A 288,358-nucleotide genomic window follows, 5' to 3' on the forward strand; every position below is an offset into this window, starting at 1 on the left:
ATCCAATATTGTTGGATAAGTTAGAGAATTATTGGTTACGTGGCACAATACTACAACTTATTAAATCTTACTTGAGTGCGCGCCATAAATGCGTCGAACTATATAACCTTAAATCTCACCTATAGTCTATTGAATTTGAAGTTCCGCAGGGTAGCATACTGGGACCAATTCTCTTTCTTTCCTATATTAATGATATTGTAAAAATATATGAGGATTGTAGATATGTTGTTTATGCCGATGACTGCTCGATACTCGTTAAGGGAAAAAACATTGATATTGTAACACAAAAGGGAAGTGCGTTCTGTCACAACTTGCAGATTTGGTGCCAGAACAATATGGTCATTCTTAATGAGTCAAAAACTAAGTGTCTGTTGTTGCGCACCCGAGGCACCTTAGAAAATATAGACAACTATATTTCTCTCGGGCCATGCAAAATTAAAATAGAAAAGTTTGTTATGTGAAGAAGAAGATCGGGAGGCTGAAAACAGCCGTTGCCATCGCATTGCACGTACCCAGTTCGTTCACTGGCTGTGCCCTAGCTGCTGTTGCCGCGTTGGTCGCTGCTTCTCTACGACCCGAATAAACCCCCTTTACAATTGGTGGAGCTGCTGGGTACAACCGGAATTCTGGAACTTCGCAACCGGACACTGCAGCCTGTCTTCATTATGCCGGAAGAAGGACCACCGCAACCACAACCCGCTGCCCCGGTGACTACCGTCGTCTGCCCCGGCCCGTTGCGTCAACGCGACCCACCCATCTTCAGCGGTACCGAAGACCATGACGTAGAAGACTGGCTCACTGATTACGACCGGGTGAGCATCCACAATCACTGGGACGACACCAAAAAAACTGAATTACGTATCCATTTATTTGAGCGGTGTCGCCAGCGTGTGGCACCGCAACCATGAACGTGGTCTCACGACGTGGACAGCCTTAAAAACTAACGTGACGGAGGTATTCGGGCGCCCCGCCGTCCGTAAGCTTCGCGCCGAGTAACGTTTGCGCAGTCGTGCGCAACAGTGCGGGGAGACATTTACAAGTTATATCGAAGATGTGGTCGACCTCTGCAACCACGTTAACGTCACAATGGCTGATGCCGAGAAGATCCGCCATATCTTAAAAGGCATTGAAGACGACGCCTTCCAGATGCTGTTGGCGAAAAATCCGGCGACAGTCTCTGAACTCGTCAGTCTCTGCCAAAGCTTCGACGAACTCCGCAAACAACGCATAGCCCCCCGCCAATCTCCTCCTCAGGCGACTTCAATGTCGAGCTTGGCTGTTTCCGCGGATAACACGTCGCTACTGCTACAGATCAAGGAGTTCGTCCGTGAAGAGGTGGCTCGTCAGCCTTCTCTGATTACCCTTACACACGGCCAGTCGAATTCTCCGTTGGCGCACGCTCTCCAATCTGCCATCATGGAGCAGGTAGCCGACCACATTCCACCTTCTCTCCAGCAGGCTCCGGTTGCCGCTCCCCTGACACACGCCGAAGTCGCTTCGAGGCCCGCACCACCGACCTACGGTCCCTTTCTCCCGCCTTTCCGCCCGCCCGTATCGGCTCCAGTCCGGCCACTGGTGCAGTATGCACGACCTCAAGATCATTGGCGCACGGAAGACAATCGCCCGATTTGTTTTTATTGTGGCCGTGCTGGACACGTAGCACGTCACTGTCGCCCCCTCACACCGAACGTCCCCAACAATGTGCGTCTATATGCGCCACGTTCCCAACAACGCCGCAACTATTCGGACACCTTTGAATCTCCTTCTGCCGTCGACACCGCATTCTCCGCCCCTCGCCGTTCACCTTCTCCTCGCCGCCGCTCGCTTTCCCCCATGCACCGGCGTCGGAGCCCTTTGCGCCAGGAAAACTAAATATCGCAGTTCAGGAGGCGAGAACTGCGGTGTCAGCGAAATGTATAAAGCCTCACACTTCCCCGAAGAACGTTATTGAAGTCGCAATAGAAGGAACATTGACGCTAGCACTTGTCGACACCGGCGCTGCACTTCCAGCGATAGATTCCCGTATTTTCCGCAAGATCGCAAAAGTGACGACGCCGCTTTCTGGACTGTCTCTTCGAACTGCCAACGCGCAGCACGTCGAGCCATCCGGCGCCTGCACTGCTCGTGTCGTAATTCAGGAGGTCCTCTATATCATAGAATTCATCGTGTTGCCATCATGTTCACACGACGTCATATTAGGTTGGGACTTTCTCCCCACACATCATGCGATCATTGACTGCGCCCGCGCCGAAATCGAGCTGTTTCAGTTTTCGACCGATATTATCACTGACCATAAGGACTATTGTCGCAAAATCTCTGTTTCAGAAGACACCGTTATACCTGCCTGGTCTTCCACTCTTGCCAGTATCTTTTGTGACTATGTAGATGACGGCACAGTACTCTTCGCTCCGTCTGAACTCTTAGTTCGCCGCCGTTCACTACCCCTGCAGTTCGACGTCCTCCAGTTCAAAGCTGGCATCTCTCTCATGTGCGTCTTAAACCCATCGGCTGAACCAATTATTTTACGCCACCGTGAAAGCCTTGGCAGAGCAGAGCCACTGACCTCATCTTCAATATTTGACAAGATGGACGACTCCACTTATATTGCTGCTCTCGAGGCATCGCGTCCTCAGTCACTGCCGCGTTCTTTTACGCCAGCTATTGCCAGTGACCTTACGATGACGCAGCGCGACGAACTTCTTCGCTTGCTCCAAGACTTCTCTTCCTCTTTTGATTGCCAAGCAACATCCCTCGGCCGCACAACGACTGTTTCGCACACCATCGATACTGGGAGCCATGCACCAATTCGACAGCGTCCCTACCGAGTATCGGCGACTGAAAGACGCGTTGTCAATGGCCAGGTGAACGATATGCTCAATCGCGGTGTCATCCAGCCTTCTAGTAGTCCTTGGGCATCACCAGTCGTCCTAGTTAAAAAAGAAGACGGCACCATACTATTTTGCGTTGATTATCGAAGGCTTAACAAGATTACCTGAAAGGATGTGTACCCGTTGCCACGTATTGACGACGCACTTGAATGTTTGCAAGGAGCGGAGTTTTTTTCCTCCTTAGATCTCCGCTCTGGCTACTGGCAGGTGCCCATGGCTGATGCGGACTGTTCTAAAACCGCGTTTGTAACACCCGATGGCTTGTATGAATTCACTGTCATGCCATTCGGTCTGTGCAATGCGCCCGCCACCTTCGAACGCATGATGGACGGCATCCTACGCGGCCTGAAGTGGCATACTTTCCTCTGCTACCTCGACGACGTTGTCGTCTCTTCCCCTGATTTTCCGACCCATCTTCGGCGTTTACATCAAGTTTTGACCTGTCTCCAGAATGCTGGTCTCCAGCTTAACTTAAGAAAGGGCCGATTTGCAGCTCGAAAACTGACTATATTAGGCCACGTTGTCTCTAAATAAGGCATTCTTTCTAATCCTGATAAACTTCGCGCCGTATCCGAATTTGTGAAGCCCACTAACTTGAAAGCACTACGCAGCTTCATTGGCCTATGCTCCTATTTTCGACGTTTCGTTCGCAATTTGGCTACTGTGATCGCACCACTTAACCAACTTCTCCAAGGCGACAATGAACTTTCTGCTTGGTCGGAAGCCTCTGATGATGCCTTTACGACTCTTCGTCACCTACTCACGTCTCCACCAGTCTTGCGCCATTTTGATCCAAGCGCACCTACAGAACTTTACACTGACGCCAGTGGTGTCGGCCTTGGTGCCGTGCTCGCACAACGCAAGAACACTAATGTCGAATACGTAGTCGCTTATGCTAGTCGTGCCCTCACGAAACCTGAGGCCAATTACTCAGTCAAAGAAAAAGAGTGCCTGGCTGTCGTATGGGCTCTTCAAAAATTTCTTCCATATCTCTACGGTCGACGCTTTGACGTGGTTACGGATCATCACGCTCTTTGCTGGTTGTCCAACCTAAAAGACCCGTCGGGTCGCCTCGCTCGGTGCGCCCTCCGAATCTAAGAATATGATATCCGTGTCGTCTATCGTTCTGGACGCAAACACTCTGACGCCGATGCCCTCTCGCACTCCCCAGTTACTTCAGACAGCAGCACTTCTACCTACAGACATGACATCTCGCCACTTGACATCCTGGACATGGCATCGGAATAACGAAAAGACCCATGGATCGTCATGATATTCGACTTTTTGTCAAATCCTCCGGCAGCTTCGGCACCTCAAGCGTTACGCCGACAGGCGCAGCATTTCACAATCCGCGACGGGCTTTTATACCGCCGCAACTACCACAATGGCGGCCGCAAATGGCTCTTAGTAGTGCCTCGCCACCTACGACAAGATTTATGCTCCGCTTTTCATTCTGACCCGCAGTGTGGTCATGGTGGAGCGTCAAAAACCTACAGGCGGCTTCGCGTACGATATTATTGGCGAGGGATGTACACCTTCGTCCACAAATACGTGCGCTCCTGCATTGCCTGCTAGCGAAGCAAATGTGTCCCGCATCTCTCCACCGCACCTCTCCAACCACTTCCCTGTCCAGGGGTGCTATGCAGGATGCGCCGAGTTTGGCGAAACTCGGGATCTTCACGAGCTCTGGCGACACCCCAAGATGAAAGCACAAATGGTACCGAGACACAGTTTATCTTTCGACAACCCTCCAGTTTCATTGGTTTATCTAGATTCACTCTGGGTGGCTATCATTCCTTGGGCGTTGCCTTCTGGGCGGTCGACAAACTGGGGCTCACGTGATCATACCGTCGGTGCATGGTCGCGCCTTCTTTCACTTGTTTGTCGTTCCACCGAGTGCATTACACGCACAAGCGAGTTATAAAACAAATGCATTTAATACAATATTATTAGTTAGTTTGACGTGGTTTAAAAGCATTTTAAAGCTTACAAGATGTACACTGAATGTGTATTCGACTAATTTGTAATTTAGTACGCTTCGCATTATACCACGAGGGAACGCTGTGGTGGCGTCATCACATACATTCATCGGGCGAGCATGGCGGCTAAACATCGAAGAGGCCCAGTGTAAACAAACTCGTACAACGAGCTTGCAGTGCGCGACGTAGTGATCAGGCTCGACAATGACCACTATTTCTTGGATAGTTCTGTTCTTCCGTGAGCAATCTTTCCGTGCAACCCGAAAGACTGCGAATAGCTTAGGCGATTTTACAGATCGCAACGCGTACCTACTGTTCACGGCACAATCCTGAACAAACAACTTATCCGGTGCTGCTTCTGTGAGTGCGCTGAGTTCCTCCACTCTGCGTGACTGCGAGCGTCACGAATATTGCATAGTGTGTGCAAAAGGAAGGCAGCCGATATAGCTACGATGCGACAAGGAGGTGGTGCCGACGATGGATCTCGCAACCAACACAGTGACGGAGGCATCGACAAAGTGCGGATAAGTATATTTCTACTGTTTCATATTTAGCATAATAATAGTGCACGGATTAAGTCACTTTCGTAGTAACGAACTAAATGTCCAGCAGTTTAAAAAAGGCATTGAGAGCATAAGAGTGTTTGTGCTTTTACATGTACGTGGGCCCGCGAAAATATGGAAAAGATAAAGGTAACCTTCACTAACTTAGTGATATAACAGAAATTCATCAGTGACATTCAGCCCGCAGAATCTATGGAAGAGTATTTTATCCAGGTAAAATATCAATAGCAGGTACTGATATAAAGCAGGAAACTTATACAAAAATTTCATGGGTTGAACAGCACATGGGAGGCATTCCCGCATCGTGATCGCCACGTTACCGATATCCTTGAAAAATGTTTAGAATCGTTGCATTCTACCGGTTATGCAATATGGGACATAAACCTGGAGGTTAACAAAGAAACTTGAGAAGTCGAGGACTGTGCAGAAAGCGAAGTAACAAAAATTGTTGGAGATAGCATTAAGGCAGGAAGACAGTGGCGTATTAAACCATGGCAACTGATATGCTAGTGGAGATTAAGAAAAAAAAATGGAATCGGTGGGCAGGCCATGCACGTCTTCAATCACTTGTTGCCAACTTATAACAGGTGATTACATAACCGTGACAGAATGGATGTCAAGGAGAGACACCTGCAGCCGAGGATGGTAGAAAATTACGTAACGGGACAAAAATATGATGTTTGTATGAATAGGATGCAGTCAGCTCGCATACGACGGGATTGTAGGGAGCGCCATTGATTTTGCAGCGAACAAAAATAGGTTTTGTGGTGCTGACAGTAGAGACTCGTGAAGGTTCGAGGACACCTCAGCTGTTGGCACACTAATAAACATTACAATTGGCTCTGAAAAAAACAACCCGTTATGAAAAATAAAGCAATGTTGTCCCGACAAATTGTTTTATTATGCATACACTAAAGGCCTCCACAGTTAAGGGCAGTTAGTACCCATAGTGCAATGAGCATTTTTATTTGTAAATAATAATTTATATGCGGTTGATTCATTCCAACAATCCACTTTTTTTGCAGCAAAACATTCTGTTGCTATAGGCACTCAACCGCCTGGTGGCAGTAGGTGAGCGCGAGGCACGTGCTCTGCTGTCCAGAGGGCTGCTCTGCAACAGTAGGATCAGTGCACTCACTGCTTTCCAGTCGAGCCCCCAGAACACACCTTATAAAGGAGCTTTCAGTTTATTATTTTGTTTATTATTCAAGAACATGAATAAAATTATTGCAGTAAACATTGTGCTGTGCATATTGGGACACTTGTAACATGCACTTGATGTCTCTTCAAAATGGGCAAACACGTAAAAACCTGGACCGTGGAAATGAAAAAGACACTAATGCAGCATATATGTCATTGTGCTGTTTGTTCTTTCTATGTGCCAAGAATACAGTGGGTGTTGATTAGCCACAAGATGAACGGTGTGTGTATTTCGCAATGAAACGACAGGAAACGGCCTTAATAATGCTATCACCTATAGACTGTGCACATGAATGCAACACTCCCTGATTTAAACATGCCATTACATGCATGTTCGATACCACATATTCTTTAACAATGTCATATATTTGCATGTACTAATTTTCACACAGCTTAAGCCCATGCATAGCTCACTTGTGATGTATCCATTTCATAGGCCAAATAATTGTACACTTTGTCCTTTTGTGTTGTATGAAAAGCGGCATCCTCTAGTCGGATACAACTTCACAAGAGAGGAGAGGCCCCACCCAGATGACCAAAGCGCAGCAGCCGATTGCCTCCACGTCTAAAGAAATAGTCCCTCTCCAATGAGCAGGTATTAGTGCGTCCAGCGGCACAACGTCAGTGTAGTGTGTGTGCCCATTGGTGCAGGCTTGTGTTCACCTGCCGTTGAAGTGCAGATTCTGCGGCCTCCTAAAGTTGTATCCGACTATAGAATCACGTAATGCCTTGCACTGGTTGCACAGACTTTAGAAACTTGATAGCACACAATGATCAGGAACAGAAATCTATAAAGGCACCCAAGTAAAGCTGGCTGGCCACACTTCCATTATGAGGGGCTGTAAACAGTTCTTGCCAAATATTCCCATGACATCCTTGAAAAAGAGGTGGTGTTTGGCACTTTAGAATCAAAAAACAGATTACAGTGAATGTTGTGTACCTCATTAAAACAAACTGAGCTTGGTTATCTGCACAGCATGTAATAAAAGCGTGTGCTTCACATAGGAAACAAAGTGCTCTGTCCAGTACAATTGTCGAGTTCGCTGTAGCACCTATTATGTCATAGTGTCAACATACAAATTTTCAAAGGCCATTCATTTCACCATTATTTTTGTATGTTGGTTCTATCAATTAGCGCTTGTATTACATGAGCAGGTGGATTTGAAAGCAAAGCTTTGTTTGCAAACCTTCAGACTTCCATAATTGTGTGGCAAGGCACTGGCATGGTGTCGAATAGCTCACACTTCCTCGGTCCTGCACCAAAGAGGCCCAATGCTCTATTTGAAGTTGGATCGCACAACAATTTGACGGCACACAAAGAAGAGTAACACACACAGCAGAGCGTTCTGCTGTATGTATTTCCCTTCCTCGGTCCTGCACCAAAGAGGCCCAATGCTCTATTTGAAGTTGGATCGTGCAACAATTCGACGGCACACAAAGAGCAACACACACAGCAGAGCGTTCTGCTGTGTGTATTTCTCTTCTTTGTGTCCCGTCGAATTGTGGTACAATTCAGCTTCAAGCTTCTATACCGATACAATGAGTCTTCAACCTCACCAATGATCTAGTTATTAAGCCACAATGGCGCACATCTTTGATATGTGCCAACACGAATTAAGTCTCCAACAAATCACCACAAGCATAAAATTTTTCTGCACAGGTGTATGCGCGTGCCATATTCTGTACCACTAAACTCGCAAGAATCAAAGGGGCAAGCATTAACCAGCCTTACTGCTGCCGTTACCATCATCATCATGACACCAATAGAAAGACAGTGCTGCGTTTCAGTAAAGGGAGTGCCGGAGGGAAAGGCGTGATAGCGAGGCTTGAGGCTTACAATAAAAATAGCATTTACAAGACATGTTCAATGCCAAAATATGCTGCATATCGCTCATCCTACTTTGGCATTGCGGCAAGCTTTTACACGTTTGAGCATGTCACAGTTTGTGTAATCATTGCTATAAAGCTGTACAAAAGGTCTATTCGCTCTGCAATCTTTATTTTTATCATGGTGGGTTAAAGACCCACTTTTCATTGGCATCTGCACCACATTTCGCCCGATATGTAATTTTGCCTTTGTGGTTCACGACATCTTCACGCACACTGAGTTCTGCAGAGCATTGGATCTGCATTGTTCTACTGCTGAAGAATTAGAGACCCATTATGAGACGAAAATATATAGGATTTGTCCATACAGAATAACGCTGACCCCCCCCCCCCAAAAAAAAAGAAAATACACTGAACCACTGGCACATGCACCAACAGTGAACACAGCAAACACTGTGAAGTATTTTTTTCATGCAAGCCAGCACACTAAGATTCTCAATGCATTTTCATTTTGTTGTAACTGCATAGGCACAACAGGCTTGGCGCGACATCCACATCTCGCACTGCAACGAATTGTGCAATGCCTTGCTGTTTCATAGTGCGGCCGATACAAGACGCATGACCAAAATTCGGAATTATGCATACTAAGTAATTTGTGCTACGTACTAAGTAATCTCATAAAAAACCCCAAGTTCTTTGTGAGATTAGCATTCACAGGGTACTTCACACAATTTGTGATATCCATTTATCTATTTATACTTCATTAACCTCCTTCCCCAAAAAGTGTGCCATATGGAAGGCACCCTGATAGACAAGTAGAACAATCGGTAAAGTGTCAGCAACCAGCGAAAAAGTCAGTATCATAGGCTGCCGCATGTGTGACGTCGGTAACAAAATTTAAATCGGCTACACAGAAGTGACAAATTTGGCAATATGGTGCGTCTAGACATTGCTTCAATGCTAATCACAGTAACGCTGACATTGAAGGCACCTTAATTCCTACGTACGTTCCGTCGACATACCCGACTACGTTCGTAATGTTTCCGCGAAGTAAGAAGCGTTCTTTTATAAATGCCCGCTCAGCCGCAGTCTTCGGGAAAGCCAGCCACCGCTTCAGCACTGCCGCATCAATAAGCGCATCAGACATCGCTGACACAGAGGCTCACAGTAGTTTGATGACGTCCAATGTAACGCTCGGCGCCGACGCTTCCCTGAAAACTCCCAGTCCCGTAAAAACGGAGGGCCCAGAGGACTTGCTCTTCAACGGTGAGCGAATGAAGCCCGCCACGCTGTCTCCACAGACGAGGGTCTTCGCCTAGCTCGTCACACAGCCAGCACACTGATGTCTTCGACAGGCCAAAATGACGCTGAAACTCCACGGCGGACATGCACGCGAACGGGTCCAGACGGTCATACTGACGCTTGCTGCCGCTGGCTGCAATAACACAGGCTGCTGCCGCCGCCGCCATGTTCCCGAGTTGAACTCGGAGGGGGTTTCGCGATGTACGAGTTTAGCACGAGTTCGCCTGTCAATCAAAGCCAGAGGTCACGCCCCGCGCGAGGCACGTAACTCTTGTGCGCGCACCCACCACGGTTGGGCCACGCCCAACTTATCTTTCGGCAACAGCGACGCGGTGCCGAGCTGAGAGGCATCAACAATATTCACCACCGACATAAAACACGCACAACACACTGTCATCGGTGATGTACTGCGCACTACTATCAAAAACAAAGCGTTGACTGTCGCTGGCTCATGCATATATCTTCTCGGGCTGAGAGGGCCCCACAGCACGGTTTCATTGCCTGCATTGTGGCGACGTAGCGCACAGTAACCAATTATCGGCACGTCACTGTAGCTGCTTGCAAGGCGTCGATGTGCCGAGGGTGACGACGATGCTGAGGAGTGCGTATCGCAGCAGACGTTTGAGATGGCTGCTCTGTCATCGGTGATGTATCGGAGTCACAACGTCGTAAACACGATCAGCGTCCGAGAATCGCTCGCTCTTCTAGACCCAGTGCAATGGCATTTCTTCATCACAAGCACTGCGCACTCAACAGTTCCAACACCTTCCTCAGTTCGAAGTCTCATTTCATAACCGCACACAAGAGCCCTCACCTGCCAAAATGCGACTGCTGCGGTGTCGTTACGATATCCTTCTGCGATCGCTGCTGGCTCCACCATAAGTAATCCGAAAGCACCTTGGTGCGCACAAAACACTCAACTACTGCGTACGTACATGCGCTCAGAGGCACTTTCACTGGGCAAGCGATGACAAGCGATGAATTGTGTCGATGGGAAGCACGCACTTCTTCGCAATGCATCGCCGAGGCTTCGCGCACAAAGATAAACTGGTACATTTTCACTAAACTGCGTCACTACGGGCACTACGGACACTACGGACCGCCATTTTGCATTGACAGCCGTTGCTCCCGCATTTATGACTAGTATGTCGTTTTTAGTTGGTAAAGTGGAGGCCTTAAGGCGCCTGCGATGAACAGCCGTACAACGGCGCTGCGTTTCTATTCCCCTAATAGAGAAAGAGCGGTGATCACTGACATTATTGAGAATAGCACTGTAGCGCCCCTAGGCGACTTCTCACCGTATGAACTGCCTCGTGCGTGCGACCCGCTTTAATGTATCTGCTTCTAAGCTTTCGCCTCACTGTCGCCACTCGCGGCAAGAAGTACAAAATTTAATAATTTGCTCGATCTCCGTTTGTCATCACAAATTTCTAGCATTCAAAACGAAAAACAGACACTTACAGAAATAAAAATGTTCGTTATTTTATTTGTTGTATTTTAACGTATTCGTTTGAGCGAAAGCGTAGGTGCAAGAATGCGCCGCATGTACCCTGTTCGCATTCGATCGAGGATAGAAAGATATCGCCGAAAGAGGAGCCACGCCCTTGACGCGCCCGGGAAAGGCGTGGCAAGCGGCTCACGGGAAGTGTGCAGGCAGACAGCGGCACAGTCACAGTATTGCTAAGTTGCGATAATCCGTTGATAACAATACGCGGCGCTGGCGCGCTTCGTTGTGCAGCCTTCTCCGCTTGAAACGTGGAAGCAGCGTGCCGCGCAGGGTGCGCTCATGTTGTCATACGCGGCTTTTTGTCTACATAATTTCATGCCTGAAGCTTTTGCGCGTTCCGCGCTATCTCCGTTCACTGACTGCCGTCGAGCAAACTCGGGTAAAACTCGGGTGAACGAGAAACTCGGCGCATCCTGCATAGCACCCCAGCTCAGCCATTCGACCGCGTTGGCATTGATATATACGGGCCTCTTACATCTACTGGCACTGGAAACCGACGGATTGTTGTCGCCGTAGATCATTTGACACGGTATGCTGAAACCGCCGCCTTGCCTGCCTCATCAGCAAAAGACATCGCCTCGTTCATTCCAAACAACTTCGTTCTCCGCCATGGCGCCCCTCGTGAACTGTTGAGCGATCGGGGTCGCGTATTCCTCTCGGACGTCCTGCAATCACTCCTATCTGAATGCCAAATTATTCACCGCACTACTACTGCTTATCATCCAGAGACCAATGGCTTAACAGAACGATTCAACTGAACTCTTGGTGACATGCTATCAATGTATGTTGCATCTGACCCCTCCAACTGGGATATTGTACTTTCGTTTGTCACTTACGCATATAACACTGCCTCTCAAGCCACTACCGGATTCTCGCCATTCTTTCTGCTATACGGCCGCCATCCCTGCAGCACCATTGATACTGTTCTCCAGTACCGGCCGAACCTATGCTCACCTGTTTCTGAGATTGCTCAGCACGCCGAGAAATGCCGACCTTTGACGTCCGCTCAACAGCATGCCGCCAAAAAGAGCGCCATGACCTCAATCCTCCCCTTCACCCGTTCCCCGTCGACTCACTCGTGTGGCTTTGGGCCCCGCCTGTTGCTGCTCCTGGCCTGTCGGCCAAGCTCCTCCCGAAGCACCACGGGCCCTACCGCGTGGTTGCACAAACATCACCAGTGAACTACGTGGTGGAACCCGTATCGCCATCTCCCGATCTGCGTCGTCGGGGACGAGAGACTGTGCAGATTGACCGGCTGAAGCAGTATTACGATCCGCCCACCTCTTCCTAGGTCGCCAGGATGGCTACTCTTCAATTGCGGGGGTGATTGTGACGAAGAAGATCGGCAGGCTGAAAAGCCCCGTTGCCACAGCGTGGCTCGTACCCAGTTTGTTCGCTGGCTGTGCCCTACCTGCTGTTGCCGCGTTGGTCGCTGCGTCTCTACGACCCGAATAAACCCCCTTTACAGTTAAAATTCTAGGTGTCATTTTCTCAGAAAACATGTCTTGGAACGAACATGTGCAAACTTTATTCACAAATATAAGTAGAGCCGCCGGTGTATTAAGCCAGAACCGTCACACTTTTCCAGTCAGCATTAAAAAGATGTTATATTTTGCACTCTTTAACTCTCACTTACATTACTGCATGTTAATATGGGGAAACACGACAGCATCGAACTTGCAGAAACTCTTCCTTATTCAGAAAAAAAGCACTTAGATCAATAGAAAGTTCCTCGTTCCTAGAACACACAGAACTACTCTCTCACAAACATAAAATTCTAAAACTCCACAATATATACAAATACAAATTATTGAGAACCTTTAAAAACGCCACATTAGGCGGAACTATTCGAAGAATTATCAAATCTTAGGAAAAGTACAATTTCCTACCTTTTCCGATATCAACTGCCACACTACGTTCCCTTCTTGCGCACCCATTATGGAAAAGAAAAACTTGACAACGCTCTATCAACTACACTAAATGAGCTAGACCGGAAAAATGTGGAGGTTGTGGCCCTTACTAACAAAACCTTATTTGACCTGTTTGTTTGACTGTATTGAAACTGCTTATGCTTCTCATTGTTCATTGAAGTACGTATGCTGTGTAATTGTTGTTGTAATTGCCATTTGTGATAGAAGTGTCTGATCGTTTCTTTATTTGCTGATGGTTATATAACTGAATCCATACACCAAATCGTCGTGTCACTGCTACAGTACAGGTGGCTAGAGCTTAGTCAAGCCGCACAGATGCAGCTTTTTTCTCTGGCCCCCTATTTTCGCAGTAACACTGTATTGTCTGCGGCGAAAATAAAACTTGATTGATTGATTGATTGAATTATTGATTGAATCAAAGAAATAAACGCCTGCATGATCCCTAAAGAAATGTATAATGTTCGTTCGTAGGTATCTGTAAGGCACACGAACCTGTTAACGAAATAACGCCTTATATTCAAAGGTTTCCTAGATTTGCTGCGTATTCATTGGTTTAGGCATTGTATAAGTGTCACTGGGGTTGTGAGTATTCTCGGTCAATCTTTCAGAATGGGTTTATGTTACTTTGGCACAAGAGGCACGTAATTATTAACGGGTCTAGACAAGTGCCGTACTTCTTGTGCATACGCCAGTCGTCACTATTCTTCCCGCGACAAGCATCATGAACCGCCATCGCGCTCAAGACTACTGCGTAGACGTCTCACACTACATCCACCTAACTTATTTGCATTTCGGCATAGCTTGTGGGCGGCGTAGTGCATGGACATGAAAATTTCATGACGAATGTTGTGCCTATTGTCCCAGATAAATAAAAAGAAAGGCCCAATGTGTTTTAAAGTGAGCGGGAGAAGTAAGGCTGTTAAAATGCGAAACTGCAGTAGCATAGGAGCTATACTGTCAACAACACAGGTGAGCGTCTGCGGAACTGCTCAACGTGTACGAGCAGACAATGATTTATTTAGCAGCATCCTGTCAGGACGCATAGATGTCAATGCAATATATTTTGCCCTGATTATTATCCGAAGGACAATGAAGACGATTTCAAAATCTAATGCGGTGGCACTTGGTAAACCTCCCCATTAAGTTACTGTCACATGATATCTAAGCAAAAAGTAAGCATCTTGATGTGCACTTGCGCATCACTGGAGGATGGTTTAGTTGCATTATTGTGGTTGCAAAAATAATCGTGCCGGCTTTTGTGCCAGATGCTTAGGCGTCCGAATTGCGGAGAACAACTCGACATCAGTCAACAAATGGCAGGAGCCATTTCACAGTAAAAGTAAGCTGCAACGTCCCTTTGCCACTATAGGTTGCGCTAACGGCACAGGCACAGAATGGTATGGCCCCACACCATATGCAAATGAAACGACCACTGCATGTGAGCCTTCATCGCCGCCACGCTTGGCTTCACCACTCAGGCAGGGCGTTATACATGATTCAAAGCCTTGCTCTCTCCCGCTTTCAAGAGTGGACAAAGTCGGTTCGCTTACAAGGTTTACTAGAATTTGATTCTCTGGAGTTCAGCTGATTTTACAAACCAATGCCATTGTCACCTTGACTACCACGTATTTCTGGGTCTCCAGCCTTGTATATAACAACTTTGCGCGCGTAAGCAAACTTTACTACGTGTTCTAGCGAGGGGCCCTTTAAGAATTGGGCGACGCTATGTATCAACTCGGTGGAGTACAATTACAGGGCAAGCGAAAGTGTAAATAGACAGCGCGGACTCGTCAAAAAGAAAGTGCGATAAGCAGAAACAGTCAATTGGATGCGAAGATGGAAACCAAAACGAGACCACGGAGATTTACAACACTGGGAAGAAATAAATTAGAAGAGAAAGCGTTTACGACAACCCAAAGGTATAAGGCTCGAGCTGGTGGCCTAAGGACAAAAACATACTAGAGCAAATATATGCAACTAGATGTCGGCTTCAGCGAAATTCCGGAGACCACTTAGCACATCCTAATTGAATGCAAAGGTATTCACCCGGTGAGACCCATAGGTAACGTTCACCTTCCAGAAGCGTTTTCAGAAATAGAAACATTATCTATCGCATTGCGACGACTGGTCGATCGGCCGTTGGCCGTGAAGGTGCTGTTTGGAGACCTTCCCATCGCTCGTCGGCCCACAAAGCTGTGAAGGCACTTTTGTCTTTCTTGAGGACTACTGGCGTATGTGAACGCCTTTGATTTGCTCAGGCTCTGCGCGTGTGTGCGTGAGCTCACGGCATCTTTCCTTCCCCCTCCTTCTCTCTGTCTCATCTTTATATTCCCTCTTTCTCGTCCACCGTAGTAGGGTAGTTAACCAGACGCATTTCCGGTTAACATCTCTGCCTTCTCTCTTTCTTTCCTCCTCATTATCCTCCTTCAGAAGTGCTTGGATTTAAATTGAACGGAAGGATCAACCGGACAACCATCGAAATAAACAAGCGGCGTTTGGAGTATCGATGGAAGTAAAGCAAGGGAGTGACCGTATAATCAGCGCGAAAACAACGGAAGACACAAAGTCAGAAGAACACAGGACGAGCGCTGTCTAACACACGAATAAACCAATTGCCTGCGTGCGCAGTAAATATAAGTCAAGTGGAAATAGTGAGCAAGTGCGTTTCACAATCTAGCAAAACGATAGACGGCTAAGATACACAATCATCGCGCAACCTTTTTATATGGAATGCTTCAGCAAATTCCCGAGTTCTTCTGTCTTTGTGCTTGATGACCATGTCAGTTTTTTCGAAGAAAGGGATGCCCCCACTTGATCTGCCATAAGTATACACCCTTTCCAGTTCACCCATCATTCTAACTTACTGCAAGAAATTGATACCGCCACATCCGTTTCAGGCATAGGTAGCGGTATGAAGTAGGTAAATAAGTTTTGAGAAAGGGAGGAAAAGATTAAGGGAATGTATGCACAAATGATAAAATGAAAAGCAAGTATAGCACACATGGTCAACTCAAACACGCTAGGTGACTTTTAGTGCCCCGTTTCAAAGGGGATACCAAAAATCATCATCATCATCATGGAGTGGAGGTAGAACTTCGTATCGAGGATGGTTTGATAATACGAGGGTTAGTCCGCGAAGAATGGACTTGTAGAAGCAAAGCGGCTTGCGAAACAGCCTTATACAACTTTATTGAGGGAAATAATGACTACGTACCCTCCGAGGTGTCCTTAATATACGGAAAACGTATTTATTCATGATACTACATTGGTAATTTTGATAAAGCACGCTTCGTAACCTTCACTGTAATGACATAGACTTTCTAATGTTTTGAATACTAGGTTGTAAAGTTTCATTTATAATATTGGGCGAAAGACCTGTTCGTTATTCCATGAATATTTAGCATTTTGTTTTATTGGTTTCATATACCTATTCAATTTGTGCACGGTAAACCAATTTACGACCATAAGGATGTTTTCAGGCATATAAAACGCACCCTTACACTGCTATAAGTGGGTGAATTTTTCACGAACAAACTGCCTCATTGAGAGTGTAATTTAAGGCAAAACACCCTTAAGAACGGCAGACTTTCAAAGGGTGCAATTACAAAACTACACCTTCGTGGTACTAATAAAACACAATTGAACAAAGTCATTAATAAGCAATCTATCCTCTTCCTCCGTGACCAAGCTAGCTTGTAAGCGAAGAAATGAACGAACTAAAGAAATAAAAAAATAATGTGTGACCAAAGGTGCACTTTGGCGCAAGCTTGCCTAAAATAACGTCAATTTCAAACACTAACCACGTAACACATATGGGCGCACGTCAGAGCAAACACATTGCAAATGGAAGCACATTTATCGAGACCAGTGAAAAGCAAGCAGAAAGCAAGTAATTCAGAGGCATACATTCGACAGCACCCATCGCAATATTGAGCGAGTATATTTCTTGCATGATTACGCGGCCATCTTCGGACATTTGTGAAACCAATTCTGCATGCTTCTTTGCGTTCCATATGATTGCTAACTGAACAGTATATCAATACAGAGATTTGCAGAAATAATTTCTCACTGTCATGATAGCTTTCAGTAGATTGCCAAATAAAAGTACCACTACACCCTACACCCGCAGAAGACATAAGCTAAGAAATATGCCCATCATACACCCTTGAATGTTTAGGGGTAAAATATGGGTGCTTTAATCAGCACTATGTTTCATTTTTAAAAAATGCCGTGAACAGGGATGTGTTAAAGGTGTTTTGTACCACGTTATCCTCTTAAGGGTGTGGAGTATTCTGTAGTGCATTCGAAGATGTTATAACAAGCTTATTTGAGCAACACTAGTATATAGGCTGCGGAAACAACGGGACCCCTATTGTTTGTAATGTATCACTATTCTAAGGTTATTCCTATCACTGAAAAGAATGGAATTTAGATTTCGGCTTAAACTTCTCAAAATGAAGATAAAACACATGATAATGAAGCAAACACGTTATGTAATGAGAGCCTTCATCTCTTTGGAAAGTGAACTAGAACATTTGTCAGCGCAACATACAAAGAAAAATCGAGGCTCTATGAAATGGGGCCGAGGTGCTTTGAGCCAATCACATTGATCTAGAGCCGCCAACAACGAAGTATGTCACCTTCTGTTCTATATTGCAAAGCGAGATTACAAATATGCGTGTCTGAGACTTTTCAACGTCAAATTGTATGGTAGCTGCTCCCATTAAAAAGAATGTACGTCTAACTGTTTTCGTTGCTTGGCGCAACCTTCTTTCTTCCAGTGCTGTGAATTGAATGTTGTGACTTATAAAAATTTTGTCACGCTCGACGCCCATAGCGAAATTACGATGCGAAATGGCACGTCCATTGATAACCGATATTTACCTCTTGCCGACAGCCTTTTTTGTGACTATGTCGCTACAATATCAATTTTACAAACCTCACAAGCGAGCGTACGCTAGCAAAGCTTGGTGTTTTGCAATAATTGGTTCTTTTGTCGACAGCACTACGCATGCGCCTAACGTCTAAGTCACCTTGGATATTCTGGTATAGAGGCAGAGTTTACGTGAATCTTGCATAACCTACACTAGCCGCCTAGTGAATGAGTGCAGCGTTACGGCAGCGTTAACTTAATATATACTTCATAATGGCGCAGCAGAGTCTGAAAAGGCGTCTCCATGGAGCTTGAGCTCCTGGAGCGAAAACAATCTGTTCGAACCACTGTGTTTTCGCCACTATTCGGAGTGCTCACAATTGAAGATGGCGGCTCTCTTCGACCTGCAAAGGAAAGGGTTAATGGCACTGATGTACTGGCTATATTTCAGCCACATGCACAACACGACTCAATTTGATGACATCATGAGGATAGCCTTCAGCACTGCTGCAGAGGCTCGCTTGATATGTACCGGTGGCGGAAGTATTGAAAGACACTTGGGGCGTTTTCCCAAAGTGATTTCGTGGTGTAAAGATTGGAGCCAATATTTTGCCGTTCTCGAGCAAGCACTGATAAGACATGCGCATGTTGTCGCGATCACGTCCCTTGTCATGTGGAAGAAAGCGCTGTTGGAAGAAATGAATAGACGAAAGGGTGCTTGGCGTTCTACCGCATGGACAATTCTCAAACAGGCAGCAGTGCAAGGTTTGTCCGGAGGCTTGCCGCAGTACGAAGTAATTGGACGCGTTGCAGGCATTCATGACACGCTTTTAGACATCGAACCAAGTACGGACACGGGTCAGAGTTCAGCGAAACGAGGAGAATAAAAAGAAGTAGCATGGGTTAGGCTGTTCGGTCGAAAGCTCTCCGTCGGATGCGTTGTATTGTCATACGCAGTGAATCATGAATACTGTTTCGATTTAAAGAGAAACACAGTGGCTCATGCCTTTGAAATCATAAATTCCACTTTTGAAATAGTGCCGGTTAATAGAGGAAAATTCGCCGACGCTCTTAACAGTAGAAAAGGGGACATTGTCATGATATCCGTGTGCCTTACTCCTGACCGTCATCGGCGCTTCGATTTTGTTGTTAACAAGTTTGGACACAATACTGTCTACATTCAAAAGAAGTGGCGGCACCAAGCAGCCTTCGTATTCTCCGTGCTGCCCTGGACGCTTGTGCAGGTTTCATCGATGCTGCTCTCTGCTTGTTCCTTTGTGCTAGTTAACTTGCGGTTTGGCTATAGTCCCACGAATGGACTCGGCGGTGTGACACTGCCGCTAGTCGCGGCGACTCTGCTGCTCGTTTCCCCGTTGCGAGCCGTGTACCGGCGTGACATCAACATCCGCACCGTCATGACGTGTTGGATGCTGGCTTGCTTCTCCCTAGCCGCTTACCCTAGAAGAAGCCTCCTAACTGCGAGCTTCACGTCGCAGCCGATGTGGGAGGCAGACGACCTCGCTGAAGAGATACTTCCGAAGCTCCTCGCTGGAAGCCTGTTGCCCTGCGCGGAAACAAACTCTTTCTTCGACGTCATCTTCATCTCTTGTTCACGCTTCTGGCAAGGGCAGTGATATACTGGACGCCATGGCCTCAGTCGTTAAGAATTAGAACCGAGGCTGGCATGCTTACGCGGGAAGCTATCACATGTGTCTTGATCGGACCATACGAGGAACGCACGTCATGCTGTCAATGGACACCGAACCTTGCACCTTCGTGTCGGTTTCTCACCTGATTGTGGAAGGAAAGACAGCTATTCGAAGCCTCATAGGTGGCTTCCCGGTGAGGAAAGACTTCGGGCAAAGCAAAGAGCTTGTATTCCTAATTATTAGAATATTTGAAACCAGTCGGGACATTCGCATTCGACGCTCGTTTGACATGCGCTTTGCGAGTCGGTCAGAGCCAGGGGAAGTGCCTGTCTTCTACAAGGATTTCTTATACGCGTATTTCTTCTGCCGCGCTCTCTGCTATCTTGCGCTAGCCATTGAGTTATGCCACGCACGCTATGCTCGCCGTGCTGCTGCCGAAAACATAGTTTCCCGAAGAGAGCTAAGTTATCCACTTGAAAAGAAATCAGCAACTACGTGGGGCGTTGACATTAGAGCTATGAAACGTACATAGACCTTTGCTTGTCGTGCGGCTTTGGTTAGTGTCAATTTTTTGGCAATAAATACTGCATAATCCCAAAGAAGATGTACTGGACGAAAGGTGAACTCTCTATACTCGTTTATTCGTAGTTTGTATGTTGCTTTTGCGCGCTGCTTGCGAGTGTCATTCGAAAAAAAGAAAACGACCACGACGAAGCGATTGATTTGTGGTCAACGTTTTGAGATAACAGCAACACTATGTTTAAAAGCGTGCTTTACTGGGGCAGCAGTCAAAAGCATGTAGTAGGCTCGCTGTGCCAATCCCTTTCCTTCACGCAGTCGTCGTGACGTGTGGATGACAATAGTCACCGTCGGCATTGCCTTGTCGTCATTTGCTCTCTTGCATTTCTACCCACCGTCTTCAACCACTGCTTCACCGTTGCTATGTGGCAAATAATAATTATTTCTCCCAGCACCACCACTAGGGATTGATGTGATACCTTCGCTTGGAAGCAGGACGTGTTGAGCGCTACGCTATCTACCACGGAGCGATTGATCTCCAGCAAATGAGCCGGGGTATTGCGCTCCACGTAGACTGGGACAATGGTCGCGACATGCATCTTGTATACACAGGCAGCCAACGCTGTAGCAGATGAAGGCAGTGTTGTGTGCATCGTCAAGAATGTGCTTTCGATACGATGGCGGTTTTCGTTGTGTGGGTTTGCTGATGGTCTCACCAAAGGACTTTTCAGAAGCCGAGTAATCGCGCGTTTGCTCTTCTTTTTTCTTTGAGAACTTTGCGCTCTTTTTAAGCTTCGCTAGAGTTACTGGATAACTTGAATATACTCCTCCTTGAGTATACTCCTGGATATACTACTCGTGGCTTGATTTGCGCAAGAAAGTGCGCGTTTTATGGGCCCATAAAATGTCACTCATAAGGTTGCGTGGAGCAATTAGGAGGGGTCAGACACCTACGTAACAATACCAAGAAGTGTCAAATATTCTATGCATGGTTGGGTGTGAGCACCCCCCCCCCCTATAAAAAAACAAAAACAAAGAAGAACATGGATTCAAGAATGCGTAACATATCTAGAATAAAGCTATCTAACATGTTGAAACAGCACAAAGAATTGCTGTCATTACTGAAGAGAGTGCGTAATCGCGCGTGTTCTGAAAAGTGTATTTTCTGCGCATGTCATGCTTTGTCACCTGCGTTTGTTATTCTGTGTTGAAGTTATATTTAAAAAATTAACAAAATCTTTACGCTCTGCGACATAGAAGGAGCACTTGGTGAATCCACTCTAATGCAAATAAAACCGACACAAGGAACACAAGACCGAACAAGACGGGCGTAGCATTTGTGGTGTCTGGTCTTGCGTTGATTGTGTGTGTTTGATTTGCCCTACAATGATTTCATCAAGTGTCAACCAACTAGCGCAAGAAGTTGTCTTTATAGAGGACGTAGCCTAATGACTGCGCGATGTTTTCTATGCCTGAAATTTCGGCATCTTCTTCAAATGACGTGTTTGGAAGAAATAAATAATGGTGATATGGTCCAGATGATTTTATTTCGTGTTTCATAATTTTCTAGTTAGTTGACATACCACTTTAGGGCACTGCGTCGCTATAGTTCTTATTGGTATACATTGTATGACAACAACAATGGATGCCGCCAACTTTGGCACAAGGGCCTACGGATATTGGTGAGCCGTATCTCCCTACTTATACAATGGCTTATTTCTGTCTTGCAGCGTATTTACAAAAAATTCCAAAGGCAGATCGCAGCGGCAGTCTTTTCGTCACGTGTTCATGATAACTCTTGATTTTTTCACTATTTTCATCCAGTGTAGAGATTTGTTGCGTTCATTTTTGTTTGCACTTTTTATTTCTCGCGCTATTTTTTACTTACTTATTGATCATACATTTGCACGCGTCAGACTTTGTTTTAGGTGCCGCGCTATAGTTTCGCTTTTGTTTTGTTCACATTTTTCGCCATTTGCGAATGCTTCACGTCATCTCCTCTGGTATGCCTCTGGTCTGCGGTTGACCAGGCGTGGAGCTAGGTCACCCGGCAGCGCTCGCGCCATTATTTGAAAGCACGCACGGTGGATTCATTTGTTGCTCCATCCCTTCCGTTCTGAGACTGCTGTTGATTAACCGCCAACTTCTATCTTCTTTATTTTGTCAATGTCAATAGAAAAAAAAAGCTATAGTACAAAGAAAGCATCCTTGATTTAGTCCTCAGTGAATTTTCACTAGTTCTGTGCATCTCCGGTCTTACCACGCTATTTGTACTCGGTTGTGCCCAAATAATCTCCTGAGCACCTATAAGAAATCGGCATCCTGACGCCTTCCTGGTGGAAAATATCCCATAGTAGCTCTTTGTTCAAATTATCGGGAGCGTCTAAGAAACAGCGATAATATCCTACACCGAGCCGTTGAAAACTTTGTACACCGAGTTGGTACAAGGATACGCCTGTAAGCGTCTGCCTGCTCAAAGTCCGGTCGTATACACCTACGACGGCTGCTAACCTCCTGAGTGCATCGGCTTGGCGCTCTTTTGCCAGGCCTGACCCTTGCGCCATTAAAACTCCTACGTCATCAGCCTCCGGAGCGCCGCTTGAGCGGGATGTAGCACTGGCCTCACGTGTTTGTTATATATGTCATTACTTCGCCCTTCGATCGAAATTGTAATTAATAGAAGACTTAGTACATTCGCGCAGTTGTATTGGTGAATGTCGGCCAAAGCTGCCACTGTTTCTTAGAATATACGTTTCACTTCAGTTGTATGCCCAATCTCTCGAAATGAAGGAGAGACAATTTCCTGTTGTTTTTCCGCATTTTATTGCTGCTGCTCCTAGCCCTACGCCAATGCCTTACCGAGAGTTTAGGGTCATAGAACGACAATTGACTCCAAATAGATAGAACAACTTTATTGAAGAATAAAACGCTCAATGGTTGGAGCCCCTAGACAAGGGCCCCACTGGCTTCCGAACGCCGTTTCGCTTGTCGGATGATGGCCCTTTGGACCTCTTCCTGTGAGCTGGACAGCGCCGCCTCCCATTGTGTATGATCCGTAATTTCTGTGTTTGTCTTTTGTGTATATGCCGTGCATGCCCATGAGATGTGGTCTAAGGTTGGCGTGACTCCGCACCATGGGCATGTGTCCGCATATCTTTCAGGTTGAATTTTATGGAGAATGTGCAGGTTGTTATATGTATACGTTTGCAGCTTTCTCCATATAACCTGTTCTTTCTTACTGAGGTTTTTATCTGGGGGTGGTAGTTCCATTCTATTTCCTCTGTGGTAGTTTAAAATTGCAGAGTAGTTCTGGTCAATCGGGATCAGGTCTTCAGAGGTGTCCTGTGAGCACCCGTGGTGTGTAGCATGCGCACGAGCTACTCTGTCAGCCTCTTCGTTTCCCTTGATTCCCTCATGACTGGGTACCCATATAAGGTGAAATCTGGCTCGAGGTTTTATATCTCGTAGAATCCTACAGGCTGCGGTGCATACTCGTCCCCTGAGGTAGCTTCTGCATGCCGCTTGAGAGTCTGATAGGATGGTTATTTGTTGTTGGTTTGGTTCCGTCGCTTTGATAGCTAGGGCTATTGCGAGTTCTTGTGCTTCCACGATAGTGGTGTTGCGAGTGGAAGCGCTAATGATTTCTCTGCCCAAATAGTCAGTGACAGCAGCTACCGTTCTTTTCTGCCTGCCTGGGTATCTTGCCGCGTCCACGAAGCGGGAGTTTGGTTTGTCGCCGTGCGTTTTCTCAATGTATGCAGCTCTGGCTTCTCTTCTGCCTGCATGTAGAGTTGGGTCCATATTTCTGGGTATTGGCGCCACTTTGATGCTGTTTATGATTATTGTGGGGATGGGTTTAGCTTGGTTATGTTTTTCTAGGAACTCGTGATACCCGAGTCTGCCAAGGAGTTTCCTACCCGTGGTCGTTTGTGCAAGTCTGTTTCTTTGAGTTATCAGTTGAGCTTCTGCCAGTTCTTCGAATGTATTATGAATTCCAAGAGACATGAGTTTTTCGGTTGAGGCGCATTGCGGAATTTGTAGGGCGATCTTGTATGCTTTCCGTAAGCACGAATTGATCGCATCCCTCTCTGTTTTCGTTACCTCGTAATACGGCAAGCTGTAAATGAAGCGGCTAACCACCAGACTTCTGATTACGTGAAGGGTGTCTGATTCCTTCATCCCCGTCCTTTTAGTGGCTACCCGCTTTATCATTCTTGAGACTTGTTGTGTTGCCGTCTTGATGAGGTTAAGCCCGTGTTGGCAGTGTTGATTTGATTGTAGCCACATGCCCATTTAATCTACCTGCTCGTAAACGTTTCTCTAGACTGCGTGACAGAGTTCCTAAATTGCTGTCAATTTCTTTGTTTCAACATAGCCCTACTCGTGGTCCTAGTGGAAACTACAACATTCTCTTGTTCGCACAACTACGCCACTAGAGCTCCATTTATTCACCACATATATCTAGATTCACAACCTGCGCATCTATATTAACCCGAATATCATTTGGTCCCATTTTTGTAGCTCATATTTTTTTCACGTGCAGTCGATCAATTCTTTGCTCTCTGCTGCCGCTACCTTTCCATAGGCATGCTACTCATAGCCAAGTATTTTTTCCTTCACAGGTCCCGTTAACCTTAATATGCTTCTTACATTCTTCTATTGACCTCCACCAATAAATAATTCGCCCAATAAGGACAATTTCATCTCTCCTCGACCACATAATATGGATTGACACTTCTCATACAGAACTCTGAATAGCAGGCAGCTCCTCAAGGCCGCATACCCAAGCTTCAGTCAAAGCATAGCTGCAAGCATCTTCGTTAGTAAGCTTCGTTTGAGCATACAGGTCGGTCGTCAAGAGGGATAAGGAGTAGAACTGGAAATTCAGGTGCAGCTGATCGGCCAAGCTATCTGCTGGTACTCCTCGACTGAAACTCAGAGCTGTACATTATTTTCAGGAGTCCTCTGCTATTCGTAGTTTTGTATCGGAAGGCAGCGGTATTATGACTGGGACGAGGAAAGTCGTAGTGGCGCCCGATTCGGATCCTAGTTGTTGCAACTCCACACGCGCTATGTACTCCGCCTTATTGGTTCTCGTCTAGAAGAGCTACTGCCCATGCTCGGAATCCACGTGCCACACGAAGCCACGCCTTCAGGAATCGATGCACCACGTCAAGTTCGCTTCAATGCGTGACTGAGACAGCTACACTATCGCTCATTGAAAGTTTGAAAGTTTATTTAACATAATGAACGTATACAATTGCAAAGTACACACTTTTGGGACCGAACAAATTTGTTAAAGGGTCCCTACCGATTGTTATCAGGAAGAACACACTTCTATGGCAGCTGTTTTTTTTATGCTGCAAAATCACATAAAACCTAAATAGCTGAATAAGCAAAACAAGAAAATACAGAAGTAGGGAACATTTCACAAATGAGATACATTTTTTCTAACAGTTTTCTTTGTTACGTCATCGAAAACATCGGCACAGGAACAGAAGAAAAAGGAATGTGAGGGCATGTGCAAGCATGCGCAATGTTACGCATTGTTAATAAGTGAGAGGTTTAATTGTTTAAGAAATGTATGCTATGTTCCTAGAGTGGTTAGGTCACTGTCAAGTTTATTCCAAACTGAGGTACCTGTAAACTGTAGTGTAGAGCGACCGTAATTAGTATTTACCTTGGGCAATAAAAAACGACAGCGAGATGTGTTTCCAACATGGCGAAGTGAGGGATGGAGCGAGACTGTTGTCAAGGCCAGTTTTTCATGAACTATTTGATGCATGACATTGTGATGAAGAAATTGCGATCACTGACCAAGTCAAGGTGAAAATAACACAGAGACGTTTCGGGGCCCGTACGGGTTCGCGAAACGTCTCTGCGTTATTTTTACCTTGACTTGGTCAGTGACCGCAATTTCTTTATCATCATGTTACCAGACCAGACGAACTTTCGTCGAACTCTTGACTACACTGTTGCTCGTTGGAACGCAGCCCCACGCTCCCAGGCTGCACTGCATTTTGTGGGTGGGTGCAAGTGCCGACTGGTGCAGAAACAGCAGGCCCGAGAACAGCTACGGCACGGATGCAGACAGTGGTGCGGCATCCGTGCCAACGACAATAACTCTAGGACGGGATGGCGACACGAAGGATCAGTGATTGAGCACCGCAGATTACATCCCCGCTGGACAGAAAAGCGTTCTTTCCTGGGAACTTCTTGCGGCAAAAAGACATGATGATGACGGTGTTAGGCAAAACTAATTGCTACGGGCGACGCGTGCAACGAACTGAAAATTCAGTTACTTCCGTAAAATAAAGCCGAGGAAAAGACGTCAACAAGAGTTCTGACAATATCTTTATTTTACAAGTTGGTAGGTTTCATTGGCGCGTTACAGAAATAAGCGTTTGCGTCGGTTCCAATTCGTCTCCCATTTATAAAAAAAGAACACGAACATCGTATTCATGCTTACTTTAACCTAAATGTTGTTTTTTGCTCAGCTCTCGCAATGAATTAAGGGTCAGCTGGCGTAATCCCTGCACGGACAGAACCAGGCCGGTGCACTTCTCGATGACCATCAGTACCTCGGCGCCCATGATGGAGTCCAAGCCCAACTCGCCCAGGTTGCTGTTATGGTTCAGCTTCGACGAATCTTGGAAGCCTGCGGGAACGTCGCGAGATGAAGAAGTGCAAAGTTACAACAACGTGGTTGGAGAGTGCAACGAAGGAAGCAGAAATAGGTCTTCGCGATCACAGCGCATGCACTGGACACGAGGACAGAGGCGTGTCAACACAGGCGCTTACCGCAAAATTGACGTTTGTATCATGTGCAGGGCTAAATAACCGAATCGCGTTGAAGAACACGAATGTTGCTGTGAATGACGCGAGTGTTTGTAGCCGCGACAAGTACGTGAGAAGGGTTTCGGTACCGCTTCACACAGTGAGGAGTGGTTAATTTAGGAGGCAACTTCACTCCATGCAAAGCCGAGATAAATACATGGTAAATGAGAAGTCGATATACTCAGCATCCACATGAGTAAATCCGGCGTTGCATTAAAGAAAAAGGTAAAATCTACCGACTCTTGTAGTCAATTTAAGATTTAGGTCATCATTAAAAAAATTGTATACGAAAGTGCTTTTGGAGAAAAAGTCGAAGAAATTAGGAAAACTGAAGGATAAAACTCACGACTCGGCAACTCGGGAATAAAAACCACATCGCTGTTCAATAAAGTGCATGTATTCAGACATCTCAAGCGAAAGAAATTAACGGAAATTGAACTATGCCACTATTTTTAAATACACTTTTGCAATATCATCGTAAACAGTGCAAATAATTGACGTCAGGTGGAAACTGTTATCACGCATCCATTCGTTTGAGATGCTCTATCAGATAAATTTTACAGAAGTGCGATATCTGGTTTTGCATGAGAGTTACCAATTCGTGAATTCTGTGATTTACCCTTTTTTATACCTTCGCGAGTTTAGGTAATCTTTCTAAAATTATGGTGACCAATCAAGTTTTTGCTGCCACCAATTGCAGTTTAACGGTCACTCTTAAATGTGTCAAATTTCAATCAAATGGGTTTATTCTTTACTCAGAGTATTCTGTTTCACGTGTCCTCGAATAGATAAACTGAATGTAAACTGCGATGCAAATATTAACCGCTCCCCGACAGACCACTGGTCTTTGTTGTTAAATAGCAGTGGGTAATTTTTTGACATAGTTTTGTACTTTCAGTGACCATATTTTTATGAATAAAAAATATCTGCTATGTAGCACTGCGTTCTGTTCCTCGCTCCCGTCTTGCGCGTCATCTTGACTTTATCTGATGCTTTTGCGAACATGTATATCTGCCTTGATTAGTGTAGTTGCATATGTGGAGAAAATCGTCAGTGGTAAATGCAAAGAAACCACATAGGGAGATGTCGGAATATATACCGCTTCAAAAAAAAAAAAAAAAAAAACACACGACAGGATTGCGCATTATGACAGCTGTTTTGACGGATTTCTCCTTCAGTATTTTCCTTTAGATTTCTCCTTCAGTATTGAGGTTATAATACGTTACGGCGGCTGTACTGTAATCTTGTGCATTTATAAGTTCCTTCTTCAAATCAATATCGTTGAGCCCAATTCTCACTAAAGTGCTTGTATAAAATAAGAAACAAGGGGCAAGTAAAAATTGTTACCTTCTCGCGCTTTTTCATGTCCTTTCCTTTGTATTGAGCTTTGAGGGCTTTTCTTGTAATATTTGTCGTGTCCCCCCTTTCTTTATTTCGGCATTGTGTTCTCTACTTCGATTCCATTACCACTTTGTTTTTCTTCCCGCTTTCTGAGTGACGAATAGCAGTGGTCGGTCAAAACTCTGACCAACATCACCCTTCGTGTTAGGGCTGCAATTAATTATTTAACAGTCTTAGTTTAGTGATGATGGTGACCGTATCCTCGAATCCTGCACCTGCATTTTGAGATACGCTTATGGTGGCCACAAATTTCGCAGTTTGAAACTCTATCGAGAGGAAATGCAAGAGGCAACTCGCCTATCAATTAACAGGAAAAGATGAAAAAAATTCGACCTGCTGCACCTAAGGTACGTGAACCGATTTTGTTCTCACCAAACTATTTACCAGGCATATAAACTCCAAAACAAAAAAAAACGTATCGAAATCAAGGTTTCATTGCCTTTGATTTTCTTCGGCTTGACCGAAAGGTCAGTCATTAAAATCAGCAAGCAGAGACGCAGCATAAGACAGGTGGTACATGCAAAGTCAAATTTTTTGGTTGGTACGAGAAACGACGCCAGAAATTGCGGAGTAAAATATTTGCGATTACTCACAGGATGGCATGAGCACTTTCCTGTTGTGTTTAAACGAGAGCGGACAATTTTGTAGTCATGATTATGCCCCCATACTTTCATAGCTTACAGCTTTATTTCTCTTGACCACACGGCGTTTCTGAAGAACTTCGAGTTCACCCATCAAGACCCTTTTCAGAGGTGAAAATTTTAGGGTCACGGCAATGTCCGTTCTTGGGGCAGAAAATGGCGAAGGCGTTATTGGGGTTCGTTGAGTGAAAATGTCCTTGCGACTGCTTATAGACTCGGTGTGAACCTTTACGATGGCGCGCCACTGTTGCTGTTTCTCTGCAATTTTTTTATCTTTGCCCCTTTATTCTCTTTCCGCGTGCAGCGAGTAAACCGGACGAGTATTTGAGAGACCTCCCTGCGCCTTTAGTGGTTGACTTTACGCCAACCAAGTACACCTGCAATGGAAAGTATGCGAACAAGACGTTTTGGGGAAGAGAAAACTAGCAGGCCATTAAAGCGTGCATAAGGCAAGTGTTTAGGCGTTACCATGGTGGGCGGCAGCGCGAAATTAACGGGCACGCAGGCATAATGAATTCGTACCAACTAGCCCAATCAAACTGCCTGTTTAGGCGTCAGCTGGGGTGTGGGACAGGTGCTTTTGCTTTCGGTCTTGAGCTGGCCGAATCGCTGGCAGGGATGTGAAGATCTTGCTTACCGTATGACAATTCATTGTAAAGCATATTTTGTAGCGCTCTGGTTTAAGCACCACACGGCTCTTCGATGCTCGGGCGCTGCTCGGATTTCTTAACAGGCAGCGGAGCATGGCGCGCACACCGTACCATGCCTAGGGAGCCGTCACCTCCAGCTCTTCCGCAAGCACCATCCGGTGGACACGACGCAGTGGCAAACGAACAAAGCGAACATTGCAGTCGAACAAAGCGTAAGGGTTAAGCTTCTCACCGAGAATTCGGGTCACCGAGTCCACGAGGAAGTTAGTTTCTCGTTCGCTCCCCAAACTTGAAGTGACTTCAGCCTTGACGAAGCTGGAGACAACGGGGTGCCTTTGCTTCAGGAACCTCTCCATGACCTCCAAGGCGGACCTCATTCGCTGAGGCTGTGTTGCCTCGAATGCCGCTTCGGGACGCTCGGCCTCGTGAACTTGGCCGCCCTCATCAATGGCACCCCATTGGATGGCCAATGCTAAGAGAGCAATTAAAAGGCAGAAAGAGAGAAAAAAGAAGCATCGGCTTTTCACATGTAGCGTTGATATGCTGCCCAAGCAGCTGTTGTTGCTTTAGTAGGGACCCTCAAGCCGTGCTGGCTGCGTTTATATGCGATGGTGGGATGGGAAACTGCGCTTGTACGCGTTCGCGTCATAAAAAATATTGCAGCATATATTAGCATGACACAGCAATGTCACCATCTTCTCTATAAATTCTACACTTTCAATGTTATACCAAATATTTATAACTGGGCGAATTGTATAAAAAGGTGCTGTACACAACGGCACGTTTCGTATTCAAGGCAAAGCTGTCGAAGCGCAACTAGATGCCTCATTTGGGTCTGATAAGCATCCTACTTGCCGTGTATTTTGATTTGACACTGAGTTGCACGTATCAGCAGCTTGAAATTTATGAGCGTTGGCAATGTATAAAATGGATTTCATACATCTAACTGAATATCGCATATAATACAATAACACATCGTCTTTCTATGCGCTAGCGCATTGAGCTGGAGCGAATCGAGGGAATTATGAGATGTCCTACCCTTCCCCCCCCCCCCCCCCCCCCCAAGAACACTGCACCCATATTGGTGCGGCAAGTAAATCCTGTACACCCGTCTGTTTCCCTAACACAGTAAAGCCTATTTAACTCGGAAAACAATACCTTCATTTTCTGTTTCTCATTAAGTCGCGCGATCGTGCATGCATGAGCAACTTAGAAATGTTGATGCCCAGGTAGGAAACTTGGTAAACTGGTTTCGCATTTTGTTTGTTGTTTATTACCTGCGCACAGATGTGAAGGCAGGGTACATTAGAGCTGCCTGTCCCAATACACCATTGATAAATATGAATAAGAAATTCCCCTTAAACATCCGCACACATACCAGAAGCAAAGAACCATAACAAGTCTACAAAAAAAGCAAATGTTAAATAAGAACAAAGCAGGAGAAGCGATCCATGTGCACACACAATAAGTAAAATAGTAGATGTACACTAAGCAACAAAAAAAATGCATAAAGCACATACGAGATTTTTCATGTAGTGATAAAAACTTTATATGCATAAGTTTCGCATAAATTTACAAATCACACCAAGGTATTTTGATCGTTATCTAAAAGGAAATCTGAAATTCTGTAGGCCTGGCAGTATCTGTTTAGCGGAGGATGAGCTTGGACCGAGCAGCTTTATTGCAAAACACGAATATGACGCGAGTTTATTTCCAAACTTTTCGACGTTAAAACGTGCAACACCTTGCGTTCCGGTTCCTAGCACGAATATAACGCCTTTGTTTCTGTTCTTTCCACGCGTTTCAAGCTGCAGTCAAACCGCTAGGCACCACGGCGATCCCTATACCGCATGCGAAGCCGTGTTCAAATATACGCATTCGAACATGTCTTTGCCGGGTACAACTGTGCGTGCTTGCGCGATTATCACGATTGTGCGATAATTGTGATGCCGGTATGATGGGGATGCGTGTTCAATTGTGTGCTAACCGTGGTGGATAGTGCCAAGACTTCTGAAACGCTGCCTGCCCAATAACTGGTGGCATCGAGGACAAAGCCACTCTCGCTGACAGTGGCGAAGACGTCCGCAGTGACAACGAGTAAATTGTACACGAACTCGTCCGTTCACTTCATTTGCGGCGGCAGGTCACAGTGAGGATGAATAAAACGCCCCGCGGGCGACCGCTTTCATGCATCCTTTCCTCTTTCTTTGCGGCATCACTTGACGTTATAATCGTTCTGTACATTTTTTGTTTTTCTGAAATACTGAAAGTCCCCCTCTCGCGGTACATATTAACACAGAACAACCGTTACAGTGTGGTTGGACTGAAGAGGAGGAAGACGACGTGTTCCCGATTGGCATAGGTTTGCCATCTTGGCCATCTTTCACTTACGTGTAAGTATATTGTAAGTAGAGTTGTACATCGGCTTCACGTAACAGTATATTCGCAGTCGCTTTATTTGAGGGCCAATACGGTGTTCTTGTAATGGGAAATTCACGTTTGTCAAAGCAACATAATTTAACTCGTTGATCATATTGTGGACAAGCTGCGTGAACCTGCTACAGAGACGCGACTGATATGGGACCGTAGATGGCAGTTGGACGTTGCCGATTTTTTTCACTTGGGTGAACGGCGAGGTGTTTATGATACGTCTAGTCATTAACGGTTTAAAATAATAGCTAACGTACGATAAGCTTTCATGTTCGTAGAAAAGCGTAAAATAAGGTCTACTCGATGTAGCGATGATATCTTAGTTTTCTTGTTAAACCACATTTCTTCGGACAATGCCCTATGCAGCTTACGTAGAACGCTTCTGGCCTCGAGAGAGATGGACAAGTTCTAGGTGGGTCAGCAAACTCTTCCATTCGGTGAGAAAGCATCGGCCACCAGCTGGTCGGCTACTTCGTTTTCAGTTATACCAATGTGAATGCGGACCTACTCAAGGTCAACTCGCGATGGCGGCAAAAGAAAGTAATAGCCAATGTCTGTGCGACCGCATACAATAATGAGTAGGAATTATACAGAATATTGCCTCAATGAGTCCAGTGCTGATTTTGAATCAGATTATATTCTCCAATTATGATTTACTTGTCAGCAATTTGTCTTGTAGCCTGGAGAACGCCAAATAGTTTTGCACATGTGTATGACGTCTTGGGCTGCAAAAGGTAACGTTTGCTTTCATTACGCATTGGAACGTAAAACGAAGACGAGGAGCAGCTCTGTTTTGTAGATCAATCATTGAAAAATTGCTGGCTCTCCCGTAATCGAGAGTAGATGTAAGCATGAAATGGCAACCGGCAAAGAAGATTGGTTGGAGATGGTACTAGCCGCAGTCTAGAAATGGGTTTAGTGCATGCCCGCAACGGCACAACCCACCACACCCCACCGCGCCATGCCCTGCACTAGTTCATATGGACACTGCCCAGCTAGACTAAGACGCCAAGAGCTAGGCATAAGAGCTAGACAAAAGACGCCAGGGGGACAGAGTGCACTGCCCAGCTAGAAGGAGAATGAAATGAATTCATTGGTTTTGCGTGCAAAAATCAGGACATTTCAGTTTGAGGCCCGCCATAGTGGGGCACTCCGGAATTATTTTGACCAACAGAGGATCTTTAACGTCCCCCTAATACATGGGACACGGGCGTTTTTGCATTTCGCCTCCATCGAAATGGAGCCGCCGCGGCGGGGATTTGATCCCGCGACATCGTGCTTAGCAACGCAACACCATAACTGTTAAGCCGGCAGAAGCGCCTGAAGGAGGTGGCACGCAGCACGGCGCCATCTCTCGAGATGACGCAAAACCCACGCCGCGGAACTCGCGGGCCGCTGATGTTCAGCGCTCAGCGCCCAGCGCCAAAAGATAACACTGAAGTGTATGGTGCCCTGTATTTGCCTTTTGAACGTCGCCCCTATTTGAAATGACAAATAAAACTTCAGCGTGCTAGAAGTTACAGCTTGAGTGATATTGTGAAGAAACTTTGTGAAGAACTCGGAAGTAATATTTTTTCTAATTTGTTTGGGCAGTGACTGGCCTATGAAATGCGGTCCTGTACAAAGGCTTGGTGGCTAGAGAGCGAGCTCCAGTTTAGACTGGTTGCCCGGATGATCTCGTTTTGTTCTCGCAACTTGTCTGTGTTTTTTTCGTGTGTATCATCAGCCTGGGCACCACGCATTGCGTCGTGGTTGCTTAGGTGAATCAGCTATGGACAAACCAGCGCCTGCTCAGCGTCCAACGAAAGCCCAGTGCTTTCTCTTCAATGTACCGGTTTCGACGCCGGTTGACGCCATCATCGACTCCATCGAAGAAGTCGTAGGTGCCGGAGGGTTGCAGTATCTGCAACATCACGGCGGCAACAAGTTCTTGGCAGCTGTCCGCTCCGCGGCTCAGGCAGCCAAGATGGCGGCAAAAGGCTCCCTGCTGCTCGCCAACAAGGTCGTACCGCTGGAACGCATGGGCACGCCAGTGATTTATGTGACGGTCTATCGTCTTCCACCCTGTGTCAGTGACGACGCGCTGATTGCTGCACTTGCACCGTATGGGAAGTGCCGAGGCATTTCCGACGTCGTTTTCAAGGACAGGACGGACATCAGCAACGGCAGCCGACTGGTCAAGCTCGAGATGGTAAAACCTCCCCCGAATTTCATCATGGTGACTGGCTTTCGGGTAATGCTGGAATACAAAGGAATGAAGAGAGTGTGCTCCAAGTGCGGAGCAGAAGGTCATTTTGGGGCCACCTGCACATCAGCTCGATGCGCACGATGTGCCATTTTCGGCCATGCGACGGCAACGTGCAACGCGCCATGCAGACGTTGTAATGGCGAGCACGCCACTGTTGACTGTGTGTTGCCACGTTCGTATGCTGCTGCAGTGACACCAGTGACGCCCGCCCAGCCAGGACTGGGCGAGAATACATCTGAAGAGGCAGCATAGACGCAAGCCACAGATCAACCAGGAAAAGAAAGTGCCCCAGAGGCGCCGACGCCAGCGTCCCCCGATGCCAGCGACGCTGCGTCTTCTCCCTCTACTGACGAAGAGAGCAACGAGACGCCACCTGCCACAGTGGCGTCGTCTGCCACGGAAGACGATGAAGAGCCTACGTTAGACGCCCAGTCTACGCTATCACAGCGGGAACGGCTCCTTGCATGTGCTACAACACCGAACGCTAGCGAGAACGCGGATGGACGCCATCGCGGCCTCCCCGAAGTCTCGGCCGGTCCGTCGAGGTTCACGCCGGTTGCCAAGACAACGACCGCGCTTGCGAGCGGTACTAGTACAGCCTGGTACAGCGGTGAATGAGAGACGCACGCGCTCGCAAACAGCGTCTGAAGAAGCCAAGAGAATGCTCTATTCAGAGAGCTCTACGTCATCAGAACCAATGGCGACACCCTCCAAGAAATGCAAGAAAATGCCACGAGACACCACTACCATGGACGTTGTCTCCGATTCGGAGACGTACTAACAATGGCGCCTTACACTGCTTCTGCTGCCCGTAAGGGCTGCTTTTCCTCTACTCTCCGCTACGAAGATCAGGCAGCGTTGACGGAACGGTGTTTGGCGCAGACATCGCGTTCCCGTCCCTGTGCGAGCGTCTGCAACCTCGGTATTTTAGTAATCAGTTTGCTTCCGGCTAACTTGTGTGAAGAACATGAACAGTGCCCGTTTCGCGTTCGCCGCTGTGATACTCCTAAGTCATTGCTGACTTTGCCGTGTTCTGGCTGTTGCACTGATGTAGGACGCCGATTCAGTTCGCAACTAGCTTGTGGTAAGCCATTTGTCTTAGTCTATTTCTGTACGCAACTAACTCACCATGTATTTGCACATAATGACACTTAACGCACAAGGATTTCGTAGCATAGATAAGCAGAGGGAAGTAATTCATTTCGCTCGCGAGAAAAAAGTCGACCTCCTGTTTCTTCAGGAGTGTAACTTGAGAAACAAGCAGGAAGTTAAAAGATTTTGTGATGAATTTTGTGTTAATGCTTATTTTTCATATAGCCCCGGGAGATGTCGTGTTGTAAAAGTGGTGGTTTTTCGTAGGGTGCTTCTACATGGAAGTCACCGCCTTTTTGACTTGGAAGGTCGTGTAATAGCTTTTGATTTTTTCTGAGGTGAGAGGAAAGTTCGGGCATTGAATGTCTATGGACCCGCCGTACGGTCAGACCGCAATGACTTTTTTTCGAGACTCTCCCATTCTTTATCGTTGGCGATTTTAAGTGTGTGCTCGACCCCATGCGCGACTTACGAGGGCCACGACAATACGCTTCCAATACGCACGCAACTGAATTATCTCGTATAGTGAAAGAATACAATTTATCGGATGCCTGGGTCCATATGCATGGCGGAAGTTTTGGCGCCACATGGCAGCAAAGACAATCACAATGTCGTCTAGATCGAATGTATTTCCCCCCTGAATTAACAACGCAAATTGTCCAGTGCAGCATCCTCGATCTCCCCGCGGACGCCGGGTACATTTCAGATCATCGCCCTTTCGCTGTCATATTGAACCTCGAAGGAAGGCCAGGTGAACGCACTGACATGTGGAGACTAGACATTGCTTCTTTGCGTGACCAGGCGACTGTAACCGAACTAAAAGCGTCAGTAGCTACAACAGTTTGCGATTATGAATGCAATATCGAAGCGTGGGATACCTTAAAGGAAAGGTGGAGGTCAGTATGCATAGCAGCTAGCAGGAAAAGGAAAAGAAAAGAGACCGAACAGCTTTGTGAGTGCCTGAGAAGGATAAGAATAGTACGAGACGGCAACTCCCAAACACAGTTAATGCGCGAATACCTAGATCATCAGCGTGAACGCTACCATAGCCTTATGACCTGGTACTCTCGCCCCTCCGCAAAGGCGTGGATGACCAACAGGCCAATTTCTTAACCTGAGGTACTGCGGCTGGCTTGTGCGTCCAGCAGGAGGCAGAATGGCAGCTCTTTCATTGAAAGGGTTATAATAGAAGATGGCACAGAGAGCGGTGCGAGGCGAGATATCGAGAGAATCTTTTGGAACTGGTTCTCAGATGCATTTTTATCGGAAAAGATTTATAATGCAGCGCTATTGAGTGAAGAAATTTCAGAATTTTTGCGCTAACCTACCTCAAGTAGAAGATACAGAAGGCCAGAATTTATTGTCTCCAACAAATCTGCAAGAAGTTTTTGATGTTATACGATCTATGAACAACGGATCAACACCCGATCCAGATGGCTTACCAGTCGAATTTTACCGATCTTGCTGGGAGGAAGTAGGCACTGCCTTAGTGTCGCTCCTTAACGGCATTCTTGCACGGGAAGGTATTCCTAAATCGTTTAATCGGGGCCGCGTAATGCTCTTGTCAAAGCCAGACTCCAACCTTGCAGAACCCTCATCCTGGAGGCCTATAACGCTGCTCAACACAGACTATAAAATATTGACGACCCTTCTTGTAAATCGCATGAAGATATTATTGCCGAAAATAGTCAGTGTACATCAAACATGTTCCGTGCCGGGTCGGAGTATATTTTCGTCTCTCAACTTAAGACTTGATATCATACAATACACAACAGCGCGTGAAGCTTCAGGAGTATTAGTAAGCTTGGACCAAGCCAAGGCTTTCGACCGCTTAGAACAGCAGTACTTATTTGAGGTTATACGATGCTATAACTTCCCTGAAGAGTTTGTAGACATCCTTCGGATGTTGTATTCGCGAACAACAGCTGAGCTACTACTTAACAGCATTTTATCACCTAGATTTGATGTGACAAGGGGAGTGCAGCAGGGTTGTCCTTTGTCACCCATATTGTTTGTGCTTGCGATTGACCCGTTGTTAAGGCGGTTTAGCGAGAGCCCGCTCATAAGAGGTCTTCCTATGCCGGGATCCGGGTGCATAAAGGTATCGGCGTATGCGGATGACATCACTTTGTTTTTACGGGATGGGGACAGTCTTGTAGAGGTATTTCGTATTTATAATCAATATGCTTCAATGTCAGGGGGCAAAAAAAATATGAGAAAATGCGAAGCATTAAATTTAGGTCGCGGCGAAATAACGCTACCAGGGGACATTAAACAGACCGAACATATGCAAATACTAGGTATCAAATTTTGTACAAGCGGTGTTTCACCTCACACGTGGCGAGACATTGTCAGCTCCATTAAAGAGAAGTCAGAAGCAGTGGCTGCGTCGCCACTGCCGCTGGCAGAAAGGGCTTTCTTCATTAAGAACGTATTGTGCAGTAAACTGTGGTTTGCTGCAAGGGCAGCTCTCCCGCCGTCACCAACAGTACGAGTAGTAAACTCACTTATTTTCTCATGGTTCTGGCTAAACAAGTCGCAATACGTAGCGCAGCAATTTTTGCGTCTGGCAAAATCCAGCGGAGGATGGAGCTTGCCGTGCATAGTTACATTCGGTAGGCTGTTGTGCACTAAGAGTACATGTGATCTACTTGATGATGATGAGTACCCTGGTAGGCCACTGCTCCTGTATTGGCTGGGCCATTACCGTCGAACGCTTATGCCGCAGAGTACAGGCAACTTGCTTCCGACGGCGGTAACGCCAGCACCGCAGTATGCGGCGGCTGCGCGCTTGCAAAGCCAGCTTGTACAACTAAGAATTACAAAGTGGCGTGCGACACCAGTTTCCAGGCTTTGTGAAATGTTGTGTGAGACAGCTGTACCTCCACGGACAGCTACTACACAAACATGGACAGCTGTGCTTTCACCTGATTTGCCCTCTCAAGTGAAGGATTTTCATTGGCAATATCAGTGGGGCATTCTACCTACAAGAGACAGGCTTGAACGCTGCATATGGTAGCGAATGATAAATGCATATATTGCGCACAAACAGAGACCAACGCGCATGTAGTAAAGGACTGCGTTGTAGCACGCACCGTCTGGAAGCTAGTTCCAAGAATGTTCGGAATATCCATCGTGCGGCCACCACAGCGCCGAGATCGGTTTGCGAGTCTCGTCTACTACAGCGCTAGCTACATTTTGTGGTGCTTCCGTAACATCGCAGAACAATCTCGGCAGTCAAATAGAGCAATGTACCCCAGAATGCGGAAACTTCGGGTGATAATATGGGGTCATCTTGAAGAACAGTTGTTCAAACTCGGTGAAGCCGAGTTTCTTCGCCGCTGGTCTACGCGGTACATAACCGTCTCCCAAGGCAAAGTCTTTCTACATCCAGAATAATGCTCAATTCTGTTGCCTGAGTTCAGACTGCATCTGTATGTGCCCCGGGTACCTTTCATAAATTCGAGGCTGACAATAATGCTTTTGTGTGGATGCGGTAATGAGTTTTGTTGTTGATGTTTTTGTGTATGGCAAAGCCAGTGTCAAGTAGACACCATTTATTATTTCATTTGTTAATCTGTTTTGCTTACATCAAGTATGATGTATTACATGCGATGTACTTTATATTGTACTTTTTGTTCATACCACAGTTGTAAGCTTGCCTACGGGTGAATAAATTTCCTTGTCAGCAAAGTTCAAAAATAATTTCATTGTAGAGACCTCGACGCCTACGGTGACTGTGATATGCCGTCGCGACGATTAAATCTTTTTTTTTTCTGCTAAATTCTTGGACGTTTCAATATTATTTCTCGAGTTGCGTCGCACTGTATCTTTATCGGTGTTCTCAGCGTGCGATTTCTCGCTGCTTCTTTTTTTAATCCAGTGCAATAATTCATAACACAAACATGACCACATGCCATGCTTTTTCTTTAATGTGCTTCTTACCGCTCCCTTTCCACTGCAGTCAACTTGCCAGTATCTATATCATCGACAAGTTCATAGACCAAGCCGTCATGACATTAGTCGGGCAGAGGACTTGGGCAAGCGTCTCAGTGCGCGTTTTCCAAACATCGCAGACCCGGCGCGGCGCCGTAGCAGAAATCTTCCTCGCGTCTGTGCTTGCTGCATACCCGAGTTGTAGCGGTAGACTGTTTGCTGGTTTTATGTTTCGCGAGCCAAGCTTCACGCAGCTTCTTGTCCTGCGGCTACGTGTGAATAAAGCTGACACCGGGCTCCGTTGCGTACGTCCGGCACTGCGGCACCGAGCAGTAGTGTACCATGTTCCGCGCCTTCAAAGGCAGCCACTACCTATTGTAGTGCTTTCAAGCGTTGTAAAGGAGACACTTGAAGCGGGAAAATCTACCACTATATGATGACCGCCGCGTACGAAGGAATTTAAACTCTCGTTTTCAGCTCGCTTCGGCGCTCCCGAAGCAGCCGGCGCGGCTGCTATGTCCACGTGATCCCTAATATCACGTCACGCACATGGTGGCGGCAGCTATTCCAGTTGTGGAGCTCGAAGCCAATAGCGAAAAACCAAGCGGAAAACTTAAGTTAGAATGAGACTGTTGACATTGGTGTGAAATATATGACTGGTGATGCGACCGCAATGGGTATATTCATGAAGATCCTTGAAATAGAACCATCTGCAACCGTTTATTATCGTGTTGTGTTGTTGTTTTTAGCTGGATGAAATGTCGAAGACATTACTGAACATGTAGAGCTTCAGCCAGTGGTTCTCTGGTCTCACTTATGGGAAGGCTGCCCAATGCTGAGTCAGGCAATCCAACGCTCCTTCGCAGATTCCCAGCAAGCAGGTTAACGTTTGGTCAATAGACTCGGATAAGTGGTAAACTACAGGTAATTAGTTGGCGATTGTTGTCAGGCCAAGAAGACCGACAAGGACAACAAGGTCTGACATTAATAATCATGTTTGTTAGGCGTTTACTTGCGAAAGAAAAATAAACCGCCGATTTATCCGTTGAATGATTCACGCCATTTTAAATCATAAAAACGTAGCGTTTTGTCATTGCGTTCCTGAAGGGGGCTTAGTATTTTGGATCATTATGAGAAGAGTGCATATAGACAAATGTAATCTGCATAAATCCATATTGTTTCTGACGTGGGCAAGAGACCTAGAGATTATAACATCATATCGCGGAAAAACAAAAAGTTAGAAACACTGCACTGTCCCACACCCTTGTTTAAATCCCAAGGTGCGTCGTAACCACTACTTTCCTTCACAGATATACGCTGCGGAAAGAGGAAATCAGAAGCCAGCAGAGCGTGCGACATTTCACTCCCAGGCTGCAGAACTCATGTGGAAATTGCAATTTGGCTTCACGTTTCACCTAATAAAAGTCCGTTGTTTTTCAATGTATGACGGACGAAAAAATATAATCATGGTCAGGCGCAGCACAATTAAGACTTTGCTTCCTGTATTTAACAAGAAACTGCATTGTAGAAGATGATACGAACGATAGTCGCAGATTTGAATTCCGGCACCAATTGTCCTCGAATGAGCAATTCGGAACGTGGGCTGAAAATCCGCAGTAGTAAGTATGAGTAGATGAACAAAAGAGTAACATCAGATATTTTTTTAAAATCGAATATAGCATGCATTCAATTGCCATACGAAAGTTCCTTCCTTGCGTTTGTCTTGTGATGAGACGAGACATAAAATATGTTACGACTTTGACACTTTCTCTTTAAGCGACCTGAAACACTGCACGTATCGAAAAAATTGTTTTGTACAGTTGTACACCAGTCTACGACATTATATGACCTCGTCAACTTACCGGGAAAACCATCTTCAACGCGGCGCTCACACAAGCGCTCTAACGTTGAGTCGACGTAGCCGGATAGCGTCCTCCCCGCAGTCCCGCGGCCAGAGGAAAGTGACGAAAAGACGACGAAGTGGTCCAGTTGCGGGCATAACTTTCGGGAATGCTCGTCCAGGTGCCGCAGGCAGCCAAGCTTGGTCTTGTAGTACCTTTGATACACCTCAGACCCCTGATCGGCTACCCAGCTGTCTTCATGACACTGTGCGTGAAAGCGAAACAAAGTTTTTCACGATTGCTTCTCAACTCGTACGAGACGCAAAGTGACTATTTCAGAGGCAAGGCTGTAGGAAGCGTTGATGGATCTAAAAAGTCACGGATCGGACACGCCGCGTCACGTATCGTTAAATTCTCGCAACAGTTTTCTTACACAAGCTGCCATACAGCAACATTCACGCAAGGGTTAGATGCCGCCATCGAACAACAACCACAACAGCGTCCAACTCCTGTGAACAGTAATCAACTCGCGAGGCTTCCCTACGTTTCAGGAAGCTCGCGTGATATTAATAATTCCGTCATCGCCAAGCATATGCTTTTCGGCGTCACTTTTTGAATTGTATACGTATTCTCAAGGCTCTTTCAAAGCATGAGTCCGCGGGATCTACCTCTCATACGCCTAATAATTTTTTCATAGCTACTTTACATCCGATAAACTTACTGTCCATAGCGGTGCCTGATTACTCTCCGCACCCAGTACACGCTGTTCCCTTGGTATAAAATGTGCAGAAAAGTCATTCGCTACACTAAGCACATTCCTGATTCGTGGTATCTTCATGTGCGGGAAAGGACGGTCTAGGAAAGCGTAAATTACACGCTTGCACTCTGAAAGTGATAGTGGCGCACTTGTGAGGACGCCTTGTTTAAACGATGGTCGTTGGTTCGATCCCACCCGCTACTCTTTGCTTTATCTCTACACTCACGTTACAATCTGCGTCACGTCTCCCATACGTGCGTGCTGCGTGCCATTAGCGGTGTAATCTTACGCACAGTTAGCAGTTGAAGACACACGGGCCTTGGTTATATAGTACTTTTGTTCCATGTATATTAAAGGCAATCGCGGACGACTTCGGTAATAAGAGGAGCTCTGCTGCCATGGAGACCGACCCACGAAGCACTCTATTCTCGCTAAAGCGGGTGTTGAAACAAAATTCAGGTCTGTAACAAAAAATAAAGCAAATCCGGACATTTATGAACAAATAACGAGCACCCTGAAATTTCGGCCACATCAAAATGCGGGCACCAGGCACGAAATCAAACACGTGCCCTGATGCTCGGCGTCAGCACGCAATATTCAGTGAGTTACCCAGCTTTCTTTGCACAAGCGCGTAGCCGGCTCCTAGGGCAAGTGCATATGTGCGCAATACGATACGACACATCTGTACGTCGCACGCGGTTGACAAGACGTACACATCACGCAAACGTCGATTACATGCCATTTGAACAACTTCCGGCAAGAATAGCTCGGTGTGTCACAGACTATGGCAGTGGCAAAGTTCCACGAGAAGGAGGGGACGAAGAAGACGAGTTCTTGATCAGCTGCTAGTTCTGCTTCGCTATGTTTTTTTTTGTTTAAATTTGTGTGTACTGACGCCCCCGTGGCGGGTGCGATATCAAAAGCAATGACGGACGTTCCGCCTCCTCTGCCGCCAAGGTTGGGGGCTGGCCTCCAAGCTGCAAGTCGGTCTGCTGCGCTCGACCACCTCAACGCGACTCTGCCAAGGTCATCGAGCTGCTCAGACGTCGAGGACATGGATTCTGACGGCGGATATACCGAGGCCACAATTCGTCGGTTGAAGAGGAAAGTTCGTAGGACATCAAGCGTGAGTGAGCTTAACTACAATAAGCCGCCCACACAGCAAGCGTACACCATTGCCTACATCCCCGTCGCTGCTACAGGCAACCTCAATTCCCTCAATAGGCCAACTCTCACTGCCTATCTCGAGAGGCTGGCTCCAGGGCAAATCAGAGAGGTCCGAATTAATCCCAGAAGAAACATACTTACTGTTGATGTGACTACACGAACCATCCTCGACAATTTGAAAGCTGTAACTGAGCTAGGAAATTTACTTGTCCACTCATTCATCGTACATGGAGGCAGCACCATCGCCGGTGTTATCAACGATGTCGATACAGATATTGATAATGACGATCTCCCAACGCTAATCTCCTCAACTGTCCACATCCCAGACATACACCGTTTTGGACGGTCGAGGTGCATAAAACTCATTTTTGAGGGAGAGACCTTACGAAGACATGTAAAAGTGGGTTATGTGCGACATCTTGTCAGTCCATACATCCCTAGGCTCTTGCAGTGCCGGAAATGCCAGAAAATTGGGCATGTAAGTGCTGTGTGCGTGAACAAGATGACATGTCCGCGCTGTGGTGGTGATCACGATGAGTTCACGTGTGCTGGCTCTGACTTGAAGTGCCCTTGCTGCGATGGGCCGCACGAGGCAACGTCGAAGGACTGTACAAAATTAGACTGAAATGTCCGTGTTAAGGAAAATGGTACGAGATCGATCTACACACAGAAAAATGGCTACTAAGACCCACCACCGCCAGAGGCGCTCGCGTAATCGCAGAAGGAGGTCAGCATCGGCAAGAGGACAACCTGTACTCCAGGAAAAGTCGTCGCGCGCTTCTGCTAGTCCTCAAACGTCAGAGCCACCTTTAACCACGTCTGCTCTTCTGAACACCAAGGACACTACTATATGTCCTTCACTGCCATCTCGGAGTACAGAAGTGCAGCGGGAACGCCAGCGTGAACGTGAACCTTCATCGTCGGATGGGCAAAGCAAGGCAATGCTTGCACAGTTGATTCGTTCCTTGCGATTGCTGCTCATCGGAGTTCAGACGCCCGTTGCCAAGGCTGAGGTGCAAATTTTCGACGGACTAGAACCAGTGCTTGCTGCTGTATAAAAGCTAGTAAACGCCATGGCACCATTAACTTCAAGGTTGTCACTACAGGAAAGGATAAGCGGGTCCATAATATTCCAGTGGAACGTACGAGGTCTACCGGGTCGCCTGGGGGATTTTAAACAGAGAGTGCTGAAGCATCGGTTTCCAGTTATTGTAATATGCGTGCCGAATATGACATCGCCATTTAGACTCTCTGGATACGAACAATTCGCGTCTGGGACAAGTGGAAATACTAGCAAAGTTTACTATGTGTGCGATGTGACCTCACGTATTAGCTAAACCAAGTTCCGGTGCATAACAGCAACGAGTACGTCTCTATTACACTGAAGCTAAAGCGCCGGATAATCTCGATCATCGGTGGCTATATTTCTCCCAGGAGAAGATTTGACTCTGCACACCTGAAACTTGTTCTTGACTGTTGCCAAGGACCTCATATTATTGGAGGCGATTTCAACGCGCACCACCATCTTTGGGGTAGTAGGATCACAAAACTTCGAGGAAGACAACTTCTTAACTTCACAAGCAGCAATGACCTTGACATCCTGAACGACGGCTCACCAACATTTCTTCGTGGCACAACGTACAGCAGCTGTCTCGATTTAGCTATCGCTTCACGATGCCTTTCGGCTTCTGCTGCTGGTGCACAGATGCTGAAACGTATGACAGTGATCACCTACCTACTTATGTACAACTGAGATGGTTTACAAGACTTCCAAGTTCCCATACGCGACGCACTGACTGGGATGCTTTTCAGAACAAGCTAGAAGAATCCTGCAACTGTGCAATTACACCGAAAGAGATTGAAGAGCGCATTAGAGCAGCAATACACGCAACAACACGCATCATCCAAACATCAAATTCAAGACCGTCCGTTGACATTATATATGAAGAGGTGCGGGCAGCCCGACGTCGCGCCGAGAGGAAATACAGGCGAACTAAATTGATATCAGACTTGAGGACGTCACGCCGTGTGCAAAAGAAAATTCAAAGATACTTAGACAAGCTCGACAGACAACGTTGGAGGTCCTTTTGCACCAGCCTGGACCCAGGAAAACCGTTGTCCACAATATGGCATGTTGTACGAGCATTACCATCTCCTCCACAACAGCTACGTCCCTTCCGAGCTTTGGCTATAATACAGACGCGCAGTGAGAAGGAAATCGCGGAAGCTTTCTGCATACACCTCTCTGGATCTACAACATCGGTAGCTTCAGTGCTCAGTTGTGCTCCTCCAACAATGGACGATCGTCTCGACCTCCCATTCACGCTGCAAGAGCTATGTGCAGCTATTTCCTCTTCAAGACACTCAAGCGCGCCTGGTGCTGGTGGCATTACCTATTCTACCTTGCGCCATCTAGGCCCTCGAGCGACTGAAGAGCTCCTGGCTTTATACAATCTCTCTTGGTCCTCGGAAAATGTGCCTGCACACTGGAAGACAAGCAAAATTGTGGAATTATTGAAACCAGGCAAGATACCCCATGCAATTCTTTGCTACAGACCTGTGGCGCTTGCCAGTTGCATATGTAAAACCATGGAATGCATGGTTTTGACGCGCCTGGAGTGGTTTTCGGAGAAGCGTAATATATATCCAGACGCTATGACAGGTTTTGAAAGGGTAGGTCGTCAATCGACAGCGTCATTGACCTAGTAACAACTGTTGAACACCAGAAACGTCGCCGTCGATTAACGGCTGCTGTCTTTCTAGATATCAAGGGTGCTTTTGATAGCGTTCTACATGATGCAATTTTAAATGCCCTAGAAGAATGTGGCGTCGGGGGACCTATGCATCAATGTATAGCCAGCTATCGTCAAGAGAGAACGATATTCATGACAACTCCAGACGGTGAAACAAAAAACCACCCCGTCTATCGTGGAGTGCCTCAAGGAGGTATATTGAGCCCAACCTTATTTATTAACGTACTCATTGGACAGTCTCGGTCTCTGTGTACGCAGACGATATCTGTATAGGGACCACGAGCTTAACGCGCTTGCAAGTGCAAACTGAGCTACAGCGCGCAGTGTCAATAACGTCGACATACGTAAACAGTCGCGGACTGCAGCGCTCACCAGAAAAAAGTGCAATCATGGCATTTACACGGAAGTCAATGGCCTGCTACCCAGTTATGATTGATGGGAAGAATATACCTTCAGTAACCCACTACAAGTTTCTCGGAGTCATCATCGACCGTGACTTATCTTGGTCGAAACACCTCTCTGGATCAAGAAAAAAGCTGGACAGCTTTACTCACATCATTCGACATATGTCTGGAAAATCATGGGGGCCATCCAAGTCATCTCTTCCAGGCACTTTTTGTTAGCTACTTACGCTACAGTGCGCCTGTACTTTCGCGGGTAAGTACAACTGCTGTAGGCATTAGAACGACAGAAAGCTGAGCTAGTTGGTTGGCTGAGCTAGTTGGCGTTCGTGTTGTCTACTTCTCTACTCTTGTGTCCTGTCTGCACGCCTCTCTTCTATCAAAAAGTTTGCATAATGCTGCACGCACACTTGAAAGTGCTCAGGCTAGCGCACTGAGAATTTGCCTAGGTCTACCACGATGTGCGTCTACTTGGGGCACTATTACGGAGGCACGTGCGTGGCCAGCTCGAGTTTATCTGCAACATGAGCCATTGCGAGTGCATCTAAGGCTCCTGACTAGACACAGGAATCATCCACTCGCGAACGTCACAAGCGTACAGCCTGTGTCCGCCTACTCAGAAACCGTGTTGTCGCAGCAAGACTTACTGCCGTCGGACTTCGAACCGTATGACATACCCGAAGTTCCACTGTGGACGATGGCAAAGCCCACGGTGAAACTCTCAATCCCTGGAATAACGAAGAAGTCGAAGATGCTGCTTGCTGGGCTCAAGCATTTCGCGCTATCATACATTGCTTACATGTATGGATATTACGAAAATGTTTTTACAGGTGATTCTGTGACACAGACCTCTTCCGCGGCGGCCTACACGGTGCCAGGAATGGGGATCGCACAATGGTTCAAGATAGGACACAGGACGTCTACAGCAGCTGAGTTGACCGGAGTTCGAGAAGCAGTTCGCTGCATACTGCAACAGAGTCTCGAGAAGTGGACAGTGTTCTGTGACTCAAAACCAGCACTGCAACTCATCAGCAATTATATGAGTGACAGAACCGCATATAGTCCTCTGGTTTATGACACATGTCTCTGCTTGATGAAGCGTCTCATTCCGGGCATACGATCGTACTGCAGAGGATTTCTTGCCATTGTGGAATAGCTGGAACCAAATAGGCTGACGTGGAAGCAAAAAAGGCGGACACTGACGGAACCATTATAAAAATTATTTTTTCCCGGTATGACATTAACACCTTGCTCCATACCTCCGTTAAAACTTCTACGGCGCGAAATTGGGACAACTCTAAACATCGACAAAAGCGCCTCCATAGACTTGACGCTGGATTACAATTCCGGGTTCCACTTCGGTTGCGGAGAAGCCAGGAAACACTCATTCATCGATTACGGCTGGGTGTGGCATACACCCACCGATACCTTCACAAGATTGGAGAAGCACGGGACCCTGAATGTAGCGTCTGTCACACTCTCGAGACAATAGCTCACGTACTTTGCGTGTGCCCTCAATATGCGGCCGAACGAAGAACACTCAAATCTACAGTTGACAGCTTGGACTCCCGCCCTTTTTCAGAAGAAAAGCTTTTGGGCGCGTGGAGCAGTATTCACTGTGCCCAACGTGCCATAAAATCACTTTCAAACTTTTTAAGTGAGACTGGTTTAGACGATCGCCTGTAGAAGCTGTGAGACGTGCAGTCAGTGCGAAATGTGTTTGTGCAATAACTTTTTGTGACAAGATTACTTTTTCTATGGACAAGATTACTCTTACAAGTATTGTGTCTACAGTGCGCATCCGCATATTGGACAATGTGTATATAGTATCTCATTGTGCCATAACATAATCACCCTCCACCTACTTTTCCTTGTATTTCCCACTTATCCTTTCCCCAGTGAGGAGTAGCAGGCTAGAGACACGCTCTCCAGGCCGACCTCTCGTCCTTTTTCTTCATTAAAATCTACTCCTCCACGAGAAGGAGGTAAGGGCTTAATGCCTTGAAATAATTTAGATGCATCTTCTCGCGTGACTTCAATTTCCGTGCTCGCAGTGCAGAAGCATTTACTGCCACAACGACGATCGCACGGAAAAAATGAGGATAGGCATTGGATGGTTTATGTTGAAAAAGTGGTACTGGCTTACCGCAGAAACGATGAAGATGCCGCCGACCGGACCCATTGCTTCAGCTTCCTCGATAATCTGCAAAGCACCAGGCATTGTCGACGCGTCGGTTCCGCTGACGACTACCGAGGCGCCGACTGTCTTCCACCGATGCAGGCAAAGACGTGGATACCCCATAAGCATACCATGACTTGCGGTGAGAAGAAGCTTACGGCAGCCTCGACTGACCATCCAGTTCACGAATTCTAAAGCGAAGCCGCTCATTTCTCCGACGATGACGTAAGCCTTGCTGCTGTAGAAGTATGTGTGGGCGATGACTTCTACCCTGAAGGGTTGACTGCTGTCCTTGATTTGGGGGCTTTTCTCTGGCCGCACCTGAGCGAATTTGCCACGCGTCACGTTTTGAGAGAGAGAGAGAGGGAACAAGGGAACGTAGGAAGATTTACAAGACTGGTCAAAGGGACGCACAGAGTTCTTTCCCAAAAGATCGCAGGCCAAATTTTAAGTTCCAGCTTTCCTTGGCGTATTCTCTAACTTTGTTTAGACGGCACTGTCGCCTGAACGACAGATTAAACTATGATTCAGTAAGCTATCGCTTAAATTAATCATTCTCCCAAAATTTCTGTCCAATTATTCTCATCCGCATATTCTGTTACATCGTTCATCCTTATTGAATTTGCTGGCGTGGCACTTCATGAAGTAAGTAACCGTTCTAACTCCCGAGATTCAGTGCAGAAAATCAAAAGTAGAAATAATGACAGAACAAAGAGAGACAGAATACTTGTGCGACCTTGCCTAATGCAAGCGCAATTTTCAGCAAAGTTGTTTCTTCAGGGCATTTCTAATAAGAATTTTAGTTATCAGCAGTGAAATAGTTTATTTTAACCTTTTATAACGCCCCCCCCCCCCTATATACATACCCCCAAAATTTTTATCTCGGATCTAAATGTGGAAGACACACTGAGCCACTGAGACACACAATGAACAAAAAGGAAAGCATATTTTTTGCAAAATTTTTCAGCAATAGGGGGAAAACACAAGGCAGTAATCTGGAAGGGCGCTTTACGTGCAGCAACCTATGGCTTCATTTGTAATTTGTACAGACAGCTCTTATCATGTGTGACGCATGGGTGTACATTCAATTTGCTTTAAATCTTATCTGTGACCCCTCTACAACTGGATATGTTGCATCGGCCTGTCTCCCCTGAACGTGCATTCACAACAGAACGACTCGCTTGGCAAACTGTTTCGTCGTCCTGTGATTCTGCTCTAAACCAACAAATGACACTCGCTGTTGTTCGTTCAGCGCTGGCCGAAGAAATCCGGGCAGAGACGTCGTACTGAATGCTTAAATTCAGCAAACGTGTTTTTCTTTTCTTCTATGCTGCCTCCAGGCAACACTCGTCCATACAGTGTCAAATCCTCGTTTATAGGTGACTCGCGCGTTGGAGGCTTTGCTCGCATATAATGGTTTTGAACACTCATTAGGAAATCTTTTACATAGGCAGCAATTGATTGACATACGTTTTACTTCGCTACAACGTTGAACATAATCACTCGCACCACAATTTTTTCGCGAAATTTCATATCAGTTGCGTACATAGTTGTGCCATGGCAGCGAGATGCATTCTACGGTGTTCGTAAAGGACACCTAATATGCAGCGGTCACTCGAATATTAAATCTACCGCGAAATATACGGTTATTCCACGCATTTTGATCTTTGCGTATACGTACATTGCCTAGCATACAAAATACAGACCTCGTATAACGCAGGAAAAATACAGAAGAAATGAGGGTTCAATAATTTGCATAGCTTTTAAATAAACGAAGACCGTAAAAGTTTCCCCCAATGCCCAAATTCTCAGTAAATTTGGACTTGCTATCTCGTACAGTTGCTTTAAGACTGTGGGAAACAATGCGGATAGCGTCACTATGGCACTTTAAAACAAGCAATTTTCTACTTACACTATAACTGACCTAAATAGAATAAACATTTATCTTAGTAACATCTTGGTGAGGGATGGCTGTTCCTACTTAGAACTGACGCTGAAAAGCATTAACAAGGACACGAAGAAGCAAACGCGAAAAGTGCTTGACTGTTTCTTAGTATCCTTGTTTTATTCCTGCTGTTGAGCCTCCGTTATAAATATGAACTAACTACACTCGCGGACAACTTTCTGCGGCAATGAAGGGAAAGCTACGGGCGCGTGCGTGCTGCACATGTGTTACCGCGTCAAGTAGTCCGGCAGCGTTTGACAGTGCTTTTGGTTGCTCGGAATAGACGCTGAATCGACGCAGCTTCCACGCACGACGGTTTCGCCATTCCCTAGACGTGGAAGGGAGAAGTCGCAAAATGAGTGAATATTTACACTCAGTGGTGTGTTCTGTCTTATTTAACTGTTGCTATTAAGGTGTTTAAGTTCTGTCTTCCCCAGCCTAAACGAACGTGGATTAAAACGCCGGACTCCTTTCAGCAGCGCTGTCACTTGTGTGCGCTCTGCCCCCGTAGCTTTCCCTTCACTGCCACAGAAGGTTGTCCGCGAGTATAGCCCTCATCAGAGCGCTTGTCTGCGGTATTTGTTTCTTCATGTCGTTGTTTCAGCCGCGCTGTTCAACCTCAGTCATAAACATCTGTGGTTCGTTACTCACAACATGCTTCCAACTTAAACAAAGTTTAAACAACGAACTTGACACAGTTCACCGAGGCGGCTGTGAAAATCAACCACACGCCTCGGATAACACATAGGGATTCGGAGAAGTTGAATATTCAATAATAATTTTCAAAGCACGTATGTAACCTACACATTCCAAACTTTGGGGACCCGTCTAGAGGGTGACTGCAGAGTTAGTGACACGGCAAAAACAAGAAGTCGGAGGTGGCGGAGGAGGCTGCTTTAGCACTAGCAATAGCCCCCACGGAGGTTAACATCGTAGTAAGCGACTTCAAGACAGCCGTCACTATGACGTCAAGAACAAACTAGCCGGAAGGGCTGAGAATTTTAAACAACTTTCGTTAAGAACGAGACTATCACATTACGTGGGCATCCGCACACTCCTCCCTACCCGGGAACGAAATAGTGCACAACCTGGCTCGAGAGCTGACGGGCCGAGCAGGTGACACGCAGAAAACACTGGGAACGCAGAGAGAACGGATGAGGAGCTCTAACGAGATCCCCGAACACTATAAATTGGGAAGGGCCCACTTCCCCCTGGCATACTCCTCGCTGAGTAAACGGCAAGCGACGGCATGGCGACTTTTAGAAACTGATACATATCCGAACCCGGTGGCCTACCACCGCTACTAGCTGGACCTTTACACGGAGACATGTAGATTTTGTCAAGGAAGGGCGGACCTACAGCATATGGTTTGGGCTTGACCTCGGACACCCACACAGAATAAAATAAACAAGACAAGAGGGCAGTGGGAGATCGCGTTGCTCAGCTGTGCACCGAAAGACCAACTCAAGGAAATCCAGCAGGCCGAAGATGCCGCCAGGGCGCAAGGGCTCGAGGCCGTCATCTAGGTAGAGAGGCCTAGGTCTCAATCCTGCTGTCCACAAATAAAGTTTATTCTACCTCCGTCGCCCAAGGAGTGACCCTCATTTATTCTATATATGCAATTTCTGCGTTGTTCGTCCTCCCAGTGGAAATGGGGAAAATTTGTAACCGTCTAGTGTGACGCCTTTAAATGAGCCGCAAATCGGGCTTCACCAGTTTTCCCACCAGTTTTCGCCCGCATTCCAGACCTAACGTTACTCCCATTTTCTGAAATTATAAACTCCGTGAATGGTGTAGTATTCAAGAAAACTGAAAAGAGCGCTTCTAGTAACATTAGTCGCATATATAGCCGCATTCTTAAGCGCTTTTAGTCGTATTTACAGCTTCGCTCTAAAAGGACAATATAATTTTGATTTCGCTTTGCTTTTGCTCACTTTTGTTTGACCTCAGCTTCTTGTTTCTTGAATCCTAGTTCATCGACTTCAACGGGATGTCGTATCCAGGTATCGTCACCAGTGATGCATGTTTAAAAGGTTTCACGGCTATCGCCAAAAGGTTTTTTAATCAAAGAAAATAATTTTTTATCGGAAATTTCGCTCAGAACTGAAACGTTTGGCACCAACTTTGCGCAAATCTATCGCAGCTCCGAAATTTCCTTATCTGAAGAGACCACTTTTCCGAATCGGGCGCTTCCGCTATCAAGCAATCACTACTGATAACAGACATTTCACGGTTGCTGAACTTGAGAGAAGGTGCACTATCGACGTCTCCGCAATTGCGCGAGGTGGAAGAGCGTGTTGAAGCTCTATGGGTCTTGAAACTGCAGAACCGCCTTGATGACACTTCTTTCCTTTTATACATAATTTCCATTGGTATGCCGCGATATCTGATGCAATCGTATGTGATTTTTCTCCAATTTCTAAAGAGAATTGATATTGGTCCTTTGTTTCATGCGTTGGCTGATCTACATCGGGACAAAAATAAATCGTTGGTCGCACAACGTGTGCATGCACAATATTTTGGTTTTTCATCGACCATTACATTTCGCACTGGGTTCAAAGGCTACATTTCCGCAGGGAGTTGAGAAAGCAGCTACGCAGCACGCTCTGGCACTTTTTTGCTGACTCAATGCAAGAACTTTTGGGGCAGACGTAGTAGTAATGTTGGTCGCATCTTTTTTCTTTGTGACGGGAAATAAAAAGAAATTATAAGATTTGACTAAGTGTACACAGTACTGAACATAACGACGCGCTTTTCATGCTATACTGTGGAGCTCAGGTTACAGCAACATGTTCATGCCGAACGGCGAGGACACTGACAAACCCAAGAAGTACTTGAAGTCCAATTACCTCGAGTAAAACTTTGCCGCTGTTCGCTTCAGAGGCTTGCAGCGTGAATGCATCCACAACTTGGTCTCGCGTGAATAGTGTGGCAGGCAACGGCCTCACGGCACCCGATGTGATTCCTTCACACAGCAGCTCGGCTACTCGCCGCTTGTCCTCCACAGCGCTGGAGTCGTTCGAGAATAGGACATCAGTCGGGATGGTGATGATGTTGACGACCTTGTGCTTCAAAGACAGGTCTTCTTGCGGGCGACTTGAGGAGGTGCCAGCTACTTTGATAATAAGGTGTCGGCCGTTCGAAGCCAGACAGTGAGCGATGGCTTTGGTATGGCTACCATGAAAACTGTTGAACACGAGGTCCACACCTAAAGTGCAAAGGTAACAAAAAAATGACGCCATTGAGAGCAGTGGACAGACAGCAAAGTTGACAAAAAGAAAACAATGAGACGTACGAATGCCAGTTTGTAAATAAAAGAAACCTTGCGTGACACTTAAAATCAGAATGAAAGATGAAGAACCTAAAGGCAACAGTAAATGAACCAAGGCTCAATACAAGCAAAGTAGAACAGAATTACGCACGGAGCAAAACGGTGAAATGCATTGAAAGACAACATCGTCAAAAAATATTGTCCCACATTAGCGGAAAAGAAGAAAAGGTAACGAAGAATATAGGGAAGCCTCTGTGCGGTATCTTAGGCTTGCATTTTGACGCTGAAGATGGCTGCTGAATAATAAGGTGCAGCAGTGACTTATCGCACAGACATTTGTGCGCCCGAATTCCTGATAATTTGGTGCGTTGTTTATATTTCTGTTGAAAAAATGCCGGTGGAAAGCTTGAAGGTAAATGAATGCTATATTTTCTTTGCGAAACTGCAGTCTTTTACTCTTCTTGGTTTTCTAGCCATGTATATTGTGGCCTTGGTTGCAGGTTTTCAAGGCTTCTTTTTCTTCATTAGACTGACCAATACTTCCCCACTGCGAGCTATTAACGATTTCAGATTACAGAATCTTCACGCGATATAAGAAAAGGCTAAGCACAAATTTTTAAAGAAATATTTGCCATAATTAAGACTTGTACTATCTCGGAATGCGTTTTCGTAAGCCTTGAAAGTGCATTCAGATAGATCAGAGAGGTTGTTATCTTACAAAAAAATACCTTACTCAGCTAACATACGCAGGATCAGCAAATGCCATATATGGCCAGTAAAAGCTCGTCAAACGCCAGATGTGTGTATTTCTTGTGTTCATAAGTGTTTCTATCAGCCACAAGGTTTAGCCACTCACCTTTGTCTCCTGTCTGTCGAAGGATGCGTTCTTCTGCGCAAAAGCTGCCGTAGTTTACAATGTGCCTGTCTTCTAGTTGCGGGAAGTGGTTCTTCAGGAATTGTCGCTCTGTTGCGCAACCTGTTCACGAGGTAAAGTTGGTAAGAACGATTGAACCCGGGAACATTAATGCTCGGCATTCATGTATGCGGGACACATGCTGCCTAAACAGCTGAAAGCACAGCCTAGTTTTCACGACTTAGCATACCAGCATGGGGGACAGTGCTGAGCTATATCAAAGAGAAAACAAAAATGTTGTGGTTGCACAATATCTCTCCTCTTGCGCACGCGTTTTCGAAGGCTGGGTTTTTTCCTTTTTCAAGCTATGTACTCACAGGCCCCAGCACCAGACTCTTCTAAAAAATACAACTTTTTACATTTTGTTACTGCAGGAAAGAAGCTGCAGGCATCTCGACGCCACCGAGCAATGGGTATTGTGTGGGAGACTGCCCTTTAAATTTGTTTTTAAAGGATGCGCTTTTCTTTCTAATTTTGCTCACAACCCCATCACGTTACTGTCGGGTGAACTAAAATAATCGCGCTCTTATGATGCGTAAATACGCTATTATAACGTGAGCTGCCATAAACGTGTGATTCTCATGAGAAGTGGCTGGTACCATTCAACGAATTGGTTCGTGCCCAAAAGAGTTGTTCTTGCAACTGTGTAGACAGCTTATGATAAATCGGATTTTAGAATTGGTAAACTTAAGCTGCTGACTTTGAAGTTTATCTGCAAAAATTGGACTAATTGAGAATATTAGACAGGCTGATAAAGCTGCGCGCGCTTACCGACAGTTGCGAAGACGGTACACCGCATGGACAGAGCGATGGCGATGGCAGCCTGCGCAATGCATCCACTGCCGCAGTGTACTAGGACAGACTCGCCTGGCCGCATATTACCACGCACTACCAGGGCATAGTACGCGATTGAGTATGACAAAGGAACGGTGGACGCCTCAGCGAGGGTCCAAGCATCAGGAACATCCCACAGAAGGGCGGGGTCTGCAGCGACCACGGTCGCCAAGGCCTGGCTAGAAACGACGCCCATGACACGACGTCCTGCTTGGTCCGTTCCAGAAAACTCCTGTCCGAAAATGGACTCCGAACTCGCCAAGTCGCCTGTACAGACAAACGCAGCATCATGTTGGTGGGTGATTACGACTGCTGTGAATGGCGTATCTCACCGAAGTTTGTCAAGCCACTTACTTTAGCACATTTGCGTTAAAAGAAAGTAGAAAAAGAACAATTCTAAATGTGCAGCTTTAACACAATACTTGCTGCTTACTGATCAGGGTGGCTAGGAAACAGTTGGCTAGTTTGTCACGAGCGTGAGGTTGGCAAGAATGACACCATCAGTTTCCTTCATAAAAAGAACTTAATTTCAGTGTTTGTATCGATGAACTGCATGGCGGGTTGAGAAAGAAAGCGCGGAGGAAATATTTTGAACACTTTGGTGAGTTCAACTAGTATTGAAATATTAGCACAGTATCATTTCTTTAGCATTTTCCGTCCATTAAAAGGCGACCGCAGTAGCCGGGAGTGGAAGCCGCCACCTCGAGCTGAGCAGCAGGACGCTTAGCTCTTCGCAACCACGGCAGTTAGCAATGAAATTGTTAATTATTTTTCGAACAGGATTGGCGATATTAGGACCAGGTAGTTGACACATTTGACATGGCTGGCGTTGTGAGGCAAACTAGGAGCAGCAGTCGAATGAGCTCATTCTTTGAAGCTTGGAGCACCAAGCAGGAAATAAAAAAGGGCATAAGAGCAAAAGAAACTGAAAAAAAAAGCATCACAGCTGAACTTCCTGCCCACCAAATTGACTTCGTTGCTGTGCTATGCTTGCATTAACATTAACATTGTTCTTGCATTCTGACAATAACCTAAGAGGTAGGTTCGTTAAAGGCTTCCCTGCTTTTGCCGTTATTTGTTCCTGGACTTACCTGGGCACGTTTAAAGCCGCAGCTAAGCAACGTTGGAGGTAGGCTTTAAAAGGGATGTGCTTGACGCGAGAAGTGGTACTAGTCGGTGGCAGTAATAATTGTCGACTGTGGAAGCAGGTCAACTTGCGCGGAAGTCCGGCCTCTCTCTCCCAATATGAAGAAAGGTTGTGAGGGAAAGCTACACGTCACGCTCTCAGGAGCGATCGGCACCGGGGAAGTATATGACGCTGACCCGCGTTATGCTAGACACAGGAGGAGCGCCTTATCTATCTTTTCCTCACTTTAGGCTTCCATGCGCTCTGTAGTTGCTGCAAGAGAAACGTGACCGCCTCAGGGAAAAGAAGCACAATCGGCGAATGCAAAAGGAAAGCGTAAATCCGCCCCCCCCCCCCTGGCCCGTTAGAACATGCACAGTAGCTTGAACTCACCTGCGAGTGCCTCTGGAGGCAGCTTTCCTGCGGCGAACATGACGTCTCGATTGTTCACCGTAGCGAAGTGCACATCACACACTGTCGGGACAGTGGCACTCTTGGTAGTGGGCAGAGCATGGTAGGGCAATGGGGACTCGAACCAACTCAGGCTTTGTAGGTCACCCCGTTTCCGCAAGTTCAGGACAGCAAACTGTGTGTTCTTCGTAGCGTCAGCTATAGTCGTTGATCATAAGAAACGAAAGGAAAAAAAAAGCAAAAAAGAAAGCGAGACTCAATGGCACATTTCTTACGTTTAAAGGAAAACATATTTTTAGAGGCGCTATTTTGCCGGCACTAGGAAAAATTTGTTTTTTTCATTATTTACACAGTTTTCTGGAAGCTTCTTCTTTTTGGACAATCTCCCAGCTTCGTTTACTCAGGTGTCGCAGAACTTCTATGCGCCCCTCCCCCCCCCCCCCTAAAAATTGTCCTGAAACATTTATTGCACATTAGTTGCGACATAGTTGTTAGTTATTTTCAATATTTTATGTATTCCACAAGTGATTTTGTTGCATTACAAAATGAGCTAAATACATATTCTTCAATGACATCTCATGTTTGGGTCAAGCTCTGTAGTCCTCAGGGTATATAGGTAACCGCGTTGCATTGCGACAAGTATGCGTTATCAAGAGCACAATTCCTTTAAGGGAGAAAAAGCTTTCTAGCATTTTTCTGCCTACTTTCATAACAGGTAGGGAGGAGCGGCAAAGTATTGCCAGCTAGTTGATTTGCGTGATGATGATTATGTGAAGTGCGTACAAAGTTTATGATTATGTTGCGCTTAGTGTTACACTGACGATTTAAAGTGAAGAACAGGACGTGGGCGTAAGCACCGCTGCGTACGTCGACATCCTGTCCGTCACTTAATATCGTCAGTGTAACGCTAAGCGCAATATAATCATAGACGTTTACCAATAGCCCCCTTCATTGCTGTACAAACTTTCTTTGGAGGCCAGGAGAGTCGGTTTGATTGCTAAAATATGAATCGCCACCCAGAATGGCATTGGACACTGGTAGTTGCAGTGGGTATACTGGCGTATTGCGGCGATGCTTGTTACGATGAACATGTTCACGCCAATTATACCCGCCCATAGTGATCATATACTACCCTGTTGAATGCAGGGTAAACACGGGAAAGTCCGGAGAGGAAAATTTAAGACAATGATCAAAACAACACAGTAAAAGCGGGAGCCAACGTTTCAACATGTGGACTTGTATTTTTCAAGCCGACATATGCTTTCCTCTGCACAGTGTATATAGGTCGGGTTCTTCTAAACGGGAGAGGGTGTAAGGTGGGCGGGTGAGACAACGACCGAAGGTGTGTTACTGGCGAGGGTGTAGAATTGAGAATAGAGCAGTGCTATGCACACGGCCTGTGACATTCATTGATAGTCCCGTTTCACCAATATACAATTTCTTACAGTCGCAACATTCAAGCATATAAATCACACCCGAACTTGCTCAAGTAAAGCTAGTTTAGCCTAGTGTGTATAACTATTTGCGGTGTTTTAATATTAATTTCACTTCGAACGTGCCTGCAGGTATTGCGCCTCGGGCAACAACATGCTTTCATTATGAGGGAATGATTTTGGCTGACTTTTGCGTGGACTAACATGTTCTTAATGTTTCTGTTGTCGCGATAGTTAGCGCTTTGCACATCCATCCGGGAACGTTTTTATCGGATGTCCGTTTTTTGATAATATTGGGTGGTGTTTCGTAGGACGTTGTTTATGTTTGGGAGGGCATTAGAATACTTTGTTAAAAAGGCTGGTGGTCTCTCAGATTCTTATGTGGGCTGCTTCTTAGATGACTCAGACTGCCTCTGCAATCTTGACGCGACGTCATAAGCTCTGTCGAGAGGAACTCGTGGATAGTTTCTTCCAGCGTTGCCTCTGCCATTGTCTTCGCGACAGGTGCCTTTTATTTGTTTAGCTTCTCCGATAAAAATTCATTGCTTGCAGTGTCGCGGGTGATGACTGTGGTAGTCTAAATATTGCTGGTGATCCGTAGGCTTCAGGTAAAGTCTCGTTCTCAGTTTTCCGTTTTTTATGTAGACCGTCGTCTCGAGGAAGTCGATTTGAAAAGGAGAGTGGTGAGCAGTAAATTTAACACTCTGGTTAATGCGACTGAAATTGCTAATTAGGTCGGTTAACGCGCTTCTGCCGTCTTCGCATATTATGAATATGTCGTCGGTGTAACGAAGATAGGTGTGGGGTTTTAAAGTGTAGGATTTCAACAGGTCTGCTTTAAGCTGTGCCATGAAAACGTTCGCACATGTGGAAGCGAATGGTGTTGCCAAGCTAGTGCCGAAACTTTGTAGGTAGGGAGTAGATACGAATTCGAAATAGCTGAGCGTAGGAACTGACCTAAGGAGTGACAGGTAAATTTCAGGAGCGTGCGCTTGGGGATTGATTGCGAGGGAGGTGGAAACGGCTTCAATTCCTTCACTCATGGGAATGTTGGTGCAAAGGGCAGAAAAATCCAAAGTGATTAGAATAGCGCGGTCGGAAATGATTTGATTGGCGTTGATGCCGTCGATAATTCGAAGGAAGTGTGGCATGTCTTGAACAAAAGATGGGAGGGTAGTGGTGATGTTTGACAGGTGGTGATTTAAGAATTTAGGTAGGGACTCGGAAGGTGTGTTTTTATTAGACACTACAGGCCGACCTTGGATTTCTGCTGTAAATATTTCTTCTAAGGAAACCTTATGTATTTTAAGCCGAAGATAATAACGGCCTGCTCGTTTGTTCTTGGACATCATGACGCAATATTCAGACTGATTCATTAGTTCCCTAGACACGAGCTCCGCTGTTGTGCTTTGCATATAGTATTGCTGTGATCTGAAGTTGGGTTAGAGTCGAGTTTTCCGCTATTGGTATGGTTGCTCAGTTGTTAGGAGGCCTCATTCTTGTACATTTCTATAGGCCAGATAACGATACTGCCACCTTTGTCTGCTGGTTTTATTACAAAATCATTTTTTCCCGCGAGTTCCTACGGATCTGGTGCTCAGCGGTGGACAAATTTTTGCGTTTCCGGCAATACCGCGTTGACTCTGGAATTTTGTTTCAGATTAGCTGTCTGTATAAATCAAAGTATGGGTGCTGTTTGGCTTCCCGTGCCCACGTGCTAGGTGGTCTAAGAGAGTCTCTATCCTGTTTTTCTGCGTATGAACTAACGAAAATGTACTCCTTGATGCGCTTGTATCTTGAAAACTCTGTTATATCTATGTGGAATTCGTGTTCGTTTACTGCGTTGATCATGGGACACAACGATTACGTTTCAGGAGATTAACTTCATCGAGGCGTAGACTCTGTGAAATGTCTTGCGTTGCCGCATTGCTGTGGATGCTCGCTTGTAGCACTGACGGTGGAGCTATGTGCTGTAGGCGTTACAATAGTTTTCTAGGATTGAACTGTAACTGTAATACCTTTGTTCTGGTATTTATTTGATAGGTTTCTCTCCGTAGTTTTGACGAATTGTTCAAACATCCCTCTATTCTCAACTCTAGACCCTCGCCGCTAACACCAGCTTCAGTCGCTTCCTCCCCCACACGCCTTACCCCCTCCACCCTTTAGAGGAACCATACCTATATATACTGTGCCGAGGAAAGCATATGTCGCTTTGAAAAAGACAAGTCCACTTGTCGAAAGGTGGCTCCAGCTTTTACCTTGTTCTCGTATTGCCCATCGCTTGTTGAATACAGCGTCTTGTGGCGCCTGCTTTCGCTTCGCTACAACCCTGGCCACACTTCATTACTTTTAGTATAGGTGTATTCACTAAGTCAATTTCTGCGCTAGCAAACCACTTACAAACGTCGTCCTTCCTACCTTCCAGTTTTGTTTTTTTATTTCTTCTTTTCTAAAGAGTCGGCAGGCGTTGTGCCCCTCTCTGTGGCAGTTGCCAGCTTGTTTTCTGTTATTACGGTGTATACATGTGTCTTCTCACCAATTAATAATAATAATAATAATAATAATAATAATAATAATAATAATAATAATAATAATAATAATAATAATAATAATAATAATAATAATAATAATAATAATAATAATAATAATAATAGGAGAAAGGCTAGGAGAAAGTGCCTTTCTGGTAAGTGATTTTCTAATTTCTAGTTCTTGCAAGCTCCTGCGTCATTTCGGTTATGGGAAATTTTTATGTGCTCCTTTGGCTTGAACACACCTCTCTCAAGTTGTGTAGGACGCGGAGCTCGTAAAGCTATTCCTTGCTATTATCTAGCGGCCTGCTGAGAAGAGCTCGCACCAAATGTTCATTATTCAAATAATTAATGGTGAATATCGATATGTTTCACATTAAAGGATTGCAGAAGCCTATAATAATAATAATAATAATAATAATAATAATAATAATAATAATAATAATAATAATAATAATAATAATACCTTTATTTATAAAAAACAAGTGGTACAAAGTGCAAAGGCATTAGGAAAAAAGTTGCTACAAAAGCAACTTGACTGGTCCTAATAACCAGAAGGTCCAAAAAGGCAGCAGACAGCAACGAGTGAGAAAAAAAAAAGAAAAAAAGAAAGGAAAGAGTAACAACGAAAATGGAGAAAGGAAAGAGAGTAATGGCATGTAGTACATAGATATCACCTAAACAATTTTATTCACACATGAAACAGCTCGGGACAAACAAACAATATGGATATATAGATACACAAAACTCTTAAAAAGAAAAAAAAACATTAGGTACATGGTTAAACCCAATTCTTTGGGCAATAGAAATTATACAGTTCTCTGCCATAACAATTAGGTGCATCGATGGACGCAAATCTCATATTATTCAGCAGAGTGGGGAGAGTGTAAAAAGTCATTTGGTTACCATAGGTTGAACGCACATGCGGCACATGCCAGTAATCCAGGGACCTGGTGTTATAACATGGGGTGTTATGTTTTAATCTAGCCAGAGATGAAACAAGGCTTAAATTCTGTTTGGTTCCTTTTTGGTATCCAAGAGCAAGGCAGTAGTTAAACAAATCACTGACTTTAATTACCCGAAGTCCTTCAAATAGGGGCTCAGATGAGGAGTCAAAGAGCATATCACTAATTACGCGAATAATATTATTTTGTATTACAAGCAAACGGTTAATATTTGTAACAGATGTGGTGCCCCAAATAAGGCAGCAATAATGAACGTGGCTCGCAAACAAAGCAATCTAAATTAACATTTTAATGCTCCGACGCATGTAGCGAATAGAGAAACGCGTCCAGTAATTTGGGAGAGTTTGACTGCAAGAAAATCAATATGATCGCTCCAGCTCATATTTTCATCAAGAAAAAAAAAGTAGAGTGTATCTACGGATCACAGTGAATCTTTACAATGGGGTCCTTATGAGAGCGAAAGAAGCATGGCACTCACCGGATTTGGAGACGACATGCCGGTAGCAACCCCACTGCCCATTGCGATAAACATTCATGACCAGGTCCTTTTCAATTAGGTGCTTGCATTCTGGATTTGTCAGGTCGAAGTCAGCTACATTGTCCGTCCCGGCTGAACTAGCGTCGAGCACACATCTGTGTATAGTTAAGTAACACATATAGAAGTTGCGGCCTCGCCAATGGTAAAGACAGCTGGTGAATCGCTACATCAGTGAGACGCACGCTGGTTCTCATAGAAATGGCTTTAGAAGAAGACTGCAGCGGCGCATATGTGTTCTCATGTTGGAGAATCCCCATTCTGTCATTCTTTCTTTCTGCTCCTTTTTTATGCAGTAATTTCTATTTCTTGTTCGTAACCCCACTTATTATGATTTTGTGCGCTGGCCAATTGTTCGCTGATAGTAAGGCACATCACTATGACTGCCTTCATGAATCAATGCTATCGCAGAGCTTGCATTGCTTCGATGTCATTGCAGTGCTACGGGTAGGGCCTCACTTTCTCACTGGCGCAACCAGTTGATGTGACGTTAGTTCTCTGGTTTAAGACAGGGTTTAGTACATCCTGTGAATTTATGAAGAAAAGAAGTGCACATAATCTGAAAATGTACCATGCCTCTTTGGAGGTTTAGCGTCGTGGAAGTCAAGGATGATGAGTCATCTTAACCTAGCCATGATTTGAAAATGTAGAGAGCTTGAGAAAAGCAGGGGAAAAGAACACAGTTAATTTGACTGTTGGTCTTGCTCTCGCTCTTTGACACGTTACATGGTGAATTGTGTGGCTACATATGTTTACTGACATTAGAGGGAATGTATGGATCGTAAACTCCTTCGTAGCGAGTCCAACAACAAAAGAGAAAAGTTCAGTTTGTCGTTTTTCCGTGCAGTCGTCTGAGGTCTGTGGTATGTAGTGCGTAATTATTATTTATATAAATAAATAGCCCTTTACAGCGATATCAAGATGGCTCTCACTAACCAAATCAAGGAGAAAAAATTTGGCGGGCACAACTCTAGGTGAGTGCTCGGTAATCCTAATTATTCTTGTTTTGATACTAGAAGGGCACTCCCGAACAGCGGCAATTTTCTGAAGCAACACATACACCGCGAGTTGGGACGCTAAAATCTTTATTTGACATTTCCTTGTTAGATCTGGTGATTATGTACAAATTTGCCATATTGCACTCTTACACTATATAAAATAGTACATACGTACACCCCCCCCCCCCCCCCCCCAATTGACATAATCACTCAATGCCCGTTGCTTCAGTGATTGTAGTTTCGACTGCGTCTTGACGGGGGACATAAGCGGTGGTTTTAATGGTGAATTCGACCACAGCGCCCATTCTAGTAGTGCGGCTGTTGTTCAACTCTCCTTTCTGGTATTCTCGCTTTCGTTTTAAAGATGCCTGCATTCCGGCACGATGCAGCTAAAGCACATAGTTCTGGTGGCTGGACTTAGCCGCTTGTGCGCATACACAACTACCTTTTACTTTTCTTTTCAGTTCTCTAACAAATATAAGACAGTTATTAGGTCAACTGAACAAGGTGCGCGCTGTGGCAGGATTGCCATGTGGTTTCACACGCATTTATTTTCCACGGTAACATTAAATATAGCATTTTTAGAAGAATGGTGCTTTGGAATTATTACGTGCATGAAAACGATGCAAATAATGGTAATTATTTTTAAACTGCGAACCTATAACGTTTTTTTTTCTTATGTGTTAAAATAATGGGCGCTACCTTCTGTCAAGCTAACAACACCAGACTAAGGATTTCATTAAGTTTGTCGACAGCAAGTCAGCTTTGAGACGTCGGGCGTCTAGTCACTGGAATGTTACACATAATCCTCTTGTAACACATCGCATTTCTGCTTCCACTTTATAGTAGAAACAAAGTGCCGAAGCGCATAAACTCACTTGCGAGGCAAAATTGTTTCTGCGCAGCGGTATATAACAGTGGTTACACATAATGAAAGGGCACCTCAGGAGCTGCTGAGGCGGGTCGTGTAAGCACTCAGCGACAGACATGCAAATACACACCGAAGATCACTTGTGACCTGCGACATCATACGTATGAGCGCTTTCTTTCCTACTGCTTAGTGATCTCGGGCCGCCATGTTCGCCTTCCGTGGCATTACAATGACTGCTTAATGATCGACACATCGCTACAAGGAATCGCTAAAGGACTGCCTTCAGGTGTTCCAGTGACTACTTCATTTCTTTACAGCGGCGCCAAATGTTTCTTTGTGACGTGCCTAAATCCCAGTGCGTAAATAATTCTTAAATTATTGTGTGGAACGGATGGCGAAACGATGGCACATCGCGCGCTGGACGCGTACAGTAACTTATTTTATTGAAACGCAAAGGTGACAGTGCCGAGCCAGCTGTTTCTACATTGCAAAAAAGAAAAAAAACATAACACCATTTACGACTGCGATACAACCACGGAACAAACAGGCTTTAAAAGAGTATGTGCACCTACCCGTACATGTAAACAAGTAGCGGCTGGCGGCGGACGGCGACGCGCCATCAACACCATGACCTCCGAGATCCACCGCGGCCCGCGCGCGGGGGTAAAGCTCGGAGGCCATGTCCACACCACGGCCGCCTCGATCACGCGCGCACGGCGGGGCCCCGCCGTGCGCGCGTGATCGAGGCGGCCGTGTCCACACTATCGTAGTTCAGCGAGTGTCCGCACGGCGGCGACTCCACGCGATGTCGCGGCCTCGCGGCCGATGCATGCGCTGCCGAGTCGCGCGAAATCTCTCGGAAAGTGGTAGTACCTCCGAGTGACCGAACCAGAATGCTGCACCATATTGCAGTTGCGCCCGAAACCAACCCCCGGCAGCTTTCACAGAAACGTGCGCTGTCGCATTTCTTGCGATCGCGATGGCTGTGCGTCTGACTGCTGCTAAAGCCGTGAGCGCGCTTTGGGTTTTGTATCCGATCGTAAAGCGCAGAAAATTTTTGCACCCATTTTGTCGAAAAGAAAAATGTCCATGTTAGATTCGGCCAAATACGGGTGATTAAGGTAAATTATCCAGAGAAGCGCAGGAGAGCGTAATTGCCCCCCCCCCCCCCCCTCCCTTCAAGAACACATCTCTACTGTAGTACAGCTAGCTGACAGTGCTTGGCGTCGGCGCTCTTTCTTTGTTCTGTGGTCGCGTTGGGAAGGGCGTAATAATTTATTGGAAAAGTCCGTACCGAAAGACCAAATCCAGCGGCGTTTTTCAGCGGCAGAAGTGTTTATGGTTCAGTCTAGATGTCCCAATCCTAATATTGAGCGGAGCAGAACCAGATCAGCCCGAGTTCGGCGTGGGCAACTGGTGAACGCTCAAGTTAGCGCATCACACATTCAAACAATTTTTTTAACATTATCTGAGGGCAAACAACCAAATAGAAACAAATACAATGCTGCAGACGCGTTTCTGGTGCGATGATGTCTACCTGCGGCCGATTACCAGGAGTCCCGTAAGCCGATGTTCTCTGTCTGGTTACTGCGGCAAGTTTACAAAAAAAAAAAAATCTGTCATCGGCTGCCTCAACGCCAGCATTGACGTGATGTGCACTGCCGGCTTCGTAGAACGCACCTGAGAAAAGTATAGCGTGCACCACCGTGCGACACTGACATAAAGCGTTTACGAGGGCAACGTGGCACATTTATAACGTTCCGACTGAAAACGCTTGTATCCTGACGTCAGAACTTCCGTCGCCTCGACACAGTATTGCGTCTTTAACGTCGCAACAGAAAGCATCCGTCGCGACGTTAGTACTAGTGCCACCGCGAAGGAACATTTTCGCTGGGAGGTCAGAACACTGCTCGTGGCGATGTCAGAACGGTAGAAATGTCTGTGGCGACTACAGGAACATATATGATACGTCAGAAAGTGGTGTATTAGAAAGCAGAAATTTCTGTTGTTTATTTTTCGACCTGGATGACATTGCATATTGCAGTCAACTGTTAAAGTGTCGCTTAGAACCGAACGGACTATACATTATTTATTTCTTCAATCCTATCGGGAAAAAGGGTTAAGGGGTTGGACAACTATCCATGATCAGAGATTAGTCTGCAAGCTTTCGTGGGAAATGGCATCTCCAGCCAGCGCTTGTGCAGTAACAAAATGTTCTCTTAACGAATGGCTTTTACTGTGTGTTCATGCTGAGCATCATGTACTCTGCAGTTGCACAGAATCTACCGGCTCCGTCGATAGAAATCAATCGCCAGTAGCGTGAAGACGGGTTAAGTTTTTTACAGCGAAGGGTACCGGGCCGGATGAGTAACTAGGTGATTTCTAGAATGTAATTTACGCGCCCTTCACTTTGTATGGCCGTAATGATGACTTGACTAGTGTCGGGGAGGCTGCTACAAGAACAGTGCGTCTGCAATCTATACAGCAATGATGTGTCGCGACGATGAGGATGCATCCACAGAATATGCACGCCATTATTCGAGTCCTCATAAACTAAAGCAAAAAACAAAATGAAAACGTTTTGTAGCTTGGAGGCTTGAGTCTCTTGTGGCATTTCTTGTTAAAATTCTTGCTCACTATTCGGAGTTCACATTTTTAGCGTTTGGTGTGATTAAGTGAATAATAACGTATGCGGGCACCCTAAATGATGAAAAATGCATTGCGCAACAACGTGGTTGGACCGATAATTTCGAGTGTAGAACAAGAAATTGTTGAAGGACAAGTTCCTTTGAATTGACACAGACACAAGTAGTCACAGCATGTCGCAGCTCCTGAAATACGAAATGTTTCATTATCATCCGCAACAAGCGACTCAGCACAAACACATTTTTAAGAAGATATCATTATTCCCATGCTAACTTGTCTTCAAGCGGGTTTTTATAGTGAATGCTGTTTAATGCATGCGATTTTGAAGACATAAAAAGCTGAACTAGAAGCAAATAATGCATAGTAACGTAATTGCCTGTTGTACGCTGGTTTCCGCATAAGTCTTCTCGTTTCAGACGCCAGCCTATGTGAAAGAAAATTGAGGCATGATCACATCTGACATTCTCCATTACCGTCCTATAACATTTATTGTTCGCGCTTCCATTTTACTTTTTTCAGTGAGTGAATATATCTTCTGACGTGTATCGGTAAGCCGATCCCTTTTGCTAGTTCCCGACTATTTCAATAATCCACGTAAGTTAATTAATGAGCATCATAATTGTTGACCACAGTCTTCAAACATGGTGGCACGGAATACGCATCGGTGATTTTTTGAAGATCGGCGATAACTATCCGGTAATTCTAAAGAACATACTGGTCGAAGATTCGAAACGAAAGAAAGAAATGTATACGGAGATTTCTCACCTGATGTGACTTCCTCCGGATTCGTATCGGAGACAGTTCACCAAGCCAACAACGCCGCTTGCTGCAGCCCCTTCCGCAAGCAGCCACATGTTCTCTCCTTGCGCCTTCCACTCGTAGTCGAGAGCTTTCTTCTTGACCAAATCAACGGAGTCGCAATGTTCGCTGTCAACCATGACTATTTCTTGCAATGTTTCCTCGACAGGCATGGAACGCTTTCGGAAGAGATACAGGCCAGACAAGTTGTTCGACTTAAAAGCCACTAGGCGTAACCCGTGCTTCAAAAACTGAGCTTCCACCTTGTCGGGAGCGGCTACCTGAAGTTCGACGCCTCCAATTTCACCGAGTAACCGTTCGGCTGGTGTCAGTGCGGTACGCTGGGCGATCAAAACGAATCCGTTCTCTCTACAAATAGAAGACACTTCATCGGCGAGGTTTCTTGTTTCACTAGAGGACCAGGTGGCGCTTCTGGCCACAATTAAGTCCACTTCAGGAAGCTTCTTCCTTGATGCTGCCGAGCCCAATGACACTACCGTGGCACCTCGAGGGACCTTTCCTGACAGTCCTTGTGCAGACGAATGTGCTATTGTGTATTCGACAGTCGGCAACAAGTTATACTTGGAAAGGTACGTCGCCAACCAGGAGGCGAGCAGGCAGCCCCTCCCTTGAGCCGCCAGTTCCAGTACTCTGAGCTTGTTCGGGCAGGTGTTTTCGACCACGGTGTCAAGGAGGAATCTCAGAGGATCTTCTTCAAAGAGGGCTGTGTTGAGTACATCGGTTTCTAAGTCTTCGTTGTGCGCAGGCAGAGCTGACTGGATATAGGCCGCAAGGGAAGTGCCAATGTGATCTGCTTGCTTAAGGACAGCGTGAAGAAATCGCAGGAGGCCGTGGCTCTTATGAGAGTCTTCTAGATACTGGCTGACCACGTGCTCCGGGACGCTACGGACGCCGTTTATAACTTCACGAACAAGAGCCTTACTCTGGGAACAGGTGTCGAGGGCTCGCCTGGCAACGCTGCAGCAGACTTCAACGTATTCACGTGTGAGGGACTCTCTCTTGTCCATGCTGCCTTTGTCGTCCATGTATGGCATGAAACGGTATTCTTCGACAAGCGGTGTCTGTTGCTCGGTCCCGCTGTCGATGGTGTTGGTCTTTAGGCCTTGTATGACGACGCCTCCAGCCCGGCAAATGTCTGCGACCTGATTGTAGGTGACTTGAACACCTGCAAGAAGTAGAAAAAATATGGAACTTGGAAACATGTGCTTTTATTTTTTTTATGATTTTGAAGTGTATTATGTGGAGAAGTATCAAGCGAAAGTTTTTAGCCGACGAAATGGCTTTGTGAATAAAGCGGTAAGCGTGACTCATATCACTGCACTAGCTAAATGCGATTGGCTCATTCTAGCAGCCGTTTCCACCGGCCGCCAGTGTGCGGTGTTCCTGGCAGCTACCGCCGAGAATGACGAAAAAAAAAAGCCCAGTTCCCACCGGGATCGCACGCGGGCCTGCTGCGCGCGAGTCAGCTACTGTAGCGCTGAGCCACGCCCTTGCTTGCTGCTTTGCATCGGAAAAGGGCCCTTTGAACGCGTCTTAGCGCGCGAAGAGACACGCGAGGTGACATGCGCGCCGCGTAGCGTCGATAGGTGCTCACTTCGCATTGCATTTACACATTTACACAGGTGGGACACCATGTGGCAGATGCAGCGGTAGCGGTACAAGCTATTGTTAGGCAAGGTTTAAGGAAGAAAAGGAAGTTTAAGGGAACGTACACAAAAATGCTAGAAGAATGTATCTTGTGTCCTGAATAAATGAAGCTGGCTAAGTGACCATGTCACCACCGCATTTCAGAGGGGATGCCAATAAACTACCACCGTCAGCATCATAATTAGCAGTATCGTGCCCCTTGTCTTGAGATACGAGATGCACGCCGCGTAGTATCTATACGTGCGCCCTTTGCACTGCAGTTGCATATTATTGCACCAGGTTGCACGCCATGTAGCAGCTGCATAGGTAGCCCTGCAACGTAGATAAACAAGTCTTGAGGGAGATAAAGACGATTATGCAGACGTATTACTATTTCTGCAATGGAAACACGATTGTAAATTGTAGTGAAAATACTGGGTTAAACCCGACGGTTCATTAAACAGCGGCTTGGTAGGCTGCTGGATGCTCCTTACGCAGTTGCTGCGTTCGCTCGACTGCACGAGCCTGTTCTTGCGCCAGAGCTGCGGCATCTGCACGGCGTAGACGAACTCGTTTTCGGTTCTGCTCGGGGCTTTGCTGATCGAAACCTGCCTGCTCGTCAGGAGTAAGTATGACGCGTGGCCTACCACTTTCGGAGCTCGAGAGAAACTGCTGGTCGCGAGCTCGGCTGCGACGGAGAGCATCGACGCCAGTAGTGGCGCAGGGAATCGCGCCCCCCTCTTTCTCTTTTTCAGAGCGAAGCTGTTTACTTGATGGACCTGTGTGAATTAGCCGTATGTGTGCTCTTGTAGGGGCGTATCTGGCCTGGCTAACGTCCATAAAGTGAAGAAAAAGATGGCGCCGCTGCGTGGTCTCGTAGGGAGGTATTTGGGCTGGCCAGCGTCCGTAAAGCGAACGAAAAAGATAACGAACGATAGTACGGCGCATAAGAAAGAAAGGACGCGTGATTTCCTTGCACGCCTCACCTACGCTGTGGAGGAGTGCGCCTGCGCAGGCCACCGTTGCTGCCGGCTGCGTCTGCTGTCGCCTGCCCTCTTTACGACGGTGCGATAGTTGTGGCGGGAAAACATGGGGATATGCGCGGTGGTAGCCGCCGCAGTGTGTAAGAAACGGATTGTGCATTGCAGAGGTAGATAACTGCAACAGTTGCAACTAAAAAAATGGGAAGAATGCGAAGATCACGTATTGTGCGCAGGGCCGAAGAACAAGCCGAGTATGAGGAAAGGTGTCAATAGCAGAGACGCGAGTATAACCAACGACACAATGCACGTGTGAAAGCGGAGAATGTGGCCAGTGTCTTTGCCTGCCAAGAACGTCAGCGAGAGCAGATTCGAGACTCTAATTGTCGGCATCAAGCTCAAGCTACTGATGAAGATCACGCACTAGAAACCACTCGTAAGTGTCAAGATAGGCCGTTCGAGTCGGCGTCCAAGCGACAGAAGCGTGAGTTGCCATCTCCTTCGAGTTTAACCGGGGCGAATTCAAAATTCAAGAGAATTTTTCTGGACGCGCAGTTTGGCCATAGATGCTCGGTCAGCGATCAACACCTTCGCTGGCTAATTCGCCACAGTACGAATGTTTCAGCCCGAAATTTGTGTTTTTTTTTTCGCGCGTAGGCGTTGGCTTGTGCCCGATGAGTTTTCGGCGAAAGGCGACAGACAGACGAACTAATCGGCTAGCCATATACAGATGCGTTGTAACGAAAAAAATAAACAAACTTGTGGGCCTTGTTTAGTTTGGCGCGTTGAGCTTGACCTGTAAGAGGTCAGCGATCAGCTGTGCGCCCAGCGCATGCGCACAAGTGCGCACCGAGCGAGCGCTTCTTCGCTTAGCGAAGGCGCAAAACCAGCGCGATCTCTTCAGTGTACTCTATCCGCCAGCATGCTGCCGGGCCAACCAAAATGGCACGTGATGAACTCGGGTCTAGCAACTCCGGCGTGAGATAGGACACAGAATCAATTCCGGCGCTGACCGCACCAAAGCGCGCTGGACGCCACCAGGCACGCTGGCTGTGCGGTCAAGGCACTAGAGCTTACACTTTTTGGCCAGTGCGTGACGCACGTCATCGTTGCGCCGGACTATTTCCACGCGGCAATTCGGGCGATCGCGATGTCGGTACAGTCATACAACGTCACCCAGCTTCTACGCTGCCTGTTACGGGGGAAGGATTCGGGAAAGTGGGCTTGTCCCGGAGACAGTGCCGTAGCACGCCGCCTCGGAACATGAAACGTCACAAGGAAACAAGACGAGGAAGTGACACAGGCGCGCGCACCAAACCTTACGAAGAGCTGACTTTCTTTAGTACGAGAAAAGTGTGTGTTCGATCGTGACCTAGCTTACGGATAAAAATAGGTTCCGTTGTTCGATCATCTGGGAACGCAGTGAAAAGTATTACTTGAAGAAGCGCGAAGAAATGAGGACAGGAACCGAAAACTAATGCAACAGGACGGGCGCTCACAACAACAGCACTCGTAGATGTAGATGTCGAGCCTATATGCTAGTGGGACTGCACCGTCCTGCTGTGTTTGTTTTGAGTTTCTATCCTCGTCGTCTTTGTGCTGCTTCAAGATATGCTGAAGATGTATACTAGCTGGGCCAAATCAAGTTGTTTGCGCAGCGAAAAACACGGAATGAAAGGCTTTGGCTCGGAAACGTAGAGTCAAAGCGTGCTTTGGCCGAGGGAAAGGATTGTTCAAAGCTAAATTAAGTTATATTCGAAACGGAAGCAAAGTGATTAGTGAACAAAATTTATTGAGCGAGCATTCTTGGAATGTTATCGTGAACTGTTTAAGCAACTTGAAGAAAAGAGCGCTACGAAGACGCGGACTAAATGAAGAACATGTACGACGGACAAGGCGCTCGTAAAAGCAAAGCAAAGTAATGATATTAGCGACAGGTTTGTACTCTAATGCTTGACTCATGTGTCAAAATTAGAGAATGACACATGACCTTATCTGAAACCACCAATCTGCTTGCGGCAAGTTGAACTGGCAATCGATAATCTCATTTCGAGCAAGTCTCCGGGGCCTGACAGTTAGGGTGCAGTCTTTTATATAACCTTAATACAAATGTTAAACAATATTGTCACGCATAGCTTTACTCAGAGACTGCATCTCACCCCTCTAACAACTAAATGTCATCGCTCAGCGCAAAACGCGCCTGCATGATTAGGGACACGCTATAATGTTATCGCTGATTTTATCTGTTGTATATGTTCTTACCGAATCTTTTATAATCAGATTGTATGCGTGACACGAATTGTGCAGTAGTTTCTGGAAGGCACGTGGGCATCAGCGATTACACTGGAACTTTCAGTGAGTCATTTACACAAACCCACGCGCTTGACCCAGAGATCAGGTTTTCGACGATCGCCGACTGTGCTAGTGATTATCGTTGTGCTCGACTGTTACTTGTTTCACTGGGCACATATTCGCCCAATAGAAAGTTAGTTTTGTGATCCACAGTTTTTCTACAGTGTACTTCATCCTCACTACAACATGACACTTTGTAAACTAAATATTTAACGAAGCATATGATCGAGAACGGATACTGGTTTCGTTTGGAGGATCGCATTTTGTGCTTATTCGGAAGACGAACGACTCAGTAAAACCTAAGTCCACATAGTAAAACCGACTAATCTCAGCGACAACAGTTGACTACAAGATGTATCTACGAAAATATTAGTCAATGAGCGCGTAATGTCGTAAAACCGACAGTACGGTCACACCAAACACGTGGGATGAAAGCAATATTTACATAAACACGTCCACATAACCAGAAGCGTCTTAGAATGCTTTGACACGTACAATGATAGTACAATGATACAATCGTGACAGGCACAATATATTGTTACGAGTACTATAACAATGCAAATGTTGGCGCTGTAACGCTAGATGGTGTAAAAATGTGCTATGCGAACTGCACCTGGAGACTCGCTACACACAAGCAGGTAAGTGAGACCTTTTGTGTATGTTCTTCCTTGCGTCATAGCTGTCCTTTGAGCCTCTTATTATCTGAACTCAATCTGGAGCCATTCTGCTGCAGATGAATTATTAGATTAGGTGACATTTCAGGTTCTCATGCTCTTAACGAGGAGTTAAAGGTGCTCAGATACGCCGACGATATTGCACAATTGTGTACCCATAAAGAGTGTTGCGACCTCTGTGAAGGAGTCTTGATCGCTCTATAGAGTCTTGCAGCTTATTTAGAATAATGCTCGGACGTGTGGCACGGAGCGAGGGAAAGACCTCCTGGACCCTATTCCAATATTCAATGAACCGTTGCGCCGGCTAAGTATCTCGGTGAGCTAGCTAGAAGAACATTGCAAAGCCCGAAAAAGAATAGAGATAATGATCAAATAGAGCGGGTGAGGGAGAAAACTGTTAAACTGAGTGGCCAGAACTTGAACATCCTTGATCGCGTGGCATTCTACAACGTGTCTGCATGGGCCAAGGTGTGTTATGTGCTACAGACAGCTAGTAGGCCTAGAGCTAACTTCTAGCGACTATACAGAGTGCTTGCAATTTTTGCGTGTGGCTCAACGTCGGCGAACATGAGTCGAACCAACTTGTTTCATCTTGTCAAAGCAGGCGGGCTGCAATCCACAAACTTGTTTATAAAACAAATAGGTATCATCATCATCAGCCTATTTAATGTCCACTGCAGAACGAATGCCTCTCGCTCCGATTTCCAATTACACCGGTTCAGCGCCAACCGATTTCAACCAGCGCCTGCAAATTTCTCAATTTCATCACCCCGCCTAGTCTTCTGCCGTCCTCGACTGTGCTTCCCTTCTTTTGGTATCCATTCTGTAACCGTAATGGTCCACCGGTTATCTAAAATGCGTACAGCATGGCCTCCTGAGCACTATTTTCCCTATTAATGTCGATTAGAATATCGGTTAACCCTGTTTGCTCTCTGATCCACACCGCTTTCTCCCTGTCTCTTAACGTTACGCCTAATATTCTTCGTTCCATCGCTCTTTGCGTGGTCCTTACCTTGTTTTCGATCTTCTTTGTTACTCTCGAAGTTTCTGCCCCTTATGTGAGCACCGGTCGAGTGCACTGATAGTGCACCTTTCTTTTTAATGATAATGGGAAGCTTTCAGTTAGGATCTGACAATCTCTGCATACGCGCTCCAATCCATTTTTATTCTTCTGTAAAGTTCCTTCTCCTGGTCAGGGTCTCCTCTGAGTAATGTACCTAGTTAAACCTACTCCTTCAATGACTCTAGAGTCTGACTGGCGAATCTGAACTTTTGTTCTCTTGCCAGAGTATCGATCATTACCTTTCTCTCCTGTGTAATAATCTCCAACCCTGCTCTAACACTCTCTCTGTTAAGGTCCTCAATCATTTGTTTTAACTCGCTCCCAGTGTTGCTGAACAGAATAAGGCCATCTGCAAATCGAAGGTTGATGAAATATTCGCCGTTGATCCTCGCTCCTAACCCTACCCAGTCTAATAGCTTGAATATTCTTTCCAAGCCCGCAGTCATCCTGTACTATGCTGGGACCAGCAGAAAGTATGAAATCAATTTCATTCCTTATTTCACCGTTAGGGCTTTTGCGGGTCCACTTTTTGTTCCTAGACTTCCTGAATATGGTCATTATTCGCAGCTTATTCCATTCTGCGAATTCTACCAAGATCGCTCCTGGAGTGTTTTTAGAATTGACGCCATAGTTGCCAATTACTTGTTCGCCAGCTCGCTTTTCCTCACTTTTGCATTGAATTCGCTCATTAGTACAGTATATTGAGTTTGCACTTTTCTCATCGTTAATTAGACATCTTCATAAAGCTGATCTATTTCATCATCATCATGACGGGAGGTTGTAGCGTAGGCTTCTAGTGCCTTTCATCTATACCTCTACTGCTATCCTCTAATTAATGCTGTAGAATTCGTAAATATTGCCCGCTATGTGCTTATCGATTAGGAATCCTACTCCTTTGTGCTTCTTACCTGAAGTTCTCTATAACAGAGGACGTGGCCATTTGTCCGTGCTGTATAAGCCTCACCAGTTCTTTAATCTCACTAAGGCCTGTGCTATTCCAAACAATACCTGATAGTTCCTCAGAGATTCCTGCTAAGCTAGCTTCCCTCGTGAGAGTTTGGGTGGTAAATATTGCCGGGGTCAGTTTCCTATGGTGGCGTATCCGGGTCCAGAGATTCTTAGCACCGTCTTCTGCGTTACAGTTCTGACCGCGCCCTTAGTATGGTGTTCCCCAGCTGCTCGGGACTAAGGGCAATTGGTTGATCGAATGAGCCACTTGGGAGAGTATGGCCGAGTACTGAATCTGGGAGGCCAATTCCTGTTCTGGTGAGGGAGTATCTTTTATTGAAGTTTAATGTGTCTTTCTAATTTGGCTGTGCTTGGATTAGTATAGCCCCACTCGCTCTCGGTATTTTGGATGGTGTCGGTCGCCACTTCAAGCCTAGAGATGTAGTGTACTGGAGGAGCTCTCTAGTTTTCTTCAATTCAATTCAATTTCAGTTTAATCAGACAGACATTGCCTGGGTTGAAAGGACTAAAGGCAGATGAACTCTGCCTAACTAAGGTCCCTCCACCCATACATGGTATGAATACTTTATATAAACTCAATGAAGTTCGTCACCTTCAATGAGTTTATCCCCTTCAGATTTAAAAGAAACGAGGATTCAATTGTCTCACAGCCTGCAGGATTATCTGACTGAGCGGACTTGGGCGCTGGGTTTTCGTCGTTAGAAAACAAATAGTATCATGAGTTTTCTGCTTGAGAGACCAAACTAATCCATTTTAGAGAGCTGTAGTACATTCAATCATTGATGTTGCTCTGCCTGACTTCCTGCGTGAATGTGTACTTAATTGTTGTTTGTTTGAGTCGGTTTAGCAAGGACGTATTAGATGCTTTTCAATTTTTGAAAGTGCATTTGAAATCCTTAGTCATGTAAAAAAAAGCTGGACAAAAATATGATCAATTCGGTTTTACCAGGTCCGTTATATCGCACTATATAATGTATTGGACTGGAAGGAGATCGCCATAAACACGTAAAGCAAATAAGAGTGCGGCCATCAATGAGATTCTTCTTTTCTAAATTTCCTACGCACACAGTATAATTTGACTTTCAGGAAAAATAATTTTGCTCCCAAGTTCTGAGACTGCTGTTGAAGCCGTAGAGACAATAAAAGAAATTTTTAGACTGTTTGGCTCTAGTGCTGCACTAGACATCACGTAAAGTGCATTGAAAAAGGTCTTCACGATAACGCCCGATGGCACTTCATTCCTTCCCACGAAAAACGAGAAAGTGGTGCCGCTTCATGTGTTCATCTTGTTCAGCTCGCACGGCTTATGGAGTATACGTACGGATGGCTATCCGATATGTTGGTTTAAATGTACGTCCTACTCAGGTCAACTTTATAAAAAACGTATGGTACATTAACGAAGTTTACAATCAATTGCCGGAAGAGTAACACTGGTTGAAATTATTGAGCTGAATGGCTAATCTCAGGCGTTTTAGTAGACTATACTGAACAAATAGCGGCATGTACTTTTAGCAATAGACAAGCGTTGGGCTCTTGTGGGTGTTGAGAAGTAGGCGATTGAGAGGAAAAGTCGCAGGTTCATACGAAAGGCGAAGCATCGATTGCGATAGCAAATTAGTAGATATGTATACGAAGTAAGAATAGTAGTTTATCGGCTGCATAAACTTGTCAACATTCGCGTGCTAACCGAATTAACAAGCACGGTGTAACGGGGGCACAAGTAAACATGCGCACATTACGCTCGCTGACTGCGAAAACTCACTTTGAAAATGCTGGAGTGAGGAACTGCGGCAGCAGCAACGAGCGATTTTACCCTCGTGAATCTCTCGCTTCAACGCCAACGAAACCTGGAAAGCATAGTATATACGAAGCTACCGGCACTACGCGCAATCTGAAAACATCGCAGATGGCTTTGAAGAGAAGGCCCGCACGAGCGCGCACTTTGGCCACGTCGCTGATTGCTCTCAGGATACGGTGCTTCCACGGTCGCGTCGTAAAGCAACCACTGGAGAGCGCCCCCCCCCCCCCCCCCCGCTCCTCCCTCGCGAGTGACAGAAGAGGGTGCGATTCCGCCCCGACTTCCTCACTCGCGCACGAGAGATTGAGCCGCGTTTGGCGGTGCACCCTCATATGCTTTCACTCGCACACACATCATACGGCACACCGCGACGATTTTATCGCCCTAGGACTTTATACGTAATCTCATAGCGTCGGCGACGTCGACGCCTAAGGTAGATATGCGCCTGGAGTGTTCATATAACTGGTATCACAATAAAACAAAAGAAACCAACCTTAACCTAAGTTAGAGCACAAGGCTAATATACTATACATTCGACAGGAGAGGTTCAATTCCACCGTCGCTCACACATTATTTCCTCTTTGGAGCGCAGCTCTTAATTAAGCGCCCGTTCGTGTGGCGAGCGTCGGCGTGAGTTTAACCGAGCGAACGAGCACGGCAAAGAATAAAAGAGCGAACGTGAAGCGCAGCGGGGGCTGAAAGACGCGAGGAGGAAAGCGAAGGAGGAAGGTGCAGTGAAACCTTGAATCGGAAAACGGAAGGAGGGTATGGTGAAACCGTGAGTAGAAAGCGTAGTGTGGCGATGATGGCTGCGAGATGGCGCCAGAGTAGAGCGCGTCCTCTGGGAGGTCTTTCTGCGGCGGCTGCTATGAATGGCGCCCACACATCACCTAAGAGCTGCCCCTCGCGATCTCCAGATTATAGAGGCAATCACGCCACCTTTCACTCCATTTGGAGCGTGCCAGACGATAAGGGTTGTCCGGGCCAGCCAATATATCGTGAAATGAAAACGCATATAAAGCTGCGCGCAAATTTTGCATTAGCGAGTGTTGTACCTGTCGGTGATTTTTTTATTAGGGTGAGACAGCAGCGTGCCAACCACCTACCCGCCTACCTGCCACGAAATGCCAAGACTGAGACAAATAATGCTTCGCGTAAAAAGCGTAGGGTGCGCAACAAGTACGTAGTGAATGAAATGTGCACGCCTGTGACTACAGCCCACGCCTTGTGCTCTTACTCGAGGGCTTGAGGAAGCAATGGGGTAAATATTTGTTGCATATAGGAATCGATTCTTTCTGTTTCCACCCCCACCTCTTCTTATCCTTCTTCATTCACTGCTCTTGTTTCCCGGATCAGAATAGCAGGCAATGTGCATGCTATCTCGGGTCCTATCTTAAAGTCAAACTTTGGCTCTCTCTGTACAAAAGTGAGCGACATGAAGCACGCCACAAATATTCACTGTTTGCTCTGACTTAATAAGCGCGCTGTAATAGTCGATGATCACTGTATTTAGATGTGCAATTCGGGAATGGAAAGCTCACCTGTGTCCCCGGCCTTCTTGATGACTTCGGCGTGAAAGTAGGGGTCGAAGTGACAAGATTCAATGCTGGCAGTCATGCGGAGTTCTCGATTGGGGCTTTTGAACATGATGTACTGAACCATGCTGTCGAAGAAGGTCACCCACATATTCTGCCATTGGAGCAATCCGTGCGGCCCTGGTAAAAATGGTAAACGAATGAATAAGACCGTGTTGTTGAGCACAGCATATGAGACACGTTATACTGTATCAATACTTGTACGTAATCGGTCATAATAATTCAGCCGAAACTCGTGGCGGTTGTGTGGGCACAAAAGAACACGGTCAGGATAGGCGACTAGTCAAAACTTTGGAGCGCAAGACAATGGGGCAACGAAACGTATAATGTAGCTGCGAGCATCTGTTCTTCCATTAACGTTGCAAGGAGTACTAATGAGCACATCGTTAGCATAGCTGTATTCTTTAGGCCAAAGCAGAGTCAAGTGAGCGACGGTAGCGGAGAGAGACGGCGGTAACGACAGCTCCAGATACGCTACAGTTTTCGCTACGTTAAAGAATTCGGAAACCAAGAAAGCGTACGTTGTAAACTGCTAAGATGAAAATTCGCAAAAAAAATATTATTCCGGCGAAAACACCAAGTTGTGGGAGTGCGGGGAGGCTGGGAGGAAGGGTATCGGTTATTTATTTAAGGTTTGAATTGAGCAGATATGCCTTTCGTGGGATACGTATGCAGTCTAGGAACTGTGATTTAGCTTTAGGCGGGGCCAATAAGCAGCACCAGCAAAGTTGGCACAACCGAGGATAACGTGCAACAAATCATTCTTTGTAGGACAATGCAGAATTCGGCAGCTTCAGGAACTTGTCTCTACCATTTTCTCCTGCTGCACTTTTCCTGCACTTTGTCGCCATAGGAACACTTCCAATAGGGGGCTCGGAGACCGATGAGCGAGACTTTGTCGTGAACAGCATTCTTCGTAAATGTTCACGCAACATTCGCAAAATCTTTTAAACATTTCGAATTCGAAAAGTTTACGTAAAATTCAGGAGAGCTGACAATTATGAAAAGACAATAAACATATCTAAAACACATTTTCGCTGGGTGACGGTTGACAACTACTTTTCAAGACAAGACTGTGCACGGAAGCCGTAAACACACATAGAACCAGCTTTCATCAGGAACTCCTGATGTACACAAAGCAAGTGCACATCAAACATGTCACTTTCTATTGGCCCAGAATCGCGTGAACCGAAATGTCTTCTTCGAGCTGATTAAATGGGCATCGAAATGCATCGGTAAGCCCAGCCACACCTGTTACAAATTTTAAGGAGCCGGAGCTTTAACACCGACAATTTTCATATTTAGGACAAACACAAGCGCTCGGCCCGATTGACCTGACCGTTTCTTGTGGAAAGATTGTACCTCGTGAACGGCCAATGATTTGCGACAAAGAAGCTTACAAGGATGTTTAAGAAGTAGTTTCTTTCCTTAGCACGTTTATCTGGCTCACTTTTGCCCTCTACTTAGAAAATTACGCTGCTCTATTTATGACTAGCACAAAAACGAGGCACAAATAATCATTTCGAAAGCTGAGCTTTTTCACGCGAAAGGTCAAGACCGATTCCTGAATAGAGAACGCAGTTCGTTAAATCTCCGCGTTTGTGACGTCTCAGAATTCCTTGCCGCGAAACATTGTCGAGAAGTGTCTATGTAGTTTTCAATAAAAATAAGGCAGAAGAACGTTTGCATTCACCTTCTGGACAGTGGTACATCTTTCAGCATCTGGCAATCCATTTGCAACGGTTGCTCCATATTTTTCGCTCGGCTATTAAAACTTCATAGATCCCGACAGAGGGTCCAGATCACGTGCACAACTCTTCCGTGTATAAGTTGAGAAGTTACAAGGTATCAACGCGATACACTAACACCCTAAACCCATTACGGACTGGCGAAAACGTCAAAAGCGTTGCTCGAAGAGTGCGACATCGTATCTACTGCGCAAGGAATAGAACACGGAGCATTGTGATAAACTGGGAACTAGTACTACGAGAGGAGTGTTGCATAGCTGGATTGTTGATGTTCGCATTGAGACGGCAATGAAAAAAGAGTTTACGTTGGAAATACACTGTACAGTGTAAGGCTGACCAGGTACTAAAGATAATGAGATGTACAGACTGCTGAGATGATTGTTTTCCTACAGTCATTAGAAACATAGGGCATAGGTGACAAAGACAACCGTCGCCAAAGCGCTAGAGACCTAATGATGATATGCTCACACTCTTTTTAGTGCATTGCTTTATGAGAAATGTGCAATGCTTTAAAATTTAAAGCAGCAGTAATATTAATAGGCATGCCACACAAATCTCATGCACAGGCTTTTATGCGCTTAGGCGGACACAAGTTTCGCGAACTAGGAGAGTGGCTAACGCATGATTATGCCAGATTTCTTAGTCAACTTTTTTTAAGAACTTCGCGACTGTAGTCTAAGCTTGTATTGTAAAAACTTAGACTATCGTAGTCGAAGCCAAGTACACTTTGTCTGTTACTGATAATGTATTTTTGAAGGAAGTTTATAGTAGGTAAATGGACGTTTTAGTTCTTTGTTCACAATGCATCCATGCGAGTAAAAGTAGGCCTTTGGTTGATACCACATTAACAGCAAAGAGCTATATTGTGCCGCGCACCGCAAGAAAGATGGAAGGCGATTCAACCTCTACTTGACGTCAATCAAAGAAACTGCCTTTCCGAGTGAGTTGGGGAAGGGAACGCGGCAGCGTCATTGAACACGGCACTCTATCGGGCCACGACTCACGTTAGGGATATAGCAGGAGTATCGAACACCTAATGTTTTTACTGGACTTTCTTTGCACTCAGCCCAGATTTCTGACTACCCTACCTATGGGATTGACCTAAATGGTAGAGTGCACATATCGACGGAAACGCACCACGCATTTTGGCTGATCTACCTTCGAGATGGGCCCATATTTTAGACTGCGTTGTCTCCTAGATTAGCCCAATGAAGAGATTACAAACACATGTCCGATGCGGGGCAGTGATGATAAGTCGCAAAGAACGACATTGTCTTCAAAATCTCACCTTGTATGCCAGCCTTAATGATGCCTCGGAAAGCTCCTCGGTAGTCATAACCACGCAGGGCGAGGTCCTTGTATATGTCCTCGGCGTCTAGGTCGTATGTTATGGCCTCGGGAGAGGCCACCGGCAACTCCACGTCGACCGGCGAGGTTCCACCTTCGGCCACACGAATGCAACCACTTGCTGCCATCTCGCCGTCTTCGATCACCTCGAACTCGCCGGAGGCGCGCACGATTGTCACAAGTCGCACAATGCCTGGTTCACGGGAGACTCTCTTTAATGCATTCAACAAACAGCACTGTCGCTTTCACTCGTATACTGGAATGCTATATAAACCAAGGAAGGTATAATGCTAAAAGGAGCACTGAATCGATAGCTTCGATTACTCACGTCTTTGTGGTAAGTGAAAACAGAAGCTTTATAAAATATAGAATGCTTGAAAGCTTCGCAGCGGTCTAATTGAATTACTACTGATACAATGCTAAGTATAATCAACTAAAGTTGACATCTACGTAATGCGAAGCATTGGGTTTATGTCACTATGTAGCTGTTTGATGTTGTGATACCCAGTGACCCAAATTGGTGTCCGACATTCAAGAGCATCGTTACCTTGTGGAACATATCCTGTGACATAAAAAGATTGACCCCCGTGATACAGCGGCCCATATTTTGTAAACGGCGCTGTCTCCGGGATCGGCCAATGAAAACTGGCGGACACTGGCTAGGTACCAGGTGGAGACCTGGGTTGAACTCGACAACAATGCTACTCGTTAGAAACTGTGGAGCATATCCTGTGACATATAAACATTTACCCCCGTGATACAGCGGCCCACATTTCGTAAACGGCGCTGTCTCCGGGAGCAGCCAATAAAAACGGCGGACACCGGCTACATAACAGGTACAGAAACTTGGGTTGAACTCGACAACGATGCTACTCGTTAGAAACTGTGCAGTTTGACGTCTAGGAACCTCCCAGTGTGTTACAAATGACGCCGTAGTCGAGAGCTACACACTTATTTTGACAACATGCAACTAAAGCGTGAAAATGCAGCTGAAGCCGTGAGTAACGTTCTATATTTTTTATTTGCACGACGCAGTTTCGGTTTGGGCGCCGGCGTACGCAGCCAGAAGAAACGCACGCTCGATTCTTTATTCTTTTTTACGAGCAACATCGTCACACTTAGCCTTACTTTTACACAACATCAGCAAACATTGCGCTCTGTCGTTACACAAAGGACAGAGTGCGTGAATGCAGCTTTGCATTTTTGCGATCGACTTTGGTATCCCATTCAAACATATGATAACTGTTCCCTAACATTCACAATCTACAAGATTAATATTTTATGTATAATGCGCAGCTGGTGTACACTTTCTACGACTTTGAATGTGTGTGCCAGTACTCATCTAAATGGGATGCTTAGCAGGAATATTAAGCGGATACAGATCATTGGACTGCACTCTTGTAATGCCAGAGATGCCAGTATAACCGAGACTGCAGGCGTTGTACGATAGGAAAGGCACAACGACCATAAACAGGTGCTGACGTCTCCTTAAAATTCACGCTAGGTTCATCGTGACGTCACAAATTCTGGCACCGTTTTTTACTTGTTAACCTTTCATTAATAAAGAAATAAATACTGCTTAGAAGGAGGAACGAGTCAAATAAGCAAGGTTGCAATTTTCTTCAACACAAGAGCAGGCCGTGTGCGCCAAGTTACTACAAAATCTAGGACCTCACAGTGAGGTCTGTGACAATGAGACGTAGCGACGAAATTCCGAAAACGGAGACTTCAGCTTCCATGTCAACTGCTATTAATGCACTTTTGTAAACCGTATAAATAACAGTGAGAGTTTCGTGAGGAAAAATTATTATTACAAGCTTATGTTTACCTTTTGTGGTCAATATAACGTAGACATCATCAGTGCTATATTTAAAGCACTGGTCGCGCAAATACAGCAATAGAATTTTTAAAGCGGGACTGTCAGGAACTAGAAGCACACAAGGACATTATATGCAATTTTCAGTTTTCTGATAAATAAACAAGACCGGTCACGAAATTTATACGTTGAAAGAATCTGATGAATGTCTGGGGCAATAAGAAGGGAAATTGTGAAGTTCAAAGTACGTGTGTTAATTAGGGGTTAAATAAAAATGGCTAAACCCTTGTTTTCAGCCCGTGTAGAAAGACGACTTTTATGAAATGCTTAAAGAGTTTCCAAGATTCACTGCGAAGACGACGAATTGCAAAGACTTCATATTTAGAGACAATAGTGGCTAGTTTTGCTGAAATGCACCGAAACTCTGACGTTTGTATTACGTGCTTCGGAAATGTTGCTGACTACAACTTTTAGGAAATTGTATGCGTTATACAAAGCGTGTAGTCGGTTTTCCTTCGGTAAACTATCCAGGTCACATTGTTCTTGTGTCGTTAATATTGGAAGTTTAGTGCGAGTGATGATTGGCGCATGCTCATTCTGCGTAGGTAGAAAATTATTTGTTTGTGTATTCCAGAGTGCTATACTCCGGTTAAGCACAATGTTTCCAGATTCATAAAGCAGCTTAACAAGACACCAAACCAAATTCAAGGAATAATGCGGGAATGTTTCGTCTAATGTGTTGCGAAGCAATCACCTTCCTGGCGTAATAAGAGGCGTTACAAATACGAAATTTCCTCGCTTCTAAATACTAAATCCTCGCTTTCTCCTTTTATCCTTGAGTCATACGGGGCTTAGTTTGCTTCGCTAACATTCTCGATGAACTTGCCAAGGGGCCTTGTTTTTATTTGGAGAAATTCAGGGGCAAGTTATGCGTAATGTTCATGGAAAGTTCAAAGTTGATTGGTTTATTGCAACTGTTGCAATAAATACGTTTACATGTGCTCCGGAGCGTTACCAGTGTGTTTTGTGAGTGGCGCAAAGCGTAGCCCACTGCCTTGGAATAGCTACTAATGCCACCTAAGTGACATTTAGGCGATAACGGGTGGAACTTATGTGCGAAATTTATGGGCGAAATAATTGCGTGGGGAATAAATACAGCCTTTCGGTAACGCTCTCAAGCAAGTGCTCGAAAGCGTTACATGGTCACTTAACACTATATTCCTAGTGCCCTGAGGGAACTTTCGCTTGAACCAAGTTTTTATTTGGCAATAGTATGGAGCACGTTATGAGTAGTGTTCAGGCAAAATGGAATATGTATGGGTTAGTTGTGGCCATTGAAATAAATTCCGCGTACAAGTGCTCCGGAGCGTGATGAGTGTGTTTTAAGAGTGGTTCAAAATTTAGCATGCCATCGTGGTATTACTAAACATGCCACACACACACAAAAAAAAAACGGGCGGGGGTGGGGGACTCTATGAAAAATTTGTCTGCGTGGTTAAATGTGTATAGATTGAATATAGAATAACAGAAGAAGTTACGCAAGCTTTAGAAAGTATCACGCAGACATTATCAGCTGTTTCTCAAAATACGGAGAGAACTATGCGTTACACGCCGTTTAAAATGAGAATAAAGGGCCGACATTCCGGGTGGAATGTGCTTCAAAGTTTTACGTTCTTGGAGCCTAATAAGGGGCGTAAAAATAAATATTAAACCCTCGCTTTTTCCCGTATTTCTATTGGTTATACGAGGTTTGCCCGGAGTACTCGGCGTATAAAGGTAACATTTTTTTAATGTTTGCTGAAAGTAATGGCCAAGTAATAGGTGATGTGTAGGCAAAGTTCATAGAGAATGCTGTTGTTGTAGCTTTGACAGTGCATTACGTTTGCAAGCATTCCACAGCGTTGTGAGTGTGTTTTACAAGCAGTACACAATTCAGCTTGTTGACCTAGAAGAACTACGAATGCCACCAAAATCAAATTTTGCGATAAAGCGGTAACCCAGTGGCACATCCGTGTGTGAAGTTCATGCATGCGGATTTATTACAGCCTTTGAAAAGAGTGTCCTAATAACGTTTTCCAAAGTGTCATACGACTATTATTAGCTTTGCTTCCCAAATTTCACAGATAACTCTAGGTTGCTCGAAATTTATGTTTGGTGGATATCGGAGTGAGAGCCGATAGTGAGTTACGAAATCAAGTAAATTAGGATTGGTTATTGTTCGTAGTATCTAATATTTTATTGCCGTTAGCACTGTTAGGAGTTTCAATTGAATGCTTCCGGTGTAACGGTGCCAAAAATCGATTCGATTACGAGGCGTCCCGTATTGGGGGACTCCGCATTAATTTTGATCACCAGGATATCTTCAAGTTGCCCCCAATGGACCGAACGCGAGCTTTTTTGCACTTCGCCCCCATCTGATCTGATGCAGTGACCTCGTGCTTAGCAGCGCCACACTATAGCCGCTAAGCCACCGCGGCGGGTGATTGTTAGGCTACTTACTGCCCTTTTTCGTGTCTACCTGCATGTCTGGCTGTCTAAGAGATTTCCCACCAAGTTGAGCCCACGTACTAATGGGTTCTACTAATGGGTTCGTACTAATGCTATGCTGAAGGAAGAAGATTCGAAGCCGATGGTCGGACCAACGTGGGTTACTGGGAATGTGCAACTAGGAATGTGCCGTTTTATTTAATGAACCTCGATGATGCCAACTGGGTCACTGTGTACTTGTCACTCTTCAATGACACAAACATCAAAAAAATTATCTGGTGCTGCTCAGAATCGAAACCACATCATTTGTTTTCAGACAATCTTGTCCGAAGATATACTCGCACACGCGCCAAGCGCGGACTTCATGGCGGAACCGCTAGGCGGCGTTGCTTGACAAGAGGGAAGCGCGAGAGCGAAGTGCTGCTGAATACACGCCTCCTGCGTAACTCGCCTTCACGGCGTAATGCGGACTGTCAGTACATTGCTTCAATGTTAATCGCATTAACGTCGACATTAATAGTGAGATGGGTTCTGCAAATATTTTTTTTTTACATTAGAAGCTGTATTCATATTTACAAAATGTTGCGTTTTTCAACAGTTACTATTCAGTCCTACGCATCACGAATGTTCTGCTGCCTTCACGCATTCCTCGCACTTAGTTAGTAGCAATCATACGAAATGACAGACAGTGGAATCAGGCAAAGGGTAGGAGAAGTTAATTATTATGTTTCTTTCAAATGCAGACGTGTGATGTGCTTCCGGTCCCCGCTTGCGGCAGTTTATGCTTTCCTCTGCTTTCACTGGAGATATCTAAATTGCTACCTCTGACACATTTATAAAATCAGACCGCTTATTTTCCCATCTTTCAAGTGCCCGGTAGTGTTTAAGTTCGTGCTACTTACTAATAGAATCCCTACTACTACTACTACTGCTACTACTTCTACTACTACTACTACTACTACTACTACTACAAATAACAATAATATTAATCTTGTTATTTTCGGTTAGCTTATTATTTTTATATATCAAATAAGTCTAACAATTACCTTTCCATAATCTTTCTTTGGTTTCATTGTGTTTCATTTCGCATGATTTAACTTGCCTTGTCATACTAAAGTATGGCCTAAAAAGTGTATTTAGCTAACGCGCTTTAGCCTTTTTCCTTGCCTAGCCCATGTACTCTGACTACTTCTCCTACTCACACAGCGCTACGTTCCTTGTTTAATATCAGTCACCCAGCTTGTACATTTGTGCTACTGAACGACGCATTTCTGTCCGCCCCCAATATGCTTCTTACATACCCGTCTCAGGCAGGATGATGTTCTTGTGAAGTTTAATGTTCTCCAAGATGACGGGCAACTCTTCCATAGATCGGCACCGATGTTTACTCAGAGTCTGCCATGCCAGCAGCAGATGACCACCGACTGGGAATACCGCCTTGCCGGCAAACCGATGGCCAGCCAGGTAAGCGTTCGCCTCGTTTCTGCCCATGTCAATGGTAGCAATGTTGTCCTTTCCCTGCACGTGATAGAGAACGTGGTTACATAGTGAGATTCATCATGCTGCAAGTTTGACGTTCCAACAGACAATAATACAACCTCTTGAAGCAAAGTGGTAACGAGGACACTCTTCAACACCTTCTCTGTGACTGTCCTCGCTATAATTGACAGAGACGATCGCTCGCAATCGCGATAGCGCGCTTTGACCGAAGACCTCTAAAAGAGGAACTTATTTTAAAATGCTGCCATCACAAGCCACAGCAGCAGAGGGCGAGGAGGGCACTATTGCAGTTTTTAAAGGTAACAGAATTGGACAAGCGGCTGTAGCCTGAACAGATGTTTATAGTGCTGCAAGTGCTACTGTGCTGTGCGGTGACAGCATACGGTGACAGTGAGTGGCTGTAATTTTATGTTAATGCTCCTTCCTTTCTTCATCTATACTTTGTTATCACTTTACCTCCCCTCCCCTCTCTCCCCAGCTTAGGGTAGCAAACTGGATCTTCCCCTCTGGTTAACCTCCCGGCCTTTCCCCTTTCCTCTGTCCCTCTCTCTCTCTCTCTCTCTGTGTGTGTGTGTGTGTGTGAAGCAAACATACAATGACTCAGGAAAAAGCATACGGGAAGCTGACTGTTAATTTCAATTGAAATTTACTTATGATAAGGTAAAGAAAAACGAAAGTGCATGAAAAAACTTGGTGGAACTGGGAGGCCGAATCCACGCCTTCAACGCTCGGCATAGGTAGTTTGGCGATATTTACGATAATGTACATCACGTCCGCCGCCTTGCTGCCTACTTTCATGGGTATTTATACGTACACACGCTGATCATTTTTAAGGTGTATGTTTTTTAAGAACAGCCTCTTGCAGATAACACAATTCCAGTCATTGAACTGGATTATTCAGAGAGGAGTACATTACTTGCACGAGAAATCTTAACACACATTCAACGAATTAACAGAAACCTGCTAATTACATTTCGAATAATTTACTTTACGGCACATATTGCAATTTAGGAATTGCAGCTTTTGAGTTTGCAAGGCGTGTCTACTTGGAATGAATTTCCAGAATGACGCCAGTTTGGAGATATGCGCCATAAAACTTGCCGTAAAAATTCGCTGTCGTGCCACCTATGTAAGAAAACGCTTTTTTTATGCATTGAAGGATAAAACAACTGGAACGGCCACGTGTACTTCGCCCCACACATTGGGAAATAATATCTGGCAGCTTGTGCCATCCTGGAAATTCATTTCAAGTGGATACGTCTTCCCAGCTCAAGGGCTAGAATTCGGAAATTGCAATACGTGCCGTAAAGTAATTAAATATGTTTACTAGCTAAGTTTCGTCAATTACTTGATTATGTGTTTCGATTTGTCGCGGCAGTTACGTCCACCTCTGAATAATCCGGCTCATTGACAAGAATTATGCTATCTGATACAAGCGAATAATAAAAATTGCATAAGACTCAAACATCATCACCCCACATGTGCAAAATTAGCTCGAGGAGTTTCAGTGTCAGCCAGGGCTACTCACGGCCATAGAGGCGTTATTATGGGCCTTACTACGTAAAACTATTACAATCTGTTTTTATTCCAATATCTTCATATCAAGTTTAAGTAACCACATAGTTTTTCGAAAAGGCCATTGAAGCGCTCCCCTCGTTTATACCTGGTCACTTTTGTTCGCTTTTAAATGGAATAGAATTGGGTTACTTTAGATGTTTTTCTTATCTACTTAGCTGACAGAGGCGAGGAAGCTGCAGCAGTGGAGATGGTTTCGGCCGCGAAGAAAAAGTGCAGTGAAAGTAGATAACCAGATAAGGAGTGTGGTGCAGACGTCTGCGATTGGTACCCTTCCCCTTGCTTAGTTTGCGGTGGCAGGTCGAAAATCGCAGCGGCCGGCAACGGCTGGTTTCAAATAACGTTAACACGGATCATCAGCAAAAGAAGTGTTGGCAGAGCGATGTCGCAAACGCACCGAAAGGACTTGAGAACGTTGTACTAGTGCAACGTTTCCAAGCTCTTTAGGCGCGTTTGTTGCGCAGCAGCTGCCACGCAAAAGTGTTTATTATACGCAAATAAATTCATGCTTCCCTGCAGCTCTGAGTAGCCAGTGTCTGAGTTGTCAGTAGGCAGACATACTTTAATCCCTTCAGAACGGGGAAGTGTACGGCTATTCCAAAAACAATTCCACTTTGTTCGGCACATTAATGCATCTTCAACGCGTACACGCCGCTATGACGTGGTCAGCTTTCACAGTTTTGTGATGTCGTGTGCCAGAGAGCCGAAGTGGGCGCAGCCCGAACGCATTTGCCAGATAGCAGAGACAATGAAGGTGAGTCAGGAAGGTTAGTCATTGCCAGATAGCAATGATAATGAAGATGTAGAATCGGAAATAGAGATTTTTCTTTTGCTTAGTGCAAGCGCATAATCAGTGTGTACCTGTCATATCGGACGAGGAGTTTTCACAGATTTCGTGATGTCGCATGACAGAAAGACAAAGCGGGGTTCACCGCCTAAAATTTTGACCAACCTTGGAGGGCTTATTTGAGAATTGGAACAAAAACAGTTTGGAATAGCTTAACGATATAGCGCCTAACTTTAGGTTGTAGCGCCCATAAATTGCATATTTTTCAATACGTGGATAACTTAGCTGTAGTAGCTTCCTTAAAAATATCGGTAATTTCCCAGATCTTATTTCTCACATTTTAGATTGGTTTATTTTTACGGTTTTTTATGGATAAGAACTATGTTAGCGTTTTCCTAAGATTCCGGTACGCTCGAAGTCATGAGGGACTGCGTATACAGAGTGGCCAGTTTTTCTAGAACAATCTGCCCACCATCCTTCAACAAATCTGCTGTTACCTGATCCTCCCCAGCAGCCTTCGCCCTTTCCATAGCACCCAAGGCCTTCTTTACTTCTTCCGGCGTTACTTGTGGGATTTCAAATTCCTCTGGTCTATTCTCTCTTCCATTATCGTTGTGGTTGCCACTGGTACTGTATAAATCTCTATAGAACTCATCAGCCACTTGAACGATTTCATCCATATTAGTAATGATATTGCCGGCTTGGTATCTTAGCGCATACATCTGATTCTTGCCTACTCCTAGTTTCTTCTTCATTGCTTTAAGGCTTCCTCCGTTCCTGAGAGCATGTTCAATTCTATCCATATTACACTTCCTTATGTCAGCTGTCTTACGCTTGTTGATTAACTTCGAAAGTTCTGGCAGTTCTATTCTAGCTGTAGGGTTAGAGGCTTTCATACATTGGCGTTTCTTGATCAGATCTTTCGTCTCCTGCGATAGCTTACTGGTATCCTGTCTAACGGAGTTGCCACCGACTTCTATGGCAGCGTCCTTAATGACGCCCATAAGAGTGTCGTTCATTGCTTCAACACTAAGGTCCTCTTCATGTGTTCAGGCCGAATACCTGTTTTGTAGCTTGATCCGGAATTCCTCTATTTTCTCTCTTACCGCTAACTCATTGATCGGCTTCTTATGTACCAGTTTCTTCCGCTCCCTCCTCAGGTCTAGGTTAATTCGAGTTCTTACCATCCTGTGGTCACTGCAGCGCACCTTGCTGAGCACGTCCACATCTTGTATGATGCCAGGGTTAGCGCAGAGTATAACGTCCATAAGAAAGGGGACGCCAAATACTTGAAAAATTATAGACCGATCAGCTTACTGTCCGTTGCCTACAAATTATTTACTAAAGTAATTGCAAATAGAATTAGGAACACCTTAGACTTCCGTCAACCAAACGACCAGGCAGGATTCCGTTAAGGCTACTCAACAGTAGACCCTATTCACACTATCAATCGGGTGACATAGAAATGTGCGGAATATAACCAACCTTTATATATAGCTTTCATTGATCACGAGAAAGCGTTTGATTCATTCGAAGCCTCAGTAGTCATGGAGGTATTAGGGAATCAGGGTGTAGACGAGCCGTATGTAAAAATACTGAAAGATATCTATAGCGGCTCTACAGCCACCGTAGTCCTCCAAAAACAAAGCAACAAAATCCCAATAAAGAGAGGCGTCAGACAGGGAGATACGATCTCTCCAATGCTATTCACAGCGTGTTTACAGCAGGTATTCAGAGACCTGGACTGGGAAGAATTGGGGATAAGATTTAATGGAGAATACCTTAATAAATTGCGATTCGCTGATGTTATTGCGTTGCTTAGTAACTCAGAGGACCAACTGCAATGCATGCTCACTGACCTGGAGAGGCAAAGCCGCAGGGTGGGTCTAAAAATTATTCTGCAGAAAAGTGAAGTAATTGTGATAGCGCCGACAGGCGTCGTTCAGTGTTCGTTATCAGAAGCGGATAAGCAACCGCCAGCGTGTATAAGAAGCACGCGCTGTTCCGAATAAAGCATTCTCTGTTCCGGAGCCGGCTGGTCTTCTTGCTCGTCACGCTGCGCGCCTGGGCGCGTCCCCGCCCGCACGTAGTACACAACACATGGCGACGAGGGTGGGACCGACGCAAGTGGCTTCCCGAGACCGTGGCGTATGCTGACAACAAGCGCGGCAGGCAACCAGGCTAGCGCGGCGGAACCTCGAGGAAACGGCAACATGTCAAAGGTGGGAAGAATCGATTGCTTTGACGAGAAGGCCGAAAGTTTTGACTCGTACGTGGAACGGTTCGAGTTGTATGCGGAAGCAAATGAGGTAGCCGACAGCAAGAAATTAGCCGTATTCTTGACGGTCGTAGGACCGAAATCATACGAAATACTGAAAAACCTGCTCGTACCCGATGCGCCGTCCAGTAAAACGTACGATGAAGCTAAAGCGGTTCTGAAGAATCATTACAGCCCCCGGAAAGCCATCGTAGCGGAACGGTGCAGATTCAACCACCGCGTACAGGTTGAACACGAAATCGTGACAGACTTCATACTCCAGCTGAAGAATTTAGCCAGAAGTTGCGCATTCGGTGACTTTCTTGACCAAGCCTTGAGGGACAGGCTCGTAGCGGGGCTGCGATGCGCGGACACTCAGCGGGAGCTGTTTGCGGCTGACGCCGGGGTTTTGACCTTTGAAGGGGCTTGCTAAATTGCTCTGAACCGCGAAATGGCATCGAAGCAGTCGCAACAAATTAAGTCTGAGGAAGCAGCTCGTCAGATGGACCTGACAGTGGAAAGCAGGCAAATAGGCAAGCTCTCAGGCCAACAACGCCCCGTCAGAGACCCGCAGGAGAGGAGTCGCGACAGAACCAATAGAATGTTTCCGATGTGGAAACAACCACTCGGAAAGAACATGTCGATACCTCAGGTACAAGTGCCACAACTGGGGCACGCAAGGTCATCTCCGGACGATGTGCAGGCGGGGGACCGAACCACGCAAAGAACTAAATTGGGTGGACGACTCCAAGGAAGAATCGGATAATGATTTGCAGATTTGTAGTATCACCAGCAACAAGTCCGCGTATTATGTTACCGTTGAGGTAGAGGGCCACAACGTGACCATGCAAATAGACACGGGCGCCTCAGTGACGGTGATGCCAAAGGCAATCTAACAACAGAACTGGGCGCACTTGCCCCTGGAGGCGGTGGCTGATCCGTTAAGAACGTACACGGGCGAGCTTGTCCCAGTTCTTGGTTCGGTCGACGTGCAAGTAAAACACAATAAGCAGATTTGCGTCCTTCCCCTGATAATAGTCTAGTCAATAATAGACAACAGTCAGAACAACAGTCTCAGATAACAGACAACAGTCTCAGAAGAGAACAGCAGTTTACGATAGGTAGCGAGGCACTGGAAGTGGTAAGGAAATACATCTACTTAGGACAGCTAGTGACTGCGGATCCGGATCATGAGACTGAAATAATCAGAAGAATAACAATGGGCTGGGGTGCGTTTGGCAGGCATTCTCAGATCATGAACAGCAGGTTGCCATCATCCCTCAAGAGAAAACTATATAACAGCTGTGCCTTACCAGTACTCACGTACGGGGAAGAAACGTGGAGGCTTACGAGAAGAGTTCTACTTAAATTTTAGAACGACGCAACGAGCTTTGGAAACAAGAATGATAGGTGTAACGTTAACGGATAAGAAAAGAGCAGATTGGGTGAGGGAACAAACGCGAGTTAATGATATCTTAGTTGAAATCAAGAAAAATAAATGGGGGGGGGGCATGGGCAGGACATGTAATGAGGAGGGAAGATAACCGATGGTCATTAAGGGTTACGGAATGAATTCCAAGGGAAGGGAAGCGTAGCAGGGGGCGGCAGAAAGATAGCTGGGCGGATGAGATTAAGAGGTTTGCAGGGACAAGATGGCCACAATTAGTACATGACCGGGGTAGTTGGGGAAGTATTAGAGAGGCCTTTGCCCTGCAGTGGGCAGAACCAGGCTGATGATGATGATGATAATGATGATGATTTTGACGGTTAGTATTCCGTGATATTTATATTTATTTTCTACTTCTATCCTGTGTCGCGCCGAGGGACGAACTCTCTCTTGTCTCGCAAAGACATGTGCTCTTCGTGTAATCTACAGTAGGTGAACTAGAAAATCATCAGCCCGTAATCAACCTTTTGACGAATAGGCTGGTCTTACCCGCTGTGGTTGCTTAGTGGCTTTGGGGTTGCGTTGCTAAGCACGAGGTCGTGCGATCAAATCACGGCCACAGCGGCCGCATTTCAATGTGGGCGAAGTGCAAAAACAGCCGTGTACTCAGATTTAGGTGCACGTCAAAAAACCCTAGGTAGTCGAAATTAATCCGGAGTCCCTCACTACGGCGCGCCTCATAACAAGATGGTGATTTTGGCGTGTAGAGAGAGAGAGTGAGAGAGAGAGAAAGAGAGATAGAAGAGATGAGAGAGGCAGGGAAGTTAACTGGAAGACAGATATCCAGTTTGCTACTCTGCACTAGAGGAGGGGCAAGGGGAGATAGAAAGGTCTTTACAATAAATACACGATTGTAAAACCCTATAATGTGAAGGATCTTGTCAAAACGGCGGCTATTGCTCGAGCAAAGTCAGAGAAAAAATTTATTTTATTGACAGCGTTTATATAGTTCACACTTCTTCCAGGGACTAGCTGAAGGTAAGGTAGTTACCACAGCAAGGCGACAACAAATAAACAACCAATGTTGAAAAGGGTTGAATAGTTCCGGTATAGAAAGGTTAGGGGTGTGCTTTAGATTTTTTCAAAGAAGTAGGGGTAAAAAATAGCGGAACACACGCGCCATTGGAATTGGTTTAGAGGAAGTTTTCATAAGTGTTTGATAAGAACGCTGTTCTTGTTTAACAAGCATATGCAAGGGATCGCATCACAAAGTTGGACGTATTTTCACCAGGAAACGCTTCGCTGAACAAACAATTTCTGCACTCAAAAATGGGAATCCCATGTATGACTACGAAGGAATAACGACGACTGCGTCGCGAAGACGGCATGGCGATCACGACGTGCCGATAACGGCGTGAAGAAACCAGAATGACTGCGACAGAATGACCTCATTAGAACAACAGTGACGGTATGACCACGATGTGATGAAGAAACTGGAATCACTACTACTGAATTACGACGGTGGAACAGCTATACTGACATGATATCATTTCATTTCATTTATTACACCCTATAGGCCTGTGAAGATTTTACAGAGGGAAGTGGGTTACAGGTATATTCAAACAGTAAGTCTTATAAGAGAAGAATACACAACATAAAAATACGATTTGACAAATAATTCAGTAGGAATACAATGAGCAATTACTAACGCTATTAAAGAAAGGACAAGCTATACAAGTACATGAAACAGGATTCAAGCAAGTAATGTTGGTTAAGGCATCACGAAACAAGAAATTATCGCTAATGGATACAATGTTTGCGGGAAGGTGGTTCCACTCTAGTGATGTCCGAGGTACGAATGACTGGGAAGATGTATTTGTGCTGCAAGAAGGGACGTGAACCTTGTAAGAATGATCGATGCGATGAGATACGCAGTGTGCAGTATGATGATGATAGCATGACGAAAAATCACTGACGATGATAGGATGACGACGAAAGGATGACGACAATGATACGAGAGCACTGGAATCAGTACAAAAGAATGGCGACGATTGAACGACCATGATGGCATGACAACTACTGTACGACGATGAAGATGGGATGACTGAGATAGAATAACCAAGAAGGGATAACGACGAAGGAATGATAGTGGTAACGTTACAACGAACGCATGAAGAGGACTAGATGAAAAAGCTGGAATTGCGATGATACAACGACCATGACGACATCACGACGTTAGTATGACTACGAAGGCACGACGACATTTGTATGATAGCTATGGAATGATGATGGACTGAATACGACCGCGTGATGACGGTGTGACAACGATGTATTGATCACTGCATGATAACAACGGCGCGACAATGCAGGCATGACGAAAATGAAAGGATGGTGACACTGGAACCACCACGATAAAACGACGGCGATGGCACGACGAGTGTATGAAAAGGTTCACATGACGGCAGTGAATTGATTCAGACATAATGTCGACGATGGAGCGACCGTGAGTGCATGGAGACGACGCAACGAAAATGATGGAACGATAAAGAAAGAACGAGAATGATAAAATTACGACGGCGGCTCGAGGCCATTGGGATGAAGACGTAGCAATGACGATGGCTTGACTACGACGGTGTGATGACAACGGTAGGACGACTGTACGATGACAATAATATTGAGAATAACGGCATCATGACAATTCTAGAACGACAATGACGAAACGACCACGAGGCATGGAGACAGCTGCATGACAACGACAGCCCGGCAACACTGGAATGACCGGCACAATGACGGCAATTGAATGACCATGACAGCTTGACTAGGAAAAATGATTATGGTGGCGTGAAGATGAATTGATGACGATGACGCAGTGATTACGAAGAAATGACGAAGAAGGACTGAAGAACAATATTTGACGACGATGGAACTTCTACCATGGTATCACGATGCTGGAATGACGATGGTATGCCGACAACAGCACTACGATTGGGGAATGTCGATGTTGGAATGCTCACCATGAAACGACCACGGTCCACGACGGTATCGTCATGGATACATGATGATGACTGCATGACGATGGTATGACGATACTATGACGATTGTTTCTGAGCGATGGCGTGACAGCGACGATATGATGACGATAGAAGAACGATGGCGGACCTACGATTATGGCGTGCTTATATTAGAGCTTACGTCCACACTTAGCTAGATCGCCTGGCATCCCTGACTGCCTCGGTTTCCGCTATATGAGGTGCCGGTTCACACTATGTCCAGTACCGGCCAACGCTGCAAAGACAGCACCTTTGTATATACCGGCTAGTTCAAGTAACTTGAAGAAATTAATATAAAGAAGAGGTAAACCGCAGATGGGAGAAGCCAACGAGATGTTGTTTTCCGTCGTTTGGCGTTCTCTAAAGTGTGTTTTTTTATATTCCGCTTAATTATTTATAAACCGAGAGCACTTATTAAATATTTTGTAGTATATTTTTAGGGCCAAGTGCGTTTCATCGAGTTGTAGGGGGGTTCCGAAACGACCGACACAAATGTTTGTGTCAACGTACATGCTATGTGACGATATTTTTCAGCGTTGAAAGAAAGACCTCGAAATATGAAATAAAACCACGTGACAGCGCTCATACACTATCGTATTGCAGCGCCCTCAACCGTGCTTCAATTCTATCGCTTATGATTGACGAGGGCTGCCTCTCCGTGTGTCACCGTCAAAGATGCTGACGCCCTGCGAAGCCGATGCCTGGAGCCGTGGCCGCCCCCTTGCGCTATGGTCCGCGCGCAGTTTTTTCGCTCGAAGCACGCTTGAGGGCGCTGCAATACGATAACGCATGAGCCCCGTAACGGGGCTTTATGTCATATTTCGAAGGCTTTCTTAAATGCCGCTAATTGATCTTTAAGCTATTAAAAATTCGGGGCCAACGGGTCGGGATAGACAGCGTGATGACGAGAGCATGACGACAGTCATAGCACGACGCTGGAATGATGATGATTAAACGAACACAACGGCACCCCTATGGCGGTGACAACGGACATATGACAATTTTGTCAGGACTATACCGTGAAGACGACGGCAGGAAGAGTGTTGGATAACAAATCTGTAACGACCGCGATGCAACAACCACAACGACATCACGATCACGAGCCCACACCCAATGGCTGGAGCTATTAGACAACTTGGGTCACTGGGTGGGGGTAGAAGGCGCGACGACGACTGACTGTATGACGAGAGTGTATTGGAAAGACGAAAATGGAACGACCACGATGGCATCATGGCGAGGGTCACAGACCTAGTGGCCGAAGTAGATAGACAACTTAGGCCACTGGGTCGGCGTAAGAGATAGATAGATAGATAGATAGATAGATAGATAGATAGATAGATAGATAGATAGATAGATAGATAGATAGATAGATAGATAGATAGATAGATAGATAACGGCTGAAGTAGGCAAAAAGTGCTATCTGCAGTAGAAAACCATCCGACGTATACCATTTTTTGGGTACAGGGAGAAAGATCAAAGGTCTGTCATACTGCCCCAGAACCGTGTCGCAACTCTAAGTTATCAACATGCGCGCGGTTAACAGATGTAAAAAAAAGTTGAGTGCTATTTACATTCCCAGTTTTCACTAAAGAGCTTCTCTGGCCTACTCTATATGCAAAGGGCACCGTTACATTACTTCGAATGAACCCACATGACGTATCTTGATGTTCCTGACGTACACAAATGTGCTCAAAATTATTTTGAATGACAGCAGAGTAAGCCAGATGATTTGGTACTTTGTAATGTCATATAGAACACAGTAGAGACAATTTTGAAGTGCAAATTTTGTTGGCGCTAATTTTACGCTCGTGGGATCCAAATGGTTAAGCAAGTGATTCAAATATTTTCCGATTATGTTTGTTACATGCACTTGAACTCAACTGAAATCACTGGCTATAATATGTATGCGTATCTTATGCATACTGCTTCAAGCCACCAATAAGAGCAAAAGTGCTTCAAGGCGCCAAATATACCCACAAAAATATACTGCTTTACTAGCAATAGCTTTCTATTACTTCGAAAGTTTAAGCACTGCCATGAACTGATGGTTTATTTTATTGTTTAGGAGGAATGTGTTACGGGTTTCACAGCGCCTAAACACCAGGCATTTACCTGCCATATCCTTTAAGTTTAGGCAGCATGAAAGTAATGCATCATAATGTTGGCTTCAACAGCATGAAACATAACAGGGACCACTGCTACCGAGAGCTTTCTCTTCAGCCATGCATGATATCACAACATCATGTGCAATCAAACGGTACTATGTGCTCAGTTTCATGGAGTAACACATTTCGAAAACGCCTGAACAGCCTCGAACCAAACGATAGTTCTTTTTTGTGGCGTACAGTTAAAGATGCATTTCGTTTTTCCAAGCAAAGGTCATCTACACGTCGACTTTCAAACAAACACGACACGGTAGTGCTCAAACACGGTAGTGCCCAAACACGACACGGTAGTGCTACGATTTTGCTTTGAATTTTCCTTCTGGTATTCCAATGTAGGCATCACCGAATGGACATGTTTGGCGTAAATAAAGAAGAAACAAATATCTAGGCATCGCTGTTACATGTAGTCGGAGATAATACTTGTTATTTTTCTTCATTGCTTCGTTATTTTCGGTTTCAGAACATATCTGTCAGACTCAAAAATAATTCGCGTTATGTTCGGACATTGCAAGCCTGAGTTATTAGGCTGCTTGGAGCATTCATGAAGATTCGTAACTCTCTTTCACAGAACAAAAGCAACACAGTAGGTGGGAAGGATGAACCGATGGAAATTTAGTATTGTCGAAAGTAGCAACCAGTTCAGACGGCCTCTCTAAAACATCAGGGCAATTAATAGAAAACATGTTAAAGCTTTAGCGGGAAAGTAACAATTGTTTTTATATATATAACAATGCAACACAGTTAAATATTGGTCGTTGGATTACGTATTTTGCTCGGTTTGTACAGTTAATTGCACAAACAGACCTTTTTTGAAACTGTCACCATTTGCGCATTTAATTTCAGACGCCTACCGGCTTGTTCACCCGAATTCACTTGGACTGCGTCCTCACAGTAAGAAAATAGTAGATTATGACGCTTAGTTCGAATCCAGCAATTCTGAACTTTGGAAAATTATCTGTTGCTGCTGCGCGCATGGTAACATTTTGTCAGATAACTACTGACTCACCTCTACGAGGGAAAGTTCGTCTCTCCACGACGCGACGGCCCACTGCTGGGAGTGGTCCCAGCTGACGAGATGACCAATATTCGGTGTGCCGCGAGGCACCGGCCACGGAACGGGGGGGTAGAGCGCAGATGGGTCCAGTTGCACTCCCAGGGTATGGAGCTTGCCAAGCGAGCCCAAGAAGAATGAATGGTTGTCCATGTCTCGATTCATGAGGCTCACAATGGAGGTGCCAGGGTCCAATGCCCGGCGTAGAATCGACTGCGGAAAGTTTCCCTCGTTAGCGACATGCGTTGAGCTATGACCGGCTGTTTTCATTTTAGTTTTGCTTTTACCGCCAAACTTTGTTTCCCTCTCTTGCACACTTTGCGGGTGCTAGGTGCTGCTGCCTTGCCAATCACACCACTTGTGCCACTTGGTATGTTCCACTGAGCGCGCTCCAGAATAGACAACCTGGGACAAGGGATATCGCATCCGAAACAATGGGATGTGTCGGAATAGACTACTTGGGACACGTGGTATTGTGCAGCTGTACATATATAGAAGTGAAGAAGGAGAAACGAAGACATTTCCGTAAACATCGAATAAAGCTTCGCTTATAGCCGATTACCACAGGCAAGTGGGATGTGCCAATTTTTAATGTCGAGTAGGAGTTAGGAGGAATAATGACATAGCGGTAATGTAGGGAGGTCAGCTAGACGTGTTTCAAGTTTTGGGCGCTTCACTGACTGAAGAGGGTTAAGGAATGAAAATAAAAACAATGAATGAGCAGGGAGCCTCTAACAGTGTGAACAGGTGGGCCTTGCTAGGAAGCCTACCAGTGCTCAGAGGTCAGCCGAATTTAGGAAAGAATGCGGGCGTTGCTCTTCAAATCTGAGGTGCGCAGGCTGTAGTGCGAGAACAGCTCCCTACGCGTCACACAAATATATCTAGATGACGTTGCAGGCATTCTCAGTCTTTGATGTGGAAAATATAAAAAAATTATTGAAAATTTTGCGCTCTACTGTATCGTTGACGCGCATCGACTGTCAACTACGTGATCGAAGCCGCTGAAGCGTTCTCGGACATGCGCCGTCATGAAAGAGACATTGTCAACGTCGAGCGCCTCGAACCGTACTATGATCTACTCATATTGAAGATCTGCTAGGTTGCGGAACGGCTCCCTTTTTATTCCCCGGTGTAATTGTAGTGAACAAGAGAAACGCTATAGTGGGCCGTCCTTCTCAGCACTTTCAAGTGGGTCGAACTCTCCAGCGCTTTGCTCGTGGAACGTCGCTCGTGCTGAGAGTTTGTGCCCTGTGACTGATCGAGTGAGTGAGTAAAGGCTTTATTTGAAAACACGGTATTGACGAATGACCTTGTTGTTGGGCAGCCATGAGCCTCTGGGCCCGGGTGGCTTGCTCAACACTCTTGATGACCTTGGCCTGCAGGTCAGGGTCGGAGCTGAGCAACACGGCCTCCCACTGTTCAGTGTTACTTATTTCGTGATTTGTGTGATTTTCCGCTGGACACGACCACATAATATAGAACAGATCCGCTTTTTTCTCACAATCGTTACATGTATTAGGGTATTGGTCCGTGTAGTAGCAGTGATAGGCTACGGTGTTGGGGTAGGTGTTCGTCTGAAGTCGTCTCCGAGCTACTCATCGTCGCTTGTTAAGCGATTTGTGTGCTGACGGGTGCACTGCCCTGGCTAACCTGTAGTGCTGAGTTATTTCCCGGTAACTTACCATGCGATCACTCTCTGATTCTAGCGTGAACAGTCCGGTTGCTAGGTTGGCGAGTCCTCGAGCGGTGGTGTGGGCGGCATCGTTGTCGGGTAGGGGGGAGTGTGCTGGTGCCCAAATGATCTGGATTGGTCGTGGGTGTTGGTTGGTCTCTAGTATTTGTTTTACGGGAGCCGAGACCCGACCCTTCGCCAAAGTGCGTGCTGCTGCTATTCTGTATTGGTGCGACATTTAAAAACTTTTACAGTATGCTTAGCAAGAGGGATAGTAATAGTCCATATCTTGTCAGAGTTGGCGTGTATGTTTTGTTAACGAGGCTTAATTATTTGTTTGGTGTACCTATTGTGTGTTGTTGTTCTGTGATGCAAATCTGTGTACCGTATATGCTTCTGTGTGTACTTTATGATCCGCTTCCTGCAGCAGCATGTGCAAGGCTGACAGCATCTCCCGAATAAACTTCTACGCATTGTGTTTCCAGTATGCGACGCAAGTGCGAGAGTAAGTGGCTCGGTGTGTTAACTGTTCACATAATTTTAACACTCTTGCTTTGGTGGTCAATATTTCCAGTGTGCGACGCCTTCGATATGGCAGTTAAGTCATATTTTGCGTCATAAAAATAAAAGACAATGCGACATTGAATTGCACGACGCATACGTAAGTTTTTTTTTCATGTACGAGGCACTATTGTTTTTGGTTGCAAATATGTGCAATGATACAAGTCTCTCTAGCCTTCGTAGCGTTACCTCTTATGCACGAAAGAAAGCATGGCCCCCCGTGGAATTTTCACGTATGGCTAAGGCGGGTCTTGGTATCCAGAAAGAAATATGGAAGCGCGAAATTGTTGTCATGCTCGTTCTTACCAGTAGAAGGCAATGAGGCGCGATCTCAACCACGATGGCGTCTGTAGGCACGTGTTTCAGCGCTTCGCGGAAGAGCACGGGTGAAACGAGGTTGTTGACGAAGTACTCGGCGGAACAGTGCTGGGCGATGGGCTCCTCCCAACGGCATTCGGGAACGGAGGAACTCACCCAACGCTTCCCCCGTGGCTTTGGATCTGGAATCACCTGTTTGAAGGCCGAAAATTAAGGAAGCGATGGTTATGAAGTTCGTTGAGGGTTCTTTGCTCATTTTGCTGAATGCTGGGTGAACTGCATACTGATCATATGAAACGTGATTACAGCTGTAGAAAAAAAAACACTGCCAGGGCCCATGGCGTCAACTGCTCTTACACGACAAATGACGGCAAATTTGAAAGGCTCTCATTCGTCGCAGAATTCGAGAATGCTTGACACATAGCTCAAATCAGTCGTCAAGCATACGCACCATGAGTGCTCTTGTTGGAGTAATCAATTCATTTATTCGAGATCCCAATACAAGGTGAGCCAATCACCGCACTTCGCATCTCGTCACAATTATCGCTATAAGCACGGTAACAGCGGTAGCGGGCGGGACATGTGCATAAGGCAAACCATCTACGAACTGACAGTAAGTTGATCATGTGTTTGTGAGTTTAGAAATGTGATTCGCAACAAATGCAACATATCTTCCCGAAGAAGCTAAACATGTGAAAACGTCAGGGCATTTAGAAGTCAGGCAGACAATATTTCTGAAATATTATTTGCAACTCGCATCACACGCATGGGTTTGGATTGCGCGTTTGCCTTCTGATAAGCATACTTGCGCCAGGAGTTCGCTTTACTAAACTTAACCCAAATATTCAAGTGACCTTAAACATTTTGTCAAACGTAAGAAAATCTCCCGTTGAGAAACGAGAGTAGACAATTTTCAGTAGTACGGAGTAAAACTGGAGCCTTAATTCAGGGCAGCTTCTCGTGTTAACCGCACGAGTCCTTGCACTTTCAAACTGCTCTTATCATCAGGACAGAAGTTCTTGTTGCAACACAAATGTCCTCCATAAGGCCTGTAGTTATGCCAAGAAGAAAAATGCGCTGTTGTGGTCACATTAGCAACATTTGCAGTAAGTTTAGCGCTTTGTTTCTGTTAGTGACGAGACGGCATGCTCCTGCTTGATGATGGAAAAAGAAAATCATGCAAAGCCAGGAAAATTCATACAGGAAAGTGAGTTGCGATCGCTCAGCTACCATGGGAGTAAGTGGTAGTAGATCAATTGGTCTAACCTTCGAGCTTGCCGCTTCGATGTTCCTTCGGCGTTATTTATTATGCTTCATCTTTCTTAATTTCAAACTAATCACGTAAGTGTAAACGTGCAAACGCAATAAGTTTCTCCGCACATGCCTAATTGATACGAAATTCTAGATTTAAACTGAGGCATTTTCCTGAAAATCATGAATTCACTGAGTCTCAAAGCAGCTTGAGGCCAAGAACACGATCTCTATGCAAATCCACGTAATATTCATCATTTCCCTGGGGGCCCAACCAGCATGCTAGCCACTCCCATGCACACTTGCACGAGAGTTCTCCACAGCATCATTTAGCAGGTACCATGGCGGCAATAGGTCAGGAAAACGACACCACTTTAATTCGTATTAGGACTGCGTCTGCCGTGGATTCCTACACGGTTGACTCGGACACTTCTCGTCCGTCACTCACCAGCTTATATTCTTTCAGCAGCGCAGGTTCGACACGTTCCATTTGAGTGCTGTGGAAGGCCACGTTCATAGTGTCCACAACACGGGCGAACACGTTCTCGGCTTGCAGCTCCTTCACCATGCCGTCAATGGCGTCGGTAGGCCCTGACACGGTCACAGAATCCTCCGCATTATGGCACGCAGCTTCCACGCCGTTGCGCCCGCGCCGTTTAGCTTCTTCCCACGTCAACCCTGCGAGTGCATGTCGCGGTGGAAAGAACAAACATGGGATTATAAAATCTGATTTCCCTTAAGGACGAGCTTCACACCGGGGAACACTCTAATTTTTTTCGTGCTAGTACGCGGGAAATGCAGAAGTGAACTCCTTCGACAATTGCTAAACCTGTCCGAATAAAATTTCTTGAAGTTGAGAAAGATAGCTTGGTTGTACGAGCTGTTGAATAGAGAAAAACATAAAACAAATGCTAGAAATGCGTGAATTTAATAACGAAGCGTTAAATTACCTTCTGTAACTACACGCCAATAAGTGGCGTCAAAGTTCTATAAACTGAATCTATCAGTATGTCTGAAGGGGACAAATGTCATGAATGAGTATGCTTTTCACATAAGCCAAATCACGTGAGATTGCTAAAAGTCCTAGTCACAAATCAGCGGAATATTTCACAGCGATGTATAATAAATACATTTTGTCCACTCCGGACATCGTGTTCACGGTATTGCAACACATCTGATATCATTGTCCAGATATAAGGTTGGTGCCCGAAATACTGAAAAGGCTGTGGCTACAGGTACGTCCGCCGCACGTCTCCCTCCAACTTTCCTTACAAGTATCTTAGACGGATGTGGCAGTGTACTTAAGAAAGTACGTTCGACATTTCTTGTTGCTTTTGCCATGCTTCAAGTTAGGATTCGCCAGGCATAGTCACGTTGAACAGCTAAATACATGTTTCCCTCGCATCGGAGCTTATTTTATGTGTGTTGTGGTGCAGCTTGCATGTTAAGCGCAGCCGACGTAGATCGGTGTGCCCATCACTTCTGCAACAACTGCCGCATCTGCATCCATAGCGTTGAGGCGCGCTTCGGCAGCGAGAAAAAAAATTGGTGTGATTTAGCTCTGGTTAACCCTAGTTAAATTGCGAAAGCAGGAGCTGCATGACTATGCTTCTTCTGGCGTCTCTTGAGCGCGTTGTCTTTTCCTCGCTTCGTTCTGTCGTTGTTGCGCCTCTTTCGCGCTCTGCATAAAGACTTATTACACTGAAGCGGAGCGCATATATATACCCGCGAGGCAACACCTCCTCTCCCTCTACCCCAGCGGAGTACATCTGGTGGAGTGAGCCGCGACGGCAGCTGCGTCGACGGCGGCGCCATCTGTTGGAGCGCGGCTGCGGCGTTGCTAGGCAACGGCGGCTCAAGGTCGTTCGTTGGTCACGGCCTGTGGCATACGGCATACGGCTGCCTGCGTATGGCATATGGCATATGGCGCGACGAGCCGAAATGGCTCGCTGGCTGGCGTAGTAAAGCTTTCGCTTTAAAACGCGTTCTATTTGGTGCCCCTCCACTCGATGCTATGACAACAGGAGCTGATCGCAAATAGAGCAATGCTGCAAGGACGTTTCAGTTCCTATTTGCTAAGTGATTGGTGGAAATACGTTCCTGTTGCAGAATTTCACAATTATGAAGATCTCGAATTCGAAACTGTAATCCACAAGTTAACAGAGCCGTAATCCAAAGAAGCACAACCCTTGTCCTAAAAGTTAGCTCCACTGACCCCTCTTCAAGTTGCCCTCTGTTTTAGTTCACGAACAGGTGCGAGTGGCCCTTACCGTTTGCTTTGTCGCTTAAAGCAGATCTTGTTTGACACTTCTTCAAGGGACTGCTTTAACATACGCCAAAGGAAACTACTTTAAAAGCTTCAAAGATGGTAGCGTGAGTTACGTCAAGATAAGGCCCTATAACGTAAAACTATTCTAATATGTTTTTATTCCAATATCCTGATGTCAAATTTGCGTAACCGCCGACGCGAGCATAGGGCGGTTACACGCCGCGTTGCCTTAACAGCCCAATCAAACGCCCTCTTAGTTTATAGTAGGTCACTTTTCTGTGTTTTCAAAGCGAATAAGATTGCGTACATTGAGCGGTTTTTGGTTTGCAATTGGTTGCCAGAAGGCGAGGAGCACGTTGAAGTGGAGAGGGTATCGATGGGGCCGAGCCAGTGCACTGCAAATATGTAAACGAATGAAGAGGGTGGTGCCGCCGTCTGCGATTGGTGCGCTTTCTCTTACTTAGCTTGCGGTGGCTGGTTGAAAATTGTGGCGGCATGCAACGGAAGCTTAAGAATGACGCTAAAACGGATCCTCAGCAAGGAAGAGTTGGCAGAGCGAAGTCGTAAACGTGGCGAAAATGCTCGAACGCGTTACACGGTCACGCAAAAAGTTTTATTACACGCCAATGAATCCGTGTTCTCTGGCAGGTGCGAGTAGCCAGCGCCTGAGCGATCGGTGGCAGCCGTCTTTTATTCCTTTCGGAACGGGGCAGCCTACGGCTATTCAGAAGAAAAACCAGTTTTGTTCGGCATATTAATGTATCTTTAACGTGTACACGTCACTCTGACGCGTGAGCTTTCGCGGCTTTGTGACGTCGCATGACAGGCAGGTGAAGTGGGTGCAGCCCGAAAACTTCTGACAAATAGCCGAGGGCTAAGAGCGAAAAGGTGGCAAATCAGAAACAACTATTTTTCTTTTGCTCGATCTGATCATGCATAATCAGTGTGTACACGTCATATCAGATGGGGAGCTATCGCGGTTTTCGTGACGTCGCGTGACAAACAGGCGAAGTGGGGGGGGGGTCCAAAAAGTTTTTGATCAATCGCGAAAGCGTGATTGCCGAATTGGAATAGAAATGCTTTTAATAGCTTTTTTAAATGTTATAGCGCCCATGCATACGCTTAAATGCATTTTAAGCCATGACAGTAGAATGTACATACTGTTAATTTAATGCTGCTTTGCGTACTTAAAGCGTAGTCACTAATGTGTGCATGACATTCTGCGCTGACGTCACCGAGGAAACACGTAGAATAGATCACTTCGTTGGTAATCAGTGCCAATGGCACTGGGGGCTCGGTTTTCTAAAGAAACATGCAGTGACTGTTTGTGTTCAATATTTCATAGAACAAAAGTTAGTGTAGGACGCACTTAAATCGCAAAAGAATTTTTTTTAGATGCTTAAGCGTTTCTATGCCTACTCGAAGAGGAAACCATGGGAAGTCATTGGATGCGCGTTTCGTTGAGGCGTTCAATCGCCGATCGAAATGCCACCTATCTATGAGGGCGCATGTTTTTCACGTCGCGTAACACGGATAAGCCATGACTGACTTGATAAGGATGATAAGGAGTGACGAGGGGTTCTATGGGTCTCATCATGGTTGATAACGGTTCGACGCCGATGGATAAACTCCTAGAGTGCGATAAGGGCTTATAATGTTCGGCTGGATTGTAATAATACTAAGAACCACGGATAACGGTTTGTAAGGGCCGGATCAAGACCGATAACGTTGATAAGGACCGATAAGGGTCGATAAAGATCGGATCGTGCGCGATAAAGTTCATCAGAACTGAAAAGGTTTGATAAGGGTGCCATGTAGTCCTATAAGGTTGATAATGGCTGCTAAAGCTTCATCTTTATAGTGGTTGAAGCAAGTTTTATAACATTGATAATGACACCGGGTGGAATGGATATGTGCAAGTGGTACAATGCTTACGCATACTTAGACAACTACCAGAGGTGTGTCTGTGTGTATTTCTTTTTCAAAATGTAGAAATCAGCAAAAAGATACGACAGAAAGCTGAACAGTTTGCAGTCAGCCGTAAATATTACAGGGAACTGTAGCAAGTAAGCCTTTTGTTAGCGTTGAGGTAAAATATCTGATTGCAACTCTGGGTACTTAGGTTGGATGCCAATTCAAAAATTTTTCGGCGTTGTTTTGATTGAGATAGCAATTATATGGACACTCCTGGCGCATTTATGCCGTCGCCGTGAAGTTTCATAGGAAGTCCAAAGGCGATAAAATCGTCGCTGTGCGGCGCATGCAGTATGTGGGAGTGAAAGAGGGCGAGTGTGTGCCGGCGATCTCGGCTTAATCCCGCGCACGCAAGGGAGGAAGCGCGCCGTCTTCCATCACACGCAAGCCTCCGGGGGAGAGCAGGGAGCGAAGTGAAGGGGGAGGGGGAGGTTATTCTGGGTGGCGTTGGAGGGCATCCGCGACTGCCTGGGCTGCTGTATCTTGAAAGCTATCTGCGACGGCAACAGAATCCGCCGTGCGCTGTGTCTTTGCGGCTTAGTTCGCGGTAACGCGAGACGCAGCATGAAGATCAAGTCGCTCGCTGCTGCTGCTGCGCTTCCTTACTCCAGCGTTTTGACAGCGAGTTTCCGCGGTTATCGAGTGAGATGCGTTGATGTTTGCTTGTGCGGGCGTGACGCCATGCTGGTTAATTTTGTTCGTATGCCTATGTTTAGAAGCTTATAGGGCTGATGAAACTACTATCCTTACTTCGTAAAGATGTCCACTAATGTGCTATCACAATCGTTGCTTCGCCTTCCGGATGAAACTGCGACTTTATTTTTTGTCTGCGGCAGTTTTCTTGACGCGGAAAAGGCCTTTTCGCCACTTACATTTAACAAGGCAAGCCGACAGGAAGCAGCGCGCCATTACTGCAGCCTGACTGTCACACGCAAAGGATGGTTGGGGTACGCGCTTAAGTTTCTTTCTCTGTTCTTACATCCGGTATCGAGCGCATGTAAGAACAGGATAATGAACGTATTGTAGAAACAGTGCAATGATCGTGGTAATGCGTATGACCTGATAGTGCATTAGCTCTGGTTGTCGAGCGGCCGAGAGGAAGCGTTGCTTTTTGTCATTTACGTTATCGGATCTAAGCGGCGGAAGCGTTCTTTTGCTACGTGAGCGACACTGCCAAAAATTTTTAAAAAGAGCAAAAAAGATTATCTACGAAAAAAATAGGCTGTGACTGGGAATACAGGCGTGGGTCACACTGTAGCAAACGGAGACTTTACTTCAACAACAGCGCTGGGACATGCCAAACTGCTTTTCTAGCTGTCATATCAACCACTGCCTCGAAGCTGTTAACGGCTTCGCCATTATATCTTTGCTGATTTCAGCGTAGATTATTGTCCAACTTCTTGCCCTGTAACGTATTTAACGCCTAGAGCCGCCTCTAATCGCGAGCTCTTTACCATCATAGCACTGAATGCCATCTAAATGAGCTACGGTTGCAACCGTTGCCCATTTGGTTGAACTTGGTCGAACGGTTGCAGATGCCCTTTTGTTTGGGCGGCTTTCTAGCTCGCACATGGGAACACAGGAGGGTATGCGTGTATGATAGACAGCTCAGTACATATTCTGACCATAGTACTCCGAAGGAAATGCGACGCTTTACGAAATGCAGTTGTGTTTCGTCGAAGAGCGTTCTGCTTGTGGATGCGTCTTTCCATCGCATTTTAAGGCGACAAATTTGATGGTTTGCGCTGGCACCCGACGCAACTTTAGCGCCTTTATATTTAAATATCTCCAGCTACTGGTACCTAAAAAAATTGAGGCGTAAATATTTGGTGGCTCTCAAAATTTGTCGCCTATTTCTGAATTTTTATTTTAAACGCAACCAACCTCATGAAATTTGTTTTTGTTGTCACCTAGAAAAATTAAGTTTCCCTTACAATGCGTATATAATGGAGCTAATGGTGTAGAGCTCGCTCTTTAGAGGCCTGCAATCTCAAACTTACGGCTGTCGAAGTAACATTACACGGTGAACACTGAAATTCCTTCGAAGTGCATTGAAGGAAGTTCGTCTCGCTTCAAGCCTGTCAAAGGCAGTAAACACTTGTACAAGTTATACATGAGCATAGCATGTGCGGCATCGCTATTGGCATGTTTCATAGTTGCAACCGTTCGATGAACAGCTTCATCTTGTCACTGAAATTTCTTTTTTCACATATTGCGCTTTCCCAAGAATAGTTAGCGGATCATAGCAGATGTAGAGCGCACTCTCAACAATATCTTTAGAAAAGAGCTTAGAAAGCGTACTTTTGCCTGAGAGACCTTTAGGGGTCAGGACGCCACTCTGCGCGCGTTGTTTATGCTCCTGTAAAACCCTGATTTTCTTTTTAATGTGTCGTGAAACAGCCCTGTTACCAACGTAAAAAATTCCAGGCAGGAGATTTGCTGCTCAGGGACGCCCACCCAACCCCGCTTTTGGTTACTTCATTAGCGCTATATATGACTGTTTGAGGAATTGACACGGCAACACTGGTCTTTAAAAGTAGTGACTGTGCAGTGCTGACTCCTCTGAAAATGCGGGCCCCAATGCTTACCCACAGCGGCCATGAGTCCCCTCGGGAGATTTCCGACATCGGTGCATCGGCCCCGCCAGTAGCCGCACAGCACGGCCTGCTCAGCGCTGAGGCCCCCGTCGGCGTACGCACCGGCAATCTCTCCCAGCGAGTGACCCACGATTCCATCAGGCCGAAGACCCACAGCGTGGATGACATCGACGAGCGCAACCTGCCAACGGGTCGCAAACCAAACACCCAACCTCTTTTCCTTCAAATGCGAGGCTCACTGAATATTGTACCACGTTTATGGGGGCATAAAGTACGTTTTGTTTGTTGCGTGGCTAACGTCCACGCATCAGGGCCAAGGTGTAATATTGGTGACGGGGAAAAATGGAGCTTTCCTTGCTTGCGACATTATTTTTCGCTGAAAACATCATTATACCATCAAAAGAAAAGACAAAAAATTCATAAAAATGAGCTGAATAGTTACGTTTCCAACTCTTAAGAGTTTGAAACGTAACTATTCAGTTCATTGTCTATTCACTATTCAGTTCAAATGAACTGTTCATTTTAACTGAACGTTCGAACTATTTGAACTATTTGAACATTTGAACAACATTCGAACTATTCAGTTCAAATGCCTCGCGCAATTGCATGAGGCATTTTGGGGCGCACCCGACGCTCAAAAATAATACACCGGTTTTAAACAGGACTTCTCTCCTCGCAGGTGTATCTCGAGCTTGCTGTTGCGTACAATACACGCACTGCTCTATGAACCCACCGGTAAGAGTGCCAGCCGTGGAACAAACCATGATACCTAAGGATGTAAAAAATGTTTGTGTACAGACGGCCGGGGCCACTGACGACAGCTGCCGGTGTGCCGAATCACTGCGAAGTTATGTCGTGGTGTCCTGTCCATTGCTGCGATTAACCTTCGAGAAGTCCTCTGTTGTCAACTACCTTCGTCTAGGAAGGTTTGCTACGCGTTCTCGAAGCACATTCAGTAGTTTCGCCAAAGCCCTCATCACTAAAACTTGGAAATTTTCCAGCAGGACTGCCGATACACGCTAAAAAACATTTCATCATTATTTAGCTTAACCATCGGAGCAGCTTTCGGGCAAAGAACTGCTTCTTTTGGTAACTTCAAATTACAAAACGGTTGCTCGACAACTGTTTTTCAGCCTGCGAGATCACTAAGAGTGCAGTCGGACGCCACTACAACGAACGCCTCAACAAAGCAGTAAACTGTTTTACGAAGGGTTCCTTCTATCATGGCTAAATTACTACCTTTTTCATGTATCGTGAATGCCTCTAACCGAAGGCTACTACAACCAGTTTGCTTGTACAACGAAAGAATTTTGACAGGTAACGCCACGTAGTATAGTCGCCACTAGCCTTCTCAGACGTTAGTACGGAGCGCTCCTCGCTAGCGCTCACAGCAGTGCTAATGATGCACTTGACTAGCGTGCCGATATTAGGGCTCTGCTGCTCTGCTCTAGAAATTCGTAAACTCTTGCGCTTCTTGTCGTAACGCGCAGAATAGGGTGTGACGACTGACGAAAAAGTCGTCGTTGATGACGAAGTGATGACGTAATCGTGCACGATCGACGACATCTTCAAAGTTTTTTGAGCCGAAAAAGACGCGAACGTCCACGAAAGGCACAGTAGTGCAAGATTCTGTAATTGAACGAACAATTTTGAAGTCAAGGAAGGCGATAGCGCTGTTCGACGACGTGCAACTTTACTTTGCGCAGTTCTTGCATGCCGCCATGGGGCATGGTGTAAACCTAGGTGCAGTAAGGTTGGCTAAAGTCGTGTCGTCTGTCAGGCTGTGTGTGCAGAGTAAGTTTCGACTTACTTTGAATTCATGTTAATGCCAATTTTCTTTTGTTGAAAGTGCCTACCTTGCCCAATCGCGAGCAGTACGGTTCGCCACCTTTACGTCAAAGTAAAATTTATAACGAAGAATTTTGTCGACCCCATGCGCTTAATTATAAAGGCGTTTGATAGTATTTAACAAAACCAAAGGGTGAGTACACGTGATTTCATTGAGTTTTCGTCGAGCTTTATACAACAATATGTCGGGATTGTAGGGAGATTGCTGCGACGAAAATTTACGAAAGCTAGCGGGAGGAAGGCCTGGCTGAAGGAGTTAGAGAACTGAGTCTATACCCTCGCATCAGAGTGCAGCTGAGTGTCTTCTGAATTCAGCCGAATGCCGAAAAAAGCGCAGGCTTGTGCTGGCTCTAGACTCCATATGATAACATATTGTGCACATGAAGCAAAGTGTGCCGTGATACAGCTGAAAAAGTACCCTCCGACAGTATGCGGTATATCATAGTACCATGCAGTGCCAACAAAACGAAACGGAAGTTATCGTGTTGTGCAGAAGGCGCCTTTTTGCAAATAAATGGTTGTCTGTCGGAGAGGAGAGAGTATTTGTATTGATTAGGCTACTCAGTCTTGAAAAACAACAGATGTTTAGCCCCGATATCAACAGAATATGAAAGGTTGCGAGCCTGAGTGAACGATTGAGTGTCCTTTCGTACCGTTTTCATGTCACCGCAACGCCGTGATCTTCAAGACAAGTTTTGTATCCGGCAATACGCATTCCATAAAAAGGAGGAGGCAACTAGCCTTGATTTGGGCATGCACGTAGTCGCAGTGGACGATTATGCAGTAATTGTAATCGTACCGAGAACTTCTCCCGTGTACGCGTATTTTCATATAATACATGTAGAGCACAGGAGTGAAAAAGGCATTGTTTCACAATAACTTTTGTTCCCAGAACGTAAAGCAAAGCGGAATATGCTTATCAGACCCCAAGGCACTTGGGCCATAAAAGCTTAGAACTTCTATCCGTTTTTATCCGAATGGCCAATTCAGGGACCGATAAACTAAGATAATAGCATAGCTAAGTTGTCAGGCCTTCGTGTACATATATATTAAAACTGATGGTAGCGCTAAAAGGGACGAACACACGATGAAAAAAGGACACGACGATGAGGTGTCTTCTTTTCTTCTCGTCGTCGTGACTTATTTTCACCGTGTGTTCGTCCCTTTTAGCGCTACCATCAGTTTTAAAGAATGCATCACCAACTAGCCAAGCACCAAGATTTATTGATGTTTATATAGCTTCGAATGTTCTCGCTATGTGTCCACGAGTACTAGCATATTCTTGCATGTTCAGGCGAACCAATGGTTGCGAGAGAATGCAAGAGGTAAATTTTTTATTTCAATGAAAACCACATGATCGCCAGACTGCTCGTATGCGACCACAACTGCAAGAAATCACACAGTACTGGGGAGGGAAGATCTATCTGTTATTTCGAAAAAAAAGGGAAACAAAGATAGGAAAGGGGACATAGCGCCGCTAATTCGCAGACTTCAAATGTGGTGATTGCGACAACTTGAGAGCTACGTGCGCGTACGTCACAGGCGACCTTGCTCACTCTCATTATTCAACGTGACGTTTCAGTACGTTGCATCTCTTAGAATGTTGGGATTTCGCGCACATTATGAACTGATCGCGCATGCTGAACACAGCGAGTTTTCTGTTCGATACCCCTGAAGGAGTTTAAGCCTGCCTATGATGCTATAAATAGGTGCGTGACCGATGGTGGATCGAGCCTGTCTTCCAACGCAGTATCCCTGTGCTCTAACCACTAAACCGCGGTCGCACGTATGCTTCTTTCGTGCCAAAGCTGCTCCTTAAAACAAACGCGCCTCGCGCGTCGAGTCCCAGTTGCCCGCATTTTTTCTTAGTAATAGATAGTGCTTTGAGACGCTGCGTTAGAGTGCGCTGCCTTCGGGATCAGCCGAGATTTTCTGTTAGATACTTCTAAAGCTTTCTGGAGTTCAAGTGCCTTCAATCGCCTGTTGCGAAAGCTGGAGCCCATGCTACGGCTACAGCTGCAATCTAACCTTTCCCGCTGCGAAACAACGTTGCTGTGTGCCGCTGGTGGCTGGTAGTCGCGTTCACGAGCGCTTATTCTTATCGTATTGGAACGGCCAATAGCCCAGTGTGCGACTCCTGTAGGTTCGAAGAAACCATCGAGCACCTATAGTGTATTTGTCCTAGCTACGACGTACAACGCCTCTTTCTCAGGACAACTTTAAACCGACTGGACTCGAGACCGTTCTCTAAGGTACTCGGACCGTGGCCACTCCCGTCCCTGGCACAAAAAGTTATTCGTGCCCTACTTGGAGTTAACCGGTTTAAGGGACCGCCTATAGTGTCCCTGTGCGTCCTCCCATGTGCACTAACTGCTCACCCGCTCCATCTTATCCTTTTGCTATTCTCCTTTCTCTTACCCCCAGTGTAGGATAGCAAGCCGGACGCTCATCTGGTTGACCTCCCTGCTTTTTCCGATCTTTGCTTTCTCTGTCTCCAAAGTGGTTGCTATATGGCTAGAAAAATAAATGAAGAATGCCCCATTGCATATCTCTGCATCGCTGCGTGGAGAGTATTCCCTTACCTCCATCCCACTAAAATAAAGCCGTGTGTGAATTGGCATCAACGCAAAGTTCTAGTTCTGTAGTGTTTCCGTGGTCGGTTGCATTATTGGTGAATAATATTTTACCCTGAAAGCGAAAACATTGTTTTTCTGCATTTAGTTACCACGTCGTTTGCTATAGGAAAGGGGACGCCAGAGGGCGCTCAATGATGGTGGGGCCACGTGTTCGAAAATAGCAGTGCTCATAAAACGGCGCTGTAAGCGGTGTATACATTATGAACGTGTAGCGTTACGCGTAAAACACAGACAAAGAAAGAAACACGGTGACACACACGAAGCGCAACCTATCAACAATTTATAACCGAGTAGAACTAGACCTTATTGATACCTATGTGCGCTCCGTGTGTATCAGCGTGTTCCGTTTCTTTGTCCGCGATTTAGACGCAGTGCTACACGTCCATAATGGAAAACGAGCAAGCCTAAGGGGAAACCTTATTGTTGTGTACACATACACAAAGCTGATTTTAGTCTATGTAGCGCGTGTCGGTCACGTAGCGGTCGGTGACGACGACTATACAGGCACCCATGCTGGTGCACTTCTTCACTGAACTTCTGTCACGTGCAACAAGTTCACGCTCGGCATTACTGCTGAGCCGGTATAGCCTATCAAACGCAAATTTATGTGTTCTAGCTGCCTCTATGCTCAAGGGAAGGCGCTCACAACACGTTGAAGGCTGGAAGACTTACCTGGATTGCTACGATGGACACCAGGACGCTCGCAATGGTCTCTTCGCCTCGCGGTTCGAGGCTAGTTACCAGGTCGATGAGGTCGAGGCCAAAATTCTTCGCGAGGAGGTCGTGTGATGTGCGGATGGAGCGGGCGAACACGTCGAACTCCATCATCTGCCTCGCCATGCCGTACCACTGGCAGCCCATGCCGGTGAAGACAAACCATAGGGGTCTCTTTGCTGGATGAACCTGCTCGACGACCTTGGTCACGGGCTTCTGGGAGCGGTCGACAGGAATTACGGCGTAGCCGCGGAATGGGAATTGCTTTACGGAGGGTTGTCCTACTCGGTTCAAGAGGGCGTACGCAGAATCAGGGTAGGGTCCTTCGGCTTCCAGGCGGTCCAGCGTTTTCTGCCATGAACATAGAGTTCAAAATATTGTTACGCAAGGATGAAAGAAGGCAGAGAAGAAGAAAAAGATTGCGACATGCTAGCTGCTGCGTGTTGTTACTAGTCAGCCATGTTAACCCCATTGACTCTTCTTGTATATACATTGTAAATACTGTCTCATACTACCAACATCCCTGTAACAATAAGTTAGGTTTGACGTCCCAATAAGTCTTGAGTAATGTGAACGTACAGCACGGCATGTGGGTTTTGGCATGGTTGCTCATTGTTGCAGTGACTGTATTGGTTCAGGTGCTACATTCGTCCAGTGTAGTAACCTTATGGTAAAATTATGATCCGCGAGGTATAAAAGTTTTCACGGTGCAGTTCGCTCTACAGGGACGAGATGGGGCTTTCGGAGGTACGCCGCACGCTGCCTCAGCGAAAGCGCACGAATACAAAACCATTACCACTTCTGCCCTGCCACTCTGCGATCAGCTGTCGGGAAGGCAACGGGGTGTTCGCTCATATACTGAGCTAAATTCATGCTGCAAATATGGCGGTAGAGGGAAGACGTGTGCCGTAGTTGTCTGCAAAAATGGTGACTGGCATATTAAGGAATGGACTTATTCTCTGTGACCAAGTTGATGGACCACTGCTACATAAAGACTGGCTATACGTTGCCGACGCTTCGCGACGCGCGGCTTCCCTAGAGGATCAAAAAATTTCACTCATGCACCGGCGTTTTAGAACTGAGCCCCAAAAAGGATCTTCAACCCCGATACGTCGGCAGCAGTGAGAACCGCTTATGACACACTGACAAAGAAAGTAGCGCAGCGTTCTGGCATAATAAATTTCTCGCAAGATATCTACACGCATTTACCCCAACTCGCACGCAAGTTTACGCTTACCCTATCGTCAGCGTATCCAGCATAAGTGAACAGGCGCATACTTGAATCAATGCGCCGAAGCATGGGTGACGGCGAATACACCAACATTACACTAATGTTCGAAGCTGAAGTCTTCGTGACGTTCTACAGAATAAACGAGTGGCTAGCGATAATATGTCTTGGGTACAAGCTAGTTCAATGTACAAAGCATCTATGTTTCAAGCTCTTGTGCGGATCAAGAACAAATCTATCGCAACTGACCACGCCCGCGAGCGATTAGGCCGAAAAAGAAGCAATCAGACGGTGACTGCACCCAGAAACCTTACCGAGTGAGAAACATGACAAGCCACAGTTTCATACTGTTTGCGAAACATTGAGCGAAGAGCAAAACACACCAATCCGGATTTAACACTAAGCGGAAAAGCTTGGAGAGCTTGGAATATAGGTTTTCATGCAATTACTAGAGGGAACTGCTGCGCTAGTGTATGTGCTAGCTGCAAGCAGCGCAGTTCAGCCAGCGTGGGAATGATGGGTAGTACACGGGTTTGCCTAAACTTCGTTTTACAGCAAAGCTGCATATGGCTAGTTTCCAGTAGATCGGCGTCCGTAGGCCAAAAACCATGGGTCGATCCCGAAGATAGTGCAATTCCGCGCAGAACAGCGGCGAAAGCCAAGCACGCTTTAAACACTCCGCCAACTTTCAAAAATAGGTTTAATATTTTGGACACAAATACGACCCGTATCGGACATTAAGCTGATAAGAACAGATACTACACTTTGACCCGCGTCGGCTTTCGAAACGCTTGCCTATCTCCTCCCGTGGTGGCAGTCCCGTCGAAACTTCACGCATGTCTAGTTTCATCCGACTCCTCGAGCTGGCGGTACCGTCGTCCACGCGAATGTGTGTAAAAATCAGCGTAAATGAGTCCATACCGATGTTGAAAATTCTGTATCACCTCTGTTTCGTACGCAAAATAGCTTCGCTCTTCATCACTTTCTCAGAGTGGTATGGCTCACAATTTTTTATGGATTTAAATGACTTGTGACTTTGCAACCAGATCAGATTTAAGAAAGCACCGTGATATTATTAATTAAACAAACATGAATAAATTTACTTTTTCGACTGCAGGATTGGGGCACAGAACTTCTAGCACAGAAGCTCGATATTGAAAGCATTACGACATGGACGCTTGGACAAGCGGAAGCACGGCAAGTAGCGACGATAGTGCGAGCTTGCAGAGTCTTATCACCCCTGTGTTAAGAAAACATAAATTGCTTTGAAATTAATGGAAATTTAGGCCGAGCTAAAGCTTAATATAAACGGAGCCACATGAAGTCTGAAGACACAGGCACGAAGGTCAGACCAATTCAAATACTACCCATCATCCCCATGGGGACTTAATGATCGCAGCGCCAGAGTTTCTTCTAGTAATTGTAGTAATAAAGTAATAATAATTGTACTAATAAAGCCGCTCGAGCAGCTCTTGAAGACACACATCAAGAGGCCATACCACTTTCACGGTCCGACGCAGCCAGCAGACTTCGAGTGCTTGCACGGGAGATCACGCTCTCTCTATGGTGCTCACCAAGCAGCCAGACAAACCAGAGCAATCGTCAATACGACCTGCCCTCTTTGATGCATCTCTGTATGCCAACTGGACTCCGCCGAAGAGAGGCCACTCTGCTTTATCGCTTATGGCTAGAGGTGGCTTTCACGAAATCTTACTCATTTCTCATTGGAATGGCCGACAACGCTCTCTGCAATGCCTGTCTTTGCGAGGAGACGCTAGAACCCACTATGTGCGACTGTCCTGAATATAACGTTCAGAGGCACTCCCTGGCGTCCGTTCTAGCGCACCTTGACAATAGACCATTGTCAGTTGCAACTATTTTCACGTATCGCCGACAGAAGACATCGCAGTTGAAGGCGACGAAGGGACTACGGTTTATGAAAGAGACGGGCTTGTACAAGCGGCTGTGACAGTGATGTCAGTACCGCGCAAGAGTGACGGACTGTAACTAACGATGTGTGTGCTATGTGCTCTCTCTCTCTCCTCCCCATCTTTCATTCCCCCCATTCCGCTCCCATGTCTAGGGTAGCAAACCGGTTAAACTAAACTGGTTAACCTCCCTGCCTTTCCGTCTCCACTTTTTTCTTCCTTCCTTGTAGGAAACTTTACGGCTTGGAATACATTTCCGACGACCCTTTGAGTTCAAGCACAGTTTACGGTGCTCACGTCCTTTGAACAAGGTGTAATGAGCTCCGAACGCACTTACATGTCCTTTGACTCTGCGGCCAAACCTTCGTGTCGTCCCACCAATAAGCGCCTACAATATTCGCCGAAACAGAGGTTTGCTGACATACTCTGGGGTGTCACGCGCACTCCTTGTTTACACGAAGGCAATGGAGGTAAGGAATGGACGCCTCATCACGTGATTAAACATGACGGCGCCGAGAAAATTGCCTATAACAAGTATGCATCAGTTATGAGGGACTTGCGGCCGTGCTCTTTCGGGTATTAAAATTGCTTTCCCAGCCAAGAAGAAATAGCCACGTTAGTCGGCAGATAAAACAAAGCGTCCTGCTTTTTTAAAATACGCTATTTTTTCAAAGCACCTGCGATGCGGTGTACTGGATGTTTATTCTCTAGAGCAAGAATTGATTTCTCCGGTACCCATCACAAAAAAAAAAAAAGAAATCTCAAGAAGAAGACGCACCCCAAGGGAATCTCTGCTCCTTCCAGCCATGAGAACGAGCCTAGGAAGTTGAGGCTTTTCTCTGGCCGTAATGTCCACGTGCGGTGCCGGGTTGGACTCGAGAATGGCGTGAACGTTGGTCCCACCGAATCCGAGGGCGTGGACGCCGACTAGGCCACCCTCAAAGGGCGTTGGTTTGGCGACCACCTCAATGCTCCCGTCGTGAAGACACGGAATTCTTGGGCTGGGATTCTCGAAGTGCAGGTTCGGCGGGATCATGCCTGTCTCCATGACAATGATGGCCTTGGAAATCGTGGAAATTGCTGCGAACACCAGGAAAAGGAGTCAACCGGAACCGGGTGGCTAGCATTTGCTGTGGTGAAGGGGCTGAAAAAGCGATATTTTATGGGGCACAGAGACGAGAGAAATAATAAAAATGACCCAGGAAAGTGGTATTTGACTTCATGATATCGACAAAAAGGTGGTACGCCAATATTAGTGCCTTTCAAAAGCAATTTATGAATTACTGGCAGAGATCTCGTTTCGCTTGGTTTAAAATTTCTAATTTTTTTTCGATTGCTTGAGTGGTGGTGGGGTGAGGACGCAGGCTCTTATATAACTGGCGGTTTTCAGGCTTCGCGAATCTTTCGAAGTCTTTAGTGGTAAACAGTGTGATCGCCACACTTTGCTCAGATCGCTTGAGAAAATGTACATTACTTTCATCATGAAGAATTTAGCCTGACAAAGAAAATACAATTTAGTTTAGCCTAGACATTGCAATTGCCAAATTCGACCAGATCAACGCTGCAAGTGCTACCACTTTAGTGCGGAACACGAAATCAGTCACGGTTACCATTATCTCGGTTAAATAGTACAATGTAGCAAATCAATCAATAAGAAGGTCAGCTGGAAGCAAAGCCATAAAGTTTCAATACCTGCCAAAATTGCCTAACTAAATCGGTCACTGATAATGCACATTGACAAATATCGATCAAGACGGGACAGCTTTACATACGGACATTGCAAAATTTGTTACATCCCTTCACTGGCTGCCATAGTACCTGCAAATTATAGCAAGCCTGACTGCATATTTTGGTAATTATTTATGACGTTTACTAATTTACCACTGACTCGTACTTACACAGCTGTTAAATAGTTTGATCTTGATAAATCAGGTCCCCTTCCATCGCTGATCGTTTCAGTATCACCCAATCTCCCCCATTGGCACGAACAAGCTCTGAAAAGCTCACATTAATCTTGCATACGCCACGCGGGCGCACACTTTGCATACGGAAGTGGGAAATTCTCATAGGAGAAGACGAAGCTGTTTTTCTAGACTTGACTACGTAATAGTGTTATTTTCCTTTAGCTCTCACTATTCTTTGTTGCACGTGCAAAACGCATGGAGAGCTTTTGCAAAAAAAAAAGGTTAGGGAAACTTTGACAAACACGGCATTTGACAAACATAAGTTTGTCAAATGCCGCCACTGCCTGACTGTGGCCCTTTCAACAAATATTTCATCCCTGCGCACCCGATGGAATCGCTCGCCTTCGGCCGCTCAACCCCATCGACGACTGCATCATCGCCCGCAAGGAATTTAAGCTGTGGCCACTCCGTCCTCGGATTCAGTGGGCACGGGAACATTGCAAGAAGTATGGCTCCTGATTTTCGCTTTGCTCCGATGCAGGTGTGTACGTTTTCCTTGTACGCTAAAAAAAGCGATGACATCTGCTTATTGCTGTTCCCGTGCCCAGGGGTGCTGTGTGAAACTGTGCATGATTGCTTTTCTATGGCTTTCCTACTCTTGTGCTCCGGTGACATAGAAACGAACCCTGGCCCCACCACTCGATCCGAATCCCTATTAGAAATTGAATCACTCCCTGAAGACCCTGCAGAACCAATGACCGTAATTTTTCAACTTCTCAAAGACGTTCACTACCGCTCATTACAAAGTTCGAAGGCACAACATGAGCTGACCGCAGGCATTAAATCCATTAAGGCTGGGCAGAAAAGCATCGAAACAAAAAACTAACGTTCAGAAGCGTCTGGATGAACTAGAAGAGAAAAGGAAAGTTCTTGATACCTTCAGCCATGAGTTTGCAGGCATGCAAGAATGTATTGAAAGCTTAACTGTACAAAATAAATTTTTACGAAAGCGCCTAGATGATATGGAGGACAGGTCACGCCGCGATAATTTGATTTTCCATGGACTAACAGATTCATCTGAAACTTGGCAACAAACTGAAAGCACACTGACCAATGCACTAACGAAGGTTCTTGACTCGCTACCAAACGACCCATTTCAGCGTGTTCATCGTTTAGGGGTATTTTCCGCTAATAAATGCAGACCCATCATTGCGAAGTTTACCAACTACAAAATAAAAGAACTAATCCTATCACATCGCAATGATTTCAAGGAACACAAAATTTCAATAAGCGAAGATTTTTCACCCGCCACTCGAACTGCGAGACGGAAACTTACCGAATTTGGAATTGGCCATCCGGGATCACCCAAATTTCGCCTTCGCTACAATAAGCTATACATACCCGGCAAATGCTTCATGTACAATCCTTCTAACGACACAATCGATGAAATCGAGCAGCCATCCGAACACGCGCCCCAAGGATCAAGCGCTTCGTCACATGGAGCGTCTTAGGGGCGCGAGAGGGGCAGTGGTCATTAATCATCGCCATCTGATGTTACGATTCTGTATACTAACATCAGAAGTATCTTGAATAAGAAAACTTTTCTTTCTCTTTCATCGGCAATCGACACCTGTTCTGCGCATATCATCGCACTTACTGAAACTTGGCTATCATCTCAAATTCACGATAATGAACTCTTTCACAACGCACACCGCTTCGCAGTATATCGCAATGACCGAACTAATCAACGGGGAGGCGGCGTACTCCTTGCTATTTCGAAAGACATACTGTCATCATGCATCTACACTAATAGCGTCTTGGAAACTGTCTGGGCATCAATTACTCTTGACCATCAGAAAATAATATTCGGCGTATGCTATCGTCCTCCTTCTTCTCCACGCTCGTTTATTAACGACCTTCATGACGAACTTAACATAATACGCACTAGATTTCCATCGGCTTCCTTGTTTTTACTAGGTGATTTTAACTTTCCGAGTATTTCTTGGGTTACCCAGCCTCCCACCCTATCTCCATTTTCATCCGATGCCAGCAATTTTCTTGATTTATTCTCTGTTTTTTCACTTACCCAATTAGTGACTAACGCTACCAGAATCTCTGTCAACACAGCCAACACTTTAGATTTGATCCTAACCAATCGAGCCGACTTTGCTTCAGCAATCACCTATTTACCTAGCATAAGTGATCACTCTTTGCTCATTTTCAACATTAACACTGCCTTTCCTAAACCTGCAAGAAAGAAAAAGACCATACTAGATTATATTAGAGCAGACTTCGATGCCATTAACAATGAATTATCAGTTTTTGCTCAAAACTTCTTCAGAAACTTTAACGAACGCTCTGTGCAAGCTAACTGGGATATGTTCACGGCCAAAGTACACGAACTAAATCAAAAATATGTTCCAAGACGCACCATCACTTCTAATCCTCAAGCCCCATGGTATACCGCCCATATAAGACGCCTATCTAACAGAAAAAAGCGCCGTTATCGTACAGCCAGGCTATCGCAATGTAACGCAAACTGGGACGCATACAAGACTGCCGCTGATGCGTGTGTAACTGCGCTTAAGCAAGCAAAAGATAACTTCCTCTCTAACACTTTACCATCGATGCTATCTACCAATATTAAAAAATTTTGGCGCCTCATCAACCCGCATACCGAAGAATCTATTAACTTAACTGACGCGTCAGGTGACCCTATTCCGGCTCATTTATGTGCGTCAGAACTTAACGAAACCTTTGTTCTCAACTTCTCGCGCACATCAAACACCAAACATCCCGTTCCACTCCGGTATAATTCCCCAACTATGCCTCAAATTTTCATCGATTCATCTGGCGTTGCTAAACTTATTGATGCCCTAAAATTTCATTCATCGCCCGGTTTTGACTGCATTAATGCTAAATTAAAAAAATACAATTGTCTACAGTTCCTTAATACTAACAAAGTTATTTCAGCAGACTCTCGATAGTTCCACTCTGCCAACACAATGGAAAGTCGGGAAGGTGGTTCCATTATTCAAGTCAGGAAGTAGAACATCCCCTATAAACTATCGCCCCATCTCGCTCACTAGTACTGGTTGCAAACTATTAGAACATGTAATCTTCACTAACCTTGTGAACTTTCTCGAGTCTAATTCATTTTTTACACCCGCACAGCATGGTTTTCGTAGGTCATTTTCTTGCGAAACACAACTTGCCAGTTTCACTATCAAACTTCACCATATTTTAGATCGCGCATCAGAAGCTGACTGCATTTTCCTAGATTACTCGAAAGCATTCGACAAGGTATGTCACGGCTTATTATTTTTAAAGCTAACCCAACTGAATATCGACTACAATGTTCTGAAATGGATTGAATACTTTCTTCTTAACCGATCGCAGTTCATTTACGCTAATAATTTTAACTCCCCTTTCAACGAAGTTTACTCGGGCGTGCCACAAGGGTCAGTGCTTGGACCCCTTTTATTTCTTATTTACATTAATGATCTCCCTTCCATTGTATCATCTAACATTCTTTTGTTTGCTGATGACTGTGTTGTTTTCCGCGAAATAAAATCCCCCGACGATGCTAACATTCTTCAGCGTGACCTCTCTAACATTTCTCCTTGGAGTAATGAATGACTTATGGAACTTAATACTAATAAGTGCAAAATTATGCGAATATCAAGAAGTGCCAACTCTCCGCCTGTATACTACCTAAATAACGTTGCGTTAGAAGCGGTTACTTCATATAAATACCTGGGTGTTCATATTTCTACTGACCTTAACTGGACGCGCCATATTGAATACATTACTAACAAAGCTAACAGCATGTTGGGCTACGTGCGCCGTAACTTTTCCAAAACTCCATCTTCTTTGAAATTACTGCTTTATAAAACACTAATACGTTCTAATTTGGAATATGCCGCCGCGATATGGGATCCGCATCATGAAAAACTGATAACTTTACTTGAGATGGTTCAAAATAACGCTGCTCGTTTTATCCTGTCCAACTTTAACCGTACCGCAAGTGTAACAAGCATGAAAGCTAATCTTTCTTTACCTCTTCTAGCATCCCGCCGGCAGACAATTCGTTTGAGCCTTTTTCATAAACTATACCATCACCCCATGCTACGCGATTCCCTCATTTCGTCCCCCAGATACGTGTCAAATCGCATTGACCATCGTCACAAACTTAGCATTGAAACATGTAACACTAAAACTGCATTTCAGTATTTCTTGCCTCGCACATCACGCGAATGGAACCGCCTTCCCGCAGATATAGTCAACATAATTGATAACCAGCATTTTTGTTCTGCACTAGCTAACAGTGTATAACAGGAAGATGATAATACTTGTTCTGTAAATATGCATTGTATTTATTTATGTATTTCTGTTTTGTAACCACTCCCCTCTTTAATGCCTTTGGCCCTGAGGGTTCAATAAATGAAAAAAATGAAACGAAAAAGTGTTTCCGGTTTGGCCCACTGTCGTGGCTTGCTCAATGTAGCGGACAAGACAAGGGCCAGTAGCTGGGGCGAGTAAAACAGAAGTGTGCCAATTTTCGTCAAGATTTCTCTGTAAGTAATTATACTGTTATACGTCAAATTTCCCGCTAGTTCTATGAAAAATAGAAGTATAGTGTTGAGGCATTAGACACATTTCTGCTATGGGAAGAAGTAACGTTCCGCACACCAAAACAACTTAAGAACACGCTGTTTGTTCCGGTGTAGCAGAGTGACAAGGCACGTGACAGGATGGTTCTTGGGGCCTCAGCTTCGCTACATTTATTGTGCTCGCGAAACCATCTACAACATATTTCTATTACGATGTAACGGATCTAAAGCCCATCTAGAATAGTTTTTCCTGTGCGTTACAGTTTGGAGTCGTTGCGCCATCAGTACACTACCACAAAGGAGTCTGATTTTTTATCAAGCGCTTCCATTTTAAGACCCAAGTTTCCATGCGTTTAAGCAGTCTCAATATAGCATTGTCATAAAATCTACAATGATTTTCGTATCCATACATCTATACTTAATAATTCCCGAGGGGATCCTGTGGAAAACAAAGCGCCCTTGGACGCATTCGATATCGTACAGTTAGGGGCACATTGATGCTTCAGAATACCGCTTGCACTCAGCAGTTTCACAGTTACAGCCTAATCAGGAGATATCCGATGTCATCAGTGGCTTGACAGTGTACGCACGCACGCACGCTCGCAGTAGCACAAAAGCATAGCCTTCGTGATTCCGTTCATAACTGCAAGAGAGCAGTCACCGCGGGAACGCAATGTAGACATGACATACTGCTGAACTGATAAGAAACGCTGTCTTACAGGACGCGGCTTCGCCGTGTCCCGCGTTGCTCTTGACCGAGCCGATCTTGAGGGGTTTCTTGCGCTCAGGCGAACAGAAGAATCTGCTTAGCGCAGCCAACTCCTGAGGGTCTCCCACGCTGGTTCCAGGGCCGTGAGTTTCGACGTAGGTGACTTTTAGTGGGTCTACGTTGGCCTCGGCGTACATTTTGCGAAACAGCTCCTCCATCTTGCCGCTTCATGGAACGGTGATCCCTGAAATTAACGTACAGCTCTGTGATGCTACCTATTCTTGTTGCCCCTATGCACATTGCAACATTGCAATCGGACTACCGTCTACTGTAATTTATAGACTAAACTACCTTCGTTCAATGTGGCAGTTATTGAGGTTACTTACTGCTAGAAATGTCAGTATTCTTGCTTCCTACGATCCTCATGTATTGGCGGCTGTGTACGGCGAGCATTTATACAATGATTGCACGCGTAAGTATGTCTGTGGAGTATGGTGAGGAAGATACGACAGCCCATTTTTTTAGAAACAACAATACAAGGGAGTACTTGTGGTGAAGATGCTGCTGAGTGCTCGAATAATCCACCATTTGGTCAGTATATATATATATATATATATATATATATATATATATATATATATATATATATATATATATATATATATATATACATACATACATACATACATGTAGAGCAACAAACGCGTAATGCAAAGGTTGTGGCGTCGGCTCGCACTGGTGATAAGTTTCTTTTCGTCCATTTTTTATTTCTCTGCGATATTTGCTACACGTCAATTTCAACAACAGCGAATTTCCTTTGTCTTTCCTTGGCTTCATAGTCAGTTGGATTTATATGGCCATAATAAATAAAAGTTGACCCCTCCGGTTTCCCTTTCTCTTTCGTTTAAACTTATATACAGGATGCCAACCTATCATGCATCAAGACTTAAGAATTTTAAAACGCCACGTAGCTGGACAGAAACAAGTCAATGTTGTTGACCGTCGCTTGGATGTACACAGAATATTTTTTCTTACATTCCGCATAATCAAATAGTTAATCATAATTATTGATTCATATTCTCAAATATTATAATTAAATAAGAAGTTTCATTGAGAAAATTGTAGAGCGACATGAAGAGCTCCGGGTACAGCTTTTTGCTCCTCAATACGTGCAACATAGACGTGTTCTTACGAGCGTGAAAGAAGCCCGCAAATTCACGCAAAATTGCCACGCGACTGGCCGCTCGAGGCACTTTGCGTGTATTATTGGGCTTATTTCGCGCAAATGAGCAAGTAGCATTTAGCGAACTACGCCAACGCCTGCAAACGCCTCCCGTTCTTGCGCACTTCGACCAGAATGTTCTCACAGCACTTCAAACTGATGCGAGCAATGTTGGTCTGAGTGCCGTACTGGTGCAGTGGCAGTAATCCCCTACGGTAACCGAACTCTCTCTGGCACGGAGGAAAACTACACAACCACCGAGAAGGAATGCCTTGCCGTTGTGTGGGTGGTTATGAAATTTTGCCGCCCGTATTTGTACGGCGACTCATTCAAGGTTGTCAGCGATCATCGTCCTCTTTATTGGCTGACTAACTTGAAAGCCCCATCTAGCCGTCTGGCGCGCTGAAGGCTTAGGATTCAGGAATTCGGCAGGAGCATAATTTACAAATCAGCAAAGAGGCACACTGACGCCGACTGCCTCTCGCGATCATCTATGGAGTCCGCAGGTACTGATGACGTGGACTCGGACGCTGCATTTTTGGGCGTCGTCGGCGCCGTCACCATTTCACAATAGCAGCGCCACGAACCAGAGCTGCTCCCACTCATTATATTTCTTGGAAGGCCAAGGTAAAGACGCTCCGCGACTCTATGTCAGGGGACTACCGTCGTTTTGCCTCCGGAACAGTGTGCTTTATAAGAATTTTTCTGCCAGGGACAGCACGTGCCTGGCTGTACTACCAGCATCCCTTCGAAAAGAAATAGTAAAACTAGTAAAACTAGCATACCACGATGAAACCAGCGCAGGTCGTCTAGGCTACACGAGAACATTGCCGACTGCGACGGAAGTACTGCTGGCCGAAGCTACCCGCTGCTGTAAAACGTCACGTACAAACATGTGCGGACTGCCAAAGAAGCTAAACGCCTCCCGGCAAGCCCGCAGGTTTCTTACATGCGGTCGAGGTACAAGGCCAGCCATTGGCCCAAGTTGGAATGGATTTCCGGGGTCCACTTTCAACTTCTACAGCGTGCAACAGAAGGGTCATTGTTGCCACCGATTACCGGACGCGCTACGAGGAGACAAAAGCTACACAGCGGGGCACAGCAGCGGAAGCCGCTGATTTTTTTCATTGGAAACCTCGTGCTTAGGCACGGCGCCCTAAGTGTAGTCATCACAGATAGGGGAACTGCCTTTACCACCGAATTCCTTGACTCGGTTCTCAGACTCAGTGGTACAAGCCACGGGAAAACAACCGTATGTCATTCACAGACGAACGGACTTACAAAGCGCCTTAATAAGACCCTCGCAGACATGTTATGCATGTATGTTGACGTGGAACATAAGAACTGGGATCAGATTTTGCCGTACGTAACACTCGCCCAAATACCACTCGACAAGAAACTACTGCAGTGACCGTTCAGCTTCGTCCACGGTTGCGAAGCCACGACAACGCTGGATGCCGTGCTGACGCACGAGTTTCACGACATGCCTACCGACGTTGACGAATTCACTCAGTGCGCGCAAGAAGCGAGACAGCTTGCCCGCGTACGTATGTGCATTCGCCAGACCAAGATGCCAAACTACACGATCTTCGACACAGGCACGTTTTCTGCAGTCCCGGTGAGAAAGTATGGGTTTGGATACCCATACGCCGTCGTGGACTTTCAGAAAAACTCCCGATACGGTGCATTGGGCCGTACAGAGTTATCCGCCGCCTGAGCAACGTAAATTACAAGGTTGTTCCTGACAGTGGCAATAGGACCCGTCGTCCCAAGCACGTACCCCAAGTGGTGCATGTGGCGCGAGCGAAGTCGTACCTGTTGAACTAACTTTTGCTTTTTGTGTTTTGGTTTTCTTTTTTGCGCTTATTGCTCCGTGCTGTTGTACACCGCCCTCATACGCTTAAATTGCGCATCGGAACGATGCCGCCTTCGGAGGTACGCAAATGCCGCGTCACCATTCCGATAAAGAAGAGGAGAATCCGAGTGTGCGTGAGCCTTTTTGTCAAGGCGCAGTGACGAAGAAATCGCGGTCGCTCTCGGTATTAAAAAGGCGTCCTGCCGCTGTGCCTCTCGAATAGTGCTCGACGACCCCTGTTTTCGACTTTACGACAACATATATATATATATATATATATATATATATATATATATATATATATATATATATATATATATATATATATAAATGTGTGTGTGTATAGCGAGTACTACGTCAGCATAATCGTCCCATATATAATTACCAGGTGAAACCCATTCCGCGCCACGTGGGTCCCCATATTATGCCACGCTTATCTCGGAGGCTTCCAGTTCCATGGAGGTTCACTTCTTGCTAGTGTGCTCTTTACAAAAAAGAAAACCAAGGAAGAGCGCGTCGATCGTCGTGCCAGTAAAACTTGTATGTACGACATCCAGGGCAATGTTTTTCTGTATACTGCCTAAAGGCGAGACATGCCTATTAGGCTACATTAAGGCTGCGCATCCAAAATGCGGGTTTAGGAAGTGACCTACGTGTGTCGACCTTTTCTTAAAGTTAGGCGACCTACGCACACACACACAAAAAAAAACGAAATTAGAAGTATCCCAAGGCCAGCTTATATAAAGGGTTAAGAAACAAAGATGACTTAAAAATCAAATTCTCGGGTATTACGTGCCAACCCCTTGATCTGATTATGAGGCCCGCCGTAGTAGGGTACTCCGGATCAATTTTGGCAACGAGGGGATTTTCAGCGTGCCCCCAATTCCCGGGACATGGGCGTTATTGCAATTCACCCCCATCGAAATGCGGCTGCCACGGCCTGGATTTGATTCCACGACCTCGTCCTTAGCAGCGCAACACCATAGTAACTAAGCCACCGTGACGGGTATGAAGAGCACTTTCAAGGTAACTATCAGTCATTAGATGCTGATGATAATTAGATGGCGGTTCTCGTTAGATCGCCGAGGCTCAGCAGTATGTAGCTTTGTCATTTTTTGAAATAGAAAAAACTTTCGAAAACACGACGTGCCGAATCAGTATAATTCATGGCAAACTGGTTTATTTCCTAGAATTCTGGTTCGTGTCCTAAAAACTTTAGGTAACCATATTATTCCACACAATTCCAGCGTGTCACGTCAGAGATGGCTAATTACTTCTCAAGCAATGCCGTTACCATAATGCCGTAGCATTACATAGATAAAAAGCTGCAGAAATTCTGAGAATTGTCTACTAAAGCATAAGTACTGCTTCTCTCGGCTGTGACTTCACTTTTGCTTATTTTTACTTAATTGCTTTTCCTAGCTTATGCACGTCTACTCGTAGCCTTTCCGGTGGCAAAGAATGCCAGTGGAAAATGGTCAGATTTTCACGTCGCATCCGACCCATTCAATGTCATTGCGCCAATTGAGCCGCAACGTCGAGCGCGAGGGCGCCTCCCCGGAGCAGATTGGTTGAAACGGAACACCAGCTGCCACAGTAGCGCGTGAGGCTTTGCGTGAGGGGATAGTGCATCGCCGCGATGCCCTGTCACCTTGGCTGTCGCTCTTCAAGCCTGTGCTATGCGCGCGTTCCTTGTTCACGCAAGCTCTCGCCTACGTTCTGACTACGCCTCAGTAAGGCCACTAAAAACGAGCTCCCTTGCCCGCGAGGTGTTCATAACTCGAAGGACGCTCAGCAGCAGTCAATTGCACGTTGTGCTAACCCAAAATTTTAAGTTGGCCCACATACAAACTTCTTTTTGGCCCACCCCCTAAGTTAAGCTGGCCCATTCCGAAATTTAGGTTCGGCCATCCTCAAATTTCAACTTGGCCCACCCGCTAATTTTTGTTGACCCAACGGCAAATTTTACTTGGCCCATGTCCAAATTTCAAGTTGTCCCACCCCGAAACATAATCTGGACCAAGTCGAAATTTTAAGTTGGCCAACCCCTAACTGTCAAGCTGGCCCACACCCAAATTTTATTTGGCCCACTTCCAAATTTCAAGTTGACCCAACCCCAGATTTCTAGTTGACCCAACGCCATAGTTTAGTTGGCCCACACCTACGATAAAGGCCCCTTTCATTTGCTAAGTTCTATATATCACTATGGGTACTCTAAGTTTATTTTATTTGTAACGCGACAGCGTTAAGGAGCTCGTGTCGCAGAAGAGCCGGTGTCGTCGGCGTCGGCGGCGTCGGCTGTGAGCGAAAAATGGCGGAAGGCAAGTCATCAATAAAAACAACTTGCAAAAGGGGCTGGGTGGGAATCGAACCAGGTTCTCCGGAGTGTGAGACGGAGATGCTACCACTCAGCCATGAGTTGGATGGTTCAAAGTGGGACAAAAGCGCCTCTACTGAACGCGGTGTTGCCTTAGAAACGTGCCATAGAAAGTTATACTGCGGTGTATATAGGTAATTATGAGCATGTATATTACAGAAGTCACAGTTAAACGAGTACCGAAGTACGTTTCCGCGACATTCCTTCTGCACTTGGCGCACACGCAGAGCCATCTTGCGGCAAACACAGAAGACCGCCTCCTCGCAATGTACGGCGCTGCCTCGACAGGTGGGCGCCCGCTTCTCCCCTTCGTCTCGTTTGAGCGCATTGGGGCATTGCGGGGACCGGAGTGAGGATGCCCCAGTACCCTTGCATTTAATAGGGTTTTCTCGCTCTCTCCCCTTCCAACTTCCAGCGTGCGTCACTCGAACCCTCGTGTTTAGGCGACGCGGCTGCTCTTTCCGCTCACAGCGCGATTCCTAGGTGCAGCGTCCGGTGCGGGATGCCTCTTAGGTGATCGCTGCGCCGTAGCGCGTCTGGTGGGAAAGCGTCCCCTGCGATGTGCGCCGTGCTGCTGGCGAGGAGTCGTGCTTCTGCTTGGTGCTCCCAAGCGAGATAGAGGACGATCCCATCGAGGCGTCAGCCCCATGATCGCGTCCACCTTCATGGCGCGTCGCCCGATCACGACGTTTGGCTCGCGTAGATTGTTTCTCCCTCCGAGACACCGAGTTCTTTGGTTCGTTCCGCTTGCTCAGGCGCACGTTTCGTCGCCGCGCCGAACAGTGCATTGCTCGGCGCTCACCGCGTAATTGGTGGGCGAAAAGTCCGATGCGGGGTGCCTCGTAAGTGATCGCTGCGCCGTAGCGCATTGTCTTATACCCCTGTCACACCGATGCGGCTAAAGTCCTTTTAACTCCCTTCAACTAAGGACGCCTTTATCTCGAGGGAGATGCGCGCCATGTCACACGGCATCCTTTAGCAAAGGAAGTTTAAGGAAGTTCCTAGCGAAAGTAGATGGAAGATCTCCCTTGCAGACTGAAGGGAGTACTCTTGTTCCCAGCGTACTTGAATTTCGAGTCAAGACATCACCCTCATTTTTATTAATTTCACTTTTACCAGCAATTATAACTGTTTTATTGCTTATAATACAGTATTTGAGCACTGACAAAGATATTTGAGTTGAGCAACTACATTCGACTCTCGAACCGGGCGTTCTCGGAATGGTTGCTGCGTTTGCTAAATTGTATTTGTATTTTATTTTGTAAGAAAATACAAGTAACCAAAAGATTTTAGCAATATATAACGTCTTTCTTTCATGAGTGCGCACGAGGTGAGCCGCGCCTAATGAATCCCCAGCGGCAGCTTTCAAAAGCTCGCTTATAGGCCGTGTGACACGGAGCTAACTCCTTTGAGGTGAAACTCCCTTGCGGTCCTTTAAGGGAAGGAAGTTTGAAGGAGATCCGAGTTGCCCGTGTGACGCTGGTATTACACCCCTTGACGGGTCGACGGGAACGCTCTCGCGTTCCACTGTTGAAGGCGAAGCTTAAGCGTCCTCCAATTTTTTCTTTACCGTTTTCCTTTTTGCTTGAAAGCTACCCATCATCTAGATTTACGCTATCATAACAATTAAATGTCTTAGCAAATTAGGCATCATTGCATAGACCCAAGGCCTTGCACTCTTCGCGTTACAGGTCTGGGGAGCTCGCAAAAGAGTGCTTGCGCATTAGAACTGGCCAGGGATGTGAAAGCCAAGTTAGTTATTTGCAATGGTGGTCGGCTATAAGGCTGTGTTAAAAGTGTGGGCGGGCCCATACTGATGTCAGTGCTCTATAAGTGTCCGAAGAGAGGTCAGACAAAAAAATAAATGAGTTGGCCTTTATCCACGTGAAAATGTAATCTATCTTCCGCGACGCAGCCATCGCTGTAAGGGTCACGGACATGGTATTCACCGCATGGGACAGGAGAAGAGGCAGCTGATTACCGTCACGTAGACATGCACGTGAAAGAAGAAGCGGTGGTGCTGGCGCATGCGCTGCATTGCGCAACGCACTTCAACGCTATTATTTTCACGCACACAGTTTTGGCGCCCATATAAGCAAACCTCACCTTGCACCTTGTAGCCGTCCGCGTTGGCCTTCGCGTTAACCAACCTGGCGTAGATCCTGCGTGCTTCAGAACCCCGCTGAAGAAATATGGTTCCTATGGCTTCACTTCGCACGTAACCATCCGCTGCGCAAAACAAAAAAATATGCACGGTTCTTTGACGATGTGTTTACAAGCGAACGGCTTGTCTATGTTAATGCAAATATTTCCAGTGAACGAAGGTAATGGAGAAACGGGAGGAATGTACTTGCCGTCACGTGATGAGCAAGGGATCACCGCTAGAGTAGATTTCTATAGCAATGACCGGCTGAACCACGTGACATGTTTCGCCCACCATTTTGCGTAAATTAAGCGAAGTGCTTCGACGCTAGTTTACGCGTATCACACTGGATTGGGTTTTCCGCAAAAGTAGAAAAAAGTTGTCTTATGACAAGCGCTTCAGTACACACCCACTTGTCAGTTTCCTATGCGGGGCCCGCACAATTTATTCTACCAATCTAAAATGGTTCCTCAATTTCTTTTTTTTTACGTAATACCAAACGGCCCACAAAGCGAACAAGCCGGCGTTTGCAATCTGCAGCAGCGAAACGCATCTGAATTCCCACTGGCGCTGACTCCACGTCACCAGCTTGCCTCAACGGAGCAGAACTGGCGAAAGGGAACACCAGCTGCCACAGGAGCACGCTAGGTGTTGCGTGATATGGGGAGGGCACCGCCGCGACGCCACGTCACCGTCGCTCTCGCTCACGGAAGCCGGCGCGTAGTCGTTATCTCTCTTCTCACCCACGCTGGGTTTAGCTTCCGCGCGCACGCCTGCGAGCCCAGGTGGCCGCTGCTGCTTCCTCGGTCTCTCGTAGCGCAGGACGTCGGTGGCATGCGGCGTTGGCACCGCAGGATGCGGCTGCTTGCTGGATGGTACATTACTCGCCGCGCAAAACTCGAACAACCACTCGGAGGCGTTCAATTGGACATTATTTCTTTCGCACTCCCAACTCATCGGAATTGATTAGGTGCCCTCGGCTTTGTTCGCATTACTATGCACAAGATGGCAGAATTTGGGAATGGAGAACTTAAAGAGTACAAGACTTATCAAGTGGACGGGCTACTAACATTCCTAAATGCGCTGCAACGATGTCAGAAAAAAAACAAGGTAAATAAGGCAAAAAAAGCATGTCACATATCCTAACGCTCCTCTAGTTACAGTTGTAAACGCCTGTTCAACACTTTATGCTGAGTGGGACGCAATAACGCCATTAATCACTTTTACAACATGTCGCATACACTGCTAAACAATTCTTGTCGAATGTGGGCTGACAATATATTGCCTAAATGTTGTGAAACTTGCAAGCAAAAAAGGATAAGAAAAAGGACAGCTCTGCATGATAAGCGTCGGGGCGTTTGCGGACTGCATCTTTACGTTAGCGTGTCGGATTGATTTTTTTTTATTTCAGGTGAAGAATCCGCGTTTTCGGTACAGAATAGCGCTATTTGTAAAATTGAGCATTTTCAAAGTGATTCTTGCGCCATCTTTTTGATTGGTTTTGAGGATGGCATAAAGGTAATAAAACTGAGCGTTCTTTCAAATCTGTTTTATGAGTGGGCGAAAACGCGGTACGCCACAACCAGTAAACAGCTAAATAGTTACGCATATCCCACGTACTGCCGGACTATGCGTTAACGGGAAATGTTTGCCGCACAGTGTATGGCGGGACCGAATGCACAAATGGTTTTCATTCGTAAGGGTTGCTTGTCACGGCTCGGCTGCCTTCCCTAACAACAGATTAGCTGACATCCGCCAAAAAAAAAAGTACATCTAGCCAAATGGCGTTTTGGTGAATACGCGGTCCTGATAACGTGCTCCTGCGTTTTGGTTTCGGCGGGATTTAGTTTAGCGCGGTTGCAAATTGCTCAGAAACCACCAGCAGCAACATAATTAAGCATACAGCTCGATACACCCATCCTGTTAACCACAATGGCGAAATGAGGCTCCGAGCACCCTCCCTGCGTAGTAGAATACCGTATCACCACGTCGCGTACAACGAAGATGTCCCTCTTCAAATTGCCTTTGCCGGTGTGGCGGCGAGTGTGCGGTTGAGGGTGCGTTCCATTTGTGGCCGTCTTCGAATCAGTTTGACAGCTATGAACGGAGCTTCGAGTTAAATATTGTGACACGTTTCCAATTAAATTCTGTGACTTGATGCCACCTCAGGTTAAAAAAAAAGAAGGATGAATGAAGCTAGTAATAGCTATAACTCAGAGTTCGCTCATGCGACCCACCCCCTCCCCCTTCCTGAAAACTAAATCACAACGTGATTCATAGACGAAAAAAAGAAGCCCCACTACACATTCATGTGCGGAGGCAAAGTTTCCACCACGCTTCCTGGTAGACTTCTCAGTCGCCATCACCTTTGGATAGCTACAGGTAGCCTGCATCGCACTTTAAGGTGGTAGGACACCGTCACAAGTAAAAATTTTCTTTGCAACTGATTGATACAGTTTTTGTTTCTTTTTACATGTTCTGAACGCCTAGACATTAAGCATCGCATTGAAAAAAAATCTTCCTACCAGCATTACTTGGGGATTTACAATGAGTTTTGCAACTCCCTCGTTCGTAATGCGAAACCGGAAATCAGTACTATTTCTTATATGTAAATATTATTCAGAATTATTTCTCCTTTTATGATGTTACCGAGCAGCCATATTAACCCAATGAGACTGTAGTGCATCTCATGCGGGTTCCAGCTATGAAGGTCGTGCATTTTGGTCTCTGCGTTGTTTTAACATCTTTAATAGAGTTTGAAGATTTGCTTACGTTTTGCTGAAAACAAGACTTTCCTCCACCTCATGTTGCGCAAAGTTTGATAAATTTTTTTAATGAATATCTGAATATAAAAATTTGCACACTCATTCCTCACGTAGAGATGTGCGCAACAACTAAAAAAATTCATGCAAGATTTACACCTCATTTTGCCAATAAACTGGGTCTAAATTGGCAATGTTTTCGACTTTGCTTAGCTTTTTGAGCATCCCTTTATTAATGTTTATCACATTGCACTTATCCTAGTTCACTGCATAGGTCCCACGCTGAGCTACATAAGTGCTAAAGCTTTATTGAGTTCTGCAGTTCATTAGTTACTTATTACTGCTGGCGGGAATAGCTATTTTACCACATTTTATGACGAAAACTGCCGGCCAAGAAATAAAATGAACCATTTTTTGCAATTTATATAGTTGATTAAGTTATGTCATCATCAGCCTGGTTACGCCCACTGCAAGGCAAATGCCTCTCCCATACTTCTCGAACTACCCCCGGCCAGTTGTATTCACATAGGACGTTGTGGCCAAGTACTGCACCAGGGTGGCCAATCCTGCTCTGGTGAGGGAGTGCGCTACCGGTTCTGGTCACCGAGAATCAGGCCGCACTCTAGGCCTGTTTATGCAATTTTATCAACACGCGGTTTTTTTAATCCGGTGGAAAATTGCGAGGCACCGGGATTCGAACCACGGTCCTCTTGCACGCGAGGCGGATGTCCTACGCCACTGTTGCACCTTATGTTGCGTGCCAACGTTGCACCTTGTGTTATGTAAGACATGCTTATTGAGGAGAAAGTGGTTATTTCAATCCTGGCTGCTGATTTAAAAGAAAGTTTTGTGTGTGGCCTGCCACGTGAATTCGATACTGTCTCCTTTGCCAGCTTTTTCAGAATCGGCCATCGTAGTAGCCACCATAATGTTTTACCTCTAATCGCGTCTTCACTTCGTCATAATTGGTATGACTCTGAACATTACCGCTGGCAGCTTCGCTGTTTATATAGCCGCCCATAGCGGGTTTCCGAACAGACTCCGAAGTCACCGCGACGCCGAACAACGAATACTATAACTCTAGCAGCGAGCCCCGTAAAATCCGTGGACGTCGTTCTCCCATGGGCCAGGTTTCAAGTATGGTGAACGACAATAGGCTCGAAGAGTCCCGACTGGCGCCACCTGCCACCGCTGTTTATTTACAGAAAAAAGCCGCGAACAATCGTGCCACGCGCTCTCATTTGCCGCGCTACCTATTTCTTTCCATATGGGCAAGCAATACTGTGCAATGACTAGATAGCTATCAAAAGTTTACCTTTCTCGTCGAACGACTTGCTCTTTCCGTCGTCTGACAGCAGGCCGAAGCGGTACAAGGTCAGGGTTGTGAGCGGATTGAGCAGGATACTGCAGCCTCCCACGATGGCGGCCTCGCAGTCACCCGCGCGAAGAGACTGGAGCGCTAGGCTGTCATGCCTAGGACCATGCTGTCATGGTCGAGGAGGATGCCGAGTCCACCGTAAAGCTTGGCCCTGATTTGAGAAGAGAGAGTAAGTGTCATCAGATCACCAGCCTTTGGTGACTTCTTAGGTTGCGAACTCACACACTTTTGCTGAAATCCGAACAAGACCAAAGTTCAGGGGAATAAGACGGCTTTCAGTGGTCGAAGCAGAGATGTCTCTCTAGCCGTGAACCAATCTTTTTTTTTTCAAGCAGACTTGTCTTTGTTATATGATGAAATTTAGAAACGCGGTCGACAAGGTGACTTGTCATGTAGTCCCATAAAGATCACTAGTCCTCTTTTCGTTAGCTCCAGCCTGACACATCCTTTGTTCGATATATGTTGATCGATAAGACGGCAGCTCTTTCCTGGCTTCTCTAAATGATTACAACGAAGGCGCCAAAAACAAAAGAACAACGGACGAAGGAAGGCGAGACACAGGAAATCCAGGGCTCAGTTCTCTCTATTCCCGGAACTTTACGCCGAACTCCGGTAATATTCATATATGCATATTGCGTGTTTCTTGTCGACGATGCACACGGGCGCACAGACGAAGACGACAAACGCTCTCTGGCTCTCGAGCTTTCGGCTTAACTGGCCAGCGCTGCAGTTATCCTTTGTAAATATACCTTGTAAATAGCCTCCTGTTATTAATTGTTCATTCGCGTAACAATATTGTGAAAAGTCATCCACCTGTGTGCAATAGATTAAGCTGACGCGATCACAACGCCGACAATGGCATAGTAATAGTAACGAGGAACAGGGTGGCGATGAATTGATAAGGGCACTGCGATTTGAGTCAGATCAAACGCAATTAATAGCCTCCTTTGCGCGTGTAAGACATATAATGACTGCTGGACAGATAGCCGAGCTGCGAATGATGGCTACATCGCCATTCCATGGTGCTCCTACGAACAATGCTGAGTATGCAGTTCGGTTACGACAACACCAAGCTTTTATGTAGAAGGCTCTCAAAGTGAACACCTCGTTCCCTTGAAGAGTGACTTCTTAGGGAAACAACAGATGTGCGATTCGGTTTTATATATGGTACCATAAATTTGGTTCCATATAAGTATATGGTACCAGATAAAGGTACAGCACAGACAAAGCTCTATTCTAACAAAAATTGTTTCCTGGAAGAGGCGGCTTCGCCTTCGCATATGCTTCTTGATGCTAAGATTTACGAGAAGTTCTTGCTTCGATAGTGTACCCGAGTAGAAACGACAGGATGCTCTTCGACAAAGTTTCACTAGTAACCACCTCTCTTAAGATATTTTATGCCTATGATTATTCCTTCGGTGCTCGATAATGAGCATCTCACACATGACGATGAAGGAATGACGACGAGGGAACAACCACGGTGACATGAAGACAATTGAATGACGACCATGTAATGACGACGCTGGAGTGACACCGATGGCTTGGCGACGCTGGCATGACGACTCAGGACACATGAAGTCAAAATGACGACTGTGGAACGGGCGCAGCACCATCAGGACAACTGCACAATGACCAAGGATTGACGACGACATTGTTACGATGACGGCTTGACTACCATGGCATGATTACGCTGGAGCAACGAGTACAGTGTGCTGAAAACTTTATGCCAAGGCTGAAATGAAGCCGGTCATACGATGACGATTGAATGGCGATGGTGGTGGGACGATCGCATGGAGAAAATGTGATGAGTGTGGTAAAATGATTATAATGGTATCACGATGCTGGAGTGACAATGGTCTGTCGACGATGGGATGACGTCAATTTGATGACGAATCCAAAAGAACGATGCAGGAATGAGGACGACGGCATGGCGACAGGGGCATGATGACAATACAAAAACAATACGGCAATCAATCACTACGACACATTCACGACGATGTAATGACCACAGCGGCATGACGGCGAATTTCTGGAGTTGAAGCAATGAAGACAATCGAATGAGTACGAAGACCGGACATAGACGGTATGATGACGATGACTCAAAGATGGCGGACCAATGGCGACGGTTTGATGACGCGTAGATAGCGATATATGGCGGAAGAATGACGATTACATGACAGCGAAGGAATGATTGTAATGGCATGAGTGCAGTGAAATGACGACGACGGCAAAGCATTGGTGGTGGCTTGACGTTGGAGCTCCCATCCGCGCTGACGTGCATCAGCAGCCGGCGCGGTGCGCCTCGATTCGCACTACATCCTGTGTTCGTTTGAACTGTGCCCGGCACTGGCCAGTGGTTCGAGACTGTACCCAGCAGACAGCCGGGATAACAATGCCCCGACGTCGACGGCATGTCGACAAAGGAGCGACGACAGTACGATGACGACGACTGTATGTCGGCGCTGCGTGACAAGGATGGCGTGATGACAATGGGGTGACAAAGCTGGAATGACAACAATGCAACGACAACTGAGCAATGACGACGACAGCGTTACCACAAATGCATGAAGATAATGGAATGGCGATACTGTGATTACGACGACAGAATAACGACAATGAAACGATCAAGACGACACGGTAACGCAGGAATGACCACTAGTAGTGGTGTATACCAATGTCATTCAATGTGCGAGCCATTCGCAAGACAACAGTAGCGGAAAAGCCGAAGGAGTAGGCATTGAAATGTTCGCTTTAAAATCGCTCGCAGAGGGGATAATAGTTCGTAATGGTTGGCTTTGTATTTTTGCTAGGCAACGCAATATCTATAATCGGAAACAACTGACCTGCAAGAAGAGCTGTCTACTGCCATGAGGTAAAATTATGCTCAGGGGCAGCGCCCTTTTAGTGTATTATGTACTCCTCTTCTATGGCTGCGGGAACACTCATATTTTGTTGTTTACTTTTAAACACCAAAGTTACGCCACTTTTTTCATTCCTGGAAAAAATACCATGTCACCCCATGACGTTCAGTTAACCCTATTTTATTATTACGAAGTCACTGATGCATTTCTGCTGACAATTTTCCGGTCGATCACATTGATTAACAAGCTGTTCAGTCAGTCGCTAGCTCATTCGCTAGCTCACTCACTTGCTCCCTCCCTCCCTCGCTCCCTCCCTTCCTTCCTTGCTCACTCACTCTCACTCATTCATTCACTAACTCGCTCACTCACTCACTCGACCAATCGACTGATCGATCGATCACTAAATCAATCAAATATATTGTGAATATATAAATAAATAAATAAATAAATATTTATATGAATAATATATTATACAGTACATAAACGAGGTATTAAATCATTATATAAATAAAGTTTGCGCCAGCTGAAGAAATGAAGTTGCTCTGGGCATTTCACAGCGGTAGTATACCGTTGAAGTCGAAGCAGTAGGAGACTCGATTCGAGAACATGTGCAGCGACGCTCCGGTTGAGACGTAGCCATCGATCGTGCCCGCGTTGGACCCGAACAATGTCATCGTCTCGGACAGTGCGCAGCCGACAAAGACGCCTATATTGCGTCCTCGTAGCGTCGCCGGATCGTAGCCAGCATCCACGATGGCTTCGTGCGTCCTCTCTAAAATAATGCGCAGCATAGGGTCCATCAGCTGCACTTGCTTAGGCGGCACCCTGAAGAAGGTCGCATCGAACCGTGACAAGTCTTTGATGGTGCCCATCCTATCGGGCAGTCCGAGAAAACCTGTAAACGGTAAGTCGCACTCATTACAAAAACAAGCTTTCCTGGTTTACGTTACGTTCGACTACGTAATTTATTCTATAGACAATCACAAAAATGGCTCCTGCTCAGCTACCTAAACAGAGCAGGTTGCAATTGATGCAATCGAAAAAATTTGTAAACGTAGAAGTCGTGGAACATCTTGTAACATTTTAGTTTTTTGACACATGTTTCTAGGGTTCAAGACTATATGGAAGAGTAATTTCTAATATATTCTTATTTTTAGAAATGTACGGGCGTACGAAATTTGGGCGCCTTAGACGCAGATGTTTCAGACGTAGAAAACCAATGTATACAATGTTCCAAATGTACTGTTTGGTATAAATGAGAGAAAACTGTTAACCCTAATACCTGTTGTGGCTTCTGCAGTTCTTGAAATAGAAGCTTGATGAGCAATGTTGGCGAGAGAAACTAGCTCGATGACACTATAAAATAAATTTTGCGGCTAGCTGCTGACTACGTTGTGTCCTTGCAATATTTTAGAGCGGTAGCTCTACCACTTCAGGAACGAACCAAGACAAATTGGCAGTGGCGTAGCTCGGCTGTGCCAGGATCTACATAGCGAAAGCTAAGGCATAGCATGGTTAGCCTTAGATAATCTTGATTGCAAGTCCAGGTTAGTCTGGCTGTCTAGCTATGTTGCTGCGTTTAGCCAGTCGTTCGGCGCGCTGTTCGTCTGTTTCATGGGTGATTCGTTTCCTCTTCATCTCGTTCCGATGTCGATTCTAGTCCTCCTCCTGCTTATCAGAATTGTCGCCGCCCATACTGCCGCCTCAACTAAGGTTGCGGCGCACGCGAGCTCTCCTTTTCAATCCTCCGACAGGGTATCAGGCATGCGACGCAGCTGGCGAAGAGAACGGAGGCGAGCGCAACGACGAGGAACGCGGCGCAACGTCATACCTAACGGCGGAGGCGGAAAGGCGAGGCGCTGCGCAGCGGCGGAACACCTGTGACTCGGTGCTACTAGTGGCACATGCGCAGTTGTGACTAGGGAGCGAGAGAGATAGAGAAATATCCGCGGCGAGGCGCGCGTTGTGACGTCATTTGCCTCCTCGGAGTACCGCCACGGCGAAATCGCAAGTTCGCGGCCAGTATAGCTTTCGCTTTAATAAAACACCTCGTTCCGTCAGGTTGGCCTTCAAGCTGAGCCACAGTCACACTGGGACCTTGCCTGCCACTACCGGCGGCTGCTGCGTACGCCGCGTGTGCGCCCATAGCTTGAAAGCGATCTGCGATGCGTACAAAGTGCGCCGAGTGCTGGTAACTTCGTATGCGCTGTGCTTTTGACGCTTAGTTCACGTTGAAGCAAGATGCAGTATGAAGGTCAATTCGCTCGCTGGTGCCACCGTGCTTCCTCCCTCCACCGTTTTCACAGCGAGTTTACGCGGTGATCGAGGGAGGTGTGTTCTTGTTTACGTGCGCGTGCGTGACACCATGCGCGCTAATTTAGTTAATAAGCAAATTTTACAAGTTTTTATGGCCGATAAAACTACATCCACTGTCCTTCTAAAGGTGTCCTTCTAAAATTATGATTTAATTGTTGCATGCCTTACCCAATACGTTCTAACTATGAGCACCATAATTAAGTGTACTGTAAGTTGTGTGCAAATATCTAACAGGAGAGGCTGTACGAAGACGTTGTCCCTTTAAAAAATAATATGTGTGAGGATTCTTCAAGTTGAAGGCGATTGATACGGTTCTAGCGTAGTTTATGTGCATTCCGTTTTGTTATCACTATTGCACAAGCTCATAAAACTTATCTTTCAGTAGAGCTATGAACAATTATTACATGCAGAGTAAATTACACTATTAACGAACAACTTTGCCATTGCTTATTTCTCCACCTTTCGGGCATTGTCACAGGTTTAAATCAGAAGCAAGGTTGATTCAAGCACGAAACCTTGCGAAGCAACGGCAGAACTTTATGCACGACTGGACTTTTCCCCTTCAATTTCAGTAGCAAAAAACTGGCAGTAACTTAATTATTCTTACGTGATTTGAATGCGAAAGCATAATACCTTCTTTCAGTGATTGGTTACGTTCATCACGCGATACATAACACATTGTCACGCGCGCCTCACAATTCTACCTTAATCCGCCTTAATCCGCCTTGCTCTAATTTGTACCAGCCTCAATGCACCTCGTTTATTTTTTCATTTATTTCAAGTACCTGCGGCGGGCGAAGGCATTATTGGAGTGGGGAATACACAAGTGTTACATAAGCTCGATAAAATACCCGGAACTGATCAACCAAAAATAACACAGCAACAGAAAAGTTCACGTCGCTATATATTCAACAAAAATGCCTTGAGCGATGCTTCAGTGCGACAATCATCAATTTCCTGCGGTAGCTGATTCCACTGCGATATAGTGTGTGGGAAAAACGAGTGCTTGAAGACGTTTGTTATACAAGTTATTTCTCTTATCGTTAAAGAGTGGTCACTTCTGTGAGAAAAGAAATGAGGTGGCAAAAGGTAAGTTTCCTTATCTATTTTAACCATACCGAAATAAATTTTAAAAAGCATTTCTATTCTCATGTTTTGTCTGTGTGTGCTGAATAATTCCCACCCCAAGCTATTCATAAGTGCAGTATTACCAGAAGTAAAGTCACAATTATTACAGACAAAACGCGCTGCGCGTATTTGTACATGCTCAAGCATATTAGACTGAATTTTGGTTTCCGGGTCCCAGGCCATACAGGCATACTCTAATATGGGTCTTACGTTCGAAAAGTAAAGTAGTTCTTTAAATTTGGGAGGAGCTAACCGGAAGTCGCGTTTAACAATATTTAGCACGTTTAAAGCTTTCGCTGTAACACATTCAACCTGCTTAGTCCAAGTTAAAGTCGATGAGAAATAAACACCAAGATACTTATACTCAGTTACTCGTGATAGCTGGACATTGTCTAATGTATAATGAAACAGATATGGATCTTGTTTACGCGTAAAGGATACGCATTGACACTTACTGTTCTTCAAAGACATTTGCCACCTAACGCGTACACCAGCATGTTATACAGTTCGAATTGCGTTGCAAGTACTCGTGGTCAGTGGCAGATCTAACGCAGTGATAAATCACACAATCATCTGCATACGGACGCACTTTGCATGACACAACCTGTGCGATATAATTGATGTATACCAAAAACAGCACTGGCCCGAAAATAGATCCCTGGGGAACTCCCGAATAACAGCAATATGATCAGATTGTAAGCGATTAAGTACAACACGTTGCATGCGTTCTTGTACATAATACTTAATCCAATCAAGCAATGAAGGAGAGATACCGAGGGATGATAGCTTATTTAACAACAAAACATGGGGAACATAATCAAATATCTTTCTAAAATGTAGAAATATACAGTCAGTCTGTACACCGAGATCGAATGAATGATAAAGATCGTGGCTGAATTCTAGGAGCAGTGTCGAACGAGGGCGATCAGACCTAAATCCATGCTGATAGTCATAAAAAAATTAATGTAATGTTTTCTACATGTTTTGTTATGGCACTGTATACTATGTGCTCCAGTGTTTTACTACACACACTCGTTATAGAAATTAGCCTGTAGTTGGGGACAATAGTTCTTGGGCCACTTTTATGGATTGGTGCCACGTTTACAACTTTCCATTCCTTAAGTAAACAAGAAGTACTCAACGATTTCTCTAACATAATAACCATATAGTGGGCGATTATGTCAGAACAACCTTTTAACACATAAGAAGGTATACCATCAGGACCATGTTCTAATTTTCACTAACCTTAATCCACTTTAATGCTCGTTAATATATCTTGTTCTATGCCTATGCCAACCTCAATTCGCGTTCATCTACTTTAATCTGCCTAAATTCACTTTAATCCAGTTAATTCCCTTTAGTTCACCTTAATTCACTTTGCTCCGCCTTCAGACACCTTCCTCTAACTTGTTCTAATTCACATTAGTTCAGATGGTTTCACCTCAATTCCTCTTAATTCACATTAATTACGTATATTACTGCTAATTGATGTTGTTTTACGATTTACGATATTTTGTATTACTGCTGACGTCCTACAAGACGCTGATGACGTGACATTAATTTTCGGTACCACTCATTCCTGACGACGCCGGCTTTTCTGCCTCATGAGACGTATAATGCTTTCGCATTAAAAGAAAAAAGAACTTAGAAAATACACGGCTGAGCTGAATTCTCACCTCACCTATCCGTAAGGACAAGGTATAGGCAAAGGCTGCGTGAAGGTTCACAGTGTTTTCCAGAATACAGAAATGGTAAACGGCGGAGAAAGAAAGCGAGGGTGAAGATATGCCTTCACCGTGAAAGCAGGCCAAGAAAAAGAGGTTCTGCAGTCACACGACACACACAACAATCAACTGGGAGTGTTTGTTTTGCAAGAACTTGTGCAGCAAGGGAGCACCATGCTTTAAGTTCAATGCAGAAGTTGCAGGGAGTGGACCAGTGAAGCCGGCTTGGTGGCCCTTGGGACCGACCTCACGGGCCTCGTTTGCAAGTAATAAATAGTCTATTTTTGGACTTGTCTCACTTTGCCACGCCTTGTTATAATTCGTGCGTACGATGAATATTCTTGTAGAACACAGTGTTTTGCTAGTTGGTGCATCGTATTTAAGAAAGAACCAGCCAAAAAAAGACGTACACAGGAAACATCCAAGAAGAAAATACAAAAACAACGTGTTTTACTACAACACCTTTCTCACCAGCCTCTTTCCTGTCTTCTTCTAGGTTTCCTGTGTGCGTTTTTCTTTGGCTGGCTTTTTTCTTAAATACGATGAATGTGTTTGACTTTTGCACATATGTAAGCTTGAGAACAGCTTCGCAATCTTTACCCCTGATTGCGCACATTTGTTCGCATCTCTCGGCATGAGTGGCCGTTTTGCGCGGTCGCGCAGGGGCAACCGCGTGCGAGCCAGTCACGAAGAACGAGAGAAAAGCAGAAGACGAAAGCAATCATAACAAAGGCGGCACTTCTTCACCTTTCTGAGCTTTTTCAGTCAACTCCAACAAGATGAAAGAAGCACAGTTCGTGGGGCAGCTCAAAGCTGTGAAAAATGCCGCTTTCTTTCCAGTTCCCCAAACCGTTTGCCTACCTCGCGGCCAACGAGCCTCATCGTCGGTAATCAAATCGACGCCCGCGATGAGCTTCTCCTTGAACTCTGAGAAGCTGTCTGCTTGAGGGTACCGTGCCGAGATGCCGGTGATGAAGATGTCCTCTTTGGTCATGGTTTCCTGCGAGCGAAAAGAAGGATTGCATAAATAAGCATTCTTTTTTTCTGTTGGGAAGTGGGTGGGGGCTAGGCGGAGGGACACGCCTCTTGCTACTCTACTTTGTTCTTTGGCAGTGTTAGGTTACAGAGGCTGTATTCGCCTGAAAAAAAAAAGGGGGGGGGGAAATCGGTCGTTGCTGTCTTTAGGCTTTTGTTCTACCGGCTCCCAACCACTCTTGTACCTGATACCCGTACCCGAAAGCTCTCGCGCACATAGCCATTTCTCTGCCGCAAAATTAAACGACAAGTGCTTTGACATGAAGCAGGGTCGACGGGGCATGATTTTTGCGAAAATTGTTACAACCTTGTAGGAGACCTTTGTGTCATCACGGGGTGGTGAAAAGCCCCAAGGTGAAGCACATTTCAAGCAGAGCTAGATGACGTCGCACTCCGGGATGCAACATGAACATAATAAGCTGCCACACACGAATGTGCTGCCATTTTTCCTTTTAGGTAAAAATACGAGGTATTTAATGCAAGGAATGCAGTACGGCGTTTACCTATTTTGCGACCGTGGACACGTGACTGTGGCCATCCGCTTATATTTAAATCAACAATGTCTTTCTTAAATTATCAACAAACCAGTCGGTCATGAAAACCAAGTGCAAAACTACGTCGAACGGTTAATTAAGCTAATTAATTAAGACTAAACGCAACTGATTCCAAAGCCACCTATAACCGGGCAGTATGAAATGCTCAAATTGAAGTCATCGGAAGCTTTCGTTACTAGGGAGATATTTTCTTGGCCCCCGTTTCAAAAGGTAGTGAAAGTGGCAGTACTTCCTCGACTTGGCAATAGAAACGTACTGTAGTTTCGTTCTCTGGATCCAAAAAGAAATGGCCACTACACCGGAACGCTGAATAGTTTCAAGGGGTATTCATATCTAAATGGTTACATGCAGGCAATGGCCGATAATGACTTTTGTACAAAAGTAGCCGAGGGCGCTGATTTCCTGGGGCAGGTGTGATGCGGCTAGAAAAATAAAATTCGCAAAAATATATTTGCTTCTAAAGCCGTTTCTGGTAATTTGTATAGTACCCAAAAGGGACGCGACATATCAACGGCTGAGCATATTCAAAGTGCAGACTATTACCCACTTATAAACAGACGCGCTGTGATACGCACGTGCTGGTTGCGACGATTAGTGGCCGATGCTCTTGCTGAAGCGCCTTCCCGTTGAAAATACGTAGAAAAACTTGTCGCCGCTTTATACATGTGCACCTCTTACTTCGGAATGCCCAAGCACGCAGGATGTTTTCGGGTCTATTCCAGCTGTAGGCACACTCGCCCCCCCCCCCTCCCCCTTTCCATGGCATCCACCTACTTTTCTCAGTGATGTGCATTAGCAATTTCCTAACATTTATGACTTCAAGCGCGATGTTAAAATGGCAGGTTTTCCTTTTTTATCTGTGATGTCATACGTTAGAGAAGTAAAACAGAAAAAAGCAGCGAGATGACCGGAAATAACAACCAGGGCCACTGGCACCGAAGCACACGCGCTTGAACTAAGTCGGTGAACGATAATGTGCAACTAAAGGTGAAACAGCAAGATTCTCCCTCGCTAACAAAGGATTTCGCCTGATAACTTATAGAAAATATCTAAGCAAATGAATGTGGAGAATATCTTAATGGGGCGTGTTGGTTCTGACTACTTCGAATTGAACGATTAAGATTGTTTATGAGTGTACTGCTGTAATTGTAACATTAAGAGCAATACAATCATGAACGTCCAACCGTTCATTGCTTTAATAAATGTTTAAGAGCGCTTTATTGCAAATAGCATTCTTTGCCAATTTGACTCTGTTTAATCTATCTATCTATCTATCTATCTATCTATCTATCTATCTATCTATCTATCTATCTATCTATCTATCTATCTATCTATCTGTCTGTCTGTCTGTCTGTCTGTCTGTCTGTCTGTCTGTCTGTCTGTCTGTCTGTCTGTCTGTCTGTCTGTCTGTCTGTCTGTCTGTCTGTCTGTCTGTCTGTCTGTCTGTCTGTCTGTCTGTCTGTCTGTCTGTCTGTCTGTCTGTCTGTCTGTCTGTCTGTCTGTCTGTCTGTCTGTCTGTCTGTCTGTCTGTCTGTCTGTCTGTCTGTCTGTCTGTCTGTCTGTCTGTCTGTCTGTCTGTCTGTCTGTCTGTCTGTCTGTCTGTCTGTCTGTCTGTCTGTCTGTCTGTCTGTCTGTCTGTCTGTCTGTCTGTCTGTCTGTCTGTCTGTCTGTCTGTCTGTCTGTCTGTCTGTCTGTCTGTCTGTCTGTCTGTCTGTCTGTCTGTCTGTCTGTCTGTCTGTCTGTCTGTCTGTCTGTCTGTCTGTCTGTCTGTCTGTCTGTCTGTCTGTCTGTCTGTCTGTCTGTCTGTCTGTCTGTCTGTCTGTCTATCTATCTATCTATCTATCTATCTATCTATCTATCTATCTATCTATCTATCTATCTATCTATCTATCTATCTATCTATCTATCTATCTATCTGTCTGTCTGTCTGTCTGTCTGTCTGTCTGTCTGTCTGTCTGTCTCCCGGTCTGTCTGTTTGTCTGTTTAGGCAGCACACGAAGTCTTCAAAGCGTCGTGTTACTGGATTCAATGTCTCCAACAGATTTTCGACCAAACTCGACGTAATAAAAACGTAGCAAGCAGGATAACTTAAAAACAATGGATGGATACGTTTTGAAAATGTTTTCATAAGATTGTCCTTATTTGTTCAGTTAGCGCACCAGATTTTCGACGGCGCCATTCTTGGCGAGAGAATACTTCGTTTACTAAGCGGCACTAGTCGCCCAATTGCTGCTGTATTCGCACTGCATGACTTCGGCTAGGAGAAAGAAACATTTTAAGGTGTTGACCTCACGCCAGAAGCGACGAAGGATTGCAAATGAACCTGACACCACAACAGGCCACGAGGAAATGGTACGCGGGGGCGCGAACGTTGAAGCCGCTCTTTCTGACGCGGACAACGGCTCCAGATCGACTTCGGAGGGGCGCCGGCAGTCAGTATTCCGTGCTGATTTTTAATGATGATTCTGACAGCGCCTCGTCTACGTCAATAGGTTTTTTTTAACTTGATCCTCATTCAATCTAGTCTGACGATTTCTTTCAGTCCCGTGCAATAATCCTTTTTTTTTGTCATGGCTACCAGTGCAAATGTGAAACGACTGATATGTGATTCTCGTCGTTTTGCAAATTCATTCCTACCCCGCAGTATCACCGAACGGAACCACTTGTCATCGCACGTAGCTGCTGAAGGATACGCAACACAACTGAAAGAGCTCATACACATTTAGTACAGTGCCTGACTTGATTGATTTGTGTCTACTTCTTGCGCGTTTTGTTTTTTGTTTTCACAGTTTCTTACAAAATGGTATATATTTTACCGATGGCATGTTAATTTTTCCCATGTTTCATTTTGTAAGCATTCTTATGAGCTGTAGCTGGATTTTTTTATTACGCATAAATAAAGGCCTCGAGTTCAAAAGCTAACATCACTTTCGATGGCACAGAAGGAAAACATTGCTACAGACGTTACTAGGAACGGCGCTATGCGGAAAGTGTTGCGGTAAATTCTACTGTGAGCACAATGTATACAAATGCAATGTAAAGAAATGGCTTTCGATGAATGTCAGTAGAAGCGAATTGCTCTAATGAACGCGCGAACGAAAGAACGAAATAGAGCGAGCGCAATATAGTTGGCGAGAAAGCGAACGAACCAACGAACGCATTCCTTACAAATCAACAGTACGACGACCCACCGCGGACCTCTGATCAACCATAAGAACAGCCGGAGGCAGAAAGCTATGCACTGTGGTATTCCTGAAACTCAGCGGTATGGGGTCGCCACGCTCGACTGCATAGCTTGGTGTGATCACACCTGCTCAGACGCGCCGATCGTCTCTCAACACGCTGTAACCACAATGGTGCGACACTGACGACGTTAGGAATGAAAGAGGAAAATGAAAAGCCTGCGAAATGCACAGTGGTAAATGCATATTGCACAGTGGTAAATGCCACTGCATATGCAAATGCAGTGGCATATCCAGCAAGCGAGCCAGCGCGCCAAAGAACAACGGAAGAGAGGGCGGCGTCTAGCTCTGCGCGACATTGTTCACCGGCGACGAACATAAATGCGCAACGCGCGTTTCGGCTTTGACATGAAACAGGGTCGACGGGGCCCCATACGTGAATTTTTACTTCCGTTTTTCTACTGATTTTCGCAAAAATCGTTGCGAGCTTATAGGAGCCTTTTCTATCATTACGTGGTGATGAAAACATATAACTTGAAGCACATTTCAACGCCAGCTAGATGATGTCGCACTCCGGGATGTAACATGAACATCATAAACTACCCCACATGAATGTATAGCCCTTTTTCTTTTTAGGTAAAAATAAGAGGCCATTGATGCAAGAAATGGAGTGAGGTGTTCAGCTATTTTGGGACCATGGACAGGTGGCTGTGGTCATCCGCTTATGACATTTCAATGGGCAATGCCTTCCTTAAATTTTCAACAAACCCGTCGGTCATGAAAACCAAGCGCAAAACTACGTCGAACGGCGCCGCTTCAGAAAACAATTAGTTCTCCACGGGAACAACACGGCAGTCTGTATTAAGAACCGACTAAAATGGGCAAGGATTACCATGCCGATTTACGCAAGGGGCTTTGTTGAGAGGTGCATTAGACAACTTGGGCTACTGGGCATGAGAAACTAGCCATGTAACACTAATGAGCCAAATATTCTTGGCCAATACACCAGATTGGGTATGTGCCACTCGACAGGAGGCGTGATAGACAAGCAGAACAAAATCCAAAATGTGAAAGAATTGGAAACAGAAAACTGAAGGAATGTGGCATAGAGAGGTTAAGGAACCGCTATCAAAAGCATCTAAATCTAAAAAACGAAGTGAAGTGAGGAGAATGGGGCCTGAGCGTGCATTGAGTGAGGATGTTTCCGCTACAGGAAGAAAAGAAGGTGTCGGTAACGGAAAATTGAAGAAGTGAGCAATACAGAAGTGAAATAATTGGGAAATGCGCTGTGTCTCTGCATTGCATCAGAGATCAGTGCAATAACGCCGACAATCGCCATGAGAAGCGTTTATCATAATTTTTTTACAGGGAAGGCTGTAGGTCACTAACCTTCCGCAGTTTCTCCGGTGTCCGGCACGGGAAACGGACTTATCAATTTCTAACAAACCCATGCCGGTGCAGTGCGGCGGCACAGCTGTCAAAATGCGCAACAGATTAAAATGCTAGCCGCGAAAGAAAGTGTGACGTCAAGGTTATCGCATTATATAAGCAGGAGAGGTACCGGTGCTAAAACAGTAAATAATAATATTTGGGGTTTTACGTGCCAAAACCACTTTCTGATTATGAGGCACGCCGTAGTGGAGGACTCCGGAAATTTTGACCACCTGAAGGTGCTAAAACAGGTGCGTTATCCATGGGGCAGACACGTATAGTTGGGACACCCGAAGAATAATATGCGTACGAGGAGCACCGGAGGAAACAGAAACGAGAATTCAGACGGAACGGGCGCGAAACGACCATCCACGAACAACGTTCCTACGATGCAGAACGAAAACGACAATCGCGAGTCGGGACAACCATTCCACTCTGTGAAGATGGTATGAAAGCGAAAGCACTTCGCTTTTCGTTTCTGAGTTTTCCCTGTTGTCAGCTTTCGCTGTCATTCCATCTTCGCAAAGCGGAATGGTTGTCCCTTTTTTTTAAGGCGAAAGCCTTTCTAGGCTCATGGGAAAGTTTCTGTCAGCAGACCTGATCGCCGGAGTGTCCGCCGAAGCGTCATCACGCCATATGACGACAGATTAAATATACATTAAAGAATGAAAAGTGATTGATAATGACAGTTAGTGAATGAGAACGTTAAGATAGAGATTGTTAGAGGTTAATAATGACTACTGATATCTAATAATGACTACTAATGACTTGTAATTACTACTAATGATTCCGAAATGACCAATATGTTTGACCACCACTGTACTGATCCTAACTGATTATAAATGACTACAAATGTCTAGTAATGAGTAGTAATGACTAAAATGACTGCTATTGACACGAAATGAATAGTAACTATGAAACGACCAATATGTCTAACGACTGCTTGTAAGAACCGCAATCGATTACAAATGACCAATAATGCTTACTAGTGAACATGACTAATAAAGACTGAAACGACTTGGAATAACTAGTAATGACTACGCAGTGGCAAATACGTCTAACGACAACTTGTAACGGCTACAATTGATTAGAAGTGACTAAATATGCTTAGTAATAACCAGTGATGATTAATAACGACTGAAATGAGTTGCAAGACTACTATTGACAACAAAATGACGAAAATGTCTGACGACGAATTGTAATGACCACGATTCATTAGAAATGACTAAAAACGCTTAGTAGTGACCAGTAATGACTAATATTGACTGAAATAACTTTTAATGACTACTGATGACTATGATATGAGCAATATATCTAACGACGGCTTGTAATGATCACATTGACTACAAGTTACTAAAAATGCTTAGTAGTGAGCAGTAATGACTAAAACCAAGAAGAGAAAGAGAAGAGGCAAAGAGAAAAAGGCGAATCATAAGAGGAGGAAGAGTAGGGTTTCGCCGTTCACGTCTTAGGAGACATCTTAAGAGACCCTCTAATTTTTTACGTTTGCAGCTAACAATTCGTTGACGATAACATATTGGAAAACGTAGATGTAACCATGGCACTTTATCAAGCAATAAACTATGTTCCCAAGAAAGCAGTCGGTAATCAGAAGTGACTTCTAAGCATATACCTAAACGGGCCTGTTTAAGAAAAACACATTTTGTTTGAATATACAACAGTCTTGTTGGTAATCAGAACTTGCTACAATATGTATATCCAGCAATGCCAGTTTAGTAGACAATGTTGATTTTTTCAGATTTGACAAAGTAAAGTTATTTCCTCCTCCAGATTCCCAAGAATAGCTCTCTCTAACGAGAAATGAAGGATAAATATGGTCGAACTATGCCACTTTAACGAAGAAGGGAATTTTTATATTTGGAACAACTCATTTGGAAACATGAACTGATTCAAAGCCTCCTCTAACCATGCACCATGAAATGCTCAAGTTGAAGTCATCGGAACCCTTTGTTACTAGACTGGTTTTGGCCACTTTTTCAAAACGTAGTGAAAGTTATAGTGCTCCTTCGACTTGACAACTGAACCGTAGTGTAACGAAAATGAAATGGCCACTACACAGGCACGCTGAATCGTCTCAAGGACTATTCATGTCGAAATGGTTACATGCAGGCAATGGCCGATAAAGACTGTTGTCGAAAAGTAGCCGAGTGCGTTCTGTGCCTAGGGCATGTGGGTGGCGGCTAGAAAAAAGAAAATTCATGAAAATATCTTCGCTTCTAAAGCCGTTTTCGATAATTTGCGAAATACGCAAAATGGGCGCGACGCGTCAACGGCTGAGCATATTCAAAATGCAGAATATTACCCACTTATAAGGTGACGCGCTGTGACACACAGATACGGGTTGCGACAAGGAGTGGCCGATGCTCTTGCTACAGCGGCAAACCGTGAGAAATACGTAGAAAACCTCGTTGCCGCTTTATACACGTGCACCTCTTAGGCCGGAATACCGAAGCGCGCAGGATGTTTGTGGGTGCATTCCAGCTGTAGCCACATTCCATTCCACGACCTCCTCACAATTTTCACATTGATGTGCCTTCGAAATTTTCTTTCATTTATGAGTTCAAACGTTTTTTAACAAGGCTGGTTTTCTATTTTTATCTGTGATGGCAGACGTTATAGTACGAAAAAGAAAAAGAAAACCAGCGAGAACACCGGAAATAATAACCAGAGCCTATGGCACCTAAGCACACGTGCTTGAACTGAGCCGGTGAACGCTACTCTGTAACTAAAGGTGAAATAGAACGATTTCGCCTCGGTAATAAAGGATTTCACCTCATAACTAATAAAAAATTTTAATGAAAATGAATGTGGACAATAGCTTCATGGCGCGTGTTGGTTGTAACTACTTCGAATCGAACGTTTAAGATTCTCCATGATTGTATTGCGCTAAGTGAAACACCTTAAAGGGACACTAAAGTGAAAAATAATTTCTTCTGAATCAGTAAATTACCGTTCTACAACACCAAAAACACCACCCGTAGAACGATAAGACGTTTGGTAAGCTAGAAAAAGCGCAACAACGAAATATGGGTGGCGACGCCTACTTAAGTTCCCGCACCTGGGGGCTGTGACGTTATGGATTTTGATGGCATCTTCTAGGGTTTGCTGATTATACATAGTGGTACAGATTGACTACATTGTGTTCTAAAGGAACTAAATATTAAACATGGCAAGTTTCGGGAACCTTTATTCAGCCAACGTGGCCCAAATGCAATAACATACTTTGGAATCCCTGACGTCCCGCTGACGTACCGGCGCTGGGGTTTCGGCGCGAAATTCAAATACTGATACTTGGACCTTCAATTTCTCATCTAATAATCAAACTATTTTTTTGAAATGACTGCCTGCAGGGTTCTCAAACAATGCTTCATTAGGCTAAACTGATTTATTGTTTCACTTTAGTGTAATGTACAGAGGTCATCATTCTACTAAAAGTTTAGGATTGTTTTATTGGAAATGGCATTATTTGCCTACTTCAGCCATCTTTAGACTATCTATCTATCTATCTATCTATCTATCTATCTATCTATCTATCTATCTATCTATCTATCTATCTATCTATCCGTCCGTCCGTCCGTCCGTCCGTCCGTCCGTCCGTCCGTCCGTCCGTCCGTCCGTCCGTCCATCCATCCATCCATCCATCGATCCATCCATCCATCCATCCATCCATCCATACAGGTACCGCACGAAGTATTCAAAACGTTGTATTACTGGATTCAACGTTTCCAGCAGGTTTTAGCCAAACTCGACATATTAAACGCCGCAAGCAGGATAACTTAAAAACGAGGAGGGACTAGGTTTGAAAACATCTTCATAACAGTGTTAATATCTGTTTTAGTTAGCGTACGAAGATTCTACCGGTGCATATCTTGGCGAGAAAGTTCGTTTATCAAGCGGCACTCGTCATGCCTATTGCTGCTGTATTGGCCCGGCATTAGCATGAGTTCGGCTAGGAGAAAAAGAAGCCTGTTGTGGTGTTGACCTCACGTCAGAAGCGACGAAGGATTGCAAATGAACTTGACACCAAAGGAAGGAACGAGGAAATAATACCCGGTTGCGCGAACATTGAAGCCGTTCTTTGTGACGTGGACGACGGCTCCACATAGACTTCGTAGGGCCGCTGCCAGTCAGTAGACCGTGCTGAATTTTAATGAGGATTCTGACAGCGCCTGGTCTACTTCAATAGCTTTCGCTTTTTTATAAACTTAATCATCAATCATTCTATTCTGAATATTTCTTGCAGTCGCGTCCAATAATCTTTTTTTGTCATGACCACAAGGGCAAATGTGAAAGGACATTCTCGTCATTTTGCAAATCCATTCCTACCAAGCACTATCGTTGAACGGAACTACTTGCCACCCGACGTAGCTACTGAAAGATACGCAACACAACTGGAAGAGTGGCTACAGACTGAGTGATTTGCCTGACCTAATTGATTTGTGTTTACTTTTGACACGTTTTGTTTTCACAGGTTCTTACGCATTGAGATGTATTTTACCAATTGCTTATTAATTTTCGCCTGTTCCATTTCGTAAGCACTCTTACGCGCTGTATTTATAATACTTTTTCTATACTACGCATAAGAAAAGGTGTCGAGTTAGTGAGCGAACATCACTTTCGCTGGAACCGAAGGAAAACATCGGTACAGCCGTTGCTAGGAACGGTGCTGTGCAGAAAGTGTTGCGGAGAATTCTACTGTCAGCACAATTTTTGCAAACACAATGTACAGATATCACTATCGATGAATGTCCAGTACAAGCAAATAGCCTGAATGAATATAGTCGGCCAGAGAGCGAACTAACGAACGGACGTCTTCCTTGCAGATCAACAGTAGGACGACCGACCACAGACCTCTGATAAACCATAAAAACAGCCGGAGGCCGAAAGTTGTTCACTGCTGTATTCCTGAAACTCAACAGTATGGCCTCGCCACGCGTGGGTACATAGCTCGGAGTGATCGCGCCTGCTCAGACGCGCCGGTCGCCTCTCAACATGCTGTAGCCACAATGATGCGGCACTGACGGTGTTCGAAATGAAAGGGGAAAATAAAAAGCCTGCGAAATGCAGAGTAGCAACTCCCAGCTCACCGCTGGTGCTTGAGACGGGTTGGAATATCGAGCAAGCGAGCCAACATGCCAAATAACAACGGAAGAGAGGGGGGCATCTGGCTCTGCGCGAGATAATTCCTAGTTAATAAACAGAAATTTGCAACGACACGGATGACACGCACGCCAAATCCTCACATCATGGTGCTTCAACAACTCAACACCATGCAACCTTATGCAAGGTGGCGACAAATCGCTCACATGACCAAGCGTGGGGCGTAGGCTGCGGTGTAAAACCGCGTTGTACATCGTTCTGTAATTGCGCTCGTTTGAGCAGACCTGTGCTTCTGACGGATTTCGGTTTCGCTGTCTGTGCTTTGCTAAGCAAATATTGTGTTTTGTTTTCTTACCAGGGACTGTGTGTAGAGGGATTTGTTTGTGTGATAATAATTTGGAGAGCAGCTGAGTTCTTCATTCGATAGGGCCGAGTGGAGGGCACTTATTTGCTCTTCAAACTCATTGTCACGTTGCTAAACTATATGAGGCGCGTTTGCAGTGACGTTATAATTGAGGCATTAAAGGCAGTATTAAGACGAAAGTTAGATAGACGAAGCGTTGCTTTTGAGTGCATGGCATAGGCATCGTCCGTCATGCTTGAAACTAGCAAGTTTTGCATGATGCGAAGACGTGATGCGAACTGCTGTGTCTGCGGACATGGCCTGTATCCTCTAGGCAGCTGTGATCGTGGTATTTCAGTCCTCCGTTCAGCAAGAATCTTTCAGACAAGAGAATTGACAAACGGGCGCTTTGTTAATGATTCAATACGAGTACGGTAGCGCAAGAGATGAGGTGAAGTACCCGTCCTGTTTCATTGCCTTGTGCTGCAGCGCACAAATGGAATGTTGCATGAACCACACCATGCTGTTCTCGCTTGTCTCGCTCTCAGTCTCTCGCTTGTGATTTTGCTTCTTCGGTTGTGTTTCGGCCTCTTTTATCCCACGTGATTAGTATTTCGTGGTATTAAGAGGAGATTTGTGTCCGATATGAGAATTCCGGCTTCGATTTTCTTTGGTGCTTCGGAATAATAGCAATATATTGTTCTGCTTGCTTTTCCTAGTTGTCGAGTGGACACCGCGTAAATTCTGCGTAACTCGCTAGTGGATGCTGCATTCGTGAATCTTCCTGGCGTAATATATGCTGCTGCTCCAGGTAGTACTTTCTTTTGCAGGCTGTGACTGGTGCCGGTCTCCACGCTGCGCAGTCTTCGTGACCATTAGTCGGCCGCCTGCCAAGTTCACGCATTTGCCATGTGCACACACCGAGTTTGAGAAGTGCTCATGTGGTTATTTTTGTGTTTGTTCGCTGTTCGTGCACTTCGCGAAGCAGGGCACACGCTGTTCTTGGTGCTTGTGCAACAACTTTTCCAAGCGTACGTCAGACAGAGAAACCTCTATTTAGGTATTTCTGGTGTGTCAGTTCACTAAGTATGTTAATGGGTAAAATTACATAGCATCCGCTGATTAGAGTTCATGTAATATGGGCTGTGTGTACAAAAATTGTAGCCATGTCGTTGAGGAATTGATATGTGCATGATTAATTGCATATATTGATCACTGCCTGGGGGTCGTAGCAGAAAATTTGATTACAAGCCAACGGTGTGCCAGTCAATGCAGAAAAATCGGATTATAGTTTGTAAGCTTCCTCGGTGTCTTTTGTGGTGGTAAGCAGGTGACAGGTGAGATAAAACGTGGTATTACTTTAAGCACATAGTGGCTTTACTTCTTCCTCCATTGTAATCGCCAACCGAGCATTCTCATTCTGTTCGCTGGCCCCTGCTGAAAGGGAAACACAGTGGCCGCTGCTGAAAGTGCGGGACAATATCTGGATAAACATTGGGACATCTTCCCCCATCTGCATTAACAGATGTCCTCCAAATCGTTTAAGAAATACAAGGAATCAGATTATTTCATGGTAAGGTTTGTAACAGCGCACCCAAGAGAAGGACAACAGAAGGAATAAAATGACGACACGGCGCTGACTCTCAACTGATATTTTATTGGAGTTATGCCTAACATATATATAGGTGTCATTTGATAACCGTGACATGCACAAGATATAGAGATGCGTCGAGGCAAGTGTGACAAACTGATGCAATCAGATTTCTAGCAGAGGAAGGGCGAGTGAACGCGATTTACATTGTCATTACATAGACTCGCTAACTTCAGTTGAAATGCCTAGTCTACTTAATGTGAAATCTACATATTGTTACATCAAATGACATGAGGCATGACTATTCACAACGCATTTACACTGATCTACACAGCAGCCACCAAGATGGTGGAGAGCCTGAACACGAGACAGACCCGTCTTCTTCGTCGTCTGCTACAGGCAGAATGTCGCTCTAGGATTGTGTTAGCTTCGGTGCATTAGCCTCGGCAGTAGGAGCGCCATTTCAGTGAACTATAACATTTCAGAATGACGGTGGTACGCTTTCTGTCCGCTCACGTGAACTATGTCACTGGTAGTGATTGTAGATGTCACAGTCGACGAGACGGGAACAATCTCGCAGGTAACGTCCATGACCTGACGGACGATCCCGTAAGGGCCCGTGTACCGAGATAACAAGTTCTCTGACAATCCAACACGACGGAATGGGCACCCCAGAAGAACTAAAACACCGGGTGAGAAACGAACGTTCTGATGTCGGCTGTCATAAGGCGCTTCTGGGTCGCTTGCGAAGCCGACAGCTTAGTGCGGGTGATCGGACGCGCGTGATCGGCAGGAGCGATGGCATAAAATGCATATTCGCTGGGTAACACTGCAGCAGCCAGAAGTAAGGTGTCCAGCGGTAACGTCGGTTGACGGCCAAAGAGCATATAAAAGGGTGAATAACTGGTGGTGCCATGAGGCGAAGAACTGTAGGCGAAGGTGACGTAAGGTAGCGCCTGGTCATAGTCACAGTGCATCCATTGAGATCATGTTCGTGAGGGCTCAGTTTAGGCACTCGGTGAGGCCATTTGTTTAGGGATGGTAGGAAGTGGTCAGCTTGTGCTGCGTTGAGGAGGAGCACAAAAAATCGTGGAATACGCGGGTAGAAAATGCGCGGCCCTGACCTGTGACGAATTGGCGAGGGGTGCCGTGGTGCAGAATAACATGGTGGAGCAAGAAAATCGGCAACGTCAGTAGAAATGCTGGTGAGGAGCGCTCAAATGACAGCATACCTGGTCGCTTAATCTATAGCAAGGGCCACCCACTTAATGCCAGATTTTGACTGAGGAAAGCGGCTGAAAAGGTCTAAAACAACACGGGAGAATGGTTTGGTGGGGATGGAGAGTGGTTGAAGCAGTCCAGCCGAGAGAGCGACAGGTCGTTTCCAACTTTGGTATTTGTCGCACGAGGTCACATAACGTCGGAGAGACAGGGCGAGATCGCGCCAAAAGAAGGGGCGCCGGACACGGTCGTACGTGCGAGATACGCCAAGGTGACGAGCAGTTGGTTCGTCGTGAAACTCCTGCAGGACCGCGGAACGATGTTTAGGTACCACGAGAAGCAGCTCAAGGCCATCTGGCTGGACGTTACGATGGTAAAGTGTGCTATTCAAGAAGAACATACGCAGTGACGCGTCGGTGTAGATTCGAGACGGTCAATGAGCGATCGCAAGAAAGCATCACGACGTCAGTCGTCACCAATCTGGAGAAACTCAGATGCAAGGGCTAGGCTCGATGTATGATACGTCTAGTTGGTAAACAGGGCAGCGGGACAAGCACTCAGCGTCCCGATGCAGGCGGTTAGGCTTGTAGGTAACTAAGTAAGAGTACTCCTGAAGGGGCAGCGCCGCACCCAACAACCAAGTCGTCCAGTAGGGTCGTTCAGTGAGGAAAGCCAACAGAGCGTGGTGGTCAGTGAAAACACTGAAAGGTCGGTCATACAAGTAAGGGCGGAATTTCGAAAAAGCCAGGACAAGGGCAAGACATTCCCGTTCTCTAATAGAGCGGTTGCGTTCAGATTTTGAAAGGGGGCTACTGGCGTACGCAATAACACGACCAATGCCTCGTTCGTTTTGGCTAAAACTGCACCGATGCCGTGTCCATTGTTGTCCGTGCGCACTCGGATGGGAGAAGATGGGTCAAAATGTGCAAGAATATGCGAAATAGTTAGAGCGGCAATTAGCTGAGAGAAGGCGTCAGCTTGTCGAGGACCACAAGAAAACGTGATGTCTTGTTTGAGAAGGTCAGTGAGTGGATGTGCCAGTGCCGCAAAGTCATTCACGAAACAGCGAAAATAGGAGCACGGCGCCCCAAAACTGCGAACGCCCAGAACAGGACGTGCTTTTGCTGGGTCTGGTCGGACACTTCAAGCGTCCACAAGGCGATCCAGCACAGTAATTTGACGAAGAGCGAAGTGACACTTCGACGAATTGAGTTCGAGGCCAGGTCGTCGGAATATTGCAAGAATGGTCGAAAGCCGCTCAAGTTGTGTTGCGAAAGTGGTGCTGCTCAAGTGATAGGAATGTTCATTGCACGTGTCAGCATTGCCGGTTGTATACTGCTGTTCTCTTTGTCGTCCTTATACCTTGTACTTGGCCTTCACTTTCATTCGTAACACTCGACCTTAATTGATTATTCTTCTGGCACACTCTGCCTCCATCTCCCTCTTCTATCACATGCCTATGACACGCTCGTCAACCGCTTGAGCCCCACCGCTTTTGTTCGCCTTCCACCTCGAGCCGTCACGTAAAGTCGAGGTAAAAAAAACACGTTGGCGAGGAAAGGGTCGGCTCCAACCTGTAGCTGGCACTGATCCGTTCGTAAAGGTTGAGCCATTTGTCGTCGTCAACCCCATGCTAGCCGGAAAACACGCCAGGATCACGAACAGGAGGGAGATCTATGTGGGTAGGAGCCACGGGAAGGGCAGGTGGCGAAGACGATGTTCCGGCACCAAGTGACATGGTCGTAACCGCGATCAGGCGACCGTTGCGGAGCTCCGTGATGGGTACAGTGAACAACCGCTACCTACACCACAAATATGTTACGTAAACCAACACGAGGCGTGACTATTGACATTGTATTTACACTGAGGTACACACAGCAACGAAGATGGTGGACAGCCTTGTCTTGTCTTCCAAGCACTGGCGCATATACACTATGGGGGATTGGTCAAGAAGCAGGTGGTTTCCGGTATGTTGTTGCTTTTGTCCTGAGTGGCTGTGGCAAATACCCACAGGGGGGGATTGGCGATGAATTGGGTGGTTAAATTAGGTGCATAAAAATAATACTAATAATAACAAGGGAGTTAGGAATTTGAGCTTTGGAGTTTAAGAGTAAACGTATACAGCCAGCGCAACAGAAAGACCTGTCTTCTTCATCGTCTGCTCCAGGCCGAATGTCGCTCTCGGATTGTGTTGGCATCGTAACAATATTTTGTGGTCATTTCACTGAACAGCCTATTCAAAGCAGCTTCCGCAAGGCATTTTTATAGTTAGCTATCCTTATGTTTATTTTTATAATCTGGATACAGTGTTCTAGTTGAATATCTTAGGTACATGCCACTTCCATAAGTCACAAAATTTAGAATATCTTTGACATTGCAGCTTAACTAAGCTGTTATATGTTCCATAGCTGCAAAACTATGAAAAAATGTGTAGGCCTGCCTCCTGTTTGGCATGTACACCAGGGAACACTTAAAGTTCAGTGCTACCAAGTGAAGAGTCAGCGCATACATGTGCCACCGGTGGCATGTGGACATGTCGTTCTGGTGAAGCCATTGTATATACATTCAAAACTTCAAGCGTAGTGGAAAATACATGTCCACTTCGACGAATTCCGAACCAGCTCAAATACCTGGGCGTACCCGTCCAGGGCTGGAAGCGTTTCTACATTTAGAACATTTCGAGTACCAGCATGTACGGCAGTTCTATTGCCAGCGGAACTGTAGTATACAAAGTGATGTGCTCCAAAGCTGCTCATGAATGGAGCTCTGCCTGGACTTTGTGCCAAATATTTTTGCATGTGAAAGTGGGCTTGATCTTGTAACTCCGAAATGAACGATATGTCAACGACGGCTTGTAATGACCACAATTGATTAGGAATGACTAGCATTGTCTGATAATGAGTAGTGATTACTAAAATGACTACTGTTGAGGCAGGGCATTGACGTTCCCCCGTGGGAACCTTGCCCGACGTACAAGAAAGTTGTATCCATCCATCTAATGATTTGTAATGCCTACTAATGAGTACGAAATTACCAATATGTGTAATGACGGCTTGTAATGACCACATATGATTACAAATGACTAAAAATGCTTACTAGTGAACAGTAATGACTAATAATGACTTGCAATGAATAGGAAATGATCAATATGTTTAACGACAACTTGTAATGACTAATAATTAGAAATGACTAAAATGTTTAGTAATGACCAGTAATGACTAATAATGACTGAAATGACTTGTAATGACTACTAATGACTATAAGATCACCAATAAACATTAACCAATATAAATACGTGACCAATATATAAATGACTAATACAAATTTGCGCTGTAACTTCAACTTAACACAGCTGCTCCACAAACAAACCCGAGTCACTCCAACATCTTCTAACACAGTTGACGTAATGCTGTCTACTACCCCTGACCTAATTTCTTCCTTAACTTATCTTCCTGGGATATGTGACCATTTAATGCTGCAGTTTGATTTAAAAACAGACTTTTCTTACACAAGAATTGTTAAGACAATTCGCGATTATTCCAAAGCTGATACGCCCGCAATTACGCGAGAAATGGAGCATTTAATGGATGAAATGATGGCAAATTTCGATCAATGAACACTTCCACAAGACTGGTCTCTCTATACCTGCAAATTGTTATTTCTAATTCAAAATTATGTGCCCCAACGGAAAGTACACTATAATCCCCGGTCGCCTTGGTTTACGGCCGCCTTGGGCCGTTTCCGTAACAAGAAGAAACGGTTATCGCGTTCGGCAAAAAAACCTAACCCGAATCGTCGGTCCGAATGTCACCGCATCAACGTTGAATATTCTAGCGCCATTTCCCAAGCTAAGCAAACCTTTTTCAACATTACACTACCATCATACTTACATGTCGACCCACGTCAATTTTGCAAGGTTGTTCGTGGCAATACACTAGCCACAATACAATTGTCCCAAATTAACACTCCTGTTCAAAGTTTCAAAGTTCAAAGTTCATTCCTGCAAAATTTTTAATTATGTGTTTGCTTCCTTTTTTCATGACACTGCACCTGTGCTTTTGCCACCTACAACGAACGTTTACGATACCCCAATGGATTCAATTCTCATAGACTGTGTGGCCATTACAAAGGTAATCGGTAATTCTAATATATCTTCTGCCGCCGGTTCAGAGGATATTAATTAAAAAATACTGAAATGTACTGAACTGTATTCATCTATTATTCTTTCTAAGATATTTCAAGAATCATTGCACTGCTCATAACTTCCGAGCGGCTGGGAGGCGAGGCAGGTGGTTGCTGTTCACAAATCAGGTAACACATTGTCTCGAAAACTACCGTCCCATATCGCTAACCAGCATTCTCTGTAAGATTCTAGAGCATATAATATATTCCCCCCTTATTGATTTTCTTGAGACGAACTCTTTTTAACAACAGAATGCATGCGTTTAGGAAATCGTTCTCCTGCGAAACGCAACTCGCTAGCTTTACTAACGACCTCTTTTCTAACTACCGGCTTAGGATTTCAGACCGATTGCATATTTATCGATTTTGCTAAAGCCTTCGATACCGTGTCCAATAACCTCCTGATTCATAAACTTAGTTTTCTTAACATTTACCTGCTATTACAAGACTGGATTAAAAACATTCTTGCCAATACAACGTAATGCGTAATCGCGGACAATTCATCGTCTGCGCCCCTCGCGGTAACGCCAGGCATGCCGCAAGAGTCGGCCCTAGGTCCTGTACGTTTTCTAATCTATATTAATGATCTTGCTTGCTGTGTGAAATTTTCAACTATTAGGCTTTTTGCTGAAGACTGCGCTATATATTATAAAATTACTGACTTCAATGATTCTAGTGAAGTTCAAGACAAGATTAATACCGCTTTGTTATAGTGTAACAAGTGGTATATGAAGCTTCACTTAGGCAAAGTTAAATGCATGCGCGTATCATAGCGTACTTATACTACGAATCTGCATACATATTTCCTCAATAATAGTCCACTTTCAGTGGTCTCATAGTACAAATACCTTGAACTAAACATCACTAGCAACCTTTCCTGGCACATGCACGTCGCCATTGTATACAGCCGTTGCAATCGCATGTTGGGCTATTTGCGTCTAAACTCATCTGCACTATCGGCTCTGAAGCTAGCTATCTACAAAACATTAGAATACAAGAATACGCATGTGCCATTTGGTAACCGGCTAAGATTACACTCATAAACAGCATAGAAACCATTCAAAATCGTGCAGCGCGTTTCATCTTATCAAAACTACTCCCGATATGCTGGCGTTACCTCAATGAAAACAACGCTTAACTTGCCAGAATATTTTTTTCCATCTTAGATGTTTCCGCCTGTCGCTTTTTCATAAAATCTACCACCACAACCCTTTGTTGAAGGAACAGCTCATCACCCAACCGTCATACATATCAACTCGCTCTGACCACAGTTTCAAAGTTGGCGTGCCGTCTTCACGTACTAAGCTTTGTAGCAATGCATTCATCCTTAGCACAAACAAAGATTAGAACCACCTTCCCGCCACCGTCGCAGCCATCCTGGATACCGACACCTTCAAAACCACCATTCACGAAACGCCTCGTTGAATACGTCTTTGTATCTTGCACAAGTTTGTTATGTTCACCCACTCCTTTCTGCAATGCGTTCGGGCCTTAAAAATATCCTAAATAAATAAATAAATAAATAAATACATAAATAAATATGCCTAATGACGAATTGTAATGACTACAATTGATTACAATTGACTACTGATGACTATGACATGACCAACATGTCTAACGACGGCTCGTAATAGCCACAATTGGTTACAAATGACGAAAATGTTTAGTAGTGAGCAGTTATGACTAATAATAACTGAAATGACTTGTAATGACTACTAATGACTATGATATGACCAACAGGTCTAACGAGGACTTGTAATGACCACAATTGATTACAAATGAATAAGAATGCTTAGTAGTGAGCAGTAATGACTAAAAGAAAGAAGATAAATAGAAGAGTCAAGGAGAAAGAGACGAATGATAAGAGGAGGAAGAGTAGACTTTCGCCATTACCCTCTTAAGACAGATCTTAAGAGACCGTGTAATATGGTATGCCGCATTGCCATATACGTTATATGACGGGCCACCAGAACCATATTGTTCTGGCGGCCCTACTCGCCGCTCTGAGGGTTTGACCTTTGATCGAAAGTCTTTGCCAATGCACCCTCCTCCCACTTGACATCTCAGCCTTCGGCAACGCATCAGTATCAGTTCGGGCTCGTTCGGAAAGACTTCTCCGATGCCTGAGGCAAGCAGACGCGACCGTAAGCTGTTTTTTGTGCCTCTGTCCATACGTGACTCGTGAATTTACGGTAAGCGCACAAAACTTTTCTTTTTCTCATTTACTTTTCCTTCCACAATCCTTTTAAGTGCTGTTCAAATTCGCCGAAAATATATCGTGTATCTAGCCGCGTTTATGGCTGCATGCGTACGACAGACTCCGAAACCACGATATGAGAAACATTGAGAAAGACCATGTTGTGCCACCTCTTGCGATCAGCAAAACCCGTATATCGCGGATAATTCAAGCATGTTTCAGGCACGTAGGATTCCCTGGGGTGGAGTACTCCGACATAAGGTGGCCTGAGAGCACGCGGGGTTATCTGACTTAGCTAGCTTGGATGTTCGGTTGCCACAGTCAGAAGTTCGAATCCTCGCGTTCTTTCTTTTTCAAGGTGGGAAACTCTAATTTGCCTCCCCTACATCCCCAGGCTTGGAGTGGCACCGGCAGAGACGCCTGAAACCGGCAGAAACACCGATAGCAAGTGGGGCTATACTAATCCAGGTAAAACCACATTAGGATGACCCACTAAGCTGCAACAAGACACTCCCTCACCAGAACAGAAATTGGCCTCCCTGGTGTAGCCTTCGGCTACTTCCGAAATGACTCATTAGATTAACCAATGGCACTCATTCACCAGGTGCTGCGGAGCACCTGGCCAAGGCGGCGGTCGAAACTGTAACGCTGCAGAGGGTGCTAAAAATCTCTGGACCTAGACAAGCTGCCAATGGAAACTGACCATCGCAACGTTTAACGAACGGGGTTTAATTCTTTAATTTCCGTACCCTCTCGAGCGGCGCTAGCCTTGCAGGACTCTTTCAGGGACTATCAGACATTGTTTGGGATACCAGTGAGGTTAGAAGAATGGGTGAGGCTTATACAGTGCTGACAAATGGCCACATCCTATGCTTTAAAGGACCACCAGTTAGGAAGCAGTTCGGAGTAGGATTCCTAATTTATAAGGAAATAGAGGGCAAGATTGAAAAATTTTACAGCATTAATGAGAGGGTAGCCGTAGTCGTAATAAAGCTGAATAGGAGTTATAGAATAAAGCTAGTACAAACCTATGCTCGAACATCCAGGCGCGATGATGAAGAAATTGAACAGTTTTATGAAACTGTTGAATTAGCCACGCGAAAAGTGCAAACTCCGTATGCTGTAGTCATGGGCGACTTCAATGCAAAAGTGGGGAAAAATCAGGCTGGTGGAAGAGCACTTGGTAAATGCCGTGTTGATTCCAGGAACGCTAGAGGAGAGGTGCTCGTAGAATTTGCGAAAAGGCCTAAGCTGCGAATAATGAACACCTTCTTCAGGAAGCGTTGGAACAAAATGTGGGCTTGGAAAAGGCCTACGAGTGAAACAAGAAATGAAATTGATTTCATTCTTTCTGTCAATCCTAGCATAGTGCATGATGTAGAATTGGTAGGTAGCGTAAAGCGCAGTGATCATAGGTTAGGGATGGCAAGGATTCACCTCAATTGGAAGAGAGAAAGAGTAAAATTGGTCAAGAAGATACAGGCCAACCAAGACGCTGTAAGGGTGAAAGCAGACAAATTCAGGTTGGAATTTGCAAAGAAATGTGCAGCTTAAGAACAGACAGATGAAGCTGACATAGAGGAAATGAATGAAACCCTAACTAGACTTCATAGTTTCACAATTTATTGGTATTAGTTATTAGTATTGCTTCAAAAGCAGCCATGAAAGTGGGAGGTAAGGTAGCAATGCAACCAGAAGGTAAACACTTCCAAGTAATAAAGGACGTAATAAAGGAAAGACAAAAAATGAGTGCCTAACCCAAGAGATTAGATAGAATTGGCGCAAGTGTGCAAACTAATCAACAAGGAGAAAATAAGCGATATTTGAAATCATAAGGGGAGAAAGACTGAGAAAGTAGTGAAAAATGGACGCAACCGGAAATCAGTGAGAAGGGAACTTGGCATCGGACAAACCAAGGTGTACGCACTAAATGATAAGCAGAATAATATCATCATCAATCTCGAAGGTATAGTAAAAGCAGCAGAATAATTTTATACTGGCTTGTATAGCACCGAAAGCAGCCGCGAGAACTCTATTCGTAGTAGTATTGAACAGGTTACAGAGGCTCCTTCTTTAACTAGCGAGAAAGTTAGAAGGGCCTTGCAAGACATGAAAAAGGGAAAATTGGCAGGAGAATATGAAATAACAGTCGATTTAATCAAAGATGGAGGAGACATAATGCTAGAAAAACTGGCGGCTCTCTGTACATAGTATCTATCAACTGCGAAGTGTAAAAGTTGAGGAGGACTTTGGGATGAAAACTGGAGGTTTATTTACATTCTTTACACTGAGACGACCAAGAAATTCAGTCATAGAGTCATGACGGGCCGGCAGCAACTCGGACGCTGCGGCCCGTGACAAGAAGCTCGAAAGAGATGAATCACGGAATGCTCTAGGAATCCTCCCGGTCTCTGGCTTTTAAGCCTTTCGGTGTCTCGAAGACACGTCACGTGCGGCCAATCAGCGAGCCCACTTAGGTGACGCCATTTTCGGCCAATCGGCGAGCCCGCTCAGGTGTCGTCATTTTCGGCCAATGGTAGGCGCCCGTGCGATTGTGTCACACCCGGTGGAGAGGGTCGCTCCTTGGTCCCCAATTGTCCAAGTGCTTACTTCTCTCTGCGTCTTGCCTTCCCGGCCTGCAACTACCGTGACAAAGGCGGACGGGGGGATTGCTGCCAGGGCTTGACGGTGAATTACACCCGTCTTGCCTCTTGGACTCACGTTACCTGGAACAGTGCTAGGCTCTCGCTTCACTTTCGGGAAGAGTCAAGCAGTGAATAGCTCCACCTGCGGCGCACGAGGTGGGGGACGCCAACTCGTTTGCACGTGCCCAGCCCCGGGAATGTAGTATACGTGCTTCTGCGCTCCTTAATTAGCTGTGGCGCGATTCGATGTGGTCTGGTGGACTTGAAGGAGGCTCAGGAAAAGGTCCCATATCTAACAGCTCGTTCTCGCCCCGGAAGTTCGGAATGGCCGGTGAAATCAATTCGCTGGCCATGAGGAACGCTGAAAGAACCTGCAGGGTACTGGTGTCGCGCCTCGTTTGACGAACTTCGGGATGCTTGGCCCTGGAGAACGTACGTCAAACAAACAAAACAACACAGCGCCGCACCACGTGTAAGCGCAGGCTCTCCACCCCTGACTCGCCAGGCTATCACTGAGGCAAAATGAACCTTGATCTTTTATTTCACCAATTTTGACAAAGCAGCACCAAGCACCTTTCCAAACCGCTATCCATTTCTCCCCGAATGCCGACAAGGCCAGTGTGTCATTGTTGTTGCAAAACGGAGGGCCGTTGTAGTTGCAAACAACAAATGAAAACAGCCGAACATAACTTAAGTGGCCTAACTACACGAACAGCATGTTTCCAACCTATCGCAATGGCGTACTTATCTCACGTACTGTTGCCACTGAACAGTCTGGCCATCTTAACAAGTACGTAATCACAAGCGCGTTAGCCTTGTGTTCACTATTCAGAACGCGTACTTGCGTCGTAGGCAAACTTTTCCGTACGCTTACTAACGTTTCTTCCTTTAGTCCTTACAGGACACGCAACCTAAACAAGAACTTAATTTTTCGTAACCTACGCACTCCGCAGATCCCTTTAGAAAAAATGCGTCTCCTAATAACCCGTTCCGCGCATGCTTATTAGAGAAGTCAGAATACGGCCGCCCTCAACAAACACGAGCAACCCAGTCATAAATCTGCTTCGTTCCGTCCACACAAGACACGCGCTAATGGAAGTGAGAACGCTTTTCAGTGCAAATGATGCACTTACTGAAAACCTACACGGTTAACCTTAGAAAATAAAAAAGGCATAAAAAAAGAAGGTTAACTAATACACACGCGCGTTACGATATGCCTCTCGCCGATAACCTTGACACTCAGGTTACTCACACACAAGAAAGAAAGCCCATCTCCTCTTTAATGAACAACTCGCTAAACTGAATGTTTACATAAAACGCATCTTTTCAATCTCGGAGCTTCTCGAACAAAAACACAAACAAAGCTCATACTTTTACATATTGAAAGAAACTTAAATCGCGAAAATTATCCGATGCTCAAAAAATAAAACAAAGCACGTTTCACTTCTGCGGAAGCTCTCTTGGCCTCCCGTGCCAAACGTTTACGTCTGACTTATACTTTGAGCCGTACTCGAGGTGGTCGCGGTTCGAAAGCTATTCTGGCTACCGAGGAACAACAAAAGGGCTGACTCACTATCAGCTCCTATAAGACGTTACAGTCTCCTGCCAATTTGCGTCCTGGCGCCCCTCTTTCTTCACGAACTCTACTGACCGCGTCGCTACTCCCTATCACCTCGTTTCGTCTTGCCACCTTGCGCTTCTTTGTACTACACGCTTAACTTCGAAAAGAACGACGGATCGACGAGGAATTTAACTGCCCCGTACCCTTTGTCCGCGTCCGTGTACAACATGCTTCTAGGCCTCCTTTGGACCGGTGGCTAAAACGAGTTGGATGCGTCAACAACGTCAATGACGACCGCACCTTTCTTTTGCTCGCGCCTTGGCTTTTCGCCTCTGTCGCCGTGTTTGGCTGCGCTACCTTATTCGCCGTCTTTCGTTCTTTACCGCGCTTCCTTCTACGGCGCTTTCTGTTTGATCTCGCTTTCATGTCGCCTTCTCGTGCCTCGTGCTGGCCGGTACACATTTCGTCGGCCCAGATCGGTCTCTTACCCGCCCAGTCTGAGTTATTTTCATTTAAATCTACTCTCTATTGGCTATCTAGACTGGCGGAGAGCTGCAGCGATCCCTGAACAATGCAGTTGTGTTCTCTTGAGCTACGTAGCTCGCAATCCTGAGAGCTGCCCTCAACTGCGTCGTCCAGCTGGCACTGCACTTCGGCACGCAGATCCGACTCGACAGTTATCTCGACATGGGTGCTCGCGTGTGTCGGGTCAGCGGTACTCTGTACTTCGTTAACCAACTCGTTAACATTACCTGGGACGCACACGCGCGGTGACTGTGCCAATTCATTCACAGCTGGCCTAGCTGTCTCTACAGTGCTCTGTTGGCACATCACCTCGTCGCTTTCACTACGGCCTTTAACGGCCTCTGTTGCCACTGAGACATCATTAGCAGCTAGCCTTTTTCTTTCACCTATGAAGGTGCCGCTAATCTCATAGGCAATACGTCTTTCGTCGGCTTTTTGCGAAAATCCGCTAGATACTTGCTCATTCTTTTGCTCTGTACTGCCTACAGAATTTTCAGACAGGCGTTGTCTTTGTTCCTTTAACTGCTGAAAATATTGTATCTGTTTTTCCGATGCTGCTATCTCTTTCTCGTGCTTGTGCTTACGTTCGTCACTCTCACGCTTACGTTCACGATGCTCACGCTCCCGTGGTTCTTGTATCACCTCCCAAGCAATCCTAATGCTTTCATCATCATTGCCACTATCTTGAGTTGCCTTTATGATAGCTGGCTTTTTCGTCTGTTCGTCCGCCTCAACTCCCAAGTCGTCGCACACCAACAACAAGTGTAAGCTCGTCAACCTTCTAAGATCCTTGGCAGCTGCCCCGACTGGTGGTTAGAACTGTTTTTCTTAATTAATCTGTGCAAAAACACAATGCAACAAATTCCCTATTCCTAAAACTATCAAAATAAACACACAATATTTGAAGTCTGGTGAATCAAAAGGAAAAGGACCACGCGCTCACTTACGGTTGCAGCACCCTGCCATCTGGTTCATTGGTCCGCTGTTCCCGGTTCCTTACGATTCCCTGGGTCGAAGGCTCACTCTTCTTCGCTGTTCCAAGTTCCTCAGGACTCCTTTGGACAAGGGCTCTTTTTCGCTGTTCCGGGTTCCTCAGGATTTCTCTCGACGAAGGTTGATCCGTAGCGCTGCCACCAGTTGTTGCATTTGGAGGCGATCCCACCGCTCGCAACCGGTTGCAAAGTTGAGGAGGACTTTGGGATGAAAACTAGAGGTTTATTTCCATAATTTACAGTGAGACGACCAAGAAATTCACAGTCATAGATTCAGTACGGGCCAGCAGCATCTCGGACGCTGCGGCCCGTGGCAAGAAGCTCGAAAGAGATGAATCACGGAATGCTCTAGGAATCTTCCCGGTCACTGGCTTTTAAGCCCTTCGGTGTCTCGAAGACACATCACGTTCGGCCAATGGGCGAGCCCGCACAGGTGACACCATTTTCGGCCAATCGGCGAGCCCGCTCAGGTGTCGTGATTTTCGGCCAATGGTAGGCGCCCGTGCGATTGTGTCACACCCGGTGGAGAGGGTCGCTCCTTGGTCCCCAATTGTCCGAGTGCTTACTTCTCTCTGCGGTCTTGCCTTCCCGGTCTGCATTTACCGTGACAAAGGCGGACGAGACAATTGCTGCCAGGGCTTCACGGTGAATTACACCCGTCTTGCCTATTGGAACCACGTTACCTGGAACAGTGCCAGGCTCTCGCTTCCATTTCGGGAAGAGTTAAGCAGTGAATAGCTCCACCTGCGGCGCACGAGGTGGGGGACGCCAACTCGCTTGCACGTGCCGCGCCTCGGGAATGCTTCTGGGCTCCTTAATTAGCTGTGGCGGCATTCGATGTGGTCTGGTGAACTTGAAGGAGGCTCAGGAAAGGGTCGCGTATCTAACAAAGGGTCCCAGAAAACTGGAAGAATGCAAATTATATACTAATCTACAAAATGAGAGACGTTACAGAACTGAAAAGTTATAGGCCCATCAGCTTACTCCCAGTATTATATAAATTATTTACCACAATAATATCCATTAAAATAAGGGCAACACTGGACGTTAGTCAATCAAAGGAAAACGCTAGCTTCAGGAAAGGATACTCTACAGTGAATCACATCCATGTCAGTATTCAGGTCATCGAGAAATCAGCAGAGTATAATAAGCATCTCTATATGTCTTTCATAGATTACCAAAAGGCGTTTGATTCAATTGAGATACCAGGAGTCATAGAATCATAGAAGCATTACGTAATGAAGGAGTACAGGACGCTTATGTAAATATCTTGGAAAGTATCTGCAGAAATTGCACAGCTACCTTAATTTTCCACAAGAAATGTAAGAGGACACCTATAAAGAAAGGCGTCAGACAAGGAGACACAACCTCTCCAATGCTATTCACTGCGCCCTTGGAAGAATTATTCAAGCAATTAAACAGGGAAGGCTTAGGAGGAAGGATCAGCGGCGAATATCTCAGCAACCTTCGATTAGCAGATGAGATTGGCCTGTTCAGCAACACAGGAGACGAGTTACACCAAATCATTGAGAACCTTAAAAGAGAGAGCACAACAGTGGGTCTGGAGAATAATGCGCAGAAGACGAAGATAATCAGGAACAGCCGGGCAAGGGAGCAATAGGTTAGGATCGCTAGTCAGCCTGCAGAGTCTGTGAAGGAGTACGTTTATCTAAGTCAATTAATCACAGAATACCCAGATGATGAGAAGGAAACTTACAGAAGTATAAAAATGGGTTGGATCGCATTCGGCAGACATTGTAAGATCCTGACTGGAACGTTGTCATTATCAATAAAAAGAAACATGTATAATCAATGCGGTCTACCGGGGCTCACATAGGGGACAGGAACTTTCAGACTGACAAGGAAGATCGAGAACAAGTTGAGGACCGCGGAAAGAGCGATGGAACGAAGAATGTTAGGCATAACTTCAGGAGACTGGAAGAGAGCGAGGTGGATCAGAGCGAAAATGGGTATAGACGATATTCTAATAGACATTAAGAGAATAAATGGCGCTTGGCAGGCCATGTAATGCGCAGACTAGATAACCGTTGGAAAATTAGGGTAACAGAAAGTGCCAAGAGAAGGGAAGCGCCATCGAGGACGACAGATGACTAGGTGGGGTGATGAAATGAAGAAATTCGCAGGCGATAGCTGGAATCGGCTGGCGCAGGACAGGGGTAATTGCTGATCGCAAGGAGAGGCCTTCGGGCTGCAGTGGACATAAAAGAGGCTGACGATGTTGTTGATTATGATAATAGTGTATTGAATGAACATCCATATGACGTCATGTAGGTTTGTTGAACGCTAGGCGACACGCAACAGCTTGCGGTTGACGTGTGCGAAATATTTGCAAAGAAATTACAGCTGTCTGATAGGGCCACTTAGAAAAATAATGGCAGCTGTAGTAGTATTATGTGCCAGTAGGAATAAGCGTTTACAGTGCTGGAAATTAACTGAAGTTCATTTATTGTAAGTGCGCGATAAGAAAACGAGGCTAAACAGTAAAAAAAAGGCTGATTTTTTTCACCCTACAAAATGACATCCCAATTTCCGGCGACGCTAAGTAGTGCGGGAAGCTTCAATAAAAATGTATGTGCCTGTAAAAAAACCTCGTACTTTAAAGCGTTGTCTCTAAGTGACAGGTTCATCTCAAATTGCGCCCGCATATACGGCTTTCGATCACTGCAGTCATCAAATGCAGTAATTCACACACAAAAATTTTACTTCCTGAGAAACTTGACCATGGTTTTCCCCCAATTTTCAGTAGGAGCGACACTGGCAGCATTCCTACTTTCACAGGCCAAGAGACTGAATTCCTAAAACAGACATATAGCGCTACGCGTAGCTGCTCTGCTTAATTTATTTTCAGGACCATAATGTGTCAACACACGTTTACTTTCTCTATACATTACCCATAACGTGCTCGTCATTTAAAAAGAAAACAAGATGTCTTTTTGCTTCACCGAATGAACCGGGGAAACGTACTATGAACCAATTAAACGCAAAAGAGAAAAAAAAGGAATGTAGTGTAAAGTAAACTTTTTCGACACTTCTACCCATGCCAGGAATGGTTTACTCATAGGTAAAGTTAACATAACCCCCATTTTCCCAAAAGTAAAATCGATGTACGGTATAATTATCCCAGGACATCGTTAAGCATAGATAATCACGGAAACTTTTGAGCACTTGGGTGAGAAATTTTCTCAAGGGTAGCATTAAGTACACACGTATTTTTCTCCGCAAATAGATTTGGCATTGCTGTTCGCCAACTTTCGCCCATAAAATTATCTCGAAAGGATTTTTAGTGCTGCCATAAAAGGGCTAATATTTGTGGCTTCATAAACACTAATAACACTTCGGAGTGCTTGCATGCGCAATTGATAGTGAAGGCTGCAATGAACCCGCCCACCACTTTGAACTGAGGCTATACATAATTCATTATTTGGCCCTTACTTTCGCGAATCATAAACAAAATGCCTCGTTTAGTTCAACGTGCTCACCAGTCGTATAACGCATGAAAATATCAAAGGAACGATCAAATATTATTTCTTACGCTCCTAATTAGGCCTAAAGCTTTAACATCATGCTTAGCATTTCACTTTTGAGGCCCCGCTTTTTTGTTAAGTATAAGCGTTCTGTGGCGGAGTGTTGATTGGGCCCATTGAAAGACTTTTCGGATAACGGCAGGATGATGACACCTTCAAACGGGTGAGTAGAAAATATTTTTTGCTGCAAAATGCTGTATTTCATGCACACGCACCTATCTTTCTGGACAAGTTTTCCGAAGTGGTATGGCTATTCTTAATAAGTATGATCTTGGTAGCTTTTGTAGACAGGCTAGGGCGGTGTGCTAAATTTCTCACCTATCGTGAAAGTCAAATACACACCCTAGAGCGCTCGAATACCTCATTTATTTCACACGCCGTGAAAAACTGAAACTCTTTAAATTTTGGTTACACATAACCCGGAACGCTACCCCTTATTTTCGCCTACTATTAGCATTGTGCAACATACACTTTAGTAGGGACCCTAGGGAACATAGCGTAAACAGACGAGATAACGGTTTCTAGCCTTTCGTAAATTTTCTTTTTATAGAAGCTGTATCTCATCCACATGCATTCAACTTCGCACACGAATTTACCTTAGCTTTGGCTTTAAGTTTGCTAAAATTTACTTTGGTAGCATTTTTATTTATAACAGGGTGGTATGCTGAATTTCGAGCCCCTCGTAACACGCAATCACAACTTTTTACAGCATTTCAATGTGTTATGTGTTGAGAAAAACCACAATTACATCACACACTTTTCATTTTGCATACACATAACCCATAACGAGCCTGTTATTTACGGAGAGAATATTTTTTTTTTTTTGCAGTATAGGGCGTTTTTGAGATACTGCGAAAAAGCGTGAAATGACCATATAACGCTTTGAAGCATATGTTAAAAAACGTTTTTACAAAAGTTGATTTTCATCCACATATATTTAATTCGGCCTACAAGTTTGCCATTCCCCCCTTGTTCCTCAACCTGATTTAGGTGTCTTTTGTAGTTATGCCAGGACGGCAGGCCAATCTTGCGCTACCAGTAAAACACACTCATAACAATCCAGAGCACCTGCATACCTGATTCGTTGTAAAATCTGCTGCAATTCACCTAAATATTTTCAACTTTGGCTACAAATTACCCGTAACGTGTCCCTTATGTTTTCAAAAATAAACAAAGTACGTTATTTGGTTCACTGAGGACACCGGAGAGAGCAACTACGAGCCCCTTATGACGCATGGAAGTAAGGGGAAAATTAGAGTTGAGTACTCATCTGCAAATATTGTAATTAAGCCAGGAACGTGAATATTGCGGCAAGAAACAAACTTAAATATGCCGCTATTTTTACCGAGTTTCATGTTAACCTGTGACACAGTTCTTGGGCTCTTGTGAAACGTTGCGGTTACTGACTTCATGACATTTGAGAACGCTTGAATCAGTAGCATTTTATAAAGGCTGTAATGAATCTAAAGCGACAAAATATTTATCAATGGTGGCTCACAACATGTTTCCTGCGTCAACAAAAAATAAACAGTGTGCGTCGCGTGTTTGATGGAGGAGATGGGAAAAATAACTACATTTCTCCTCTGAATAAATTAAAAGTGGCAGTTTCGGCCGAAGGCAAAGAACAGATTGCGCGTATTAGTAGATAGCTATACGAAGGGAGGATAGTAGCTTTACCGACCGTATAAACTTGCAAACTTTTGCTTACTAACTAAATTAACAAGCGCGCTGTCATGTGCGCACAAGCACACATGAGCATATCTCACTCGACGACCGCGGAAACTCGCTGTCAAGGCGATGGAGCGAGGAAGCGTGGCAGCAGCAGCGAGCGAATTGACCTTCATGCCGCCTATCGCTACTGCACAACCTAAGCGGCGAAAACGCAGCACACACGAAGCTACCAGCAGGCGGCGAACTCTGTCCCCATTGCAGATCGCTTTCAAGATGGGACCCGCGCGGCCGGGCCATATGCAGCAGCCGTTGGAATGAAGTCCTCACCCCCCCCCCCCCTTTCCTCTTCTGACCCCAGTGCCTTGCGCCCAACTTACACATTTAGAGCCACCACAATCTCTTCTTTGCTCCATTGCCAAACGAGGTGATGGTGCCAGTTCTTCTATTGAGCTCCGGCCTCGCGCTAGCGAAAGTCGACGTCTTGCTGCTTTGCACGCCGAGTCGCGTTGCGCTTTGCCCATGCTGCTTCTTCCGCGACGTACTTTCGCGGTCCACCACGTGTCCTCGCAGGCGCTGCCGAGTTAGTTGCTCCTGGATCCATTTTGCAACACACAATGGAGACAAGCCATGACGTGCGTCCTTCTATATACAAGAGACGAGCGCTCTCCCGTGACTTCACGAACGGCTAGGTGCGCCGCGCGAACTAGGCGCTCCTTCGTCTTGCCGATAACACCTGCTGGCGTGGAATAGAGGTAACGCTTTTATGGCTCCCACTGGAAAGCTTGCTCATGGTGGCCTCGGCTCGAATTCGCCGGCGGGTGAACGCATTCCGAATTTCCTTTTCAAAGCTCTTAGTTTATTATGTCTGTTTATCTCTACACAACCACCTTCCGCATATTATGACCTTGTTCTGTACCTTACATAGATCCCATACATACCATACTTGCATTTTAGCGTTCCTACTATTAAGCGTACCACAAGTGGCGCACACCGGCAAAACGCCGAATGGGGCTCAAAAGTGGTGGTAACTCGCTAAGACAAACGTTACCATTAAAACAAATATGCAATTGCACCCTTGTGCATCTAATACCAGCGCTCTCAATTATATTTTGAAAGAAAGAAGTCCGCATGTACATCGCAAAAGAAATAAATAACATTTGTTATGGTAATCTAAATCTTCATGGTCCTAAGTATTAAGCGATAGGTAGGCGCTGAACGCAGATGCAATTTCACTTATCGGGTTTCCTCACGAGAGGTATGTGGGCTTCGTTCTTAAAAAAAAAGTTGATTGAGAGCGCTGTTACTAAGACACGCAAGAGCGTAGTTGCGTAACTATATATATATATATAGCTGTGCCTTACCAGTACTCACCTACGGGGCAGAAACCTGGAGGCTTGCGAAAAGGGTTCTACTTAAATTTAGGACGACGCAACGAGCTATGGAAAGAAGAATGATGGGTGTAACGTTAAGGGATAAGTAAAAAGCAGATTGGGTGAAGGAAGAAACGCATGTTAATGGCATCTTAGTTGAAATCAAGAAAAAGAAATGGGGCATGGGCGGGACATGTAATGAGGAGGGAAGATAACCGATGGTCACTAAGGGTTACGGACTGGATTCCAAGGGAACGGAAGTGTAGCAGGGGGCGGCAGAAACTTAGGTGGGCGGATGAGATTAAGAAGTTTGCAGGGACATCATCATCATCATCAGTCTGGTTACGCCCACTGCAGGGCAAAGGCCTCTCCCATACTTCTCCAACAACCCCGGTTATGTACTAATTGTGGCCATGCCGTCCCTGCAATTAGTACATGACCGGCGTAGTTGGAGAAGTATAGGAGAGGCCTTTGCCCTGCAGTGGGCCTAACCAGGCTGATGATAATTTTATATATATATATATATATATATATATATATATATATATATATATATATATATATATATATATATATATATATATATATAAGAAATGATAAATAAAGCAATGAAAGGAGATGAAAAAACAGCTTGCCGCAGCTGGGGAACGATCCCACGTCGTCGCTTTAAGCGTGCGATGCTCAAGGCATTGAAGTGGTAATCAAACGCATGAATTTATATATATATATATATATATATATGTATATATATATATATATATGCTTTTGACGACCACTTCGTAGTTTTTCAAGTACTAACCTACGCACAAAAACAAAATAATTCGACTTGACACAGTTAAGCTCAACTGGCTTGCCAATCAATCACACTACAAAAATAGTCTAAGTAACAAAAGAGGACTACAAACAATTTCCAGTTGGACTCATTTGTCTTAAATACATCACTCCATTTCCAATATTTGGTTCCAATTGCATGCAATGAATGGTATAATTTCCTGCTAGCTGCTAAGTGATTACGTGGAGGAATGTCATTTGCTTCAAGAGAACCAGTGAAATGTTTTATTTAGAAATTGGTTTCTGCTGGGGGGGGGGAGGGGGTGCAGTTACTTTTACTGTAAACACATTTACTAAGCAACGAACTATATTGACATCACTTCGTCTGCCTGATCTTAAGAGGAGTCTAACTCAGGAGAGAACGCTAAATATGTAATTCTACAGAGCAGATTAGTCAGAATGAAATTTCTGCTGAGGCCACCTCTTTCAGCGTATCTGATGGGAGATGTGACGCATGTTCTAAGACCTCCCAGCGCCATTGATGAAGGATAAGACGTACGCTATCAGGTGGACTTTCACACGAAATGTGATGGTCCTAGTCAGCCACCTAGCGCGGGGCGGTAGGCATAGAGGCGGGAGATGGTAGTAGAGACGCTGTACAAAGATGAAAAAGGGAGAATTCTCTGCGCACACCAAATGAATATTACTTAATTTCTTGCTTTAAACACAACTTTTGGTCTGCGACCTATAAAATGAAGTTGTTTTATTCAAGCTGAAAATGTTTAACGAGCTTTTCTAGAAATTATAAGATCTGAAAAAGAAAGGGGTCCACCGATTTAGTTTTATAACTCCACAATGAAAACACATTTCACAATGCAGTGGTATCCTATGATTTCCGAAGATAAGAAGTTCCAAAATTCTAGCATGTAAAAATGTGCATCTAGGTGAATGTTAAGGTCCCAGCTTCCTTTAATGAAGCTGTAAGATGAACAGTTACCCGTAAGTTAATTATCCTTAGGGTTCTCACATTAAAATCTGCCTTAATTAACTTTATTCAACCTTAATCCACCTTGATTCACTTTAATACAAATAAATCACCTTGCTGTAACTTCACAACTCTACTTTAAGCCACCTCAATCCGCGCTGCCCCAATTTGTGCCAACTTTAGTTCAGCTTAATGACAGCTTAGTCCTCAGTGATCCACTTGGTGCCACAGTGATGCATTTTAATTCATATCCATTCAATTCTCCTTAATTCACTTTACACCACCTTAAGGAACCTTACTCTAACTTGCTCTTATTTTATTTCCCTTTATTTCACCGTAATTCGCCTTAGTTGATTTGAATTCACATTAGTTACATTTGGCCCATCATTACAACTAATTGCCGTTGTTATGCCATTCACCATCTTCTGTATTGCTATTGATGTTATGCAAAGCGCTGATGCCGTCACCTCCTCCCAATTGACTGCGCCGTCAGGTGCCCAACCACGCGCGCACTAGGCCACACATTTCCTCAGCCAGATTGCGGCGGCGTGACGTGATAATGACGTGCGCACTAGGCCACACGTTTACTCAGCCAGAACCGGGGAGCCTCCGTGACGTCGGGTGAAGCGTGCTCTCACGCAACCCGGAGGCCCGGGTTCGTTTTCCGCGCAGGCCAAAATTTAACGAATAATTTAACCTCCCTGAGTAATGAGACGCCAATGCGGGCATTTTATTGACGTGTTCTTACTCTTCGCGCCGTCCGCCATTTTTGGCACATTCGCTTGCTGACGCCAAATTTTTTGCCTCATGGGACATATAATGCTTTAGCATTGAGCCGCCAAAGGACCGCCGCACTGGGAGTGGGTCGTTTGAATTGTCTTGACAACGCCTTAGGTTGAATTCCCGTGTTTCCCTTGCTATTGTGTGTCGGCTTGAAATGTAGCACTCATGCGGGATCTTATGCTTACGTCATCTGTAACCACTGTATATAGTAAACTCCGACGAATATTTCTTTTGGAGTCTTGTTTTCGAGCCGACGTAAGTTCACCATGTCTAACCTTTGCGTCAGCCATTCTGTATCGTTTTGAGCGTACTTATGATGCCGGAGAAGTGGAGCAGGCGGTGCCACCATCTGGCACTAACGGCTCCTTAAATTACAATATAGTTATTGGCTAATGCATGACGGCCAAGACCTGTTTTTCCTCCTGCAATCCCGTTCGACGCATGTAGTCTGCAACTGCTTAGACTTAACGAGTACATTCTATTACTACCAGGCAAACATCTCTTTGGCGTGTATTGGTTCACCAGCTAAAACCATAATGTTAAGATCACGGGCACAAAGACGTTAACCGGACAAATGCCACGTCCGGTGTATTGACGTTGCAGTGATTCTTTAAGCCAGAAGAAACGAGGCCAAGAAAAGTAGTGCTAAGCCATCTTTCCATGCAGCTAATAAAAAAAAATGTTTTAGCGCATATTCTTCATGCCTGAAAGTAGTTTTCAAAATCTGTCGTGCACGCCCTTGCAATGTTTATTTCATAACATCCCGCGAGCGTCGACCGCACGGCGTGTCAGTGGCCTAGTCGTTGCAAGCGGTTGCGCGACTGTCGATAGTTTGCGCTGGCGCGCAAGGTAACTTCCTGTTCAAACGTATTCTGTTGCGCTGTTCGTTTCGGAAGGGCTCCACGATCGCTGCTACAGGGACACTGACACGCGGTGCAGTCGACGATTACACGTTATTATTAAAAGATTTCAACGCTGTTCACGCCAAGCTCTGGGCCAATTTTTCGGAACTCTACCGCAAAGCAATCCGATTGTCGTTGCCTACGCGCGCCATTCGCTCTAGTTCCAGAAAAAAAAAAAACGCATCTGTTGAAGAAGTTGTGTACAAGCTGTATAACTTGAGCTGGTGCGGCGCCTTTCTGTAGGTTGTCTAAGGGACTGACGCGCCACGAGTAAGCGACAAGACGTGACTGGTCCTTCCGAACGCTCTCAAGAAAAAAAATAAGAAACAGCAACAACCGAAAAGACTCAGCTTTCTGAAGAAAAGTGCTTACTGAAAATGCTGTTCACTTCAAATAGCGCGTTTAAAACACCATAGATTTTAGGCTGAATCATACACTAATCACATAGTGCTAGAAAAACACAGGATGACGTCAAGTAAAGAACACGTTTAAAATAGTTTTCGATTAACGATCGGTATTTTCCATAAACATTATATAGTTGACATCCAAGTACTTGTAACCATAGCAAATTTGTCATTGGAGTGTGTATTACGAAACACGCTTTACGAAAACATTCAAATTTAATTATAACAAACTGCAGGTGCGGCATCTACATATGGTTGCACCAAGCACACCGAACAATGCCAATACTTAGCTATATTTCAGATCGTGGTATTGCGGCATTTCTTAATAGTTGTTACTTGATTTGAGGACAGAAGTGGATGCAGTAACATCTCGTTATTATTATGGTTATTTCAATGTGTTGAGCATTATCACATACCGATTTATTGACTTTTTCTTCCATTACATGCCGATATTGTATCTAGTTGTTGTTATCGGAAAAGTGGCGTTGTACTGAAGTGACGCGACCATAGTAAGACCTTCACGACGCTGCCCAATCATGGCATATAGCTCTAGAAACAGCTCGAGAAGCATGCGGTTTATTAGGAGCTTCACAAATGGTAGGCCCGAAAGCATAGCAGGGCGGTGGCTTTATGGGTTTCCTGCAGTATTAAAAAATATCCATGCGTTTTTTATACACGGCAATCAAACTTCGCTGGTATGCGTAAACGGCTGGCGCCACGTTCTACCAGCCGCGTCTTTGAAATACCGCGTTATCTCAGAAATAATTGTAGTGTTCTTGTTCCTGTCCCTAGGTACTTAAAATTTTCATCGTCCCGCACTAACTTCCGGAAGTAAAGTAATAAATGCGTTTGGGTTTTGCTACTCCCGGCATTCCATTTGTTTTTGCTCCCCAATTTCTATTATTTTCATTAGTTTTCTTTTTCTACGGTGGAATGAACGCTTCCTGTGGTACTATTTGCTGCTTGTATGTTTACCTCAAGCGTGCACGAACAACTGAAAGACCTCAGAACAGACTTAGTTGGAGAAAAAGAATCATGACAAACAGAGAAGACAGAAAAAAAAATTGGACAGCCACTCCACTCTGTGAAGGTGGATGACCAACCAAGCTGTATACATGGCATAATATATAACACACAGATGCCCAAACATATTGGTGTTGTTTATTAGTTCCCGCCAGTTACTATAGATTTGTGGTCGCGATGGAAGACGGCTAAGGGTGCGGTGATGACGATGGACAGGTTCTTGCCAAATGTTAGCTCCAAACAAGAGCGCCTCGTGGTCGTCTGCCCCTTGTAATCAGTGTAACACTTTAGCCCGAACCGTTCAAGCATAAAAGAGGGTAGACAATTACCATCTGGCCGCGACACTTCCACGTTGAAGTCACCGACGACGAGAGCTGGAGTTTGATCGTCATCGGCGGGATCGAGCAGCCATCCAATGTGGTAGTTAATAAAGTCCTCTACGTCACGCTTGGAAGAGGCAAGTCGAACGTGCACGGTGGCAACGACTGTACCGTCGGCAGTCTCCCCTGCACATACGTCAGCACACCACGGCGCGCTTTCTAGCTGTTCTGTGGTTGACGAAAAGTGGTGCGGCCCGACGGCGGTGGCTATGTCGTTCCTGACGTATATAGAATCTCCGGCAGTTCGCGAGTCGACTCTGCGGGCGCACGCGACACCGGTGTAGCCGTTGAACGAAGGAATCGAACCGCATCTCGGAAAGACACAAGAGGGATACCCGCCGGAGTAGGGTGTCATAAACCTCCTCCACCGCGCGAAGCCGCTGCGACGTGACATTGAGAGCCACCAGTGAGAAGGCCTAGGCGCAAACGCTTTGGAGACGGTGCGGGGCGGCGGTTATTATCTAGCCACCGAAACTCGTCCAGCAGGTCGCGGTCTAGGTTCTCTCGGGAGTGGTAGAAGTGCGGTCTCCCTTGGCGTTGCTAACGTACAGCCGGTTGACGTCCGTCCACCTACTGAGGGCAACGTAGACCAGCTTCTGCGAGTGCGTATGGTCGTACTCGTACACTGCAACTGAGTAGGCGGCCCCCTGCGAATTCTCAACGTTAACGGCACAGGCCTGAACCATGGGAAGCTGCTTGCGCCCACAGGGAATTCCTGTCTTTCTTTCCAGAGGTGACGATGACGGTACACTACTCTACGGGGACCGAATCGGTCTTGCTCTTCATGCCGTGCCTGCAAGCCAATTGCGCGAGTGGTTTTGCCTTGAAGCGTGCCGTGGGACCGGCGTGAGGGGCGTCAAACGGAATCCATAGACAAACGGCACCGCATGCGTTACCCTTGATTACATGCAAAACGCCGACTGCAACGTTGACGTGACCATCTGTACCGTCGATGTTTAACGATGTTTTCCGACAGCGAGCACGATCGCGTGCGGAAGTTTGCCCATCTCTGTGCGCTTCATGCGATTCATACGAGCCACCTTGGCCTGCACGCGCCGGCACTCCTCGATCAACCTATGTCCGAGGTCGGGCTCGATTGCCCGAGCGTCGCGGACGTTCTTCACGCTTTCGAGAGCGATTTAGGTGTTGAATTCGACGATAGTTTCCTCCTGCCAATTAATGGCGCATGCCCCCTTAAGCAATGAGCGGCGACAGAGCCAACTGTGGTACTAGACGACGAACGCGTCAGCAGTGGCACGAAAGCGTTCGCGCGGTTGCGCCAAGGGGTGCCAACGAGCTAGTTCGCCGGTTGTTCGCGGAAGGCGGACGACGCAAATGCCCTAGTCATGTACATTATCGCTGTAAAAGGCATATACACGCGATAGCTAGGCACATTTATTTATACCCAATGGTCGAACATGCGATCTATTTCTTAGAGTGGAACAGGACAATGTAGTGTGGTCAGCAAATGGTTTCAGACCCAGTATATGAAAAACAAAGCAATAAAGCTGCGTATGCGAGCCTAGCCACGCAGCATGGTACACGGTTTTCCGCATACATTAAAATACGGGAAACACAATATTCTATGTTTTATTGAATGCGGGCACACACCATTGAAGATTAAATGTTAGTTTTTTAAGATTCTGCACTTCATAAATATTTCACACCGACTGTCCGGTTGACTGTTGCTGCTGGGAACACAGGCGGGTTTTTAAAGCTATGTTCTGAGGAATGCGAGAAACACAGGCGTGTCATAAGCGAACTAGGCGAAATCAATGTTAGTAGTGGTCGTGTAAAGAAGAAAGAAATAGTAACAAATATTGGGCACAGGCGTAGGTGCTCTGGTTGAGAAAAGACGACAAAGACAAAGGGCCAGGCACATGGACACGCGCCGCAATATATGAGTAAAACACAAAGCAGCCAATCGCGGCAACGCACGGAGATAAAAACAAGCAAACATGGAAAGACGTGCAGCTCTGGAGGAAACCAATATTGGCGACGCACGTGCGACGAAGAACAGAGAACACGCGGAAGCGTTCTAGGAAGCCACGCAGGAGGAAGGGCGGCCACTGGACCGGGTGCTGGAGACGGGCCAACGGGTTCCAGACAGGAGCCACCATAATTTCACTCAAGAGCGACAAGTCAAGGGCAGGCCAATAATTGCAACGCCTCCAGACTTCACCAAGCCTCTAAATTCAACCTCCAAGCCTGTGAACGCGTGATCCCTCCACAAAATGGGACCAGTCGGGTGGTGAGCCCGAGCTTTTCTGGAGGTGCCTTGACAGGATGTCCCCATTCCAAGTCGCGTAATCCATAGTGTTTTAGATCTTACGCGGAAAGAACTCGCTTCCGGGCGTCTCGAACACATCAAGCAGTCGGACCAGAGCTCCTCGCTGCTTCGTCCATCACCTCACTCGGCTCATCAGGCAACGGTGAACTGTGTTGAGTGGACCACGCTGCATGTTAGACCATTTGCGCCAATGCATGTTGTTTGTCGTGTATTGCCTCAATTTGATCTTGGCCTTAGCTGCGCAATGTTCTGCTGAGGGTTATCCATCTATTCCTTGCTCCTTGCATGTGGAAAATTTCTTCTGAACGAACATCATTGTGAAGGCACCGGTTTGTGTTTTTGTAAATTGCTCAGAGGTCATCCTTCCTTGACCATGTGAAAATAAAAAGACCTGAATCGCTAATTGGTGTTCGCCGCAGAACAAGGTCGTTTGTGACTCGGTGATAAAATTATATTCCGCGAGAATCTAAAAATCACACACTAAATCTACCACTGTCAAACTTAGATTTATGCCCCAGCCAATTAGTATCGCTCATTCGAAACCTACCGGAACTCAAATGACGTCGCTGCGACGGCCATGCACCCATTGCTGGCAAAAATCTGGCACTTTTTGTGTATACTAAACCACGTTACATCGTACAGTTGTCCCCACGTGATTCAGCTTCATTCTCTGAAGTCGTCCTTCACTGCAGCATAAATTTGTGATTGAGATTCCATGCGCCAGCTTCAAGTGTTTCTGCCCACCCCACCGTCTTTTTGCCACCACGAAGTTCCAGCGTGGCTGGTGTATTTCTCGAGTGCGCTCGGGTATGCCCAGCAGTTTGGTATTTCCTACAGCTCCACCTGAAAGTGATGGTCCTCAGCGAATCTGATCCTGCTCATTCAGGCCTAGTGACGCGAAGGTTCACTTGTTGCCCAACTTTTGAACCTGCACCCCTGTGCATGCGTGGCCGCCGTCAAATGCCTTATTCACCGACACGTGACATCGCATTCCTGTCCGTATCTCTGCTAGTCTGGTAGATAGCAATGCAAGAATGGTGGTGGCCTTTCTTGATGTCTGTTGGCAAGTCCGGCTAAAGGGGTGGTTTCAGTGCAGCCGAAGTGGTCAACATACGTCGGTGACGACTGCGCAAGTGAACACAACTTGCATGAAGAATAGAGAATGGAGGAGCGCAATATAGAAAGACGGATTTGCTCATTTGGTGTGCGAATGAATGTGCAGCGTGTGTTTATTTGCACAGTTACTCAAATTTGCTGATGTGCATTCACTAGCATACCAAACCGTCTTGGCCGAGAGAGCCCGTCGCACTAGTAGTTCTGGACCTATGTTCGGAAGCATCCTCGACAAACGCGCCTCGCAGTCGCCCCAAAACCAATTAGGACCAGAACGCCCCAAGCCTGTGGAGGAACAAACGTAAATAAATTCGAAGATACAAATGCCCAGTGCCACTGCGCACTGTTAGCGCCGCCTAGCATAACGGCGTAGTTTGAACCGTGCGCACACCTTACCGAACTCTCGCTTTACTCCTGCAGCGTTTGAACCGCGATAAAGTCGTCCGTGAAGCTAATAATTGGTGGCAAGAAATATTTCGTTGCGGGGACGAAGTCATAACCTGGCGAAACGATGGCCGGTAAGTCATTGGCCGCTAAATGAAGGCGTATTCAGATTATAAAGCTTGTATATGCTAAATATAGCATATACGTAAAGCCTGGGACCACTCGCGTCACGGTGCGTGGACGCGTAATGGTGTGGCCATTTTCATATTTCGCACATTTTCTTTATAAAGCGGAATGATTACGCGAGACACGAGACATACGCGAGACATAGCACACTGAAATCCAAATCCTCTGTATCGTGTTTTAAGACAATCATTACTGGTCTATCAAAATTCGCGCCCTCAATTTAGTATTCGAAGGTTTGTTAATTGACGCAATTTAATTATAGATAGTTCAATTATGAAAGAAAGTACTCATCCTGATGGGGTACGTCAGTGCTGCAAAAGTACAATTCGTATATAAATTTAAATCTATTTAAATTTAAATCTATTTAAATTTAAATCGTATTTTTAAATCGATATATTTTTTTTAAACCCCCTCAACAACACATTCCGAAGTCAATATGCCTTTTTCGGCGCCTCAACCAAGAGTATCGCCATTTCTGGATGCCGCCATAACGACACCTACGTTGAGCGACTGGGGCAGTGCCCCTTGAAAGACCATGCCGCTGCCTTTCAGTCACCCCATGCATTGCACCGCAGACTCTTCGTCGCCATCTTAACTATTTCAAGATTACTCGACGTATTGCTACTATGGTACTCAAGTCACTTTCAACTCAGGTTTTTTTTGTGTGTCTGTTTTTTTTTGTCTTTTGTGTTACTCGCGGACTGACCGCTTAACCGGCCGTTCTAATGCCTCTAAAACATGCCACCAATGACTCCCCCTGAATACCTCCTAACCTTTCGCATCCCCAACACGCTCCCAAGCCCCCGTATTTCTTAAAAATTTCATTTTTCTCTTCCTTTTTTTTTCACACTCCCCCCCTCTTTTGTCTGTCTTGGTGCCACCCTGGCTTCCCCCACCCCCCTTTTTTTCTTTTCTTTTTTTCCCTTTTTTTCTGCTTCTATTTCTTTTCTTTTCTCCCCGCGTGCCCACTCTCACGCTCTTGTCCCCTCGTCTTGAGAATGAAGCTCACAGACGTCGGACGACAGCGCTTGTTTCCTCTTGTAATCTCTCTCTTTAAAACCAGCCGCCAGCGACAACACCCGCACGTGACGTCACTGCACTAACCCTTTAAAACTAACACGCCGAGGATGACGAGGCCGCCTTTGACGAAGATAGGTCCTCCTATCGAAACGTTGGCCAGCCTTTCTGAGGCATCTTATCCCTGTTTACAAACTTTATACCACAGTGTGCCATTCCATCTGTCAGCCCCTTTCTTGTTTTTGGAATTCGTATATACTAAATTTTTATGAGCCAGGATGGCCTTAGCTGGCACACGTGTACACGCGGGAATCACATTTCCGATAAATGAGCTTATGTTAGCGGATGCCAATATATTTTGCTGTCAAGCGACGACAAAGAACTTTTATTACCTGCTGGAATTTTATGCTCGAGGACAGCTATCTCCTCTACAGGTAATGGAAAACGTATACCTATCTCCCACTGATACTTTCCAGAAAGGAAGAACCCGTTGGATGATCCCATTAGGGGTACTTTCGGCCATGCCAAACAGCCAAACAGCGCGGCAATGACCCTTTCAGAAGTTTTAGTTCTAGCAAACTTGAACGACATTGCGTGGCTCATCGCATAGACGCTGTTAAAAATATTTCTGACAGAACACGGACAACAATCACAGCACGTACTCCTCTGCAGTGTTTTCGGGATATATATTGTCCACGTTGAACTTTCTCTGGACAGAACTTAGTTTTCGTACTTTGCTATGGTGTCATAGAACGCCTCCCTGGACACGCGAAAGTGTTTTTGAAAGTGAAATATGCAGCACCGCCCCACAATGAAAATGAATTAGGGGCGTTAAAAAAATTCAAAACAATCACGTCGCTCTCAATGAAGAACTTCACGACTTCTCCCACAAGCTTTCGCACTATCGGCGTTTCATTACCGCCTCTGCTGGTAGCCAGCTTTATCGAGATTTCGTCCTCGCAGTCATCACATGAACTCGAAGAAACGGGTTCCAGAAATTCAAGGCGCGCTAGTTTCTTTCCTATCACCACACCAGTCACTCCGCCTCCTTTGCAGGGCTAATGACACGCAATGCCTACTGGGATTGCACAGGCCAGTTCCGTGATTTTTCTGGTGCACCTCAGGGCGACAAAAAAAAAAAAAAAAAAAAAAAAACTGGCCCAACAGGGTGGGCCCTATCTTTCGTGGATGGAGAGGGCGCACCAGTGCTATTTTTCAGGACGCCAAGAGATTCGCGTCCCGGGCTCTGTGCAGCAGTGCCGTAACTGCGAAAGCGAATAAACAATGCTTTGCGAAATATGTAAGCCTCTGGGATAGCCTGTAGAAGGATGGTGAAAGCAACTGTTGCCGCAAAACAGCAAAAGTAACACGGAGAGTTTCACACAGGCGTTACACGGTAACTTGTCATTACAATGAACCGATTGTCCCTTCAAGAGCGCTGTAAATGTTTTTGCCTGCTTCTAGCTTTGATCCCTCCACTGCCTCTTGGGTGCACTGGAGACGCTGCGCTGCCTGCTTTACTATAACCTCAGGTGCTCTCCTGAGGCTTCTGTTTGCCGTTTACGTGTGCCCTCCTGGAGCAGTGCTTGTAAAAAACGCAATCTACCGTCACGTCGAAAAAAAACCGAGACGCGACTTATAGAACGCCAATCAGGCCGAATGCGATGGGGCGTATTTGCCTCAGATGATACTGCATCCCGCAAGAAACGGCGAGTTGCTGCGCCGAGTGCCGCCGAAGTCGTCTGCCCGTGCATGAGCGACCCTGCAGGACATTCCGAGTGTCCAACACTGAGACACTGAGAGGGAGGGTGGCTTAGCGGTGGCACGCGGGCCGCGATGATGGGCGAGATAGAGGCGCGAGACGGCAATGGTCATGTGCGATACAAATATCGAAAGAAAGATGTGTGCACAAAATAGAGTACGTTCTTTTGCACCAGGCGCGCCAACATTTCTGTGCTGGTGCTCCGATTTTTTTCCGTTTTCAAATGTGAAGGTGAGCTGCATTTGCTGTGTGCGTCCTGCGTACATGCTGTTAAATTTTCTTTTGTTTGTATCTAAGTTTACAATGAAAACAAGGCGCAGGGGAGCGGCAACATCATATTTTACTTTTTAGCTGAGCTTTTGGTTGCCTCGAGACCTGACTGTGAGCTGTGCTGAAGAAACTTTTTTTTTTCTGTCTCTGTCAGTCGGTGGCACATTTCGGCAATGTGCACAGTGCGAAGTCGTGATCGGGAAAGCCACCTCAGGCTGCATACACGATGTTTGTGGGTGTATAAGAATGCTTTCTGGTAAGATTGTGCTGGGCAGGACGCATTTGTTAGGTAAGAACTGAACTGCCATCAAACATGTTCACTGCTGACAGACACGTACACATAAAGAAGTGTTGCCCCTGTGACAACGTCACCTGCTCTTTCTTGAGTCGGTAAGCCTCTTGTGTGTAACTCGTTTCACGATATTCAAGTCAACTGAGTCGAGCCTTTGCCTGGTTAGTCAATTCTATCGCCTTCACACTGTATAAATTTCACCCTTGCGGCATGCACACGTTTGTTGAATGAATTCTTTCCCGGGTAGCAAGTGGGGCAGCTTGTCACAATGTTGCTTGAATAATACGCTTACTTTTTAACTGCGGAATAAATCAACCCAACGGAGCAATAAGATAGCAGATGCACACTTAAGCAAAATAGTGCCATGTAGAGAGAAAACGAAAAAAATTATTACAAAACACAGAACACCGGAAAGCACACTAATTTATTTCTTTTGCAATGGGGCCAAAATATCATGGCAAACAAGAACAATTAACCTATCACATACTCGGTAAAACATTATTAAACACTTAGAAGCAATGAGGCATTGACGAACTCAAGTACAAAAATGATGACATAGCAGACAGTAACACCCATTGTTGAGTTCTATAACAGGGCCCAAAGACGAAATTTGGTGTCCAGGTAAATTACTGAGCCCCAAATGTTGTAAACATGCCTGACTATATTGAAATGTACTTTGGCAACCAATCTGCAGACTACAGAAAGTGGAACTTTGTCTGAGGAGGTTTTATTAGCTGTTCTGTGCAAACTCCAATAGTAACAGATAACAAAGTGCACAAACATACGCATAAACAAACATTGGTCCACTATGTTACCGCTCTGTGTGGAAAAATAGGAAAATTGATGCTTAGGTTACAAGATGCTGGTAGGAGGTTATAGTTATAGAGTTATTACACACACAAATATACAGTCACTGACCTTTGAGTTGCGTCAGTTTAGTGTGCTTTTGTCGCGCCCTTTCTTGGTAAAGACGGTCTGTTGCTGACTTGGCGATGTGGTGAATCCTGACTTGCAGATATTTATCTACAATTACTCTTGGCAAATGTTTCACATGACTTTCCAGTGGTGTGTTATCAAAGCCGTGTTCACTGAAATCTGCGAGCAGATCCTTTCCTACAAGAGCGGTCATTGTGGCCACTGCAACCTTGGCTGCAAACATGCGAGACTGCAATGGGTAGCAAATGAGAGCTTGTCGAAGTTCCTTCTCAAATTGTTGACATATTGTAAGGACATCTTTAGAAGCATAAGCCAATCCACCATGTGACTTCCTTCTAATAAGAGAGTATGCCTTGTCACCATGTGTAGACGAAGTCAGTGCAGAACTGCATTCATGACGTAATAGCTGGTGCTGTAAATGTGAGACAACAAATCCAACGATGTAAGCAATGATAACGTATGTTATTTCTGATATTTTGCCTGGATCTGAGCAGTATGCATGCTCCTCATCAATAGCCTGTACACCTTGATGTAATGTCTGATCATTTAGAAGCAGCCTTCGTGCTGTTGTAGCATTTAATATGCTTGTAGACGATGGGCTCACTATTGAGCTGGCGTACAAAACTTTCATGTGGTCTAGCGGAAGGCAGCTACCACTAGTCAAATCTTGCACTTCGGTTTGAAGACAAAGACGCTTAAATGCACCCGTGAACTTTCTTGTAGGATTATCATTACAGCGGCCAAATGATCGAATTGTTGAAAAAAACTCGAGGTGGTATTGACTTCGTTTTGATGCCTAAAGATATGCCAGCGCCTAGTTATCATGGATTAGATGGCTGTAAAGTGAGGTGACACCCTGCATACAAACTAAGAAACCAGTGAAGACAGTTGCCCCTTTGTTTGTGTCATCAGCATTTTAAGTGTACATTCTCTTAGTGAGGAAAAGTATTGTTCGGCTTCTTGCAAATATGAAGTCAGTGCATCTACATTTGAAGGACACCGTGGCTTTTTCCACCTTTTCTGCTCAAAACTGTGGGAGTTTCGAATGTGGAAAACATTATTTACATATTTTATAAATTCTTCTGTGGCTGAAGAATCCGGCAGCTCAGAAACCTTATGGACTCTGCATTCTGCGAGAGCATCTGCAACTGATGTGCTACACAGTTGGGTTGCCAGGGACACTTTCATCGGCTGGGTTTCCCAATTTATGTGTGGAGGCCTCAGCTTATTAGCGACATCCAAACCCTTTCTGTATTGTACTTCATGAAGTTCTTCAATGTGCTGCCACATTATTTTGTTTCACTCAGCGTTTCAGAGAACCTTCTTGTCCGATAAAGTATTCCTGATAAGGTTCAACATGTGGCACGCATAAAGTAGCACAAAGATGGGTTCTTTTGTGTCTGGATGTACAAAACAAGTTACTAGCTCGGGCAGTTCGACTTTGCAGCCAAGGTTCCGCCGCATGGAAATATTTATAGCAGCTCCATCGCAAGTCAAGCTGACTAGACATGCATCTTTATCATGTTCAATTTTAGCTGCTTGCAATACTAAATTTTACCGTTGCTCGCCGGAAATTCCATCAACAAGAAGATATGCGATTGGCCACTTCCATCGACCATTAACTGCCACCAGCATGACCACAAAGGCATCTTTTGCAACTTGGAGGCTATAGTCATTAGTGTCTGTTCCCATGTTAACATAACCATGATACCTGTTGCTATCCCATTCTATGTGTCTTTGGATCGTCATCTCATGAACTACCAATGAGCAAAGTGTAGGATGGCCAGCCTCTGCATTTTCCTGCAATTTAAGTCTTAGAGCTGATAATGCCTCCTCAGAAAACCCAGGGGCCCCATTAACATGCTGATACCATTTTGACAATGTCTTAGGGTGCAGCAAGCAAGTGTCAAACACTTTCCCGACATACTTGTATGCCCTCAGTGAAAAGAAATGTAAGGTTAGAGCAAATGCTCTAAGCTCCGGGGCATAGACCTTTGCAAGTGATGTATTTGATATTTGAGCCAGCTGTCGTTTCAACAGGTCCTCTCTACAGCGGCCAAGATTTTTCAATGCTTCTGAGTTTTCGTCACAAAGAATGTGGTTTTTTGAAAGGTCTCCATATACAGTTTAAGGCTGGCCACATTGCCCTTCATGTGCCGTTGAGATTGCTGCAGATGTTTAATCTTCTTGCTCGCACTGGTGACGGTGGTGTACCAGTCCGCCTACTTAGGTAGAAGTGCTTTCTCTGGAGTGTCATGTGGAGGTGAATGCTACAAAGTGAAGTGCCATAAGATGAAACATTCCAGCAGCTTGGCGGTTAAGTAACACAAACACTTCACTGATTAGTGTTAACAGAACAGGACGTTATTTTTGAAACTGCAATAGCATTCGTAGTATGTATACTGTATGTCCAAAAATTGACTGTTCATTCAAAGAAGAGTTATTAAAGTTTGAAGTTTTACTGACACCAGTGCAGTTGCCCTACAGGAGATGGTGAAAATGTTCACCACCAGCTTGAAGACATGTCTGCTCGCAATGCTGCTGCGTACTGTTATGTATTCAGTGGAAGTTTGCTAGAGCTATCTGTCCAGTGTGCTGTGTAATAGTCATGTGCAGCTTTTGCAGTATATTGCGAGAATAGGAGCATGTCTTTCGTAGAGCACGTGAAACTGTCATGCCATTTACGAGCATTTCATAGAGCACACGGAACTGAAATCCACTACATCTGAAGGCTTGGAGTGACGTCTGACACGGGCGAAACATGCCGACAGTGAGTGGGGCTATACTAATCCAGGTACAACCAAATTAGGAAGGCGCACTCAGCTTGAACAAAGACACCCCCTCACCAGAACAGGAATTGGCCTCCCTGGTGCAGTATTCGGCCACAACCACCCTGATGGTATCCACAATTAACCGATGGCCCTGAGTGTCCAGCAGCTACGGACCACCTGACCAAGGCGGCGGTCAGGCCTGTAACGCCGGAGATGGTGCTAAGAATCTCTGGGTCCGGACAGGCCGCCAATAGAAACTGACCCTTGCAACGTTTAACACTCGAACCCTCTCGAGGGAGGCTAGCTTAGCAGGACTCTTTGAGGAATTATCAGACAATGTTTGGGATATTATCGGCCTTAGTGAGACTAGAAGAACTGGAGAGGCTTACACATTGCTAAATAACGGCCATGTCCTCTGCTATAGAGGTCTCCCTGATAAGAAGAAATACGGGGTAAGATTCCTAATCCATAAGGACATAGCGAGCCACATTGACGAATTCTACAGCATTAACGCTAGGGTAGCAGAAATCGTAATCAAACTTAACAAGAGGTATACATTAAAGATATCACAAGCATACACTTCGACATCCGTTCACGACAAACAGGAAGTAGATCAGTTTTATAAAGATGTTGAATTAGCCTTGAGAAAAGTGCAAATGCGGTATACTGTAGTAATGGGTGACTACAATGCAAAAGTGGGGGAAAAGCAGGCAGGTGAACAGGCAATTGGCAACTATGGTGCCGATTCTAGAAACGCTAAAGGAGAGATGCTGGTAGAATTCGCAGAACGGTATAAGCTGAGAATAATGGACACCTTTTTCAGGAAACGTAGCAACACAAAATGGCCTCGGAGAATAGCTAATGATGAAACGAAATGAAATTGATTTCATACTTTCTGCCGAAATCAGCATGGTGCAGGATGTAGAAGTAATACGTAGGGTAAAGTGCAGTGATCATATGTTAGTGAGGGCTAGGAATCACCTTAATTTAAACAGAGGAAAAGTAACATTGGTGAAAAAAGAACAGGTCAACTTAGAGGCAGTTAGGGCAAAAGTAGACAAGTTCAGACTGGTGCTTCATACCAAATATGCCGTTTTAGAACAGAGAGAGCAAGGTGACGACATAGAGGTAATGAATGAAACCGTAACGAAGCTGGCTTCAGAGACAGCAATTGAAGTGGGAGGCAAGGCACCAAGGCAACAAGTGGGCAAGCTCTTTCAAGTAACAAAGGACCTAATAAAGAAACGACAAAAAATGAAAGGGTACAGCTCCAGAGATAAGATAGAATTCACGGAACTGTCCGGACTGATCAACAAGGTGAAAATAAGTGATATTAGAAATTGGAACGTGAGAACGCCTGAAGAAGCCGTAAGAAATGTACGTAGCCTTAAATCAGTGAGTCGAAAACTTGGCATAGGATACACCAAGATGTATGCACTCAAACATCCGCAATATCATCCGCAATGTCGAATGTATAATAAAAGCAGCGGAAGAATTCTATACTGACCTGTACAGTACCCAGAGGACTCAGGAGTACTCCATTCGAAACAATTATGAACAGTATACAAAAACTCCTCCTATAACTAGAGATGAGGTCAGAAGGGCGTTGCAAGGCATGAAACGGGGAAAAGCTTGCAGGGATGATGGGATAAAAGTCTATTTACCCAAAGATGCAGGAGGTATAGTGCTAAGAAAATTGGCGGCTCTCTATACGAAGTGTCTTTCTACTGCAAGGTTCCCAGAAAACTCGAAAAATGCAAACAATATACTAATTTACGGGAAGGGCGACGTTAAAGAACTGAAGAATTATAGGCCCATTAGCTTACTCCCAGTAATACATGAAATATTTACCAAAATAATCTCCAATAGAATAAGGGTAACATTCGACTTTTGTCAACCAAGGGAACAGGCTGACATCAGGAAAGAATACCCTACAATGGATCACATCCATGTCATTAATCAAGTTATTGAGAAATCCGCAGAGTACAACAAGCTTCTCTATATGGCTTTCATAGATTACGAAAAACCATTTGATTCAGTAGAGATACCAGCAGTCATAGAGGCATTCCGTAATGAAGGAGTACAGACTACTTACGTATATACCATGGAAAATATGTACAGAGATTCTACAGCCACCTTAATTCTACACAAGAAAAGGAGGAAGATGCCTATAAAGAAACGGATCAGACAAGGAGACGCAACCTCTCCAATGCTATTCAATACGTCCTTGGAAGAAGTATTCAAGCTATTAAGCTAGGAAGGTTTAGTAGTATGAATCGACGGCGAATACAGCAGCAACCTTGAGTTTTCCGATGACATTGTTCTATTCAGCAACACTACGGACGAGTTACAACTAATGATTGAGCACCTTAAGATGGAGAGTGTAAGAGCGGCGCGGAAGATAAATATGCAGAAGACAAAGGTAATGATAAATAACCGGGCAAAGGAACAAGAGTCCAAGATCACAAGTCAACCTCTAGAGTCTTTGAAGGAGCATGCTTACTTAGGTAAACTAATCACAGGGAACCCTAACCATGAGAAGGAAATATAGTGAAGAATAAAAATGGGTTGGATCGCATACGGCAGACATCGTGAGTTTCTTACTGGGAGCTTACCGTTATCATTGAAAAGGAAAATATACAATCAGTGCATTTTACCGGTGCTGCATATGGTGGAGAGACTTGGAGACTTGCAAAGAAGCTTGAGAAGAAGTTAAGGGCCGCGCAAAGAGCAATGGAACGAAGAATTCTAGGCATAACTTTAAGAGACAGAAAGAGAGTGGTTTGGATCACACAGCAAACGGGTATAGACGATATTATAATCGATATTAGGAGAAAAAAAATGATGCTGGGCAGGTCATATAATGCGCAGATTAGATAACCGTTCAGATTAAGTCCTCAATCATTTGTTGTGACTCGTCCGCAGTGTTGCTGAATAGAACAACGTCATCAGCAAACCGAAGGTTGCTGAGGTATTCGCCGTCGATTATTACTCCTAAACCTTCCCAGTTTATTAGCTTGAATAATTCTTCCAAGCACGCATTGAATAGCATTGGAAAGGTTGTGTCTCCTTGTCTGACCCCTTTCTTTATAGGCATCTTCCTACTTTTCTTGTGTAGAATTAAGGTGGCTGTGGAATCTCTGTAGATATTTTCCGTACTATATTGGTAAGTGGTCTGTACTCCTCGATTACGCAATACCTCCATGAGTGTTGGTATCTGAATCCATTACTCATGTCTTATTTTTAAATGCTATTGCTGATGTATAGTTCCTATAAATTTTTATATTTCAATGTTGCTGTTCCAGCATATCATAATTAGTTTAACTCGAATGTACACCCACTCTTGCCACTGCCCTAACGGGCTGCAGTATGTATAAATAAATAAATAAATAAATAAATAAATAAATAAATAAATAAATAAATAAATAAATAAATACTTTTCGTAATCTAAGAAAGCCATATAAAGAGACTTGTTCTCTGCGGATTTTTCTGTAACTTCATTAATGACATGTATATGATCCATTTTAGAGTATCCTTTCCTGCAGCCCTTGGTTGACTACACTACAATGTTGCCATTATTCTATTTGAGGATATTTTAGTAAATATTTCATATAATTCTGGGGGTAAGGTAATGGGCCTATGATTTTTCAGTTCTTTAACGTCGCCCTTTCCGTGGATTAGTATATTGTTTGCATTCTTTCAGTTTTCTAGGACCCTTGCAGTCGATAGACACTTAGTATAGAGAGCCGCCAATTTTCCTAGCATTATATCTCCTCCATGTTTCATTAAATCGACAGTTATTCCATCATCTCCGACCTTTTTTCCCCGTTTCATGCCGTGCAAGGCCCTTCTGACCTCATCTCTAGTTACAGTAGGAGTTTTTGTATAGTGTTCATTATTGTTTCGAATAGAGTACTGCCGAGTCATCTGGGTACTGTACAGGTCAGTATAGAATTCTTCCGCCGCTTTTATTGAACCTTTCAGATTGCCGAATAAATTACCCTGCTTATGTTTTATTGCATACATCTTGGTTTGTCCTATGCCATATTTACTACTCACTGATTTCAGTCTTCGCACATATTCTACGGCTTCTTCAGCCTTTCTCACGTTGTAATTTCTAATATCACTCATTTTCGCTTTGTAGATCAGTGTTGACTCTTCCGCGAATACAATCTCACCTCTTGAGTTGGAGATTTTCATTCTGTGCCGCTTGTTTATTAGGTCCATTGTTACTTGGGAGAGCTTGTCCACTGGTTGCCTTGGTGCCTTGCCTCTGGCTTCAATTGCTGTCTCTGAAGCCAGCTTTGTTACAGTTTCATTGTTTCATTCATTACCTCTATGTCATCATCATCTCTCTGTTCAAAGGCTGCATATTTGTTTGCAAGTACCAGCCTAAATTTGTCTGCTTCAACCCTTACTGCCTCGAAGTGGACCGGTTCTTTCTTGACCAATTTTACTCATTCGCTGTTGAAATTGAGGTGATTCCTAGCCCTCACTGACTTATGATGACTGCACTTTACCCTACGTATGACTTCTGCATCCCGCACTATGTTGGGATCAGCAGATAAGTATGAAGTCAATTTCCTTTCTTGTTTCACCATTGGGGCTTTTCCAGGTCTACTTTCTTTTGCTGCGATTCTTGAAAAGGTGCTGATAATTTGAAGTTTATTCCTTTCTGGGAATTCTACCAGCATCTCTCCTCTAGTGTTTCTAGAATCGACGCCTTAGTTGCCAATTGTTTGTTCCCCAGCCTGCTTTGTCCGCGCTTTTGCATTGAAGTCGCCCATTAGTATAGAATACTGAGTTTGCACTTTTCTCATCGCTAATTCAACATCTTCATAAAACTGATCTACTTCCTCATCATCGTGACTTGATGTTGGACCGTAGGCTTGTACTACCTTTAATCTATACCTCTTATGCAGCTTGATTATGACGACAGCTACCCTCTCATTGATATTATAGAATTCGTCAATGTTGCCCGCTATGTCCTTGTGGATTAGGAATCCTACCCCGTATTTCTTCTTATCTAAGAGGGCTCTATAGCAGAGAACATTTACGTTATGGAGCAATGTATAACCCTCACGAGTTCTTCTAATCTCACTAAGGCCAATGATATCCCAAACAGTATCTGATATTACTCAAAGAGTCCTGCTACCCTAGCCTCACTCTTGAGGGTTCGGGTGTAAACGTTGCAAGGGTCAGTTCCCGCCGGCCCGTCTGGATGCAGACATTCTTAGTAGGCTCTACTGCATTACAGGTCTGGCCGTGCCTAATTACTTAGCCCATATATTGTTGTGCTGTTCTTCCTTAGTTCGTTTAGTTTTCTTGCAATGCTACGGACATCTTAGTATATTTTTGTTAACTGACCAATGAATTATTGTTTTTGTAATGCCAGTATTTCTTGTTGCCAAATAATAAAAAGTAGAGCAAAAATGACAGTCGTGGTATCTGCCCCATGGGAGGAGCACCGCGAAAGGTTATTTTATATGCTATTTTCCTGCCGATTAGAAGAAAATTCCTTTGTTCCCTTTTCTTGTGGCAGCTATTGCATGGTACAGATTCTTGCGTGTTGATTTACTGATGATGATAGTTTTCATGCTACTTGCATTCACTAAAACTACCTTATGGCAGAAGACGGGATTTAATTGTTGCTATGAGCACGTACAGAATGAACTTCTGAATCTGCAGTTCAGTGCTGTGACCAGGTCAGTGCCTAATGATGAACAACTGCAGCGATGTTGACACAACACATCTTTACGCAACTTAACCTTTGTTGCATGTACGTCACCTTGGTACTGACTTGGCCCCGACTCCATGCAGCGTCATCCTCAGCGTTGCCGATGCTGTGTTTGTGTCCTCTAGGTCCACCGGATACAACTCTCTTCTCGGCGCCTCGACGCTCTGAGCATGCCAATCAGTGCAGTGAGGAGCTCCTCGCCATTTCACTCATTATATACCCCAGCTCGTCATGCAATGGTGAACTACTCTGGGCGGACTATTCGCGGACTATTCGCGAAAATTCGCGTAGGTCGTGCGTCGGGATCGTAGTCGTATCCTGCCATTGCAGAGTGCCAAATACAGTGGAGGCCCATTAACATTATTAAATCAAACGGAACGGCATCCTCGTTAGTAATGGGTGGATACGGCATTGCATAAGGGTCGAGGGGAAATTGTTCCTTTATCTTTCTTTGTAGTACGTCCCCCCAAAATACACCTTCTCTACAATAAAGAAAAACGAGATCTATCGTTTCTGGTTGTTTGGAGATAAGGCAGTGGGATCCCCATGGAAGAAATAAGCCCTTTTTCTGTAAAAACATTTTTACTGGCAACGGTCGAGTGTGTAATAAAAAAAAAAGTTTTAACCCCTGGTGCAACTTGCATTTTCTTTGCTCTCTTTAACACGTCCCTTCCAGGGCCTCCACTGTACAAGGCTCTGTACATTGGCTCCGGCAGAACGACGTCACACAAATCCTTGTACAACTTCTTCTTTTTGACTGCAGATAAATATACACTTGAAAACCTAATTGTAAGGAATCGTGCACTCGCGACGACTTCTCTAAAATATCTAAAAATAGCTTCCGTGAGTGTTTCGGTTGAAACAACAAAGTCTGGAAACGCGCGCCCGAGCCTTACTTGGCATGCGGTGCGCAAAAAAGATCGCTGATGTCACGAAAGAACAAAAACCTGTTAACAACCTGCCGCAAAAAAAAAAAAAGAAAGTATCCCTGGCACAATCCACCATTCTCGACTCATCTGAAAAATTTGTTCGGCTGCACCTTTCCCATTGCGCAGCCCACACGAAAATGGCGAAAATTCGATGCGGGTTCTGTACATTTAGTCTTGCCCAATTTAACACATTACATGCATTACATGCCATAGCCTACTAATAAAGAACAGATTTCACACGGTGGCTCTAGCAAAAATCGATAAGTTCGTCGCTTTCCACCTTTCCACGTGTATCATGCGTCTGCGCTGTCCAATATGTATCGCTATACCGATAGCATTCTAGAGGTACTCCCAAGTACTTCGATGGGGTCGTCACTCAGGAAACGTTTGCAAATCAGTCGGGCATCGATTGCTATGCTCCATAGAGTTACTATACTGACTCTAGAGGACAAGCTACACATAGGGCCCATGCATTGAAATCGGGAACCGCAAGAGCGCCGCCATGTTGCTACGCGCCGAGGTTGCCAGCTCCTGAGACGCTTGCTAGACTTGGTGACAGTAGTCAGTTCTAATCCGGCGACCGTAGCAGCGTAGCAGCATGGCGTCTCGCTTGTAGTGTCGTGATGTGTGCGTGCTGCCGTGTGTTTGGGCTTTATAAGTTGGTTTTTTATACTATGTTGCGGGACGGTGCGGGTGTGGTTCATGTTGGCAGTAGAGGTGGCAGTTATGCAACCGAAGGATGATCCTGTTGAAGTTTCCGGCGGTATGCGGTTTTCAGCGGTAACGCCTGTTGCAGGAGTGTCACTCGACGAGGTTAGGAGCTCGAAGCTGTGGTCAAATTCCACGTTGGCGTTCCGTAATTCTCTTCGCACGCGCGCGGTATGTTGCAAAAGCCGCTTTCGCGATGCATCGTCGCGACGATAGATCGGGTTTGTTTATTATTATAAGTACTAATCCAGCTGTAGGGAACATGTGACCGACAAACGGAAGTGTCAGGAGAGCACCTGAGATTATAACAAAGCAGGCGGCGCAGGAACTCCAGGGCACTCAAGGGACAGTGGGGGGAGCAAAGCTCGAAGCAGAACGGTACGTAGGTTGGGGCCACCGAGGCAGGTGCGTGCCAGGAAGTGTTCGCACGGACAGCTCCCCTGGCAAGCGCAGCAGTGCCTCGCAAGGTCGAGATACTTTAAAGGCACCTGCGCCCATGATCTTTCTTTTGCCTCGGTGCAGTGAGCACGATTAACGAGAATAATATGGAGGGCATCCGGTGCAGTCGCGAATGCGTCATGGCAAATGTAGCTCGCGTCGCCTGGCGTGTGTAGTAATATCAGAGTTGGTTGTATGAACTTTATGCATAATACGCTTTGTTACGGTACCTTAACGGAATGGGTCTAGAGGACGGTGTTGGCAAATTTTTTCGTACCGCCCTAATCCTATACCCCCCACTACAAATACACACACATACCCCTTTTTTATGTATACATTCAATTTCTTGCCATGAGGGATCGTAGCCTCCTTTATTTTTGAAAAATAGAGGAGGCTGTGGACGGATTGACCAGTTCAAGTTGTCAACTTGTCAGTAACTGCCATAGGAATCACTGTAATAAACACAATTCCACGATTGGATTGTTTACTTTCATTTTTTCTTGTAACACTGAGGACTATACATAGAACTTTATTTTGTATATGTGAGAAAAGTATGTGGATATCACGAGCTTAAGCCAATGTGCGATACACAGACAAAGCAGCTCCTACAACATGAACTGCATTGAGGACCACACAACACATACGTAATTAAAGGTGCAAAATATAGGGGGAAGCTTCAAAATACGCTCTGTAGTACTGCAAAATATAACATATATTGTATGTGTACAATAAATGTTCAAAATAACAATGCATCAATGTCCCATTTGCCTTCAAGTTTATTATCATGTTCAAGTTTGCTGAAGTTTATTGTGAGTATATGTACAACAGAAATCTACTGACACACCTGCAGTCAAGGTGGCTGTTCGAGGTGTACTGGCTGCGTCAGTGTAAGAAAAAGAAATTGGGTGAATGTTGACACCAGTGCCACTGCTTCTTGCCTCTGACCTGCACGTGCCTCCGCGGCATCTTTGTGCACAAGTGTGCTGGTGTGGCGAGACGTAGGAGTCATCCGAGAGAAAGAGTATCGTTTGCATGGAGAAGTAGCTGTTCACATTGCCTGTCGCTTTCCCTCAAATGTTTCCTTGGTGACTAGGGTGACACACCCGCAGTCAAGCTGGCTGTTCGGGGTGTGCTGGCTGCCTAAACGAAAGAAAAAGAAAGAAATTAGATGAATGTCGATACCAGTGCTATTGCTTCTTGCCTCTTACCGGCATTTGCCTCCACGGCCTCTTGGCTTGCGGAGTCTGTATGAGGGAGCTGCTGTGGCTAGGCGTAGGCATTGTCTAAGCAAAAAGAAAAGGCCATTAAAATGGGGAATTATGGAAATAAACGCAGTTGTTATGTCTGCTTCTTGCACTCTCCTTACCTAAAAGTTTTCAAACATAGTGTCCAGTACACACCTGCACTCTGACTGCTTCTGCTTTTTACCTGCAGGTCTTGCTGCGAGATCCTTAGTATGGCTGCGTGCAGCATTGTAACACTTGGTGGAGGCATTTGAAGTGGTAGCCAAACATATAAAGAATCATCCTCGTCTGCGTGAATGTTTTCAATTTCTAAATGCAGTGGTAACTATCACTATTAGTGCAAGGCCCCCCACATCTATGCGGCAAGTGCCATAGCTCGAAACTGAATTTTTCCTTTAGTGTTTCACAAGGCGTCTGATCTGTCCACATTAGATGTGATGTGTTTGTTTTTATTTATCCCCGTGTGGAGAGAGCATCATTAAATTGTTTTTTATTTTTGCGTGTCTTGTTTTTTGGTTTATTTCTGAATTTATCAAGCAGCAGTCTCATGATGCTAAAGTGACTTATCTAATGGTAATCAGCTTTTGTTTTGCAGAAAAACAACGCATTTCCTGACCCATTGTTTGCCATCCCATCACTCGCATAATCTTGCAGAGTACTCTACGTATATTGACTTGCTTGACCTCCACTAAAGAGTCTTGCATTTTCAAATATAACTCTTTCCTTAAGATCATTCGACACCTCTCATAATTTCTGTACCCTGGGCTTCTGATACTCTGCATTCACCACTGTTGCTTGTTTCTGACTAGAAATGTCTTCTTTAATTTAAAGCTTAAATTTTACCTTTGGAACTCATGGAAGGACTTGCCATTGCATATCTGCATAAAAGAGAAACATGTCTCATTAAACATTTGCAAAATCCAATTGAAGATTGATGAATGCAGCTTGCAGTGTGATATGACTGAATGAGCCATAAGCGTAACTCATCGCACTTGGTAAATTAAAGCACATATTAGTGTGATGTACAAGATACGTTACACAAACGTGGTGGGTTCTCTTGCTTATACAGCCAAATAATCGGTGCGCGAGAAAAAAAGTATTTTAGCATACCCCTTGTACACACTGATTTAAGGAAAATGAGCTGGAGCTGTCCACATGATCTACTTATTTTACCTGCGAGTATGGTCAACAAAAATGTGTCCCAGCTGCTTAGTGGTATTTGAGATTATGTCAGTATTGCATATGTGCCTGTTGTTTAAAGTAATTGAATTCTGAAAATGCTCGCAGGGATCTGATGTGCATATCTGCAGTTTATGGATACATGTGAAAGACTCGGCACCAAGTACAAGTGAACGGTCCCACAGTCCCGGAGTTGATCATGCAAATAGATTCACTGCACAAATTTGTGAACAAAAAAGATATTCCACATGAAATGTCATGCAAGGAAATGCTGAAAATATTGCAGTTAATAAAACGCCTACACTATTAATATGTGTGTTGATGCACTCGTTATGCAAAACGGAGGTGAGGCGTGCAGACAGGACACAAGAGTAGAGTATTTACAAGCAAACAACACGAGCGTCGCCCACTTCTCTGCTCTTGTGTCCTGTCTGCACGCCTCACCTCTATTTTTCATAATGAATCTTTACCAACTAGCTCAGCTTTCTGTCGTTCTAAGTCTCGATGCACTTGATTTCGTCCGCATTAGGCACTCGCCTCTTGATTACTTCGTGGCACAGAAATACTCGGCATCAGGCTGTTTTTCTGCTGTGGCCACAGCAGAAAAACACGCTGAAAATGCGGAGTGTATGCACCACCCGCAGCTTGCATACACTCCGCCACAGCCGCAAGGTTCCATTTGTCTATGATTTGCGACAGTATTTCATTAATTGTGTCCCTTAACCCCCGATCACTAGTCTTCTCGCAAGCACTGAGGATACAGTTGAAGTCACCCATGATAATCATCTGTTTATTGAAACTGAGACGCTGCTCAACGCTTCTAAAGAAATCGACCCTTTCATCCACAACATGTGGTGCGTACAAACATAAAACACGCCATTCTGTATCGGTTAGTGTGAAATTGACAGCAACACACCGACCTGACAAGCACGAGAAATCAGCATGCACGACCAGAGCCGGCAACTTCTTAATAAAAAGGACACAACCGGCAGGTGTGCCGATGGCATGGCTTACAACAGCGCAGAATCTAGGCGTGAAACGTCGCACCATGCTCCCGGTGGCTTCCTCCCCGTCAACTTTTGTTTCATGTACGACCAATATAACAATGTCGTGCTCCGTTAGAAGCCGATACTCCTGACTTTGTTTTTTTCCTGCCAAGCCCCTAACATTAAGTGCAGCTACCTTCAGCGCAGATGCAGCAGCCATTTTCGCAAAAAAGTGGAAAGGCCGAGAGCATGGTTCTTACACTCCACGTCTCGCGCGTGTCTAGACGCCGTCGTTGATGCCGGAGCCACCCGGTGCAGGCTTCAAGCCTTGCAACGTAGGTGCAGTATCGCCGCGCTTCGCTTCTCAGACGAAACGTTAGGTCGCTGTCGGAGACTGGCTCGCCTGGCTTGATTTGTTCTTGCAGGCGGCTCCTCGACGCCGTAGGCTGCCGCGTTATCCGCTTCGTTGCCAGTAAGGGCATAAGGGCGAATGGCGCGGCGACGCTGACTACGCGTCCACCGCACAGGTCCGCGTTCTGCGGGAAGTTCGTAGGCTCGACGACCTTGGGTGCCGGAATGCTCTCCCTATTCTCCGACGCCTTCGCCCGAGACGCAGGCAATTTCTTCTCCTGAGGGTGCGGCGACGGGTAAAGTCAAAGCAAAATACACTATACTGATGGGCGACTTTAATCCCAGGGTAGGCAAGAAGCAGGCTGGAGACAAGTCAGTGGGGGCATATGGCATAGCTTCTAGGAATAGCAGGGGAGAGTTATTGGTAGAGCTTGGAGAACGGAATAATATACGAATAATGAATACCTTAATTCTTCCGCAAGCGGGATAGCCGAAAGTGGACGTGGAGGAGCCCGAATGGCGAGACTAGAAATGAAATAGATTTCATACTACGCGCAAACCCTGGCATCATACAAGGTGTGGACGTGCTCGGCAAGGTGCGCTGCAGTGACCATAGGATGGTAAGATCTCGAATCAGCCTAGACTTGAAGAGGCAACGGAAGAAACTTGTACATAAGAAGCCGATAAATGAGTTAGCGGTAAGAGGGAAAATAGAGGAATTCCGGATCAAGCTACAGAACAGGTATTCGGCTTTAAGTCAGGAAGAGGACATTAGTATTGAAGCAATGAACGACAATCTTATGGACATCATAAAGGAGTGTGCAATGGAATTCGGTGATAACTACGTTAAATAGGATACCGGTAAGCTATCCCAGTAGACGAAAGATCTGATTGAGAAACGCCAATGTATGAAAGCCTCTAATCCTACAGCTGGAATAGAACTGGCAGAATTTTCCAAGTTAACCAACAAGCGTAAGATACCCGACATACAGAAGTATAATATGGATAGAATTGAGCATGCTCTCAGGAACGGAGGAAGCCTGAAAGCAGTGAAGAAGAACCAGATGTGTGCGTTAAGAGACAAAGCCAGCAATATCATTAATAATATGAATAAGATAGTTCAAGTGACTGAGGAATTATACAGAGATTTATACAGTATCTCTGGCACCCACGACGATAATGGAAGAGGGAATAGTCTAGAGGGATTTGACATCCCACAAGGAACGCCGGAAGAAGTAAAAAAAGCCGTAGGTGCTATGCAAAGGGGGAAGGCAGCTGAGGAGGGTCAGGTGACAGCAGATTTGTTGAAGGATGGTGGGCAGATTGTTCTAGAAAAACTGGCCACCCGGTATACGCCATGCTGTCATGACCTCAAGCGCACCGGAATGTTGGAAAAACTCCAACATAATCTCCATAAGAAAGGGGATGCCAAAGACTTGACAAATTATAGACCGATAAGCTTACTGTCCATTGCCAAAAAGTATTTACTAAGGTAATCGCAAATGGAATCAGGAACACCTTATATTTGTGTCACACGGGCACATTTGGAAGGCTTTCCAGTCGACGGCCTCTTCGAAATACCACAACTCCATCGACTCAAAACAGTTGTCACGCTTCTACACGGCACTTTCGAAAGGCCGTTGAGTGGTTCAGGCGTTTCTCGTAAAGTTGTGTGGCGCTGCGCTTCATTATTTTTGTTTTCAGGTCACAAAAAGTTTTAGCAACTTTAAAACCACTTAAAAGCGCTTCAATTTCTTTTACGTTTGTTTATCCATAAAAAAATGTTTATACATTGCCCTAGATATATGTTTAGTTAAGTTGTTGAGTAGCGATACTGCGGCAACGTTTGCGTCGCTGCATGTCGATGTTTTCGAGTGTATGTGCAGTTCGCACATATCAAGTGGCAAAAATACTTTACTGAAAAATAATAATCATCATGTGTAGTATTTTTAGAGGAATTTGGTTTGATTTATTCTTTCTAACCTATAGTACGAGCACACTGTGAACGAGAGGGCATGTTCTCACTACTTCCGTTTCCATTGCTCAAAGGCCATCGAGATTTTGATAGAGTTGTAAGGTGCTCTGTTGACTCGATAGGCTATTGACTCGGCGGTCTTCGAAACCGCCCGTGTAGCAGCTCGAACTTGAGTATTTGACAATCGGTTGGAAGGCCTTCCAAACGCCCGTGGGACACGGGTATTAGACTTCTGTCAAGCCAGGAAGTATTTCGTAAAGGCTACTCAACAATACACCATATTCGCACTATCAATCAGGAGACAGAGAAACGTGCGAAATATAACGAACCCTTATATATAGCTTTCTTTGATTACGAGAAAGCGTTTGATTCAGTCGAAACTTCAGCAGTTATGCAGGCACTACGGAATCAGGGTGTAGACGAGCCGTATGTAAAAATACTGAATGATATCTATAGCGGCTCCACAGCCACCTTAGTCCTCCATAAAGAAAGCAACAAAATACCAATAGAGAAGGGCGTCGGACAGGGAGATACGATCTCCCCAATGCTATTCACAGCGATTTTACAGGATGTATTCAGAGACCTGGATTGTGAAGAATTGGGGATAAGAGTTAATGGAGAATACCTTAGTACCTTGCGATTCGCTGATGATATTGCCTTGCTTAGTAACTCAGGGGACCAATTGCAATGCATGCTCACTGACCTGGACAGGCAAAGCAGCAGGGTGGGTCTAAAAAGTAATCTGCAGAAAACTGAAGTAGTGTTTAACAGCCTCGGAAGTGAACAGCAGTTTACGATAGGTAGCGAGGCACTGGAAGTGGTAAGGGAATACATCTACTTAGGGCAGGTATTGACCGCGGATCCGGATCATGAGACTGAAATAACCAGAAGAATAAGAATGGGCTGGGGCGCGTTTGGCAGGCATTCTCAGGTCATGAACGGCAGGTTGCCACTATCCCTGCAGATAAAAGTGTATAACAGCTGTGTCCTACTAGTACTCACATATGGGGCAGAAACCTGGAGGCCTACGAAAATGGTTACTTCAATTGAGGACGACACAACCAGCTATGGAAAGAAGAATGATGGGTGTAAAGTTAAGGGGGATAAGAAGAGAGCTGATTGGGTGAGGGAACAAAGGCGAGTTATTGACATCTTTGTTGAACTCAAGAAAAATAAATGGGAATGGGCAGGGCATTAAATGGTGAGGGAAGATAACCGGTGGTCATTAAGGGTTACGGACTGGATTCCAAGAGAAGGGACGTGTAGCAGGGAGCGGCATAAAGTTAAATGGGCGAATGAGATGAGAAGTTAGCAGGGACATCATGGCCACCAATATCACATCACCGGGGTAGTTGGAGAAGTATGGGAGAAGACAGGCAGAGTAGTAGCCAGGCTGATGATGATGATGATGCCTTATGGCACCTCCTTCCAAGGTACTAACCGCTGCTGAAGATGTGAGCTGCAGGGCTGCGCATGCGGTTGCAACAAGGCAACGACAGGCTCAGCAGACCAGTGTGTGGAGAACAGGGGAAGCTGCAGTACAAGGCGCAGCTCAGCGTCGTCCCCGGGAGGACAGTTAAGGTTGTTGTCGCGAAAACGACGCGAAGAAACTTTGCCGCTATGACCCAGTGGTGCGTGGAGCCGGAAATGGAGCTCCTATGAAAGGTCTCCACAAGCTTGCGTTGTGACTGCACTGCGTGTACCGCGCAGGCCTGCTAGGCAAACGTAGTACATTCACAGCGTAAGCTCGAGCAGCAGCTCGATAGGAGCGCAATTTTCGGCACCACGCCCTGCAAGGTCTTCGAGGCTAAATGTCTTCGCGTTGTTTTCACGAGAATGATCTGAACGATGTGCCCAGCGTCGACGGTGAGCTGCGCCTTGTATTGCGGTTTTTGCTGTTCTCCACACATTGGTCTGCTGAGCCTGATGTGGCCTTGTCGCAGCCGCATGCGTGACTCTACGATTCACTTCTTCAGCGTCGGTTCGTATCTTGCGAGGAGTCGCCATCCCTTGTACCAAAGCGAAAACGGAGTTATCTAGACTACGTGGCACACATACCCCATCCCTTGACCTGTGATATTGTTGTTGCTGTTGCTTAAAATCGTGGCTCGTACTACCCAAAATGGTTGCTGCTACGGTAAGTTAAGGTACTTTGCTTTTGATTATGATGGTTTATTGGCATCCCCTTCGAAACGAGGTGGTCACAAATAGCAACCCAGCCTTTTGAGTTAAGCAGGTCCAGCTAGATGCAGCATGCAGCTGCTATATGCAACTGCGACATGTTGGGACACCTGGTGGAATATAGCTGAACTGCTGCAATGCAAAGTTTGAAAGTATCGGCGCTACGCGGCGCCCATGTCCCATCGCGTGTCAAATGGCACGATACAATGCCAATGATGATGATGATTTAATGACATTCTCCTGAAACTGAAGGGTGACCATGAGTCCCCTAGCCTGCTTAAGTGAATCAGGTATGCCATATATGTCTTTCAAAAAGTGAGTACTTCTACATCTTCATAACATTTTTCTTCCGCCAGACTTCTTTTGTGCCGCTACATATACAACCGCTATGTTGTGTTGGAAGTGTTGTAATAAAATGCAAGCGCAAAACAATATGTGCGCGTAAAGATGCTATGCAGCATGCTTATCACATCGCAAGGCGAATTGGCACAATACGATGCAAATGATAATGATTATTAATGGCATCACCCTTGATATGGTGGCGGTGACATAGCCACCCAGCCAGCCTGAGTTAATCAGGAACACAATATATATATTTTCTAGCATTCTTGTACACATCTCCTGAAGCTTCTTTTATTTCCTCAAACCTTCTTTAAGCACTTAGTAAAGCTACAAGTGCATCTGCTAAATGGTGTTCTACATGGCGTAATAATATGCAACCGCAATCCAAAATATACACGTATCGACGCCACGCGGCGCTCATGTCAGATCGCGTATGTCCTCACACTCTATAACGCATTTATAGAGAATTTTACTGCAGCATGATAGCAAGTGCAAGTGTGCATTTGTTTCTGTTGTGTGTCCGAATCTAGTGTAACAATTTTTGAATCACAGTACCCATAATTTCACGCAAAAAAGAAAAGAAACTCAGTGCCCTTCTATTCTGCGAAGAAGGATGACCAGTGAAGCTGTGTATGTAGGCCCCCTAATGGCGAACTGCACCTCCGCCGCGGGTCAGCCCCACATTGCACCATCTTCGGGATGCACCCACGTACGGGGAGCGGTTAAAGCCTGCTTGACCTCCGCCGCGGGTCTGCCCGGCATTGCACTATGTTCGGGATCGGACCATGTTTTGCGAGTGCTTAACGCCTGCTTCACCTCCACTGTATGTAATCCAGGGATTACACTATCTTGGGGATTGGCCGATATATGAGCAGTGCTTAATGCCTGCTTCACGTCCGCCGTGGGTCGGTCTCCCGTTGCACTAACTTCAGGGTCCAGCCATGTATGGGAATGCTTACCACCTGCTTCACCTCCATACAGGTCGGCCCGGCGTTTCACTATCTTCGGGATCGGGCCATGTTTGGGGAGTGAATAACGCCTGCTTCACCTCCACCGCCAATCGGCCCAACCGGCATTACACTATCTTCGGGACTGGCCCACGCTTAGAGAGCGCTAAACGCCTGCTTCACTCCAGTGCGCGTGGGCACGGCATTGCACTATCTTCGGGATCGGCCCGCGTATGGGGAGTGCTTAACGTCCGCGTGACCTCCGCCGCAGGTCGGCCCGGCTTTGCAGTATCTACGGAATCGGCCCATGTTTCGGAAGTATTTAACGTATGTTTCACCTCCGCACCGGTATTGCACTATCTTCAGAATCGGCCCACATATGGCGCGTGCTTTATGTTGTTTCACCCCCGCCGCGACTCAGCCCGGCATTACACTAAGTTCAGCGTCGGTCCATGTATGGGGAGTACTCAACGCCTGCTTTGCCTCCATGGCAGGTCGGCCCGGCATTTCGCTATCTTCGGTATCGGCCCACGTTTGGGGAGTGCATAACACCTGCTTCACCTCCGCCGCAGGTCGACCAGGCATTGCACTATCTTCTGGATCGGCCCATGTATAGAGATTGCTTAACGTCTGATTCACCTCCACCGCAGGTCGAACCGACATTTGACTATCTTTGGGATCAGCTCACGTTTGGGGAGCGCTTCATGCCTGCGTCACCTCCGGCGCAGCTCGGCCCGGTATTGCACCATCTTCGGGATCGGCCCATGATTGGGGAGTGTTTAGCGCCTGCTTCACCTCCGCCGCGGGTAGGCCCGGCATTGCCCCATCTTTGGGATCGGCCTACGCCTGGTTAGTGTTGTGTCTGCACACAGACATGATCCTGGGGTAGTAGCCCTTAAAGGGTCCCTCACCAGATCTGGCCATCTTGAACTGACGAGCGCAGAGCATACATTGCGCGATAATGATCGGGCCTGGAAAGTATTACATCGTTACGCGCCACAGAAAGATCTGAAATTTTAAACCGAACGCTGTTTTCCCTTCTCCTTGCTGCCGCCGCGCTCCACACACGAGGATAATGTACACGTGCTAGTGCGCCTGCGTACACATGTTAGCGCTGTGTCATCGCTTGTGGTGACACGTGACTTCGAAAATTATTCAAGGCAACATCTGGTATTTCTGTAATGTGTTGCTTCAATAAACATATTAAAGCTTAGAGAAACAATAAAACACAGAAACCGAATGCATGCATATGTTCGGTTTAATTCGAACTGCAGCAAGAGAGATTTACTTCCGTTTCGTCTGCTTGTTACCACGTCTTTCCATCGCGCGCGCAGACACCGAAACCATCTACTTTTCTGCCGTGTTTCAGCGTGGGATCATGCTCTGTGATCTGCTTATGTCTGCCTCAATGTTCGTGTGACTAAGTGACTTACACCGATAGTAAGGTGTCCTCGTGCACAACGTCCATACATACATCCATACATATTTCCTTTTCTGTGGGCAGCGGTTACTCTGGCAGCTAGTACGCCGCTAGAAATTGCACAGATTCTATACATATATTACATAAATATACTGGTTGACCAGACATGAGATCGATTACGTATTTGACAGGTCGTATTTTATTGTCGTTACCATCACAAGATGCAGAAAACACGCCCATTATTTCGTTTCTATCGACTGTGTTTAAAATGATGTAGGCGAATGGCTCCTAATGGTTAGTATAGGCATATCTACTAGACCACTGAACTGCTGAGGGAATTACCCATTGAATGCATCAGCGAAAGGTTTGCCCTAGTATTACCAGTCATTCTGAGTAAGAGTCTCCACTGGACTGCGGCTAATGTTTCAAGGATCTAGTAACTAATTTGTGTTTGCCAAAGGGCTATCCGAACAGTTATCTGTGCGTTCAAGGTATTTCTTTGTAATAACTTCGGTTTGGCCTTCGAATGTCGTTATTTAAGTAATTTCTGTACTTCATGAACTGGTTTAGGGGGTTATGATTCGGCTGACAATAAAAACATTTCTACAGTCAATTTTTTTCTCTCTCTCTCTAGGGAAAATAATGGCGTTCAAGCCACAGGACACTCCAGGTACGCAGACACGATAATGATTCTCCGAATAGAGAACCATGAATTGAAGCGAGAGCTAGAAGAACAAAAGAAGAAGCTACAATAGAAGGAAGCCAGCCCAGAAAAACAGCTCGAATACCTTATGCGAGAAATAGAACTATGAAGAGAAAAGACCCAGCACTCGCAAACACCACTACCGCGGCCTCCATCCCCACCACGACCATCGTCCCCAACACGACCAGAGCCATCAACACTGTCGAACACAGCGGTGATAACCAACAACGACCTCAAGACACTTGAAGACCGCATCAACACCAATGTCACCGTCATGATGGAAACCACACTTTACACAGTAACACAGGTTATGTAAACCACAGTAACACAAATGATGCAGACGGGGTTCCAATCTCTCAAGAGCGAAATAGAGAACCAGATTCAGACTCTACAGACCAAAATGACAGAATCGCGAGAAAGTTTCAGTCAACGCATCGACATGCTAGAAGAAAGAGATAATGCTCGCAAGAAACCTAAGTACCCTGTGAGAGAAGCCAAGATAATGCAGACCCTAAGCGAGCAAGATAGCGAGGCTAACTAAAGAAAAAGATGACTACAAGCAACACCCTCGGCTCAAAATTTGGCAATGGAACTGTCATCCTATTCGAAGTAAGAGAAGCAACCTTGTACAATTCCGCACGCAGTTTGACCCAGATATTATAGCCTTACAAGAAACCCAAACTGAAGACTTCAAGGTCCGTGGTTACCTCACTCACGCCACCGACGGTAAAACGAGGACAGCAGTCCTGACCAAGAAGGCCATCAACGCTCAACGACACGGCATCCAACACGGCATCGAACACACCCTCGTAGAAATCTTACCGGAGAAAAACAGCAGCAAAACCTCTTTGTGTTACACGTGTACAGCCCACCAAAGGACAACCTAAAGGACCTAGACAAGTTAATGCAAGAGGTGAAGAAGCAGAGCAAGGGTAACAGGCTGATGGTCGTTGGCAATCTTACTTCTCCCCATGTTGCCTGGGATTATGCGGTATCTAAGAAGAAAGGAGATGTGCACAACGTAGCCCAACAACACCTCCTCCCGCTACTCAACGACCCGCAAACAGTCACGCGCATCGGCGAAAGTGTATCTAGAAGGACCAGCCCCGACCTCACATTCGTACACGTACTCAAACAGTATGAGTGGAGCTGCATGAACGAGAATCAGGGTAGCGACCATTATATAGGGCAAACGATCATCCCGCACCACAAAGCAACGATGAAGATCGGAAAAGCCAAAATCACGAACTGACAGGCCTTTTGGAAAGACGAGAGCACCATTATTGCGACGATAGACGACAGAGAAATATGAATCAAAGGAGGCGTGGAAAGAGCTGAGAAGCATACGAGGACAATTCAACTATCGCAAGTCACCCCCGTGGTCGACCCCCACTTAGTCTACCTGTGGGATGCGCGGAGGGGTCTCGCGAAACGCTGACCGTAAACTCAAAATTTGAACTTCCAAGCTGATCAAGGAAAGGCTAGAGTGCTCTGAACCACTTGAAAGCAAGAACTGGCGCGAAACATGTAACAAGCTTCAAGGTACCTTAAGCAGGAAGCGCACTTGGGCGGTACTCAAGACTCTCCTATCAAAGAAGGCGAACAAGAACGCCGCAAAACAGTAAGGGCAGATACTCATTCACAACCACCCGGGGAAAGAGGAAGACATTATTAGAGAAGTGAAGGAGAAGTTGCTCGGCATGGAGCGGAACATAACTGTAGATTCGCACTTTGACTATTATCGAGGGGACCCAAATATAGAACTCGATCGGCCATTAACAAAATCCGAAATCGAGAGGGCCTTTAGCAGTCTCACCCGCCACACGGCGCCAGGGTGAGACAGAATAAACAAGACACTCCGGAACCTTGACGGACCCTCTGTAGAGGCGCTCTTAAAATACATCAACGAGTGCTGGGAACATGGTGAAGTACCGCTGGAATGGAAACATGGCGAGGTAACCATGATATCTAAACCCAACAATCCCGTCAGTATTCAGAACCTTCGACCTATATCCCTCATCTCGTGTGCTGGAAAACTCTACGAGCACCTGGTGCACCACATCGTGATAGAACATCTCGAAGACAACGGAGACATTCCGAACACCATGTTCAGGTTTAGAGCTCACCTGTCCACGCAAGACGTGTTACTGCAGGTCAAGGAAAAAGTCATCGACAAACTGGACACGCAGAGTAAAAGAGCCATTCACGCATTTGACGTGAAAGGGGCTTTCGATAACGCATCACACGAGGGCATACTGCAACACCTCAACGTATATAACTGGGGCGAAAAAATATATAATTACATCAAAGCTTTCCTGAAAGAACGGACAGCCACAGTGGGGGTATTCAACTTACGCTCGGAGAAATTTAACATACCGCGAAAGGGAACTCCACAAGGCTCCATCATTTCTCCGATGCTATGCGCTCTGGCGATGAGCTCGCTACCCTAGGGACCGAAGCAAATAGAAGGGATTGGTCACGCAATATACGCTGACGACCTCACCATCTGGACTACGGGAGGATCGACAGGTAAACAGCAAGACGCTATGCGAAAAGAGGTTAACACAACGGAAAAGTACTCGGAAGCATGTGGACTGACGTACGCACCTGAAAAGTCGGAGCTCTTGGTGCTAACAAAGCGCACGAGGCTCACAGGCGCAGCAAATACCAGACCTGGTAGTAAAGGTGGGAGGCATCATGATTCCGCAGGTTACGGCGCTCCGCATCCTCGGACTCCTGATTCAAAAGGACGGGGCTGGGGGACCAGGGTTGGGAAAAATTCAGAGAACAGTGCAACGAATCATCCACTTTATCAAAAGAGTGAAAAACAAAGGTCACGGACTCAAGGAAGAAGACTGCACGAGAATGATACAAGCGCTGCTCACGAGCACCGTCGCGTACGGGATCCCATATGTTGACATGAAGAACAGACAACGAGACGAATAAAGGCCCTCATCAGAAAATGCTACAAAATTGTCTTGGGCCGGTCCCCCTCTACGTCCACAGCGAAACAACTCAAAATGGGAGTCCACAACATGTGGGAAGAGCTCGTGGAAGCGCACAACGTCAACTGGAGAGTCTAAAGCTGACAAAGACGGGAGGAACACAAGTCGAGGATTAGAGGCACCTACCTCAGCGTATCCCACACGAGATTAGAGACAAGCTACACATAAGTACCATTCCCAGAAGCACGCAACCCAAGTACGAGAAGAAAAGGAGACAGACGAGAACCCAGGCGCTCAAGGACATATTCGAACGCACCAACAGCAAAGAAGAAAATGTGAGATACATGGACGCAGCTGCGTACAGAACAAACGACTGGTTTGCAATCAGCGTGGTAGACGAGAAGGGCGAATAACTTACAACCACATCCATATGTGCCAAGGACGCGAGCATAGCGGAAGAGCTGGGCATAGCCCTGGCCATCGCAACGTGCAAGAAGACCCTGGTTACCGTGGTGACAGACTCGCAAGAAGCATGCAGAAGGTATATGAACGAAAGGATCGGAAAAGCAGCACTTCAGGTCTTGAACAACACCAAGATAGAAGCAGCACAAATCCTCTGGACGCCGGGGCACGAGTCACTCGCGGGGAACCAGGCGGCGCATGCAGCGGCTCGAGATCATGCATGCCGAGCCATCTCTGACACGCAGAGAACACGAGCCAATGACTGTGACGAGGATGGTGAACAGATATCCAAGAAGTACTCGGATATCTTGGCGCACTACAGGAAGCAAAGGGGTTGCTACCCGCCCACGCATAAGACGATGAGTAGTGAACAAACAGTTAGCTAGATAAGACTCCAGGCTGGAACCTACCCGTATGGAACACTGCTGCACGCCATGTACCCGGGCACCTATGGGCGAGGCTGCAAGTTCTGCCTGCCGGACACGCCCAACACTTGGCGCCATATGGTGCTGCGGTGCAGGAATAATTGAGAAGTACTACCGTCCTTATCACCACCAGGTGATAACATGCAGAAAGAAGCGGATTCAGAGGAAGAATTGAAAGACCAGTGGGAGGTTCTGCTGGTGACGCAAGACCCTATTAACCAGCTACGGTTAGTGAACAGGACTCGGGCGGCGGCAGCGAGCCATGGCTACTTGGACTGAGGAGGCCACCAACCTTTGGGCTCAAGAAGCTTGGTCTAAGAATAAAGATTATTTCTCTCTCTCTCTCTCCATTGTGTTGTTTATGGATTATCCAAAGTTCTTTTTTGGCTTTTTATAGCTTTTTTCTTTAAAAGGAAAGTGTTTTTTCGTTTGGTTCGTTGGTAACGAGTTTATGGTCCTGTAGAGCTTTCGCCACGGGCGCCTTAGGTCTCCCACGTGGGGACGTCGAGTTGTCCTCGCCGCCGCGTCGCGGGTGTGGTGGGCGGCCCAGAGTTTGTCGCCGAGGGTGGGGCTCAGCAAGGCAGCGGTCCACAGCGGTGGAAGGTTTTCGGAGATAGCAGCGGGCAGGTTTTTGTTACAGTCCTAGAGCATGTGAAATAAAGCGCCTATATAAGTCTGTGTGTGCGTGCGTGTGTGTGTGTGTGTGTGTGTGTGTGTGTGTGTGTGTGTGTGTGTGTGTGTGTGAGTGTGTGTGGGAGTGTGTGAGTGTGTGAGTGTATGTGTGTGTGTGTGCGTGCGTGCGCGCGTGCGTGCGTGCGAGTGTGTGTGTGTGTGTGTGTGTGTGTGTGCGTGTGTGTAACTGTCTCTCACAGGGGGACACCTCAACAGCACTGCGCGGCGAAAGGGGTGGCAGACCTTGCATACCGTTGTAGGGTATCTACCGGGATAGAGCCAGTAGTAAAGTGCTCGAGTAAAGTACGTGAGCGTCTGCAGTTGTCTGAAAGCTGCCGCCTGCGCCCTGTACAGCTTGTCGCTGGGCCGTGGGAAGGTTCGGCGGGCCAGGCAGAGGGCCTTGGTAATTTCGCTGTAGCTCGCCAAGCAGTATTTGGCGCTGTCTCATGGACAAGTCGTCGGCGCGGTTCGCGAGCTGGCGCGCGTTCGAGTGTGCCACCTCGTTTAGGTTGCGGTGTGCCTGCGATGATTCTTCGATGAGCGCCGGGAACCACTGGATTGAAATTCTACGTCCCGCTAGACTTGCCGAGTGCTCAGGAATCGGGCCGCTCTCCGTGAGGTCCATCCTTTGGCGAAGTTTGTGACTACTGGTCTCGAGTCGCAGGGAACCGCCGTGCACGTTGGATCCGTGAGGGCGAGCGCCACCACCACTTCCTCCGTTTCTTCTGCGCTCTCGCACGGAGCACATGCCGATGTGCGCGTTTTGCCTCTCGGATCGACGACCGCAACCGTGAATCGCGAGAGTCCTTCGTATTCCGCGTCGTCAACGAACAGTGAAGCCCCGCCCACGCATTCATAACCGCCAGCCACTGTTGATCCGCGATGCTGCAATTAGTTCGTACTTCAACCTTTCCCTGTTACATAAATAAGGCGGTTACCACAAAAATAAAGCTATAATCGCATAATTTTATACGTTTTCACTCGTCTATTATAGTGTAACGGTGAAAGCCTAATTCTTTATGGAAGTGAAATAAACCGCTTGCTTCGCTGCAGCTATTTATTGTGAAGTTGCACTTCAGTCAGCAGTGAAGTTTCATGAGTAAAACGGACTCAGCAGCGAAAAGAACTGTACGGCGGACTTTGAAGGGTGAAATACTGAGACTCCATACACTTTTTCCATGTCTGATGCACACCTAATTGCTTTCACCAATGAAAAGACTCTTCAAGAACAACAGACGCGCCGGCGGTATTAAGTACGACGTCATGTTGAAAAAGTTGCATGACGAAGCTTTTGTTTGCATCTGTAACTGGCTGGCGGAGTCACACAACCCCGCACGGTCCATGTGCCTTGATTCCCAAGCGCTGTTTTTTTTTAAGTTGTATCCTACCATAGTGGGGAAAATTGGCTGATTGATTGACGTACTGCAAAGGGGACAGGGATTGCGAAGCAAATAGTCAGAGGGGTTACGAACCTCCGGAATATTTCAAAGAAACTTCAACTCGCAGTGTGCATGCTGCCATATGTTCAAAGACACGGGTATTCAATCGAAATGGCAGTGCTTGAAGTAAACAGTGAAATTTGGATGCTAGCGAAGTCAATGAATTTTGCGGTCATCGAAGTCAACCGAGAAGCGCACTGAGCAGGCCGTGAAAGCACGTTTGTGCGTGATGGGATAGATTGTAGCGATAGTGTTGCAATACTGGTTACACGTCCATTCACGGTGCGGGCTGCAGCTATTATTCGCGGGCCCCAGGCAATCAGGAAAGATGACTAAATATTGAATGTAGCGACACAACAGCAAGGAGTTCGAATTAGACCACGAAGAGTTAATAAAAAGCGCCCAAAGGATAAGTTTAGGAAGAGGAGGAGGTATAACTTCACTTTTATTAGACGCTAGAGGTCTTTAAATTTCCAAGTTCTTTTGTCTTCCAGGTGGCATGAGGAAGCCATGATTCTTTGATTTTCGGCGATCTCCAATGCCGAGTGGACGGTCCGCAGCTGGAATGCGGAATCCGCGCTGGGCACTGTTACCCCCAGTGCGAAGTGTTATTAGGTTGCAGTTCCGCACTAGGCTTTAGCCAGGGGCAGTCACTCAATATACAGGGTGTCCCAGCTAACTATAGCCAGAGCTTAAAAATATCCGAACGTTACGCAGCTGGGCAGAACCAGGGGAATATTGTTTTCATTCGCTTGGAGATATTCAGATTATTTTGTTTCATTCCGCCTAATTCGATAATTAGTCTTAATTAGTTAATCAACTTCTCAATTATTATAACTAGATGAATTGTGTGAATGAAAAAATCGCAATAAAGGGGAAGCGGAATGCAGCAGTAAGGAAACAGATCAACTTTGGGGCAACAATAAGGCTGGGAGGCGGCGCGACGAGCTAGCTGCTGTAGCCACTGTTTATTTAGGCCTGCCAGCCATGGTGTCACGGTATCTAGGGGGAGGCAACTATCCAATCAGGTCGAGCGCGCCAGCATATTTTTTCGCGCTCACTGCGCGTGGGCCATCTTCCTTCATCATCCGCTTTGGAGGTAATAGCGGTGGCACTACAGGGCCTCCGTTCTAGTGCGGAGCGCGATTGAAATGAAGTCCAGTGGTAAAGTCCAGGCAGAGGAGTCCAGTTAAAGTGTGCAGATGTAGTCGCGGTTAGCAGTGTCGGGCTCATACAGTCCGAGATAGATGTATCAGCAGCGCCGGCAGCGTAGTTTGTGAATGAGGGAGGGCTACAGTGATACCGTAGGGCGAAATCGCAACCTGCCTGCCGTACCTGCGCTCTGTGAGCTGCGCTTGAGGTCGCGTAGTGAGCGAGGATGTCTGCCGGAAAGTCCTCGCAGAAGTCGGGGCCGATGGGTGGCAGCCGAAGCCTGGAACACAGCTGGAGCATGGAACCTTGTTGATACGGGAGTGGCTGTCCAGCTGTAGGGACAAGATGTCCGGTATGTCGATATAGAATTTCTGGAAACCCTACAACCACGGGAAGTCTGCCAGACCACGGGTGTCCACGTCACTCACCTTGGTAGAGTCAGTGCACTGACGCTGGCATGGCTGGGGTCAGTCGTTCGGTGTCACCAACTTTTGTGAGGGCTGGGCTCGTTCATCCGATGTCATCAATTTGTAGCATCCGTTAAGAACAAGTATGCGGCGGTACGTTCAATCTTGCAAGGATTAAAAGTGCCAGAGCTAACGCTCCCTAATGCAGTTGTTTGCTTAGTATCGGATATCTTGTCGGGGATCCCATTTAACTAAAGATCGGTAGGCTGGTTGGCATTGGGAGCCCACCGTAAAAGCACAAATCGGGCAGTTTCGAAGAACTACCTGTGGAGTGCTCAGTTCAGTGGAGGCAAGTAATGCGCGTTTTGACAGGTTGGAGAAAGGAGAGTCGACTGGCTTTATTCCACAGTAAAAGCAGATTTGCCGAGGGACTATGGTGCGCCCCTGTCCGGCAGCCACGTCACTTCCAAGAAAGAGCAGGGGCAATGACCCCCGCGTGGAGGCCAGGCAAGATAACTGAAGTTCGCAGAAGCGCGGACAACGTGTAGTGAGGGGAGGTCACTACGAGGGCTCCCCCTAGAATGCCGGAGGCTTAGGTGTGAATGGAAATAAGCGTTAATGTTCACAGTAGGCTGGTTTCACGTGGTCTCACGACACTAAGAGAGTTTTAGTTCAGGGGACGCAAGCGGCTTTCGTACGCAAGAACTAGGGGCGACGGTACAGCGCATGCGCAGACCGCTACGTCTTGTTTTGTCCTTGGGTTGTTGGGGCGGCCGAAAACATCGCTGCCCCTAAGCGGTCACGTTAGCCACGTGAATCTAGCGGTGTACGAGTACTTACGAGAAACGACACCAGCCGAGACAAGCCGCCCTTACCGCCACACAGACGGAGAATATGGCTGCGCCGGCGAGGACATGTGCACGGGTGCATTTCGTGACCGACGTGGTAAATGAACTGGCCGCAGAGCACACCGGCACGCTGTCGCCGTAACGGCGGCATGTCAAAATATACAGGAGGCTCTAACTAAACAAAACACCGACCACAATGGATTATGTTGCACGGGACACCTAACCACAGTAGCCTAACTACAGTTTACCAAACGTATGTTTGGATTGCTTCGGCTGGGCCTTAGTCCTAACGTAGGCGCGTAGAGAATCCTATATATATTTTGCCAAGTGTCGACATACATCGTTTAAACGCATACATATTAACTGCTTTTAATAAAGATATATTAAGGTACTTTACTTCCGAGCGCACGCGACCTCACTGCGGCTTGCGTTTGGGGCCGCTAACCTATAACGTGTTTCTGCTTGCGTATACAAACACAAGCGCACCCAAGCGCTAGGGGCCCCAACGCTTTGCATCCCCTAAACTAAAACTCTATACTGTCTTTTCTTCGTCGTGTACGCGAATCTTCAAGGTTTTCTCTCAAAGTGAAACCACACAAAGGGTCCTTCATAGGAAGGAGTCAATGGTGGCTTGATAGAGTAAACAGAAAGGGAAGGTGAACACAGGCTGCCCGCGGGAGATACGTGGCCGTGTAGGTCCAAGCTGGTCGAGCAAGGAATGTAGCCTCTATAAGTGTAGCGCGGCCGCTGGCAGAGTGCCTTGCAGGGTGCCGAAAAACTGGCCTGGAACGCGGATTGCTGACCAAGAGAGCATCTAGGCTGCGCTGACTGCGAGGCCATCCTTGGTTGTTTTTCGCAGGCACAGTAGCACTAGGGGCAACCTTTCAACACATTACGGTCTGTCGAGCATGGCGGTCAGTGACGCCTTCAATTGTCGGCGTACACGCTGGACCGTGCCGTTGCTTTGTGGGTGATAAGCCAAGGTGTTATGAAGACGCGTGCCAAGCAGTCTCGCCAGGAAAGAAAAAAGCGATCTTTAGAATTGTCAGCCTCGGTCAGTAGGTATTCGTAAAGGACAATCGTACCACGACACCCAAGTAGCAACAAATGCTTCCACCACTGTTTCGGCCGTCGATGTCTTGTAGAGGCATCGCCTGAGGCCACCTTGAGTACCGGTCGACATACGTGAGGAGGTATCCGGAAGCTTGGGAGGGTGGCACACGCCCCACCAAGTCTAAATGCACGTGATCGAAGTGGCTGCATTGTGGGTGAAGCTGCTGCACCACTGAATTCGTATACCGGGCCAGCTTCATGGCTTGACAAGTTTGGAAACTTCTTGCCCAGCTTCGAACATCTTTGCTGATCCCCGACAAGACGGAGGCGTCTGTCATAAGCCTCTTTGTCTCTCTGATGCCGGGATGGCTTAGCTCGTGCAGTGAACCAATTATTCCAGTAATAGTTTATACATCTGGTGTTGCTAAACTTATTGACAAGCTAGACTACAATTCTTCACCTGGCTTTGAATGAATTAACACAAATTTCTAAAAAACACTTCCGCATACAGTTCTATCATACTAACAAAAATTTTTCAACAAGCACTCATCACCAGCACTTTATCTTATCAGTGGAAGGTCGAGAAGATGGTTGCGCTCCACAATTCTGGTAATAAAAACATAGCAACCAACGATCGCCCTATCTCACTAGTCAGCACGCGCTGCAAACTTCTAGAACACATTGTATTCACAAACCTCGTAGACGTTCTTGAAGATAAGACATTTTTTTCACCTGCACAACATGGCTTTAGGAAATCATACTCATGTGAGACTCAACTCGTATCCTTCACTCATCAATTGCACCGAATTCTTTATCGTTCATCATGCGCCGACTGCATATTTCTAGACTTCTCAAAAGCCTTCGATAAAGTCTGTCACAAACATCTAGTCCACAAACTAACCCATTTGAATATTGATGCTAATCTCTTAAAATGGATCGAATGTTTTCTGGTTCATCGCTCACTATATGTTAGTGCTAACGGCTGCAATTCATCGGTGTGCTCTGTTGCTTCCGGAATACTCAAGGATCGGTTCTCGGTCCTTTGTTGTTCTTAATATATATTAACGACCTTCCTTCACAAGTAACTTCAAACATTCATTACATCGCGGATGATTGTGTTATCTTTAGAGAAATAACTACAGATTGTGACACTAACCGTCTTCAATCGGACCTGGATATAATATCTAACTGGTGCAGTTTATGGCTAATGAAATGAAATGTTAACAAGTGTAAAGCTATGCATCTATCTAGGACACCTAACGTTTCTCAGGTGTACTATTTATACTGTCTTCCTTTAGAACATGTAACTTCGCACAAGTACTTAGGAATTCATATTACATACGACCTTGGCTGGCAACTCACATTACTAATATAGCGAACACTGCTAACCGCGCTCTTGGTTACTTAAGCGAAAACATTTTAAGGTGACACACTCCTTGAAATTATTGCATTATAAAACACTAATACACCCGAAATTAGAATACGCTACATCAGTCTGGCATTCTAATAACCTAAACTTAATTAACGCATTAGAATAAGTTCTGAATCACGCTGCTCGTTTTATTCTTTCGCATTATAGCAGAACGGCCAGCGTAACAGCCATGAAAACTAGCATTTCTCTTCCATCTCTTGCAGCTCGGCGTAAAGTCTCCGGTTTATCATTATTTCACAAACTTTTTTACCACACAACACTACGTGATGTAGTCATCCATACTCCACACTACGTATCTCGTCGCATCGATCATTCTTACAAGGTTCACGTCCCTTCTTGCAGCACAAATACATTTTCCCAGTCATTCGTACCTCGGACATCACTAGGGCGGAACCACTTTCCCGCAAACATTTTGCCCATCAATGATAATCTTTGGTTTCGTGATGCCTTAACCAACGTTACTTGGTAGAAAGCTGTTTAGTGTGCTTGTATAGCTTGCCCTTTTTTTAACACCTTTTGTAATTGCTCATTGAATTCCAACTGAATTATTTGCCAAATTGTACTTTTAAGTTGCATATTTTTCTTTTGCAAGACTTACTGTTAGAATTTACTTGTAACCCACTCCCCTCTGTAAAGCCTTGATGGTATAATAAATGAAATGAAATGAAATTTCGCCTCTGGCGCGCTATTGAGAAAGGCGTAGCCTGGTAGTACGTTTGTCGATCTGAGCGAAAATTGTCGCCTATCAGTGAGCTCACTATGCCATAGTACATATAAATTATCGAACTCAAACTGCTGCTCACTAGGAACTTTAAGTCTTACAAGTGTGTATATCGTCGCAGAAATCGCGTTTTCCAACCGTGGGGCAACTTCCTTGCACTCCACCAGCGTGGATTCCGAACGCGGCCTCTCGAGCCGGTCTTCGAGACCACGCCGGCCTGCTCACACCTCTTTCAAGTCAGCGGCTCGTCGCTGGCCCGCATCGTTGTGTCTGGCCTTGGAGCTTCTTTAATTCGCGACGCTGAGTCGTCACACTTTCAAAGCGCGAATTTCACCCGTGCCTTTTCTAGAAGCATATCTCGCTGGCTACGCCATTTTATCGCCTCTGTAAATTCGTGTTTTACGCACTCGTTTCTCAACAACGGCGGTTGTGGCACTTCTGGTTTCCTCGCTCGCTTTACCGCATGTACCTTCCCGTTGGGCACAGGCAACTGGGCAGTGCAAACGCGGACAAAATAAAAAAAAATGACAATGCGGTCTTGTAAGACTGAAGCCGTACAGCGCATCGCCACCTCGGCGCTCTTCAGCTTCCATCTGCCCTCCTGTCGGCGAAGTTGTCCTTTTGCACGACAAACAATTTAGGGGACGGCCACAATAGGTGAAGCTTTACACGACTGTGTTTCTTGCACTTAAACAAGAATGCTCCTCTTTTGGGGTGTAGTCTTTGTCGTTTTGGACGTAGTCGACCGTTTCATGTTGCCATTCGGATGTCACGTAACGGCACGGGGGGTGTTTCTCGCGTGAGTCATGTCGTCCTTTATACTTATTCCCAGTGGCGTAGCTAGGTCGTCTGGCATCCGGGGCCCTTAGCTCTTCTGTCACCCCCCCCCCCTCGCCCGTGTGTAGTCGAGGAAGGCGAGGATATCGACAATTTTCGGGTGTCTTCAGACGTTTATGACACCCCCCGCTCTTACTGGCCCCATGCACTCGGGGCCCACGCCCCCCCCCTCAACCCCCCCTCTACCCTCACCCCCCCCCCATTGCTACGCCACTGCTTATTCCCCATCTTTGGGCTATCGAGCTACCAGTGGCTTACGGCAGACCTTATCCTGCCAAAAGATGAGAAAAAATATGCTGTTGCTTGTCCACTAATGCCAAGAAGTAATATTTGTGTTGTTGTCAGAGCCCTTGCCTTGTCATAAAATCAAGTCTTTAGCATTATCGTGAAAGCTGTAGTTGCTGCGACAAGATCCACCAGTACTACACAAACTTCTGTCAATGCCAAAAATATTTAATTAGGTCCTTTGGCATTCAGAAAAGTTAGTACTTCGCATATTACAAATACTAAGCCTAACCATATGCTAAGTATTCGTAATGCGTTCATATACAAGCAACAATAACAGTTTGTTGAAAGAAATGTTTCATTAACATTACCATTCATAATGATTTACCACAATACAAAGATGAGCAGATTCTGGTTCACAAAGGGCCATTGCTTTCTTTGTTACATGTGTTTTCATTCACTTACAGAGTGCGCCTACTTGAAGTAGCTTGATTGTTTTCCTCGCTATATGTGTTGGTTGTCACATTCAATATGTTTACTTGAAGCTTCTGTCAACCGCGAACGACCGCGATGCGACTTTTAGTTACATTTTACTAACGCTGAGTTCTGTATGCGAATCCTCCCAGATTTGGTGACCCTGCTACTGTCTTGCTGAACACTTAATACTAAAAATAATAGTGATTACATTGCTTGCGCCATAGCGGGATCTAACCTCAGTCCCCCAGAACAACAGCACGGTGGTCTACAATAAGGCCGCGATAGCATGTACACTTATATCGTGCGAATGCCAGGTAACGCTGCGAGATGGTTACCGCAGGTGTCACATTGCGCTGAACTGCGTGGCACAGCACATCCACGTGGGCCAGCCTCCTTTCACACCAAAGACGCAGTAGCGAAATGGGCGAACTTTTGGAATTCGATTACCTACACTCCGAAAAGCATAGCTTCGGGGAGATTTCAAAATGTGCGTTGGATATGGATAGATTTTTATTATTCACTTTTTGTGTCAGCCGGTTGAAGTTGAATACATTTTGTTTGTCTAAGCGAGAAGGCGTAGCAAGCATCGCACGTGGTACCAAGCTCCCCTACGCAGAAAAAGAAGCGAAACCTTGCAACTCGGGCGCTGAACATTTTTTTTTATTCGACGCTGCACTGCATATCAGAGAGCACGTGTACACAACATTATGTACATTTTTTTTTTGTGAAAGCCGGACGTTGCGCTTTTAAGGTGGACGTTCGCGAAATATTAGTACCAAAATCACAGTTGGCGGGAAGGGAAGCGTATAAAAGCAGTGGCAGCTGTAGTGCTTGCGGCGCAGGTAAGACTGGCTCAAAGAGCGTTGGCCATGAACTGAAGCTTTTTTATTACAAGTGTTTAATGAATACGCGAAGCTGAGCAACTAAAAAAGTTCGATAACCCGCTGCACTCATTAGGTCACATAGTCCTTGAACTGTTTGAAGTTGGTAAATTTTTCTTTCAATTTCGTTTCTTGTGTCTTGCGAGTTCAGCAGGTCCGCATTGCCCGATTTTATTACCTGATTTGAGTCAGTTTCTACGAATTGCAGAGCTTGCTGCGGTTGTTCGTTATTTTTTTTTAAATATCAGATCCGGTGCTCTTTTAACAGCTGCTTTAGAGTTCCATGCATCATTCTCCCTCTCTACACTCAGTTTAACGCTTCATGCACAGTATATTCCAAATGACCTATGCGACTTTATATTGCAGCGCCAACTGTTGCGGCTGTTGACACTCTTACGCATATCTGCAGGTGCAGTACACGTCTGTCCTAACACTTTAGGTACATACAGCTTAGAACCGAATTTTAGATGCTCGAGTAAAATTTACCAGGATTTTAAATATCGCTTAAGGCGTAAAGTACTAACCATTTCCTTCAACTGGATTACTCAATGAGGCAAAAATATGTTGCAGAAGAAATCAGAATGCATGATGTGTAAATATTATTATAAGGATAACCCTTTTTAGCTAGTTACAATAAAGCGCCTAGTTTAATTTCAGTGTTTTATAGAAGGAGTTTACCAGAACATCATCGGGATAAGCGCCTTCAAACTGGCAGTAGAAATACAGGGACGTGTCACTTCTTTTTTCCAAATAATTTTTTATGTATTGGCGCAAGAAAATCCAAAGCCCGCTTTTTGCACCGCAGCTGAAAGCAGTCCCGCAGTTTCATTGACGCTTTCTTACAGACGAAATAGATAACAATGTTGTTTAGATTCTTGAACAGCACGCATTTTAAACCATGTGCAACATTCGCCAATCAGCTACTAATATATTATAGTATTTTTATTATGCTCTTTTGAGCATAATAAATGTGCTCTTTTGAGCACATTTCTCAAAGGCAAAGTGGTACATGCATCTTTTGGCGAGTGTTCCTTTTGTTCCGTCTGTCAACTCCCATAAAAGACTGATGCCCAAATTAAGCCTCAAAAGACTGTTGAATCACGTGAAACAAATGTTTGAAGCGTCTACGCCGAAGCCGAGTAAACGCATTTGGCAATCGCAAACGTCGACATGTAATAACAATCAACGACCTGAATTACGATGCGCCGGCACTACCGACTGCAGTTTTGGTTACGCGTACCTGCGTCATATGGCCCGTTCGGAGCTCGGACGTCGGCTGACAACGAGGAAGATGACATGGCAATAGTAGGGAATCGTGAAGCTCGAATGGGCGTCACGATGACAAGCACATGCCTTCTGGCCCAAGTAGGTAGACAACTTGGCCACTGGGTAGGGGCAGGAAGCTAGGTAGACAGATAGGCTCAAGACGGCTAAAGTCGGCAGATAACTTTATTCGCATTAGTAGCTTCATGTTATAGAGCCCCATAATTGGGTTTTGGAGGGGGCGCGGGGAGCAATTCACGAAGCTCGGGTAGGATGACGATGCTTACCACAGAGGATCTAATACTGAGTGAGTTGGTTATTGGTTCATGAACAAACCCACACTGAAAGCAAAGACGAAGGAAGGTGCGCACACAGAACACAAGCGCTATTGTGTCTAAGCCTTCCTTTATCTTCATCACCGGAGAGGGCACACATGTCTGGTGCGCCCCCCATGTCTCCTGGTTAAGTAAGCGGCTCTCCCTACTGACGAAGGAAACCGCTCTCACGATGTCCGCGCTTTGAAATCGCTCGCTACTGTGGCCATGCATCATAAGTTAGGTGAGTTAACCAAGAACATATGCAGCGCACAACAGTTAGTCAAGCGCCACAGTATGCTGGCATCGATTAGACAGTTGTGAGAGGGAAGGAAGCAGAAAGTGCGCAGAATGCAGTCAAAATTAGGCCCTATATCTGCCGCTGCAAGGGACAATACAAGCCGATACGGACTTATGGAAAGGTGTTTATGAATTGTGGGAGTGAGGCATTTTTGGTGTCACTGCGCACCTGCGCAGTCGATAGTAGTTTAAGACGGAAAACGAAGTTGAGAGAAGAGGCTAAAAAAACCCTTAATCAGCACTGTGGTTCCATTGTTCACAAAGGAACCTCACTTTACGAGAGCAACCATGTTTCTGATGCGGCTGTGATTTTTAGATGACCAGTGAGTGAATTGAATTCTCCAGACAAGCATGGCCGTGCCCGGCTAGCAATGAATGTGGTAGATTTACATTGTTGCAGTTTCCCAGCGTTGACGTGTTTCGGTTATTTAGTTGCCCTATTGAGCTGACCCTACCCGTGCGATGTAGTTACACACCCGAATGGGCGACAGCAGCCGTGCGTTTTCTTCCAACGTAAGGGGTCTTGAATTGGCAGCCCGGCAGAAAAACTACAATTTTTGAAGCTGTTGGTAAAACAATATTGGCAATTATTGCAAAGCAATGCACTACAGAAGTTGCTTTGTAAAATAATAAACTTCAAATGTAAATAATCTTGCCATACAACAAGAAACTCGAGTGATGGCTAAAGCAACATTGCAAAATTACGTGAACTCCACCAAATACTATCACACCCACAAGAAAGGCACGAATAATCGCTAAATAACTTCAGGTATGTACTATCCACTAAGCTAGGAAAGTGTACGGGTTGAAAATTACGCAAGACGATATTGTACACAAGCCTCACCCGCACTGTTTTCCTGGTAGGCACCCTAGGATTCCCCTATGCTATGCGGCATGCCGTGTTGCCTGCGTAATTCGCAGCCCTGTATTTGCTTGTGCGAGCTATTTTCGGCGCCAATAAATAGGTGCCACAGATGCATGTGCTCCAGTATGCGGGTTTAGTTTTCACTTTTGTATGTACGCTCCTTCTTTCCTGTCCTCTCATTGCGGTTTTCCTACCGAAAGCCCTTCGAACAAGCCATTCATGAAGCAATATGAGTGATCAAAAAGAAACACTAAAATAAAACAAGTACACACACAGAAAGAAAGCGCAACCATATTGCAAAACCCAACACCCAGTATATAGTGGCATGCCGGGTTATAGGCCCGGTGTCAAGAGCGGGAAGCCGGAACGCTGCGCTGGAGCGGCATGCTGCGAGGCACTGGGTTACTGTGGCGAACAGCACTGCTAGAGCGACACACGCACACACACACACACACACACACACACACACACACACATATATATATATATATATATATATATATATATATATATATATATATATATATATATGTGTGTGTGCAGAAAGCAACAGATGACATTTAATAGGGAATGTAATGTTTGAATGAGAATGTTTGTAACTGCTGGGCAGTACCGAAGATACCTGCACCTTATATACTAAGATGCCCTTTGGGGGGGGGGAATCTTGTATCTGTATCATGATATGTTTGGCAAGACGTATATCAGTATCTGCATTTCCAATACATGAAGTCGAGTATCCTGTATCTTAAAGTACAAGATACTGCTACTGCCACATCACCTTGCGAAACTATAAACGTTGGCTAAACTCCGCTTCTCTAGCTGATGCCGCTGCCACTAATCCACCTAAAAAAATTAAAAATTCGCTAACGAACGCATTACGCCGCCAGATAAGTAGGATTTAAAAGGTCATTGTAGGTATATGTGCTCGATGTGTGCACGATGCATCACAAAAACGTCTCTAGCAGCGTTGTTGTTGGTGTACACTTGTCCGGTGATCCGGTATTGTGTAAACGGGAATACATTTACGGAGAAGGAAAAAAATTCACAGCGGTATTTGTGCCACCCTGCAGAGGCTTCTTATTGACATTCTTGTAAGGTGATGCGCCAGCTGGTCGGCAAGCATAGCAGCGACTCCACTCAATTACAAAACCAACAAGCAAAACCATGACAGAGCCGCGCATAAAGAGCTTATATATATTAAGTGACTTATGCAACGCCAATAAAATGTTTAGAAATTAAAATATTCTTCTTTGTTGAAAAAACAGAATTTTGAGGTACTAACAGATATTTGAATCAAATGAAACAAGGTTGGTCGGCGTGAGGAAATGTGGAAAAAAATTGTTTCTTTCATTGGTGTCTTCTTCTACATTACATATACTTTTAATAAGAAATTTGCGAATGTATCATAGTATCTTAGTATACAAATGGAAAGTATCGCATCGGATACAGTAACTGCTATAGTATCGCGTGTCTTGATCTCATATACTTGTTAGCCAAGTATCTTGCATCGTATCAAATACAATTGCAAAGTATTTTTGCCGTGCCGTGACTGGTAGGCAATCGACATCTAATATTTAATAGTACGATGCACTACCTTAAAACATCATAGCCCTGTTGGCACTTTTACAACACCAAATCGTGCAAGTTTCTTAACTTGATAATTACTTTAGAAACATCACATTAAAAGTTGCCCATGAAATATGTTATTTCATCCAATGCGCAGCAATGCATAAGAACTTAATTGCTGAGAACGTTACAAAAAGTACAGCAATATTTACACAAGGCATTAAATTTGACGATAACGTATTTTTCATCAATAAGTACACCTACAAATTCACAGAGGTTTCAACAAGAACTATCGCAAAACTTCCCGTAGAGGAAACACACTGGCAAAATATGTAGCGCAAGTAGCTGCACTTTGTTACGACCTGGATAGCACAGGAGTGATTAGGACAAAAAAAGGAAGCAAAACGGTTGCTAACTAACCAGTACCCGGTTACACACACGAAGGTGTAACACTGCAATGCACACGGTGCATAAAGAGCTAAAAAACACTAAAGAGAAATGCAAGACATGAGGAAGGCTTCTTTTACTCATCAGAAGTCAGCCTGTAAGAGCAGATTATGTGCCGGCTGTAATCTACCCTCAGTAAATACAAGAATTAGTTCTGCTAGGGGCCACATTTGCATGTCCGACATATATAGTTCTTGTGATTTTGCTAGTTTTCATTTTTGATTTTGACACATAAGATGCTTAAAGCTCCCTTATGGTTGGGGCATAGGCAGAAAGAAATGTTTCTATAAACATTGAGGAGACAGAAGGTTGACTGACATATAATTTTTTTTAAATTTTTTATCTTTGTACTTATGTTTATCAATCACGGTTGTTTTATGCACAGCCAAGCACATCCACAGAATGCACAGAGGGTAGTCAAGTGCGAATATCTGTTCTTTATTTCTGCATTTCTCTGGTGCCCGTAAAATATGCGTTGTCACTCAACAGGAGCAGATGATAAGCCACATTGTGATGCATGAAATAAAACAGTTTCTGTGCTAAAACTTTCCACCGTCGCTCCAATCTTGGTTGTTCTTTGCTTTACTGCACACTCTAGCAGAGGTGCTGGTGGTGAAAGGAACGCTCTCACCAATGCGGGATGTCCAAATTTCAAACTGTAAGCGAACCTTTGGATATACGGGATAATGGTAACTTAATATTTTTGCTCTGTTAGTTATCCTCTCGTCTACCTTGAACTTCACGCCTTGCCATATCTTTAAGTTGCAGACAAGCCACTGCGCCAATGCTGGGCTGATGAAACAGCAGTGGAAGGTAGATAGCAAGAAAAGATATTCATAATTTCGGCGCCCAATTCAAATTGGGCTCATATGTTTCAATGTACGACAAAACTGTTTCGCGGATAAACATAACATCAAAAATAAAAGAACTAAACTCGAAGACCACCATATAATTAACTGGGACGCTTATGTGTCAATTCGCTTTCGTGATCCTCGGGGATGAAGAAAGCTCTTAGAATACGTGTTACGGCTTGTAAGTCCCTAATGCTGAAAAAAAGAAACCAAATAAAAGCAAGCAAGATCACAAGAACTTCATACATGCAACATAAAAACAAGGCACCTCACTTAAGTGATTGATGCATTTACTGGCCATAAATTATAGCTGGCGAATAATCTGCTCTCACAAGATTGCACGCAACGCGCAAAGCCTTGCGCGGCTGTGCTTTTTCTTTCGTGGCTTTCAGCTTTTTTGAGCTCACACACATTGTATGGTGCAGCTGCATGGATGTAGCTGGGCACAGTTGTGAGTTAGTGCCAATTAGAAAATTTTTATGCGAAAGCATCAAATGGCCCATTGAGCGAAAAAGCCGGCGGCGTCTGTAGAAGCTAAATGGCACCTAACTTCCCATTGGCTGCAAAGCTACGTCACAGGCATCCTTCGCACGCTCATAACTCTGGTTTAGGCCGAAATGGAGCAGAGCCGGCGAAAGGGAACACCTGCTGCGGCGCTAGGGCGCCAAGTCTTCCGAGATGGGAGAGAGCATCACCGCGGTGCCACGTCACTCGCTCCCGCAAGCTTGTGTTCCACGTGTTCCTTGTCAGCGCATGCTCTCGCTTGCCTTCTAACTGCACCTCGGTAAGGGAAAAGTGACACACGCCAAGCATCTCAACGCGCTCACTTGCCCGCGAGGTGTTCATAACTCGAAGGACGCATCAGCGGCATTCAATTGCACATTATTGCTCTTGCATTCACAACTCACAATAAATACTTAGATGTCCTCAAAATTTTTTCTTGCGCTAACAATGTTAGAATTGATAATTGATAAATAGCCTAACTTTTGGGTCTATTAGCTGTATTTTAAACAATCATGCTCACATATTTCTCTCAAAATTGCTAACTCAAGAAGGCGCGTATATCATGTCGAATTTCACGAGGCAGCTATAGCACGGAACAAATGGTGAAGATATGAAAATGCACTAATGACCTGTCCCTTTATTATTAAATACAATGTTCTAGCTTTTTCTGGTATAAATATCTCTATCACTAAGAATTGTTGGCTGACAGAATAATTGGCCAATAGTTACAAAAGTGACACAGAAGGGAACTGCGTGATAACTGCCGAGGTCTTCTTAAGCAAGATAATCATAACAAAAGCTTTATTCATTTCAGCAGAATGCTGGACATTGTCTTATTGAAACTAGTCAGTACTGAACTTATGCTCAGTTTGTAGGAGTCCTTATTCTGGTAGCCCTGACATATTTCGCACCAAACTTCATGGAGCATACTTTTCTGTTTAAGATAATGGTTTTCCACATAGATTTTCGTAAGCCCTGTGGGGCGATTCTCTGTGAAACAGAAGTCTATTCCATCACTAATTTTCGGGCTGTGTATCTCAGGACTGGTGCTATTCTATGAGTTCTTAAAAAGCAGAAATTCTTGTGCACTGTATTTATAATGCCTGTCGCTGCTTTATAGTCTTCTTGGGGAACATTATCACCTTGTCTTGAAGCAGATATGTTACATAGTTAGATGCAGCCACCGCCGAAACACACGTGTAGCACAAAAGACAAAACAAAGATATGGAGGTAAAATGCAAATGTCGAACTAATTGATAGTCGATTCTGCATTTCAGAGAAGCTTTTTGTGCTTGTTAGTGTGGCAATACCAATGACACGTGTACAGTAGTTCTAGTATTGCAATTCTGGCAAAAGCCGGCCAATTCATAGCGATTAACCGTGGCCCAATCGTAGACAGCCCAGAGCGACTCCGACGATATGTCTTGCTTTTTACTTTGTGTCGCTATGTTGTAGCTAACTGTAGCAGGTATGCCTTCTGTTTATTAACCGGTGAGTTAACTAGCAGTATACAATGTTTTCTATCAAAGTGTTAGAAAGTGCTGTCATGTAGAACACATGGAGTTTAAGAAACAGCGCACCCAAGCGTCTCCCTACAGAGTCCTATGTCCTGCTTTTGTTCCGTCGTACTTTTTACGGCGAAGCTGTTTATGGCTAGGATCTGAAAAAAAATGAGTTAGAGATGTTGACAAAAACAGATCATCATGTGGGCCGATCCTGGTGATAGTGCAGAAAGGGTTGAAGCTCAATGACACATGGCGTGTGGGCTCTGCGACCTGTAATGTGCCTTTGAATTACCCTCGCCGCACGTGGGACCCAAAGAGGTCCAACGCACAAAGGTAAAAACAGATGTTTTTGAAAAAAAAAAATGTTTTCAACCTTTTTCGAAAAGGACTGTAAAAAATTTCTCGGCGCCAACCGCACAAACGCCCTGGTGCCACTGCTCGCGCCTTCTTCGTCGTCATTGTCTTCTACAACTGGCTCCGCTGTGCGAAAAACTATCATCATCAGCAATGGCTCGAGCGTCGTTGCTCTCCACAGCTGGCACCGTTGCCGCTCATCAATCCAACGTAGAATTTCACTTAAGGGGGTAGGAGCCAATCATTATCTTACGTGACAGGTATATTTAATAACAGAGGTGATACAGGAATGTGTGTGCGTACCTATAACGACGAGATGACCACAGATTAGGACTATATGTATGATCGTACCTATTCTGGGTCATCTCTGTGTCGTGCGCACACAGCTTCGCTGGTCATCCCGCTTCAGAGGCCTGAATGGATCATGAATTTTTTTTACTCTGTTGTGTGCCGCCGTTTGGTTCCATAGCACCGAGTTTGCCAAACGCAAAACACCTTATCCATACACTGAATTTCTAGCCTCTAATGAAACTGCATGCAATTGGGTGCTAATAACTGGAGTGTGACAATGAACAAATATATGTTCTCACTATAATAAACTCACTTATATAAAATATGCAATAACAAATTCGAAAATGAATGCACAATGAACATTGCTGATCGTCATATCAGTATCACGAACAAAATAATTTGACCTTTATTTTGCCCCTTTTAATTCACTTCCCTCTTGTGCATGAACTTTGGCCTAGAACCCTCAATGTCGGAGAAGATTAAACTACGGCATGACGCCGATATGTAAATCTGAATTAAGGCGTCCACGTCGCCAATGCCTGACGGTGCTATGTCATCCGCCGAAATGAATACATGTATGCACGAAGTAGGAAAACTATTTGCTATTGAACGCGCGGCTGTGAAGCTTTGCGTTTGAGAAATGCAATATTTACAAGGTGTAACAAGACCAATGTGCGAATGAAACATATGATGCCTTTGGCACTCGTAAGTGGGGCAAAACTTTTTACCACGCTGACGAAAGCCAAGGCTGTCGTAGGGTTTATATTTCAAAACGTGGGCAAGTGCCTCTGGTATGACTGCAGTGAAAAAATATCTCCTGACTACTACAGGTACGGTGGGCACTCACGTTTGTCTGCTTTGATTTTGTCTTCTTTTTCATTGTCCTTATACTTTCATTCTTCTAAAATAAAGGGTTCTAGAAGTAAGCGTTACGATTCGCTCTTCATATTATCTTGCGCTAGAGCTCTTGTTAAGGTGCATTTGTTCAACATTTTCCAATGTTCTAAATTAACAAAGGAAAATTAAGAGGCGTGAGTCAACATTTTAGCCCTATACACTACAAGTGCAGCCTATCAACCACGTACACAACTACAAAAGCACTACGAAAAACTGGGCATAACTACAAATATAGATATAGCAGGAGATGATGCTGAGAATTCTTAGACAAAGGAACTATTAGACACTAGATAGTAAGACACATGAATTATAATAACATGAGCATTTGTTAAGAATCCTAAAAGACAAATTGAATGTGATGTCCAGGGAACAGAAACACAGTATTTACTCATAGTTTGAAAGGGGTGATAGCTGTTGATGTTTCCATCGAATGCATCCGAGGTACAGCTGCAAAACAGATGAAACATTTAAAGGGGTCACCAAAGGTTGTACGCTGGGGCAAAGCAGGTTGCCTTGATTCCCGGACTCATCTGACATCGACGCGTGAATCCTGGCTATGGGTCGTTTCCAAGAGGATTGACCCGAGTTTGTGGCACGGCTTGAGTAAAATTTCGAGGCAAGCTGAAAAAAGTACACCTATAAGCACAAAAATATTCATTACCATAGCATAAATCTCAAGCTTATCATCTACACATACCAGTCACCAGAATCAAGCAAAAATAAGCATGGAAAAAGTGCAAATAAATGTGAGAAAGTGCTTATAGGAGAGAATGCTTGTAATTTTGACTTGTGTGGATCAGTAACTGCACCTTAACATAATGTCGAGTGCACATTACTTGGCCCTGCGTATGCCCATTTTCTCTAAGTATGCTATTTCATGCCGGCTATCCCAAGCTGGGGTCTGACCACTTGCTATTTTTTCTCGGAAGATTGGAGGCCCTTCAGTGTAAGACAAATGGTGATTTTACGAAATATTACTGGCGACGCACGTTTTTATTGGCGTAAGCACAATGCGAATTTAGTTGTAAGGCACCAAAATATGTTTTTTTTCGCAAAGCACATTACCTGGCTTGAGCACATGGACTACGTAAATTTTCACACTGTGCTGGAAGCCAGTCCTCTGAGGGAAAAAAATTATTGCGCCAATTTGCCCATTTTCACGGCCCATAACAAATTGAACAATGGCTTACAGCCAAGGAATGCTGTTTTTGGTGTAAGGCCCCATCGGGGGAGGCATAGCCAACAAACTGGTTCTGGCTTATCAAAGCAGAACACATTTTTCTAGGGAGAATGAAGACAGGCCTTACACCAAAAATAGTATTCCTTGGTTGTAAACCACTCTTAAAATTAATATGGGCCATGAAAAATAGACAAATTTGCCAAATTTTTGTGCTTAAGAGAACACACTTCCAGCAGAACGTGAAAAGTTACGCAGTCCAAGTGCCCAGGACATGTAATGTATTGTGCGAAAAAAAAAAATGGTTTCAGAAAGATATATGTGATGCAGCACTGGAGAAGCGAGGAAGAAATTACAAGAAAATCAGTTTTGGTGTATGTTTGCCCGCATATTTAGTATTGACGTAATCCTAGCAAAAATATGCCAAATACCACGTATGAGGGCGCAATGTATTGTTTTTAAATTCGTAAAGCTGTATCAAAGTAGTTTTCGTTTTAATCAGGAAAAAAATTGATAAGTAGTCTCCCACTAGTCTCAAATTTTGCATCGTGGCTCGTGTGAGGCATTTAAGAGTAAATGCATGGGCTTGAGCATTCCTGCACAGAGAGAGGGGAGCTTAAACGGCTTCCAAGTTAATTCATTCATTACTGAATAGCAGCAAACCCCTTTAGTCAATGAAGACGATGATGGATTTCATGTATTTACCCCCAAGTTGCTGTCAGCTGTCGGCCAGCTTGGTGTCATCACTAAGGCTGCCAACTCTCTAGTGGACGTAGTCGAGAGGGGTTGGTGGTGGGGACAAGGACAGTAGTCGCAAGGCTGTACTTGGAACAAAGTTGCACCAATGTTTTTAATTATAGCATGCAGTCATTTAAAAGAAAAGTGTTGCCGTTGCCTGTTCAACGTGGCTACGCAAACAACTAAAGCTACACGGGTAGGGTCTACAACACAACTGAAGCTCCGACAAAATGAAAACCGAGGGCCGTATAACGTAAAACTATTCCAATCTCCTGACGTCAAATTTGCGTAATCGCCGACGGAAGCATCGGGCGGTCACCCGCAGGGTTGTCTGAACGAACCAATCAAATGCTCCCCTCTTTCATAGGAGGTCACTTTTTTTGTTTGAAAAACGAATACCATTGCCTGCCCTGAGCGGCTTGTTTTGTCTAATTGGCTCACAAGAGGCGAAGACCACGCTCAAGTGGAGAGAGATCCGATGGGGCCGAGCCACTGCACTGAATATCGATAACCAGATGAAGAGGGTGGTGCCGGCGTCCGCGATTGATCCGCTTTCTCTTCTTAGCTTGCGGTGGCTTGTCGACAGTAGTAGTATAAACTTTTATTAAAAGAAATCACACTCAGGTCCAGTGGGTGGGTCCCTCAGTCCAGGGCCCCACTGGCGATCGCGGCACGCCGGGCTTGGTCGAGAAGGGTCAGTTGGTCCTCCCGCACCGTGCTGGCTAGCCACACCTCCCACTGCCTACTGTTGGAGTTTTGCCCCATAAGGGGTGATTGGATTTCTTGTGGCCGACTCTGGCACGACCATGTGATATGGTCAAGAGATGGCCGCCCTCCGCACCAAGGGCAAGTGTTATGATACCGGGTGGGGTGTATGTGGTGTAGTAGGAGTAGGTGTGGGTATGTACGGGTTTGTAGTAGGCGCTAGTCCCGCATTTGCGCTGAGTCCAAGGATGTGTCTGGAAAGCTATACCGTTGCCTTCCTCGTCTCTGTGCCTCCAAGATATCAATCACGGCGGCATGCAACGGAAGCTTAAGAATGACGCTAAAACGGATCCTCAGCAAAGAAGAGTTGTCAGAACGAGGTCGTAAACGTGCCGAAAGTTCTCGAAAACGTTACATGGCCACGGAAAAAGTTTTATTACACGCAAATAAATCTATGCTCTCCGGAAGGGGTGAGTAGCTAGGGCCTGAGCGATCGGCGGCAGTCATCTTTTATTCCTTTCGGAACTGGGCAGCCTGCGGCTATTCAGAAGAAAATTAACTTTTGTTCGGCATATTAATGCTTCTATAACGCGTACACGTCACTTTGACGCGGTAACTTATTGCGGTTTTGTGACGTCGCGCGAGAGGCAGGTGAAGTGGGTGCAGCCCGGAAAGTTTTGACCAATAGCCGAGGGCTAATGGCGAAAAGGCGTCGAATCAGAAATAACTGTTTGTTTTGTTCGGTCTAATTATGCATATTAAGTGTGTACACGTCATATCAGATGGGGAGCTATCGCGGTTTTCGTGACGTCGCGTGAGAGGCAGGTGAAGTGGGGGTGGTCCAAAAAAGTTTTGACCAATCGCGGTGGGCTGATCGCAGAATTGTAATAGAAAACATTTATAATAGTTTCACGTTATACCACCCCGAATTTATGCTTATAAAAAGGCAAGACGGAACAGAACGTGCAACAGAACTGTTCATGGAAACTCGGCTCGAACCAGAACTCATGCCATCAAGTGATAGCCAACTGCAAGCCTGTCATCTCAAAATATTACTGTATATTTTCTTAACCTGCGTTAATTGTAACCAGCATTAATACAGGCTCATCATCTCTTGATAAAAGCATATTATCAGAGTAATACCCGCAGGAAGTTAGGCTAGTTGTTGATGCATAGTTACTAACGCTAGCAAGATTAACGTAAAAAAGATGGGACAGGACAGAGCGCCAGGGGAAAAATGGTTTTAGATGTCACAGTAAATCACCAGTCTAATACAGCTTACGAATTGTCGTGGTTGTTACCGCAACAAAGGGCAAGCTGAGAATGAGGTTGGCCAACCGTGTAGCGAAACATAGCGATATACCTCTTTACATCTTAGTAATGCGAACATATTATGCGTGTGATTACGCGAAAATCTCGCGTCGTCGGCGTCACCACCCAGCGATGGTAGCAAAAATGGCCGAGAGGGGAAGCCGTAAAAACTCACATAAATGCTCCCATTGATGCCAGATTTGTCAGCGAGGTTCCAGTGAACAAAATAAATGAATTGCTTTGAAAATAAAATTTGGTAAATTTGGGTTTGGGTTGGACTCAAACCTTGGCCTCCAGGATGCGAGACGATCCCGCTTCGCCGACGCCACGGCGGCTCCTTGGTTCTGGCTGACTAAAGGAGCGCGTAGTGCGTGCGTCATTCCACACGTCACGTAGAAAGGTGCGGCCTAGTGCTTGCGCCACTGAGCACGTGACGGCACCGTCTAAGGAAAGGAGCTGGCACCCCGTCACGAGTGCGTAAAATGAGTTGGTCAAATGAAAACCGAAAATGTCCACTTGAATTCTGCGGAGTGGTCCTTCGAGTTATGAATTTCTTGCGGCCAAGCGAGCTCGTCGAGACGTTTGGGACGTTTTGAATTGGCCTTACCGAGGCGCAATTACAACGTAGGCGAGCGTATGCGCTGCCAGTAACGCGCGGAAAAAAGAATTCACCGAAGGCACTATAATGCTTTCGCATTCCCCCCATATACAGTCTAGTGTCTCTGTTTTTCATGGAATTAATCAGTAATAACGCAATCCTATGCGTAGTTTTTCACCCTTTAGTCGATAAAGCTGCAATGTATCGTCATCGGGAATGGCGGAAAATTTGCGTAATGTTGATTGCGTGACGCATGTACATGGAAGAGATGTTCGTTGAGTTCCGGCAATGAACAATTTCTTATTAAACTTAATCTATGCCCAGACAAGATAAGGGGAAATGTTTTTAATTGTGACAGTGTGTGATGAGGTTCTTTCACTTAATCGTTGCTGAGGCACAGCCTCAGCACATTAAGTGATGGCGTCGTTGGTTACCACACCACAAGCCATTCATTAGAAAAATCCAGCACAAAGAAAAACAAACTCTGCAAAATAATCTAACACTCAAAAATAAATCTCCAAAATAAGTATTAAAGTCAGAAGGGGCCTACATTGTCATTGTCTGCAGTGGAGCTGCGAAGTGAACTGGAGGTGTGTACTGTGGCAGCGCTCGGAGCGTAGAAGCGGTGCTGAAGACAGGCACTGTTGCAGAAAATCCTCGTCACTCTCAGGTGAACAACCGCAATGAAATCATGCAGTAGTAAGTCCGGTTCAGTGGCGTAGCCAGAAGGGGGGTTTACGTTGCAGCTCGGCCTCCTCCTTATAGAATTTGTCGAGGGATAAAATACATGAATAATAACCTCATTGACACTGCCAAAGATGCTGCAAACGAATTCTTAAACGTTAGCACTGTAAAGACAAGTAAAATAAGCATTTTTCATAAAGTATTATACTCCTATATCCCAAAAATTGTGCCCGACATAACGTATATCAATGCTTCCATGTTTTTGTCTATTTAATATCTAAAGAAAATATCACATGAACTTTAGAATTATATCTGTTCGAAACCAGCAAAGCAGTGCATGCCGCTGATATGAAAAATATAAAGGCCGTGAAATGAATACGTTCAGGATAAATATGTTTATGAAAATTTGTCAGTCAAGAACCTTGTTTACATTTTTGTACATATGCGACCACCAGAGAATAATCTCAATGACGTTGTCCTTTGTTCCAATGTACTGCGCAGGAGCAGCTGTCACCGGTACTGTATTGTGAGTAATGGCAGCGAAATTATAGTCGCAACAGAGAGCACATAAAGAAAGCAGGAGTTCTGCATGATATACGAGGGCGAGTCCAAATATACGAGGGCAATATATGAAAAACGGGGTACTTAATTTAAAAGCTGTCTCAATGATCATTTAGACGTTTATCCCACTGACTAACGAGTCGCTTGATTCCCGTCCCATAATTCTTTGGGTTGCCGCTTCTAAAAGTCAGTGACTGACTCTTTCACGTCATCGCCTGACACGAATCTGGTTGCCTTGAGCTGTTATTTTTCATTTGCCCCAAAATGAGAAAGTCGCAAAGCGACAGGTCTGTGCTGTATGGCGGATGTTGCAGCGCCTCCAACTTGAACTTTGCCAGTTTTGTATACTAACCACATCACCGACGTGGGCTCGGGCATTGTCGGGAAGCAAGATGACCCCATTCGTCATTTCTCACGTCGTTTGTTCTTCATTGCGACACGCAGCCGATCCGGCATTTCACAATACCGAAAACGTTTGATAGTCTGTCCTGGTATGGCAAATTCTATCAGTAATGGCCCCTGACGATTGAAAAAAAAAGTCAACGACCGCTTTCCGGCGGAAATGACGGCCTTTGGTTTCTTTGGGGGCGGTGAATTCGAATGTTTCCACTGTAAGCTTTGCCATCGTGCTTGAGGCTCGTAGCAGTGGCACCATGATTCATCCCCGGACCCAATTGTAGACAAGAGGCCGTCACCCTCATTGCGATACCGGATTAGATGAACCAAGGCAGCGCCGAACCTCTCCGTGTTTTGGCGGAGGTTCAAAATCTTGGGCATCCACTGCGCACAATGGAGCCGATAACCAAAGTGTTCATGAGTTACGGTGTGGCCCGAGCCGTGACTGATGTTCAAACGCTCTGCCAGTTCATCGATACTTATCATCAGTTCCTGTCTAATCAGCTCATCAGCCTTTACAATTGTATTGGGAGTGATTGCATGGTGGCTTTGGCCCAGTCTTGAGTCGTCTTTGCAACTTTCACGTCTTGGCCCCTATAACGTAAAGCTATTCCTATATGCTTTTATTCCAATCTCCTGACGTCAAATTTGCGTAACTGCCGAAGCAAGCATCGGACGGTCACCCACAGGGTTGTCTGAGCAAACCCATCAAATGCTCCCCTCGTTCATAGGAGGTCACTTTTGCTTGCTTGAAAAACGAATAACATTGCCGGCTCTGAGCGGCTTTTCTTATCTAATTGGCTGACAAGGGGCGAGGAGCACGCGCAAGTGGAGAGGGATTCGATGGCGCCGACCGACTGCAATGAATAACGATAACCAGATGAAGTGGGTGGTGCCGGCGTCTACCATTGGTCCCGTTTCTCTTACTTAGCTTGCGGTGGCTCGTCGGCAATCGCGGCGGCATGCAACGGAAGCTTTAGAATGACGCTAAAACGGACCCCCCAGCAAAGAAGAGTTGGCAGAACGAGGTCGTAAACGTACCGAACGTTCTCGAAAACGTTACACGGCCACGCAAAAAGTTTATTACACGCAAATAAACCCATGCTCTCCAGCAGGGGCGAGTAGCCGCTGCCTGAGCGATCGGCGGCAGCCATATTTTATTCTTTCGTAACGGGGTAGCCTGCGGCTATTCAGAATAAAATTGTTTTGTTCGGCATATTAGTGCAACTTTAATGCGTACGCGTTACTTTGATGCGGTAGGTTTTTGCGGTTTTGCGACGTCGCGTGAGAGGCAGGTGAAGTGGGTGCAGCCCGAAAACTTTTGACCAATAACCGAGGGCTAATGGGAAAAAGGTGTCGAATCAGAAATAACTATTTTTGTTTTGTTCGTCAAATTACACATAATCAGTGTGTATACGTCATATCAGATGGGGAGCTATCGCGGTTTTTGTGACGTCGCGTGGCAGACAGGTGAAGTGGGGGTGGTCCAAAAAATTTCTGACCAATCGCGGTGGGCTGATCGCACAATTAGAATAGAAAAGTTAGGAATAGTTTTACGTTATAGCGTCCCTTCTTTGAACCATTTACTCGAATGCTTCACAGTGGCCAATGAAATGCAACGTTAAACTTACACGGCAGCCATACTGCGACTAATTTCTCTACCTTCAGTTGTCGCAAACCTCACGACACCACACTGTTCAACTTCTGTATTGTCCATTATGTCACGCAACCATATTCAGCCCAGTGTATGAGAGCATTTATGAGCTTTGATCCTCACACCTACGTGTCGCTTTTGTGAATGAGAGATGTTTTTGTGCTCGGCGCATGTCAGGCACATTATAAACCAACCTATATTGCGCGTGGTGGGTTGGCTCACTTTCATTTGACTTGCCCTCCTACATTAGAAATGCAAAGATAAAATGGAATATACAAATGCGAAGATACAGCTTGATAAAGGGCAAAAAAGTGTCACTGGATACAAAGTTCACTGCACGTATACACAAAACCTCAGAACAATGTTTTTAAATATACGTATAAGTCTCCAATAAATCTACGTATCTATGAAAAAGTCACCGTATATAATTCATCAAACAATGCAAATAAACATGCTGAGCAAGAGCAACCCCAGATTCACAAATCACAGCATCCTAAGGCCCGCGTCCGCTCCCTCCTCTCCCCCCAATGTATCGCGGGCGACGCGAAGCGGCGCGCTTCCTCCCGGCTTTTTTCCCTTGCGCACTTAGACTGAGCCACCATGGTCGGTTCACCCAAGCCACCCCCCCCCCCATCCCTCCCTTACGCTTTCACTCGCGCATACAGCATGCGGCGTGCGGTGATGGTGTTATCGCCCTTGGATTTTATATGGAATATGAGGGCGACGGCGACGACAGGAATACGCCAAGAGTGTGCATATAATTGCTATCGCCCTAATATAGTAACAGTATTGGGCAACTGAAGGCTCCCGTGGCCCCTTACTTTCCGCAAAAGAATAAGAAGTAATAAAATCCAACTTTCACCATGCGACAATTTGCTGCACCGCAACCATTCCATTTTTTTCTATTGTGGGGCGGGGACACGGAAATAAAAAAAAAACGCAAAGGAAAGCATGTTGGCCCCAATCGAATGCCAGATTTGGGCATCTAATGTGGCTACTGAAGGAATATCGAAGAAAACGTGAGATACTTGGTCAACAGAGAACCATACTACTAGGTATTCTACACTGTCGAGACAAAATTTTCTGGACAGGTTGCACTCAAGCGAACGCGTTGCAATCCGTCGAGTCCCCACAGTGATGGCTGCGAGTGACCATGCATTGTTTCTTTTTCTCATCTGGAAGCCAGAAAGCGTCCAAAACTCTGCCGGGTGAAAATACACGCCGGCAGAGAAAAAGGAACGCGCATCAAAGCACGCCGCGCGCTGTTCGGAGCAACACGAGAAAAACGCATGTCCTCTGGTTAGGGGTCAGAGGACATGTCCTCAGGTAGCGAGAAAAAAAAATTAAAAAAAAAATCGAAGAGGCTCAATGTAACCTCGCAAATAAAAATCAAAGTAGAAAAACAAATTGCGTAGTTACCTTTGCTGGCTTTAGTATGTTGACATAGATGCTTTGGCGCAGATAAAAAAGTGTTGACATTATTTTCAGTAACATGATGGCAAAAATTAACCACCACAACGCTTCGTCTCATCGGACCTCGCTTCGTGGTTTGTCAACTTCTGTGATAGTGTGTTGACTTGGGTTGTGTCATAGTAAACTAAAATCAATACACCATTGACATCAAATGTTTATAACGACGTTCAACCGACAAAGTTCCGGAATTCAAAATTCAAAGCACGACTTTGGAAAAATCAGTGGGCCTTTCACATCAAAAGTTTATGAGAACTTTAGACCTATAAAGTTTCAGAATTGAAATCTATGCACTCCGTAGATTCCGCGGCCTCCGCGAGATGCTGCGACGAGCTCATTCGCCATCAAAACGCCCTTTAAATTTTGTGCTCGAATGGGGCTCCTTGCGTTACGTGACTCCCATGTATGGGGGCTGCCACAAAATCCAGCTGGAGTTCCCGATGTTTGCGCTGAAAGGTCTTTTCGAGTGTGTAAAAGCACATTGAAGGCAAAATCCAGAATGATTTCCGGCGCCGGGGGTTGTTTTGGTCGGCGGTACACGACAGCACGAAAGAATTTCGGGGTGTGGCGGATCTGAAGCCCCACAAGCCCCCTGCCCCTTGCTACGCCACTGGTCCGGTTGCGAAGTTGGGAACATGGGCAGCTGGCCTTGGCACGGTGAAAGTCTAGACGCTGGACACCAAGTCCAATGGCTTCCTCTCTGCTCCCGGTGCATGGGCTTCATTGTTCCCGCGTCGATCGGCACTTCCTTGTTGGGATGGTCAGGAGAACGCGATGACCACGCCTCTGGAAGGTCGCCCTGGTCCAGTAGAAGGCACGAAGCACGGGCAAAACGCCCGACGAACTCACTCCCTCGCCTGGAGCACTGGCGAACTGCTTCCTCCACGCAGGCTTCTTATTCCGCGTCTCCCAGGCTTCTTGTTTTTCTTCTCCTTCTTGCTGTTCGAATGATGATGATGATGATGATGTCCTTGATGAGTTTGGTGCTTACCCACTCGCGGGGATTGGCCAAGAGTCGGGCAGACTTTGCTTATGTATTCAGAAAATGGAGGTAAAAATCTAAAATTTTGTTACATGAATTTAGGCGAGAGAAAATCGAAACGGTTCAGTAGACTGTCATGCTACAAAGAGAAAAAAATAATTATCTATAATATATCAATGAGGCAATAGAGGAGGATTGAAAAGAATAATACGGTCATCAACGAAATCGGTTTGATTCAATAATAAATTTTTCTAAGGCGAAGCACACATTTCTTTGTGAGTGCCCAAGCACAGACGCTCCGAAAGACAGTAGTACCGGAGTGTTCAATGGCAGGCCAAGCTGTCGCACTGTAATTTCTAATGTCATTTTCCTCATGGAGGAGAAGCGACGGCATTCCAGTAAGTAGTGCTCAATCGTCTCTAATGCATTGCAAAAATGGCACAATGGGGATATTGCCAGACCAGATCGGTGCATGTAAAAATTTAGAGATGGGACTCGACAATGTAGTCTCGTTAGTCTTGTTAATGTAACTTCCGTTTGTCTTGTTTTACAAAACTTCCTGCTCCAAGGGAATTGTAAGTGGCGTAGTTCCAAGGATGATCTAAGGTGTGATTGTGATGTTAGAAGGATGTATCTTCTGAACCTGGCAGACGTCATAAAACCCATCGTTGGAAGAAGGGGAAGCACTGGGCCGCTGATAGAAGCTTTGGCCAAGCTGTCTGCCACATCATTCACAAATATGCCTTTTGCCCAGGTACCCATATTAATCGTAAAGTTCACAAATGACTTGGAGCCAGTGAGTACAAAGTTTTCAATATGTGTGACTCGCCGGGAGCAGTAAGTGAGGTGCACAGCGACAAAGAATCTGTGATTATTACCGCCGTTGTCCTGGAAGATTGTAGCTTCCGTAAAGCTAGGACAACAGCTAGGAATTCCGCTAGGTATATTGGAGTGAAGTTGGGAAGCCGAATAGAAAAAGACCAGTCCAATGATGATGAGAAAATTGCTACTCCTGCCTTTTCTTCACTCTGCGAAGCATCCGTTGCTATAATTACGTTAGTGTGGAGTTGATTCAAGTGATCCTGGAGTAAGCCGTTAAGAATATGCGAGGGAAGCTGCTTTGCATTATTTGGGTATAGGTCATCATAAGTAATAACTAGTGAATTTGAGATGCTGTTTTTCGTGATTATATCATTTATATTTACGTCTAACGGATTCAATAACGATTGCGATACAATGACTTGTGGCGTGTGAAACCGTGGCCATCTGACTCCAAAAAATTTGACTCGTTTTTTGATGAAGATGGACTGGGATCTTCTTAGTGGAGATTCATGGAGCCTTATAAATGTTTGAACGATAAGTATTTTAAATCTTATTTCAAGGGAAGGTAATCGTGCTTCCTTGTATAGCACAGCGTTGGCTACAAACTTTGGTAGCCCCAGACATAAGCGAAGCGCTCCCCGTTCCAGCAAAACTAGTGGGCGTAGCTTGTAAGCCGTGGCGCCGGAGAATAGCACACAACCGAACTCTAGTATAGGTCGAATATTCATGCGGTAAATCATTATGAGTGTGTCTCTGCGCATGCCCCATCGATAATTACTTATTCTTCGTAATATCCCAATTGCACGAGAAGCTTTTGAAGTTATATATATGTTCAATATGCTGACGCCAATCAAGATTTCCATCATAAATAATTCCAAGGTACTTGACCTTTTCCACTTGTGGGATAGTGGAATGACGGTATGAAAGGGATATAGTAACTGGGTCTTGTAGGGGAAAGACAAGAACGGCGCTCTTATTTACATTAAGAAACAAGCGAATACTGTCCAGCCATACTTCTAGCTCGTATAAGTATTCCTGTAAGCATTCGTACAGTGACTGAATATCACTTGCTGATGCAAAAAACGCTATATCATCAGCGTAAACGTACGTGCTTACATATTGATGATGAGGAATGGAGCTGAGTAGGATGTTAAAAAGCAGCGCGGACAAAACTGCGCCTTGAGTAACCCCGCGTGTTTGTGTGAATTTTCCCGATGAAGTTCCGCTTTGTGCACAGTAAAACTCCCTGCCCTGCAAGAACTCTGCAGTCTACGACACGAAGTAGTCTGGCAATCCAATATCCTGCATCCTCTTTATTAATAAAGGGTATTCCACACTATTGTATGTTTTAGAAATGTCTAATGTGACTAGGGCAGCATATTGTTTTTGGTAACGAGCCAACTGAATTCGGCTTTCTAGGTCAATTTGTGCGCACCAAATGGACATCCCTGGTCTAAATCCAATTTGGCAGGGGCTCAATAATTCTCTTGTGGTCACAAACTGAACCATACGTGCGTTTAATAATCTTTCTATTAATTTTACGAAATTTGATGTTAGAGAAATAGGCCGAATATTGTCTAAGACATACCCTTTGGTTTGGTCTTTCAACAGAGGAATCACCTTCGCAATTCTCCACACAGGAGGGAACCATGCATATTGTACTGAGTAATTTATGCTATCTGGCAAGTCGTTAGGAACGACTTCAAAGAGAAGTTTAATCATCTTGGTAGTGACTCCATCGGGACCTGGGGCTGCAGCTGGTAAACAGGGAACGACTTGGGACAATTCTGCCACGGGAAACTCTGCAAAATCTTCTGAAGGGCCCTGTGCGTGAGGAGAGAAGGGAAGAGAGGTAGCGAAACGGGTCTATAACCCTTGCGCGATTACATTTAGAGAGTCAGCTTTTTCACTTGTGGTTAAAACTACCGACTCCCAGTTCAAGGGGCGTGGAATAATTTGTTGGGATCTTAAAAACCGAAATAATTCATGCTTATTATTTGCTTTCGAAGACATTGTAATCATCTTTTGCCTTACACACCGTTCTTTTAAATCTTCCAGCAATAAATTTATAGTTTCTCCAGTTTTTCGGAGATTGGTTATGCATGAGTTGTTTCCATGCAGCCTTGCATCGCTTGTAGTCCCGCGAGCAATCGTCATTCTACCAATTTGTAGAAGCAGTGTTTTTACCTGCCTTTAACTGGAACTCTGATCTTTTGCGCGAAGCATCAATGATTGAGCAAATATCCTCGGCTTTCAATGGAGAATTTTCCATTGATTTGAAAGTAGTCCGCAAGCAATTTTTAGATGTACGGTAATCCACAAAAGTGTGGATTCGAGCCTCCACGGTGGACTGCGGACCTACCACGTCAAACACAACAGGAAAATGATCGCTGGTCGTCCCGACATTTACCGTTTCCCATGCGGATGTGGGAATACCTGGACCTGAAAATGTAAGATCCAGCACAGATTTAAGCTGTCCGCGAAGAAACGTAATTGATCCCGAATTTCGACACTGAAGGTATTTGTGATTGCCCAGTCCCATAGACGCTTTCCGCACAGGTCTGTCCTGGATCCCTATGATACATGATGCGAGTTGAAGTCACCTGCCAAAATTATATCACTACCGCATTTTGCCATAACCGAGTCTAGTGAGTGTGTATCCTGCACACCCGAGGGAAAGTATATATTGACTAACGAGAAAGGCCTACTGCCAGGGAGAGTAATTTCTACTGCTAGAATTTCACATTCTGGAGGCTTCAGCTGGAATGATATATTTGCCCGGTGGCAAAACTTTCTTGAGACCATAATTAACAGTCCCCCACCTCTAGATGGGCGATCTAGGCGAAAGGACCTAAAATTGCGCAGAGAAAATTGTTTATCAGGGGATAACCAGGTTTCTTGCAGTAAAATTACATCTGGAGAAATTTGAGACGATAGAACGTTTAAATCTGTAGAAGCAGCGAATACTGATCTGCAGTTCAACTGCAATACCCTCATCTACCTTTCAGTGATGAGAGCACCGCAGTGGCCACGGGATCCTCCAATATATTACCTTTCGGGTTGACTTCAGGGAGGATTTTCTCGGATTTGCTAACTGAGTGTGATGTGGTAGCCTCAAGGGGAGAACACCTCCTTTTATGTGCCCTCACGTCAATTTCCATGTTTGAGGTACCTGGATAATCAGGGCTGTCTGGGCTATTAGTTGCCTTGGTTCAGGAACCTGGGACAGACCTGACTTGCTCTATATGGGTTGCGGACTCAATCGCCCCATTTTCCTGAGAGTGGGTTAAACAAGCATTCATGTCAGAGCATGATGGCAGGGCAGTAACACTCGGTGATAATTTTTCTAACTTTGAGGATACCAGTCCATTGAAGCATTCCGTGACGCTTTCTAATATGCGCTCCATAATTTTAGCCATAGACTTTTCAATAGCTTGTGCGAATACCTCTGGCAGGCTTCCATCAACGACAGCTTGGGTTCGTGCTGTCACACTCGCATAACCATCGGCTCTTTCTTTTACCGCCGCAATTGCCTCTTGGCGTGAGCAGCGCCTTTTGTCAATAACCTCCATGATTTGGAGTTCTTGCGTTCTAGCAGCGCAGTTTGAGCAATCAGCTTTGTGGGCTCCACCGCAGAGGCAGCAAGAGTCCGACTCGGCCGAGCAATTACTAGCGGAATGGCTCCCGCCGCAGACGCAACAACGAAGGCTGCATTTGCAACCACCCATGCTGTGACCATAGCGCCAACAATTTCGACATTGTAATGGACGCGAGGCAAGCGGGTCCACTCTGAATATTAGAGGCCAGAATTTTATCTCAGTAGGGCAAGATGTACCTGCAAACGTGGCAATTACTGACTCAGTAGGGACACGTGTATTGTCCACCATTCTGTTGCACCCGTAAGCAGCAATTACTCTAGCCGCGGAGAGCTTTTCTAGGGTCTCTGTACGACTTAAGGAGGAGTCTACACCACGAAATATTCCCTTAGTGCAGGCAAGATGCGGGGGAATGAAGGCACTCACTTGCATCGATCCAAATGATGAGCACTTAAGTAAGTCGTACACACACGCCTGGTCTGGCGAACGGCAAACAATCCCACCTCTGCCAAACTGTCGCACATCAGTGATGTGCAAGTAGTGATGCGTTGCCGCCTGAAGTTCCGTCTGCACTGCCTTCGCGTTGTTGAGCCGGATGGCTCCTCCATGCAGAGGCACCAGCGCCACAGGAATGCTGCTCACCCCACTACGAAAGAAAGCTTCAAGAGGCATTTTATCAGTAGGTAGCGAGGCCAACCAGGGCGGAGATCGCCCAGTGCCGTCCCCTGGAGAACTTTTAGATATTTGTGGCACTATCTCCGTATCAGACAATATAAATTTTTTTTAAAACCCTGCTTGGTATCTACAAAGCTGGACTAAATCCGCCCGACACTTAGCCAAAACTCCAAAAGCTCACTTTTGCGATCCGAACGTTAGCTTGGCCTGCTCGGGCAACCGCTGCAACGTCTCGTCGTCGTCTTCGCATAGCTGAACCATTCCGATCACGGCACTAGCGCATTTGACATTTCACCTTAGCGCCATTCTAAGAAGGTTTTTTAATAAAAATAAACTGCGGCTAAGTTCGCAATACTTTGCATTTTAAATAAACATAATTAAATTTACATGTCACCGGCAGTAGGAGTCCGGCAGAAACCATAAGTGAAGCAATATAGCTTCTTTAAGTGACCCATTCCCACAGCAATTGAACTAGACATCTATCGTCTTCATTAGAGTACTTGGGCCAATCCGCGATCATAGCTCCCGAAAATCACCTCTATACCGGTATAAAATCAGAGCTCTAGTGATGACTGTTCGTTTGACCCCGACATATTTAGATAAACCTACAATCGTTACACTGCATGGCTTCGACAAAGTCATTAACCTGCGTTTCAGTGCCCTGAAAGTTGTAACGTTTCTTTGCAGAATCAATGTCATTGGTCGACCCCCACATGAGCACCCAAGATCACTGAGGAGCTTCGGCGTCCCTAAAGCAATAAGTGCGTTCGGCGGAGAGGCATGAAATCCCTTAACTGCACATAATGCTACACGCAGTTTCCTTAGTTGAATTCGAGGAATGCAGCAAAAACACCTCAATACTTTCTGTGGAAACCAAACAGTTTCTCTAAGGCCGCGGCATCTCCATGTTTCCTTTGAACTTGGGGAAATTTCTACAACGTACTTGCTTTAGCTTGGAGGAGATACGCAGCTGTAAGTTTCCTCAGCGACGCTCAGAAACCGGTACCGGTATACCGGTATGCCGGTAAGTAACCACGTGAAAGCGGCGTTTTCTATGAAGGGTTAAGTGAAATTATGTCAGGGATAGTCTGGCTGTGAAGCCAGCATGGAAATATACATACCTTTACCTGCGCAGCATAAGTAATCGGAGCCGTCGAGGAAAATTTTATGGCAGGTTAGTCTGCTTTGCAGAGAAGTTTTCTTAGTGCACCATTGGCCAGATGAAGAGTGGCACATTGTTTGTTTGTTTCCAGGAACTCATTTCTGAAAATTTCAAGATAAGCTATACCGGAATAGAGCGCTGCCAAAAATAGGCAGAACTCGGGAAGACCTTACACGTACTATGATTATTGAAGTTATATATTTTCGGTCAAGGATGTAAATGCTCAAAAACTCTTTCAAACTAAATGGCTCTACATTTCCCAATGTCAAAGACGTTTGCCTTATAGTGCGAGTGGCTTGAATGAAATTGTGGGATGCTGCCGCCTATTTCCCCAACGACGGTTCAGTAGTAAAGCTGCGGCATGACCATATTTTCATTGATAGTGTGCTGTATAACTGGAGTGACCTACCTAATGCTCTCGTAAAGCACACTAGTCGTTCCGTTAGCACTACGGTCCTGTCGTCGGTCTACTGACAAACCAGTTCCATTGACCATCTTGTAAAGTTAAATCCTAATGCAAGAAGCATTACAATTAAATTTCCAAGCTTTCTGTCTTTGATTTCAACACATTCTCCCCGCGTTGTCGGCATTACAGAAACATGGTGGCACGATAGCTTACTCGACTCTTACAGTTCACTCCGCCTAAGTGCATTGCGGTTCGAACCAATCGCACTGGCGCCTAGGGTGGTGGTGTGCATTGCCTTTATGATCCGAGCCTAAATTCTTTATTATTTCCAATCCGTCCGACACGGCCTCTGTTTGGACCAAGCTTTATTTAGAAAAGTTGCCTGTTGATATCTGCGTCTTTTATCACCCTCTAAACTTATCTTCATATCAACTGCTTGCCCTCAGCGGTTTAGCGCATGGCAACAATTATTCAGCGTGAAACTTTATATGCATGGACAAGTTCAATATTGCTCGTGTCCACTGGCATATCCTGGTCAAAATCTATATCGAAAGTCTCGTTTCGATAGAAACAAAAGAAACCCGCAGAATTTCGTGGAAAAATAGAGATGTGCTGCACCTTTCATGTATCGTAGTGTGACACCGTGAGGCTTTTCTACAAGGTCAAACCCGTTTTGTCTTGTGATTCAAGATGTTTTAGCGCTCAATAGAAGTCCTGCTTTCTCAGCAAGGTCCACCATGGTGGCTGAGGGAAGCATGTCTGACTGAACTCTGCGCATGCAAATAGGTATATATTGTCGCGGTTCCCTGGGGAGAAGAGCAGGCAGACGTATTCAATGCAAAGAATTAGAACAAGGGCTGAGTTCAGGCTTCTTCTGTAGCACCTCGCTCGCACTCCCGAAGCAGTCGTCTCCGTCGTCTGCGTGGTATGGCACGGATAGCGACGGGGCAGTGTGTACACACCCATCTGCATGAGTATGTATGTAAAACACACAGACACATACACGCACACACACACACACACAGAAACACACACACAGACACATTAGAAAGGACATTGGGCTCTTTCAAGTGAATAATGAACACATACGACAGAGAGCTCCATTTGCGAGAGGCACCTGGTTTCAACCCCTGCTAACGTTCCCATCTCGGAAAAGACAAGTACAAGTCCAACCTGCCTATTATATATATATATATATATATATATATATATATATATATATATATATATATATATATATATATAATAAACGAGAAGAAAAGGGGATAGCAGACGGGCCCGATTTTTATTAGTCATACCATAAGAAGCCAACAAACGCTGACACCAAGACAACATAGCGGAAATTACTTGTGCTTAATAAATGAAATAAAGAAACGATACATCAATGGAAATTACAGTGGATGAAAAAACAACTTGCCGCAGGTGGGAACGGAACCCACAACCCGGTCTACGTGCCTGTGATACTTGGAAGACGTTATAGTGGTCTCCCCAACGTTCGCTACGCACCTCGAGCGCCTCTCGGCAGTCCTGGACGTTTTTCGTCGAGCCGGTCTGCAACTCAACTCATCGAAGTGCCGATTCGGCCGTCGCCAGATTACCGTCCTTGGACATCTCGTTGACGCGAACGGAGTGCAACCGGACCCAGGCAAGATCCATGCTGTTACGCATTTCCCTGTTACGAAGTGTGCGAAGGATGTGCGCAGCTTCATCGACCTTTGTTTGTACTTCCGCCGTTTTGTGAAAAATTTCGCGGCTATAGCACGACCACTAACCGAGCTTTTGAAAAAAGACGCCCCTTTCCAGTGGGGCGATAACGAGGCCTCTGCATTCTCGCATCTAATCGACCTTCTCACAACGCCTCCCGTTCTGGCCCATTTGGATCCTTCTGCGCCTACCGAAGTCCGTACTGATGTCAGCGGTCACGGAATTGGTGCAGTACTGGCACAACGCCAGCACGCCAACGAACGTGTTATCGCTTACGCCAGCAGGCTCCCCTCACCCTCGGAGCGCAACTATTCCATCACTGAGCGTGGGTGTCTGGTCCTAGTTAGGGCGGTTGCGAAGTTCCGCCCATACTTATATGGCCGACCCTTTTCCGTTGTCACAGACCGTCACGCATTTTGCTGGTTATGCTCACTGAAAGATGCTACAGGAAGACTTGGTCGCTGGGCCTTACGCCTCCAAGAATATTCGCATACTGTCACCTACAAATTTGGACGACTACACAACGACGCTGACTGCCTGTCTCGCTACCCGGTAGATGAGCCTGACGACGCCGACAGTAGTACCGCCAACGGCATTTTCTCTGTGTCTGCCTTCGCTAACATCGCCGATGAGCAATACCGAGACCTATCGCTGCGAGCACTCATCGAGCGTCTGCGCTCTACACCTACCGACGCATCCGCTCGCCTTTATGTCCTCCAGGGCGGAATTCTGTAGTGAAGGAACTTCCTCCCTGACGGATCTGGTCTTCTTCTTGTCTTGCCGAAACATATACGACAGACTGTGCTCTTTGAGATGCATGACCCACTCACTGCAGGACATCTTGGGGTAACCCGCACGTACGACCACGTCCGCCGCCGCTTCTATTGACCCGGTCTTGCTCGCTCCGTCCGACGGTATGTTGCTGCCTGTGATCCCTGCCACAGTGAGAAAACACCTCAGGTGGTACCTGCCGGTCATCTGTAGCCGATCACCGTCCCTGTGGAACCGTTATTTTGTGTTGGATTATACCTCCTCGGTTCCTTTCGCACGTCATCCTCTGGGAACAATGGGTAGCCGTCGGAACTGATCACACCTCCCGATACGCTATCACGCGGGCTCTCCCTACCAGGGGCGCCGCTGACGTCGCGGATTTTCTGTTGCGTGACGTTATCTTACTTGATGGCACCCCGCGACACCTGCTTACGGACCATGGTTGTAACTTCCTCTCGAAAGTTATCGCCAAAATTGTGCGTTCCTGCTCCACTCAACACAAGCTGGCTACCTCATACCATCCTCAAACCAATGGCCTGACAGAGCGGTTAAACCGTACTCTTACCGATATGCTGTCCAAGTACGTTTCCAAGGAACACCATGACTGGGACATTGCCCTTCCTTGCGTCAAATTTGCGTATAATTGTTCCCGGCACGATACCGCCGGATTTTCTCCATTTTATCTGCTGTACGGTCGCGAACCGACCTTGCCCCTGGACATGGCACTTCCTCCTGCTGCGATCTCTACAAGCGAGTATGCGCGCGACGCCATCGCCCTCGCCGACGATGCACGCCAGGTTGCCCGTGCTCGACTTACGGCCTCGCAAACCACTCAGCACTGTCAGTACGACGCCCGCCACCATGACGTACAGTTTTCGTCTGGTGCGCTCGTGCTTCTGTGGTTGCCCTCTCGTCACGTCGGACTTTCAGAATAGCTCCTTTCGCGATACACAGGGCTCTACCGCGTGCTGCGCCAGGTGACGCATGTGACGGACGAAATTCTTCCTTTGAGCACAACCTCGTCCTCTACTCCGGTATCTAGTGATGTCTTGCACGTCAGTAAGCTCAAGGCCTACTACACTGCTTCCGAGTGTGGCCTTTAGTCTCTCCGGCACGGCGCTTTTGCCGCCGGGGGTGGTGCTACGGAACAGTATTTCCAATGACAAAGAGGCGAGCAGTGAGAAGACGACGACGACGATTGGAGGCTAGCGCGGGCTGTTTCCTCTTGGACGAGTGCGGCATATTCCCTTGTAAATATACTTGTATATAGCTTTTTGCGTGTGTCTTCCAACGTAACATTATTAGCTGGCGTGGTCTATCTTTTTTGTGTGGCACGTTGCATATCCAGTTTATCTGCACATGAGGGTTTCGTTGGCGTGAGTGCCACCACATTGTGTATTGGCTCTAAGCTATTTAAACTTCCCGCGGTGACGTAGTGATGGCGTCAACAAAAAAAAAAGAAAGAAAAATTGAGTTATCGCTGCGCACTGAACTTCACCACAAAGCTTGTCCCGCCGGCGCTATCAGTGTTATTGATAAAGCGTAGCCACTCGTCGAGTGAAACTTACTTTTCACAAAAGCATTTAGCCGCGACGAGCTGTGATTGATTCTGGGAATCTGAGAGGCTTCCCAAAAGACAGCCATGGTTCCTTTCTGTTTTTTTTTGTGCTACGGAGTAAATTGGCTAGTGTAATTGTCAGAAACACTCCGCAGCAGCTTTTATTTAGCCGGCACACATGTTTAGGGGCCGATCATCGCATAGCGTCAAGAGAGACGCCTTCGTGGACAGCTTTTGATTTTGATATGTCGACTTCGTTAGGACGTCCCAATTATTTCCCTAGTGACTTTGACACCCGCCCTCATGGGCTACCATCACATGTGCAAATGTAGATATGCTCAAATATTAAGATGGATACCTCAATAAGTTGGTTTTGCACCTTGAGGCAAAATACACGACTCAAGAAATGTTCAACCTGCCACTGTGCCATCGCCGGATAGCATGCAATGGCCGAAGCTGCTCGCAATCTTGCGTCACATTTACTGGCCACCGGGCTAGGTAATCCTTTGCGTATAATATTGTCACAGTCGGTAATGTGGAAAGAAGACGACGCTGATGGTGGTCCTGGAGACGACGAAGAAGTGTTTTAGCAAGATCGATGCTCTACGCTTGTTGGCTCAGCCATTAAAAGCTACCTGTAAATAGACGAACGCTTCTTCCTTCCCGTAACATCATTGGTGGACGTGCGGGGTAATCGAGCAAGACGGAGCTCCGCAGCGGACGTAACCTGGCCGCCATGTCTTCCGAAGGAGACAGTTCAACCGCGGCCCCGTCGTCGCCCCCGACAGTCATCCTGGCCCAGCCTCGCGACCCTGGCATGTTTTCCGGGATTGACAACGTTGACGTCGATGACTGGTTACAGAATTATGAACGGGTCAGCGCATACAACCGGTGGGATAACACGCTTATGCTGGCTAATGTAATATTCTACCTCAAGAAAACAGCACGGGTCTGGTTCGAAACACATGAAGAAGAGATTACGAGTTGGGACCAGTGCAAACAGAAGCTTAGGGATTTGTTCGGCAAACCCGTCGGCCGCCAACGTGCTGCAAAGAAGGACCTTGGGACCCGTGTACAGACGTCCACTGAATCGTACGTGGCCTATATCCAGGACGTCCTCGCTCTTTGCCGCAAAGTAGATAAGAATATGGCAGAGGCAGACAAGGTCAGCCACGTCTTAAAGGGCATCGCGGACGACGCGTTTAACCTGCTTGTTTATAAGAACATCACAACGGTCAATGAGATCATTAACGAATGTCGCCGCTTTGAAGACGCGAAGAGTCGCCGCATAGTTCAACAGTTTACGCGCCTACCTAATACCGCAGCTTCGTCGACGTGCGAAGACATTTGTCCACCGCGTGAGCCCACCTCCTCCGAGAACGTCGTCCGTATCGTTCGGCGAGAAATCGAAGCAGCGTCTCCTGCCACGCCTGTGACGCAGTGCTTTGACGATTCCCGGCCGCTTGTGTCACTCATTCAGTCGGTCATTCGCCAAGAACTTGCGAATGTAGGTCTTCCATCCATCTGCTCCGCCAGCCGTCCTGACTTTGCTTCGTCTGCTGCCTCTGCCCCTGTTCACCGGAGCCAATACGGTCCGTATCCGAGCTATCGCAACCCGGCCGAATGGCGCACCCATGACGATAGACCCATCTGTTTTTACTGTGGACGTGTGGGCCACATCTCTCGCCACTGTCGAAGTTCCTGGCCAGCCCACTCACGACCAAGCTTTCCCGCCTACCGCCGCTCCCCACTGAATCCTCGCCCGCCATCACTCTCCACCGAGGTTGAAGACGCACCTGACAACGCTCGAGCCACCGCGACCAGCCGATCGCCATCACCACATAGTCGCCGCTCCCGTTCGCCCCAGCTGCGTCGCTCTCCATCCCCAGCTTACCGTCGCCGCTCTCCGACGGGAAACTAACTGGGGCAGCTCCTGGAGGTGACGCTGCTCTAGAACACCGGCCTGAAATTCCTCTGCTGACCCTGCCTACTAATCGGAACCTTCTGGACGTGGACGTGGATGGTTTGCCCGTTACAGCACTCATCGACACTGGAGCCCAAATTTCCATCATGAGTGCGGAGCTTCGAACGCGCTTGAAAAAGGTACTTACCCCTGCTCCGACTCGACTGCTCCAGGTCGCCGATGGTGGAACTCCGGCTGTGCTTGGAATGTGTACTGCTCGTGTCAGTGTCGCCGGTCGCCACACGTCCGTTTTGTTTAGTGTGCTTGAACGTTGCCCTCACAATGTGATCCTCGGACTCGACTTTTTGTCCGCCCATTCTGCTCTGATTGACTGTTCCGCCGGTGTTGTGCAACTTGACTTACCCCTGCCTGTTCCCATTGACCTTCGTGCTCAAGCTCCAGCTCAGCTTTGTTCCGCGGATTTTATACGCCTGCCATCTCTTGCAGCAACCTTCATCCCTGTTTTAGCCAGCCCACCTGTACCTGATGGAGACTATGTCCTCACTCCCGCGACGTCAGTCCTGCTTTCTCACAATGTCTCCTTCCCACACACCATCGTTTCTGTTGCGGACAATCAGACATGTCTTCCGATCCTAAATTTCGGACAGTGCCCGCAAGTAGTTCCTCGAGGCATGTCTCTTGCCACGTTGTCACCAGCGCACGAGTGCCACATTTCTGCTCTATCTGTTGCGCCGTCTTCGACCACTGCTCATTCTGCGCCTTCTGCATCAGCCCCGACCGATGACTTTACAAAGATGATTGCACCGGACCTCTCCACCCAACAAGCCGCACAGCTCCGTGGCCTCCTCGAGTCCTACTCCGACATTTTCGATCTGAACGATCGCCCTTTGCGTCAAACTACGGTCGTGACGCATCGGATAAATACCGGCGATGCAGCACCTGTTCGCAGACGCCCATACCGGGTGTCGCCCTCTGAACGACAAGTTATCCAGAGCGAGGTTGACAAGATGCTTGCCAAAGGGATTATTGAACACTCTTCCAGTCCGTGGGCGTCCCCTGTTGTTCTCGTCAAAAAGAAGGATAACAGCTGGCGATTCTGCGTCGACTATCGTCATCTAAACACGATCACCAAGAAAGATGTGTATCCACTTCCCCGCATTGACGATGCTCTGGATTGTCTCCACGGTGCCACTTATTTTTCATCTATAGACCTTCGCTCTGGATATTGGCAAATTGCCGTGGATTACATGGACCGTGAAAAGACCGCATTCGTCACACCAGACGGCCTATATCAGTTCCGAGTAATGCCATTTGGCTTGTGCAATGCCCCGGCGACCTTTGAACGGATGATGGACATGCTCTTGCGTGGTTTGAAATGGTCCATCTGTTTGTGCTACTTGGATGACGTCATCGTCTTCTCTTCAACTTTTGCGACACATCTTGAAAGACTTTCATCTGTTCTTTCTGTTTTTCGCACCGCTGGCTTACAGCTCAACTCGTCCAAGTGCCACTTCGGTCACCGCCAAATAACTATGCTCGGACACCTTGTCGATTCGTCAGGCATTCGCCCCGACCCCGCTAAAGTTCATGCTGTGCAGAATTTCCCTGTACCAACTTGTGCCAAAGATGTTCGCAGCTTTATGGGCCTTTGCTCTTACTTCCGCAGGTTTGTGGAAAATTTCGCCCATGTTGCCCGTCCCCTGACTGACCTCCTGAGGAAAGACGTTCCTTTCTATTGGGGCTCTGAACAAGCGTCTGCTTTCTCGCAGCTCATCACGCTGCTTACTACACCTCCTGTTCTCGCCCATTTTGACCCCTCCGCTCCGACACAAATCCGCACTGACGCCAGTGGCTACGGAATCGGTGCAGTTTTAGCTCAACGCCAATGTGGGCACGACCGCGTTATCGCCTACGCCAGTCGCCTCCTCTCTCCCGCCGAGCGCAATTACTCGATCACTGAGCGCGAGTGCCTCGCCCCCATTTGGGCGGTGGGCAAGTTCCGACCCTACATATATGGACGACCATTTACAGTTACAACCGACCACCACGCCCTTTGTTGGCTTTCCTCCCTCAAGGATCCCACCGGCCGCCTCGGTCGCTGGGCCCTACGGCTGCAAGAATACACCTACACTGTGGTCTACAAGTCGGGTCGTCTACATCAGGACGCCGACTGCCTGTCTCGTCATCCCGTCGATATACCGGACGGTTTAGTGGATGTCGCACCGATCTGCGTTCTTTCCCTCTCAGCCTTGCAAGACATTGGCGCTGAACAACGACGCGACGAGTCGTTACGCCCCATTATCGAACGCCTGCTCTCAGCTCCGTCTGACCCATCCCTTCACATGTTCGTACTACAAGATGGCATCCTGTATCGCCGCAACATGCACCCCGATGGGCCCGAGCTCCTAACCGTCATTCCGTCTCATCTGCAAACGATTGTACTGCAGCAACTGCACGACGTTCCCACCGCTGGACACCTTGGCGTCACGCGGACCTATGACCGAATTCGGCGACGGTTTTTCTGGCCGCGTCTCACCCGCTCCGTCCGGCGCTATGTTGCCGCGTGTGAGTCGTGTCAACGCCGAAAAAGACCAGCTGTGCCTCCTGCCGGACTGCTGCAGCCTTTGGATATACCGGCCGACCCTTTTTTTCGCGTTGGCCTTGATCTCCTTGGACCATTCCCTATATCCGAGGCCGGAAATAGGTGGATTGCTGTCGCTACGGACTATACAACTCGCTATGCCATTACTAGAGCCCTACCGACCAGCTGCGCTACAGACGTCGCTGATTTCTTGCTTCACGACGTTATCTTGCACCACGGTGCACCTCGTCAACTTCTCACCGATCGTGGCAGATACTTTCTTGCCAAAGTCATAGACGACCTACTTCGATCATGTGCTACTAAACATAAACTTACTACCGCTTACCATCCTCAAACTAACGGTCTTACCGAACGCCTGAACCGCACATTAACGGACATGCTCGCAATGTATGTTTCCTCCGATCACCGCGACTGGGACATTGCTCTACCATTTGTCACGTTCGCCTACAATTCCTCGCGCCACGACACAGCTGGCTATTCACCCTTCTATCTCCTCTTCGGCCGTGAGCCGACTTTGCCTTTCGAGACACTCCTCTCGACCACGCTCGACTCGCCGACAGAGTACACTCGGGATGTAATAGCCACAGCGACCCAAGCACGCCAGATTGCCCGCATTCGTCTGTCTGCTTCCCAGACACGCCAGAAGTACCGTTACGACAAGCGCCATCACGACGTGAACTACGAACCAGGCGCTCTTGTGCTAGTATGGTATCCAGCTCGGCATGTTGGTCTTTCCGAGAAATTACTCTCGCGATACTATGGCCCTTACCGCATCCTTCGCCAGGTGACCCCTGTCACATATGAAGTGTCCCCGCTGAATGCCACGGTGCCTTCACCCCTCTCTGACATCATCCACGTCAGCCGTCTCAAACCTTACCTTTCTTCGACCGATGAGCCGCACCAATCAGGTGCTTTTTCCGACGGGGGTGATGTCACAGTCGGTAATGTGGAAAGAAGACGACGCTGATGGTGGTCCTGGAGACGACGAAGAAGTGTTTTAGCAAGATCGGTGCTCTACGCTTGTTAGCTCAGCCATTAAAAGCTACCTGTAAATAGACGAACGCTTCTTCCTTCCCGTAACAATATATATAGTACATATATATCCTTGATCGGATTTATGTTTGTTGATCAACCCGCCGTGGTGGCTCAGTGGCTATGGTGTTAAGCTGCTGAGCACGAGGTCGCGGGATCGAATCCCGGCCACGGCGGCCGCATTTCAATGGGGGCGAAATGCGAAAATACCCGTGTGCTTAGATTTAGGTGCACGTTAAAGAACCCCAGGTGGTCGAAATTTCCGGAGTCCTCCATTACGGCGTGCCTCATAATCAGAAAGTGGTTTTGGGACGTAAAACCCAATAATTCAATTTCTTTTGTTTGTTGATCAGTCCTCTCCCGATGACCCTCCTGCATTACCATCCCAGTTTCGTTCTCAGATTATTGTATGGTTATCGCAAAGATTGGTGAGAAATCTGTAACTAATATTCGACTGCAGTGGGCACTCTGGCAGCTTAACTATGAGCTGCTAAATGGCCAGCAATTTATAATCGCATGCGTACGACCCTAACAACTTCTCTTTCTACTGACATGGCGCTGTTTGCTGCTTGGGAACACATTAAAGAAGATGTTCATAGATTGGCCATAGAAATTGGATAGGTGAAAGCATTCTATAAAAGGAATGAAGAAAAAATGCTACTTAAGAGCCTATCTAGTCTTCATCAGATGGAGCGCGAAATGCAAAAGACTTATGTTGTTGACATAGAAAATCTTAAATGTGAATTACAAACGTATGATGCACTGTGTTAGAGAGGTGCGCGAGTTCGATCTGGAAATAGGCGTGTTCTGCAGTCTCAGAAGCCAAACCCCAAGCTTTACTTGTTGAGCGACATCACGCTATTTCTAAAGTAAGTTCGCAAATATATTCCAAAGATAGTATTATAAGGGATGTGAATGACATAAGTTCCGAGTTCGATACTTACTACAGTGCGTTGTTTAGTATCCCTCCCGACGGTAGCGATGCAAAAGTCTTAGAGAGTTTTCTTTCTCTTGTAAAACCTTTACCGGATGGTGGGCGTGCGTTCATCAGTGGTACCCTTACGATCCAAGAAACTGAGCTAGCTATTGATCAGCTGCCTTTGTCGAGAAGACCCGGCCCTGATGGACTGTCAAATAAATTTTACTAAGCTTTCAAATCAATTATCAGTCTCATTTTATCGGGCATTTTTATTACATGTTTAGAGGTGGACGCCCTTCCGCAATCTTCTTGCAAAACCCACACAGTTTTAATTTCCAAAAGTTAAGATAAGAAGAAAGTGCGTTCTGTTGAAAGCTACGCACCAACCACATTGTCAAACGTAGACTATAAAATTTTCTCACATGTATTTGTCCCATAGATTACCATTTGCGATGTCAATTTTCTTTGGTTCCCATCAGACGTTCGGATTTGGGGCCGATTCATTCAAACCAACATACATATCTCCAGTACACTTCAATACTGTTACAGTTCCACTGAGCAGCTTGCAACGCTTCAGGTAGACCTTGCTAAAGCTTTTGATTGTGTTAGTTACCCATATTTATTTTCTATTCTGGAACATACCAATGTTGGCTCAATTATGCTTAAGCAGTTAGGCTTTGCTGCCCCTGTTGTCCGACTCACTTAGTTATTAATGACAAGAATGCCCGATGTCACCACTACTTCTCGCCCTTTACTTGGAACCGCTATGTGGAAGCGTAACTTAGTCGAGTTAAATCCGTGGCTTCAATATACTGGGTAATGAAGTAAAGGTCTTAGCTAAGGGAGATAATGTAGCGTTCTTCTGAGCGCATAAGTGCAGTGTTGAAAAGGTAGTATCGACAATAGAGGAATTTGGCAGCGTATCAGTAGCCCGAATGAATTCCTCAAAAAGTTTGGGCTTATGGCTGGGCTCATGTTCCTATACACCAGAACAGTTTGCAGCCATTAATTGGACTGATGTCCCGGCAAAGTATCTTGGCATGCCGATAGATGCATATGAAATAAGCGCACAATATTAAAAAAAAACTGGTTTCGGCCCTGCAATGTCACTCCAAGACATTCATTCCCCACCGACTTTATATTTTTGGAAAAGCCGAAGCCTGCAATAAGTTCTTGGCAAGAAAAGTTTAGTACTTATTACAAGTAAGTCATTGTGTTAGGCTCTACATCCAACGCTTCTATGGGATCTTTGCAATCTTCGTATAGTCTTCAACATTTGAGCCCATGAGGCGAGACGATTTTTATGCCGGTTAGGGAGGGTGGGGTGAGCTTAGTACATCTTTATGTGCGGTCTCGTTTATTCTTCTTTTGCGACACTTCGCATCCTATATTTCGGTTATTCATGCAAGTCGCACTAGCTAATGAGTTACCTGATTTATTTGTTTCTCCCAATTTTTCTTCGAGTTAATGCTCGCGGGGGTTCATGCAAGAAGTTTACTTGGCGGTTGTTTTCCTGACAGTTCGGTTCTCCACTGAATACTTGTATTCTGTGGCGCGTAAAACGTTATCCAAAGATTGACTGTCCATGCTATTCACATCTGTCTTTTAACGGTCACTACACAATAAATCAGCAGGCCACAATGAGCAGCGAGTTCATAAAATGTATATATGCCCTTGCTGCGAAACCTTGTTTTACAAACTTCATAGTGAAACCATACTGGTAAAACATGGGTCCAAAAGAAGGGTATCTTTGTCTCTTTCTGTTGACTGTTGCTTTTGTGATGTGCCAGCGACAATTGAACATTATTTTAATAGCTTAACCATCGCCATCCTATTTTCGGATGTCATTCAACAGACCTTAAACAAAGACTTCGAAATCACCCCTCATACTGTGCGATACCTGCTGCCGACCTCTGATAATAATGCACACTTTGATATATGTTTTGTCATGGGAATGCACAATATGTGAAAAACGCGAATGATGGACCAAAACGCCGAAACGGTTGTACCTACAAGGGTACATTTCATCCACATAACATTAAACCTAAAACATGTTTATGATGGACTCGATATACTGCAGGACTGGTACCTCGTTTTGGTGAGGGGCGTGTCCTTACCTCTCTTCTAAAGTGGAATCAACGTTTCGCCCACAGCATGGATGCTGCCGTTTCTGTGTGACTTTCATTGTGCCCTCCATTGTCTGACTATGTACAACTTGTGAATGTCGAGTTGAATGCTACTGTAATAACCACCATGAAAGGACAGAAGAGAATGTTCGGCGTGGAACAGTGGTAGGATACTTGGTTCGGGACCATCAGGCCGGAAGTTCGAATTTTTGGCGTTTTTATTTTCACTTTCTACTTTTTTGCATTACCAATATACATAGCCCTGAAGAGGTCTGTGTCCATGTTTAGTTAAAAATTGATCAAGAACTACAGATCGTCCGACCACAGTACTACACATTACAGACAATTAACAGACGTCAGAGAGCAGAACGTCAGAAGCAGAATGTCCGAAAATACGACAGACTGAAATTTCCTGCTGTGTTTTTCAACTGGGGAATTAAGAAAGCGCCATAAAATGCTATATGCCTGATCATATGCATTGTGCTATTAATTTCTTCTAAGTTTTAATTACAATAGGCGACTGTATCCAGTGTTGTGCAATAAAATATTATGGCACAGCAATTATTGTGTGCCTGACAGAAAACATTGAATGCCATCCTTAGACAAAAAGTTCGTAGTAAGCGGAAAACAATAAACTCGTATGTTTTTGTAGTTACTTGAAGTGTATAAAGTGTGAAAGTTACCTGTTTATATATATATATATATATATATTGTTACGAAGAGTTGCGAAGAAATGGTTTTATATACAGGCGATGGATGATGATCGTCGCGTGATAGTAGCGCAGCTCGGCCTCTCCAACGCTTCGTCCTCTTCGTCTTCCCTTCTTTTCTCTTGTCCGTGCCTTTTGTATCTGTTACATTTCCCCGCAAGCAGACGAAGCCCGTGGGGCGAGTCAGGATGCGCAAGCAGGGTAGAAAGGCTTCAGGCGAGCAATGTGAGTCAGCTGAGTTCTGCTTGATCGCCGACCATTGCACAGTAGGCGAGCTATGACGTAAGTGAGTTCGCTCAGGCGGTCCACAACTACAAATGGGCCTGAATATTTTGACAATAACTTTTGGCACAATCCACGCTTGCGTTGCGGTGTCCAAAGAAGGACCAAGTCACCTTTTTCCAACGATGCTTGTACGTGACGGTTGTCGTATCGCTCTTTCGAACGACTTTGCGAGGCCAGAGTACGAAGACGAGCTATTCGACGCGCTTCTTCGGCGAGACACAAAGTCTTCGATACAGAATCGTCACTGTGCAGAACGAACGGTAAGAAAGTGTCCAGAGGGCTTCGGGGTAACCTGGCATAGAGGAGATAAAATGGGCTATAGTTCGTAGTTTCGTGTTTCGCCGTGTTGTATGCGTAAGTGATGAAGGGCAGCACGTCGTCCCAGTTCTTATGATTGGAGGAGACGTACATGGCAAGCATGTTGGTCAGCGTTCTGTTCGTCCTTTCAACGAGGCCATTGGTCTGTGGATGGTACGGCGTGGAATGACGGAACTGGGAAGTGCACAAACGAAGTAGCTCTTCAATGGCATCAGCAGTGAACTGGCGACCACGGTCGCTGATGATGACACGTGGTGGGCCATGACGAAGGACCACGGAACGCAACAGGAAGACCGCCACGCAAGCGGCGGTGGAAGACGGTATGGCTGCAGTTTCTGCATACCGTGTAAGATGGTCTACGCAGACAATTATCCAACGGTTCTTGTTGCTAGATAACGGGAATGGACCCAAAAGGTCAATGCCTACTTGCTCGAATGGCGTGTTGGGTGGTGTCAATGGCCGAAGGGGACCCGGGGCTGCGGTGGTCGGTCGCTTGTGACGTTGGCACGTTTCACAACTAGCGACATAGCGCTTGGTTGTTTCGTACATCTTGGGCCAGTAAAAGCGCTCCTGCGTGCGGTGTAGCGTTCGTACGAAACCGAAATGGCCGGATGTCACATCATCATGCATGGCGCGTAGAACGTCGGAGCGAAGGCTCTCCGGGACAACAAGCAGAAAACGCGCTCCATGCCCGGAATAATTAGTTTTGTAGAGTAATTTATCACGGACGGTAAAGCGACCACTGCCTTCAGAAGTTCGGGCGGCAACAAAAAGCGGATCGAGGGTAACATCACTCCGTTGTTCTCGCTGAAAGTCTGCCGCGTCAGGGAACGTAGAAGTAACAGCAGCGAGACAGTCGTCAAAATTCTCAGCATCGCAGTCGGTAGCCGCAAGAGGAATCCGAGAGAGGCAGTCCGCGTCAGCGTGACGACGGCCACTCTTGTACGACACCACAAAGTCGTATTCCTGGAGGCGCAGTGCCCAACGTGCGAGGCGACCAGAGGGATCACGCAAACCGACCAGCCAGCATAAAGAATGATGGTCGGTGATAATCTTGAACGGTCTACCGTAAAGATAACACCGAAACTTCTGTATGGCGAAAACAGCTGCCAGGCATTCCTGTTCCGTAACCGTATAATTCCGTTCAGATTTGCTCAGGCAACGGCTGGCATATGCGACTACATGTTCTGCGCCACTGTGACGTTGTACAAGCACCGCTCCTATCCCAATTCCACTAGCATCAGTGTGAACTTCAGTTGGGCAAGACGGATCGAAGTGACGCAAGAGCGGTGCTGACGTTAGTATAAATTTCAGTTGAGAAAATGATGCGTCACACTCTGGTGTCCAATTGAAGGATGCATTTTGTCGCAAAATACTTGTCAACGGGTAAACGATGTCGGCAAACCTGGGAACACAACGACGAAAATATGAACATAGGCCAATGAATGAGCGAAGTTCTCGTGCTGATTGTGGTGGCTTGAAGGAGCTCACCGCTTCAATCTTACGAGGATCGGGTCTGACGCCATCCTTGTCAACTAAGTGTCCCAGGACCAGTGTTTGACGTTCGCCAAAGCGGCATTTCTTTGAGTTTAGAACCAGCCCAGCTTTCTCGATGCAGTCGAGAACAAGGCTGAGGCGTTCATTATGTTCTTCAAACGTGCGGCCAAAGATTACAACATCATCGAGGTAACACATGCATATCTCCCACTTCAGACCACGTAGTACTGTGTCCATGAATCTTTCGAAGGTGGCAGGAGCATTGCAAAGGCCAAAAGGCATAACATTAAATTCGAATAGGCCATCTGGAGTCACGAAAGCGGTCTTTTCCTTGTCGGCAGGGTCCATAGGTATTTGCCAATACCCCGATCGCAAATCAAGTGTTGAGAAGTAAGAAGCAGCGTGTAAGCAATCAATGACGTCATCTATTCGCGGTAGTGGATAAACATCCTTCTTCGTCACTGCGTTTAGATGTCTGTAATCCACGCAGAATCTCCAGGAGCCATCTTTTTTTCTGACCAGGATTACTGGGGCTGCCCAAGGACTAGACGACTCTTGAACGACACCTTTGTCCATCATCTCCTTGACTTGTTGTGCAATAACCTTTCGCTCGGAGGATGACACTCGGTAGGGCTTCTGGCGGATGGGGTGTGCGGAGCCGGTATCTATTCTGTGACGAGCGCGGGACGACGGCAAATGAAGGGGTGCATCTCCATGCGTGAAGTCGAATGCAGCCTCATGCCTGGCAAGGACATGTACCAGTGCTTGCCGTTCCGACGTACCGAGAGCCTTGCTGATCATGCCAAGCATTAGCTCTTCAAAATGGCTATTATCGCAAGGAGAGCAAGCTGTAGAGACGTCCGTAGTTAGGGCCGCCATTGAGTTACATGCGGCTTCATCGAAGAGAGCGATTTTCATACCGCGAGGAAGGACAACCGGCGTGGCGGAACAGTTCAGCGCCCACAATGTGGCGACTCCTTTCGTCATGCACACGACAGAGCAGGGCACAAGTATATCTTTTTTAGCACAGTTTATGCGGAGAGGCCTAACTACAATATCAACACAATCAGCGTCAACAGTAGTTGCAGAAACACGAACGGGCGTCAGGCACCACGATGGTGCAATCACTTCATCAAGAACACTGAGTGTGTCTGTGTCCCTGTGTTCGCCACGCGAGCTTTGTTCGGAATCTGTTGATATAATTAACTTGTTCAATGATATTTCGCCACAACCACAGTCCACGGAAGCGCCGCACTGTTCAAGAAAATCAATACCAAGAATAACATCGTGCGAACAACGAGCAAGAACAACGAATTCCGACACAAAAACTTTCCCAGCCAACAAAACACTCACAGCACAAACACCAAGGGGATGAAGCCACTCGCCGCCCACTCCACGAAAAGTAATACCGTCGTTCCAAGAAAACATAACTTTGTGGCCTAGACGGTTCTTGAAAGCGAGGCTCATCACAGACACAGTCGCCCCAGTATCAACTAACGCCATGGTCGGTATTCCGTCAATCGAGACATTCACTTTGTTTTTGAGCATCACAACAGGCAGAGGAATTTCTGGCAAAGACCGTCCGGCGACCTCACCTCCATTGGCCGCGGATGCTAGTTTCCCGGCGGCGGTGACGAAGAACGGCGCCGAGGGGACGGAGAGCGACGGGGACGATTATTTGGTGGCGTCAAACTCCGCTCAGAAGTTGGCGAATCGCTGCGTCTGGTCTCGTGTGGGAAGTGGTCCATTGGGAGGGAATCGGTCGTCCGCAAGTCATATGAAGTACGGGTTCTGGGTGGCGATAGCATTGTTGGTGTCCTTCGTGATTGACGGCCTTGGCGACAATACCGTGCTATATGGCCTGTGGCACCGCAGTTGTAGCACACGGGAGGGTCGTGGTGCACAGCATCTTCCTCGAAACGGATGCTAGGCTGCTGCGGGCGGCGAGAAAGTTCGTTGTCATGTGGATAACGTGTCTCTGCGCCTCGCTGAAATCCGTCATATCGTTCATAAGTCACGTCGTGGTAGTAGGGTCGGTGCCCTTCTTGTCGCAGCCTGACAGAAGTCACAGGACCTCGGGGGTACAACCGCGGCTGCTCTCGTTGTGGCCGAGCGTCATAAGTAGCGCCTCTGTCGTAGAGACGTGGCTGCTGTCGGGGCGCGAGTTCATAATCCTCGGTGCCCCTCGCCGCAGGATACGGGGCGATGGATGCCACGTTTGACTGGAAATCTGGTGATAAGCGGAAGCTGTGAGTGCCTGAATGTGTCGCTTGTGCGTGCAGGCTGAGCTCTTCCCGAACTATTTGTCTGATCGTTGATGCAAGATCGAGGGGCTGGTTGCTGTCCACGCTTGCAACTGTTGTCACATTGGCTAGCCTGCCAAACTTCGGCGTGATGCGCCTCGTTTTCAGCTGCTCGAAAGTACGACAATGCCGAATGATGTCAGTGACGGAAGCCAGGTTGTCCTTTGCGATGAGGAAATTATAGACGTCTTCGGCAATTCCTTTCAGGATGTGCCCGACTTTATCTTCCTCAGACATTCCAGAGTCCACCATCCTACACAGTTTTATTACCGCCTCAATATAGGTCGTGCAGGTTTCGCCTGGCACTTGCGCACGTTGCAGTAGCGTCTGTTCCGCCCTTTTCTTTTTCGTCGCGGAGTCGCCGAATCTCTCTTTGATTTCGGAAACAAATCTTCCCCATGTTGTGAACGTTTCCTCGTTATTGTCGAACCACAGCAACGCAGTATCCGTTAGGAAGAACACGACGTTCGAAAGCTGAGAAGCGCTGTTCCACTTGTTGGCGGCACTCACCCGGTGATAATGGACGAGCCATTCCTCGACGTCTTCGTCCGATCTTCCGGCGAACGGACGCGCATCTCTCAGTTGCAGAACGGAACTTGTCGGCGCAGCTGCTGGAATGGGCCGTTGTTCGTCTGCGTCGTGGGACATATTCAGCTCCGGTAGATACGGTGGGAGTCCAGCAATGCGACGGCTCCGTCGAAGAATTTCTGGTTCAGCCTCCGTCTTCGGGTGTCGATTACCCCGCACCTTCCACCACAACTGTTACGAAGAGTTGCGAAGAAATGGTTTTATATACAGGCGATGGATGATGATCGTCGCGTGATAGTAGCGCAGCTCGGCCTCTCCAACGCTTCGTCCTCTTCGTCTTCCCTTCTTTTCTCTTGTCCGTGCCTTTTGTATCTGTTACAATATATATATATATATATATATACGAGAAGAAAGGGGGTTAACCGAGGGGCCCGATTTTTATTAGTCATATCATGAAAAGCCAACAAACACTGACACCAAGGACAACATAGGGGAAATTACTTGTGCTTAATAAATGGAATGAAGAAACGATAAATTAATGGAAATTAAAGTGGATGAAAAAACAACTTGCCGCAGTTGCGAAGCGAACCCACAACCTTCGCATTTCGCGTGCGATGCTCTACCACTTGAGCTAGCGCGGCGCTGTTTCCCCATCCACTTTCTTGGGTATTTATGTGTACTAGTAAACCCTGGGAGTGTTAGCCAGCGCCACCACTCGCAGGTCTTGGCGGCGGACGTGGAACGTCGTTTTTGCCGCAGGCGTCACGAGAACGTGATCTTTTTGGGTGAAGGCAACTGGTCAATAAACCCACATATGCTACCTGAAGGCATCAATGTTGCCGGATTCGAGACCCTGGTTTTGTTATAAACGAGAAGAAAGGTGGTTAACCGAGGGGCCCGATTTTTATTAGTCATATCATGAGAAGCCAACAAAGACTGACACCAAGGGCAACATAGGGGAAATTACTTGTGCTTAATAAATGGAATGAAGAAACGATAAATTAATGGAAATTAAAGTACATGAAATAACAACTTGCCACAGGTGGGAACCGAACCCACAACCTTCGAATTTCGCGTGCTATGCTCTACCAATTGAGCTGCCGCGGCGCTGTTAGCCCATCCACTTTTTTTGGGTATTTATGTGTACCAGTAAACTCTGGGAGTGCTAGCCAGCGCCCTCACTCACAGACCTTGGCGGCGGCGTCACGTTGCCGTAGGCGTCCCGAGAACGTGATAAGTTAAGTAAGTACTTAACGAGGGTCTCGAATCCGGCAACATTGATGCCTTCAGGCAGCATTTGTGGGTTTGTTGACCAGTTGCCTTCACCCAAAAAGATCACGTTCTCGTGAAGTACTTAACGAGGGTCTCGAATCCGGCAACATTGATGCCTTCAGGCAGCATTTGTGGGTTTATTGACCAGTTGCCTTCACCCAAAAAGATCACGTTCTCGTGAAGTACTTAACGAGGGTCTCGAATCCGGCAACATTGATGCCTTCAGGCAGCATTTGTGGGTTTATTGACCAGTTGCCTTCACCCAAAAAGATCACGTTCTCGTGAAGTACTTAACGAGGGTCTCGAATCCGGCAACATTGATGCCTTCAGGCAGCATTTGTGGGTTTATTGACCAGTTGTCTTCACCCAAAAAGAACACGTTCTCGTGACGTCTGTGGCAGAAACGACGTTCCACGTCCGCCGCCAAGGTCTGTGAGTGGTGGCGCTGGCTAGCACTCTAAGGGTTTACTAGTACACATAAATACCCAAGAAACTGAATGTGGAAACAGCGCCGCGGTAGCTCAATTGGTAGAGCATCGCACGCGAAATGCGAAGGTTGTGGGTTCGGTTCCCACCTGTGGCAAGTTGTTATTTCATGTACTTTAATTTCCATTAATTAATCGTTTCTTCATTCCATTTATTAAGCACAAGTAATTTCCCCTATGTTGCCCTTGGTGTCAGTGTTTTTTGGCTTCTCATGATATTACTATATAAATATATATCATATTATGCAAATAAACTGCCCCCATATATTAGACTGAGTACTTGAGTAGTACGACTTGTTAAAGGGTCACGAAATACACCTATTAAAACGCTCCGATCCTCAAGCTTGCATTTTCTGACTGTATGTCATTTCATTATTACCGAGAAAGACAGACTTGACATGTTCAAACCAATCACAATAGCCTGGTGGTCACAGCGCAAGACGTAGACGGGGGCACGAGACAACACTACGACACCACGAGCGCTGACGTTTGAACGTCAGCGCTCATTGTGTGTCTTCTCGTCTCGTGTCCCCGTCTACGTTTTGCGCTGTTAACACCGGATGGAAAACCAACAAGCCCAGGCTGCTGTTCTAGCCAGTTACAACAGAACGTGGATTTTACCCAGTGAGAATTTTTCTAGCAATACACTCAATGTGAAGGCCTCCCGATGTGGTGTCCATGCTTTAAAACAACGTACAATAGTAAATGGGGTGCTCCATGAGCAAGGCTTGACAGAATCAAGAATCGGGAAAACACAAGCTCCTAATCACGTAAATTTTAGCTATTCTAGATGTTTGTTTTTGTGAGCGCTACAGGTGTTTCAATTTCTTTTGCTGATTTTCTCCGAACCTACATTTCACGTTTCTTTCATGCATTTACAAGTATAATTGGCACGCATATTTCTTTACTTATATCCGGTGACTATATTTCACCGGCTAACAATGGTACACGTTATCGCTCGGCGCAGAATGTGCCTGCAGCTGCCGGAAGTTTTCTGAATGTTATCTGTGGTTCTGTCGGTCGTATGTTGTCGACGAACGTTGTTTAAACGGATTTCATATACGACACGATTTGTGTATTAGTTTCTGGAAGGTGCGTGAGCACCGGCGAATACGCTGGAACTTTCGACGACTGACATATGAAAGCCGACGCGCTTTAACCACATACGAGATCTTCCACAATCGCCGACTTTGCTCGCCGCTATCGTTGCGCTTGAGTGTTGAATTTGCTGGGGAGAAGTTTGCCTAATAAAGAGTTAAATTGGGAAGTGGCTGTTTTGACTCTGCATCATTTTTCACCGCCACTACTGTGTGACAATATGCCTAACACAGATTTTTCGATGATACCTTACACGCCTAATTCTTACATATTTTGGCGTACAATGAGTTACTAAAAATCAAATCGTACGACAGCTTTGCTGTTGTAACGACGTGGGATTGGCCAGGGTGCGGAACAGCACCACCAACAAGTACATATTATCAGCTGTCAAAGAAAACTAACAACGTCTTCTTCGTCTTCACACTTAACCTAAAACCCGCGCTACTTCAGCCTCTTCCCCACTGTCACATACCCGCGGCAATATAGTTGTGCCAAATACAGCTGTGCCATTTGCTCCCGTTTTAGAAAAGATCATCGTCCCGATAATAGAGGCTTGGCGAACAGCGATAGAAAAACTGCAGTTTTTACAGTCAGCATAGCACGCCTTCATACGAAGCCCTTCGGTCATACGGGCAAGACAGAGGACGATTATTGTTGTGTGGCAAATATACACTCGAAAGAGCGTAAAGTTTTTTAGAGTGCACTCGAAGAAAAGTTCACACCCTTTGGCGTGTATATTTGCCACACTACAATAATCGTCCTCTGTCTTGCCCGCATTTCCTTTCTTGAAAACGCTGCACTCATTACGGTCCGGTCGAGGATGCTCTGTCATGCTGATAACGGGCATACCGTTCGGGACTTGGAAGCACCTGGCTCGCCGCTTTAAGGAAAAGAAATTCGGACACGACAGATGACGATTATTGTTGTGTGGCAAAAGAGTGTAATTTTGCTTAAGAGTGTAGGAGCGAGCGTCGGCCCGCATCAGAGCTTGTGTCCAGCAGTTGCGTGCCCTTTTCCACCTGCCGACGCAAAGCGACGCGTTAGCTTACCGTAAGCAAGTACGCGCAAGTATGCGCAGCAATTACGCGTGCCGAAGCGTACCGACGCGTGCCAGTGGTTGGGGCTTCAAACGTCGGGCGCGTCGGAGCGTGTTGGCCGCGTCCAGTTACGTTGGCGGCACCACTGCGTGGTGCCGCCAACGTAACTGTTGTTTCTTCAACAGTTACGAAACAACAGGCGCTGTTGTTTCTTCCAATGTGACGTGGCGTGTGCGCGCGTTCACGCTACGTTGGGCTAAACTTCGGCCTTAAAAGGAACCTTTAGCCCGGGGGCTGCTATCTGAACAAATGTAAAAGGAGAATTTGCTTTTCTCGTCGAGAACTTCGCCAAATTACACATGGTTTGTTGGATTTAAGAGTAAACCTCAAAATCCAGTAAGTGCTGTCTTCGAATTGTTGACTGAGGTCATCAATTTTTTATTTAAAAAATGCCAAAAATTGCACATTTTCAGGAAAACGAAACTATCAAGTTTACAACTCTGTAAATTATATAAAAAAATTATATCCCAATTATGTGAATTGCATCGAAAAGAACATCTAAAGCGCAATAAAATATATTTTACGCATTTGTCTAAAATTGTTAATATGGAAAGACAAGTTGTGCAGCACCCTTGTACACAACGAAACGAATTCACATAACATATAAACTGATATGTCGAATTTCTCCGCCTTGAATGGTCTAATGGATGCCGTTTACAGTACCACGTATCTATTCTTGATGCAGAGGTATTAATTTGTAAACTTCGTGCGTCTATTTTTTTCTCGAACTATCGAATATTTGAAAATTGAAAATTTTCTTAACGAAATACAGGCCTTAAATCAAAATATTGCTTCAACGGTCGCTAGAATTTAGCTTTCTCTCGCAAATGCAATAAATTTCATTAAAATAGGTCCAGGGGTTATCTCACAAAAGTGCTTCTGCGTTTTACATGTATTTGAATGGGCCGCGTCGGAGTCGGGCCCGAGTTGAAGCTACCTTTAACGGCCTATTCACGGGTGCGTTCTCGCCGCAGCCTGTCGAACACTTTCAGGTCCTCGAGGGAACGTACAGTCAACAGCAAAAGTTTAGGGGATGCAGTTTCCCATTAAAATGTGGATTCCTCCACTGTTAAGGCATGGTACTTCGTATTTAATGAATCGATGTGTAGGTGGTGAAGGCTGTTACATGCTGGAACATCTTATTCGAGGCTTTGCGACCAGGCGTCGCGAGGATTCAGCTTCTTGGCAGATCCTGCGTCCCGTAAACTTTTGCGGTTGACTGTACAGCGTGTGGCCGCCCCATCTGTTGTCCGACAAAGAACTGGGCGGATACGAAGCCGGCGCTGCGCGAGCGAAACGCTTTCCTGTCCCTTTATTCCCCGGCGGAAGCGAAACGTATCTGATTGATTGAGCACGTGGCGTGACCGCGCGTTTATGCAGCTGGAATTCTTGCTCATGGCTGACGCAGCAGCGCGGGCTCAGCTGTGAACTGAGGAAACCACTCTTTCCTGCTGCTGCTTTGCTCTGTAAGCAACTGGTTTTTTTCGTGATCACTGGAACGCCACTTGCGAGGCAATACAAGCTTCACTGGAAAAATAGTGCTAATACTTTCATTGTCCAACGGCACAAGTGAGTGTCCACAAGCGTGGACATTACCTGTGAGCATGGTGAAAAAAAAAACAATTTTACCCTTGCAGGCACAAGAAACCATTGCATTTCGCGAACCAAGCTTTCGAGTTTGCTTCGCCGTCTTTGTTCCTGCATTACATTGCATATTCAATTTCACAAAATTCGGGATGTCCTCGTGTGACCGTCTGGCAGCTTGGCTGGTCTTGTCTAGGGAGCTGGTTGTCTACTTTCGCACTTTTATTCACTGCTACCGTTTGGATTTGCGTTAGATCTGATTAATTTTCTCTACATCCTCCTTGAAGGTCAGGCGAGACCGCACCTCTTTTTGATGTACGTACGTGCAAAGCGGTTGCGCCACGGCAGTATTCGACCCATTCATTGCAGGCAGCAATGTCGAGAAAATGTTTGAGCCTCCTAACCGCGCCTTTCCTAGATTTGACCTTCATTCTAGCTTATGATATATATCTGTCGATGAGGTCCACTCCCCTCATCAAATGGTTATATTTCAATGCACTTTCAATTGCTTGTCTTGTTTCTTGGATACAATTTCTTGTCGTTCAATCATTAAAGCACTACTTGCATGAATACATTGCGTTTATTCTGGCAGCACTGGAAAATAAATTTACACCTTTGTTATTTTTCCATTTCAGCGGACAGACATTTTTCTTCTCACGCACGAGGACGGTCGACTCCCCACGGCTTACTGTGCTGTCATTGAGAAGGTCTACAGCTGCGCTCTCAGTGTGGTTAGGATATACTCTTTCAGGCATGAACTTTTCCTCGTGAAATCAGCTATCAAAATACCCAATGCTGTAAATTATTGATTCCTGGATATATGTGCCTGCTGCGCAGCCGTCTCCATAAGCTGTTTTAAGACTGCTCCGATTAGGCCACTGGCTTTCACGTCATCAGAGAGAGCTGTACCGTTCCCAGTGTATATAAAAAAATCAAGCACTGACCCATCTGGGGTCAAAACCAAATCCGTGAGACAACGTGCGGCGAAACACTAGGAAAAGACGCCCCAAATCTCCACACGCGCAATTTTTTTTCCAAAAACGCGGCACCGCACGCTATAACTTCACAACTTCTGTCTAAAACGCAGACGCGCTTCAAAACGTCTGATAAATGCAAATTTTGGCTTTTCAGCGCATTGAAACTTTGTTAAGTGGTTCACAAAGGACATTGCCATAAATTTTACTCGCTGTATTCCATATGGAAGAAATAATAATTGCAAAAATTTAGAAACACTTAGAGCTTGGTCGCCGCGCGCTGCACGAGTTGGTCACCGCCCATTTCTTTTACATCAGCCGCTGAAGCTTAGTCCTGCTACCCTCTTTTGCCGAGTGAGTAAAGCACATGTGCACTCTGAGCACCGAACGGTTTCCAGATCTACTGATACTGAAAGGTGACTCGTGTCACTACGGAATCCTAGCAGAGCAGTGCATAGCAAGAGAGCACGTGTCTCTCAGCAAAGGGAGGAGAAGGAGAGGCTCCCTCTTTGCTGCCGCGCTGATGGCCCGCTTGTTAAAGGGGCACTAAAGGTCAATATTAAGTAAACGTGGACTGTTGAAATACCATCCCAGAAACCTCAAAACGATTGTTTCATGCGAAGAAGAGACTTATTTTAAGAGAAAATGCGCTCTGAAGCGTCCGCGTATCTCTAGCGCAGTTCAAGTCGCCCGGCCTCCGATCGAGGAGTGGTGACGTCATGGTCTCATAGTGACGTTGCACAGTCGATGAGTAAAATGGTGCCCGCATACGGCGCTGCAGCTTTTCTGCGCAAAACGCAAAAGCGCGGCCAGAAACAGAGCCAAGACACAGAGCCGACAGCAGCGCGAAAGCGGAACGATGGTGCCTAGTGGAAGGGAAAGCGCACGACGATCAGCTCGTTCTTTATTTTGTGACGCCAACTTTAACGCGCGTTGCAGTGGACGACCCTGACAACGACATAATGGCCCGCGATGCTGGGCTCGACTTCAGCGATTTAAGCACTGATGAACATGACCTGCTGCTGCCGGCGTCGTTGCTTACTAATACGACCGCAACTGTATGTCATGGCTGTACATATTCGCACATTTGTAGCTTTTTCTTCGTGAAAACCAAATGCGCCACACTCACCGCCCTGTCTTCGACCTGCAGTTGTTCTTGCGCTTCGGAGAATGCAGGTAAGACCGACGCAACAGCGCTACGGGAAAGCATTTATTTGAATGTCACTCCACACGACTTTAGTAAGTCGGCGTTCAACTTGTAATCCTCTGGACGAAAGTGCAGCGAGCACATTATGCAATTTTTCGGCTCTTTGCCAACGCGCTGTGGCAGAGGTACGGCACTTAACCACTTCGAACGGAGAGGTTCACTCGTTGGCACACAGTGATAAGTAACGTTGGATTCGCCGCTGCAACTGCCCTTAGCCAAGTTCCGCGGACCGTTCGCGCATCCCCAGACATCACATGGACGTGGCACTCTCGCTGCATGTTCCAAATTCCAGTTTCGCGAGCCAGAAGAACCAGCGCAGCACGACGCGATAACGAAACAACTGAAACTCCAAAGCGCGCGCGGCGCAGAGTTGAGCACGCAGAGTTGAGCGAAAACGAAAACTTTCGACAACCTATACTACTGAAGGGTAACGTCAAAATGATATTTTTTCTTAGAATCGAACAGAATTAGACAAGTAGCATTTTCTTCCGTGTTATAACCTAATGAAATGATCTTTTTAGTGCGAGTAGTTGACTACTAGTTACATAAATTATGATGAGGAGGGCCTTCGTCATCGGCCTAGTACCGGTATGTCGCTGGGTCTCAGATTGTGTCATGCATTTACCTCAACTTCTCGGTTACTACAGCTCGGTTCGCGATTATATTATTACGATATCATCGAGCGATGCTCGAGAGATCAGCCGCCGCGAGAACGATGAAGTTGGTCGGTGCGCTTGGCGCGAGCGAGTGTTGGCCTGGCTGCCTGGCTCCAGTGTAAATAGCCTGTAAATAGCCTTTTCTGTCTGTGTCTTTCCACATGCAACAGTATTGACGCTTTAGACGTTCTAGAGCACTGCTTTATTACTTAAACTTGACTTCATAGCAACCTTTAGCGTCCCTTTAAACGACGTTCTACTTAGTGAAGGTGAGGTTGAGAGAAAGCGATTGGTTCATTTCCTCAAATGCGGCGGTTCGGTTAGCCAGTTTAGCGCCTAACAAAAGGGTAGAAGTGAAGGCTTCTTTCCTTGCAGCGCACATTCATGGCCGCCGCAGCGGGCTAAAAAATTCCCCATGCCGAGAAATCGCTGTCACGAAAGGTGGAATGGGTGGGTAGGGGTGAATTTGTTAGTGGCTATAGGAGGGGGGGGGGGGCTTTAGCCAAATCAAGAGAGCCATCGGCTCTTTTCCTCTGCTTATTCTTTGAAATAGCGTGTCTATCGATGTGATTAGAAAATACTCCAAACGGTAAGCTACCACTCAAACCTTTCTGGCCATCTGAGCAGCTGAAGTCGCAGGTTTTCTTCGACACGGCGTTGAAGTTCAATGCGGCAATCCTCGATTACTTTTCGTTGACTTGGCTCACCGCGTTCTCTCCAATGCTATCGCTTACACTACACGTTCGTGCTAGACGCAACGTAAATACACAACTACCTTATTAAAGTGTCATTTACACGCTTGTCGACATGCTGTCGATGTACATTTTTGCGGATCACAGGGATAGAAACGTGGCTCTGTCTTTTGTGACAGTCTCGTGTAACTCCTCGCTTTACAAAAGCGCTTGGTTTTTATCACTTCTTTGTCGATAGGAGTTTATTCTATTTCCTCTCAATATACGAGGGTGGTTCTGAAAGCAGGCTTCGTCATTTGTTTGAAAGAGAAGATTATACAGCAGGTGAAACAAACACGTGATATAAGAATCCCCGCCTGTTGCTGGTTGAACGACGAAAGGAGCGTCAGTGGAGGAGGAATGACCCATGCGCAGAGTGCTGAAGAAGAGAAAGTTGTAGCAGACCAGCGTGCCCGTGGTTATTTGAGTACAAATCACGATGGCAGACAGACAAGTGCTGACAACGTGGTCACTAATGGAAGAGCATGCTGTTATCCGGTATGAATAGGCACGTGGGAATAGTGTGGCCAGTCATCCGTGAACGCCTACAGATCGTCATTGTGAAGAGCTCACGTCTTAGGCCTTGTATTGCGACGAACCGAGTTTTACCCCAGGGGTTTGTTCAAACTAATTTCACGCTGCTACAAATGTGTCAAATTCGGTGGCGGCTATGTGGAAAAATAGCGCAAGGTGTATAGGTCATGATGCCATGGTGTATTTTTTTTTTGCATTAAGGTTTCCGTGCGAAAGTAAATAAAGAAAGTTACTTTCGGAATGTCCCTCGTACTTTTGGCTTTAGATGCGACCGCTGAGACTATTTTAGATGCTCTTGGGGATGTGCCCTGACTAATCACACAAGCGAATTCACTCGTACCCACTTATTTGCTTAACACCAGCACCAAATATTTTTATGTGGCAGCCACACCTGGATCACTTGCACGTCAAAAGAACCTACTATGCTTGTCAGTTGACCTTGTTGCGCCCTGCACTTACGTCCTTGTTTTGAATATGGGTGCCTCGCTATACGTTCTTGACATCTACATCAAAGCAATGCAGTACGTGACTTCCTTCTGCTTTTTCACTTAGCACCACTATATCGCCGACAACTGCAACTTAAGATATTGCTAAAAAATAGATCGAGATCCAACTTTCAAGCGCACAATATCATGCAAACTGTAGGACCTAGTAAAGTGTCTGTTATTCTTTTTTGTTCGCTTTCTGGCCTGCGTAAATCACTAGGTTGTAACTTAGAGATGGCTGGTCGTGTTACGCATGCGTCGTTCTTCCTGAAGCCGCTCATCAGAGAAATAATGAATCTTTCAGTATATTGAAGCAAGATAATATACATCTCGATCATACGCAATAAACTTGTGAGACATTAGAAAGATCTTCCAAAATTAATAATTGTAATCTGATTTGAAACCGCAATATTGGCGGCTGGCAAAATACGGATTTTAGCACGGCGAATATAATTCGATACCTAATGATCTATAAGAACTATCATTTTGGTCAAATTTGCTGCCAAATTTCAAGACGCGTCAAATGCACAAAATATCAGTCAACTGTTTCCCAACTTTAACACCAGTCTTTCCTGTATAACGTTCACGATGTTACAATATTTCGCAGATTCCTTCTTTACCAGGGCAGAAAATGTGGAAAATGTGATAGACATGGAATCTATAGTGCAAACTACATGGCGCAGTAAATCTTGTTGGACTTCCTGCAAGATGCAGGGTTGCATTCTTATTTAGAAGTTCTTTCTAATTATTTGTTTTGTGCAGTAAGGCAGCACTCCTCGCTCTAATACAAAGGCGCAAACTATATTGCAAGATTACAAAGCAGCAATTTTTTTCACTTGCTCGTTTGTCAAGGTCATTCGCAGCGTAGTATCTTTATATCAAGGGAGTATTTTTCTGTCCAACAGCAGCCAAATATCCACGCTTCCATTTTACATAAATGACTTAAATGACTTATAGTTTCAAGAAAAGGAGACAGACGCCAGAAAATTGTCTATCTTCTTATTGATGATTTTCTTAATTGGAAAAATGACAGGTATGCGTAAGCGTTAGCTTTTGTTGCGTATCCCAGTCTGGGTTAGCAGTGAGAAACATATAGGTTCACCAGGCCAAATCAAGCAAACTGGTCGCTGTAGTGTTTTACTGTGGCAGAAGTGATGGGCTAAAAACTTGGTTGGCCTTGCTCGCCCACTTATTGTGTTACGCAGACGACAACCATTGTACTCAGGCCGCCGCGTCATTCTTAGCTTCACCATCACCAGAGAGAACAGAAAGCTTTTTTTTTATAACCACCGCTACCGCAATTGGAGCCCATGTGACTGCAGCATTGTGCACTTGGGCACACTAACGACTACGCTACCGGCTTCTCATGTATTATTTGTCGGGGAGTGTTATTTGAGATTCTGTAATATAATTATTTTAACTCATTTGTCGCTCATATGCGTGATAGTGAAACGGGCTTTAAATGGCACATTGCAATACGTGAGCTTAATTAATTACAAAGTTCAGTAGCCAAATTTGATTTGCACTGTAATAATGTCCGACTTTTCGATTAATGCCGCTCAATCGGTAGTTGTGAGCTATGAGCCACAAGTTCTTACAGTGGAGCTGCTATACGCTAGCTTTAAACAATTTTTGTGCATAGGCAAAAAAAGATGGCGGCCACTCCAGAGCTGCCAAAGATAAAGCATGAATCGAAAGCGTGTCGCCGGGTATTTAACGCAGAATGTGGGGCTACATCGTCTTGATGCAGTTGCTGTGATTTATTTACTTGCTCGAACAAGATTAAAGAAAAAGAAAGTGGGACAGGACAGAGTGCTAGACGTAAACTGACAAGCCTAATTGAGAAAAAAACATGCAAGAAATCAACGCATGCTCAAATAAATACGCGGACAGACGCAGTAACGAATGTTCCACGTCGGACACAACCGAATGCGCCACAAAGTCGATATGCGTCCACAGGAAGCCATTACAACGCATTCATAGGTTATCCTCGAGGTACAAAACTTCTTTATCAGTGAGTGCCAGTGACGGAGTTACGCGGCGGAGTGAAAGCGCACCTTGGCTCTCAATATATACAAGTGGAAACATCAACGTGGACAGAGATTCTTACTGTTGACATGGCAAAAATGTAGATGTGCATGTAAATTTGGATGTAGATGTAAAAAGACGGCATTCCGAACGGTAGCCTTTTTTCCTGTTCTCCGCTTCACGGGATTTATCGATCCCAGGCCGAGGTGCTGTTCAGGCTTCAGCCCACAGCAATGGCTACCGCTTTGTGCTACCTCGTCTTCCTACCGGTAAGCTGGTTGTGCACTCGGCTTTCCTGCATGCTGACTTATGTTGTTGACCGTACAGAGTCGAAGACTTCAGAGACGCCCTTACGAACGGTACCTGAAGGAAATTCACCTGAAGGAAATGAGTTCTATCGGTCAATTTGAGAACTCACTCGTGTGGATGGGGACGTGCAAATCAGCAATGATAAAATCAAAGCTAGTCACGTGCGAGGAATCATCAGTGAAAGTAGACGCTGCGTCGTTATTGGTCCTCACCCCACGGAAGTTAAAGTGAAACTTTTATGGCTTCCCTAGCGCTTGGAAGTCGACTGCGTTCGAGATAAGCTGCAGGCTTAAGGGACAGTGAAGTCTATATCAGCAGAAAGCTGGAGCGTATCGGAGGTGGAACAAATGCGCACCCTAAAACGCAATGTGATGTTCAGTCTTGCCGATGGAGTTGGCGCGAGGGACGTGTTATATCTACTGCCTGTCTGTGGAGTGCAGAGCCTTGTTCCAGGCCAGCACCCGCTTTGTCTCCGCTGTAACAAGGTTGGACACATTCGTCGAAACTGCACAACTCTATGTTGTGAAGCCGGCCACCGCTTTTGAAACACAGCTGAAGAATGTGTCGTAACATACGCCGATAAGTTACGACACAGAAGAAGGCCTCCCGATGAACGCTTGCAAGATCACATAATGGATCTTACGGAGGTTCTCCACGCGACTGGGGACGTTCCCACTTCCGCAGAGACCAGCGCTGCCATTAAGTGTCTTTTACATGTTAAAGACAATGTCATTGTAGTACTGCCCGAAGAAAAGGAAAGTAGCGAAGAAAAACGCGATCAATCCAAGCAACAACGCAAGGAAGCAGTCGATACCACTCAGCTAGTTCCTGTTCAGCAAGCGAAAAGTTAGGCGCTGAAGAATCACCTGCTACACCGAAGCATCTAATACGTGCGCTATGCTGGTAGAGGACAGAGAAAGCAGCGTGGATACATCAATTACGAAGCGCCGTGTGAATAACAGATCGGAATTAAGGACGGACAGCGAGACGAACAGCACCACAAGAAAATCACATCACCGGAGAACGTCGGCACACTCACGAAAGCGTCGGCGATCACGGTCCAGGAGACCTGGTGTGGGTTCCGAGGGAGCCTCACCGTCGCCCTCTAGGACAGACCTCATTGATCATTAAGTCCGCATAGTGGGTAGTCCGCGTGGCCCTGTCCCAGCAACCTCTCTTCGCAACTTTGGACGCTCGAGGTCTTAGGTCTTTGAAGAAACAGGCCACAACTTCGCCGGCTTCTGCCTAGGAATCGCCTAGACTTCGTCGCAGTGCAGGAGACGATGATTGAGAGTGATGAGGAGACAGAATGGGCTTTGCGACCTTTTGTGTCTGAGTACAATGTGTGCGGTTCACACGCTCATGGTTAATCCCCGGACTGTTCCGTATTTCTGAAAAGGATCCTACTTTGTCCAGCATTTAGTTACCATGTAGAAACTGAAGGTCGATAAGAATGATGTGATCTTGTGTTGCAGGGTATGCCATGGCAAATAGTCAACGTCGATGCATTTAGTGACGCTGAAAAACGAATTCTTTTATTTGTTACTGTGTCTACTATAATGGACTGTGATTGTTTCATTCTGTTATTGGGAGATTTCAATTGTGTATGGGATCCGAGTGATCGAAGCGACATTGACACTCAACGGGTAAGCAGTAGTAAAGAAGAATTATTTTAATGACTAGAAAATGTAGAGAGGTCGGCCGGATAATGGAGCATCTGGCCTGCTACTCTACGTAAGGGAAGGGGAAGAGAAGAAAAAGGGTCACAATGGGGGATGATAAAGGGAGGAACGAGGTGAAGGACACATTACACAACTGGTATCACAGGCGTGAGTCCAGGTTCGTGTCACTTAGGAAACGTGAAAGAGCACGCATTTTCTCTGTCGTCTGCCAGCTCTGTGGCCATGCGCCTAGCAAGAGGTCCGCCGACAGTGGTCCATTGTGTAAATGTCTCAAGGTATCTACCATTGTCATTCTTTCGCGCGCATACTCGGGGCACACCACGAGCACATGTTCTATAGTCTCTGCAGTGCCACAGACCGAACAGTCCGGGGAGTCTGTCCGTCCAATAATGTGCAAATATTTGCGTGTGAAGGCGACGCTTAATCGCAGTCTGTGTATCAGGCATGTATGAGGGCGTGGAATTCCACGCAGAATAGGAAATTTCATATCGGGATCCAGCCTTTTAAGGCCGACGTGACGAGCGTCTGGCTGGGTCCAGTATCTTCTCGTCGCACTCCTCATTAATTCCGACAGGAGGCATGTGATGTCCGGTCTGGAGAATGACACTATAGTTCGCAGGCCTTGCTGCAGCATCGGCCATCTCATTACCGTTGAGCCCACAGTGTCCCGGCATTCATTGGAACAGTCTGCGGTGGTGTTTTTCTTGAGCACATGAAAGTAGCTCGGTGATCTGCCGTGCCAGAACCTGATATGCAGTATGGCGCAGGAAGCATCCCAAAATTTGCAGCGCAGGTTTTGAGTCCGTGAAAATGCACTACTCTTGAGGTCTTTCCCCGCAGATGTGGCGAATCGATTGCCGAATAGCCACAAGCTCTGCAGCGGCTGATGCAGAATTATGGTCTAGTATGAAACCTCGAGTCATCTGTTGGGCTTGTATCACCACAGCTGCTGTTGATGCCTATGGTGACGCGGAGCCGTCTGTGTAAACATGAACATATGTCTGGTATTCTGTCCAGATGTACGCGAGAGCAAGTTGTTGTAGTCCACTGACGGGAACCAATGACTTCTTTAGTATGCCGGGGACGTGTACGCATACGGAATGTTGAACCATCATCCACGGTGGTTTGACGGGGTGATTTGGAAGGGCATAGCCTGATGTTATGTGGGGTAGATGGCAGCGGATTGCACTTGTGAAACTGCTGTCCGGCCGCT

The 288,358-nt window shown here is 45.8% G+C and overlaps 1 non-coding gene and 1 pseudogene across 1 annotated transcript; both read right to left on the reverse strand.

Moving 5' to 3' along the window:
• Positions 1–26,595: 26,595 nt before the first annotated feature.
• On the reverse strand, positions 26,596–147,075 carry LOC142591542 (fatty acid synthase-like; annotated as a pseudogene).
• Positions 117,765–117,953, reverse strand: LOC142591760 (U2 spliceosomal RNA). The gene has a single exon (XR_012830520.1). It is a non-coding gene; the product is annotated as a U2 spliceosomal RNA (small nuclear RNA).
• Positions 147,076–288,358: the final 141,283 nt, after the last annotated feature.

This window comes from Dermacentor variabilis, chromosome 8 (assembly GCF_050947875.1).
Source record: "Dermacentor variabilis isolate Ectoservices chromosome 8, ASM5094787v1, whole genome shotgun sequence".
Taxonomy (NCBI): Eukaryota; Metazoa; Arthropoda; class Arachnida; order Ixodida; family Ixodidae; genus Dermacentor; species Dermacentor variabilis.